Raw genomic sequence first — 249940 nt, 5'->3', positions numbered from 1 at the left:
AACCACTCTAAAAAGGTGATTATGACACTAAAACACAGAAATGCACACCCCCCAGCCCCTTCCATACACACACTTCATATATAATTACCACACTTCACTCCTGCTGCCCCTTGCTCCCGTCAGTGAGCAGAGGAAAACAGATGACAGATCTCTGTTTTCTCTGCTGATTGGTAAGGGTCCATGAAGCGGAGAGCTCAATGCGGCCTCGCTGATTACTATGGATTGGCTAACGGCCGGGGCTACCTAAGGTTGATTTGTTTCATCTTTGTGCCATTTATATCCTGCCGCTCCTCGAACAAACTATTTCTATTTCATTTCCCCCCTCTTTCTCAAACTGCAACCTCCTTTCACCACACACCTCTTTGAATTCACGGTATCACTGGTGGACCATTGCAAAACCTCTACTTGCACACATTGAGATAGTCAAGTAAAGTTTTGGACAGACAATTAAAGTTGTGTGTCATTGAGCAATGTTCAGTGTCACAGCTTTAAAGAGCTTCCTGCTCCTGGTGAGACAAGGTCCACATCAGCTGAACGAGGTGTTGAACTTCAGGTTCATTGGATGGTTGGCACATGGTTACATGGCAGGCAGTGTTCCCCATGCAGAGGACACCACTGTGTTTATGCACACACATACACTGCTCACAATCGGCCACAGAATCCATAACGCATTTGCAGCCCCGGCCAATCCGAGACCGACTCCCAGCACCTGAGGGATGGCCGGACAAGGCCGCGTCAACCATCAGTCACTCTTTGATTGGGCCGGGGGAGTGATTAATGAAGAGCCATGCAACAGCCGCAGATAAGATTAGACCTTCACAGGTGATGAAGGACGGGGCCTGTGGCTGCGCGTGGGGGGGAGGGCTGGGCGGTTCCTGGGACAAAACACTGCCTTCAGATGACTTGGCACACAGTAATTAAAGTTAATGAGAATCCTGTCACTTTCACATACACCGTGGCATTGTGATTGAACAGTGTGTCAAGGAAAACAAAAAAAAGGTAATAAGAGGCAATAATTATTCTATGATAGGTCACAGAGAAGGCGGCCATGAGGTCTTGATCAAATAAAGCTACCAAATCATTTTTAGTGTTTGCACTGGACCTTGGTTGGAGAAACCTGTATTACTGCGGTTCAGATAACAGACATACAGAAGTACACAAACTTGATGTTTAACTACTTCCCTCTGCCTGTCCAAGTTGGTGTTGCACTGACTTTAATGTGGGAAACTATATTTTTTCCATTAAAAAGGTAAGTCTATTGTAAAATCATATTTGCTATTACTAACAGACCCAAGAGCAGCAGCAGTCCTAATTATATAAGCCCAAAAGACACACTCACCATTCGAGAGCCAATGAGAAGCATAACGATATAATGTATGATGCAATCCACTTCAGAAAATAGATGATCAGCACACCCAAGCTAAGAGAGAAAGTTACAATTTTCAACACATTACTCAAGTGATAATTGGAATATCTCCCCAATGTGAACCTGAAATTGTGGCATGACCGAGCGAGCCAGAGGAGTGCGTATTCATCGACGAAGCAATTTCTGAGAGCAAGTGAAAAAGAGAGACAGAGAGAGAAATGATTGCAGCGGAAATGCTACGAGTCCTCAAATTGAACCAGCATAGAAATGTAACCTTGTTGCGTACCACATTAAATTGCACAAAAATGATGTGTGTAATGACATGCTCAGCTGAGCAAAGAATACATCAAGAGACAATTGAATCGGCCCAGAAAAATACACGCTTACACAAAACATCACTGACAGACTGCAGGAATGGGTGAGGTGCATTTCAAGGGAAAATATATATATCACTGAATTACAGGTGAATTGTGAAAGGAAGAAGTCAATTGAAGAAGAGCTGCTGTTAAATGAATTTTATTTGAGAGGTGGACTGTGGTATATAAATCCAGCAAAGTGCAACGCTTTGTGTCTGCGTCTAATACTGACAATGCATGGTGGAAGTCTAAGAAAAGCCAGCAGCAGTCTGTTTTGGGACAGCTCCGGTTTGGCTGCCTGTCAACATTTCCATGGCATTTTCCAGGTAAAGGCCAAGACGGCAGGGAATTGCTGACAGTTTAGCAAGACCCACAAATAAGAGTTAAATGATAAGACAGGTGCAATGCACAATGTGTGAGTCCCCAAGTGCCCTTTATTTCAGGGTACAAGGGACTTCCCCATTGCTCATATGTACTGCTTTCTCCATCCTACATTATTTCGCTCTCTTTCTTTGTCTCTCGCTAACATGCACACACTCGTTTATTCATTCTTACCCTACACTTTTCTCCTCTGGCCGTAATGATCTCCCCACTCTAGCCCAGAAAGGTGTGACTGAGGTCTTCATCAAGCGCACAGCAATTTGCTCGGTGCCAAGGACAGGTAAGAGTCATTCTTCTAAGGCTCCACGATGAAACAGATAGCAGGGCAATAAGTTGGAGTCGGGTTATGGCTCAGCACTGGGTGATTGATTACGCCATGGATTGGTTCCTGTCTTCAGCCATTCTAGCAAAATCAGACTCGATCCTCTGATTGCAATCACCTATTGTACTTAACTTGCCCCAAATAATAGATTTTTTTTCCCTTTAGCTTACTTTGTATTCCGACAAGTAAGTGTGTCACAACATGGATAAGAGGTGGCCAAATGTTGTGTTATGCTGCTGTGCATTTAATAAATTATATTAGCGATCATTCTCAAATGACTGCAATTAGTCAAATGTCAGGCTTGGTTTGCGCTCTCATGGTGGCTTGCTGACAATGTAGCTCAGAGGTATGTCCGAAGATTAATAGCTGTGGGATTCCGTTGAGTCAGGTACTCGAAAGAACAGGGAAGAAACAACAGAAATTAATTAAAACTTCATTGCTTTCCCTTAAGTTTAGTCCATAATTAGGTGTGAAGGCAAAAACAGATCTGTCAAAAGGCTCAGGTATTGATCTAGTCCACATTTACTTTGCGACAATTATTAGGCTTCATTATTTACAAAGATTAATGACGGAAAACAAATCATATCTGAAAAATAATATGTGTATAGCACTTGCAGCTTGAAGTTCTTAGCGAAACAGAATTAATGAGCAAGGCTAGAATTAGAAAGGAAGGGAAGAAAACAAAATGTGTTTGCTTGTCTAAATTGACAGTTACACAGGTGTCAAAATATGTATTTATTTTAATGTATTCCTTGAGCTTGAGTGCTTGAGCCTTTCTGAACGTATAATGATCTGGCTGGCATGTTGAGATTTTTGAGATTGGAGGTAAAATGTTGGACCTAAAATTGATGTTCATTAATTACATTTCAAAAATAGAGAGATCTGATGTGAAGGAGAACACCATTAACATAAACCGAATGCTCCCAAGGACCGTTAGGCCGGTCCGATTTGTTAGACCCAAAGCGACTCTAATATAGAAATATCAAATCAAAAACGAAAAGATCTCATTTAACAGCAGACACTTTGTCCAGTATAAATCCAACATGGATGGCTTTGGAAGAGCCCTAGTCTGCAGGAGTGATCTTATAGATTACGTAGGAAATATTTTGATACTTTCTGCTCAAGTATTGGACTATTATTACCCTTCTCAGATAACACACTGCATCCTTCACCAGAGGGTTTAAAGCAGCACTCAGGGTAAGATGTACTGTTTGGGTATGTATGGGTTGGTCAGAACCAAGTTACGTGACGAAAACAAAAAGCAGCTTTTCCTTTAAAATGTTTCCTAAAACAGCAAAAGGCCTATAATGTAGCTCGGATAAAAAGCAATCAGGCTGCAGTTTTAAGTTATGGCATCGCTGCCTTGTCCAAGTGGTCAATCAATGTTCTCTTTTGCTTGTGTCCTCAGTGCATCAGCATGGGCTATAAAGCCTGGAAAGCACAGTTGTTAAATGGTTGTGCGGGCCCTTTGCTAGCCTGGTGTCTGGCAATCTGGCAGGGGTTTCTGGCACCCTCGGTGTCGGACCAGGACTTTAAGAGCATGTAAAGTGTAAATCTCCCAGCTGCCAGACTGATCTCTGCTGGCTTCAGACCGGATTTACCACCATGCACAAGGCTATAAGAAGCCAGCTGTAGCAACATGCCATTACCAGGAAGAAATAAGACATTATGGGAATCTTTTCACGACAGGCACAACTCATAAACCCTGTGAAGATATCATTTTCCAGAGGAAAAACATTTCTGAAGAGAGATGTAGTCTGTATTTTTTGTGCGATTTGAAGTTGAATATTACAAGAAGCAGCAAACTCAATGAAGGGACATTTTGCTGTTGAGATCTTTATTTACCTGCACCATGAAGTTTGGTTACTTAGGATGCATCAAAAAAGCAAGATCATTTTATTCTGGAAACCTATCTTTAACAATCTCCTATAGTCCAGCAAAAAGGGAATGAATCTCAATAGAGCCTGATGTTAAATGGCAACCTTAACAGCACACAATACACATGTTTACAACCTGGTACAAATAACAGCCCATTTATCTTTCATTTGTGACATCGGTAAAGGCCAGGGAATATCTTTGTGTATAACTTATTGTTTTAAATTGTATTAAGGCTTAATGTTACTCATTATTAGGGAGTAGTCACACTGAATGACAGGTGGATGGTGCTCAAATCGCTTGATGCTAGCTCTGCTTCGTCACTAAGGCCCACTTTAACCCTGAGACAATGATCATTTATGCAATGGCCGCAGACTTTGCGCTTCACAACTTCTTTTCAGAAACCTTTGGCTGATGTCATGGATACTTGGGCGGTGGTGGCGAAGTCCATAGGGGCTTGGCCTGGGAACTGGAAGGTCACCAGTTCAAGTCCCCGAAAGACCAAGTGCCACCGTGGTGTCCCTGAGCAAGACACTGGTTACCTACACTGCTCCTCGGGCGACGTACATAATGGCAGCCCACTGCTCCTAACACTAGGATGGGTCAAATGCAGAGACCGCATTTCGTTGTCCTAGTACTTGTACTCTGTGCAATGACAATAAAGTTGAATCTTCATCTTCTTCATCTTCACTTAGTCCACATGTTATTTAATTGTCAACCCTTGCCATCCCAATGGTTCGTCATACCAAAACGAAGGGCACGCGGTTTACTGTACATTTTCTATACACTGGCTCATACATTGGTCACTTTGAATGTGTGTAGATGTTTTGGAAAACGGGGCGCTGAACATGTTATGTTATTACATGATATTAAAAATGTACCACACTCTATATTGACTGACTCAACATGCAAAGTTATAAATTGGGCTAATACTGTTGCGCCACTTCATGTTTGCCTCATTGCCAAACACCCATTTGTCTTGCAATTCAAATTACAATGCTCCAGGCACTGCGAGGAAAACTGTCAAAGAGTGAGGCCGCTTCTTAAGTTTCACTCACTTTTAATGAGGGGCCGACACATTGCTCACAGTGTGATACATGCACAACAGAATTGGTTTTGATCCTCTTTTACTTACTGACATGCCTCAGTGTTGCCATGGTTGCCTAATGCACATAAAATATCCCTTTGACAGAAATCTGTTGAAGGCGGTAGCAAATGCATCAAGAAGTTTTAATTTAGGCTACTGCGTATGTTACATTGTCAAGCATGTGATCGAGCTTCAGTGACAGCTGGCTGATGGTCATGCAGGATCAGGATATGAACCAAGGACTGGTGCGTAACAGATTGATAAAAAGCGGAGACCGAAAATTAAAATGTATCAGCCTGATGCTGGTTGCACATAATTTGAGCACATTGAATGAGTGTTTAATTGTGCAATTCCTTTAAGATATGCGCCATCCCTTTAAAATGTGCCACTGCAGATATACAGTAATCCATAAAATATTCATTATCATGCCACATTCAGTTAGCTATAATGATCCAATTAAACAAAAAAAAAGGTAATCAAACAGCCATCACACAAGGCCGCGGACAAACTACAGTAAGAAACTGAATTTTCCTCAGCAACGTCAGATATGAAATGTGCAGTAAGACCAGATATGCCCTCTCTTACTTTGGGTAATAGTCAAACACTGGCCCTGGCTTTTACAGTTACCATTTATGATCATGCTTTTTCTTCTACAACTACAAATGATGGTGCAACTAAAAGAAGCACAGGGTGTATAGTGTATGTACTGCTGGAAAGTAGGGTTCTCAAGTAGTTAGTTTAAGATGAAAAATGCACTTCTGATAAGGTTGTGCAAAGACTTTACTTTCAATGAAATGTGTTGTGCTTAAGGTCACTGTCCACTTTTTTAATATAGGCCATATTCTTTTCCTGAATCGACGGAGTGCTTTGAGGTTTGCTTCAGAAAAATAGCTAAATCATACAAAAACAAACAGTGAAAGATTCCCATACAATGTCATCAACATGTTCTCACAACATTACCTCAATATGTTGATCAAGTGACTATGTTCCGTTCAAAACCAATTTGCTGTTGCAAGGAATACTAGAACATTTGTTTTAAAGGGATGAAAAAAATGTCTAAATTGCTATCATCGATCAAGGACTACGAGTAATTCTCATTTTAATCAACACATGTACGTTTATGTATTCGAAGAAGCAGACGGAGATATGCCCTGGTGATTAAAGCTACGATCCGTAGGTATTCTACAATTCAAACTACAACAAGAATGATGGAGCATCTGGCTTTGTGTTGGAGAACTTGTTTTGCCTTTTTGCTCTGGGTCTGCAGTGTAAATGTCAGACTGATGGAAATGTTTGCTGAACTGATGAAGTTAGACAGTGTTGGTAGTCAACCAGATATGTATAACCCAACAAACAAATGAACATTTATTGGCTGCAGAATACAAAATAGACTGTCCACATCTGCGGTATATTTGGCATTTTCTGTATTTCACCACTATTTACCATACAGATGGATATTAATAATGTTATATTTAATAAAAGCCATTATAGATTTCACCTTTAAAGGTCATGCTTTTCGAAGGAACAGTTGGGCAGTAATAAATCCTTTTTTGTGGAAGCCTCCATTTCTCCCTCTGCCTTAAATTTTATAGAGGCAGCTGCTCATGTGGTTATTCATTCATTTCATCCACCCAAAAAGGGGTAGTGAGTTGAGAAAAAGGAGATCCCTTGCTCAAGCCATTACCAACTATTTCCCCGAGGTGCAAACCCCATCACAAAGTGTTTTTAAAGACTGAGGGAAAGAGACTTGGCAGAGTAGAAGAATACATTTCTGCTTAATTAATCCCATTCCTTACTTTAGGTATTAAAAGGCAATGGTCTGTTTAACAACTTTCGGCGACACTAAACGGGTAATTAGTCACAGCCTAATCATTTTTCATAAATTTTATGGGTATGTCCAGGGCGGGCTGTGCTCCCCCCGGAGGGTCGTCCCACTAGCCACCTCACTTATTCCACCCCCTTTTCACAGCTCCCTGACTCCACACAGGATTAAGCCATTTTCCTTTCTTCTCATCCAGTATGCCTTTAAATATTTGATGCTCTTTTGATCAGATGCCCAAACCTCCTTAGTCTTTACCCCCAGATTCAACCACCTGCTTCTGATAGCATTGGAGACAAACCCTCCTCAATGTGGGCAAGCTAGAGGCGGTGGGTGGTGTGATGTAGGAACCATTTTCTCCAATATGAAAAGCAGGGGGAAAAAAAGTCGAATGAGAGTGGAAGCCCAGGCACTGTCGACTGTGGCACACTGACTTGCAGCTTGTGCCAGCTGATGCAGGCAGCCAATCCTAGAGCTGAATACAGCATTTGTGACATTTATTCAAATTCTCTGGAAATTAGAATCATTTAAGTGGTGAGAGCTACCCACTGCCCAGGTGTAAATATGATTTCAATAATGCTTTCTGTTCTCCACAGCTGCTCAGACACTCAGCCAGGATTCTGAATTTTAAAAAGGACATGTCATTGTGTTTTTCTGATAGAATATAAAATAAAAAAAGGCTGAACCCACCAGTGATAGCTTTTATCTTGCCCTGGTAAAAAGCTTTAACCGCCCACAGAAGCAGAGGCTAAAGACAAAATCAATTAAACAAAAGCTCACGTCTTCACAGCCCAACTCCAACGTTGGTTTGAGAATTAAAATCAGCCAAGTACTCCATATTCATGCAAAACATCTGCTATGTGCCAAGAATGGACAAAGAGGAGATGGTGCTGGCAGGCATTTGTGGGTATTTGACCGAATAGAGGAGTGAGGTTTACCAGCAAGATGCAACCTGAACCTAAAACCCTCTATTGGACAGATATATGTAAATCGCATCTGGTTGCTAAGAGGTAAGCAAATATTGCTATTGTGTTACATTTTAAAATCAGCCTTTATTCTGTCAATAACTAAACCACTTAAGATTATTTCCAGCAGATCATTTCATTGTTGCAAAATCAATCGTAACACATCATTGAGCTTCAACCTAGAGCTTGCTCTAATAACCCGTACAATTCTGAGGTCTTGTCTGAGGTGATCATACAACATAGTGTCATGCATCACGCAGACTAATCCCCCCCCAAACTCATGTCACTGGTGTTAATGTCACATTGCTTTGTGCCATCTGGAGTGACAGCAGCAGCTACACTAATATTGTTTTCCAGCAGCTAGCATTTCATTTCAGGTGCAGCTCTCTATGACGCGAGCGATATTTGCAACCATGATCGGCAGTGTGCATTAGGAAAAGCCACAGGTGGTGTTGCTACAGAGGCATCTTTCGCTCTTCACTCATCATTAACCTTTAAACACCCAACGGACCTTTTCTCACAGCAGACATTTTGACCTGCAGGAATAGCACAGATGTAGCAAATAACATTAATGTTTACGATGATATGTGTGTGTGTGTGTGTGTGTGTGTGTGTAAGCCATGCCAGTGAGCCAGCATTCACAATACCTAGACCCTGTAGCTGACAACCCACCCTCAAAATGGCCAGCAGGGCCTTTTCTAGATCAGTTTCGATCTATTTGAGGAAAACTAATGTCACCGACGAAATGGCAAACAACAGAATTAGATTCAAAGCATGGGGACAAATAGGAGACATGTGGAAAAAACAGCCAGAGTGAAATATAAATGTTGAAAAGAAGAGCAGGTTAAGTAAGGTTAGGTATTTAAGGTAAGTATGCATGGATAATTAAATGAGCTGGGTGTGTGTAATGTAAGGTATTGATGGTAATTATGGAGAGCTTGTATGCTCGAGGGTCAAAAAGTGTTCATTTGCAAAGGGAGATATGAAGCAGAAAAGGAAACCAATAATCTTCAATAGGATGTTACACAAAGGCAAAGCTTCCTTGTATCACCTTTGTATAGACTATTTATACAGTATGATGTACATTGATCAATTGTTTAAAGAAATCAAAGAGGACTACAGTAAATCCAATTTTTCTGTGCACCTTCAGTAGAACAGTATTGCAGTATGAACCTCCAGCTCCTCTGAATTATTCTGCTTCACACAGACCACATCGAGAAGGGTGCTTTGGTTCTTCTCACCAACCAAGTTAATCCACAGGAAGTCGACCTCAAACATCATCTGATCTTCCAATCAGATCATCAGTTGATCAATCTTACCCCCTGTAGTCAACATATCGAAGATACTGTAGATTGGGCAAGAGACTTAAGCCCACATTACGGTATTGAGTAAGTAATGGAAAAAAACTTAAAAATACCAAGTTAAAGGTTTTATATATTCACTACATCTGATCAACACCTTGCCAGACTACTTACTGGAACAGAAAGTAGAGTTTATTTCTAGACAATTTTTCCTAAACTAATCACAATCAAATCAGGTGCATTCATAGGCTGTAATGATTTACTAACATGGCCAGAGTAGTTGAGTGTAAAACTGCTGCACTTTCGATCTCTGACAATAGCTCCATGTGAAGCCGACGCCACTTCACATGCTCCAGGTTACAGTTCAATGTTTATACTGCTGAGAGGGAAAAAATGCACTCTGGTTGTGTTTATTTTTTGGGCTCTGTAATTGTGCAATTCTATGGCACAGATGCATAAATTACAGCCAGTGGTTATGCTGAATACTCGTTAGCAGAATATATGTGCTGTTTGTTTTAATCTATACTTGGAAATGGAATGTGAAACCAGCATCTTCAAATATAATTACTTCATTTAGACTGAAGTCCGCTGGCAAAGACTCAAGTATTAGGAACTTTAGCTGAAAAAAAACTGACCGAGGGTAAGTTACTAGGTCTTTAAAATCCTGGAAATCAAATTCAAAGTGTCTCCCAAGTGAAGTGAGAATGTAAAGTGTTTTTTTTTTCATCCCATATGATTTGTTTGAACGCAGCAGGGACCAAATGCATCTTTTATTAATGGTTTTGGAAAAATGTCAGAGCCCCTGTCTGTTTATTGCTTTACAAGGCTCCTGTGTTGTTGTTAATCCTCTTGCCTTTAATTAACATAACAAAATTATTAATGTCTCCTTTTTATCTTCATTATCGTGTCTTAAATCCCTTTAGCCGCTGAGAAGCATGCCTAATCGCGAGGAAATGGGTTTTGATATGTGTTATTTCGGCTTGTTTTCCAACTTACAGCTGCAGTTAAATAAACCAAACTGAGGCTCGTATGCATACAGCGTCTTTGGGTAGAAATAAGTGTTAACTGCACATCTCAGCGACGCATATTTGTTATAACTTTCAGACATTGAAATTCAATTGTTTGTCAGCTTCTCTTCTAAATGACAGATCTTTAGGATTAAAGACAGCTGTAGAGATATCCTAAGTGCTCCTATCAGTTTGGAATGCGTATAACTTTCTTCTGTGTGCAAATTAAATATCATAGTTCAGATATGTTCAGTATGTAATCATAATCTTTATTAAAAATACAAACCGTCATTGACAAACGATAGATTTTGGCAGACATCATTTTTCATTCCTTTCCTATTAATATTATTTCCTTAAACAACGAATGAACTTAAGTATAACATTGTTGTTTCATCAAGTCATTCACCAGCATTAAAAAAATAGGTCTAACAAACGTAGCACAAAATCAGGCTTGTTAGTTGCCGTCTGGCCAGAAAATCTGTTGAATCAAAGAGCAAGTGAAGCCATGAACTCTTAGCTCTGATGCATAGTTTATTTATTTTAGAGCTGAAGGAGTGTGTTGCCTCTTCTCATATTTATCCTGGCAGGCTACATACTTAAATGTAATAATTACGTTCACTTATCTCTATAAACCAATTTTACTGCTCACACAAAGACTTCCAATCTGGATAAACAAAGATTTACCAAAGTGCCGGTGTCTTTGTGACGTACAATGAAACATTTAATATTTCTTTAATAACAGATACTTTTCTTTTAATTGAGCACAGATTTCATCCATACCAACAAGTTCCGACATTTCTCTTCGCTAAATAAAGTAAGCAGTCCTTTCTCTTAGCTTAGTCTCAGTTTACAAGTTAGTAAAGAATATATTCACCACCTGAACTGCTTTAACACACAATCACAGCCACTAGGATAATGATATAGCTGTTTCATATTTACACGCATCTGCTCTTAAAGTCATGACAAAGCAAAAATACAGCAGATTATTGCAGATCGTAGACTTCCAGTGGCCAAGTGGGAAACTTTTGGAGCTCTTCTAGTCTTTCTAAGTGTTATCAGACATCATTAATCAAATTCAGATAGTGAAACAAACCACTTTGCAGGAGGGCGTAACACTCAAAATAGTTCATAAACGTTTGTAAATCTGCACAGTATGCCAGATGGCCAGTACAACACTGACTCTGGAAAGAACATGTTGTTGAACGCAATTCAGAGAGTGAACAACTAAAGTCTTTAAATTGTGTTGGGGAGGAATTATGCTTAGTGGGAAATAAAACCATGATTGCAGGCCCACTCCTAATAACTGGACTTCTGACAACAGTTTAGATACTATTTTCCAACATTTATAATGAGTTCTGAAACAAATCTCAGATTTGACTTCACCCCCCTTTAACGTCACTGAGCGAACTGAAGTGAACCAGCAGAGGAGATAAATTAAGAAGGACAAGAAAGGATGTTAGAAATGGGCACAGCAAGGCTGGTGTATCCTGTGGATTTGAAGGACAAGTGTACGTGGGGAGAGGCTGATAGAAGTGTGGCTTCACCAGTTTTCAGTGTATAGATAAAGAGATGGAGGCCTGCAGGTGAGAACGGATATGTTTGCAAGACAGTGTGAAAAAATAAACAAATTGTTTGTGTGTGTGCCTGTGACAGAAGTACAGAAAGAAAGGCACAGATGAGTGTGTGTGTGTTGGAGAAAGTTAGGCGATACGTACTTCCCGCAGGAAAGATAATCTTTATAATATCCTGCAGGACGTGATGCTCTGCTATTTTCTAATCTTGTAGTTTGAGTGCGTTCACGATTCACAGGGAGATAATCAGTAAAGTTCCACTTTATGCACAGGGTGAAACCCAAAATCAGGTTGGATTTTAAAACTCCTGTAGTCTGAGCACAGCTTTCAAAGTTGTCTTTATCGTGTTTTTGAATAAATCTGGGAAAACTCAAGCTACGAACTTTTAGTGCCATTAAAAGGAAGTCATAGTGGGTGAGATGCATTTACTGTTGACCTTAGTTTGCTCATACGGCAAAGTAGTCGTGATTGTCATTATACATATACACGTCACAGTCACAGTCACAGTCACCTTTAATCACCTGGAGCTGCCAACTGTGTTAATACACAATATAAGGCTCTTGAAAAGTACAGTTTTATCAATGAATCAGAAATACTACTTTTGTGTAAGCAGTCTTAATACAGCTGTGTTACCTGCATATATCACAAGGTTACAACCTAACTGTAACTTCACACTGGGTCTATTCATCAGGTGCTCTGATGCCTAGTGTGAATCCCAGAGTCAGCGCAATGTGTACAAAGCAGTATATCACAAAGGCTTTATGTATCAGGCGTGTGTTTGTCTGAAGAGTATATCTGTACTGTGCCGACAGGAGCCACCAATGACATTGAGTTCAGAGAGAACACGATTGATTAAATGCTGCATTGTTTCTCCTTCTCTGGTGGTTGTTAATGGTATTTGGTCAGAAAGAGGATGCACTGTAGAAACATTTTCTAAGAAAACAAATAATCTGGTAAGTAACACATGAAGAAGCTGATGAAACACCATGTAATAAGTTGTATTTTTTGGAGTTTGTCTTAACGATGTGATCATTTATTTTCTTATTTTTTAATGCCAATAGCCCCTCCATCTGGAAATAGCTCTACAAAGATTCATCTAATAGCAAAAGCTTGTGATTACCTTACAAACACAATTTTAAATATCCTATAACAGAAAATAAGTCATATTCATCATCAAAGTGTACATGCTATACATTTCCAAAATCTTAACATGTGTATTGTTGATAACACACTTATTGCTGCTGTCTTTCATATCCTGTATGTTTGTTTTACGAAACATTATTATGGTCTATCAACGAGGTAACAGTTTCTGGGGATCGAGGCGGTCTTATGTTGATGGAAATGAATGATTTATTTAAATACAAGTCTCAGTTGTTCCTGAATGTCTCAAATATCAGTCCTCCGTGTTTCTGTATAACACGGCTATAATTGCATGACCTGAAGTCCCAGACATCAAATTTGTTTTTTCGACATTATGATAGATGACACCCTCCTGTAAGGTATTCTCCCACAGCACTATGTGCATAGTTACGGATATGGTATACGATAGCCGTCCTATTTTTCAGTTGAACATAAAATAAATCTGTCCTGAGACTCAGTTTAATAGTGCAGCCAATAAAGTGCATCCCAGTAGACAGCTAGTTCTGCACATGTGTGTTAACATATGGAGGCACACAGTGTGGGATACTATATTCTCATATTGCAGGGTTCAGTCGCTTCAGTTAACATTTACTCATGCACCATTGAGTAAAATTAGCCTACTTTAGGCCGCAGCAACACAGCCAATTCTCTGTGAGAGCTGCTTCCCAAGAAGTCAATAGAACGTATTGTATTACATGCTGGCAATGATGAGGGGAGACATCCAAAGGGATAATACAGACTGAAATGCTGCATACCTTAGAGGGTTGCAGTGGAATCTGCAGTATAATATGGACAAGCAGAAAAATAACAGCCCCACTCTGTGGAGTGGAACCGGAGGATTCAGAGATCAAATAGATAAGCCACTTCAGACCTTTCCATTTCAGCGCATGATAGAGCTCACATCACTAAATTCTTGCTCGGCACATCATCCCTTCCCTATTTGATCTCTGCTACTGATGCTTAGAATACAAGGCTTGACTGTGTTAGAAGATTGTGATCTAAACTGAAGCTTAATTAAAATCTTAATTATTCAATTGACCCAGCAGCTGGTGATCAGTGGAAATGAAGCATGAAGAGAGTGTTTTATTAAAGCCCGTAATGTTAAATTATATAAGCAATGTCAACTCAAATGTGCATTAGCGGGCTTCTGCATGATGCTAATTAGAACAGGATCTAAGTACACATCTTATTAAAAATCACAGTTAGTGCCGCCGTCTCTCGCTCGCAACCGTGAGTAAACTCCAGAACTGATGTCACAAAATAAATAGACAAGCTGGTAATGAAAATAAAGACAGGTCTATTTGTGGCTGGGATCCAGGATCAAATGAGAAAAAAATGTATCCATCAGCCTTTCATGGGGGCTTTTCACTCCAAACTTCACCTTTTTTGTAGAGCTTTGCTAAGAGACATGTGCTACACAACCAGTCAGACTATGGCTCGTGTGGAGGAAACAGCAGACTAGATATTTACTAAGGTCTTATAAGGTTGTGCATCATACTTCCCCACCGTGTCAGATAGTAGTGGTCCCATTTCTGTTTCTTGACCCATATTTGGCAGACCACTATGAGCTGTAGAGAAAATAAAGCTTGAATACTAAGTCTTTATTTCACAGTAATGATACCCTTTCGATTGTGCCGTTACATTTCATAGCAGAGCTAACACTCCGAATGGCATGCGAGGCCAAACGTATTCTTCTGCTGTCAAATAGAGACTTTTATCTCTTAATTCTTCCAGGACTTAAACCCTTACACTCAGTAACAGTCACCCCACACCCGGCTTAGTTTATTTTATGATTTCTTCTCAGTTGGTTGGATTTACAACACAACTCACTTTTGTACGGAGTCTTTTCAGGGCTTTTGATATTAGAGAACCATCCGCCTACTCACTTTTGTGTAAACAGTAAAAAATATTGCTCTTTCAGGTTTGTTCTCCCTGCGTGTTAACATGTGTAAAATAGTTTCCAGAGGACTTAGAATGCTGCAGTAATATCCCCCCTGCTTAGGGACATGAGGGTTTGTGAAGTGACAGTCTCACTGGGACCTAGAGCGTTGATAAAGGCCAGATGTTACCTTCCAACACACATCAGCACAGCATGGGGAGGATCCCTCTGGATTCATGCTGCTCATTATCCTGTCTGATTGGACACCACTCTGACACAGAAGCCCAATAAGTGGCACATTTTACTAGTATCATCAGCCGTAATTACCTTCCCTCCAACCTGGTGAGAAGAGATGAACAGATTGCCGGTATTGTGCTTGCACACTCCCGGTGATATTTTTACAAAGTACTATGTCCTTCCTTGGCACCCTGAAATCCAAGTAATCAAGGGATTGCTGCTTACTTTGATGTGTTCTCAGTAAAACAATTCTAATTATCTTGTTTGTGAACCATTACAGCTTTTTTTTTTATCTTGAAAGAGCTATTTGATCACCCCAAATCTTTGAAACGGTACGCCTGCATGGCAGTAGTAACACTGATGGAGAGAAGACGTTTAAAACAGCAATGGTAGCAACATATCTGGTGCAATGTCTTCAGAAACATTAATCATTTAAGTAATATCAAAACTCAAACCCTTAATGGTGCTGTGAGAATACAAATTATAATATCAAAAACACTCCGTTAGGTAACCCGCTTCCATGGTCAAAGTCCTGCATTTTAGCTTTCGATATTTGGAAGCGACACATCCAGCATTTCACAAAGGTCACCAGCCTGTGTGCATTTTCAACCTTTGGTGTCCAATATTATCTCCAGCCCCACACTGAGTGAGAACAGATGGAACCAAATCAAAACGGGGGGGGGGGGGGGGGGGGGGGGCAATGAAGGGAAAATGTTTGAGTAGTATATGGGCTGACAGGACTGGGCCTGAGCCAGACAAGCTACAATTTAGCAGCAGGCATGTTTGACATATGTGTTGCTATTTCCGTGTGTTCCAGAAGGGTGCATATGTCATGACCCACATGGCCCAATATCCCGCTAACAGACTGGGATCCAGGACAACTGGTGCCATTTGACGGGAGACCTGAGAGCGATGTTTTCTTTGCCAATTCCCTGCTTTCCTGACAAAGTAAAGCTTTAAAAATTGCATACAATCATAAACAAATGATAATACCTATCCAAGACATTTTTAAACTTTTCTCTTATTATGTTTGATTACCGCAGTACACAAATGTTAGGTGGCAAACAAAAAGGAATCTGTAATCAAACAGCGGGTGATTGTAATCAAAGAAAGCCAATAATTGGTGTTTACTGAACTGCCTCTTATTGGTGGGAAATTCGTGAAATGTCAAATGAATGCTATCTGTTATGTGTTTGTACAAGTATTGATTTATTCATGTCAAATTCACAAAGACAATAGTTAGACTTTTATAAAAAGACAGCAATGACATTTCATTTACGAAAGGCTGAATGAGTAAGCTAATAGGACTAAGACCACCTTCCAATATGAGATATGCAGCAGTTGGATTATTGATCATTTAATTAATCTTACAAAAAACAATTTGTATTTGACAATTTATGATTTACTTTCAAATGTGTTAGGATAAAGTTTCAAACATTAGTTGCTTACTTTTTATTTTAAATCGTTGTAAAACAGCTATCTTCCAGTTCACAGAAACCGTTCTAAATGAACACAATTTCATACCAGTTTTAACAGCACTACATACTGTATGTGTAAAACATGTATAAAAGCTATTTTTTGGCTCCACATTTTCCTAAATATATTTTTCTCCCAGTGAAAATAGCATAGGACTTATTTTTACCCTCTCAAAGAACCGGAATTGTTCAAATCCAAGCGATACCCAACCCTACTCCACGCTAGCGGATAATATGCCATTAAAAGCATAACACACTTAAATATGTGACCTGGTTGCTGGTGGTCAAATTGCTTTGTAGAAATGCAGGCTCTAGGAAAAGAAAAATGGGCGTCACAAAAAAAGATAATATCTCTGGTTCTGTTTGAACTGTCCGTTGTGAGATTGACAATGTTTTGGGAGTGCACTGCTGATCGGTACTCTTTTAACAAAAGGGGAATGTCATAGATGAGAATCTGAGTACATCCCTCAGCTAAGCGTTACCATTTGAGCTTGAATCTAGAGGACTCTCAATAACACAGGGCTACAGGCCTTGGCCTGACCCTTACTACTGCAGGCCCACTACTACTCCTAAAGGCTTTTAGTTTGGTTAAGTGTCCTGGGCCGTGGGGCAGATGGTTGAAGGTAAGTGGGGACAGACAGAAAAGGTGGGAATTCAGTGACCTCTCTGTCTCTCTCTGGAGCAGATGATTTGAGATTTCCCTCAGAGCCATACCTTGGCTCAGAGTGACACATTTATTGCAGCCTTCTCAGAAAAAACGCCAGGGGAGAAACGCTGGGCATTCATGCATGCACACCAATTTAGAAAGGTAACTGTTAATCATACATCATAAACACACACATTTAATGGCAAAAATACACCCCAATAACCATGATGATTTTCTTTATTGACCAGATTGTTACAGGCAAAGATGTCAGCTTCGCCACACTTCAAGTCATGCCCAAAGCGCAATGCAGCTGGAATTAAATAATAATGATTTCTCAGAGCAGGACTGGTAGTTCTGTGTCATTCGAATACAAGTTGAATCCTAGCACAGGAGAAGAATAAGACAAAGGTTCTGCTTCTCCTTACCATATGCCACTGTAACCTTATGCAGGGTTCTATTTATGTCTTCCTACAAGACTGGACACATAAATAAGTCCATTACACCTTCATCAATTATCACTGGACTCCCATAGCAAAGCCCAGGTGAGAGCATAATCCCATTAGTAAACCAAAGAGTGAATCTTATGCTTCTAAATCTCATTAAATATGATCAAATGTCCTTGGCTCTCAACACTATGCGTGCATTAAAATAATTCCCTTGTGGTAGTATATTCTAAATGTAATCGATCGTTCTCCCTGGAGGTAAAATGCATTCCTTAACAGCGGGAGTGCCTGCTTAAGTTATCAACTAACTGTATTGCTGAATAGGATAGAAGGTTTGGGGTTGTATGGGTGTGTGTGTGTATATTGCTGTGTGTGTATATTTCTTTTTGTGTGTGCGTGCGTGCGGACAGGCACATGTGCACACTTGCATTAGCTTCAGGGAGTTATGGTTCTACCCAGAAATGAGGCAGCATAATAATGGCATTCGAGTAGTATTCATCACATGAAATAAGTATTCCTCCTGACACTGGAGCAGACCGTATCCCTCCAAGCCATCTGCACAAGAGGGAGCCCCTCGCACTGGGCAGCCATAAAATCCAACGTTCATCTGAGCATGAAATATAATACCATTGTAAAGATTACTTATGTTGGCCGGCACATGCACATGCCCAGTGCACGCGCTCCTGGACATTTACCACCATTCTTTTAAGAAGGAAGCTTGGCAAATATTATATACAATTCATCAAGCCATTATCCTTGACCACACAGGAAGGTGTAGATCCATGTTTCATAATAAAGGGGAAATCAATATGTTCCCTCAAGAAGGCTCCAGGCTCTAATGGTCCACGTCAGCTATGTTATACAAGTGAACATTTAACATGATGGTACACCTAGTAAATATTTATAAAATAAACCTGGCAAGATCTGTGTTTAGAGATACATATATATAAAACCTATTTTGAATGTGATCTGCACACTTTACTCTGGAGCAAAGGGTATTGCTTTTGTTTCTCTAATGCTACACACACTGCTTTTCTTTTTTAATTGACCACAGTGAAGTTGGTTAAAAGCTAAAGCTCATTCAGAGACAGCTTAAGTGCTCGGTTCATCATTCTGGATGTTGCTGTTTTGTTTCGTTCACTCGCTGAAGGTGCTTTTACCTTAAAGGAACTCTCTTTTATGCACAACCAATGTGTGCAGGCTGCCGAGTTATCTTTCGTATTCATAGTCAGTCCCTTGGCGAACGGTTGTCATGGAAATGCTTTTCCAGACTGTGACCTGTGCCGATTAACTGTACATTGACCTTCACAATTGAAATGACAATCACATGAACCAACAACAGCCATCCCCTGTACACCCAAGTGTAGCGGTTACAGCAAAGTTCCTGGAAAACCTCTAGAAACTGATGGCTATCTGTAAAACCCTCACAAACAGGTTTGTCATTTTGAAAATGGTTTTGAAGTATGAAAGAAATAAAGCAAGATAAGCTTCACTGAGGCGTTTTCCTCACCACCATGAAGGTGCAGCACATTTTTACAGCAGATAACCATAATGTCTGGCTTTGCAAAATCATAGACAAAAGCACAAAAAATGACCCAGGGAGTTTTGTTACTAGCCCCCTTTTCATTTATTTGATACTTTACAGAGCTTTTTTTATGGCGTCCTCAAAGGTAGGAAACACGTATAAATGGCAAACTTGCTGACAGTGAAGTCAAATATATAAACGCAAAATGAATCTCAAATGTGACTCATTAAACGGCGCAGAAACTTCAGAATTTGAATTATTTCATTGACAACAAATACACACTGCAATGATACAGCACTTCCATACAAGAAAATGCTATTATCCAACTCATTGGATATATCAGTGACATTTTTTCTCTTTTACATCGAGTACGATATTCACACATCAGCTGTGGGAACTGGGGAAGTCCTTTTGTGCATAGTAACGTATGAGTTTTAAATGTTATGAATCAATTAAAGAGCTGGTTATTCAGCATAAGCAGTGGCCCTCAGAGAACCCACAGAAGGAAAAAAGAAATGCCCAAAAGTACAGGCGATTATAAGATACACAACATATTAAACTATTGAGGCAACTTGATCTTTGACAATCCATACATATAGTCACATAGTGAAATATGGCAGTAGACTAAAAACAAATGACTATATTTTACAGTGTAAGAGAAAGCCAAATTAAAAATGGAGGGTATCAAATCAAATCCCGATACCCATGGCAAAGCATTAGTAGAAACAGCGACAATAATTTAGTGTTTCCAGGGCGATTCCGTCTTTTCAATGTCTGTGCTAAAACTAGAAGCGAGGTATTAGGAGACAATTTGCATTGGGGAATGAGGAGCTATAGGGGCAGCCATCTCTGCCTGCTCTCTTAATTTGTCTCACTGTCATTCCTTCTCTCAATCACTGAGATGCCAAAGACATTACAGGGAGGCCATGGACCCTGCTGGGAGTGCAAACAGTGATGGCTATCAGTATTGACATTGGTCTAAAAGGATCAGTTAGCCTTCTCTTTACCCTGCAGGCCTCACTATTTCGTATTCATACAAAAACAGCCTGCAAATGTGCCTCTCCCCTGGTGTTCTCTCTCTCTGGTGATCTCTAAGAAAATACAAGGAGCACTACTGCCTAATGCCCCATACCATTCTGACATCACCTTTCCACAGGAGAGGAGGACACACTCGATTTGATGGGCTAATTGTGTGTGGCATAATTAATCAATGTCTCCTGAACGACAAATTCCCACATGCACACTCCCAATGTCGCGTGTATGCCAATGAAAGCACAGGGGGTAATTGAATTTACATTTATTTATTCTCCTCCATCAAGTGAATTAGTCGATACTGGCAGATATCTGTCACTGTTCCTCACGGGGAGAGGCACGCCATTACTACTGTGCAAGATGGACTGAGTTTACTTTCAGCAGGGCAGGACTCGACTGCAGAGCGTGGTGAAGGCCTTTAACGTCATTAGTCCGGTTAATTGTTAATGACAAAGACAGAGAGGCGCATCAACCCATAAAAAACTGCAAGAGTGAGGATGAAACAGTATATGCCTAGCTGTAATGAATATAATAAGGTGGTGTTTTATGTTTCAGACAGGGATTTCTTATGCTAAAATAATGGTAATACAACAGAAAAAATATATATATATTTTGTTATTAACTACTTATTCCTTGTGATAAAAAGCCAGGATTAAACACAAACAAACACGGAATTGGTTAAAACATAATAAAGTTAATAAACTCAAAATGGAGAATGTAATAAATTATATATTTTTTTTACAACAAAAACTTACCAGGTGGTAGGATGTGACATTTAATTTATGTATGAGCATTAATGGTGTATCCATGATGTGTTATATCTTGTAATTTATTGTCAATCTGTTCTATTTTCCTTCTTTTTTGACTTTTATGCACTTACTAAATGCACTAGTGTCTATTTTGGTTTGCCTTGTAACCAACCATTTCTGAAAATGCAAAGGATAATAAAAGAGATCACCAATAAAAATGATCTACATTAAAATGTTACCGTTATTATTTTGTAAATGCGGTACGTATCTAAAAAAAACTCTTAGCTTGTATTTTGCATGCACAAGTAAATCACAGTACTGCAACTGAAGGAACGCCTTAAGTTTATTTGTGGTTATTATTAGTCTATATTGAACCAAGACTATGCATACAAGAAATAAATTCATTTCAAATTGATGAAATGATTTATGCCAGATTTAGCTATAAACTACTTTCCATGAAGCAAAATGTGAGCGTCTAATAAGCATGTTTCAAAAAATGATCTTAACAACTTTATTATTAAAAATAAAATGAATACTCAAGTATACAGCTACAGCATTTCTAAAACAACACATGCTTTTTTTTGTCTTTAAACTTTACTGAACATTTAGGGTCAGCTTTCATCACATTAATGAAGTCCACCAATTGAATCCTGCACTGGATTGGATTTCCATTGCTCAGCAAACGGATCAATTTTAAACGGCTCCTCACTCGGTCGTCTCCTGCATCATGGAAAAAACAGGCAATCACCGTCTACAGTTACTACTGTGTACCATTACTAGCAGGCTATAGCCAATATGTTGAAAAAGCTTCAAAGCAACATTTGAATGAATCTAATAAACAGAAGAAGGGTCGATGGTTTTCGTGGGTGCAGTTGATAATGCTCTTCACGGTTGTAAGTGACAAATTACTGTAAACTGGTTGGGTTGATGAGTGGCCTTTTTTGTCATTAAAATTTCATTGATTGGCAGAGATGGCTGCAAGTCACCTAAATGAAGAGTGACATAAGGGATGGAATGAGGCAGAAGACGAATCATTTCACGCCGCCTCTTCAAGGTACTCACGAAAGCTCCACTTATAGAGAAAGTCACGTCAAATGAGCAGCAAAACATCGAGACAAATGAAGAACAGGACACATAAATCGAACCCAGTTTTTTTCATGAATCACTGAATCCTAGTATGGAAAATAGTCTTCATTTTTCGGATCAATCGCAGAAAAAAGGTGAATCATTTCAGAAGCAGGGAGTACAAACTGCAGATTAACAGCACACTACTCTAAATGTTGTTCTGACCTTAAAACGGTCATTTTGGGGAAAAGATTTGCTAGGATAACCACAGTGGTTTACATACTTTACCACGATTATAAAAAACAAAATACTGAGATAATAGGTGCATGGACTTTTAGGCTACAGTTCAGCAATTTAGTAATGAGGGGGGGTAAATGTGATTTAAAGGGTAGCAAACAGTATATTCAGAAAGCACACTTAATTAGCAGAGGCAGAACCATTCTACAAAGTTTGTCGTGATTGTATTTATGGTAGTAGTAATAATAAAAGCTTTATTTATATAGCACTTTTCATACAGCAGGTGCACAAATTACAAACAAACATGAATTCACTTCAGATCAGATTTTACGACCTAAATCAGTCAATATTTATCTCAAAAGAGACTAATACTGCAAGTTAATGACCTTTTGAGAATGCTATTGCTGTAACTGATGTAAGGAATATTTGAAATACTTTCATCTATCGTATTATGTGTAAAAACAAAAACTGCTAGTTTATTTTTTCAAATAGGATTAACTATTTGACTCATTCAAGTCAAGTGTATAATCTGAAAAATGCTTCCATTTCCAGTCTTCTGATATTCATACCCGGATCGCTACAGGCAGTGCTTTGCTTTTCCATTTCTTTATTGTTCTAACTATGAGCTGGTTGCCGGCACTCTCTGATCTAAGAAGCAACAATCTCACAGTATTTCTGTGTGCAGATTACTGACCAACAAAACAGAGAAGTTGAGAGATGCTTCTTGACGTCCTCTCCACTGCACCACTGTTTGTAGCTTGGTGTCTGGCTTTTGGAGGACGGATCTCTTTGATGGTTGCAAAGATCAAAAGGCAGGAGATTTGCTAGTATGCACAGTCATTTCAGACCCCCCTGCTCACACTTCATACGCACTCACCCTCACTTTATGTACTTTTCTAAAACCTAACAGATCATGTTCATAGCAGAATATCACATCTGTAAACTATTCCTTTTTCCATTGATGAAAAATACCCTACATTTTCATCATAAAACGACATAAAGATCTTCCTATTCATTCTATTCATTTTAATTCAGAGCATGTTTGCAACCACAATCATTTGACTGAAATCAAAGAGACAACAGGCTTCTTTTCAACAATGTCTGCTCCTCTAAAAGAAGTGGAAGTCGTAAAGAAACTGACCTGGACTAGCCAGATGTCATTGCACTGCTATAAAACACTTATGAGCCATTAGGATGCTGCTGCAGCTTATCAAGTCTGGGAAGCATGTGCAGTGGGGAGGGATTCACACCATGTAAATGTAGTGTCTGAATCAAACGAGCCTTTTATTTATTTATTTTAAAAGATGCCCTATTATGCACTTTGGGATTTCCTCTTCTGTAGTCTGTAATAAAGGTTTTTGTGCATGCAAATTGTCTTCAAAGGCTAAAATCCCCAAGTTTGACTCGCCTCCCCCTGCCCGAAACGCCTTTTTTTTCTTCCGTAACATAATGACATCACTATGTAGCACACACCCTTCTATTGGATAGTGCTCCAACACTTGATACGCTAAGGTGCGGGACTTTTCCAACACATCTCTGAAATGTTGAACAATCGGAACAGAGCCTGTCAGCTAATCAGTTTCAGACAGAGGGAGAAAAGAGGAGCTGCAGCATAGGCAGTATGAGGAAATGATAGTACTTTTAGAACGTTAACATGTAAACATGTCACAGTAGAAGCACAAAATACCAATAGGAATGATGAACCTGAAAATGAGCAGAATGGGTCCTCTTTGAAAAAATAATCTGGGTCAGATTATCCCTTATTGGAATATGTCAGTATCATGTAAGGGGGAAAGCAGGCCAGATTCCTTTCTTCATCCACCACCGCAGCAGGGAATGAGCCCCAGTATACCGGCCGCCAACTCTTACCACTTAGCTATACACCATAGGTATCCACTTTTAAAGAAAAGATGCTGACAATAAAAAGCAGTGTCCTAAAAAATGAAACACTTTCTCTTTGTCCTGTCATCGGAGAGTGGATATCCACAGCTCCCTCCACTGCATCTTGTCAGCTGAGAGGCCAGCGTAGATATGGAAGCAAAAGCCCTTTTTCTAAAGGATTTCTCTGTAAGAAGGTGATTTTGTTCTCTTGGTGTCCGTTATATTACTTTCAGCATTTCTGCAGCTAAGGCGAGATCTCATTTCAACATCGTGCCTGAGAGAAGAGGCTTAAGGGGGATGACAGGCCTCTGCCAGAGCCGCCGTGCCAGGAAAATTAGGGTTACACAATTACACAGTTCCACGAGCGTCACCAAAAAGCCCTCATAGTAATTGGATCCATTTTAGCGGGTTTAAAGCCCGCTTCTTTGAGATATACAGTCAGAGCATCCCTAGGAACTGAATTCCTCCTCCTCTCTAGTCTTAACCTCTTTTGCATTTAGACTGGCCCCAGGAAAACAAAACAGCATTGAAGTTAGTGCTGTCACATTCAGTTGTTCTGAGCAGATCCAACATGTCACTCTTAATCTGAATAATTATAATGGGCTTCTATTTGTATTTGTGTTTAATTTGATTTTACCAAAAACGAAAGACACATCCGTCATGAACAGACCTAGGGAGTGCTGACTGATATGACAATATAAAAGTTCTATTTCAAGAATTAATTGCTCCTCCAGAGAGGTTTTACAAGAGTGTTTTACAAAGAAAGCCTGAATACATGGAGGTTGAATCACAATGGGAAATTACACTTTCAGTCAAGCCTGATAAGTGGCATTTTGAAATCAAGCCTAATACTGTACATCAATCTTCAATAATGAGTCAAATTAAGTGCACGCAACTGCTTTTAATTCCTGAAAAGAAACGACTGTCAACGTGAGGATAATGCTTTAGATAGTGTTGTATTTGAATCCTGTGATCATCTGTCTTTAATAGATTCACATGGGAATGGGGTTTTGCTTGTTTGTAATTATATCTAGAGATAAGCATTCATGTTAGTTGATTGCTTTACTATTTTCACTTTCAGCTTCCAAGGTAAACTCCTAACGCTGCTGCTTCACATAAAAACTGTTAAAGTGGCGATTAATGCAATGACCTTTATTTTGAAACAGCCACAGGAAACAGGAAAATGCAAACAAAACATCTTCAACAACCTCAGTGCCATTATTGTTATTAGCTACACCTAGCTTCAGTTGTTGGAGGGGAAGCTAATAACATTAATCAAGGCTACATTTCTTTCAGCTTTTGCAGTGCCAATGCCCTGGTGTTTTACATAATGGCTACTTATAATCTCCTGAATAAAATACCCTAAAGTAGCTGTCAAATTTTATGCGCATCTGTAGATTTCCCGGTCGCATTATTTGCTGGGTTTGCAGTGGATACAGACAGCAGCTGAGCCTTTTGCAGATTTAAACACACAACAAAAAGTATTCTTACGAAATCCTCACACAGTCCTCACAGTGAGTTTCTTGCTGCATTCATGGAGTCATGGATTGTGGTTTGCACTATTGCAGAAGAAAAGTAGTCTTTTAAAAGATGAATAAAAACTCAGTGATTGCTAAAAGACAATTGGCTTGCCACGATTAATAAGAAAAGGTCCCTGGATCATGCAGATCGGACCAAGCTTTACTGGGCACATTACTGCCTGATGATCTCTGGACTTAAGTAGGAGTAGAAACATTTATTTTGATGAGTTAGTAGCAGGGAATGTAGAAAAGGTTGAAAGCAATGAGTGTCTGTTATGACGCATTGTACACACATCAGTGTTCAAAAGACCAAATTAGTGGTTTAAGGAGCAGAAAAGGATGTCCGTTTGAAAAATACGTTTCGATATACAGTAGACCAACCTACACACTGCAGCATACATACTAATTAGATCCTTCAGTCTTTATTGTCAACTGAAGGAAATACATTCACGACAAAGCAGGCCATTGCTTCTATCGTATCACTAAACGCCAACTGCATGTCACCTCGTGTTCCCCTGGGTGTTTATTATAGTCCCCTGAGGATCAGACTGTCTGGGGGAGACTATAAAAGGTGATTGCCGTGTTTATGAGAACTGATTTTCAATCAGGCAAACACAGTAGAGTGACTTTCCTCTTGAGCACAATTCAGCCCTCCACATGCTGAGTGATAATTGAAGCTCTTTTGAAATGGCTGTTTTCCTGCTCCCTCTCGAGGGTTACCTTCTACTATCGCCATGTTGGATCTGTGTCTGCATGACTTGAGGAAGTAGTAAAAGAGCACAATGGCATTACCCTCAGGCAAGGTTAAATTAAACTTTATCAAAGGCCCGATTGTAAACTACGGTTTTGTGCTTGACAAGGTTAAAGTATTTGTGTTTTGGAGCAGAGAAAAGATTTGGATCCTTACATGTTTTGACGATCTTGAGTTTTAGTGCGAGAAAGTGAAAGGAGGGCAGCGGGAAAAAGAGTTTGCCAACACAACTACAGAAGACCATCAGCAGAAGCAGACCTACAGTACCTCCCCGTCTTCCCTCCCCCACAGCACATACACACATGCCACCAACACTCAACCACAACCCTTCATCCTCTGTTCATTTTCATCAAAACATTGCAGATGAGGTCCTGAGCTCAATTAATCATTCTGCAGCCCTCCTGCACTGCCCCCCTATTAATCACGGAGCCCACCATACTTCAGGGCCAGACCTCAGAAACATTTCTTTCGGGGAGTGGTTGTGTTGTCACTGGATGTGTACATGCGTACGCCCAAATATACTAGCCTAAACACACATGCAATAAAGCGCATACTCACTCATCTACAACTGCCATATGTGTACCTTAAACTCTTTAGAGAAGTGGGCTTATTTAAGGGTTCTACTCCTTTATTCGCTCATAATAAATTAATAAACATTTTAGCACATAGAAATTAATATGAGTCTAATAGGAGAAATGAATAGTTATTTTCCAAAGCCAATAGGCAAATCTTAACTTTGTTTTTGTGGATTTTACAGGTCATGTAAAATAATATCAGTTTTTGTAACAAAGAGGCTAAGACTGTATATCAGTATTGAGACTATTAATGACATCCTGTAACCAGCTCTTTGTTTTGGAAAGGTTTATACTTGAGTAACTCCAGCCAAACAAATTACATAACGGCAAGTAAATCCTTCTCTCTTGTCAACGTAAAACATTCAGTTTTTTTAATGTATCATTATTTAGCGTTTCATAAACAGAATTAGCTGACATTAGGTTCAGCAAATAAAATCCACAGTTGTAAAAAAAAGTCTATGCTTGTGTAAAAAAGACATTTTGAGGGATACAACACGAACAGAAACAGCAACTATGTGGGGCAAAGCCTTGCTCTGCCAACAGAAAACAGACCCACAACAAAAAGGGTGGCCTGCATTTGAGGAACAAGTCTCTCAAACACATTGCATAACCCATGTATACTCTCCTATGTTGTTGAAAGATTATATAAGACTACCTGAACCATTTCAAACTAATGAGAAACACATTTATGTTTGAACAGGGAATTAGGCCAGAAAACAAAAAGTAGTGTGTGCATGTGCAAGACTTCTCAATCTACTTTCCTTTACCGCATGCTAATGTAGCATGCAGCTCCTTGATATTTTGAGTAATTTCTGAAGTCTTCAATGTGAAAGCCATTGTTAATATGTCACTTGATATGTTCCTAAACTCTTCCACCTTAATTTAGCTCAGAAGAATTGCCCAGTATTTATTTATTATTCCCTGCCTTCCGTTGCTCTTCTAGTCTGTTTTTATAATGGAAGTAGATAGTACAACAGCTTGAGAGGATGGGGCAGCTTGCTTAATTATAATACATTTGTGGCTGTTATCTGTCCTTAGTCAACCTTGGCAATTTTTACTGCACTCCTTTTACTGCTCGCTCCTCCAAGGCAGAGAAAACACCCATCTTTACGTCAAATATCTGCTTAAAACACAAGACAAAGCCTTATCTACAGGCAGCTGTGAGCGTGCTAAGAGAGCAAATGATTCAGTTCCTAAGTAGAGCTCAGCCTGTGATGCATTAGATTTCCCAGCATTAGGGAGTTGGTACACTTTCATTTTGAAAATGAACATCTTTTGAATAGTTTCTTGATAATGCACATAGTATCTGGACGATTAAAAGGAATGAACCACAGGGGCTGAATTCTAATAAGCCTTGTTGCGACAGATCAACTGTGTAGTTATGAGACCCCAAATCTCTGAACAATTCTGATTACCAAGAAACCGTATTGCAAAAACAGAGCTGTTGTCTTGCAAATGTCTGTTTGTGGAACCAGCAAAACAAACAACAATCTCCCTGCAGTGAGAAAGTAGGAGGCAGTGGTTGTGGAGCAACCCACTAACAGCACACTGCAAGAACACCAACTAGCCGCTGAGAATTCACAAGTTGGCTGTGTTCCTATCTGACAATCTGCTGCAGTCACTACGAAACAAACCATGGTCTTTCCAGGCATCTATATTGCACAATGAATACAATATGTATATAGAAACTGAACCGTCTGATTGGACCCTGAAATCCTACTCATGTTAGTGCTGTAAGGATCCTTTTATATATTCAAGCAACTTAAAGGGGCCCTATTCTGCTCCTTTTCAGGTTCCATGTCTCCATACTTTAATGTTCAAAAAGCTCTTTATTTTTCTCATACTGCCTGTTTTGCAGTACCTCTTTTCACCGTCCGTCTGAAACCAGAGATCAGTCTGCTCTGATTGGTTAGCTGGCCGGCTCTGTTGTGATTGGTCAAACGCTAAGAGATGTCACGCCTCTTAGCCGATCACATACAATGAGGTGGAAAGCTAGGCAATTTAAGTGCTGGCAAATGTATTATAATCTTCAGTAAGTACAATTCCCTAAGATTATTTTCATTGATTATTCATGTCTATACACTCAACTTCTGATACTTCGACATGTTGCGGTCAGAAATAAAATAAAAGTGTTACAAATGACATTTACGATAGCCCAGCTCCAGCCTGGCTGCCAGAAAGCCAGTGAGGCAGGATGCAGGTCCATAGCGCTGGGACACCTAAATGGATTGCAACCATTAATAATGTTATTAGTTACACTTGTATTAAACAAGTCAAACTGTCTGCTGAGAGAAGTCCACTGATTAGATCTTACTCAAGACACACACTGGTCAATGTTAAAGTATCAGCTCCCCATGACTGTGATGTACGACTAAAGCAAGCCTTTACATCCACAAAACTCTTGATATGCGTCTGACAAAGAACAATGGCTCAAGCTTCACTGAGCTCCAACATCAATGAACGTTTTGAGATAAAGCAAAGAACAAAACCACCTTAAAGACGTACATCTCTCACCAAATAAAGTGGTGCTCCATCACTCTCTGCTCATCCACGTCAAGTCTTAAAACGTGTTTTTGATTAGTGTGCACTGACAGTCATGCTCTCCTGTGCAGCACCAAAAAGGCTCTGAATGCTTGTTGCCTGGAAGGCTGTGGTTGGCCCACACATGGGATGTGTGGGCCTCTTTACATCCCAATGTGTCTGACTACAACTGGTAATGCATAATGCAAGGACTATAAACTATGTCATTGATTACGCACCACATAAAGTTGATCAGAGGGTCATTCATAAAGTCAAAGTGAATAGATTTGACTAACCATTTTTCTGAGTTTACCTGGGTTATTGACGTGACGCTAGGTCGTAGTTATGAAATAGTGAAGGTTGCAGAATGAAAATGTGGAGCAGCTGGTAACGCTGATATGCAGCTACTGTAAACTTTGTCAGGTATGACCTTTTCTTGGTGAAGTGTAAGGTGCTTGGCTATGGTGAGACTCGATAAGTCCATAGAGTATAATAACATCCAGTTATTACAGCTTTAGTGAGAGCACTGAGAGAATCAATAAAAGTGAGGTAGCCTGTATCTGATCCTGACGCACAGATTGGAACATTGCAATAAAGATTACTGACATGTTGAAGTTCTTTTAACCCCCTGGGTAGATTTACTATAACTGTACTTCAAACAAATATGACTTAAATATGTTTTTCTATATGTAAGCCAATCACTCAGTTCAAATCACACTGAAATCATAGCCTATGATTTTATTCAGTGTTGTGATGTTCAACACACAATGTCCTCAACCGTGAAAGCTGAAACCCATTATCTTTAGGCTCATATTCATTCTCTCTCTCTCTCTAATAAAGTTTCCTGACTCCGCGGGGAAGGCAATTAACAGAAAAGCAGTGGTGTGCACATTTGCAGTGCCCCAAAATCATCATTTGCACATCAAACAACCTCCTCCTTCATCTCTGTCAATTTGCATATAATACCACAAAGGTGCATCAATGTCAAATAGTCTTCATTCCCATGCAGCATCTATGTCTCTTTTGACGGGATGCTGAGGTAGGTGCACCTGAGATACACAAAGCTCTGAGTAAAATGAAAGGATAGGGGGTCAGGTAATGAATAAGAGACTACTACTAACACTACCCCCGCTCCTCGAATCAGAAGGGAGAGTGTGTCATACTGGGGGATGTAGTAATCATGGTGAGTTCTCAGAGAGATGAAGGCTGCTTTCACAAGTGGGTTTTTTATTTATTTTTTTTATCATCAAGATGTGTGACTGTGGCCTGGATTTCGCCTCAGAAACTGAATTCAGCATTCATACAAAATTCAGTGGAAATGAATGTCAACCAAAGTGTAAAAAAGCAGCTACAGATGGGAATGTAGGAATGTAATCAAACAACTCTCCATAGCAACACGTGGCAAGCACTGACGACATCTTAAAATGCTGATGTTTTCAGGCTGAATTCATTGTTTTTCTATGATCTTTTTTTTCTTTCTTTCTGTATCACTGTTCTCTATATGTTCAGCTTTGGTAAACATTCATCAGAAATTGTGAAAATGGAACATTTTAAATAATAAATTCATACAAATGTGTATTATTTAAATAACATAAATGAACAGAAACACACAAAACATACGTGTTAATCAGAAGTCCATAGAGCCACAATGATTCAGTGATTAATCAATGAGTCAAGCAACAGAAAAATGATAATCAAATACTTGAATAACCAATTATTTGTTAATTAGTAATTAACCTTGGAAGAATGGCAGAAACAAATATTTGTTGTCCTTCAAATTGAGAAACATCTGCTGTTTCTACGTCGCATATCATATCAAACTTAATATATTTGGATTTGGACAGAAAAACAAGACATTTAAAGAGCTCATCTAGACATTCAGTAACTTGGATTGCCATTTTTCACAGTTTTTTGACAATTAGGGGACCAAAAAAAAGAAACTATTACTTTAGAAAACAATCCTCAGATTAAACGATGATGAAAATAATATTTGTTGCAGCCTTAAATGCCTGGAGGGTAAAGGCTTCACAATGTGACCATTGACTGTAGTTATGCTTTAACACTCCAGCTAGAATAACACACACTAGTTTAGATGCATGCATTATTCATAGGCTTTCTTTCCTCAGAAGGACACATTAAATATTTGTTAACTTATAAAAGCATCATGCAACACGCCGCACCTCAGGACTATTAATTTTCCACACACGCGTCATTGTAAAGCTCCATCTGCTACACCACTGGTCCGATTAAGGAGAGGAAGGAGGGCTTGAATGTTGGAGGGGAACAGTTAAACCTCACAGACGGAGAAAAACACAAGGGACAGATTCTATATCCACAAATAGAGGAGGCAAGAAGGCAACATGCGAGTGCAGTCTTCTCAAACAACTATTGCAACATCTGAGGTCCCAGTGATGTTATATATTGGCAAGAAGAGCACAACAAAACAAGACACAATGCAAAGTGACTGCTACACTTTGAGCTGTAGGGATAGAACCAGTTAAAATGGACGAACACTGCAAATGTTTGTCGACTGTGGATGAAATGGGACACATTTATTCTGCGTTTTCCCTTTTTGTGCAATGCAGTCTTTGGGATAACTTTCAACATTCTTGACAGGCAAAGTGTGCATTGCATTTGTTGTAGTTTTAATTTGTATTCCTCAAATAGTCCCAATTAATCATCTTTAATCACCAAACACCCGATGTAAGTAGCATTCATTTCATTCTGTGCATGCAGACTAATTACAGAGCCTTATAAATAGAATTGGGTTCTTTTCTGCGGTGATTAATTAGGTTCTATGTTGCTCAATAGAAACAATATTGTATTACAGATGCAAACATGTTGGGAAACCAAACAAATGAACATGAAAGAAACCACATAAAAGATTACGGATGAATCATTATTATTTATGCCGAGCAAGGCAGAGTACATTACACAAACTATTTTCAAATGTGGAATATATAAAGTAAACTAAACTCAAGGAATCAAAATCATTTAACATTCATCCTTTTTTTTTTTTGTTCCTATGTATCCCAACATCATCAACTGCCTCCTCAACTCCAGGGATCATAGATATTTCTTCTAGGATAAAACTCAGGTATTTCTGAAGCCTCAATGGCCATGGTGTTGTCACTAACATTTTAATTGTGACACAACAGTCAACAACCCAATTGTAAAAATGATTAAAGCTATAAATGTGTATTTTTTATAATTGTATTTTTGGACTGATAGCAAACCCTTTTTGACAGATCGTTAACGATTACAAAAAAGTCAGCTTACTTCAAGTAAAACACGTTTAAGCTCTTTCTATGATAGCATTTAAATCAATGACAACCTTCATTTTGTGCGGCTGGTTTGATTTGAACGAGCCATGCTAGTTTACAAGTAGAATATGATCTATTATCATTGTATCACTTTGTGCTAAACTATCCTTGACTGTCAGTAACGATTGATACCGCTTTGAATTCCAAGACTTGAATCTGCCTTATGAGAATTTTGGAGAATTTAGAAAAAGCAACATTTTAGAAGCAACAAGACCTGCCGCAAGCAATTTCCAAGTTTGATTATATCAGCGCTGAAACCGTAAGAGGATGTCAAATTAAAATTAAATTGGGTATATAGCGGCTTTAACTGAAACAGGAACGTTTTTTTTTTTTCTCTGATCAATTTCCTAGGATCTCACAAGGAAGATTAAATTACAAACTGCAAGTATTTTTTATTTTTCAAAAACGGGGGTTGTAGTGTCATTCATTTCTTTAAAAAAAAAGTTTGGATTGCATTGCATAATCAAAAGTTTAGTTGCCTCCTGAGTACACCCAGAAAAGCTTTTATAGCCAACATTGATAAGAACCTCCCAAGAGTTTAAAATGAGTCTTCCTCTCTAAAGTTTTACCTCAGGACACAATCAAGGCCACCGTTATTTAAATCTCTTTGTACCCTTTTGATTACCTTTCATACCTTTAAAATGCCTCTTGTTTTTAGTGGATGAGCCACTGCATCGGGAAGTAATTTAACACTCCAGCTCCTTTCCTCTTGGCATAATTAACATATCCAGTGTGTCTCTAATTAAGCAATCTGGATATGCCCATTAGTACCATGTAAAAAAAGAAATGGTAAAAAACACTGTAAGAATATCATCAGCCATTTTTCTAATCACATTGATGGGGTATCAATTTCCATCTCACCGTTAATTGAAAATGTGTTTCAGGGATAAAAACAATATATTCTATGCCCCGAGGACACGATTATTCTAGTGATTGAGCAAATCAGGGATACAAATCAAGATGTGGAGGCTCACTTCGACAAAGCCCAATGTTCATCTTGCGAATTGTAAAGACAGAAATGGGGTGCGAAGGATTTCAACAAGCCATTAATGCAATGTCTGGTCCATCATCCTGCAATGAAAGTCTGCGGCAGACAAGGAATGAAAGGCCACTAAACAAACAGGCAGAGTTTAAAAGGCTGGCTGAGGCTGCCCAGAGGCTCATTAAAGCAGCCCGCTTCTCTTCTTAAAAGCAGCTCCACTGGCAGAGTCGCCCATAGAAACTCCAAACTGACAGAATATTTCATTAGGAGCCTTGAATATTTCATTTGAATACACATCTTCGAATGCATTTCCTCTTTCCTCTCATACATTAGGAATTAGGCGCTGCGACAATTAAACTCGCTCATTTGCATATGAAGAGCCGCCTGTAAATTCTGCGCGCGATGAATGCAATCGTCGCCCGCGTTTGGAACCGGCTTATAGGGATTTAAGGGACGGTGGTTTCGTAGATTCCCAGGCCCAGGGTGTAGCAGCGAGGCCCGTCAACACGCCTCACAACGCTCATTACTTCATACCCTGTCTGAAGTCCGGTGGCCCATAGAAACCAACATCCAGCACCTCCCGGGCCGCCAGCCACAGCATCGCCATGGTAACCGCTCTGCTGCTCGAAACCCCTCATATATATATTTTTCTCTCCACAGCTACATTTCCTGAAGGCTGGTTACAAGCATGACAGCTAGCCATCCAACTGCTGTTAGAGCACTTCAAGGAGAAGTTGTGGCACCGTGCCAACAACTTGATTTTATTTTTTTTCTCCCCCAAAAAAGGCAGATGAAAACTAAAAAATGACAGCTGTGTGATAATCATTTTAGATCTGCTCTCATTAGATCATTAACATAACGCAGCAAATCTTTTTTTTCTAAAATGTGGTAACTATCATTGTATCTTAGCCATTTGGTTTTCTGTAGCTGCAGTTCATTGATGATATAAGCAAACTGCTATAGAGCTCAACCTTAGCATACCGGATTATCATTACAATAGGACAAAGGCTTTGAGTGAAACTAATCAAATTATATTGTTGTTGTTATGAATCATGCATGTATTGAAGTGACGTCAATATGAAAAGGGTATTATTCCACCTTCATACCAGTGAAATTATCTTGTGCATGCAGGCACTATAAAATCATGGACAGTGACACAAGGACTACTTGTACTTTTAGATAACTTAATTTTCTCTTAACAAGGAATTATTTTCTAGTCGTTCCACTCGTGCTATTTGGCAATTAGAATCTGCATTCCTGTCAGCAACACAGAACATGTCTTATAATTAAATTGTATAAAGGGAAGATGATGTGAACAACAAATAAAAAAGGAATTGCCATAGAATAACTACAATGTAATACAAAGCAGATGGATATCACCACAGTTTAATTTAAAGCTCTTTATTAGGAACCACTTTAAAAGGCTCAAAATGCCTCAATTTAGACCCCAGCTGCAATTTTATGAAACCCTTTTGGTTTGCATTGCAATAATCCTGGCATTCCCGTTTAGTTAATAGAGATGCCCACAATCTGACGCAAGCATTACATTGGCTATTGTTCCTTTTGTTCAAGGACATGGAGACATCACTAAAGCTTCAAAGGTCAACACTCAGATACCAACATGTCTCCTACAGCCATGGTAACTAAAATAATAGTCTGCCAGATTTATGATGGCAGTAACGTGGCTCTGTATATGTATACCATCATCCTCACCCAATTAATATTACAAATAATTGCCTTCTTTTCTGATTTTCAGTGTCCACTTTCTATATCAGGAACTTGTTATTGCAAATGACAATTCAACCGACGTGACAACAACCTTTCAACTTGCAACTTACCAGCTGCCAACACCTCAGCATGCGCCACCTTTAATATTAAAATAAGCAACAGTGACAACTCTGTTAAGTTCAGCACTGCTAAATGTAATTAATTGTTTCAACAGCATTGGTCATTTATTCAGAATGCATTGTGGACATTTAACATTGGATAAGCCATAAAGCTTATCTTCTACTTATTAGGATACTATTTTCAATTAATGTTATAATATAATAATAATCAACTGACAAGATTAGCAGAGGTGATGCGGTGATTAAAGTGCCAATAAATTGCCAAGTTGAAACGATAACAGGTTTAATCTAAATTAACAGCTACATGCACAGCAGGTAATCGAGTACCCAGGTCACCAGTACAGGAGAGTTAGCTGCCACGATGTTGCCTGCATTATCGTGGACACACACAGACACTTCCCCAGTAAGTGTTCACTGCATCAATTGGTTTAGTTGGGAGGTAGTCAGCGGTGCGTCTGCCTGGCATAATGTTACTCTGTCAGTTGTTCTGCCAGCGTATTGCAAGCCTGGCGGGCAGCCATATGTCTGACAGTGAGGATGTACTTAGTAATGTTAAAGCTGTGAATGTTGCAGTGCTGTGTGTGTACAGTTTATTTGTCTGTGAATCAATGCTACATTACCTCAAGAGCCAAGCCAAGTCCTCGTATCTTGTTTGCCACACGCTGCTAGCAGGAACTTTATCTCAGTCTCACCTAAAGTGGGCTGACCTTTCTGGTGGACCAGCTGCTGCTTAGAAGTGTTGCTCAGAGGAAACTGATTATTACAATGTTTTGAAGGGCCTTAAACCAACACTGCTGGCTTGTCTTTATAATCTTTATTAATATGGGTGCCACATCATCAACATGCTTGTTCCATTCCTTGACTCTTTTTGTCTCTATACAGGGACAACAGACATTTCTAGGGCGGCCTGGCTCCCTGATCTAGTACTGTGGTCCAGCCTCAAAAAACATGTTGTTGTGAAGGCTCCCTTTCCCTGTCCTGTAGATGGGTAATATGAAGGGGACGCACATTTCCCGCTTCAAACACTACTTTCCAGCGGCTGCTTTGCAGTTGACTATCATGAGCTTGTATTTGTAATCATTTTAAAAACACACTGCTGTTCTCAGAACTTTCCATTTACAATGTGGAGCTGGCACCATCTGCTACCATTCTTACCTCAACAAAGAAAATGCTTGAATTCTCTTAAGAGGGATTCATGAAAAATGATAACCCAATCTAAATACAATAAAGCCACTTAAAATGTAATATTTTTTATTCAGTCTTTACCGATTCCTTTTTTTCCCTTTGTGTAGCCTTATACTTAACAGTGGTCATAATCACTTCCGACTGAATCATTTGTCTTGTGATGGTTTGGTTTTAAGGTTTTCTGGAACAACAAGTATACATATTAATTCAAACAAATATTCTAAATTGTTGTCGTACTGCCTCTTCATGAACCATTTACATTTGTTCTATAAAAGCAATCACGTTCAATTTATATCACAGACGTGTTGCTTTCCACGCCAGTGAATTTTCAAATGAGACTAGATTTAGTTGAGTTCGATTGGCTTCGTCGTAAGGCTGACGGTTTATTATGAAAGCGGGAAAGCATTTTCAAAAAGTTGTGTCTATGGAAGCGCCGTTGTGGGTATTGCGATAAATATTGCATGCTTCAGATGTGTTTTATTGGACTACATATGACAGCTGGCCTGGCGTGTGAAACTGCGGTACATCTCGATGATGCTTTTGGGTCAGAGACAGACCATGGCGTCTCTGAGCAAAGAGGAATCGGATATCAAAGAGCTGCCTTGGAGAGGCGACACGGAGGAAGAGGGGCTTATCATGTCGATGCTTGAAATATTTATTTGCTACAATAGACACTTACAGTTGCTGTACTTCAAGTGTGACATGATTGAAAACCACTGCAAGGCATTAATGTTTCACATGTGGTTATGGGGGAAAGATGAACCAGACCCTTTTGTTATTATCATTCTCTTATAAAGTCAACAAAACACATGGAGGTAATAAATCATTTAGCTCACTTTTCTGCCTATTTTTCTGGCTTGACAGTGTTGTTCACTGAACATATTGTTTCAAGTGAAAGCGCCGCCTAAAATGAATTCTTATTAGCCATCTAAAAATAGTCTCCTGGTTTCAGGGTCTCGGCTGCCTGTAATCTGACAAGCACAGAGGGAGCGTCATGACCAGCCAGCTGCCAAAACATCAATGAAAAACATAAGGAATATGGGCATTATCTCATGTGGAATATCAGCTCTTATGACAGAGGACTGCAGTTGTGGCATTGATTCTTGCATCCTTTTTTTAAAATCACAGTTTCATTCACATTGCTTTGCCACACAGGGAGAATTCAGTTATTGATCTACGAATGTGAGTTTTGGGATCTGAAAATGAACGGACACATTTATTGAAAGGGAGCATGGATGTTTCTATGTAATGTTCAACAGCATGGTGGGTTTTAATTCATTCATGTTCACTCTACAGCTTCCTCATTTTTCATTCTCTCTTTGTTTGTCATTGGACTGCCCATGTCATTGTCATGTCATTTGTATCTCTACATCCAACCCAGAATAATGTGCTTTATAAAGCAATCGCAACGCCTCTATCTACCGTTTATCTGCGCATTGTCTGCCTGTTTATGTGTACATGTTTATTGTTACTGATAACATCTCATTACCAAGGTGTTCTTGCTGGATGGCTTTCCACTTGTGTTAGGGTCAGCAGCATTTGTGTTATTGTCAGCATTAATATTCTGAAAACACAACTGCTGGAACAAGCCATCCATCCTGAAAAGTACACCACGCTAGTGCAGGAACAACATATGAAAAACAGACTCGTACATCATTTCCATGTCGAGTGGCCATTGAAAGTATTCAGCTCACCTATCGTGAAGGTCTTTGAAATTGCAGAAGCAAATCAAGGCATCAAAAAGAAAAACATGTGCCCCCCCGGGGGGGGGAAATAAAAGCAAATAAAATAAAAAGCAAATATGGACGGCATTTCGTCCAATTGATTATATTTGTAAAATATGCCCAGTATGATTATAAATCTGAATTCCTAAATTCGTTTTTTGGGTGACAGGTACCTCTAACCATGAGTAACCAATGAGTTAAATACTGAAATGCAAATGTTCTGTGAAAGATTGACAACTGTTGTTACTTTATTGGCAAAAAATAGCTTTTATAAGAGGACATTTCCGAGTAGTATTCCTACACACATCAATGTAAAGTGTATTAGTGCAGGTAATGTGCAAAGTAAAAAGCTTTAATGCATTCTTGCGGCGAATATTTTACAGACAGTCATTATTTAAAAGGTAAAGAGAGACTAGATGTGATGTGAATGTTTTAAAGTCGAAATCAGAGTTAGTGTGATAAATACAGAATCTGTTAAAGAAAACTGGAATGAATCTGCATTTCTATGACTTAGGTCCCCGGATCTGGAATCAAACAACAATGTGATCAACACACATTCACAGAAGAAATACATGGAGAGCTAAAAAGAGCCAACTGCTTTGACAAAATCTGCATCTTGGAGCACAATCTGTCTCCCTGTATTCCCTTGTAGTTGAATTCACTATGGGCCAGTTACTATGTCTGAAGTGCGACAACCTGGATTCCAATCCACTGGAAAGAAGCTGGGTATGCAGGATAACAAACTGCACCAGGGATCTCAGCAAGGATTGGTTTTAACACACGCACCAATTACAGTGAGCACAGCGTGCATCCTTTTCCAAACACTGCTGAGCGCGCCACACACCCCCTGAGAAAACATCTGCTTCTGTACACAGATCCCAATTTCTCTCTCTCTCACACACACACACACACACACACACACACACACACACACACACACACACACACACACACACACACACACACACACACACACACACACACACACACACACACACACACACACACACACACACACACACACACACACACACACACACACACACACACACACACACACACACACACACACACACACACACACACACACACACACACACACACACACACACACACACACACACACACACACACACACACACACACACACACACACACACACACACACACACACACACACACACACACACACACACACACACACACACACACACACACACACACACACACACACACACACACACACACACACACACACACACACACACACACACCTTTGTGTAACTGTAATTTTGTATCGTTGCTGCATAAATTCAGAAAGTAATTTGCCAATTTGACAGAGTAAAAAAACGATCACTATTCTGATTAATGTGTGCTCACAGAAATAAATCTCACCTTCCTTCAAATGCAGATCAGTTATGTGATTCTAGATATTTTTCACAGATATGGTTGCTCATTTTCTTTTACACAGAGCCTCAGGTGTCCTCTATGGGATCCTGTTAATGAGTCCTTCAAAACTTCCTGGAAGATGCATTAGGGGTCGTAACTTTCAGTTGGTTAAGGCAGCAATAATATGTGCACGTCATCTGCATTCATCTGAGAGATGTGCTGCTCGTTTCCCAATTACGACCGCATAGGAGCCGCAATTAAATCTTCCAACTCTGCAACAACTTCTGGTAGAAGTCCGTGACCTTCTGTGCCTCCTGCACATCAAACCGTTTGGCTACTCCATGTAGATTTCAAGCTTATACACTCAAATCACGCTCACTCAGATTATATAAGGACCAATGCACACTGAGCCTTCTAAAATATCTCATGGCCATTTTTTTCCTGAAGCAAAACTCCAGTCAATCAAATTATTTTTCTTTTTTTTTGTGCAAATTGGATTATTATGGAGGCCTGACCGTCATGTAATCATGTACCATAAATGTGTTGAAGAGACTGGATGTGGGATAAAACATTTCTTTGTCATTTTATTAACAACAAAGATTTGTTGGTAGATTTAGGCAGAACTCAAGGATATTATTGTATAGGGTGTATCATTACAAAAAATAAAAATTGGTAACAAGGATTTCTCATTTAAAAAGAGTTATAAATCAAACATAGAAAAGGGACAGTATCTTCCTGTGTGTCTAATTTGGGGTGCTGCTGTTTCATTGTTTGGATGCTGCATACAGTCTTTCTGCTTTTGGACTTTGTACCTCCCACACAATAACAGGAGTTTTCTCCAAGGGAAACTGGATACTGGCCATTATTGAAGCCGCAGGTCTAGTGGCAGTGGTGCAGTAGGTTTGCAAACCGTTGCTACATTCATGCAAATGTGACGGCATTCATTCAAACTTTTCTGTTGGGGAATAAAATGCTACTTGCAATGCATACAGCAATAAATGAATGGGTACTTCTTAGATGAAATCTTTGATTGTCCTCGCCCAATGCCAACTGTTTACTGACTCAGCAGAAAATGACAAGCAAAACCTGTATTGAAGATGGTTGAAAGAGTGCTGATGACATGTTGGTTGACTTTTCAGAAAAATTTAACTAGAAGAAAAAAATTGTAATCCCATTTCTGTTTGAACTGACTCATCCACTATCCAACACCAAGGAGCAAATTGATGTCCAAACAGGATGATACCATTTCTTTCCAGGCAGAAATATGTAAGGCTGTCAAACCCACTTCTGCATCCATGACTCGATAGTGACTATGTAGGTCAACACTCTCTGGCAGACTCTTTATGCTGAGGGGGGTGTAGCTGAACATTGTAGAGGAAGCTCATGCACAGAGAGACATAGACGCACACACACCCCGGAACCATTAAAGACTAAACACAGTCAGGACAGGTACTAAAGGGGAGCATCTAAAGGACTTGAAAGCAGCAGACTTTGGCTGGACGATGCAGTGACATTGACTGGACTACAGAAGGATAATGTGAGAAGCTAGCATAGGACGCTCTATAGATTCAAGCCATGCAGAAGCAGTGTAATTTTCCTCAGAGATAGGGGCATTCAACACTTAATAATGTTTTGATTGAAACTCACAACATACATAAACTTAATTTACAAGTATCAGAAGGGCCTGACAGTATAACAGACAGATTTCAGAACTCATCATAGCTCCTCAACATTGGCAGGATCCTAAATGAAAGAAGAATTATTAAGCATGAGAAAAGCCACAATGCACTGGCCATAAGGCAGGAGTCCCTAATTACCGCCTTGTGGGGCCCAGCTTATCATCAGCAGCAATTTTTGTGTGGCAAATATTCCCACAACAGCCTTTGATGTAATTACTTTCCAAACAGCTCCCCTCTAGCCAATATCCTGTTCTATATTCATGGCTTCGCTTGTTTGCAACGTCACTGGAACACACACGTTTCGCTGCACTGTGGAGAACAGAGACCCTGCAGATCCACCGACACCAAGAAGCACAACAAACTAGACTTGCTACTACGACAGAGAGAAAGCAGGTAAAGTAAAGAATACTGACATTCATAAATGAACAAAAAGGTTGCGCTAACCAATATGTTTACTTTATGAGGAAGCAATGTAAGGAAGAGCTAAGGATGTAGCTCCTCTGAGGAGTCGGAGAAAACTAACCAACCTGCAGTGAGCTTATCGGCAAAAAAACTGAGCAAACAACAACAACAACAACAAGTCACCATCAAGGGTCTTTTTTCCTCAAACCGAGAGGCAAGGTAACTCGTTATTTCTTCTGGTGTTTGGATCCCATTGTGACAATCAGTACAACCAAAATATTTTCATGATTTGTCGATTATACAAATGGCCATTTTCCTATCAAAGTGAAGCACAAATCTGCATACATTTTCTTAGAAAAACTTGAAAGTTCCAAGGCTTAACAAAACTGAAAGAGCGAAGGAGATAAAAGTAAAGCAAAGGAGAAATAGAACTTTTTGTTGCCTATCTGAGATCCAACCTCATTAATGCTAATACTCTTCTTTTTTTAGAGTCATAAAACATTCAGGTATAGTGTTTTCTTTTAAAGTGACTTCCATGATTGTGGCTTCCCATTCTTCTTTTGTCACTGATGTTTCTATAGAACAGGGTTAATGCCACACGTCTCCAGGTTACATGGATCAAAATGCTATTACATTTCAATCGGAGGTTTCAAAAACTCACAATAGCATATCCTTATTTATCAAAATTTGAAAGGCTAACATGAAAAAGGTTCTCAGTGTGTTGTTGTTCAACATACTAACATAATGCCTGACTTACAGCTGAGTGAAAAGCATTTCTGTGCCCTGCCACATTGATTGCGTTTCCAGGAATAAAGTGCCTTATTAACAGGGAAATGTGCCTTTTGAAAAGTTCCTCTATTTATGTTTTGTATATGAAGCAATAAATCAAAACTAAATAAGTCTCATTGTAATGTAGAAGCACCTCTGTTCGGGGGCTTTCATCACTTTTAATGACTCTGCAACATTATTAGTGACCACAGAATGTGTTCAGCCAGGACATTGACCTTGCCAAAAGTACACAGTCCAATTTTACTTCTAGCTTTGCAACAGCCATAATTATCGTTTTGAACCGCCCAATATTATATTGCTAATAGACTACATTAGCCCAAAAGCCTGGGTTCTTCTTGTAGAAAACTGTAATGTCCTGTGTCATAAATGAAGCTCACATACTATAAGTTTTGAAAAGACTGACCTTTAAACTCTATAATTGTCAATGCTTTCATAGATGCATCACCATTTAGATAATGACCTGATGAAATCTGCTTCAAAAAGGACCCTTACATGTTTTTGGGTGGGGTGGAAAGGGGGAATGCATTTCTGCTCACGTAACTTGACAAATTGTGCTTCAAGGTTTCTATTTATATCTTTCTCATCTCAAAGGGAGGGCAGAATCTTCCCAATTCCCTCGCCGTTTGCCAGAGGCTTAGTGTGACATATTGCTAATCTGGTTATTATGCAATTTATCAGTCGTCTCTTTTTTACAGCCGTGCATGGATATTATGCAGGTTTCTTATGAGCGTAACTGCAATAACACTGCGAGGAGCTAATGAGCAGCCGCTACTACTGTTGTAATACATCTCAAGTCACTTCAGGGTATTCTTGTTGCAACAACTTGTTAGTCTAAGTCACTCCATTAAACTAACCAAATTATTTTTTTGCTAATGATATAGAGAGCCTCTCAGGCTGGAACCAATGGATTGTGACCAAAAGAAGGAGAGAAAGAAGTCATCAGAGTCCACTGTGTGACAGCAAATACTTTAGCAAAGAGAAGAGCAGATTTTGCAGCAGCCCAAAAGTCTCACGTAACTGGTACTCTGAATTGATGCAAGGGATCTCTCAGTGAGGATTCATTATTGCCTCTGGCTTCTCTCGACATATGAGATACCGCCAGAGCCAAGAGAGGAAGCTGTTTGTGCAATGTGAGCGCAGGTAGATATGGATGACAGAGCGAGTGGCCTAAAGCAAACATCCTGCTGAACCTTAGATGGTCATCCCTTTTCAGCAGTGGCTGTGTTTTTTTGCGGCATCAGCTAATTAAGGGTGGCCCTTCATTAAAGACGCGTAAATCATACCTTAATGCGACTCGGGAGTCGTGGTTGAGACACTGGGCGGGAAGAATGTGGTCCTCTGATTTAATGGGCACGGAGCTGAAGGGGATATAAGTCTTGATAATGATGGCCAAGTACAGTGTATTGATCACCGCTCCCTCTGGTGTATATGTGGGTTAAAGCAGCCAGAAGCAAATTGAACTGGGATTTCTCAACTGTGTGTAGCTCACACAGAGGCGATGTGGTCAAAATAAGTTGAATAACGTGTCGGTATAAGACCACTAGGGTTGACTTTGTCATTTCTACCAGATGCCCACTCATTTGTCTATCTGGCCACAGCTGTAATGAAAAGTTAATTCAGTATGTCTTCCGGTGATACGTTGTTCTTGTTGGCATGAAAGTGCTTTTCTATACAGGGGAGAAAAACCTGGCTCACATTGCCAAAGATAACTGTCTGGGAAACATTAGCACACAAAGGATTGTAAGTAAGTGTATGATTAGTAACTCTTTAAATCATCAAATGGATAAACATTCACACATCAGCGGATGCCAAGTACTGAATTAATGGTAGACTCTTTTAAAAGTGCAGTCCAACTCCGCTCCACACACTATTCCCTTCCCTGTCACCACTCTTTCATGAGACTGCTAAACGCTGGCAGAAGCTGCACTGGGAAATTAGACAGTTAGAGAGACTCTAATTACAAGACAACAGCGGCAGAAAGTTTGACAGTTAGTGGTTTGGCATTTTGCATTCCCATCATTATTGTAATGAAACATTAAATATTTATCATTTACGAGTCGGGGGGAATCACTTTGCCCAGTGTCATTAAGATTTTGGTTAATTATCATGGCCCATTGGGTCCAGCACCTCCTGCAATGTGCTGCTGCCCTCCGTCCATTACCAACCGTGCAATTATCGACACACTGTCTAACCATCACAGCATTTGCTCTTGAAAACATGTTCATAATCACCCCAAGATGTTGATTTGGCAAACGCTGTTAATGGAAAGCTCCTGCTAGTTTGCTTGGTTTTGAAATCAAAAAAGGCATTTATGAAGACACATGGGAGAGCCATCAACAATTACCTGCAGCTTCCAAATCAGTGTTTCATAAACTGCCTTTCTGTTGCGTTTTCGTCACACTGTCCTTTGAGGTTAAAGGAGAATGATGATGGCCCATCAAGGTGTAATGATTGCAATCTCCTGTCGGTCATATATCTTTTACCAAAGTCTTCTTCTATCATCCCTCCTGATGTTGTATCATTCTCACATTATAAAGACATTGCTTGTACTTCCATACACAATCATTTAAGGAAATCACTCGGACACGTCCACATAAAGAGCAAATGAAAACAGTTTACCGGTCAAGACTGGAGCAAGGCCTGGGGAGGATTCACTTCAAGTGCAGTCCTTTCCTATGTACAATATCATGAGCATAGAATTATGGTAAGTCCTATAAAGAACATTGCTCTTGGATCAAATTAAAGTTGAAATTAATATAACATTGATCTAGTTTTACCACTACGGGTAATAAAATGACAAGTAGCTTATGCAGCATGTATTTGCAATGTTTGATAAATATACTGAACATTTCATTAAGCAATATTCAAATCAGTCTCTAGAAGCTGACAAATTTAACTTATGTTCCATACAGTAAATGTAACTACCATTTTACCGTCAGTGTGTTTCACTGCATTCAAACATTTTATTTAACTTGCTAAATATTTTTACGACTGATGTAAGTACATTCAGAGCAGCCCACTGAAAGTGAGTGGAAGGCCTCGTCTTAATTGATGTCAGTCAGCAGTAACACTCACCAGGGTCCAGAGCATTTTCCCGAATAAAAAGATCTTGTCCCTGTCGAGGTTCACAGCTTCAATCACTTTTCCATCAACGCCAAAGCAAACAAGAGTCGAGAATATCACCATCGGCTCACCCTTCATGAATCATCAAGGCTTATTGGCGTGATTTTACCATGACACATTTTTGCAAGCATATACGCTATGGTAGCGGCTGAGCTACTAAAGTTGTTGCTTCACCGGAAACTAATCTCAACTGCGCAAAGTAATCTCCTCTCCACGCAGCCGAAAAGTCACTTCAGGTAACAGAAGATGCGGTGTAGAAATACTTTATCCAGAAAGTTCCACACGTTGTCACCATTGTCCATACACTTGCACCTATCTAACTTGCGTCAGAAGTCAATTGACACCTCCCACTGATTGGTGACCGCAACCTCCTCCTCTGATTGGCCAGAGAAAACATCACTTTTATTCGTGGGTGAGTGGAAGTAATGTAGGCACCCTCACTCTTTAAAGGGAAATAGTGTGTTATGAGGGCAAGTGAATACAGAAGGAGACTCAAAAATGTGATTTATAATTTAAAATACAGGCCTTTTTCAGCGTTTCCATGTTGTTGGGAGGAGGGGGGGGGGATGATAAGTGTCCTTGTTTTTAAAATCGTTGTCTGCTGTGTAGGACTGTTGTTAGTGCCAAAAAGAGTTAGTTTTTCATTATCAATCAAAACAAAGGTATTTACTTCAGATATGATGATTTTGAGTGTGCATATGTTTACCTTTACTTTAAACACATTTTAACATCTCATGAAAAAACACAATTTCCATTTATTTTTAGATATATACTAGGAATTAGTAGGCCCAATGAGAAAAGCTTCATCTGGCTCCTATAAATGTATAATATCTAAGTACTTGTGCATAAATGTTAACTATATGAAGTACAAGTAAGGCATGTCAAAGGACCCTCACACAGCTCTGCACCCCAAATCAGTTTTGCAAAGCAAAGCATCTTGTGTTGTTCACCACCTCATCTATTGAAACATAACAACACGTGGCAGGTTTAGGTGAAAGATTATAAATCATCTTCACTTCACCCTGATATGAGAGGAGCTATGGGTTTTTGTATGACTTGAAACACACTCCGTTCTCAACGGTACTTACTCATGAAACTCTTTAATTCCATTGAACAAACAGCGTTCATTACAAACATATGGAACACAGGGAACATCACACACTTCAGATGTACTCGTGTAAAAGTATCCAAAGATAGAAGTTTCTTTTAATGTCAGAAGGCTCATTAAAAAAATCTTCTTGTACTTCTTCCTCACATTTGGTTGTAATTGCAACATTTCTGTGGAAGTTTAAATAAATAATCATATTATTTGGCTTGATCTGTCGATGGAAAAATTGAGATTCATGAACATATTTCTACATCACAGAGCTAGAGGCGGTCATATGGCTGCGAACCCTTTCTTTCAGGCCCCTAGTGTGACCAGTGATTACAAACAGTAGGAAGAAGGATTGAACGCAGCAGTGCTTTCCTTTGCCCCATGCCTCTACTCCTGCTGAGATGCAAATGTAACTGAGTGAGTGCTGAGTATCGCGTAACATGTTGCCTGTCTTGTGCATTTACTGCCAGGCGGTAATTACTTGTTTGTTCAAAATCTCCTGCAGAGCTTCTTGCTTTCTAGTGAGCAACTCCTTCCTCTTCTTTAAAGAATTTCCCAGTCAACTACCAAGAAGCTGCAGGTCACATGAACTGTGATCGGAAATGGCACGTTTGACAATCTGTCAGTAGTTATGCAGTAGTCAGCAAGGGGGAGTGAAAAATAAACTCTGTGGGCAATTATTGACATTTCCAGCTTTTTGGTTGTATACAACTTATGATAACCTAATGTGATTTCCTTCACTGCTGCTCTACCTTACATGCCAAATCTAATAGGAAACATGCATGTCACTTAACAGTAAATATGTTGCCTTTTATGACTGGAGGAAAAAACCACTGACTACATTACCAGAGCTCGGGTGACTGCATGATCTATTACGTCATCTTTTGGATGCCAAGAAAGGGCTTGTGGCATTAAATCCTTTAAAAAATAGGGTTTATTCAGGCTTAATGCAGGTACAATGCAATACATTTATTCTGACATGACAGCCTTTGTCATGTAGGTTTCCTCCCTTGCTATTATTTTTTGCTCAACTGTATACTGTCTGACAAAGCTGACATATTAATGTAAAATAATAATTCCACATTTTAGGAAATACGCTTATAAGCTTTATTTCTGAGAGTAGCAAGATCAATAGGACTCTTTTTGTATTGTAAATATATGGGACATCCAGCTGCTAGCTATTGTAGCTTAGCATAAAGCATGAAAACATTGTAACCAAAGAGCTAGCGTGGCTTTAATGGTAAATATGAATAGTATTTTGTGGGATTAAGTTATCTTTTCAAATAAAATGTTGGATGTTCTTGCTCTCAAGAAACCATGTGAACCCTGTCTGTGTTTGTTAACATAAGCCCTTAACATAACCTGCTGTTTGACAACTATGGGGCTCAGTAAGTGGTAAACTGTCCAACTGGGCTGAAACACTGCAGCCATTTTTTCATTGTACTCCGGCTCTAAGTAAGATCATGTTTTTATTTCAACCCCTAAGTGCTCTCCGGTAGATAGTTATGGATTTTCAGAGATCTCTGCCAGTAAGGCCAGCTGTTCTTAGCTTGCTTTCTGGAAAGCCCTCCAGAGCCCCTAATGCTCTTTTTTCATTCATTACACTCATGTAGAAACACGAGGAACATTTTGTACACCACAGTGATGTATTATGGCCTCTACATCACAATGAAAGACACAACATGTTTTGTGTTGTTTTGTCATACATGTACATGATTAAAAAAAATAAAAATAGATCTATGATCTACAGTACATTTATCCTCAGTTAATTGGATGACAAAGTGCAAGAGTAAATAGCTCCTCATGCTAAAGGGAACAAAAGCCAAGCTTCATAACTGAAAAACAATATGGTTTTTTGTTGTCCATAAAGTAGAATAGTGCGTTGATGCAGATTTCTCTTACTGCGTTGCTACAACCAGTTCATCAAATAGCAACAGTTATCTTTCATAATAAAACATCCTCTGATAAATGCAGCCATGTTGACGGATTACAAAATGAGGACAGCTTGCCTAACTTCCCTAAATCACAACACATTCAAGTCCACTCTCAGTGATGGTTCGTTTAACTGTTACTTGTTTGCTACCAATGGCCAAAAAGTGTATGATACAGAGGAACAGAAGTGCATACAGGTACTTGAATTAATAAAACAAGAACAAAACACATCATGAATCCCCACAGTTTCTTTGTTTTGTAGTGTTACTGCAGCAGGTCAGGATTTAAACAAACGTAAAAGGGGTTTTGGAGTTTCACCAGTCCCCATAGAAAAAACTGAACTAATTTCATCCCCAAACACAGCTGTCGACATCCAATAAAAACAGTAATGGAAACCCAGATATAAAAATTAAATGACTTTAGTTTTCTCCAGCTATTCATAGAGAAGGGGGTCATGGAGCTGAATGCCAATGAACAGCTGCGTTTGTTCATTAATCTTATCCAGAGTGATAATCCAAAGTTTATCTGATATGTATTTCGGAGAACAGAGACGCACCACAGGACAGCATGCATAAATTGGCAGAAAAAGCAAGTAGTCCCAACACACCCCACCCCTAAACCCCCCTTGCACAGGACCTAATCTTTTATTGAACAACCTGAACAACACAAATGAGCCCGTGCATCTTTATTTGTAACATTCAAAGGGACCAATCATTATCTTTTAATTACTAGAGCCCAGTAGTGGGGCCCATTACAGCAGAGTAATTAATCTAACTCTTTGGCAAGGGAGGGGATCTCTAGTACAAACAGCCAGTTCATTGGAACTGGTTCTGAGTTGTAATATTTTCACATGAACAGGCACTGAATTGCAAATTAATGGTGCAAGCAAGGACGAAAACAAGGCAGTACAAAGAACCTAAAGTACTCCTGACAAGTACACCACACAATAGTTTATCAGTTACTATTTATTTGATGACACACCCTTTTATTTTCAGGCTCCATTTGCTGAGAAAAGCACTGCTGGCACAATGGCTACAGATAAAAGAGCAAAAATAAATCAATAAACAAAGTGCAAATAAGTTATGATCATAAACAATGCCTTGTGTTCTACACCCCTGTTTATGTACAATATAAATGCTATTTATGTCCCTTGTTAACACATTAGTGGGTGCTTCAGCTATTTCGATGATTGATTAACATGTCAAATTAAATCATTGTCAAAGTAACATTAGCAGGGCTGATATTCCAAACAGTCCAATTACAGCCATTAATTGACTGAACCCACTCAGCTCTCAAGGACAACAGGGGAGTCTTCAGACCACAAAGATATGATTTTGCTCTCTGTAAACACCAATGGTGGTTTATAAAAATATATGTTCTTTTATTTGCATTTTTTTTGCAGAAAGGTCACCCAACTTCCGAGCTCTACAGAGTTCTTCTTGCTTTCTAGTGAGCAACTCCTTCCTCTTCTTTAAAGAATTTCCAGGTCAACTAATAAGAAGCTGCAGGTCACATGACCTGTGATTGGAAATGGCACGTTTGACAATCTGTCAGTAGTTATGCAGTAGTCAGCAAGGGGGAGTGAAAAATAAACTCTGTGGGCAATTATTGACATTTCCAGCTTTTTTGTTGTATACAACTTATGATAACCTAATGTGATTTCCTTCACTGCTGCTCTACCTTACATGCCAAATCTAATAGGAAACATGCATGTCACTTAACAGTAAATATGTTGCCTTTTATGACTGGAGGAAAAACAGGGCTCCTTTTGCAGAAAGGTCACCCAACTTCCGAGCTCTACAGAGCACCATCAAGCTTTCTTAAAGATTGTTCGACCTGCACATTTCACCCACATCAGCCCGGATCACAGCAGCAGCAGCAGCAGCAGCAGCAGCAGCAGCAGCAGCAGCAGCAGCAGCAGCAGCAGCAGCAGCAGCAGCAGCAGCATTGCTTTTAGCTTGATAATAAAACACTACTCGCTACATCCTTAGCTCAAACATAAAACAAAGGAGGGTCCAGATATGGTTCCTGTTACCGTGTGAAGATCAGTAAACTGCCAGAGATGAGTTTAAACAAGTTGTACAAACGTTTGCCACAACACAATTATACTTTGATGCATTATTTCAGACATCGCATTGTGGTTTTAGTTTGTTGGGGAGTTCTTTTGTCTAGTTGCCTAACATATCTTGCCAAGCTAGAATAACAGAGGGGATGACATCAGCACCAGGTGAGTCTGTGCCCTACCACATGACTGACAGGCGATAGGCTCAGTCTCTTTCTGTTAAATATTGAAAATGTGAGTTATGAGTTATATTATGTATAGGCCGTATAACCACCACAGCCCCTGGTAGACCCCCACACAATACAGACTGTGCATCTTGTGCAATAAAACAGCAATGTGCAATAAAGACACTTTTCTTGAAATACTGTGCAGTAAATACTTTTATGTGAAAACCAGCATGAACGTCCCAACATTTTCTATTTTTTCTCAACACCTTACATCACACATGTCTCTTTATTCTGAAGTTGCTGTTATTCTAGTATAAATAATGTTTGCTTTGCTTCTATATATTAATTTGTTAGATTATTCTGTGTTATTGCATACCTTTTTTCTACCTGCTATGCCACTTTTGCTGTAACAAATCAACATCTCCCCACTGTGGGACTGATAAAGGATTTCTGATTCATATTCTGATAGTAGAGGGATAATATCAGTCACTGTATGGAAATTAAAGTTCATCAAGTGAACTTTGCAAAATGTTAATAACCAATCCTACTAAAATACAACTACTGGGGTAATATCTGGGGCTTACTTTTTGATTATGTATTTATCTGCAGTGGTTAAAAAAAAAAATCCAATATCATACTACTTCTGCTGCAGGATCCATTTCCCATATTGGAAGTGGATATTGCAGTATCGATTTGGCATCTTGATATTGCACTTCCATTTTCTATATCAGCAACGGACATTTCAGTATTCATTTCACACAAAGATATGATTTATATGACAATCTTGTAATGGTACATCGTCATAAGGTGCATAATGTTAAATATTGAGTCATAGAACAGTGTGAGTCAATAGGGGCTCCTTCTCAGTTTGCTGATGCATTGAATTCACAACTGTTTTTATCTTCTCTATATCTCTCTCACAAAACGACACGGGTGAGGAGATTTTCCTTCAAAACAACATTAAAAAATGTATATATTCCTTCACATAATGAGATTTACTTTTACAGCAGTGCAACTAATTACAATGTTTGCAAAGTTTTTCATTTCTATTTCAGGAAACAAGAAACCATCATCACCATTGTATGAAGTCAACACTGTATGTACGGCTCAAGAGGAAACGGTTTGGATAGTTGACAGCACTGCGGTAATTTCTCCGGGTCGATCTCCATGTGCGTCTGTACATCGTCCCCACACTTCATACAGGAAATGATTCATCTGCATCCAGAAGAGAAACTGAGCGCCATTTCTAAATTACCTATGAGTTATCTCCTCAATAACTTCTAATCAGACAGCTGCCGTTTCCTCCACTGTAAACAAAAGTAATTACAGTAGATGTGATGGATGGAAAGAATAAGACAGCTTCTGCATGCTCAGGACCATTCGGAGACTCTGTAGAGCAGAACACTTTAATTAGGGACGGCCTAGCCCAGCACAACTGAATGAGTCTGACAAAGCACACATTTCTGTTGCTAAAATAAGCCTTTGCCTATGCACTGGCTTTTGTTTTCCCAAGTTTGGCCCAGTGATTTACTTCAGCGCCTCTGAGGAGGTTGTTTTGAAAAGGGAACAGAATCGAGCATGATATCACTTTATCCTGATTAAAGGTAATGAGATAGGAGAATAGAAGAATAATCAAATATGCAACTGCAGTGTCAGATATAAAGCGATGGCCAACCAGGAGCGTCATCGCTTACTTTTCTCCTGTGTGCACTTGGTGATTGATTATTGTTTATAAGATTTTTAAACTCGGAGCAAGTACAGTACAGTTGGGAGACAAACAAACAACAACGGGGTATATTCAATATGCTCTATATGAACAGGCAGGAGGGGCATGTCTGCTCCAAGTGATTTTATTATATAATATTGACTAAGTTTTGCAAAGTTCAGGTGGCTTAACAAAAACGACATGCTTCTGTGTTTTGGGCACATTACGTTAACACCTGCAATTGAGCGTAAAAAAACTATAGTGGTGGTGATTTATGGAATACATTAATTTGTGGAGCCTAGGAAGAAAAAGCCGAACACATTGTGTTTTTTTTACAGCATAATTTCACCATTTTCTTTGTGGTTTTGTTTCATTATTTCAATTTTTTTTTTTTGCTGGACAGTGAACAAGAGACATTGCAGTTAGCAGTCGCTAATCTCAGGGATGTAAAGATGCATATTAAATGTGACAGTATCCTGTAATAAAGATGCATTTCTTATCTGTTTTTGTTATTAAAAAACGTTTCTGTTATTCAAAAATGAAATAATTCTGGTTTGGTTTGGGGTGTTTAAATGGTTTGTCGTTGTGGTTAAAAGAAAACGGAATGTACTGTTAAATTAAATGAACCTCAAAGCACAGCCAAGTGATTCAATAACATGATATGACACAGACAAGCGATAATTAAACTTTAATGATTTTACAAGAAAATGCTTTTATTTCATTAGAATCCAAACATGCGGAAAAAGATAAAAGATGTAATTCAAACAGTTGAATATGTCCGAAATATAAATGAAACAGTTTTATGTGTCTTTCATTGTTAGGATTTGGTGGCAAAAGCTCTAAGACCTTTGATATGCTTTCTGGCTAAAGTTTGAGCTTGAGGTCATCACTATGCATCTGTCGGATTCATTCATGCTGTTTCCATACAACCATATACTGTTTGCCTTACAGTTAATCTGCTGTTGAATGCTGGCTTTGTTTTGTGCATTTTACATGTGATAGTATAGGCATGGATTAAATAACTTCTTTGAATTGGATCCATATGCATTGTCTTCCCACCTTCTTTTGACCTCCAACTACGATACATCATTAGGGTACCTACACATTGTTCTATAATAAACTCCAGGGGTCCACCCCTCTGTGCTCAGCTGGCACAGCTCCAGTACCTTTTGTACCCATTGCAACTATAAGTCTTTGAAGTTGATTCTCAATAATAACCCGCGACCAGCTCACCTTTTCTTCCCTTTCTCCTGGTTTCTTTAGAAGCTAACACCTATAGCGTGGCACAATTTTAACTGAGCTTTTTTTGCAGAATACTGATCAGAGAGTTGAAATCGCAGCATATTGAAGAACGACACATTCTTTTTATTCGTGGAGGGCATGGAGCTGTGGCTCGTTTGTTTGGCAAATCCTAGTATTTTCAGACGAACTGTTTGCCAAGTTCAGTTAGCAGGAGGGATTTAGATGTTTTATTTCATTTTGCAGGAGCCACAACTTGGATCGAAGCCAATTTCAGAAGCCAAGGTTTCAACCGAATAAGTACTGTACATGAAAAAAGGTCAGATGCAGTTTGCACCTGTGTAGGTACGAAATCCAAGCAGGTTTGTGAACTCATGCATTCTGATAGTAAGTACATGTGTGTTTGATTTTGAGTAGAGGAAAAGCAATTGCTGATGTTTCAAAAAATGCATCTTTCATATCCAGTTGCAGGGAATGGATATTGTGACAGTCAACCAATCACAACAGAAACAAGTTAATGAACACAACATACACAATCATCTTTGAGACCCTGCCCTATGAAAGTTATTTTACAGGTTAAGGTGCATACACAAAACATGTGTGCAATTTTACCAATTTAGAATATGAATATTTTCCCCAGAAATGTATTACAAATCCTGAATAAAATAACCTGAATTCAGTATCGCCTACCTAAAGTGAGTACAGCATTGGTACTTTGGTAAAACTTTTATAAGTAACCTTTTCTATAAAAATCGAATGAAATTCAAAACCCTTTTTAAGAGAAACTAGTGCTCGTTGAAGAACAGATGGACATATTCACCCAGCATGTAACGCCCCTTTACTCAGCAACAGGCACTACCGAACAGCCTGAGTGTTACATTCATTCATGTTTCCAATGCTTACCTGAATTTGTAAACATCTGTGGGGATCCCAAGACCTTCCCAGGCTGATGTGAATTTGATCTGCAGGGGTCTCCTCTCAGTGCCCCAAACACCTCCACAAGGAAAAATCCTGCAGTCATCCTGATCAGATGCCAATATTACTTCAACATTTGATGCAAAGTAGCAGTGCAGCAACTCTGAGCTGTTATTCAATTCTAATTTGTGTCACTACCCAGAGCTTTGGAAATCTACTTACATCTACAAACAAAGAGGTTTTCTTTCAGACTAAGCCCCCCCTTCAGCATGAGAATGAAATGTCCGCCGTATTATGACTGCCGTACAAATCCTTGCTCTTATTCTCTGTCTTGCTGCTGGAAGTATTAGTTGTCTTGACGCAGCTTTTTAACATAGAGTTATCAAAAGGACTAATGTGACATCTGAAATCTCTGTGTACATATTCACAGCTGGTGTTCTTGAATTTTTCGGATTGAGGCTTTACTTCTCAGAACCTCATTGCCTTTTTTTCTTTCATTGTAGTTTGACATGTCTGCCCTCCGACCAGAAACCTTCATTTTTGACTCTCCTAAATCCTTACATCAACATCTCATACCCAGTAAGGCTGCTTGCCATTCAGGGTTGAGGGTAAGAGTGTTAAGAATTCAGGTGCTTGCACATTTTTCTGTTTCTTCTCTCACTTTAACATTGTGATTCACACAAGGAATTTTTATCTAACCTCGAAAGCAACTTACTTTTGTCCTTGCAGATAATACAAGTAAGGACATATAGCTTTTAAAAGTACATGTGGAAAAGAAACAAAGACCTAAGGAGGTTTTCTTGAGATTTCTTCACATCTAGTCTCACACAAATACCCTTTGTCTAATAAGGAGGCGTAATTAAAGGGCAGAATTTTAGTCTCAAACGTTACACCTCACCACTGAAGTGATTAATGAAACATGGAGGTGTAATTGTCTGAATGTGTTATGTTGTTAAAACATTAACTTGCACAACCCCATAGACTATAATGAACATTATACTTGTGTTTGACCCTTTATACAAGACTGCTGTCACACATTAAGCCTCTTCACACTCAACCAGCACTACACTAGAATTCTTTACTGCATTCACTTAGAGCTTTGCACATAAAAATAATTTAGAAAAATAATAAGTGGCTTCTTCAGGGTTCAAACTTCAGGCTGTGTGGGCGAGGTGGTGTAGTTTTATCTTAAGTTTTCTCATTTGGTCACCTTTTAAGAGTTCGGGGAATTATCTGACATTTAGGGAAGTATGCATATTCGCTTTTATGCTGAAAAATTAGCTGAGAGGCTGGATACCACTCACACTTATATTTACCTGTTCAATAAAGCTACAGACAGAAGGCAGTTAGCCTAATGTAGCATAAGCGCTAGAAGCAGGCGGTTGGAAAACAACTTTTTCAGAGGTTTAAAATAAATCCTAAATGTTGTCACCTTCAAATTATTTGTGAGTTTAGGTTTTAACCATTTAACAGACCCAGGCCACTTGTTTTAATCTGCTTCCAGTCTCAATGCTAATTAAAGCTAAACTAAGCTAAGCATATCCTGGCTGTAGCTTAATTTTTATGGAAAAAAATGCAATTTTGGCAATGCAGGAAATAAACACATCTCCAAAATGAATAAATAATCTTTATATAATACTTATAATAATAATCTCAGGTTAAAAGGGTTGTAAATTGTGTTTTAGAGAGTAAGAAGGACTGCCAATAAATTCTATAATAATTCATAGGAAACCACATAATAATAATGATCCTACAAATCACTTCAACGGTTGTTTAACAATGTTTAGAAATGTAATGGAGATCTTAATAAAGTTAAATTGGAACTAATCCATGCTAATTCACGTTATATGTAACATGAATATTTTCTGAGAATTAATATTGGTCGCAGTATGCGCTTCTTAATACCCCTGAAACACTATCGCAGTTGGTTTGCCTGTTTTATGTTTCGCTCCCGCCTCTGCATACTAAATACATTATCGAACCTCCTCAGGAGAAATAAAACACAGTGTAAAATGCTGGCAGTGTTTTCTCCTGAAGCGGTGAACAAACCCAGCAGATCGTAAAAATGATGCAAGGATACTCACAGTGAGCAAAATTCCCAGTAAGTGTTTACACACTGTGCTTACATCCAGAGTTAACCGACTACTGGCCACAGCCCAAGCTATTTACATGCACCTTGATAACTTGTGATGGAGTATCCCAGGATTCCATGAATAAACCAATTACACAGTGGTCTTCAATCCTGGTGCTGGTTTTCTTTACTACCGTGTGCTTAATTGCATTCACTTGCTGTCCCCTGGTGTGAATCAGTCCCTGATTAAAATGCTGGAAAGCGACAGAGCTCTGGACTTTTGGACGGAGAGCCGTTGACCTCAGGTGTCCCGTCCCAAACCGAACATGGGCCACTAGCAGCCAGGTGCATCCTCTTTACTTCACTGAGTTTTCTTCCAATAGTAGGGACAGAAAGGATTCATGCAGTAGTAGATATTTACTAAAGAGCACACTAAGCATTTACTGTGTACTTAAATTTAAGGAGCACAGCTGGCCCTATTTCAGTCACTTCTTTACTGGGACCTCATGTTCAAATTAAGTCAAATGCAGAGTAGCAGAAGTGTGAATATAAATCTACAGCATGATTGGACCACAGTATGAGCCAGGGTGTGTGAGCTCTGCAGAGGGAGGGGACCTCGCTGGAAAATTTGAGTACTGGTGTTCTCTCTCGCTCCAAGATACTGTTTAATCCTGCCTGCATTGATTACACATTTTTGAATCAGATAATTTGAGTGGAATTGACTGCTGGAGATTGTTTGTCCAGTCTGTTTTTCAGCCATAAATAGCCATCCAATAAAGTCCAAATAACATGAGTGTGTGGCATAATAAACTGATCAAATTTACCAGAGAAATTAGTTTCCCCTCTCTGTGGGACTTTAGTGTATCTGCGCCTCCGGTGTGTCTTAGTTCTTAGTTTCATTAGGTTACCTGCCATGTTGTACACTGTGAAAATGCGCAGTGTCTTCATTATCACCAGTCTCAAAACCGCCGCAGCGCCCTTACAATAAGTGCTGATTGTATCTGTTAGCTATCTAGCTAGCTAGCAAGGTTCACATTTGCGGTAACATATCAATACAGACTTCCCAATTAACCCATTAAAATAAACAATGTCTTAATTTCAACAATGGTATAGTGGTATGTTGATTAAATAATAGTTTTATTGGGCTTTGTTCAAAAGAGCAACCACAACACATCTTAAAACTGCAAATGTAAGTAGCCTACGTTAGCACTTGAGACACAGCCCTTTCCATTGTGAGCATTGACATCTTTACCTGAATTTGCGCTGCTTCAAGTAAATCTCTGTCTGTGTTTCTATTTTGTAAGCTCTCATGCAAATTAGAAATGTTAGTAAGCCTAAACACAACAACAAGCCTTTAACTGCCTCAAATTTTAGTTTGAATTCTATAAAATGTTCTTATGTGTGTGACGTAGTTGGCAGTGGGTGCAAATCTGAACCCCGCCAAGCGTTTAATTTGGGCAGATAAATTAAAATGCAACATTAGCATCTCAAACATTTATCCTCTTATGCTCGGGTCTGTGAGAGGTGACATTAAGTGTGATCAATTACGCTTGTGAAGTAACTTGAGTAAAGAATGCGAGTTGGCAGGCTGTTTATTTGATCAAGTTTAGACTGAATTTGTAAGTACAGAGTTACTTTGCTAGACACAGTCTTCACAGTCTGCACTCACTGCCCCTTATGTTGCAACATGCTAAATAGCATTCAACTACAAAGAGCCGTAGAACGGGGGGTATTTCTGGACTAAAACAATCGAGTTCTTCTTAAAAACAATAGTCTCAAAAGATATAGGTATAATTCACTGTAATCTGTAATAAAGTGAGCCAGCCAGAGCACATGTACACAAAAAGCATGGGCGACACAAGCCCACCCAAAGTTCATATAAAGCTAATATGTAGCCTCAGTAAAAACCTTTAGCCAAATTAAGTGGGTTTCTTTCATAGGCCACCTATTTAGTGAGAAATTTGAACCGAGTTTTAAAGTTTAAAAGTATATTTATTTGTTTTAATAACATGGATGTCTCCACCTTGCCTTTTTCTACAGTAGAAGATATTCATATGTTTTTCCCTCTTGATTGCTAATAGATGGTGAATTGTATATGAATATTTTGAAGGTAAAGTCATTTGGAATAACGTTTTTTAAAGGTCTGACGAACTTCCAAATGCATGGGTGCTTGGCATTTGCATTTTTTGTCGCACCAGAATGATCACTTCAATCCTCAAGGTATACATTCAGCAATGAGCTTATATTTGATCAAATTTGGTTCCCTGTTCTGTTTTTATGATTGCTATTATTTTCTTTACTTTTTAAGAACCACTTTCTCACGTCTCCGCAATCCGAAATTTCAACCAGCCTCATGTCCCTTCTCAACTACAATGTAAGATTTAGAAGTCTTTGCCGACATTCAGTTTAAGGGGACCAATGACTCCGTTCTTCTGGCATTTTCTTCCTTAAATCCCATGACATTTTTCATCCCCCACTTCCTGAATGAGAGAAAAGGCACTTCTCAGAGGGGCTGAGCAAATAAACCCCTCTTTGGGCCCGAAGCCACTAATCTGTAATTTGATTTCAGGCGGGTGTCTGGGCCATGAGGACACACAGCAAGGTCAAGGGCTACTGTACAGAGAGATCTGCGCGTTTGGGCACAGCCTTGGGTTTGATTAACAGTCTCATCCAGCTTAGGAAGAGGACTAAGTATGTGTGTGTGCTCCTGTGCATGTGTGTGTTGGGAAAAGGTGTTCCTAATACATGTCAGACTTGATGCAAGGTAGCTATTTCGCATATGGCAGCGACAAACAATCACAGAGAAAATCCATTATTCAAAACAAGTAAAACTGTTTGGGATGACTGAGCATCTGCAAACACAGAGGGATTAGCTCTAAAATAGGACTGCGTCTAACCGGGAACAATTCAACATGTCATTGTTGATCTGCATGTAAATGAAATATTTGTATTGCTTTGACCATAATTCATGTTTTACTCATTATGTAGAATAGTCTAGTCGGCAGATAAATCAACTAATGGAAAAGTGGAAGGATGAATTCGAGCAGCATGGCTAATCCTGTGGGTGAAGAAATGTCTGTAATAAAGTCAACCTTGTTCTGCCCGAACGAGCACAAAGTGGCCGCGGGAATGGGACCAATAATTACCAATGACCAGGCAGTTTCACCATGTCTCTTTTATGTAAATAGGCACTGGGTTATCTTACACAAATGGCTTTGGCATTCATACATGAACATATGGCACATGGACATGCTCAAGTACCTTAAACAAATGGAATAAAAATACAGCTACTAGGCAGGAAAAGATTAAACATTCCACAGCAGCAGTAAAAATGTGTTCATTAAAAACAGTTTCTTACATATAAGGCTGTCAGGTCAGTGAGGAAATCAGGGTGTATCCTATGCACCATTTGCAGTTTGTTGGAGCTTAGCTGGCATTCAATTTCAATTGCCTCAAGTTACTGAATATAGGAGAGCGGCACACACTGACAGGTACAAGTTACTCCAGCGACAGACGCTAATTAGCAACTGCAGGAGTAATGGGAGAGCCAAGCTCCCTCTCTGGCAGAGAGACAGTGATGGCAACTGAGGCAGGGTCATCTCTTTAAGTGTCTCACTTCCTATTAGACAGGAGATCTCTGGCACATGCCCCATCACAACCCATACGGAGTGATGTCAGCGACGGAGAAAGGATCCTGTCACATCCTGTAGTTTTCAAACAGAGCTTCTCTCTTGCATAGTGCATAAAACGACTGCGTTTACTCACTGCCGCGGCCCTCCATTGACAGAAAAGGGGAGAGAGGGCAATAGAAAATAATGGCACATGATGTGTTTATGTGTTTTGATGGAAACTCGGGGGAAAGTCATAGAAAGAAGATGATGGACTCATCTTCTGCTCAGCGAGGCTTTGACATTCTGTAGGGGGACGCTGGAAATAGTCTCCAGGTTGATGGATAGGTGGAGTGGGATTACCCGCCAGACTCATCTCCTACCCGCCGTCTGGCCCGACTCCTGGAAAAAGACACAAAAACACAATAGGTATGATGTCAGGCTGCTCACCGTGGGAGAGGTTATTAACTTTGAAAAATAATGAAACAATGCAGGCCTGTCAGAGTAACCAACAGCTAACCCAATTACTAAAACAGAGGTAATCCCACTGGTAAACCTCGGTCTCATGTGCAGATTACAATACTTTTCCACTATTATCGTCATAAATAATTCAATAAAAGTGAAGAAAACGGCAAACAAAGCAAATTTAGCATTATTAAAAAAAACAATCACACCAAGTGGAAGCTGCTTTTCCAAGGATGCTACAACCTTCAAGTCTCTCTCCACCTACACATCCTCCTCTCTGTTTCACAAATGTCTTTCTGAACTTCTAATGCTTCTCCTCACTCGTAGCCCCTGCGGACCACCCCACCGCTGGCACTGCGAGAGAAATTGTTCTCCCTGCATCATTAAACAGTTTGAATTAACTTGGGTGGAATTTAATTATGTCACACATGAAGCTCTTCTACTTGAAGCTTTTAAAAGCAATATAGTTTGCTATATGCTTGGAGGTTTGGCTTTTAGAAACATTATTCAAGTCAGTCAGCTATATCTGCCTGCAACTGGACTTCTAAATGGAAATGGCACACTTGCCCATCACGATGGATCTTTTAATTTGTGTTTCCTGAAAAAAATGTCGTCATAAATTACCTGCTTGTGCTCTGTGTCGCATTAAGACCTCAGCTGTACTGGTCATAAATCGATTTAGATATACTGCTAACTTCAACAGCTTTGACTCTGTTCACACGCCTCCTGAGCACTTACTGTGTCTATGCTAATACGTCCTCACAGGATATACACAAATAGTTCTGTTAGTGAGCTTCTCCTACCTCCTAATTGACACTCATTATATCCCCTTTATTACATCCTAGGCTGATGCGATGTGGATATATCCTAAATGAAACCCTAAGGGCATTACTAACAGCTTCAGAATGTCAAAGCGAGAACTGAAACAGGAATAAAGTATGTCAGTCTAAATGATAGGAGTGTTTGCAAATTGCAAAACTCGCTGAATAATATCTGTTTTGCGGAGCAGCGCAGGATTTGAAAGTGGAGTCTGGCTTCCATTTGCTCCCTGTCAGAGGGTAATCCAACTTATCCATCACCCAAATGAACACAACACAATTTTCACACATGCATTTTCTCATCAGATTCAAATACCCCTACGGCCCCCGAGAGAGATCTCAGCATCTGTATTTCAAAGAGCAGCCCTGCTAGCTGTTGAGTCCGGAGGTCATAGGTGAAATGAGAGACCTTTACCGAGACACTGGATGAACATCTGCTGCAGAGTAATTTAGAATCTCACAGAACAACAGGGACAAGCAACCTGAAACGATTTCTTCTTTTTTTTTTTTTCTGGGATTGTTAACACAGGCAATCAAAAAGTGAACTCCTACTTAAGTGTTTAACAAACAGCTTCTCCCTGGCTGGGAATCCAAAGCAGCCTTGGCAGGGCAGAACCGTTGGCGCACTCCAACACCTGAGACGCAAGCTGATGGACAGATTCATTTAAAGCAGGTACACCAGATTGCACACTAATTTACTCGGGCTATAGGAGATTGTTCATATGAAAGATACAGCGGCACAGAGGATTCAATCTAATGAACCGTTGAAAATCCAAACATTTCTTTCCTCATCTACATTGAAATGTAAGTGCCATACTTCCTGCGCCCTGTCGGTTACTTTTTATATTTATATTCTTGCGGAACATCACACCTAAAAACAGCAGGCCTGCTGCTTTTAGACACCGACAGAAAAACAACAGCAATCTGAGGGACTATCAAAGACAAAATGCAGGCATGGGACTATGAAAGTAAATGTTTGGGAATAACCTTGGGAAGTATTCAGGATACTGAGGAAGCTGCTAAACTTTGGTCATTACCAGATGATCAAACACACCATGACAATTTCTCTGTATATAATGGATAATTATACCATTTCAGATTTGCTTCTATGGATGCATTTGCCTTTCAACAAAAGGCCTTTACATGCTTCAATATACAGAGAGCTAAACTGGAAATAGGATCCCGTGGGAGTGGCGGAACAAAAATGGTGGGGTGTGGGATATATCTACTGTAAATAGCGGTTAGTACCATCAGTGTGGGAAGAGATATAAGAGGCTATTATTATAAGGCTTAACGATGCATTGTACTACATGGCCTTCAAATACACTGTGTCTTCTGTCTACCTTCCCCCAGCTCTCTCTTTTATAACAAGCTGGAAAGTCTGATACAAAAAAAAACCTGTGACATTTCAACCTTAATTCAAAGCATAACTATAAATAAAAACACCATCACTGCTGCTCTAAACATCTGACATTAGGGCCATCTGATTTATATATTTTGCTATGGGAATTGTTACTCTGATAAAGCATTGGAAGGAAAAGGTATTTCAATAATACTTATTTTCAGTTTATGTTTTCTAAAATTGGATAATTAAAGGGAATTGTTTGACATTTTGGGAAATTAGTTTTCTGGCAGACTTATTCAAGAACGTCAATATCACTTTATGTATGTAGGGAAAATATGAAGCGGCCAGCAGCTGTGTAGCTTAACTTAGCACAAAGACATTCGGATATATAAGTATATTGCAATACCCAAAAGTGCATGTGTAAAAGGGCTAAGCTACAGTAGCTCTTTCCCGCTTTTTCCTTTTGTTTAAGCTAAGCTAACCTGCTGGCATTGTACAGAAGAGAGTGATATACATTTCCTCAAAAATTAGGGTAAAGAAAGTACTCTTCTAAAATGTAAGAACTGGAGTGTATTAAAGTGACACATTTCATTAGGATCGACTTAACCCTAACCTTAAACCCCTTCAAGAAAGGGCAAAGGTTCACAGGAAACAGTGTTGTGAAGAAGTATTAGCAAGAACAGACCTATACCGTCTACCGCAGTGATAATTGACAAAGGTTTCAAAAAACATCATTATGAAGGGTGCGGTTGTGCTGCAGATCTTGCTACAGGCACCTCCACCGTGTCCCAATAATAATAATAAGGCAGAGTGGGGTGTGTGTACGGGTCATTCTGTTACCACACCACTGTTATTCCAAAGCAGCTGCACCCATCACACTCCAAAAATCTCACACCTTTATCAGCGCTTTTTCTTTGGTTGAGGAACCCCAACCTCGACCTCTCTCTCGGAAAGCAGCCTGCAGCCCCCCTGCTGTTAATTATAAGACTTTTTCCCCTGGAGCCTGGGTGGGACGTGAAAGTGCATTAATCTTGATTCTCCACTTCAGTCCAAAGGATCATTTGAAGAGACTCCTGTGGTAAGCCCCAAGGCGAAGTGACTCAGTACCATGAGAAAGGTAGGAGGAGTGGAAAAACAGTCACAGTTTATTCTGTGCTCGTACTGGGATGCAGGCCAACCTCAAAAAGAAAGTCAACCATTTACCCCAAACCACAAATATTGTTAAGCGTGTTAATCTGGATGAATAGAAAGTGGGTGACATGACAGGCGCCAGTCTTCCACCGGTGTGTTGCTCGACGCAGCGTGAAGGTGACTGTCGCCCTATGAGCTGAATTGAGCAGAGCTGAAGGGCTGTGACATGTCGATGAGTTTACATTCAGCTCCATTTCATCGCACACTTGGGTAGCCAATCATAGGTATGCACAGAGGTCATTGACGCACTTTGTGGTGACCCCATAACCATGAACCATAGCAGATGCACATTTACCATTAAAGCAATGAAAACAATTAAAAAGGGTACAAACATTGGCCTTGAAAATATGTCCAACTCATATATTGAATATAATAATTAGATTGACGTCACTTATTGGCTTGTACACATTTTTTAAATCTCAGGTTTGGTGTCACCATCTTGGATTTCGTTGTCATCTCTACACTATGACCTGTCAATAACCTAAAACACACTGTAAAAGGTTAAGTTCTAAGATGAGGACACAGGCAATAATCTTGTCAGGAACATGTTTACTAAGCTAATAAATCATTGGTGAGTAAGGGTCATTTTCTCATAGACTTCTATGCAATCAGACTTTTTTTGCAAGCAGTGGAGTCTCCCTTTGCTGGCGATTAGTGACAATGATAGCTTCAGACCAATCCGCACAGGGTTAACGTCTAAGACCCAGAGGTTTATGCTTGGTTCAATCAGCAAAAACACAACTTCTGATCTTTTAGGAAAAACAAAACACCTTAAAAGCATTCTCAAGTCAGTGTCATTGGGTGCATTTCTACCAAATTATTTTGAATTAATTTGAAGAAGTTGCTCTGCATGTTTGATCACGTTCTTCCTTATATAATTAGTACATCTTCTTCTGCATTACAAAAAACCCTTAAAGCAGTTATTTGGCATGCAGAGGATGTCTTAGCTTCAACTGTATGAGCATGGCTACAGTATTACCTATGTGGAATATAAGTAATCTCTCTCTGTTTAATAAGCAGTATGTTTAGCGTCTTCCCATCACAGTAGGGGGTGGCTGGCACGTTTGGTATTTACATTTGTGCCGTATGTAAATGCCCCGAGGCTCTGAACAGATTCTCTACGATTGCCATCATTTGTAAATAATAGGCAGGGATCCATTTAAAAACGACTTATTGTGACTAGAAGCAGTTGCTTGCCATGATCTCTACCTTTTGATTGTGTAAAAATTTAGCGTATAGAGAAGAACTCTGACATGACACTGCCAAACAAGAGAGATATTAGAATTTTGACGAGGTGGGGTTACGGACAGCGAATGGGGCGAGTGAGATATGTTAAGTGAAGCTAATATGTTGTGACAAGGAGGGCCACGGCCTGGTGATCACACAAAAGTCATGTTATCACCATGGTGCTCTCCTTTGCAACAAAACTATCTGTAGCGGGGTCACAGGTGACTGGGTGTGCGTCTACACGTACGCGACATTTAACAGAATTACAGGTTATTGAGACTTTACATTCAGTGCAGCCTTTTGCTTTATATCACTCTGCATTATTCCTGTTTATGTCCATGCAGCATGGAGCATTATGAAATAGCCTCAGAGAAGAGAAGGATGAGAGTGCAGATAAAGTCTAACTTCAGTATTGTTAAATCACTTTTATTACAGTAGATACAGTTTGCTTGCTTGCTACGGCTTTTTATATGGAGCCCTTTTTATCAGCTATACATTGACGGCATATCTCAGCATCACATTTCCCAGATGTACCCATGCATACACCCTTTGTGTCACCACACCGCTGATCTTGTACACAGTCTCTCATATGCATTATGAGGAATCTATGGTAGTTAATTGAGCCCAGAGGCAGTTGGTTTCAATGCAGGCTCCTGTGCTTTTCTGGCAAAAACAGGAGAAATGGAGCTCTCTGGAGAAGGCAGCTCTCTGTCGAGAGGCAAACAGAGCAGAACTCCTGCCGTGTTCATTAGCTGTCATTGATCAGCGATTCAGTTGCTGCGCAGCCTCTACCACAGCTCACATATTACCAGTTTCATGTCCTCAGAATTAATATAAAGGTAAGAAAATGGAGCCAGCACAGCATTTTCTTCATTATAATTTATTTTCCAATGTGCTTTAATGATCTGAATGGATTTTTGCCAAGGTTTTAAATGGTATGCAGAGACTGCCACGCAGCACACTTGTCCATTCCACAGTTTTTTTATATCAATATGAGCTCCTATATTCAGTTATTGGCTTCCCTCAGAGGCCATCATCGCTGCAGCCTTTTCCATCACAGGAGATGTACTGTAGAATGATGCTGAGAGGTATAAAAATGCTGATAAATGGCTGAGACAAAAGCATAAATAATGCAGAGATCAGAGACACTCGAATAGTGAGTCAAACTCCACTTCGAGACACCTCCCTGGAGAGAGTCCAACGTGAGAGTCCTGTCTGACATCATCAGCGTCTGCAGGGCTTCACCTGCCACGTACAGCAGAGAAGAACTCCAAGAACTCCCTTCTGCCTCACCTACTACCTCGCTGTTCTCCACATCAACTAAAAAAATCGGATTTTTAGAGAGCACACCCCATTACTTATAAACCACATTTAGACTGGTTTCCTTCCTCTCTTAAATCCATTTTACCTCTTTTATCTTGTCCCCCTTCTCTGGAGAAAGAACCCCCATATGTACAATCTGTACTTACAAAACCATGACCGAGTAAACCCTGAGCTATTACTCCAAACGAATATAACAAGGAGATTTATTCTACAGAGTTTAAGTGAATGTATAGGGGTGAATTAAATCAATATTTCTCAACTCCGCTGAATGAGCCTGAGAGGGGCTATTATGTAGCACTAATTGCACCTATAGGGCCCATCTTGAAAAATGGAATCTCCCTCATTGGAATTCATTGAAAGTCGTCAGTTAGATGACCGGGATCGTCTCGCTGCTCGCTGAGTTGTTTTTTTTATTCCCTTCATGTCTGCCTTTGAATATTTATTCTCTTCTCATTTGCAGCGATCTTTGTCTAGGCCAAGGTTCTGCAAAATACAACTTTTATTGCCCCTTTCCACATCAAAAGAACAAAAAATCTCTTTCAAAAAATGATGAGGATTATAAACAAAGGTTTTAGCGGTCCACAGCAGAATGTCACAGGGGACCTTTGTAAAGTTCCCTCGACCCTTCGACCGTTAGTTGTGTGATGGTGCACATTAACTCCAGTGTCCAAAGAACAACAACGCTGATAATCAGCATTTTCTTTTTCCAAGCGATGCTGGATAAAGCAGTATCAGACCCCGTGGTTACACAACTATCCTTCACTGCAAAGAGTATATTTTGAACTAAGAATCTAACTTTGGGAAATAACCAGCTGACTCACTGTGTATTCTGAATCATCACACCCGCTTTGGCTGACAGCTGGAGTATGTATTTAGAGAACACTGTATGTGGATTTTGACCCACATTCATGACAGTGGTCTACAGTAGAGAGTTAACTTCGGTACAGTATGAAGAGGAGGAGAAATGTGTAAAACCAACCCTCTACCTACACACAAAAAGGTGTATAAAATAAAGACGTACTCATCCCTCTTTTAACGCCTGCCTACATCATTCTATTTTTACTAGAACAGGGGAAAGACAACAAGCCAATATCAAGTTTTATTTACTGAACTACTCCCATTAATGTCCAAGTTTCCAGAAGCACAGAGTTGCCATAATGATCAGTATGCAGTATTTATGGTAGCATTAATGATGGAAACTATCTACAAAATATTGAGTGTGCTGCAGCGAGCCATTTACTATGTTATCTGTGCTGGGCCACCAGTAATGAAACAATACAAGTTTGAATGGATGAACATAAGTCAGGAATGAACACATGTATCGATAAGGTAAAGGTTTATGAAAACAGAGTGCCGCCTCACACTAAAACGGCTTAATTAAATGCAGAGCCTTGCTTTATTAAATAAGATATGCTGCACTCTGCATAAATGCATTAATCGATAGCAAAACTGCCACACAAATATTAGAATAATTGATCCAGGATGATTCAGCAGCAGAAAGGTCGAGGGGCTCCAGGGTATTATCTTGCAATAACAGTCTCGGTGAAGGTCAGTGGGTACTACAGTAAAGTCCTCTCTTTGACTCCTGCTGGCCAGACTTTATTTTGGCTAGTTACAGGAAATTACTTTCTGCACCTTCCATCATCTTTTACTCACTCTGCATGCTGCGGCTTTATGGCAATGACCAGTTAGGGTATAATAAGAACAAGCTGTAACTGTCCAAGCTTGTAATAAAAGTATTCACACATCTGAATTAATGTAAGAGTTAGAGGAATGTTTGAGAAGAGATAAAGTGTACGTCCATACTGTATGCTGAGACAGTAGTGAAGTGACTCACAGAGAGTGGTGCCATTGAGCAGTTTTCTCTGTCTCCTCTGCAAAAGGTGGGCCCATGCTGTACACAAACACATTGCCAGACATCCATTTGACATAGAGAATCTGTGCTGTTTCTCAGATGCTGTTAAGTATAAGCTTGAGGGGACTTCTCGTACAGGTTTCCCTTATTAGTTTTGTGATGGAAATTCTTTTTGGAGCATGACTGGAAAACAAGGAAGCTGGAGACCGATCTGATGTCTGACAAACTAAAGGTTTATACAAAGTATTTGCCTAGAGAAATGAAAATGACAATGCAAGCGGTACACAGAGAAGTGTTCACGCTGTTTGCAAACGTCAGTTCTGCCAAACTCTCCATGGGTCTGTATTATAACACATTTTTAGGCTGGCAAAACGCATATCTGCCTGTGGTCAAAACATGTCCACACATTTAAAACAGCCGCCTGAAGATAATGCTGCTACCTGTCTAGTGTGACCGAGCGTAGACACAACCTGCTTGATTGTTTCTTAAAATGAAAAATCTTCAAAAATATGTATAAAGTACTACTTTTTGAACCATTATTCATGTTTATTTTAATAGATATGATTTAGCTGCGTTACACGTTTAATAGAGCCTACATTTTCCTGAACAGCAGGGAATCATCAGTAGCTAAACGTGTCAAATTGTGTCTCATTTTCTGATAAAAGACAAACCCTCTAGCATCAAAATGCTTTTATCATTCCAGCACGATAGTGACAAAAAACGTCAATACCTGTCAAATTGAGTGCCTTTAAAATGTGTCAAAAAACATCCAAGCATCTATTTCACAACACAAAATATCCTCTGCCCAAACTGTGCTTTGTTGGTAACAGCACTGGAGCCTTACCAAAATACCTTCAGGGTGTTGGGCTCTCCTGGCCTATAGAGGTTCACGGCCATGGCTGAGTGAGCATGGTGCCAGTGGGAGTGTCCCAATCCTCTACCCAAGGGCCACAGGGGCCAGCACCTTGGCTCCCATTACTATTAGATTGCTCGCCTGCTTACCGCTGTATTACTTCTGCTGCTCTTAGTCCAGGTCAGCCTGCAGACTCATTTAAAAATGGGGAATACAGCTATATTTCCTATAAACAACTGGCTGCCTTCCTAGCATTTAAACATGGACAAAAGCCCAGTTTCACAAGAGGAAGGGTGAAGAAATACTGAAGGAAAAATAAAACTAGAATACTGCCCTACACCAGGTAATAAAATAGTATAAAGTATAAATATCCTGACCTCCAAAGTACATCTGGAGAATTGGGGTTGAAAAGCAGCTTAAAGAGGCAGGACTGACCAGTCTGCACTAGCCAGGTGAGTCAATCCCCACTGCAGCACAATGGTCCACCTCCACCTTTTTATGCGCTCAGCAGGAGTCACGAACAGAGAGGGAGATTCATATCAGTCAGGAAGGAAAAAGCATGGAAGCATCTCTGGTCACGTACTCCAGAGTTGCCATCTGTGGTACTTGTTCTTTGAAGATATATGTAACAATGATGATCCTGCAGTCTGGTCACATCATTGCTGAAATTACATAACGTTTTTCCTTGTCTGACAGGAGTAACGCAGCTACTAATCTGTGTGTGTGTGTGTGTGTGTGTGTGTGTGTTCCCAGTTATCAACACTCCTCCTTCTGTCAAGTTGCTCATCTAGGTCATGTACTAATCCAGAACAGACCAAAGTTCAAATCAAACATGCCAGGTAAAGTCCCAATGCCCAGAGATATACACAGGCCGGGGGGCCCTCCTGTCTGCCTTTTCAATATCTATCCAATAAAGGCCCAAATTATGATGTATAAATACATTTAATCAACCAGCTTCGTCTGCTGTGCGAAAAGTGGAACTGTCCATGGTGCTGAAAGTCAGGTCACAGTACGAATAAAGCATAGACTGTATAGTCTATGGAATAAAGAGTATCATTTCCTTTTATACCATAATGTATGCCTTGTTTTACTCTTACGTGGGCCTTCTTCATACATTGCTATATGTCTATAGATGGTTGTTTGATTGGTTATAGCTATATTTAGATGGGGGTTGTTGGATTGCTGCACGTCTTCTTGTCAACATAAAAAAGTAGAACTACAATTGAGATTTATATTTTAGCAGGACATAGTAGTGATGAAGTTTGACCAATGTCAACAGGAAACAAGCAGACTTTTTTTAATGTTCCCTTTCTCATTTCTCATCTAGTACTTGCTATATTTGAACATTTACATTTATGTAATGGTAAGGGTTTGACAAACATCTTAGAAATCTGGGAAACATTGCTTGAATCCATTAAAACTGTGTTCTTAACCTTATTATGTAATGGTCAACTCCAGTCTGAAGTTGGAAGATTGAGAACGTCAGGCTGACACTGAATATGAAGTTATAGACAGCAGGAAGTAGAAACTCCCACATTAAATGTTTACCATCAATTGGAATCTTACAGCTTTCAACAGGCAAGGGAATTTATGTATGCATGCCTGATAAAATGAAATAGATTTGTCATATCAGCCAGTGACCCTGTGATTCCGGAAATCAAAATGTCAAGACTTCTAATATTCCCCGACTGTCTGCTAAATGAATGCAGCCTAGCCTCATTACAGCAGCACTTACCCATAACCTACAGAGGCACTGTGTCCTCCAGAGAATTACGGCTGAGAACACAAGGCCAATGTGATAAGAAAAAGTGTGACAACAAATAAAGCACACAGCTGTATATAACAACACATATTCACATTGCAATCACACTCACCTTTTATCTCTTGACTTTAGCTGTTGAGTAGCGTCATGGCTGAAAAAAAAGAGGATAAGATCACAATATTGAAACTTTGAGAGAAATTCAACTAAGTCATTATGCAAGCATCAACTTTGTGTATTGTCTTTTGGACCAGAGCATCATTACAGGCTTGGTAGCTGTTATTGCGTCCCCTCCTCCTTCAGCACCCCCACCTCCTCCTCTGCTCCCTCTCTGTGCACCAACCTTGCCATGGCTAACAGGAAGCAGAGGGCACAGCGCTTTATTTAATTAGTCACAGCAGCTGAGTGCTCATGTGGAACCAAACAGGGGAGGCAGATTGGGGTAGTGAGATGGATAGGCACTCTCCCACCGGGCCTTGGCTGTGCTGTCAGAGGAGCGTAGATTACATGACAGAAGGGGGGATGAGGTGGGGGTTTGGATGGCAGGAGGATGTAAATGGCGTCAGTACAGGGGGATTCATCCCAGGAAAAGGATTGCCTTCACTCCTAAAGTTCCTCTGTCCTCTCACAAAAGCTCCTTTTACACAGTTGCACACTGAGGGGGTTTGACTGCTTTTATTAATGGTGACAACACTCATTATTCCAAATGATTTAGGGGCTGTTATTCTTCCTACATTTGTTTTGACAATGATCAGGTGGCCTTTTCCTCAACGGGAACGGCAGATAACCTTCTAGAGGATGCAAAAGTAGCTCCGTGTGCTGCAAGTCTTTCAGGACTTCTTTCCTTAAACTAAACTAAAACTTCTCAGCAACTTGGACATTTTATTTTGAAATCTCACATTGAAGTTATCTATAGCAATAAGGGAGAACAGCATCTACAGGAAACACCTATTTGCACATAATTAGAGAGTTGTGGTTATGTGAAACCTATATGTATGTTTGTGATTTGTGTAATTTATAATTCCCATTGTTAACGAACAAATGTCTTGACCTTCAATACCAAAACAGCGTCTTTCGGGGTTCCCCCCTGGAGAAAACACAGTAGTAAATACAGCTAACTGTATGGTGCTCAACCAGCAGGCAACATGAGTGCAGTGCTTGAGTAACGTGTGCGCAACTACTAAGCAATGGTGTGCTGGGAGCTCTTTTAATTAGTGCTCTTGAAGTTATCCAGTGACCCACATCTAATAATGAAGGCAACATGAATGTTCTATTTACATATCTTTAGTTGGTAATGTGTGACCGTTGGGAGGGCCCAGTGGCTGAGTGTGTGTTGCCAGTGAGAAGGCAGAGCATGTCAAGCAGAGTCGCCCCGGGGCTGCTTTCCAAGGCCCTATCAATTCAAACTAGCAATGTGGAATGGTATGTTAGTGACCTGCAGGTCTGTCAAACTGGGTTATGTAAAGAACACGGTTTGCAACTTTTTAATAAGCCTTGGTTTGTTAATGCCATGTGCCCAAGAAGTTTGCCATTTATAAGTCCTGAGGTGTTTCCCTGAGGTCCAGCAAACATGTCGAGTGCATTTCTTCCACATCTGCAAAGCCAATTTAAAAAGATATCTGAAATATTTTATTGTTTACATCCTTGTTTTCTTGCAAGCATTCTTCTTCTTATTGCATTTGCTGGCACAGTGCTGAATCTGTTGATAAGCTACTGCCACCAAATGCTATTGGATTAGTTGTGAAAACCAACTCCAGGATGTGTCTGCATGTGAAAATCAAGGTCTGATTGATTGAAAAATCTTGCTCTAATTGAAGTAAATGGAATTCATCAAAAGGTTTTAACCAGATTTTAAGAAACCACATTTATTAAAAAACATTTCTTTAGTCGCTGCTGGTTGCTTGCAATTATCCAATTTCCTTTTACTGCAATTGTTATGGTAAAATGAACATAATGGAGGGTATATTGCCCAACAATAGTCAAATTAACTATGTTTAATGGACAGAACTCCATGAGACAGCCAAAGAGCCAAACAGAAATATGTAAACATCTTAATTTATGCAGTTAAGATGTTACACTCAGATTGCCATGACAGACACAGGGTGAATTTGTTCCTCACGCATTAGGCTGCTGTATTTTCATTGCGATGTGAATAACTCAATAGACAAGATAGAGGGGGGATATAATAGGCGCAGAGGTGACTTTGACTGGTATAGCTGTCCTTGTTGCTGTCTGTCTGCTCTAGAGTCACCTTTACACAGTCTTAGCTAGCTGGCTTCTTAAAATCATTTACGGTGATGAGCTACTGGGCTTGAAGCTTTAATAAGATTTCAGCAACTTTCAGTGGTGGCCTTGGCATGAAGGAACCAGAATGTGGTAAAGGGAGGGGCGTCCTTGTGCATTCAAGCTTTATAAGGCCCGCTATTCCCTAACTTCCCACCTTCACGGGACCTTGGCTCGGTTAAGAAGGGGTAAATAAAACCGTTTTTGGAATGGAGCTTCATTTTCAAAGGGCGCATCAAATTGTTCTTTCCGACAATTCTTTGTCTAAAAGAACTGGGTCACCGACTAACACTCTTCCAGGGATGGTTTCTAAGGCCTGACTCCTTGGAGTCCAGGATTTAGGGAAAGACAGGGGCAACTGCACACAAACTAAAGCCAGCTTCTGACAGGAGGAGCTGCACTTGCGTGACTGCAGCCCCCTCTAAACAGCACATCATGCTCAGATTACAGAACACATTTCATGGAGGAGGTGGGGAGGTGAGGGAAAAAACCAGCAGAACTGTACACACTGCACATCTGTGTGGATGTAGATTACTGTGTAACAGTGTTTCTCTATCAGCCAGTAGTGTGTGCATCCCTTTGCATTTGTGTGGACCTGTGAGTGTGTGTGAAGGGAATGCTCCTGGCTTTGGCACCTGCATATAAATCCAGAATGTGAGCTCCAGTGTTTGTTAAACATTATTTGCCTCCACTGTAAAGGCAACAAAGGGATCCTACCCCATTGCAACTGAATGCGCCCAGGTCCCTAGTTATCACTGGTTATTGTTAGAATCAGGCTGGCTTTGAAAGGGGAGGCGCGCTCTCCTTTGGACAGCTCATTAAGATAACACACAAACGTGGCTCCCCATCATCCTGGGTTTATTAAAGTGGGGCTCATTTCAGCTCCTTTGTCTCATGCAGGAACCTCTGCCTTTGTCAGCGCAATTGGAGCCAGATGGCAAAACAAAGCTTCCTGTCTTGAGTGCTTACATAGTGATCTCAGAAGGCACAGCCATTAGCTTGATTTCACCAGTTCACCGCCCACAACGTCCACCTGGATCAACCAGGTGCACGGGCGATGACGTGAGGCAGCAAGAGCGAGGTGCAGGGGGGGTGGGGTGCAAGTTTCTGTCTTGTCGCTGGAGTACAGGCAAGTCTCCCGGCTCAGTCCTTTGCCCTTTCCCTTTAGCTAAATCTGAACTATTTATGCCTCATTACCACTGTAGAGTTCGCCTCAAGCAGAGTTAACTCACTTAAGGTACCAGGTACTGTTCAGTTACCTCTGAAGTAAGAACCCCCTCAGTGTAGGCAGCTATCTTAGCTAACCATCATAGTGCCTAGTGACATCAAATGTAACTCAACAATTTCTGTATCCTTTCATCCGTGACAGTGAGGTCTGGACTGTACAGGATTTTGTAGGATGTCTAATTTTTTTTATAAATAGCAATAGATGTGGTTGCATTTGGCGGTAGCTTGGCTATGTAAAAATGGCTGGTTAGTGCAGTGCGTCCCATGTTTAACTACTGAACATTTACTCAGAAAGGTCAGGGTTCAGCGTTTTTTTACGTCCATGTTCTAATATGGGCTCAGCTCACTTGGATCCTCAACCGACAAAAAAGCACCTTGAACCAGGTATTATCGACACCTTTTGCTTATTGAAAACCAAAAAAAGGATAGTTCCACGTCAGTCCAGTTAAGTAGACCCATGCCTCACAATGCAGTGTAAATGCACCTTAAGTCTGTCTAGTCTGTCTAGGATGGCTGACTCCACTTCAGGCTGCACAGATCTTTCTGAAACATTCATGAGAGAGGCATTAGAGAGTGAACGTCATTGTCCCCCTTCACTCAGAGGCCCTCCTTCACCTCTCAGCTTATTAAAATCACATGGTATTAACTTTGCCGTTCACAGAAAGGCTAAATAATTCAATCAGACTAAAGAAGGAGTCAAATGAATAACTCTAATGACATTAACGCTTGAGGGAGAACTGCTCAGGACTGTGAGGGTAGTAACTGAGGCTGGGCCAGCAAAAGAAGCTTGCTCTACTTGCTAATGGGGAAATTAATTCTGGACTCATAAGGTCACAGTAAGCAAAATATCAAATTACTGTCATCACTGAAAAAACAAGCACACACAAAAGTATTTTGTCCTGCTTCGCTAGCGTTATGAAAAGCAAAATATGACTTCTGAGCAAAACCTATAACCCTTTTTAAAGCTGAAGTTAAAGCCCCTTCTTCAAATAGGTGAAATATACTGAATCGGTATAAAAGGGATAGTTTGACATTTAGGAAATATGCTCATTTGCCAGGCATTAGATGAAAAGTTTAATACCACTATTTTGCCTGTAATGTAGACATGCAGCTCTACACTCAGCAAATACAGCAAGCTAATTAGCAAATGTGTTCATGCTAACATGCTAAACTTAGATGATATCATGCTAAACATTGGCTCATTGTTGCTTGAGCTTGTCAGCATTTTTGTATTTAGCCCAAAAGCAAAGAGTAAAGCTTTGCTCTTTTCTTTAAAACCTTAAACTTGCTAAATCTCATAATATTAGCATTGTCATTGTTAGCATGTTGATATTAGCATCTAGCTGGAAGCACAACTCTACGTAATGCAGCCTAAAAGGGAAAACAGCGAGGCTGACGTCTCTTAATCTTGTTCATTTTTATTTCCTGGTTTAATGCAGGACTTTGTGGAATGGGGAAAATGTAGATATGAAATACATTTGAGTGATTCAAACTTGTTAGATTTTAAAGAAGAGTGACCTGTCAGAATCAGTGAAGCATTAAGCAGTGCGAGGGCTGTCACAGGTGATGTCTGTCCATTCTGCTGGATGATTCATCATAAAAATTCAACGTGTTCCAAGTGACAATAATATGCATAACACATTTCAGCCTGGACTGGAAGAGGGAAAATCAATTTGGCTTGGGGAAAATGATCGTTTAAGTTCAGGACACGGCAGCACTTTTGTTGGCATTTTGTGAAACTTGAAACTTGAGGAACTTGTTACCATTGAATTTATAGACAAGATAGATTTCAGTGTTATAGCTGTAGCTTTGGGGGAATGTATAATGTAAAACAGCTTGTTGGCATCACTAAATTAGTGCACCCGTCTCTCTCTCTCTGCCTCAAACACACACTCATAGCAGAAGACTTGAGCCACTGGCTGAGTGTGTTGAATGGATTTGGTGCCTGGAGCACGTCTCATTTCTCACATGCACTTATGCTTCATCAGCATTCACTCACACTTCAGTAAACAAACTTAACATTCAGTTACTTGTTCTGTTGGGCCCCTACCATCCTGCCACCTGGGCTCTTTATAAAGAAGGCTAAATTATGGGTGATTTGATATTTTTTGTAAACTCAAAGCTTATTTTGCAGAGTAAAGAATTTAACCTATGTGTTAAATTTAGATCAAGATGTCAGAGAGATTTTGCATGTGTTAAACTAATTGCCCTGTGTACAGACTCGTTCTGGTTTGCTCGCAGTGCCCACTTGATCCACCCTTCAGTGGATGAAATGCTCCATTGCCTGTTCCTGACAGTGTTTACAACCGTGCATGATTGCACCCCTTCCAAGTTGTGAATGCAAAATATTTAACACATTTCAACATCAGTTTCATCAAAGGGATTTGTAACTTTAACTTTGTACAATGCTGTAGAACCACATCAAGCCAAATCAGCAAATTATCAAAAATAGGGTAAATTCTGACCCACATCCTTATGTTAGTCTTGCAACGATATAACATTATAAAAAGAGATGTTGTATTACGTTTTTATCCACAGAACCTTCTGAAGAACCACAAATGTTATAATTTTTTAGGGATCCTTTTTTGTTATTATTATTAATTTATTTTTATTCCATTTTTTGGTTTCAAACTGAATAAAATGATAAGCTTTATTTTTATTTATTTGAATATACAGTAGTTATTTGAAAGCATTATACCAAAAAAATATATATTAATGGAATATTTTTTAATGGATCGGTCAGCCTCACTTGACAGTAGGAGGGATAATAACTGGATTTTCATCTGTTTCCTGACCAGCTTTGTCACAAGCAGTTCGAGTTGACACATAAAGCAGAACCCTGATGCATGCAGAGGCTGAGGCTTGACCAGGTGTGGATTTGCTGACCTGTCTTTGACTCCTCTTCTTCCAGTTCCTTGGCCTCTTCAGCTGTGGGGGAGACAGAGGAGCCATTATCAGAGAGAGCCACAGTACAAAGGCAGGCACGCAATGCAGTCACTTCTTTACAAGCCTATGGTGAGCTGATCCCTCACAGCTCAAAGGACAAGCTGTGGTGAGAGAGCTATATGACCACGAAGCTCCGCACAATTCCCGCCCGCTGCATCAAAACACACGCACATACTCACAGAGCCGTACCCACCCTTTAACCTCCCATCCAGCCCTTTCGCAAAGACAGTAATCACATTAGGCTTTAGCTGCTGGCTCTCCGAAAACCCACTGTCAACAGAGTTAGGGAGGCAAACCAGTGATGGCTGTCACACTTACATACACACACACAAGGCATGCATCCACACACACACACACACACACACACACACACACACACACACACACACACACACACACACACACACACACACACACACACACACACACACACACACACACACACACACACACACACACACACACACACACACACACACACACACACACACACACACACACACTAAAAATAGATCTGAAACAGAGCATCCAAGCGCCTGATATTATTTCTATGACACACATCACATCGATTGGGCTTGAAATTGCATACTTAGAGTCTGATACATGAGATTAAACCGGTGATTGAGCAAAACTAAATGTCAAGGCAATACAAGTCATTTGTTTGTATTCCTATACGTTTGCCTGATTCCCTGTCTTTTCTGGATTTAAATAACCTCACATTATTTATTCAGTTTTTCTCGTCCCTGTGTAATGTTGTATAATGAAATTAGATTTTCTTTATTAGTGCCTTAACTCAAGTCTTAGTGTTGAAAGGGGAGATGGATGGCATGACACGTGGCCAGATCCGAACCGGGGTCCTCCACATTGGGACCTAGCCCAAACACGGGCATCCAGATTTGGATAGGTACAGAAAAACTAAATGTGAACTATACCTGTGTGAGTTATCTTCTTAATAATGCACTTTGAGAGTAAAATCCAGAACATCACCTTGGAGAAAGCAACATATACCACTATTTCACATCTCCAGCACTGTGGTGCAACATTCATATACTGTAGATGTGTGAGCCTGGTAACCTTCACTGCTTCATTCAACACCTGCAAATCAACCACAAGTCCCTCCACTGTGGCGGCAGTGGAAACACCTCGGGGGATGGGGCTTTGATAGGATAGTGAGGCTCATTTAAAGGCACCTTAAAGTAAGGGTGAAGGCGAGGGCATCCACAGGCCAGGGAGTGAGAACTGCTTCCCTTGTACATTGAGAATGTTACAATTTTATGCCCCTGTTGGCTGCTTCCCAGATGTGTGGGGGTAAGGAGTAGAGCCGTTATGGCTTAAGCACAAAAGATGGACAAACCACATAAAAGATGAGAGAGTCGGGGGGAAAGAAAGCTACTCAGTGAAGCCAGAAGAGTGTTACTGTTTCTCATCATCCTCCCTTCTGCCTCTGTTTCCCCCACAGAGAAGTGGTGCAGCACTGCTGCTGCTGAATCCCTTCAAACACTGCTGTTACATCATGACTGTTACAAATGTAAGCAAAGGCAAATGTCCTCTCAGTAAACTTATAGTACTATAAATACACTGATTAGTCAGCCTAATTCATTCATTATTGCACCCAAGAAACAGCATAGCCGTATTTTCTTTAAAATCTGATGCTTAATGATGCCGGAGTTTGTGCTGATTAGGATTAAATTCATTTTCTCTCGCTTTGAATACCAACTCTTGATGACAAAAATGTGACTGTTTTGCTAATTTGATTTTTTTTACTAAAGTCAGATTTTATGAACATTTGCTAAATATATGTGCAGTGAAGGAAATCTACGTTTCCGTTGTTTCATGCGAGTCACAAGCACACAAAGGTGAATAATCAAAGGCATTTGGTCTTCGGTATAGAGGCTTCACCCCTGGGAAAAATGTGCACCACTGCGTTCAAACCCCCCCGAGGGGAAACACTGCTTCCCTCATGATTTTCATCCGTCACACAGGGGAGATCCGTCCCATGTCACCTACACATGAGCTCCGAGCGTAAGTCTGATTAAATCATATGCTTATCTAAATGTAAAATATGCTTTGGAGAAATGGAACAGCGGCACCGGATAGGTCACTGAAAGCATATATTAGATACATAACCATTATGTAAAGGAAGAGAGATCTGAACCATGCTGGTGTTCGGATACAACTCTGCCTCTGGAATTGAGCTTCCGCTCACGGCTCTGCTCTGTTACGATATTGGGTGCTCCACATACATTATGACAGGTAAGAAAAATGACTTACTCACTTCTTCACTCTTGCTGACCCTCACTACCCAGACACGGCTAAGAGAGAGTCAACTTCAATCTGAACATAGCTGGGAACGCCATTAAAAGATAAGACAACTACAATTAGGTTGCAGTTCCCCGCTTCCTTTCCTCCCCACAGCTCTGGATATGTGCTTAACAATCCTATTTTGAGCCCTGCCACATCTGTATTCATACAGTATCATTGTATCATAAGAGTCTGCATGATGTGTGAATAAGTCGACGTTCCCACTCTTTATCCGGCAGGGTACAGAATAAGACTTAACATTTCAACAAGGCGGACAGTGGTTGACCACATAATCAATCCCGCCTTCGGAGCAGGCAGGAATCGTAGCTGTAACCCCCCATCCCCACACACTGAATAAAAGGGCCCAACAACCCTAGGAGCCTATTGACCCGTGGGAGGAACTGCATTATATTTCTCTCATTCCATTTCATTTGATTTCATATGTTTCATGGAGCTATTTACTTTTTCCTCTGAGTCTGTGTCACTTCCATATTTATTTTTAAACCTCTGGGCCCTGGTGCAGAAACTGGCTGACCTTTATTTAAATGTCTCCTCCACTATGAGCGGATCTCATTACAGCAGAGCTGGTGGCTCTGCACTATCTATCTCATTTCAAAACTTTTTCTCTTTGCACTGGCGGCGATCCTCAGCCATTCTGCACGGTTAATTACTGGACTCGAGTAATGATGTCCCTTTTTGCTGAAGATATGTGTCCCATCATCCAAGATCCTGCCTCTGCACATTAAGCAGAACTCCCTCTGGATTCTCAAAGTTCCTTGAGCAGTTAACATCTCATCACTGCTTTCTGCTGCTATCTCTCTCACCGCTCTTCTTGTGCCTCCCACATCATCTAGGCAACATGTTGCAATTATGCATATCAATTACTGATCACTATGTGCTTAGGAGTCATTTTGCATTTATCAAAAGGCCCTGCGAACGGTTGAAGGGGCCAGAGAGCATGATAGGTTAGCATCCATTATTCAGCAAGCCCTTGAACTGTGTATGAATGATAACACTGTCCAAGAAAGAATCAGGAAATCTTGTTTTTTGTGCAAATAGCTGAACGTTCTGAAATTTATATTGCCATTAATGAAGGCCAAAAAACATGGTTCTATCTAATATAAAGGATTAAACATGGCTTTTCGAGTCATCACCAATGACTTGTGAGAATATCAGGCTGAAAGTGCAGAGCCACCTTTCCCCTCCCCCCTCTCTTTCTTTCTTTCCCTGTACCTTCTCTCCTGGCTTCCTCACAGCTCTCCTTGATCTTCCTGCTGCAGACAGCCGCCAGGGCGATGAGCAACACCAGCAGACACACGGCCAGGCCAACAGTTACCCACAGAGCCACCGGGGGGAACGCAATGTTCTGACCTGAAGCAAAAGGGCAGAGAGAGGGGACAGCAGAGGGACAGCCTCATTATTCACTCTTGCAGATTTAAAATAGGAGCACAACTGTCACAGATGTATCCATCACTATTATTTGACCATTTCGCTGCTTTCGGAGGCACCTGGATCCATCTTTTCTGAATATACAGTCCTCTTTATCATATGGATTGACTATGTTGTAATTGTATAACCCTTCTATTGCACTTTGGTCCGCCCTGACAGAGGGAGGCCTCCCCTGTTCCTCTCCCTGAGGTTTCTTCCATTTTTTATTTAGTAGTGGGATTTCTCTGGGAGTTTTTACTTGTACCCTTCAAGGGTGTAAGAACAGAGGGTGTAAAGCTCCCTAAGACAAATGTGTAGTTTGTGATATAAGGTTATTTAAATTCAACTTGATTATCATAAAAAACCATGACTTATCCATACTGCAGAACAGGAAGCAAAACATGGTTTCAACGTCATCATCGTAAGGCTCGTCATATTGTCTCTCTATAAGTTTTGAGTTTCAGAAATAAAGGGATATTTAGAGACATTACTGTGAACCATTGCTCAATGTGAGCAGAGTATGAGCTGCTTTACCAGTGTCCAATTAAGACACTTGACTCATTCAATTGAGTCCAGATGGCAGATAGCTATGCAGGCACATAAGACTGTGTTGTCGTTTCACTCAAACAGCATTGGCACAGCATTAAGAGGATGTTGGCGCTAACTATCCCACCCCCTTGCCTTCTGCTTCACATTGCTCAGATGTCTGATGTTGTGATGCGTTTGATTTAATATTCTATAACTTCTTAATGTCTAGGAATTCAGTTTAATTTAAATAGGGGAAAATTGAAAAACTTGCACGGCACATATTTCTCGACAACTTTTTGATGATCTTTTTTTACACTCAAATAACTTTGAAGACAATTAGACATCAAAGTGAGTTACAGTATGTCGGCAAACTGCAAATTGATGAGAAGGAATAAAAACTGGTCAGCAGGACAGAAATATCAGAGACACAGCCAAATTTCCCTGGGGATTTCAAACTGAACAGAGGGAGAAGAAAAGAAAACAGCCGAGCTGCTAAATAGCTGCGAGCCTGGCTGCGGCACAAACAGGCCTCCCTCAGAGAGTGCCCGCACTGGGCAGATAATAATAATAAAAAACACTGAAAAATGACTGCCATTCCAAAGAGGAAATGATGGAGCATCTGTAAAGACTTGGCTTCAGCTATGCAGGAAGGCTATAATGCAGCCCAGCCAGGATTGAGGGCAAATAGAGGCATGCTTTTGGAGGACATTCTCAGATTAATATCCAGTCCATCTGATGCTCAGAAGCAAATATACCTGATTCTCCTCACCGAAATATCCCAGCAAATATTGATTCATTGCCATTTAATTTTGTACAGACATAAGTGGTCACCAGATCATGACACGTAATAACTTCAATGATCCTCTGACTTTTTTCCAGCCCTAACATGAGCTGGTAACGGTAGTTTTGAGTGAAATGTCACAACAGCTATTGGATAGATTGCTAGAAATCATATGAAAACAGACATTTATTTTGCCTTTGGATACATTTTAATAACTTTAGTGATCCCTTTAACCTTTCAAAAAGCATCATCCTCATGTCAAAGTTATAATTTGACCAGTTAATTGGTTTGTCAACTACAAAACATCCCCATCAGCCGCAGCTGTACTTCATGTTTAGTGCAAATGTTCTAATGCTAGCATGCTGACACAGCTTAACTAAGACGGTAACCAAAGTAAAGATTACCCCTGCTTAACATTATCATGTTAGCTTGACACCATTAGTATTTAGCCCAAAGCACCACTTTCCTAAGTACCCCCCCACGGAGCTGTTAGCATGCATGCAGATAAGTCTTGATAAAACTACTTCTTGGTTAAATGGCAGTATCAGATAGAAAAAAGTGCCTTAAATTGAATAAAGAGGCAGTTGTCAGTGACAAATACTCATGTTTATTACATGTTATATATTTCAATTTTAAGGTCAACATAGTCCGTTGAACATATATATCTATTTCAAGAGTCCCTCAATACACAAGGCACTATAGAGACACTCTGGTACGGCTACTGTGGAGCAGAATAAACAACGAAATGTCACAGAGAAAGGATAAAATCTGGAAAGTCAATCTTGTCATTTTGATGAAGCTGCGTATGCCTCCCCAGGCTGGTCATGACTGATGATACTGTGGCTCGCTGTCCACCGAGCCCTTCACTCTGTTATATTTAAAGGATGACCATCGGAGAGCCAATTCTTACGGACAGCGGAACAACAAAACATGTATGAAAGAGGAATAATCATACACAAGCCGCTCACGTCTCAGAAGTCAAAACAGTAACAAATGTATCTAGCTCTTTGTGACGAGTGAAGAAGACGCCGTGCTCTTTGTTTCCATTGTCTTTCTCATTCTCTTTTCATTCTCACACCTTCCCACCACGCTCTCCCTCCCTCAAGGCAGGCTGATAAAGACAAATGCCATAGTCGGCTATCATTGCTACGCCGGGGCCCAGGGGGCTGCAGGATCATATTTTTCTTTTTCTCTTGTTTGATGATGTGATTTTGTTTTCTTCAGAAATAGATTTGTCTCTAATGGCTCTGTTTACCTATCCTCCCTTCCCCCCTTTCCCTATTCCCCCCTGTGCTAGGGTAAGGATGGAGTGCTTTTGGCTGCACTGTCACATTACCCAGAGTCTGCAGACTACAGAGCCGCAGCGATAGGGGAAACTTCCCTTCACACACACGTTTTCTCCATACTGTCTAATGCCTGGCACAAATTAAAATACACATCAAAACAAGTGGAAAGTGTGGCTATAACTGACCTGATAGAGAATGAAACAAGACAATTATAATTACCAATTTAAATGCCACACACTCACAGCGTTTCCTGTCTGTATTTACTTCCTTTCACTTCTGCTGATGTCAACACTCGATGCTAATTGACAAGTAAACACAGAATGCATAGGGGCTAAAGTATGTAGCCTGTGAATAAAATTACACTCTAGATTTACTGCATCTTTTCATTTATTTGTCATATAATTTACTCCCACATGAAGGCTTGAAGTCTTGATGCAATAATGGACATTTCAGCACATTTAACTTGCATGCAGCGTTTGTGAATTTTGCTTTTATTAGATTCCGTATGTTTGATGCGCGTCAGTAAAAGTGCACGTGTTAACGTCTGTATTGGTTTACTGTCTGTGCTGCCTGCAGTGGAGTAAAGTGTGTTGCCACCATTTTCCATTAATCCTAACTTATTTCCTTTATGTGACGTCACAAATCTAGGTATTATTTGGTCATATAAAATGCCCAAATAAAATACAGTATAGAGGTCATATCTGTCTCATTCCTTACTGAGAGATTTGGTAGGTGGACACAATGACAGAAACACCTGCCCAATATAACGCATATCCAATATAGTAGCCTACATAAAATGTTCAGGTTTTATTGCAACTGTGTGTGCGAGGCATGGAGTTGACACTATTACAGATTTAGAGGCTTTAAAATGTTGCTGTGGTATTATGTTCTCTTATATTTGACATATAATGTGATGTGTTATGTTGTCCATCCCTCGCAGCTCTTTGTTGTTGTTGAACTTTATCAAACTTATATTTAAAAAATGATATAGAATAAAATGGCCGTAGTGGTAGCTACAAATGCACCTTCAATTCATGTTTGCAAAATGCATTACAGGTTATATTGACCACACCTGGCGCATCCTCCACTAATAGACACTTTTTATAGGTGGTGCTTCGCCATAGGTTTTTCGTGCATCATAATGTAGGAGGCCACAGAGGACTGCTATGGTAAAAATAGATATTTAATGGGGGCAGGCAAGAGTATGATAAAACACCACCTCCATATGGAGTCTCTAACACAAGGCACATCACTGGTGAGAAATGAGGCTCCCTTATTCTCTGGAAGACACTATAGGGGACTAGCGAGGGGCCAGCTTTGGTATTGTTTGGGCTTCAGTGAATGTGAGAGCAAAGATTTGCAGGCAGTTTTACAAGCCTGAGTGTTTTCTCTCCGGCACCTTTGGTAGAATAAAGTGCTCCTAAGACTCCCTTGCCTGTCATCTTGGTTCTGCAACGTGAAGACGGAGGAGATCAAAGCTGCTTTCTCTGCAACTGTCAGCCCAGTTTTACCTGCCTAGAAGAAACCTAGCCTCTTAAGCTATGACCAAAGAAGAATAATGTCCCTTGACAGAAGGATGGCTTCAGGCTAAAAAGAGCCTCAAGGCTCATTGTAGACAAGCTGGAGGGATGAGCAGGAAGAGAGGAAGAGTCAATTAGGTTTTTCTTTCATTGTCAGGATGAACAACCTGACCTTATCCTGCTTAGTTGTAAAGATAGAGGAAGGGAGAGGGGGGACTTGTGGAGGAGCAGTGCTGATCAGAGAAGAGTGTCGTGGACTAGGGGATAGCCCAGGGGTTGATCTGTGGCATTGCCTGGTCCAGCTGGAGGGCCTTTACAACCCTGGAGACCAGAGAGGCAAAGCCAGGCCCATGACTGGAAAGACACTTATATATCTCTCTAACAATGGGTCACATGGCTGAGATGAAGACATTCATTGAGACAATACAGTAAGGCAGGGAAGAAGTGAATGAGATATAAAACTCAGTGAGACAAAACAGGAGCTCACGCTTAAATCACATTCACCCAACACTGGCGAGGTGATTGATGCATACTATCTCAGCGAGTGCAAGCAGGCTCACCGACATCGGTGATTTAAACTTCTTTATTCAGTGTCTGTGTAGCAGCGCCGATCTCGCAGGAAAGAGATTGGCAGAAACAATAACAACGGTGCTAATGGAAAGAAGATGGCCTCGGTGTCAGACAACATGGATTAGCCAGAATGAAAAACATGAGCATGAATATTAGGGTTACATTGAACAAATGACTCTAAATGTGTTGCCGCTTCAGTTTCAATTACCAGCCTTTATTATCTACCTCAGAGGTGTTCATCAAAACCTCTGAACCCTTCCCTTTCCACCCCAGCATGGAAAGATTGTGACCACACAGGCACAACAGCTGTTCATGGAGGGTTTCTAGGAAACACATCTCCTCTTGGGGAGAGGATAAGAAGCTCACTTGTAGAGGCAAAACTTGGCAAACAGAGATGGATGGCGACAGGTTTTTGTCCTGTCAGCATCTTTGCTCGGAGGCCTCTCTCCTCTTTTTGCATTTCAATAAATTGCTTTTCAGCGAGATGCTACCTCACTGTCTTATTGTCATGCAGGGAGGCGATGCGCTCGTCTCCTGGACGACCCATCTCCCATTTACTTACACAATTTGTCTGACATTATTGCCCTTCCCTTGACGCCATGGGCTTGTGGCATACACGAGTGTATGATGTGCAGACGTGCACATTAAAACAGAGTAATGGCTCTGCATTTATAGGAATAAAGTTTCCAACAGCCCTCTTTTTCTCTCAGCAGGAGAACTATAAAAGCCATCTGGTGGTGGTGAGGGAAATGGTGAAGGGTGAACAGGAGAGTACGGTGAATGAGTTAGTGAGTGAGGGAAGGTTAGAGGGAGGGGGTAAGCGGATGAGTGTCCATGCAGCCTGAGAAGGTGGAATAAAACAAGCAGGTGAATACGTTTCAGGTTGAGGGTTCAAAAGCGAGCAGACATGGAGCTGGTAACGACGTGAATGCTGGACTGAGCTGGAATCACAATGAGGGTTTGAGTTATTAGACCTCTCTCAACCTATAAACTGTCTCTCAGACATGTCAGGCTGATACTGACCTTTCTTCAGGAGAAAGTTGGCTCACAGTCCAGAGATACTATAGTGAGACGGTATGGAGTCAGAATGAGGAGTTGGTTTTGTAGGTCAGACTTTAATCTGAAGTGAATATTTGATCACCTGCGGTATAATTTAAATCTCCGAACAATGTTGTCTATTTCAGACATTATTTAGATGTACAGCCCTCAATTACATTATGTATTCTCGGCTCAATGTGTCTAGCTGTTTTTGGTTTTCATTTTAAAGGCGTATAAATACTACTGCTATGGGATTGTTGGTTGTTTTTTGAGACGTGAGTCTACACAACAGTTCAATATGTGTGTGCATTTTCCTACACATGTACATACATAATATCTAAAAGATACTTGCACATAGAAAGATAATGTGACTGACAATAATGATTCATGTTATTCATACAAACAATGTCATAGTGCCTTAAATACACCTCATTCAGGTAAACTCAATAACTGTCAGGAAGCTTTATTTACACTAAAGTATACACCGAGGGCAACATATGACAGTCACTGATTTGGAGGGGAGCACAGCGAAGTCCCAGGTATATTCAAAGGGATGATATCAAGTCTTACTCAGATATGCCCGAGGCAAGGTTAGAGAGAGCTTTCTCATCTTTACAGTCGAAGGTAATCCCATACCCAGTAGACTGGCTAATTAACTGGATATACAGCTCAGAGCCCACTGCATGGTTGTCGTGTTAGCAAGGCGGAGGCTACATTACAGGCTGAGAGGTGCAAGAATGTGTAATAGCTCTCTGCTGGAACATATATACAATGGCCTGGGGTAGAGGCTGGCAGTATAACCAGAATTAACTTCACACTGGTGGAGATACTTGCAGTGATGTGGATTTGGCTACTCTATTTGTTCTGGTACAGAATGGATTTTAAATGTCACGTTGCATTTCATCACAAGCATAGGCTTTCTGCATATTAACCAGTGAGCATATCACTTCCCTTTTACACTAAAACAAACACACATTTGCATGCTAGGAAAAGGGCGGGTGAAGACATTGAATCAGACAGCTCAGAAGAGGCAGGAGCAAGTCATAAGGAAACATGTCAGCAAGTAAGTATAAAGAAGGTTTGAAAACAGGCTCCAGCTCTGACACAAGTAGCACTGGCACTGGTTTAAATAAAAAAACAAAGCATTGTAGAGTCCCTGTCCTAATGATGAGACAAGTTTGAGGTGGTAGGACATGTCCATGGTGCATGAAATAGACACAAGCAAACTATTTCACCTAAACCTAATACTGAATTTGTACTGCAGGGGTGTAAAAAAAAGCAAACACCCACACACACACCCACCCACCCACCCACCCACCCACCCACCCACACACACACACACACACACACACACACACACACACACACACACACACACACACACACACACACACACACACACACACACACACACACACACACACACACACACACACACACACACACACACACACACACACACACACACACACACACACACACACACACACACACACACACACACACACACACACACACACACACACACACACACACACACAGCTGTGCAGTGTGATAAGCTCTTAATTTCCACCAGGTATGAAACTCCTCCACAACCGCTATAAACTATATTAATAGTTCATGATTATAACTTTAACTTCAGGTAATAAATTGTTACTATCAAGAGTCTGTCCTGAATTTGAATCTCATTCCATTGAGATCATGATAAAAGAATATATACCATCATCAATATTATTATTAATAAAAACTATACTGTGTTATAAATGCCATGTCATGCTGCCCAACCCTATTCTGGGAGAGGGATAAAAGTGGGCGACAATACTGTCTCATAACCGGTCTGCCCACCTCATCTGACACCGGCCGGGCTCACTCTCTTTCAACATCTCCCATGTCCCTCCAAGCCCCACTGAGGCCTCAATTAAAAACTCCTCTGATGTCTCGTAACTGACAGAGACTCCATCACTTCCACACATCCCCCTCCACTGAGAGTGGCATTAAGATGTTGGAGGCAGAGTGGACTATTGATTTTCTTCTCTTTTTTTTCTCCTGGTTGCTCCATTTCTTGCCTAGACCATCTTTGCAGTGCATGCAGAACTTGGGTGCAATACTCAGTTTACAACATTGTGTTGTGTCTTAATTTCTAATTAGCTTTAAAGCGAGAGCTGACGCTGAGATGCTGAGGATGTGTAGGAGAGAATCACTAGTGACAGCTATCACTACCAAAACAGACCAGTGGCTATGTTGATAATGCCAAGTAGAGGACTGAGAGCAGAGTGACAAGGACAAAAGAAGCTATGAAAGGATTAAACAGCCATTTAGATAAAAGCGTATGCATTGATCCTGCTAAACAAATCCAAACTGAATTCGTAACCTGAGCTACATCTAGTTCCTCTTAAGTCAGAGTTAATTTGGTTTGTACCCATGGGGCATTGCAATAAGCTGTACACACAACATTGGCATTTCATTGTCATACAAGCTGTAATGGCAAACATGTTGCAAATGGTTACCAATTTACACATGCAGCAGATATAGAATAAAATCAGCACAAATGTGCAGTTATGTTTATGGCCACCGAGCAGTCCAACATTCAATGTAAGAAATATATTGCTCTTCATGCTTCACTATTTACTAGCTACTCGGCTACCCTTTAACGCTGTCATTAAGTGCTAGACAAGTAGCATATGTTGTTTGTTCGTGTTTACTCAAAACAGTGCACAGATGAGAGCGGTAAGCTCAACCAAACATGACATTTTGGCTAACAAAACCAAAACAAAGAGCTAAAAGTCTCTAAAATGCTATGTAGAGCTGAGGAAAACTGCATACTGTGTACGTTAACATCACGATCGATCATTTAATCTATTGCCTGTATAACAGTACTCACTAGTGCAACTTTAAACTGTGATCCTGATCTCGCTTCGTTATTTTATCAGTGCATATTCATACGCTACTTGTGGGAAATTACCATTGGCTGTATGACTTTAAGGTGATAAAGCGCACAGATAAAAGCATTAAAAGGGTCCATTACACATAGATTGCTTCAATGACACATAAAAACAAACAGAAAATAATATTCAGACCCTACCGGAAAGCCATGCATACATGGTGGATGAGCCTCAATTCCTTTGTGCTCAATTCCAATGGCTCATCGCACCGAGGACAAACTGCAGCTAGAAACTCTTTACACTCAGTTTGTGAAGTGCACACCTATTGCTGAAACAGCTCCTGTGTTACATCAGTACGCTGCAAAGTGGGTGAGAAATATCAACCTGAGTATAAACCTTAACATGACACTTATTGAACCATCCATTTAAGGGGTTACTGACGTCAAGAAAACACCCAGTAGTTGCACAATAGCTTTGGTTGACTCTTCCCTGTATCTAGTGTGGTCTAATTATACATTTCCACACATTGTTTACAGCCATGGTTGATTATGTCTGTATCCAGGTTGTTTTATGTGGAAACGAACAATTTCTGCTTACATGATTGCACCTGAACACCACATGACAGAATGTATGATTAATATTCCTATATCACAGGGCAACAGAAGAACCATCCCAAACTTTAAAGAACTGCTTGGACCTCTTCAAAGAGCGCACACTCTTAGTATGCTTCTCCTTCTGCAGTATTAGTAGGAGAATATATAATGACAGATTTTTAAAGACATGTCTCTGTATGTCTTTGCCTAGGGCTCTCATTATAAAACAGCGTTTCTCATTTTCTTCTGCTGCAGTCTTTGGTGGGTACTAGAGAGACGTATGAATACTCTCAAAGCACTCGAGCTTTAGGCCTGGCACAGACTTAGGAGCAGGTCAGCTCATTCCTGTTAGTCACTCATCTCAAAAACAAACTTATTCATGTTATTGCAATGGACTTAACTTTCACTTAAAATGCAAATTAATAGAAATTCTCATGACCTTTATGGAGGTCAGGGGTCAGGTTTAGCTATAGAAAACATCCCAAACTGTGCTAGAAGGGATACTGGGGCTAATAGTAAAAAGAAATGTCAGGTCCTATGCCTTTTCCTGAACTATTTTCCTAAACTTCACTGAAAACCAATGGGAAGGTTGGGGTAAGTTGTTAAGGAAAAGTCATCAGGATTTAGGAAACTACAATTGCTGAGCTAAGATAATCTTGCTGCGTTCGGAGATCACCGCTTGGAAAGATATGGCCTAAATGGCAAATTCTAAATAAACACCATAGCTTACATGATACACATTTGTCATTCACGATCATGGTGCGTCACTTCAATTGTTGCGGTGGCAAGGGGATAGTGGGACGGCATTTCAACCTTTCTTTTCATAAAGGATGGTCCAGTATGCCCGAAGGAAATAACAAGGGAATCGAAGCCACTCTTACATCATCCAGAGAATTAAAACACCGCTAAACATGGCTGCCACGTTGATACTCCTGGGGAATTTCATCATGTTAGGAAACTTCTACACAAAAAAAGACTATTCGACCACAACCAGTGTCTCATTTGAAGACATTTCACAGACAGACAGTGAAGATTAGCATTTTTAAGAAAGTACTATGCATGTTGTTGGGTGGAGATATCACGTATATTTAAGTTATTACTACGGTCTAATTATACCACTATCTAAAATGTAGCTGGAAGGACATTGACATTTCCCGCATTACCCTTCATTGCAAGCTTACATAAATGACTGCTACTGGAAGAAAGTCCCGAGATCAATTGTGAAAAGATTAAAAATAGACGTTTCCTAGATACAAGGCTTTTAAAAGCTGAAACATCTTCCCAATGTCACTTACTAACTCGACTGGATCAATAGATATAATTCCACTTAAAAAATCGAGTCATTTATTGAGTTTAAATCATAAAACAGTTGCCTATCTCACTTTTGATTGATTGTGTTTGAAGTTCTTCTAAAGTACCTAGCAAACCAAAATCACCACTCACACTAGGAGAAGTATAATTATGTATTGCAGAAAGAACATTAAAATGTAACATTTATGTCACATTTGCATTCTTTTTTTTTTATTGCAGTCATTTAGCAAAGCAAAAAGCTACTTGGAGCTGTGCTTTGACAGTTTTTTTAGAGGAGTCCCGAACAATGCCTCTAAGCTGCTCCAAAATCACTGTCAAGTGCAGCTTCTCATGGCTTATTGCTTAAATATACTTTGTCTCCTTCCAGCACTTTTAAAATATGATATCTTGGACAGACTGAAAAAATGATTCTGTAAATCTCTCCCTCTGTGGAATATAGCTAATCATAGTCCCACAACTTGTGTGTAGCTAAGTCATTTAGCCTGAGAAAATGCTCAGCCGCGGGCTAAGAAAGGAGTTAGGAACAATATGTTCAAACCAATGTCCCACAAGGGTAGCAGTTTCCACGAAACTAATACATTATGACAAAAACAAGGCTAGCAAATGCACAAATAAGGACCGTTATTCTCTCATAAGACCACGCCATAAAATATCTACACTGAGGGTTTAGAGTGACGTTACTGCATTGTGAAGAAAAAGGTCAAAGCGAAGACAAAACAATAGATCAACTTTACATAGATCAACTTTTAATCATCTTAAGTTGATTAAAAAGCAAACAAATAATGAATACATTTTAAAGGCTGCTAGATAAATACCGTAAAAGGCAAAAAAGAACCAAGGAAGGATGTGAAAGAGGGTAAATAAAGATTTGTTTCTGAATGCTTCTATGTTAACAAGGCAGAAATCATTTGAAAGGCTGCAGGCTGTCGTTTAGCTGTCCTTGAGCGAGGCATTAACCCCAAAATCTCTCCTGTGGAGCTGCAGATTGACAGGCAGGACGACGAGTTTGTGTCCTTTAACTGTGTGTGTGTGCGTGCGTGCATGTGTGTGAGGTTGAGGCCACCGCTATAAACAGCATAAATGATACAAAAGCGTTTTCTTTGTAAACAAAAATGAAAATGACTCTATCCCCAGGGCCAGCACTTCAAGACTATTTTCTTCCAACAGAACTTTTGATAACCACAGTCACAAGTTTCCAAACAGGATGATCGGCAGCCGCTTTAAACTGGTCCCAGCCTTGGTAGGGGGTTTGATTATATTTATACAGGTAAACTAATATAGCTGATAAACTGGTTATAGTGACCTTTACACTTTGACTGTCCAAGCTACTTCAAAACACAGAGGCCATTAAGTAAATCACATGTGGGTGATCAGTACTTCACCCAGCAATTATTTCCTGACACTGTACATACTTTTTTTAGATACACAATAGACCTTTATAGTCCCCACTGCGCTGGAAAGATAAGCAGACCTTGAAGCTCCAGTGAAAAGGAGTTTTCCACCTTTTCTCTTTCCTTTTATCATATTTTGACACCATTATGATATACACTACTGCCATCTTTGAAGCGTTCTGCCCCTTGCTTTAAAATGCACGATAAATAACATGAACATACTGGGAGAGACATTATTTAAGACATTCTTGTATATCAATGGCAGATTTACAATGTACAGGATTACAACGTGAATCCTATTTTTCTCTGTAACCTTGACAGCTTCTTTTTCCTGCTTAAGAACTACCGGCACTAATTCTTCTTGTCTTACACAATACAAAACAGGGCGCATACACACAGTTTCATCTCTGGATGTAAGTCATCCCTCTGCTGAAGCAGCACATACTTCAAAACTATAACCAGTTACATCATGGCGCACACAAGGTCATCACTTTATGTCACGTGGCATTACGGAGATGCAGTGAAATATTGGAGTCCAAGGACATCAGTCTGTGTGTCGGCCTGCGCGTGTCATCTAGCAGGTGTACACACAACTTGCAACAACACATTTGATTTGTGGGGGGCAAAATGAGATATAGCAATGTCTGATTTATTGGATTTGTGACTTTCAAAAATGGGCATTTTTGCTTTTTTTGATTTTGAAAAATATGACTTTAAACCATAAATAAAGTTTCTGCAAACTTCTTCAATTGGTTCCATTTCTACTTCCTTTCAAACTTCAGCTTTAGCGCAGTTGAACTTAATTTCTTGGTTCCACAACACAGCCATAGTAATCTGAGAAACTCTTAGCAGTGTTACCCGGGATTGCTTAACCCCTCTAACAACCACATCAGGAAAACGACCCGACATTACAAACGGCATCACTCTTCATCTGCTCGAGTAAGTGGGTGAAAGCGTCGAGACGGATACATTATAGATATGACAGACTCTTGCGGTGTGGGTCACTGAGCTGTCTCGGCTGTTGACAGAGAGTTGCACTTACAGCGGCAACACACACTGTGAGCGCATGTGATGGAATTAAACACAGTTGACAATATTAATAAGGTAAGAGGAGCGATTTTGTTTCCTTGTGGACAGTTTGTCTGTAATGAGCTGCAAGTTGTCAGGCTCTGGGGAGACAGGCGTGGATACAGAGTCCGAGCCAGCGGGAAGATGTTAATGCAACCTGAAGGGGATGTGAGTCATATTCAACCGCTGTCCATTCGAGCTGGTATCATAAGGTGCACGGCCGCAGCATGGCTTAATCACAGTCATTACTGTGATATTTGACACTGGGGTTGAAATAAAGGGCTCTTTAATGAGAGCGTGTCTTATCACGCAGTGAGTCAGTGGGTGCTTACGTATTTCCAAGTCAAGCTGTCAGCACAGGGGGAAGGGGGGGAGTGACTTGAGCACTGCTTGAAACTCCTCTCCTCTGGGACACAGCCACACTCAGTCCGTTCTTAACTTCCATTTCACACTTGGTAATCAATTACTGGTCTCTAGAGCTATCAAAGAAAAGAGCTACCTATCCTGAGAATAAGCTAAATCTCTCAACGCCTCCTAATTGAAAACACATTATATCAGGAGACAATGCTCTTTGTGTAGCCAGACACTAATTTGGACTGTTTGCATGCACAGAACAAAGCAATTTACTGAGGTTGCAAACATCCTTTGCAGGACAATAATTCATGGTGTTATCAGGTGCAGGGTTTAAACATCAAATAAACGGGGCTGAATAACTAAATAAGCGAACTTTGAAGGTGTGCCCAGCCGTTTGTTGGTGGCTATTCTCCCAGTGACTCTGAAAAGCTGAAACTAATATGATTTCATATCGTGAAGCCAAGACTGATGCCAGACCTCCCGAAACCAATCCCTCTTACAGGATTTAGTGGGAGCTGTGTGAAATGTACACTGCCGGGCCCTACCGGTCCCAATGATAGTCCTAGCTGTGAGTCCAAATCAAAATGAACCCGATCAGTAACAAAAGAGGGCTTTTGTGCGTTTACTGCCATCATAAATACAGTGTCCTGAAAAGGAAATGGAGTGAGAACAGAGAGAAGCAGGTTTCCAGCGGGCGGGGGACGAGAATAAAGATGTCAGAGTGTTGTTATGAGCAGGGGAAGATCACACTGCCATGATCTGATGGTATTGGAGCAAAGATTGCACTTGTTTTTGATCAGAGGCACGTTGACATTGAAAGAAAGGAATGAGCACCAGGTGTATGCATGTGATAGACACACAAAATATGTCCATATATCCTCAAACATACATTCTGATGACCTTTCAGAAGCTCATCATCCAGCAAAATATACTATAGAGCTTGAGTTGTGGCAATGAGAAGCGTTTTGACAACAAAAAACCTTTAATGTTAAGAAGTCAAGATGGCAGAGAGGGGACTAGAAAGGCAGAAAGGGAAAAATAAATCCCAGCACAAAAGAGAGGATCTCATTTGATCGTTCTGATTGTACCGTTCTAAAGGAGTGGTGCACAGACCAGAAAGTGCCCACAACTCAATCCAACCCAACGATCCCTCAGAAGCGCTAACACTAAGACTGGGAGCATGACAAATAACATTGGCTGGGCTATAATACGAGGATGAAATGTCCTATACTGAAGCCCAGCAGAGAACATTCAAACGTCTAAGAGCACTGACAGCGGCAAGTGGCCCGAGTTAATATTCCTGATAGGAATTAATGTGCTTACAATGGAGCCATTGCTGCCTACCTGAATTTATTTTAGATTGCCTGCATTACTTCATCTACTTATTCAGTAGTTTTCCCTGGCTGGGCTCCTGATAAGACAGAGCATGCATTCAGCACGAGAAAGAAGGTCTGTTTGTGAACTGGACACTAATTAATACAGCGCTCTGTCGGGAAAGTTGCCTGCTTGCTGCTCCTCTGACAACAGATTCATTTATACTGCTGTTTTCTGTTCCTCCGAAAAAGCCTCTGTTAATTGCATTTAAATTAGACCTTGTTCAGTCGAGAAAAAGGAACAGCATGGGTTGTTAGAGAAGCTGGAAGCAAAAAAAAACCCCATATGGAGCAATATACTGTATAACCCAAAGTTGATTTACAGAGATTATGAAAGAAGTTCCTTCTAGAGAAAGGTGCAAACATGCTTGTACAATATTTCATGAATAATTGCAATTACTTCAATTTCACCCCAACAGTTCCTCTAATGAGAGAACATTTCAACTAGTAGATCCCTGCATCTTTCTGTTTGCCCCCTTGGCAATGCTAGCACAGCAATGCTTTTAATCCAATGTTTCAACATGCCACACGGAGAAAAATAATGAACATGACAGTATTCAGAGAAAACACCCATTGAGGGACGTCTTAGAAAACAATAGAGGAATGTGTGCTCCACGGCTGGACCAAGCGTGGCAGGTAGCCATTATATGGCAATGCGATGTCAACATGATCAAGCTAAATGTCTGAAAACATAATAACAGTCAGGAAAAAGTGGGAAAGAAAGCAAGACGGCACACAAATAATGAACTGCTAAGTGTATTGAACAGCTGAACGCTCTCACGTAACACCACCTACCATCGGTTTTAGATTCCATCTTCACAGCAGAGGTCAATGTTTATATAGCAATTAAAGATGTTTTTTAACCTTGATTTACCCAGCGAAGGTTGGTTTAGCATGCACATGCTTCCCACTCATACAGTAACAAACAGTCTCCTTGGGGAAATTCGCCCTGTACAAAATAATGCTGTAGCAGGAGTAGAATAAGTCACCTTAGAAAAAGATCTCTGGAGGAAACAGGAGCGGTCTGGGGACACGTTAGAATGTGGTCTATAAGACATGAATGGAAAAGTACAGAGAGATGCTCAGTGACCAGGTGTATCCCATATGTATTCCTGGGAACATGGAGATAGCCATTATGTCTTTTCCCTGCCACATGGCCTTTGATGAAGGTGAGAAGGGCAGCCTAGACTCAGGAGGGATTTGTATTAAGATTGCAATTTTTCAATCACAAATTGGGTATGGTGTGAAATTTCAATGCTAAACCTCCCTCCCATCTCTGCGTTTCAGTATAGTTTTTTTAATTAAAAGTGGCAGAAAAGAGTCCATGAGGGTTGGATAAAGAAAACATTTTGATTTGAAAAATGTTGATTCAGAGAAACCTGCCAATTTCATCCAGTTGTATCATAAGAAAAGGTAAGACAAACCAACAGCATTTTAGATTAGACACATACAAGTCCTATTTGACATTAGGTTTCATTCATGTATTAACACCTACTTTAAGTTAATTGACAAACTCCTGCTTACCCAAGAGTGTTTGTACCACAAAAAGAGAGGCTCTATTAGCAAGCTTTACTTTATGGGTCCACTATTAATATTTGGCAAAATCTCAAAAAGGCCAACAGTTTGCATCCAGGGTAATAACATATAAAAACATACTATAAAAGGAGTATGAAATTTGAATGTGTGAGGAAACCAAGGGATGAAAAAGGCGGCCACACTCACACAGGGGAAGCGGGCCAAAGCCACACAGGCAGGACGGGGACTGGGAAGGAAATCTGGGATCCTCTTTCTGTGAAGCAACAGTGCTAACCGCTGAGCCACTGTGTTGCCAAGAGAAAAGCCACAGAATGCCAGCTAGATAGTAAAATTCAGCAAAAAGCCTTCCACACCATGTGGGGTGATCTCCCTCCCCTTCAGCGAGTCCATCTCCCACCTGTCAGGCCGTAGTGCCACAACTCCGAGCTCAGCAAACGTTTTCGTCTCCATCTTGCTTTCTGTCATCCACTTCTCACCCCTCCTAACCCTGTCCCCCCAGCTCCCTCTCTCTATCTCCCTGCCTCATCTCTCTGTCTCCTTCCTTTCCTCGCTCTATATATCTCCATCCCGCACACTGTTCACTGTAAATGCTGTGCCAGCAGAGAGATGCCGGGGAAATGGCGCCATCCTCATTGAGAGAGCAAGCAGACGGAGTGGGGGTGGTGCTGGAGGGGGTGTTCAGTGACAGGCCCTGAAACCCGGCCATCAGACAACACACTGCAGTAATCACACAGCTCCAGTAGATGGGATACACAGCTAAAGCTCCACATTCAGAAAAGGATGAGTAAAAAAATGATTGGATATGGACTCTTGATCCCCCACAAACTCTGAGTACATTGTTCTTTTTTTGAGTAGAACAAAGTGGTCGGAATAGGCTGGAAATTGTGAAACAGTGGAAAGCATCAAGACAGGTGGAGGAGGAGGATGATGAGAGAAAGAAGGGGGGTTGGTACACAAGCATGTCAGGAAAGCAGACAGGCCACGGTTCATCTGAGGTCTGAAGCTGTTCTTTTCCATCATTCAACTGTTCATTAATACCAGCTGTTCCTTAGAGTCTCCCTGCAGCTTAGCGTTGCTGCAAAATCGATCAATATCCCGGCAAAAACACTCCCTATTCTAGACCTCTGCTTAAAAACTGACCAGCACTCCACTTAAACAAAAACAACCGTCCCTTAGATGCATGATAGGGTGCATGTTGTTGACGGTCTGCCTGGTGAGGTAGTTAAATTATCGGTGACTATAAAAGAGGTTAGAATGACATGGATGACTTCACACAGACTCTGCTGCGCTCAGTGTGAGTAAAGGGTTCATTTTCTCAAAATTAACCTTGTCAGACTCGTGTTCTGCCTGGAGGGAGAGTTGTATTACTATTGCAATTTTTCAATCACAAATTGGGGAGAGTGTGAAATTTCCACATGCTTGTTCACTCTCTACCTCCCCCCGCCCCAATCCCTGCATCTTTCTATTTTTACTTATTTCTTGCTGGGTTTTTTTCCCCCTCTCAAAGTCCATTTAGAATTTTAAGCATATTTCCCACATTCTCATAATAGGCTTCTCCACTTCGTGAGTGCAGTGTGTGATGTGCTGTGCTCGTAAGTGTATGCAGCAAGCAAGTGTGTTCTCCATATCAACTGAAGCTCGGCACAATACACACTCCGCTACTCCAGCAGAAGAGTTTTTGCTGGGTCAAAATTAATTACAGAAGCTGTTAAGCACACACCAGCTGCAGTAAACAAATGCAAATACATTTTCTCTCCAAACAAGCCTCCTTCTTTCGCAGCACACAAAATACTGTAAATCTTTTGTGTGTTTATCAGCAGCTCGGGCCATCATGAAGCTCTGCCGGTGCGCCTACAGAGAAATTGCTCCTTTTCATGTGTATACCTTATTTCTGAAAAGTGTGGTCACCAATGTTTTAATTGAGGGGTTCTCCAGTTTATTTGTGGATTTGCCATTTCTTTTGTTCCCTTTTAAATCTGTAACTCGTCACACTTCAATAGTTCCTTGCTCTTTGGCCTGAAGTCTATTTTTCAGTCTGTTTTGCTCTTGGCACTTTCTTTGATTCACACCGATTCCCGAACAGCAGGACCATGACACATATTACAGAAAATGACAATCAAAGCCTATATTAACGGCTCTAATATTCAATAAGCTCTCTTGAGTATTAGCACTGCAACTAGTTACTTTTCACTATAAATAGCCATCAAATTGAGAAAATTGTTGAATTCTCCCACTGATTAAAGTTACATCTTGAAATGTCCGTTTTTCTCTGACTAACTGTTTAAAATCCACGGATACTCAAGTTTACTCATGTGTGTGAAAGTCCTCAAACCCCTATTTTTTAAGAAGGCAGAAACAGACAATATTACCCTATTAATTAAACAATTAAATGATGATTGCAACATCTCCTTTATATACCAAATTGTGTGCAAGTGTCCCATTGGAATAATCGGGGAAGGAATTAATTCCTAACGCAAATGTCAACAACAACTCTGTATTCCTTATTTGGATCCCAATTAGCTTAAAAAAATGGATCGATTACCAAAACGTTTAAAAGCTCAACTCATCATAACTCCGTGTTGCATTACTGCACTTTACACACCATACAAGTTGAGCATGTTCATATAACAATGTTTATTAATTTGTCCATGACATGTATCAAAGAAATGTTTATATCATTTCCAAAGTCCACGACGCCGTTGGATCTAAATGGATCCGGTCTATAAAAAGCCTAAGGGAACTGCTGGTAAATACACTAACTTGTCAGCCTTAGGCAAGGGGCCATTCTGCACCACACAATCAGGGACTTGTAAAGCAATGCAAGTTTTTCCTCACTGAAATAATTTGAAAAGTTTCATACACATGGCATAAACAACGAGGAGAAGACAATACATTTTTAAAAAGGGAGAATGCTGCCAATCCATCACTCACAAAGAATTTGAACTCCTGTCTGTTCCCTAAAGTGTTATAACCACTAAAAGCAATTGTCACACTGGCTTTGAAGGGTTGCACGATAGAATGGCTGTCATCCACACGGCACAGCAGGGCGCCCATACCGTGCTGACAAGTAGTTCTAACTGTTTATTGTTACTTTTATTCCAAAGACAGATGAAGGACGTTGGACTATGATGACATTATTGTATCCCTGAAGACCAAGCATTTAGGTCTTGCACTGGGAAGCCATTCAATGGTAAGATGATTAAAATCTTGTATATAACTGAGAGTTTCTGCTACGCCAATGATGTTGAAATGTCCACCATCAGGAGTTACAATGTTGGGCTGAAAATGTATGGAAGAATATCATGCAACTCTAACGGAGACACGTGTACCGAGAACCCGAAAAACACAACAACTCAAGCATTGGCGTGCAAAACGATTATATCTTGTTCTATTTCAACTAAACCTGAAGTAGTACATCAATCAGGCAGGATCAAAGGGTAATAGCAGACCCAGACCATTTTACCAGTCACCCTAATGTCATATTTCATTCCTACCATGTGTTTAATACCTGTCCACTGCCCCAGTGGTCCCTCTGGTTAGCTTTGCTGTCTTGAAAGAGGCCGACCAAACTTTTAGAAAGGCCACCCTGCTTCAGTCGCCCAGAAAACCTGCCCTGCCAATCGGCCATCCCGTTTCCAGACAGCACAGTCATTTCCCAGCCCAGTGGAGCAGCACTCCCTGACCTCTGCCTCGACCTCCGCCTCAACAGTCCGAGCTCCAACACCAGCTCCAGCCCAGAGAGCCGGCTCAGGCTACCTCTACTTATTTATGAGCCATTTCACACAGTGCTGCTCCCATTAGAGCCCCAGCCTTGGCCCACCTTACACGGCACTCTCCTTGCACTTAACACATATAGTACACCAGCAGGGCCAGGGGGACATGGGCTGTGGGTGGAGATGGTTTGTGGGATTCAGGGGACCATTAGACCCATTACACAGGTACTGTCACACCCAGTTCAAGATCAGAAACAGAGAATTGAAAACATGAATCTACTTCCTGGTTAGCTAACACTTCCTGCAAAAAGCTACTGAAAAACCAATCCCTTCCTCTAGCACAATTCTTTTTTTACCAAAATTGCCTTTTGAAATATGTAATGAATAGCTATTTGACTGTCCCCCGGGAAATGATCACCTACTGATCTCACTTACCGATGCACGAGAACTGATGGGTTATGCTCATTGAACTATAATTGGACATTTCATTATTTCTAATTCATTTCTTTGGAGCGGAACTGTTACTGAAACAGAGAGACTGACAAAAAGTCTCTCCATAGCATAACATTTGACTGATGGATTGATTCACATAAGCATAGCAGACTATAATAAGAAACTCTGTCTGAAAACGTGATTAGTCTGAGCTGGTAACACTCAAACCCGGCAGGAAGCCAGTGAATATGAGCTTGTTTACGTTGCACCAGAATGGAGCTGACAATGTTGGCCTGGAAGTTATTTATAGAGAAAGGGAGATAATAACCCACCTGTGATTGTGACAAAGGCGTGGCCCTCCTCGCCTAGAAGTGGATTGATCAGTCGGCAGCTGTAGGTGCTATTGGGCTCCAGCACAACTGTCAGCACGCTGGTCACAGTGAACAGCCCTTCCTCATTGGCCACCAGTGAAGTGGTGATATTGTCCGTCAAGTTGCGCCCGCTCCCATCCTGCCATATCACGTCTGCTTCAGGATATCCACCATAGGCCACGCAAGTCAGGGCCAACTCATCACCTGGGCGCAGGCTGGATTCCGGCTCCAACGTCACCACAGGCTTGGAGTAAGGGGCTTAAAAAAGGCAAGAGAAAATGGAGGAAAGGGTTGGATTGGGGAGAAAAAGAGGTATGGTGGGGGCAAGGATGGTCAGGGGAAAAGGAAGAAGCAGACACATAGTGAGTTTAGTTAGAGTGAGAGTCACCCTGGGAACTGTTTGACATGATTCCCATTAAATTCTTAATTATATTTAGGGAGCTTAGCATAACACAGTGCTTAAGATCCCACAGACACAGACAGCATCTGTGGCACATCCTGATGCTGCATCCCTACACTCAACGCCGCTTTCTCAAGAGACCCAAAGCTCTGAGACACTTTCAGAAAGGGAATACGGTGCAAGCCCGGGGGGCGGAGGTGGGCAGGAGAAAAGTGGCAGGCTCAGAAATGTAAGACGATTCAGTCCTATAGCATGGAAAAGAGCGTATAGGGGTGGAGGTGAGGGGTTAGTCGTCCGCCTCAGCTGAAATCACGCTTCTCCAATCCCTTGAGCTGAAACATGAGTATAGAGGTGGCGGGGAAATAGGCTGCTGTATTCCCAGAACCAATCATTGCACGGCAAACAACGGGGTGGAGCTGAGGGCGAGATGAAATAAGTTTGCCTGAGCTGCTTTTTTGAAAAGTGGACTCTCAACACAAAGACAGATTGAGCGTGGTACACACTAACTTCCCCAGCTGTCCGTTTGACTGACAGGCAGATTTCCATCGAGGGGCTCCTTTCATTTTCTTCCAGCACAGCATCAAGGAAGTCTACAAAGATAACTGTTAATGTTGGTTAAAAATAGAACATCTATAAATCTAATGCATAAAAAAGGAACCAATTTGTCACCGTTTGAGTCATTGTTTTCCCGTTCCTCAGCCAAGATGACATTTTTTTATTCATTAACACCGCCTAATGCACATCCATCCTTGAAGCATCTCACAACAGATACATAAATGGGAAAGGGAAAGAAAGGCCCGCAGTATCATTATAAATATATAAAAGGCTCTCAGCTGTGAAGGCGGGCAATCTAGTCACACGGCAGTGAAGATGTTAGTGATAGCTGATTGACTGTAACAACAGCTAATAATCAAAGTCAGCAGATATTGACCATGACAGACCACAATCAGCACTTATTGACCAAAACCACAGCAGCCCTGAGGAAACTGTTTATGGCCTGCACATCTTGTGAGGAGAGATTATTATAAATAACCTCCTCTGTAGGTAATTGAGTAATAGATTGTATTAAGCACTGTTGGTGTTTATGTGTGTCTAAGTGATGAGGTCAAATCACTTTCAATACAATCACTTCAAAGTGAGCTACGACGCAAACGTTAGTCAGGGAAACAACATGGCAACATATGTACACATCTGTACGCATTTGTGTGTGTGTATGTGTGTGTGTCAGTGACATTGTTTTTTAAATAGTAATCCTGTAATGCAAATCCTATATTGTGAAAGACCCAATTAAAGTCTATACCTAATTTCTATAGAACCCTTTCAAAATAAAAGAGACTCGTTTGAAGAAAGTCATACATTTGATGCTTTAATACTTCATGAACAATATCATCAATAATCTTTCAATTACTTCTCTTATCTTAATTCCTCATTCTATGAAACATGTCCAACATTTTGTGGTAGAAAACTGTGAGGTTAGGGTCGCCTATTTAGGGACATTTTGGTAATACAATAGTTTCTTGAATATAAAAGAGAGGAATAATTCTAAATGTGAATTAAAGTCAATCTTATTGTTTGTTAATTGGGAAATACAGATCAAAATGATTAAAAAGAAATGCAATAGATGTAATTCTTTGTATAGGGGGTCGAGGTGAAGCTAATCTGCGGTCCTTCCCTGGAAAGGAATGTTTTATTTTTTTATTATGTGTGTCTATTTTCTACTTTCCACTGGTTCTAAATGTCAATCTGCATGTTCGTCTGTTTCCACGCGTGTCATGGAGCTTGACTCACCGGCCACCTGCAGCAGCAGAGCCGCGCTGGCGTAGTCCTGCACCCTGACGAAGCAGGTGTAGCTGCCTTCATCAGCCACCACCACGCTGCTCAGCAGGAGCGAAGCGTTGCCCAGGCCCAGCTGGGCGGGCGACAGGCTGGTACGGTTAGCGAATCTCTCGGCCTGGTCTGCCAGCTGGTCGCTCCCCCCCCAGTACCCATGCACACTGCGTTTGGTGTCTGTCAGCTGCCAGAAGACGGTCAGATCAGACAACTTAAAGGCGCTGGTGGGACTGAAGGAACAGTCGAGAACGGCATCCCTGCCGTGCAGCACGACCACTGGCTGATCCGGGACGTTCAATTCCATCACCGCTGTAAAGAGAGGAGGAGGGCATATGAGGGGTGTCAAAAAAATAAATGCTGAAATGACTGTAACAATAGTTTTACTGTATGATAGAAAATGCCAGGTGAGCTGTCACACAAAAAAATATATATAAAAATTACACTTCCAAAATCCTTCTTGCAGAGATGTTGTCTCTGCAGTCTTCACGGTGTCAATAGTAGAACTCATTCATCTTCTTGGTAGTGTAAAGGGTATCAGATACACTACTTGGCCCTGGTCTAGTATAACCACACAGTATTCCCTGAATCACAGCATTAATTCTGCATGCTGTTTTCAGATGTGACAAACCGGCACACACTCAAAATTTGAATGTCTTTGAAAAGAAAATCAATGCAGTATTTGGATATATATGCTGTGACTGCCTCAGAAGCATCCACTGTGTTTGTGCAGTGTGGAGCGGGTGAGGCAGGATGAAGGCAGGAGGGGAGAAGAGGAGGGATCTGGAGGTAAGCATTAGGACTTTGTCTGTGTTCCTATAGGCTTTGCCTCCTGGCGATGGCTCAGCGAGTGAAGCAACAACATCTGTATAGCTTTAGTGAGATCGTTAGTTAAATCTGATATAAATCTGTTTCTCGGGTGGGGGGGTGGGGTGGGGGGGGTTATAACTGCAGCAACCCTTCAGTGTGTGCTACTGCTGGAATGAAAAGTGATTCTGCTTTTAAACAAATGCCTTTAGTTAAAGATATCTGACTCAATGTGTTTCATTGGCACGTGTTGCTGCAGTGGTAAAATGGAACTAAGCACATGAACACAAGGGAACAAATGTGGTATTTCTAGTCAAACTACATTATAAGTTTATCCCACCACATTTTTAGTAATATATTATGATATATTATTATAAATTAAACTACCCATCAGTATGTGAAGTACTTCAAACGGCCCCCTTTTCCCAGCTGCAACATTAAAGATCACATTAATGCATCGCAAATTATAACAATCATTTTATATATATATATATATATATATATATATATATATATATTACTCTAATATTTGGCAATAGGTGCACTTTTACTTTCATAGTTCAAATATATTTTGAGGGTAATTATTTTTTCTTACAATCATTGAGTATGATGATGAATCCATGACTCTTGCTTGTAACAATGTGTGTGTGTGTGTGTGTGTGTGTGTGTGTGTGTGTGTGTGTGTGTGTGTGTGTGTGTGTGTGTGTGTGTGTGTGTGTGTGTGTGTGTGTGTGTTGTTTGTCTAGACTAGGGCCAAGAGCAAAGAGTACACTGCATAATCATTCTGGATTAGTAGCCATCTCAGGGAGTCCAGAGTACATCCATAGTATTCTCAGGAGTCAGCATTCTCCATTGATCCCCGTCCGCTCTTATACAACTCTGAGACACTCATCAGCATCACAGGGGAGGAAAAAGCCAAAAAGCCAGTCGGCCCCTGGAGCAATGCACTCTTCTTTATGCTCAGCCTCTCTAATTGTTATAATCACAGTGGCATTTTAGCCTCCTCGCCCCCTTTTTGAGCTGTGTCTATCACACAGCCAGCGCCAATGTTCAATCACTTAAATGAGATTTGACTGATGTGGCGGTGCAATAATTACTCTCCCCTTTTAACAACAAACAAGTCTTTCATCTGAGAGGGTTCATACAGTATATGGATGGGTGTTTGTAGGTCTAATGCAGACCTATTTCCAATCACAATCAGCCTTTCCGAGCTAGGTAGCCTCTACACATCACAGCACAAAAAAACGGCAGGTCTGTAGGAACAGTGCCACCTACTGACTACTCTCACAATTGCATCAAAGTGGGGCAAAAAAATTGCACGGATTGCTGTCCAAATAACCCATGCTCCATCGATTGGAGGCCAATTGCACATGGAAAGGTGAGAAATGATGTAAAAATATGTAATAATTGTGAAAAAGAAAAAAAAAACACTGTATATTTGTTTTGCCCCCCCCCCCCCCATTTCATGAACACATAAACCATAAAACCTCAACAATCAAACCTTATTTTGAATGAGAATGTCGTGCCACAATTTTAACCTGGAGCAATTCTGAGCCTTTATACCAAACAATTGGCAGTCACAAAACAATTCTGTGACACCCAGTGTGATGACAACAGAGCGCTTTTTCCTTTACTGTGATTACCAAAGCTCTTCTGGTGCTGTGGGGTGGTTTCTATCGTGCGTATTGTGCCCACATTCACTCAGCTGGGCTACAACCCAGGGAAACAATAAAGAAGAGTTATCGGGGCACGGCACGGCCGGAGCAGGCGGTGCCGGCATCAACAGGGCTAACCGAACAAATTTCAGGGTTGTGTATTTATGCTGTCTTTGGAGTTGGGTCAACCTTTGCGGTAATGAACAGGTCGCTGGTGTTTTTTTGTAGGAGTGGAGGGTCAGTGACAGCCCTCATTGAGAGTGCACATTTAAGGAGGAGGAGAAAGAGCAATTAAATCACTCCCCGAGCAGCCTGGGATGACTCACACTACTGAGTTCATACAGGAAGGGGGGAAGGGAGACTAAGAGGGAGAGAGGCCAAACTCACACTTAAAGATAATATCTGGATACAAGCCAAGGAAGAGACTGTGGTGGAGCCTCACACACTAATCCCTCAACACGGACTAAAGTCATGTCATGGAGGAGAGAGATAGAAACTCCCCTTTCTCATTCAGCATCTCTTCCTCCCTCGTGCTCTTTCACTCACTGCTTCTTTAACCGGTGACCTACCACTGGCTCTGAGGCCCCGGGAGGACGCAGCTCTACACAGCGACCTTGTGTCGAGACACCGACCTGTGCCTGGAAAGAAAATTCAAGGGGAGGTATTTTGCAATACACCGAGGGGAGGGAATGGGAAAGGAGAGCAGAGGAGGGCAAGCAAGGCCGGCTGACGTCATGGAAAGCGCACATCTGATGTCCTATTCGTCAGAGGTGAAATACCACGAGCCAGAGCGAATCACTGCGGTTGTTTTTGATCTGCTGCTGTTTACACCACACAACATGTTCTTCATGGCAGCCGACCGTTTGATCGCCTCTCGACATGAAAAAACATGCATTCTCTGAAGAGACAAGTGTAAGTAGCAGAGGTTAAAGATTACACACACAAGTGGTCTTTGGTGAGGGGGCCGGGCGGCGCCTTGTAGCCCTGCCTGTGGATTCTCCTCAGGGGTAAGTGGGGATCTCGCCTCTCCCTTTCTCCCTCTCGATAAAGAGATGCTCAGAAGCCATAGAGGGCAGGCTGGGAGACGTCAGGCTGTGGGGATTTACACACTGCACTTTGTGTTTATGGGCCTCAGCTCTGTTTGAGTGCCTGCGAGACAGAGACGGGCACTTTCACAGCCGACATGAAATAAACTCATTACAGCTTTCGCGAGCGCTGGCAACGGGCCCTGCTTAGCAGCGAGGCAGAGGGCCGGCTGGAAAAAGGCTGCAAGTGATCTTCACACTGCTCTCCACTCCACCTTCAAGACCACGCACCACCTTGTCGCCACCAACACCTCCTTCCATCAGCTTTCCCTTAGGTGTGGCTTCTGCCATGTTATTTGTATAGTGATGCTAGCTGGGCTCATGAGGTGAGCGTGGAGTGTGAGACGGAGACAGCGTGGGATGCGAGCAGACAGCAAATAAGAAGATCACAGCTTTTATAGGGAGGGTGCTTGCAGGGTGACGTGTGAGGCTGCTGGTAAATAAAATCCCAGTGATATCTCACATCATGATTCTGGCACATACAGTAAGGAAAGAGCACATGCACACACCCACAAAGTAAACCGTTACACAAAATCAGTTAACTGGACTCAGATTTTTACTCTTCCCTGGTTGTCATGGGCTACGTTCCCAATCAGCATAAACACTCCCAATAATCTCCAGGACGCATGTGATTGATTCCATGAAGTTTTACTGAGAATCTTGTGAAACTGAAAATACAGCTAAATATCTGCATTATTACAAACAATATAATCTGTCATCCGGCAGTAGTAAAATATAGAGCTAATTCAGTTTAGCTACACAATCAAAATGCAGTAACAGTCTTTAATGCTCACACAAACTCAGCACTGCTCGATAGGTTAGTGTAAACATATACTCACAGACGTTGCTTTAGCAAAGAGGGAGAAAGAATAGCTGTGTAACGGAAGAACTGAAGACGGCACGGCTCACACAACCGTAGCTAATCACTGCACTGAGAAACTCCTAGCATGCACTACGTCTGAGTTGCTATGGTAACCAAAGTAAACAAATTACACTGAACAGTGTTTCTAACAAAAAACGACAGGGGCATAACACTCCCCGCTTGGGGTCTTTAAAGAGCCCACATTAACGAACAGAATCAGTCTTTGGGGAAAGAAGCAGAACTACTTCTGTAATGGGGCGAAAGACGGTCTTCTTGGCTCCATCCTTGACGATTTCAGCTTCGACTTTCCGCACCAATCCATCTTCTCCTGGAAAGGTTTTCGTGATGATGCCCATAGGCCATTAATTTCTTTTGGCCTGCTTGTCTTTCAGGAGAACTATGTCTCCTTCTTGAAGGCTCGGCCGTTTTCCTTGCCACTTATGCCGAAGCTGCAATGTTTTGAGGTATTCCTGTTTCCACCTGTTCCAAAACATATCTGCCAGGCCCTGAACTTGCTTCCACTCCTCTCTGAAGAGATCCATTTCCTCAAAGCTGCCTGGTGGAGGAGGAGGCGCAGAGCCTGTCTTGAGGGTCAGAAGCATTGCTGGTGTGAGGATGAGAGGGGATTCCGGGTCCGATGACACTGGGATGAGCGGCCTGGCATTCATGATTGCAGCTACCTCGGCCATGAGTGTAGTCAGAACCTCATGTGTTAAACGAGACCTCTTCTGGTCCAGCAACATGCACTCCAAAATACGGCGGGCGATGCCAATCATACGTTCCCACGCTCCACCCATGTGAGATTCGTGGGGCGGGTTAAACACCCAGGGGCAGCTCTGTGTACTTAGGTACTTCTCCATGCTGTTGAAGCCTGGATTCGTCTTGTCCATCTCTGTAGCTATCATCTCGGTGATCTCGACAGCGAGTACAGCCACACAGAGCTCAAGTCTTGGGATAGTTAGGCCGGGCTGGGGGGCCAACTTTGCTTTCCCAAAGACGAAGCCAACCTCTGTCTCTTCCTGTTGGCTTGTCACCTTGATGTACGCTACGGCTGCGATTGCTTTAACTGATGCGTCTGCAAAGACACAGAGTTCTCTTCTTAGTGCCCCTGCAGTGGAGAAGGACGTATAAGGGCGTGGTATTTGGAGCCCCTCTAGGTCTTGGAGTGACTCTTTCCATCTGGTCCACTCAATCTCCATGTCTTTGGGTAGAGGCGAGTCCCAATCTTCTGCTTGTGTGGTGAGTTCTCTGAGTATCAGTCTTCCGTGAACCGTGATGGGTGCGAGGAACCCTAAAGGGTCATAGAGGCTATTCACTGTCGAGAGTACCCCTCTGCGGGTGAACGGCTTCTTGTCATCTTCAATCTGAAACGTGAAGGTGTCGTTGCGCATGTTCCAGAACAATCCAAGGCTACGTTGGATAGGCAAGTCATCGACGAAGAGATCTAGGCTGTTGACATCGTTGGAACGATCTTTGGATGGGAATGCTTCGATGACGGCAAGCCGATTTGACGCAATTTTGTGCAGTCTGAGGTTAGAAGCTGCAAGCATCTTCTGTGCTCGCCCAAGGACACTGATGGCTTCTTCCTCGGTGCTAAAGGACTTTAAAGCATCGTCAACATAGAACTCACGGTCGATGAATCTTTTTGCGTCGCTGCCATAGTCGGCCTCTGCTTCCTTAGCTGCCCGTTGCAAACCGTACGCGGCAACGGCAGGTGAAGGGCTGTTCCCAAATAGGTGGACTCGCATCCTGTAGTCCACAATATCAGAGTTGAGGTCGTTGTTCCTATACCACAGGAAGCGGAGAAAGTCCCTGTGCTCCTCCTGTACGACAAAGCAATGGAACATGTGCTCGATGTCAGCAGTGATCGCTACTTGTTCCTTCCTGAACCTCATGAGAATGCCTAGTAGGCTATTATTAAGGTCGGGGCCAGTGAGCAAAACATCGTTGAGCGAAACTCCTCCACACGATGCGCTGCTGTCGAAGACCACGCGGATCTTATCTGGCTTCCTGGGATGATACACGCCGAACAGGGGCAGGTACCAGCTCTCCTGTTCAGGTTTTGTTGGCGGGGCAACCTCTGCATGCGCTCTCTTAAGCATCTTCTCCATAAACTCTAGGAAGTGGGCTTTCATCTGCGGCCGTTTTTCCAGTAAGCGGTGGAGTGATACAAGACAGTCGAGAGCCTGTTTCCTGTTGTTGGGCAGCCGCTGCCTTGGCGACCGAAAAGGTAAAGGTGCAACCCAACTTTTGGAGCTGTCCTGGTGGCACTCAACGTCCATTATCTGAAGAAACTTCGAATCTTCTTACAAGAGAAATGGCTATACTTTGGAACAAGATAGAAACGTGAACATTCTGTCAGCTTCCCACCTTTCTTTGTACTGGTAGACTTCATCTACACAGAGGCAAAGGCTCGTGCAGACCCAGGCTTTAACCTCTTCATGCAAGCTCCAACAGAGAAAAAGAGCAAATGGGAGAGGCCCACAAAGACATCTGTATATGTTCATAAGACACAGGTCTCAGGAACAACCAAGTATGAGCCTAAAGGAGCTAAGGAACGAATTGACCCAAAAGAACGTTGCCCCCTACACCAAAAGCCTCACCCTCTAAGAAAATGCAGAGGCTTTCGTGAAAAGAGCATAGAGGATCGCAAGCAGCACTTGAAAGAACACTACATCTGCTTTCGCTGTTGCTCTTCGGCAGAACATCTCGCAAGGAACTGCACTGCTGAGATAAAATGTACAGAGTGTGAGAGCACTGCTCATGCGACTGCACTACACCCCAACCAACCTACCTGGAGATCTAAGTCGTTCCCTCCCACTTCAAAGGACAGCGGGGAGGAGGACAAAGCGGATGACCAGGAGGTCAAGTCAACATGCACACAAGTATGCGGAGAAGGTCTAAGCGCCAGAGCATGTACCAAGATCTGCCTTGTCAGTGGTTTTCCAAATGGATGCAGAGAGGCCTCCAAGCGGATGTATGCCATACTGGACGAACAGAGTAATCGGTCCCTCGCTCGGTCTGAGTTCTTCGATGCTCCTACTCATACACACTCAAGACTTGTGCGGGACGTACAGAGACAGCGGGGAAGAGAGCCAGTGGTTACACTATCGAGCCAGTGGACAAGCAACTGAGCATTCCTCTGCCCACACTCCTCGAGTGCAACCAAATCCCTAACGTCCGTGCTGAGATCCCTACCCCGGATGCAGCATACCACCATGCTCACCTGAAACGTATAGCTGGCAAAATATCATCTCTCGATCCAGATGCCAAGATACTCCTCCTATTGGGCAGGGACATCTTGCAGGTTCACAAGGTTCGAAAGCAGATAAGCGGCCCAGGAAATGCTCCGTTCGCTCAAAGGCTTGACCTAGGATGGGTCGTCATCGGTAACGTTTTCCTTGGAGGTGCTCACAGACCACTGGAGGCGAGAAGCTACAAAACAGCCATCTTAGAGAACGGTCGCACAAGCCATCTCCAACCATGCAACAACAAGATCACGGTCAAAGAGACGTTCAGTCAAGCACCTAAACATCTGGCATTAAACCCCACGTATGGCTCAGCGACATTCATTCGAGGCAGCCTGGGACAAACCATCTTCGCACGTACTCCTGACGACCACAGACTTGCTCCATCCATAGAAGATTCTCAGTAAAACTTCATGGAATCAATCACATGCGTCCTGGAGATTATTGGGAGTGTTTATACTGATTGGGAACGTAGCCCATGACACTGGTCAATATAGTATTGTGATGTAGAGGCATTCTGAGTTTGACTGATTAAAAGAACAGACACAGTTTAGTTTAGAATATTAGCGTTAACTGAATATTACAATTAAGACATTTAGGAGACCCTAATATGTGTCTTTAACAAGTACACCTAAATCTTGACCATGAGTCGGCCTTTTGCATTGCTGACATGTTTGGATTTCATTGCAAGTATAAATAGAGATCTACATACCCATAAAATGTGCTTATCCACAGAAATGTTTCCATATTTGAAGGTTTCCTTTTTTCTTTTAATTAGTAATAAATTCAGTTTTAAACATTATACAAAAAAGGCTAAAAAGAAAGTTGGGGTTACATCTCATGTATTCTACTGTGTCCGTACTTTCACTCAATACATACACTTTGATAGTTCCCTCAGTTAATATGTTGTGTTTATGGCTGCTTAATATTTGTAAAAATCTGACTCATTCTACTTTATATCAATGCAGGAGCAAACTTCCAGCTAAAAGTTCAAATGAAATATCAAAAAGTTACTTTAACAATGAAATAATAAAAGAACCAACAAAAGTGATGAGCTTGGTGGCATCTGATCACAGTGCATTTAGCAGGGTTTTGGCAGCAGTATAACTGAAACGTACTGAGATAACAAAAGGGGAACAGAGAAATAGATTATGCTGCAAGAGTTCTTTTGTCCTTTTTTGCTTTCCTTTTCTAGCTTTCTCAGCGAAAAACTGCTCAGTCAGGGAGGGTTTAGACAGATAACTGACATAAAATCAAACCTTCAATGGCTACTTGTGAAGCCTAAAAAATTCTAATCATACCAATTCAATCGCGAGGAGAAAAAGTCTGTCAGAGGCTGAAATCGTTATTTTTATCATCTGTAATTTATCCTAAGACATTAGCCCGACTCGAGCTACGACATGCTCCAGTGGAAGTGAGTGTGTATCAAACTGTTGATCTTTGCAAAATTCTCCCTGCTCATCCCTTCTGAGAAAAATATACTCTTGCATTTCCAAAAACTAATCATGCTCATGCCAGAAATGATCAGTTCTGTGTGAGTGCATGTCAGATTTTGAAATGATGGTTATTTCATTTCTGCTGTCGTTTATTAACGAGGGAGAAATGGTTTTGCACATTGTGTAGAAGCAGTAACAAGTGATCAGACATGTATTATCAAATCTACAACGGATAAACTCAGTCTTTGATTGCACTTTTGGAAAAGGAAACACGTAAAAGTTCTACTGAGCATTGGATTTAATCAGGAAGAAATATCAGTGGTAAAAGTATCATTAAACTCTAAATAATATCCAGTTGAGCACACACACCCTCCCAAACACAATTTCATGCAGAAACAGAGACTCACAGGCTAGAGAGCGCATTGATATTCCACACCTGTATGACTCCTGACAGCTCCACAGCAACACACTGTCTGAGGAATTGGACACAAGGTACTCTGACACTACAATGGAGACGCTGTTACAAAGCTGCTCTGGAGCAGAGAGGTTCCCATCAGCATGACCAGCAACAGCCAAATACACAAATACACACAAATGTACACAGCGCTAGCACACAGGCTGGTGCACACACAAACATCTATTTCTCTATCTATCTATCTATCTATCTATCTATCTATCTATCTATCTACCCTGTTTGAACTGCATGCTACAGCTCTATTTCAATCACCTAGCTCTCTTTTTGGTCTCCATTAGGATAAATTGTGGATAGCACCTTTTCTCAGTACCACCGCAGCTGAAGGTAGCAAAAGAGATGAGCCAATACCAAAAGGTGGAGGTTAAAACACTGCAGACCACTGATCGGTCAGAAAGAGTCTTACTTTATGGGACATCCTGCACAAAGCCATTATTTGTAATAGTAAACTCCTGTAATTTCATTATGTTCAGTCAACCCAGATTTAAAAAAATAGTGAGAGTGCTGACGTTCCTGTGTTAGGTTGCAAAATAAAATGATTTTTCGAGCCTCCTGGTCAGTTTAAATGGCAGTTGCCAGCCCAATCCGCTACAGAGAATAGCTGATCATCCTGCCTACACTGATAGGGTACGATCTGCAGTGGGGAACAGATCCTGAACAGCACCTGGGACCAAAAGTACCAAGTGGGGGGAAAATGACTTTTATTCAATCAAAACTTTTGAAAGTGATTTGTTTTTCTTTTTCATGCCGAATGACTTATCTTCTAGGAGTCTTACAAGCACATCCCTGGTTAACATAGGATTGAAAAAGTGTGTGTGTGTGGGGGGGGGGGGGACTGAGTTTAACACATCTGTCTCAACTCATTGATCTACAAAATCTACAAAAAAAATCACGTGAGTTTTAGTCAACTAAGATGCATTCAGTTACACACATACATTTTAACATGTCATTTAATATCAAATTCAGGGCAATGACTTGGTAACTCGACCCACTCCAATATCACTAAACTCCAAAAGATTGGCACCTCACAGCTTCTCCTCAAAACCAAAAATGGTGCCTGAGTGAACAGAGCTATTTACACAATCTGTGGAGTCATTTGTTAAACACACTAAGCACACATGTTCTAAAAGGTACGTCTAAAACCCTGCTGAAAAGTAATTGGGAGGAAGTATCAATAGGATTTGCACACATAAGGAAAATCTAGCAGTTAGTTATTGACACGGCAAAGTAAACATGTGCAATACTAACAGACTGCAATAGCATTAGGGTTTAGTCGTGCAAAGAGACGGGAAGGAGAAATCTGCTTTTACAACACTGCCCCCCTCTGTGGATGAACGGGATTTCTGCTCTACACATTTCCACCCTGGACATTTTGCACTACCTGAACATCAAAGGGTTTTTGCTCAAAGGATCTGTGAGCCCTTTCATACCGATTATTCTTATGATATAAGCAATCCCTGTAAAAAGTCTGAGGGGAAGCTAGCTTTTGATTTCATGCTGTCAGGAGCAGATCTAGATGTCCATAACACTCCTATCTGAAAAACAAAAATTGCATCGGGAAAACATTAATGGACCGTTTGCACATGATTTGTTTTGAAATAAGCAATTTTCAAAAACAGTCTGTGAGTTGAGCAGCGTTTCTTTTAGTATAAGGGGCACAGTATGGATGAGATTAGGTGACACTGAAAGCCTCCTGCAGTGCACAGGGGTCACTTTCAACATTAAGCTGTGCACATAATCTCTCCTTTTACCATTTCTGCTGCAGGAACTCGCCATAGAGTGTGAGTGCACTCACTCAGGGAGATACAGGCAATGGCAGATAGGGAAGACAAGGACTCTGACTTGCTTATTTTCCGCCATGTCATAAATCAAAATGGGTCTCACTATTTTCCCTTTTCTCGCTCTATTTCGCGCACCCTATCTCTGCTGCCTCTGTCTAGCTGCCTTCATAGATGTACGCCATCTCATATCCTGTCAATAAGCTGTTAATAGGCTCCGGCAGCCAGATAATAGTGCCGGCTAAAGGACAGTGGGCTGATAAGGACTAGCTTCTGGCTTACAAGCCTGAGAGACAGAGAGCCTTTGATGAGCGGGAGGCTGGTGAAGAAAAAAGGCGGGGGAGTCTTGCAAGGTAGCAGGGGGGTCATAAGGTCGGCTCTGAGTTGAGTACAGCTGATTTCTCATAATGGCCAGCTGCATCTACACTATGAATAACAATTTGACTACTTTATGTATCAAAGAGGAAATAGGATTGTGTGACAGTTGCTCCATTATTAGAATAAAATAAAATAAGAGAGAATATAAAAAAATATGTATAATATTACTATAATAAAATACTTAATTTAACACAAGAAGTTACTGTACGTGTTGAAAAATATATTAGGAACAATAAAATAACAGCCACGATTAGAGAAAAGCAAGTTTCTTTCTTCTAATTATTTAGCTCTTTCACTGGTTCATATCCTGCGTCATGGTTTCATGCACCAGATGTGACACGAGGTTAAACAGGGGTTAGTTTGTCGCCAGCTGTGCGATCTCTGGATGACAGAGCCCCCGGGCCTGACATCACAAACACCGCGTCACTGCAGCCCCACTCTGGAGGTGGGAGTCTCCCAGTGTCAGCTGCTGTGATGCTTTCTCAGCAGCTCAGTAGCTGTGATGCTTTCCAAGCACAGATCAGCATCCGTTCAACCCATTCATCACAGCCCACTAGGCACACAACAGACCCACATATGGCTCCGGGCCCCTTTTCCCCTCCAGAACTGCAATCTCGGCATATTAACCGTATCAATTTTTTAACGATTCCCACAAGGCGGCATTTTGAGGACTTGTTGAAATAATCATGAGGCGCTTGTTGGGTAATGCACTCTGTTTCAATGAGCGCACTGTGAGAAAAAGAAGAGCCGGGGAACGGTGAGACAGAGGCAAGCCACCAGAGACCGGTCATTATGTATGCATTGCGGCAAAACCAATCTTTGTTGAGCCTGTCCTCGATTGTTTTTAAAAGGATACTTCACTTGACGCAATCAAATTAGCAAGAACATCACTGATATGGGGTAATAACCCTAAATTGAATTTCAGCACAGGCTAAAGTGTCCCCTCTCTGCAGAATCAATTGCTGTGAAGAGAAAAGGAGGACAGGAAGAGGGCATTCATAGTTAGCAGACCTTTAAAAAGTACACCAGAGATGCAGGCATGAGCAGGCTATTTTCATGCTCCGCAGCCCTGCCATAATGTGTGTCTGCCGACTGCTATGCTAGATGCAATCTATCCAATTATGCAAATTAATTTGAATTACCTTACAGCTCCCATCATTGCGAGTGAAATCGGGTCAGCTTTCAATTCTTTTGCATTTGCATGAATACAATTCTCGCTCATTGTTTGGGTGCTAAGAGCTGCACACGGGGAGCTCTGGCAGCCTGGTGGCTGTGCTAACTGAACACAGAGTATGACAACAACAAGCAATTAGCTAGACAGCCTCCTGTTAGCTCTGCCACTGGCTGACACTGTGCTGGAGTGAGCCAAGGATGTTACTGTACACAGCTATGTTGTGAAGCACTCATTACTGTACATATTCATTGATGATTCATGCATTTTGCTGACATTTAATAGCACTATAGGTTATAATAAATGCGGTATAAATGCACCTAAGCATCCAGTAGTGCAGGGTCAAAGCTGCTTGGTGTATCCTATTTTTTATCACTTCCGTTTCCTTAATAGTGCATTTAAGCACAAAATCAACAACCCCTCACAGACAGGCCTCTTCACCGCTGCAGTGACACAACAGCTGTGTATGAGTAACATCAGGGAGAGGTTTCACAGAGAACGATCCATCATCTGCCTACTGAGTCAGGATACAGCTGGGAGCTACAGAGGCGATGTTACTGCGTCGGGATGACAGTGTTGTCATGCACTGTCCTTGTGCTTTTTTCTTTCACAAATACTGTTCTCACGATAGGAAGTGTGTCGGCAGAGACCACAAAGTGTAATCGTGTCTACAGATATGTGCCCTTGCAGGAGTTATCGAGCAATGACAGGGCTGAATACGAGGAAGATTACAGCCAGTAATCCCAGCGAGGGAACTGTAGACCTAGGAGACACACACACCGATACACACACAGCTGGCTCATACAATTATACAAGTCTGTAGGGTTTTTGTTTGGGGTGCTCACGGAAGCAAATAATGGTTGGTTATAAATCAAAATAAACCAAATTGACCTTTAATTAGTTACCCAGATAATTACTGTTGTCCATCCATCCATCCATCTTCTCCCGCTTTTCCGTCAGGGTCGTGGAGGTAACAGCTCCAGCAGAGAGCCCCAAACTTCTCTTTCCCTGGCCACATCAACCAGCTCTGACTGGGGGATTCAAAGGCGCTCCCAGGCCAGCGAAGAGATATAATCCCTCCAGCTGGTCCTAGGTCTACCCCTCGGGCTCTTCCCAGCTGGACGTGCCTGGAACACCTCCCTAGGGAGGCGCCCAGGTGGCATCCTCACTAGGTGCCCGAACCACCTCAACTGGCTCCTTTCAACGCGAAGGAGCAGCGGTTCTACTCCGAGTAACCTCCGGGATGGCTGAACTTCTCACCTTATCCCTAAGGGAGATGCCAGCCACCCTGCGGAGAAATCCCATTTCGGCCGCTTGTATCCGCAATCTCGTTCTTTAGGTCATGACTCATCCTTCATGACCATAGGTGAGGGTAGGAACGAAGATGGCCCGGTAGACAGAGAGCTTTGCCTTCTGGCTCAGCTCTCTTTTCGTCACAACGGTGCGGTAAAGCGACTGCAGTACCGCTCCCGCTGCTCCGATTCTCCGGCCCATCTCACGCTCCATTGTTCCCTCACTCGAGAACAGGACCCCGAGATACTTGAACTCCTTCACTTGGGGTAAGGCTTCATTCCCTACCTGGAGTGGAGTGGAGTCCTATTCTGGTCAAAACAAATAGAAAGCCACCCCAACAATATTTTTTTAAGTTTAGTCGTCTGTACTCCACATATAAATAAAACAAATTAAAAGAATCACATTGCATTTGTCTGTGCTGCTCTGAAAAGCACCTGGAACTCGTTGGAAGCTGTTTGCCCTGATAAAGTTACTAACGTTACACTAAATGAAATAAGCGTGGTGTTTTTGTATCATCATACAGTGTTACAGACTATAGAATCAAACTAGACTCCAACTAATTCACTTAGTGCTCCAGTTAGCAGAGAAACTGAATCATTGTGTGAGCAACAATAGCCCATTACCCGTGAGTTAAAGAGCTCCATCAGTCCCCGACACCTCCTCCTCTTCCCTCCCGGTGAGAGCAGTGAGTTAGGCACTGGATGCCGCACAGCCGGTAATGAGCAGGCTGCAGGCCCATTTGTGCTGGGAGAGAATAGGTCCCTAATGAACCACTGAAGACACTTAGGTCCACTGAGTCAAGATTGAAATGTGCCACTGATGGCCGATAGGAGGTTGTGTCAGCTCAACCAGAGAACAGAAGAGGCAAAAAATAGCTCTTTTTAAATGATGGCGTTTTGGATGATATAAGTTATTTGTGAACTTTGTGGGTTTGCCAAAGTAAGTTTATTTTTGGAGGAACCCTTAAAGGCTTTCTTACTTTTTCTTCTTTAGGCTATTCAATAATACAAGACATTGTCATCCACTATGAGAGTTTAATTTACAATATGTGTCAGCAACACAGCGATCGGGACACGTGTCGTGCCAAAACATGCACTGTTGATCCAACTTTTGACATGCCAAATTTCCTTTCTTTCATTCACCGTGTCTCGAGGCGCGATCAAGCCCGCAAAGGCTATTTGTCTTATTTTGATGATGACACAAGTTTTTTTTTCCAGCACCATTTTTACTGAAGTAAAACCTTTGAGTGTGTGAGTTATGAATCCTCAGTTGCAACATCAACCACAGCCCTGCTTCCCAGTGTTATAAATATAAAGGGATGAGTTCCACACACTCCCTGAGTCACAGCAGAAAAATTGCACCTCTGGCACTTTTCATCCAGGGCCTCACCCAAGCCCAAAGCTCCAATCCTCACCTGTCTGCAAAAGGTCAAAGCTATTCCGTTTTACAAGCTGAATTATTAAAAACATATAAAAACTCACAGCCATTTCAGAGGGTTGTAACACTGTATAAACTGTCTTTTTATTCCCTGAAGATCTATATAAATACGAAAATGTTTTTGTGGTAACTTTTCTAGATTGATGAGAGTTTAAACATTTATAACTTTCAAACTTTCAGCACATTATTGTTGGGAGTTGCCTCCTTTAAACTGTTGTTTTGCCCAGTGAAGCCTTTGAAGGGGGAAGAATAATACGCTCTGCAGGGCGTATTGTTGAACTGGCAGTGACATTTCCTACTGCGGTGACTCTGATCTAAGGGGGGACACCCACCCATAGTTTGGAGGGCCATCATCGCGGTCAGCAGGAGGGACAGCATGGTCATCGAGGGCGGATTCAAACTGCACATCATCTTGTTCAGACAAAGCTCTGCAAGGGGAAAAAACACAGACATCTGAGGAGGAGGAAGTGGGTGGGGTTTGAGACAATCCAACATTATGAAGTACAGGCTAATATATTAAATCTTTGTCTGAACAAGACTTTTCTCTTGCTTGCACAAGGCTCTTCTCTTTCAGAAAGCTGAGAAGACAAATAGGAACTTCCAAAATTGACAAAAACAGCCAAGTTATTCCAGAGGGAAACCCCTTCTTTAGGAGTGAGTGGATACAGACAAAACATCCCCTCCCTGTCTACTTCCATTCTAACATGCATTAGATATTCATGAGGTAATATTCTCGGAGAGTTTGGTAAAGGTCACTATTTGCATTTGTATTTGGCATTTGTCAAACACTACTTTTATTTTAGACAACACTGGAAGTATGCTTTCTTTATTTACAGGAAGTCATTGTTCTACACTCTAGTCCTCTACTATAAATAATTGTGTAAAACAAAAGCACAACAGCAAAGTTGAAAAGCAGTGTCCATGTTTTCTCACAGGGTGTTCCGGGATCAAGGCAAATGTTTGTTGGTGAATCTCGGAGCAATAATAACACTGATAAATATGTGAAAAAAGCATTGGATCACTTAGATTAAGGTGGATTTAAATCTTAATATCGCTGGAGGGTAACATGAAAACATTTGCCAATCTAAACACTAATGAATACTTTGGAAAAAACCTTTTAAAAGTGTTTACTGTGAACTATACCTATCGTTTCTGAAAAGACTTCTTGTGTAGAGAACAAGAAGAAAAAGTGGAAGACAAAAAAAGAGGAACACATAGAATGTGAAGAATTCTCATGAGAAAGTAGTCCCATCACAGCACCAAAGCAATGCACTGCTGTAAATGGGCAGCAAATGTAGTATGAGTATAATATATATATAATATATATATATAATATAAATATAAGGCCCATCTAGAACAATCTGAATAAGGCTAGGCTATATAAAGAACATTTACATCATTTAACCTTGCCAGCAGGCAGCCCTTTTTTCTCTCATCTCTGCTTTCACCTGTTCTGCTCGGTATAATTGCTGTGTTTGTCAATGGAGTCTGGTGGCACTGAGGAGAGCACCGATAGTGGCTTCAGCTTCCCGTCGGAAAGGGCGGTCTGACGGAGGAAATATTCTAAATATAGCAAACACTTAAACTGATATTGATTTTTTTTTTTTTAAGTGGACCTTTCTTTCCCATAGCTATAATGTTTTGGTGCTGCGCCCGTCCACAGCAATACACTGATGTTCTACTGTGTAGGTTATACAGTGACTATGTTTAGGTAACTGAATCCACACACTACTTCAAAACCATCCTTTTTAGCAAATGGGTTAACTTTGTTAAACCCTCAAATCAACATATTTATTTCATTGAATATGAATTCAGATTTTAAGGCCATTCAAATGATTGGATATCTTTATTGTGTTTGAATGTGCTGGACATAACCTTAAGGCGGAAAGGATATGACCAACAGTTTCCTGTGAACAGCATGATATTTCCAAGCACGACACACATGGTTCTGCTTTCTTTCTGTTTATTTCCACTCATTTCCTTTTCCTGATTTATTCATATTCTCATGCATGACTATACTTTCAATTCCTCTTTAAACACACAGGAAACGGGTGTTTGTGCCCTGAGACGTTTGAGAGTCTGGATGAGGAAGCTCCTCTGTGAATTTTGATATTTTAAGTTATTCTGATGGCAAATGTTTTTGGTTTGCAGCAAAAAATAGATATCGATAGTGATGCCGACTAAGTGTTGCCTTCAGCCCATTGTTCTCAGCATCAGTGGGTCAGATTGTGTGTGTGTCGAGAGGTACTTTCCTCTCAGTGAGGGGGTCTTTTTCAAAACTACCACTGGGTGTCACTAAATTTCAAATCATATGACAATGGGAAAAGTTAATTAAAGCTAACTGTGCAGTAGCTTATTTAGGGCTGACGTTCAAGATGAAAAGCACACATCAGAAAATGCAACTGCTTCTTATACTGCTGGTTGGTATAATCTGTCATTGAGGATGCTCAGTGTTGCACTGGAGGAGTTACATATACCCTTCTCTCTACCAGTTAGTGATGTGGATGGTAACAAACAAGACCAAAGGGTTGGACCAACTTTTGTTTGGCAGCATAACTTTCCATATTCATCCTGTGATCATACATTAAACAAATTCACACTTAATTTTGGACACATTTAAAGTCCTTTAGATTGGAGAAGGTAGCTAACAGATGAGTCGGGGGGGTTTTGGTGCTATAAATGATTGGAAATTGCTTTCAGCTGTGGCTCCACCTCATGGCTGAACCAAAACATTTTCCATGAGGTTCCATTTATGTCTTTAACAGAGAGGATGTGGGCAGAAGTGCAGATTCATCAGTAACTTTCAAACAACACACACTCACCATTTGCCCTGGACTTTGCAGACAGCCTGCCACAGACAGATTCAAAAGAGATCCCCGTAAAACCATCAGCATTTCCCAAGATATTTACCCTCAAAAGGCAGAGAATGTGGCCTATACTGCACAGCCATTTAAAAATGGGGATGAATATCAAATGAGGAAAAGACCAGGCAAATACCGAAGCCAGCCTCTCCAAAAGGGAAGATTTCTGTAATATGTCAACAAGTTCTAAGGACATAATGAACGACAAAATGCCAACACACCAAACCACAGTCTGACTCTGCCTGTGTTGTCCAGACACCAGGAAGCCATCACAGGTATTTTTTTTACTGAATGACTCCATGCCAGCATGTTAATGCCTTTTTCTTCCTGTCATTTTACGATTCAACTTTAACGATTCCATGTCAGAAATCAAAACAAGCTGACCATGCTTGCAAGTCACAACCCAAACAAAATAATGATACAATAAACTTTAACTGCAAAAGGTTGTATTTTTTTAAATCTATGTTATCCATCACTATATCAACCCACTTAATAAAACGTATTGATGGCTCTTTGTTGAATGATGGTGCTCTCTAAATTGAAGATCATTAATATGTAAAAGAGTCGGTCACTGAATGAAAGTTTGACAGTATCTTGAGTTTCTTTTAGTGATTGGTCGGCAGCTTTTGAGCCATAATCACCGGTGTATTTCATTTTGACACCGCGCTAAGGATTATTAAGCTTCTTACTGAGGTCAAAAGAGAGAGAAATTATTCCTTAAGTATCACAGAACATTAAGATTTACGGTTTCACCATGGTCATTGTACCAACTCAGTATTCTTTGGAAAAATCTGTGACAGTGGTTCTCTAACAGTTTGTCTTTTTACTGACACTACTGTTCTTGTCCTGACAAGACCATTTTTAAAAACTATTAATATAATGGATCTAACTGACCTTCTGGGCCCAAATGTCTCATTGGCATATGGCTGGCACCATTGCCAAGCTTCTCAAACCATTGGGAAGCATTCAACCCTTGACAATAGGAACATTTCCCACCTGGAAAACACCCATCCCTTGGAGGGCATCATGGGATGAAAATGAGCTTTTCAAATCCATATGGCAGCAGTGGTGAGCATTAAGCAAGCCCTCTTAATGGATGACTGGATTCACTTCAAGCAAGTAAATGTTCCCCAAAGTAGTCAAGTCTTTGGTAAATTATACATTAGCTCGTCAATCTGAAAAGAGAAGAGCTCCATAAACTTAAAGAAAGCTTTTTGGCTCAGGGTATGAAAGTGACTTGCCAACTTTCTTTTTAACTACTGAAACTCACACTAGGCAATGCATCAGTGCCCTTCAGCTACAATATCATTTTTCTAGATAATTTATAACTAGACTAGGGCTGGGAAACATGAGGAAATATATCAAATATATATAAATGTCTCTATTGTACATATTTATGCATATGTTTTTATCATGATAGAGGCTAGGGTTATACCATTTTTATTTCAAGTTTTGCAAAAAACTGTCTATTTTTTTAAGAAGTCGTCTAAAAATGACAGTCCTTTTCATTTGTCATGCATTTAATTCACACATGAATGTACAAAGATGGCCTTTACCATGTTTTACTTTCATACAGACTATGTATTTATTCAAGTACCAGGATGCTACTGTGTATTGTGATATATCGAGATGTGAAATTACCTCTATTGTGAGAGAAGGTGTTGGCCTTATTGCACTAGCTATTTTTATCTCAACGATAATTAGCAACTGTGGCAGTGAGAACTGTTGGTACGTGTCTTCTCAAGACTAGAAAAGTGCTTGCAATGTAATGGATACTCCAACATCCTGCTTTTGTATAGCTGCAGGAGCCAATTTAGCATAACCTTTATCATATGGCAGCTTGACATATATGTGCAATAACATGGAGATGAAAAAGAACCATGAACTGCTAAACTGCAATCACATCCCGGGAAATAAATGTGTTAGAAAATCTCGAGCAGTGTCAAATAACATATTAATCTTTCCACTTTTATCATATCTCATTTCCGACTCAAGTCAGAGCAGTAAAAGCTACATCCTCCCACATTACAGGAAGCTGTACCTGCCAGCAGAGCACAGCTGCATTATCATGTGATAAGGGCAGCATGAGGCCAGGCAACATCCCCAGAGTACAGCATCTCCTCTCCTACTGGTTCCCAACTTTTTCTGAATAAAAGCATAGTTCAGTGTAGCAAAACATATATATTTTTTACTTTTCTATCCTGCTAATTATTTACAGAGCCTTCAGTTTTGTTTTGATCCTTTATTTGGTTTCAAATCTCAGGGTGGGTACCACAGTGACTTAGCCTCCCTTGAAAGAATGAGGAAAGCATACTTTTAGATGTAGTTTTTCCTTATTATAAAGGTCCATACATTGGAGACTTTAAACTGCATATCGAAGCGGGGCTTATTTAAAATGTATTACTGTTTATAAAAAATACAAACGCTGACTGTTCTTTTTATGTCCCCATTTTGAGTTATGGAAGTTACAAAGATGAAATGCGTTGCTGCAGTATTGACTTTTTGTCCAATGGGGGCGCAGTCTATTTCATTCATAGATGTTATAAGCTCCATTTGTGAAACAGTATACTGTATAGCTTAGCGGGCCTCTGTCTTGCTTTTTAAAACTATAACAAATAGCAGACATGACACAGAGCCAGAGAATAAAGCCAACTCTGTTAACGACTCCCCTAACCCGAGTTCATGAGGTTCCCCGACAGCTGTTGCGCGTGTTGGGAAATAAGTTATTGTTCATATCGTTTCTGTTAGCTTATGCTCTCATATCCAACTTCATTTCTTACCATGTTAGGAGGGCGAAACTTGGAAAGCACCAACCATCCAGCGGCAGGCAATCCTCTTTTCTCTGACAAGCAGAGCCGATGCGTTTTTCCCCAGTAGTTCCTTACTCGGACAACAAAAAAGCACTTTTAAAACTGTTGCCGACCCGATAACAGTTTATCCCGACGATGGAAACAGCTGTAAGATGTATGTTCAGAGTGTGTGAGTGTCTTCCATTGACTTGGTACGCGTCTCTTCACAGTAACCACTCCTTGCTGCTTTGTCCAGCAGTGATGTCATACCGAGGGGAGAATTTAGTCTGGAGAGTCCGGACCCCCAGGTTAACCATTTGTGAACACACGTGCCTATTTTTTTATACATACAATAGACCTACTATCTTATGAATGCAAGTTTGCATATGCTACTGCTTTCATTCGCTTGGTACAAGAAATTACTTTTTATATGTATACAGTATCGAATAATAACCGCATTGACTCATCACATGGTCCTTGAACGCATCACTGCTGCCAGCCATGCAGTTTATGAAACCATAGGAATGAAACACTCATAGTTAACTGTGCATGGACATTTATATGGCCTCATAATGTTTGTATGGATTAATACATCTATTTGGCTGTATTAGACACTTTATTGAATATGATTAATACATTATATTGTCAATTTTTGTGGTAGGCTTTTGTTAGTGAGCAGAAATGTGGCTGCAATAATAATAATACTTGACCTAAATTGCCCTCAAATGAGACATGCAGACCGTAACACTACTGTCTGGAAACATGTTTGTCCAAGACATGACACAGCTTTAGAAAATGTTATACGTAGCTGTGTAGCAGCAGGAAAATCAATTGGGAACCTTGGTTCTGCAGCACAGGGAAAAACAAGTTTATTTTTAACAAACTATGTAACCTTTATGGGGATTGTGTATATAATGTCATGTAGATTAGGCATTGATTTAAATTGGCTAGAAATGATGTCTGTATGTGTGAGAGCAAAAGCTGAAAAGGGGAGATTTTATGATTGCCAGTGGTTAAAAATACAGGGGAGGACACAGAAGTGAAAGATCCTTTGTTTGGACGGTGGAAGTAAACGTAGCGTAGACCACGTGACTAAATCCAGGAAGTGAATCGAGTGTCAACAATAAAACGGTGAGTTAGCGGTTATTTAACAACGGCTACAGTCGTCATGGCATTAATATTTTACATGTATTTGACATTTTCGAGGGACTTTTTAAAACTAGGAATACTATTCGAATAGACGTTTAAGTATCGTGATTTTCGTCTTCTTAGATCGCAAATGCTAAGCAGCTAACGGGTTTAGCAGTTTTGCTAACGTACTTTATGATGTCAAACCCCCCCAAACAGATTAAGCTGGAGGTGATAATGCGTGTTTTCTGATGATTATTGTCTATAGTATGTGTTACCGAACAAATAGAGGGGTGACATTATTTATCTCCAAATAAAAAATCAGAGTGGAAATTATAATAGCTAACGTCAATAACAGCTGGCTTACATTAACAACCACTCGTCAGTTATGGAGTAAATATGTAGTTGATGTCAAACATGTTTGTTTTCTATTTGTGTACTAGGTAGCGATGGCTTCTTTAGACTGGCACCTGTCCCTGAAGATGCTGGATCAGCCCAAATCCACCTTCCACTTCCCAGACATGATGCCTGGGGATGTTCCTCCTGGAGGATACAGAATCGCAACTGTAAAACAGCTTGTTGCAGCACAGATCCCAGACTCCTTCCCAGATCCTGAACTAATAGGTGTGTAACATGTGTTGTTTAAACACAAAACATCAACTTTAAATTAAATGCATCTCTGTGAGTGGTGTCAATGTATGTCTTAACGTTATTTGTCCTTTAAAATGTATGATAATGTCTCGTATCAGAGTTTGTCCACTGTGGGCGGAAGCTGAAGGACGACCTTACTCTGGATGCCTGCGGGATTCAACCGGGATCCACCTTACACCTCCTTAAAAAGACCTGGCCAGAGTCAGAGAGCCGTTCAGGTCTGTCTGCTAGTCATTTAAGTGTTGAAATAAATGTTGTTAAAGCTGTACTGTAAGTGAAACTGAAAGTCAATCTGAACACAATTGGTTTTTCTTTTCTTTTCTAGAGCCTGTGAACAGAGCAACAGCAGCCAGGGAGTTTAGGGTGTTTCACGCTGCCCTACACTCTCTAAACTCTGCCTACAGAGACTCAGTGAGTGGGAAACACACAGCATAGCACAACCCTCGATGATCCAAAGAGTTTCAATTATGTTCCATTCAATATACATAGATTTAGAATTTTGCTTTTTCAAAATGGATCAAATGTGTTTTAATTTCCATGTTTTGTTTGCCTTTGCTAAAATATCGCTGCCTTGTTTTACAACAGGTTTAGGCCTTTTTCTGACATCACTGTATCCGTTGGAGTTAAATGGCTCTATCATGCCTTACACTCAAAGTTTAAATAGGTTGTCCTTCACTGCCGAATAAAGGACTGCATTGGGTTGTTGGCACTATACACATTTTTGGACACACTCATCCTTTTAACTATTTAGCTGGGGTGTTTTTCCCTCGGGTGCAGTCACACCTGTGTTGACAGCTGTTTACCTCTGATTGGATGCATTTCAGTTCCCGTGTGATCCAGACCCTTGGCAGCTACGAGCTGGTCAAAGATTACCCTCAACAGGAAGAGGTTTAGCTATTATAGCCTGGCATCTTTCCATGGTGTAAACCTACTCTGCACAATTTTGGAATACCAGCATGTTGGTTTAGTGATAGTCCAGATAGGAAAGGGCGTATTTTTGATCCACCGATAATCGCACAGATGTGGAAAGGGATGTGTCAGCACCAGATCAGGTCAACTTTACAATCACTACATATCACTCAAATCTACAACAGATCTAAATGTCCATCAACAATCAATATACACACTGTGGTTGGCTGAAATCATTTTTTTTGGCCAAGGCTGGTATATCTCTATTTAAAAGTCTATCTCCTATCCCGTTTATTTCATGTTGATATTTCACTATTCGTGGGTAACTCATACAACCTGGTTAAATAACTATTTATTACGTTTAACAACGTAAATAGTATCGGAATGTTTTAGATCTATATTTACTAATGAAACTCACTGTATTGTTTCCTCACATAGGTTTATAAAATGCTGACGAATAAAGAGTCTCTGGATCAGATCATCGTGGCTACACCAGGGCTCAGGTCAGACCCAGTTGCCCTAGGTAAGACATGTTGAGTTTTATTAAAACTATCCTCCTTTTTAGTGCAAATATGCAAATGGTTACATTTCCCAATACAACCTTTTATGTGTCCAGGGGTTCTTCAAGACAAAGATCTCTTCGTGCAGTTCACAGACCCCAGCATGCTAGATGTGTAAGTTTTTCTTTGTGATTACTCTAGTGTAACACATAATAAGTGAGTTCAGCATGTACACACACGAGCACACACACACACACACACACACACACACACACACACACACACACACACACACACACACACACACACACACACACGGGAAAGTAATTTAAATGTCCGTCTATACTTCTCTGTCTGTTTCATAGATTGATGTCTTCACATCCGGCCCTCGTCAATGCCATCATCCTGGTGCTGCACTCTGTGGCCGGCAGCATGCCCGCTCAGTCCAGCTCTAGCTCCTCTCGCAATGTCTCAGCCAGCTCCTACAGTGATATGCCAGGTGAGAAAGGGCAAGGTGCATTTAAAACCAGGCAGAACCTACGGCAAGAAAGAGGAGGCCGCTAATGGTCATAAAGAGTTGTAGTTGGCATGCTCCAAAAATGCAAACAACAGATTTAAGAGAGACAATAGGTCCTACAGCAGTGCCTTTTTAAAATACACATTTTAAACCTCCTTATTATCTGGCAGGGGGCTTCATGTTTGAGGGCATGTCTGACGATGAGGACGACTTCCAGTCTGTGAGTTTCTCAGCTTTATTCTGAACATCATGTGTCATGTACAGGATAGCTGGTGATGCTGAAGGCTGTTTGTGTGTGTGTGTGTGTGTGTGTGTGTGTGTGTGTGTGTGTGTGTGTGTGTGTGTGTGTGTGTGTGTGTGTGTGTGTGTGTGTGTGTGTGTGTGTGTGTGTGTGTGTGTGTGTGTGTGACAGGGGGGCTCGGCAGGTCCCTCACACAGAGCAGGAGGCTCGGTGGGAATACGGCCAGTGTCTCTGAGTCACAGCGGAGCGACGGGCCCTCGACCAATCACGCAGAGCGAGCTGGCCACAGCGTTGGCCCTCGCCAGCACTCCGGACAGCAGTGCGGTCACGCCAACAACTTCTAGCCAGGTAACATAACAAGGAGAAAAACATTACACACACACACACACACACGGTTTACTACTGAACCGATATTTAATCGAGCTTAAAATATGGCACTTTGAAGACATTAATATGTATTAAAAACGTTCAAAATCAGTTTTTTTTATTTTGCTGTAGTCGGACCCCTCGAGTGGCGTAGCCCCCATGCCAGCAGGGACCCCAGTGAGTAACGATCTCTTCAGCCAGGCACTACAGCAAGCTCTGCAAGCCTCCAACATGTCTGCTCTACAGGTGAGGCTCAATCCCACATATCCAATTAATGTAATTCAAATTCAAATGTTAACCGGCCGGTGTGTTCTTTTACAGGTCAGATATTTGTATATTTTGAAGCGAAGCGGCAGGAGAGGAAATTATTTTTGTATACCCCTTTTTACTCCCCCTTTTTTTTTCTAGGCTCTTATCTTTTTATGTTATATGTTCTTGTTTATATTTGCACTGTGGGACTGAAACAGTATTTCAATGTGGACATTTTGACAATAAAGTGGACTTTGACTTTTGACTTGACTGATTGCTGCTATAAATTCAGTTCGGGATTTTGGATGAAATACTTATTCAGTGAATGTGTTTTTGTTTTGCTAGGGCCGCTGGCAGTCCCAGATGCAGCAGCTCAGGGACATGGGGATCCAGGATGAGGATCTGATGCTGAGGGTGCTGCAGGCCACAGATGGTGACATCCAAGCTGCCCTGGAGCTCATATTTGCTGGAGGCCCCGGACTCTGAGCCATCACCCCACAGACAGAGGCTTTTATAGAGCAGATAGAGAGCGGGAAAAGGATCTACAGTATTCAGATGTATTATTATTACCCTGTTTATCACATTTACAGCATCAGGTTCTCTCTAAGGTCATGATAGCTTTTTGTTATTAATGTGATTTGTTGTAATAAATGTGATCATGCTTACCTCATCCAATTCTGAGCCTGGCGTCCTGTTACTAAAAAGATGACATTGACTGTAGCTGTATCGCATTTCTCAGTCTGTATTATTCTCTGTTCCAAGGGAGTTTTCACCTTGAGACCCAAAAGGGAAATTGGGTGTCTCGCCGTGACCTACATTTTAAAAGACTGACAAAGAACACAAAATATAATTGAATTTAAAATGTATATGAATTTGTTTTGTCATTATAAAAGTTACATTATTTGTGTGTAATGTTAAGTTACTCACCTCATAGCAAACATTACATAGCATTTAGCTGATGCTTTTATCTGCAGCGACTTAGAATAAGTGCAGTAAACCATAAAGATTCAAACTAAGGACAACAAGAACTGTGCTGACATTTACTCCAAACAAGCAATATCATTGTCAGTGCTGGTGCATACTTTTTATTTTGTATTCTTTGCCAAGATATAAGTGAAACAGGTGGGTCTTCAGTTTGTGATGGAAGATAATATACTCACTGCTGTCCTGATATCAGTGGGAAACTCGTTCCACCATTTGGGAGCCAGGATAACAGTCACTGTACACTTGGACTGAAATATAAGGCCATATGGAGAAAGGCAAGACACTGGGATGTTGAGTACAGTCAAAATAAATTGTCACACAGTTTTGGAATAGAACATATAATACTCTCCATTTAAAAACCTATCCCTCCAACATTTAGCAACACTTCACAAATTGTTTTTGTTACTGACTCAAATGACACTGCCCAGACATGCAGGGATCATAAAAATGATCACTTCCACTTGTCACTACATAAGATGCACATTCATTTCTGACATACTGTATGTCTTGCGAAGATTCAATTCTCTTACACTCCTGAAATGCTGGTGTGTGATTTTAAAGTCATTATAAACATTGCCTGGATTGTCTGTTTCTTAATCTTACAAACATTTATAATCCTAATCCCATTGGGTTGTCATTTTAATGTGTGTACCTCTTGTAATGCTCCAAAACTCATCCTGCTATACACACATATGTACACTAGATGGCGCTGCAGTTGCATCGTATTTCCTAACAGACACACTGATTATTCATTTGATATTTCTTACTTTCCCAAATTTAAAGTCATGCTCTTTAATCTACCCTCTTGGTTTATTTTGAGTTGAAGGCACTGATTACTAAAGAAGGCCATATGATTGGACAGCCAGTAACATAAAAAGGAAGTTGCAGAGATAAGCTTTATTAACCTCCACTGATATGTTGCTTGTCAGGGTATTGTTTCCATTAGCTAAGCGCCCCCCCACCCCCACCCCCCCACCCCACACACACACACACACACACACACACAGCCTTATTACAGAAGGCTACATTTGCTTTGTCTGCTTGTCTCCCATCAGGGTATTTTAGGGGAGGACATACTGCGGGGCCCCCTCCACTACCTAGCGTTCTCCATTTACAGTAATTGCCCTGCTTAGTTTTATTGCTGCATCTGTGAATGTGACAGCTCAATCAGTGGATTGCCCTTTCATGAGCACAGCACCCAAACAGCCCTTTGTGTCCGTCTGTCCCCATTACTGTTTTATATGCATGCACACCTGCGGGCAATTTCCACCTCAAACTGCCTCCAAGGATATTTTAAAATCACAGCACTCCCACTGTGCTGAAGGACTCAGTGTCATAGTCTCAGCAAAACAATAGTGAATAAAAGTGCCATTGCCTTTCTAGTAAATTAAAAAGGAGACTGCTTGCCAAGATGAAATGGTGTTTCAAACCGAGCAGGAGTTTTGCATTTCCATTTAGACTGTGAACTCAGGTGCGGTCTGTGTTGCAGCACACAGAGATGTTTGTGTATTGTTTCTGGCTACTGTTTTTTATGCATAGACTGCCATCATAAGCCTCCTAACTGCAGCTTTCAGGAAGATTTGCCCTTGGAAAATCATAGGAAGTTGTCATGGAGACACTACGATATGCTGTCACACATATGGTATAGGAAAGCTGTTATTGCAAACCACATGTGGGTCCCTTTTGTTGTCAACTTGAGGGTATTGGATATATATAATCTATTGCTTGAGATGAAATCTTCTACTGAAAATCCATCCTCACGTCAACATAGAACTGAAATTGCTATACTCTACATGAACTGTTTAGTAATGTCTGCAACAGTCTTTCAAAAGCTGTTGAGCAATACCTGGGTCTATTTACCTTTTCTATAATTATTTAGAAGTTTTTATGTCTTTTTTACATGGTGCTTTGGTAACCTCAGAGGGAGTGGGAATAATATAAAAACATGTTATTTCTCTTTCTCTGCACCTACCACTTTATTTTTTTATTAGATAAATATAGTCCCTCTTTATTGGGCTTTGTCACAGAGAATTTGAAAAGCTGTAAATACCGACATTATTCTCCAATTGTATGAGACTTTCTCTTTGTGTTCTTTCCATTTACAATTGTTATTATAATGGTACAGTGCTAGATGCATATGTGAGGAAAAAGCACTTCAGAGCAGGAACAGGAAATGGCTTAAACAATTGGAAATATGCCTTTATAATGAATTAAGCCTGGGGCTTTGAAGCTGGCACCAATCTGCCCAATTACTCCCACAATGACCTGGGATTCAGGTAATGAGCAAGGTGCTGCACCAGCTCATTAAGGGCAATATGCTAAGCCAATAGAAACCATCAATGCCAGGCATTCAGAAATGGCGTAAAGCTCCTCTAATCAAGCCTTCACAGACAAGCAGAACAATGACAACACTATTCACTCCAGATGAAATCCTTCCGTGTGCCAGGGGAGCAGGAAAGGAGCAAGCTGGTATAATGCCCTCAGTATGCTTTTGTCTTTCTGAAAGGAGGCAACTCATGTGGTATTAACATAAGGTCTGTTACCTGAGATTGCTTTCTGACTGGTGTGACTGAGCGGAATATGAAATAAGGCTCAGATGGACATGAGGCCTTTCTATCCCCGTGTGGGCCATTCATTGCTTTCAAGCCTTGCTTTTATTCTTCCCTTTTTTCAGCAGTCTTTTGCTCCATAAAAGGGGCTTTGATGCATTTTATCCCAGGTGCGTTAACCCTTGAAGGAGCTTCTCTGGAGGAGAATAGAGCTGCAGCAGAGGAAGAGGCAAACATCATGAACAAACCGCTGCGAGAAACTTAAAATAGCAACTTCACTTCGTCCGAAGACGTGGACTGGACTGACTTAGATGAAAAGAAGAAACTATTGAATCTGGAAAGACAATACATTATGTGCATTAGCATGTGTGTGGAATCATTTCTTAAAAAATTTATACTGCCATTTCAAGAGAAAAGTAGCCAAAAAACACAAGAAATGGAGCATTGGTATTTTTTTACTCACCTTTACATCATGAAAAGTGTACTTCTGCACACAAATGTAGCAGCAGACTGTTTTATTATACACAAAGTTCTCCCTGGCCATTAAACTACTTGAGAGGCAGTGGATGGTCAATGTTTCCAAACATCAACCCCCTGTGCACTTCCTGAAAGACTGCCAGATGTTTTATGACCAAAGAAATGCTGTCACAGTGCAACAGTTCTAAGATTAGGCAACGATTAAGGATTTTAATGTTAAAATTGCCTTCAAAAGACCTGAATGAAGGCAGTTTCATTAACATTTAGCAGTAACACCCTCTGTGTGTGGTCGCTTGTTCGTTGTAAAGATGTGTCTTACTGAAAAATATGTCACAGTAACAGAAATGTTGTAGTTGCAAAGCATCCATCATCATATTTTGCGGATATTTCAAGACATGGAACTTTACAATGTGTTCAATTTACTTGCATTAGATAATGATTGATAACATTGATGGCCAAAAGGTGTTTGCAGAAAAGCATATAATAAAAAAAAGGAAAAAAAACAAACAGTTTTTACAATTCATTCTTTGAAAATGATTTGGTTTAATCGGATATTTAAGGAATTGACAATTTCTCCTATATCAATACCTAAGCCCAGGGTTAATCCAGTGAATTTCTTTTTCACAAACCTATAAAACAAAGTGTTACCATTAAAAATCCACAGTATTTTTTCTGTATGCAGCAGGGAGCCTACTTGTGCTGCAGGAAATATGAACCTCTGTAGCGTTCTTCAGACGGATACTTCTGGGATGAACAACAGAGTGAGGAAAAAAATGTGCAGGACTGTGCTATAAAGTGGATCAATAAAGGACAACAAGTGCTGGAGTACTGGCTAGATAATAGCTCTAGCTTTCTGTCCTTGGTGCAAACAATGGTCTCGCTTCATTATGAGTCAAAGGGCTTCACCATGGTTACTGGTGATGGTGAGGATATAGCTTAATAGCTTTTTCTCTTAAAGCTTTAGGTCCCCTATAATGCAAAATGCACTTCTGTAAGGAGACGCACAAAGTGTCAGAAAATACAACCTTCTATCTTTTCCTCCTTACCCACATCTCTAAAAACGGGAGTACAAACGAGCTGATCCAGATTTGCTTTGGTTATGACGTAATGACCGAAATGTGGGCTGGCTTTACGTTGAACTCCTGGCAACGTCCCGCCCACGTGACACGTCCCAACCTATCGTCCGCAATATACAGTGGGGCAAAAAAGTATTTAGTCAGCCACCAATTGTGCAAGTTCTCCAATTTAAAAAGATGAGAGAGGCCTGTAATTTTTATCATAGGTATACCTAAACTATGAGAGACAGAATGAGAAAAGAAAATCCAGAAAATCACATTGTAGGATTTTTAAAGAATTTATTTCAAATGATTGTGGAAAATAAGTATTTGGTCAATAACAAAAGTTCATCTCAATACTTTGTTATATACCCTTTGTTGGCAATGACAGAGGTCAAACGTTTTCTGTAAGTCTTCACAAGGTTTTCACACACTGTTGCTGGTATTTTGGCCCATTCCTCCATGCAGATCTCCTCTAAAGCAGTGATGTTTTGGGGCTGTCGCTGGGCAACACGGACTTTCAACTCCCTCCAATGATTTTCTATGGGGTTGAGATCTGGAGACTGGCTAGGCCACTCCAGGACCTTGAAATGCTTCTTACGAAGCCACTCCTTCGTTGCCCTGGCGGTGTGTTTGGGATCATTGTCATGCTGAAAGACCCAGCCACGCTTCATCTTCAGTGCCCTTGCTGATGGAAGGAGGTTTTCACTCAAAATCTCACGATACATGGCCCCATTCCTTCTTGCCTTTACACGGATCAGTCGCCCTGGTCCCTTTGCAGAAAAACAGCCCCAAAGCATGATGTTTCCAGCCCCATGCTTCACAGTAGGTATGGTGTTCTTTGGATGCAACTCTGCATTCTTTCTCCTCCAAACACGACGAGTTGAGTTTTGACCAAAAAGTTCTATTTTGGTTTCATCTGACCATATGACATTCTCCCAATCCTCTTCTGGATCATCCAAATGCCCTCTAGCAAACTTCAGACGGGCCTGGACATGTACTGGCTTAAGCAGGGGGACACGTCTGGAACTGCAGGATTTAAGTACCTGGCGGCATAGTGTGTTACTGATGGTAGCCTCTGTTACTTTGGTCCCAGCTCTCTGCAGGTCATTCACTAGGTCCCCCCGTGTGGTTCTGGGATTTTTGCTCACCGTTCTTTTGATCATTTTGACCCCACGGGGTGAGATCTTGCGTGGAGCCCCAGATCGAGGGAGATTAGCAGTGGTCTTGTATGTCTTCCATTTTCTAATAATTGCTCCCACAGTTGATTTCTTCACACCAAGCTGCTTACCTATTGCAGATTCAGTTTTCCCAGCCTGGTGCAGTTCTACAATTTTGTCTCTGGTCTCCTTTGACAGCTCTTTGGTCTTGGCCATAGTGGAGTTTGGAGTATGACTGTTTGAGGTTGTGGACAGGTGTCTTTTATACTGATAACGAGTTCAAAAAGGTGCCATTAATACAGGTAAAGACTGGAGGACAGAGGAGCCTCTTAAAGAAGAAGTTACAGGTCTGTGAGAGCCAGAAATCTTGCTTGTTTGTAGGTGACCAAATACTTATTTTACCGAGGAATTTACCAATTAACTCATTAAAAATCCTACAATGTGATTTCCTGGATTTTTTTTTCTCATTCTGTCTCTCATAGTTGAAGTGTACCTATGATAAAAATTACAGGCCTCTCTCATCTTTTTAAATGGGAGAACTTGCACAATTGGTGGCTGACTAAATACTTTTTTGCCCCACTGTAGTAAAGTCCCGAGGCTGAATCCCCTCGAGCTGCTCTGTGTGTCTGTGCATTCAGGAGGATGTCTGCAGGAGGGACTTAGAGTTGTTGTTTATATAATACATATAATGTCAGTGCTCTAGTGGTAAACACTGAGAAGTGTTTCAGAAATAATGCTTGATGTGGTTTGGAACATAATATGGGGTTTAATCACGGCAGCGTTTAGCCGAGTTTCTCCGTTATAAACGTCTCTCTTCAGACAGAGAGCTGCATGATGCTCCAAATGGGCGTGGCCATCTTCGGCTCAGCTCAAATTTAAAGCGACAGTCACAGGATCTGCACTTCAGGAACAGGGCTGAAATAGAGGGGGATGAGGCGATCTGTTTGGTGTTTTGAGCAAAACACTTCAGAGACATGTTTTGTATAGATATTGCCCTACACATTTTTTTCAAATATAGCATAATAGGAGACCTTTAAGTGTTTGAAAATAATAGAGCTGAGACATTATATCACACATTAACTCATAAACCCAATTTTTATTTATTTTGAACCTTGATGCCTCTTGTCCCCATACATTACATTCAGTATATACATTTGGCCATGAGGGACTGTACAGATATGTTATAGTAGTGCATACATACATGGCAGGGAAATGTACACAAAGGAAACTCATACATGCCACTTTAGCACAGTAAAGTGAAACACAAGATACACACGGGGCAAGTCAATGGCTGATGGTTGCTCACACACACACTCACACTTTTGTTATGGGTGCTGTGCACACAAGCACACTTTAAGACACTTCTGAGGGAGGAGAAGTGCTCTTTCAGGATGTAATGATAGAAATATGTGAAGAGTGTCTGCTGATTGCAGCATATCCCCCCCCCCTGTCTCCCCCCCCTTACATCCATTTCCCTTTCTCCTTATAGCTAAGGCCTCTCTCTAGGCAGTGCGGCCGCCACACACAGGCTCTTTCCTTTTAGTAGAGTAGTTTTCATCAGCAGCAGTAACTAAATAAAGAGCCTCTACTGTCAACTTTTGTTATCTTACACAGGGAACATAGAGGATACATCACACATATAGTTTATTTAATTTCTTCTTAGGATATCTTCTCTCAAGAAAATACATAGGTCCACTTCGACAACATACCGTTCCTTAATAAAGCTGCAGAGGTTACATACTTATCTGATGATAGCAACATCTGTCTGCTCACTTACTGCACCAACAAAATAAACCTCTCTCTTCTTACTCTTCTCTTTAACATTTCAAACATTCTGCTGATTATATCTCTTCTCGTGGAAATCTTGTACCATCACATTTGTCATAAACATTTGGTGGAGGCACACACTCCAATACATTTCCCTTCAATGACAGCAGTTCATAGTTGCATAGCACACAGCAGGGTCCATATGTTTTGACTTTCTATTTACAGTGGTCATGCTCGCATAAGTCTGTTTCTAATTCCTAGTGTCTTCACCTTGGACCAAAGCCCCCTATAATTTCCATTTTTACTGGGATTTGCTCTTCAACCACAGAAATTTGCAACTCATAAGACTGACAAATGTTTGCTGTTTAGTGCTACCAACATTAGGCCCTCTGATTAGACTGAGCCTATTCGTTGTTATTAGTCAGAAGTAGTATTTACTGTAGGCTGAAGTATTATTGGACACATAAGAGTCCTATGAGTTGCTTGAATAAAATGTGGTTGTTCAAAAAAAACAAGAGGCCATTTAAATAAAAAAGTCATTGGGCTGTCTTCTAGTTTCTTGGTTTCAAAGAGGAACAAATAAGGTTCTGACAGCCAAAGAGTTCAAGAAAAGGGCTGTTCCCTGTTTGTACCAGCAAGGCTAAATCACTGGAACTCACAATGTCTGAGCACACATTCTCATATGCATACATATCACTTTTCCTTTCATGTTGGACGCGTTTGACACATGCATACTCATCACATTCACAAATGTATGCACATCTGGTGGTAAAGGGTAGATGATTCAGACATTTCAATACAAAGAGGAAGCATGAAAGGTTGAAGGTAGGCATTTTTTTTTTCTGGTTCTAACAGGCTGCGCTGTGATTGGTCCGGAGGAGAATATGCAATCGTCTCTCATGTGAGGTTTGACAATCCCCTTGGTCAGGAGACGCCGTGACTGGTTTCCCAAAGTCAGGCCACTGAGGCAAACGTGCATTGAGCAGAACTAGGAACAACAAAAATGCAAAGCACCACAGGTAAAGAGGCTGGAGTAGTCCCAAACAACACGATCACATCGGCACGGAACAATGAGGGCCAGGGGGCCATCACAAAAGAGTAACACATCAGTAATGATTACCCCAGAATAAATTACAGTCACAGAACAATCGTTAAAAGCAGAACTGGAAATCAGCTGATCTAGCGGACTGATTCGACCCATGCATTATAAGGCATTAACCAAACATCTGTTACTGACATCACACAGTTTCATATTAGTGACTATACATACAAATGCTGATCTGAAAATCTACTTTTGTTTTCATTAAAAAAAAATCTTGTAATTAAAAAACATATCCATAAACTGATGATGTCATTTTAAGGGAATTGGGAATGTCATAGGGAGAGCCGATCGATGTCTGCAATCCCATTGTACCTATTGATCTGCAGATGGGCGAATGAAATTGATTTTCTGAGGTAGACAATGCAGGCATATTTCATTCTCCCGATGCAAAGCCATTCTAAGGAGGGGTCGCCGGGCTAATTTGGTCCATTTGGACAGGCTCTGGTCTCCAGCCTCGGCCAATTGTACTGTGTCAGATGAGTTGACCCATCCATCATGATCTCCTGCCTGTCCCGCCACCATGGTACTTACACCGTCATTGGTGTGATACACCCCCCCTGTGATGGATAGCAGACAGCATGTACTATGACAAGATCGAGAGATCAGTGTGCACTGCTTACAGGCCTGTTATTTCCACACAGCTGGGGACTCACCGTTCATACAAGGCCAGTTTATTAAATATCCAGACCACTGTACGAGGCCCATGTGCACAATATCCCTCAACAGGCCTCATAAATGTCGCTTCCCTTACACGGCTCTTACAATCTTCAAGTCCTCTTACAAACAATTACAGAATCAACAGAGCCTAACCAAATGAGCGTACACAGTTTTATGATGTGCACTCCTAGGACAAAATATTTTCTGGGAAAAGGTAGACCCCAGTGACACGTTACAATGTTGTACCTCTCTATTTCTTTGAGTGTTAAGTGCTTAGGGATATCAGCTGAAGAATCAGTGAAATGATGTTCATCAGTTGGTCAGTCTGTGATGTAATGAAGTGGGTGTCTGTCATAAATAAAATAAAATAAAATAATAAAGCCTTCTGCCTCATTGAGTCTGTACAGTATGTGTCAGATAGTGTGCAGTCGGCCTCCAAAACAGGTCTGGAATCCGTTGGCTAGTGAGGTGAGTAAGGATCAGCAGTTTCGGGATGCCACTGTTCAAATTCCCATGAGCCTTCTGGGCACTGTCCAGAGGGACAGGAAGCGTGGAGCCACAGGGTTGCCCGGTGGGTACGGCAGGGGCCTGCCGGTGACCCGGAGCACTATAGTGTCCTGATGGCTACGGGGTACAGCAGGGACATGTGTTCGGCACCCTTGATGGGCAGCTTGCGGCTGGAGTAGAAATAGATGATCTCAGGCACGCTGTCAAACGGGCAGCTGTTCTGGCCCAGGATGTACTTGCTCTCCTTCGTCCGTGACAGCTTCATGTGCATGAAGCCCTGGCTGCTCCTGGGGACAGAAGAAAAAGGGAGGCACAGAAAATATGTATTTATTATTTCAAAACAAGAGGAAGAGACTGCTTTATGTATTATATGTCCTAAAGTTACAGATTCCACCTTCAATCCTGCATGAAAATCAATTATTTGTGCAAACCGAGGAGGAACCAGACAGCTCTGAGACAGTTCAGGGATAAATGCTAATATAAGGGTCTTGTTTACATAAAAAAAGCTAGAACTGCAATTTAAAAATACCCTGCGTTACAAAAAAATCACTTTCCCCATAAACCAATCAGAATGCAACGTCTGCAAACCTTTTGACAGGACACGTTCTAGTTATTTGTTTTACCTAAAGCTTTCTCAGAGCCTGAAAAAGCTATTTTCATGTGCATGTGTTGTCATTTTAATGTGCACGGCAGGACCACACAGGGGGGCACAATCAATTATGCAATGGGCCACACAACATGGAACATGTGGTAGTTAGCCCAAAACACAAAGTAGAGCTAAAGCTAATGGGAACGCCATCATTTTCAATGTTTTAATAAACACACAAGTCCTAAATCTTTATTGAGGGTGGTGCAGAAAGAAAAGAAAAGCATTTTTTACTCCAACCCATCATGTAGATATTTGGATAGAACTTTGATGAGCTACATGGGACTTGAGGGGATTACAGAAGTCATTAGGATACATCCTCTAGGAAACATGTGCAAAAGTATGCAATCCATTTGATAGTTGATGAGATATTTCAGTCATGACCAGAGTAGTGTCCCACCCGACCATCACTACTGCGCCTGGAGACATGTAGCATGGCTAAAAACCAATTTAGGGAGAGAAGTATGGCAGGAGCCTGAATATATGGGGGACTCAGCAGATCGCCCCTCCTTGACAGCTCCTTCCTCATTTGCTCCCAGAGTAGTCGCTCCCTACAGTACGTGACAATGTTCTGAAAGCTGGATTACCTCTGATAACTTTGGAACTGTCATGGGGGAAGACTAAAAGCCAGGTTGCTTAAGGTGCTGGGTTTCACATGCAGAGCATAAAGAGAAAGCTAATGAACCCCCAGGATAAATCACTTAAGCTACAGCAATAAATGCACAGCAAATTAAAAGCTCCTTGTGGATTTCTTGGTGCCTGGGATCAATACATTTTACAGCTTGCCGGTAATCTCCTACTTAAAATAGAAAATGACTTTTGTTGGAGTTAAGTGATGCAACAGCGAGCTTTAGCAAGGATGGAATTGTCCCTGTATCCTGCTGTAAACATATTATTCTGATGATCTGTCTTTACAAAAACACAGTAGCATACTAGCTTTTTCAACCAGCAGCTAATGCTTCTAGCAAGTTCTGATTGCTGCAGGCTCAAACACTGTGGACTCACTTGCTGTGATTTGGCATTACAGCCAACAAAGTTTTTTCCACACCACTAAACAACATATTCTACTTCATATGTGTGACTCCTTAATCTGAAATAACACCCCTGTTGCTGGAGAAAATGCAGAGAAGGAAGATAATTACACTATAAGAAATAGAGGAGAATGAAGCCCCTAGGATTAGTTTCCTCTAAATCTTGCTGTGACTTGCAGCCAAGAAAATCAGGTAGGCATGAGAGCTGCATTGACTCATGGGACCGTTTAGTGTTATCTGCGCGACACATTCTCTATGTGTCAATGACAGTGTGGGACAGGACTCTCGTGAGGAATGTGCATTTGCAAGATAAGTGCATACAAGGTGGTAACTGGAAGAGATATTATACATTCTATCAACAAAACGAGGATGTGGGAATATCGTTCTGATGGACAGAATATGTGTGTATCTCTGTTTGGATAAGATAAACACGGTGGTCAAGGTGAGGTTCATCACATGCCATGCTCCTCCATGTGTTTCTGTTCCTAATCATGGGTTCATAAACAGTGAGTCCAATAAACAATGAAACAAATAATAAAAAGGATATTTATGAGGAAGTGTATTATGAGGAAGTGTAAGCAAACACATGTATTTGTGGATGTGTCCATTATCAGGCATGAGCCGCAGCAGGGCTTTAGGCGCCTTAAACGTAAAGAAGGTCCATTCTTTGCTTATCTCATAGTGACATGTGTAAAGTCTGCAGATGTGTTCTCTCCCTGATGTGCAGAGAAACACCGGCACAGAGATAACACTGAAGTGGAAAACAGCGCAGGGTTCAATGCAGGGACATCCATCAGGAATATGAATTCATGCAAAGCAATAAATATTAATTATGTCATCAGAGGAGACCAATCCCTTTCTCTTATATTACAATTACAGAAAGCCAGATAAAGCTATGATCTATCTATCTGGATTTTGAATTGTAGGGACAGTTGATAGCAGATGAAGGAGATTTCATTTGAAATGCTAACATTATTTTTTATCTGCGAGCTGGAGAGGATAGCTGCAGGCTCGCTGTGCTATAAAACAGAAGTAAACACAACCATCAGACTACTCCATTACCTTCATTGCTTTTGGCCTCCATATTTATTTGTATCATTAACAATTTAATTATGATTTGAGAAGAAGAGGACACATTTTCCCTGCATCCTTCTAGTGGTGCCAGGAGGGATCATTTCAAAAAAAAAAAAAATCCTAAATGGAAAGTGCATTTGATGAGTCTTCACTGCTGGAGCGCTGGGACTCCACACTTAAAAAGGCAAACATATCAATAGCATCGCTTTTAGATTCCCAACTGATTTCCAGTCGGTGCTCATGGCCGCTTATCACGTCCCAGTCCTGCAGAGACAGACAGCGGGACAACCGACTGCAGGGCTGATGATAACAGGACTATTTTTGAGGAAACATGCCTTTGTGGTGTTATCATATCCCTGTTTGTTTGTTGATTATCCTCACTTGGGAGCTCTGCTGTACTTGTTTATAGACGTTTATGACTTTGACTTGACCCTGTAGAGCAGGAACAGCCTGGCAGCACTCAGAGCTTATCTCCACCTTCAACATATTGGATTGCTGTATGAATGATGCTCTCAGTGTTATGAATCTGTGGATCCAGAAAGTGGAAAGCCATCCGCCAAAAGATAATGATCCTTGGCAGAAAGGATGACCTTTTTAGACATTATTGGGCATCCTGTTCGTCCATTATTTCATATGAGCACTAACTGAATCAGTCTGCCTGGGAGAAGCCAGATAATTCTGTAAAATATAAATGATGTAAAAAGGATTTATTTATTGGTGTAAAGCAGACTGAGAAGTGGAAGTAGCACAATCTGACATCATCCAATCTGGTAAAAGGAACATAGCACAATGAAAACATGGCTTTGATCCGCTAAATATGCATAAAAACACACAACCTTAACGGTTATAGGCAGTTATTTGTCTCATCTGCTCCACATGAAGGAAATCTCTGGCACCATAAAGGCATGACACATCTTGGGAAGAGGAGTTAAATTGAAGATGCAAATACGTTCTGGTTGTTCTTTCCAACGGGTATTTAGTGTCCGCTTGTCTGTGTTGTGGCATCAAACAGATTCTGAAGCATAGATTTGATTCTTTCACTAACTATTTCTCCTCCAGTGGAAGCATGCTGTGCAGAGCCCTCTCGCGAGCAAAGGAACAGGATGACACTTGGCTTTGACAGAGTTGTAAAGAGTTTAATATGCTGCAAATACCTAAAAGGGTTTCTCTCAGCGGAGACAAAAGAAAAGGAGTTAAAAGGAGTGGAGGGGCAGAGGGAGAGAAGCAGAATAAAGGGTTTAGAAGGGCAAAACAGACAGAATGCTTTCCTTCAGGACAGAGGACTCCGGGGGCTGCAGTTCTCTGCGACGGCTGTCTTTATCAATAATGCAATACACATACGTGCCACCTCATGGCCTTGTACATTTTTCAGCAACCTCAGACATGGAGGATCCTCACCTTGGGTTTCTACTCATTTGCAGTGGCAACCTGGGATACGGGCTTGTGTGAGAAAGCTGAACTCAGAGTAGCCTTTGCCTGCAGTACGGTGGCACCTGTCATTCCCACAAATTGGCCCGCTGTTATCCAGGCCCGATCTGATTGATGCCAAAGGCACAAAGATGTGACGTTCTGTGACAGCCGGGAGCTGACTTACACGAATATACACAGGAGTTTCTACACACAGAAGCACAAAGCTTCTAGAAACATTCTATATTAAGGGTTACGCTTACGTCCTTCTGCAGGTGCTTTTCCAGCCAGCTATTCGGATGGGGAAGCAGTCAAATGTGAACAATTTTCTTTGGGAGTACACTATACCAATACCAAGACAAAACTAAGGAAAACACCCTAAACCTTTTGTTGCAGCGCTAAAAACGTTTTCTTAAGGAATACAGTATCAGTTTTAAAGACTTGTGTGACATGTGACCCAAAATGCAATCTCCTGGGTGAAGGTCCCATGTTTGCTTTTTCCTGTCTTGATTAGAAACATATATGTGATACGCCAAAACCAAATGTAATCCTTAAGAAATTATGTTTCCCTTGAAAGGTACCTGCCAATTCAGTTCATTTCCCTGGGTAAATGTTTTTTACCAGGCTGTTTTGGCTTCTTTCTTTGCCACTACCACGCTTCAAATACTATCCACCTAATGCAAGTGTTTGTCGGCAGACCACAGCTGAATACCATTGTGGCCCCAAAAGGCTGTGGAGAGGAGTTTGTTTGCTAATGCGGGCCACACCACAGCAGAAATATCAACACAAGCTCTTCTTCATTGTTTCTCTTCGTCTACTGCTCAGTGTGACCAAAACCAAGGGTGTCAAGTAGGTGTCATCCAACGTCTTGCTCTTGGTTTTTGAAAACAGCAGACTTTAGATCAGAGAAGCAGGAAATTGCCAAGTACATGTCATGACGAATACGGCTTCCTTCTGCATTAGTACCTGAATAGTCTATTAGTTAAAGGTGTGCAACTATGGGATGTGAATTAGTGTGGCTACATGAATGTTAGTGAGGCCATTACTAAAGCAGAAGGTTAAAACATTACCATACCTTGCTCTTATTACTTTCTGTGCCTTCTGGACTTTCTCCCCCAAAAACTGTTTCAATCAATGAATCTAGCAATCAGCAATTCATTTGGAGATGTAAAGCCCCCAGCGCTGGGTAATTTAATTCCTCGCATAATGGAGGGATGGGGGGGATCATTTCTCTCTAACTTTACAAAAGGAATGTCTTCATAAGACAAAAATTTAACAGTGGCTTATTGGAGGTTCGCTTATCAAATTCTTTTCCTGTATCATCACTCACTTCACCAGCATAGGAATAGCTAAAAATGCTAACTTCATTGGAAATACTGTACAAGTCTAGTCCACTAAGATCTTATACATCTGTTTTATCATTTAACTACTAATTTACTACTAACTAAATTTAACCCTGAACAATATTGGTGTTAACTCAGTTTTAACTATTTCTGTATGTGGTATAAAACTATTGCTTTTGGTCTTGGGTTGCATTTCTTGATCATGTATCCTTTCTTATATAGCGTGGTAGTTTGTAATATATCTATTCCTACAGTACTTAGAGTGATGTGATTAGACTTATATCCCATTTTGCCAAAGGAAATCTCTCACAGCAGCTTCTTGTTACAGATGATTTACAGATAGTGTGTTAGGATACTTTAAATACTGCTCAAATAAACAGATTGTTCAGGACTGCAGTACAGTCAGACAGGCCTTGAGTGTGAGGTTCGTCGTCAGTCAGGATGTCAGTGTGAGAGCACAAAGCGGGAAAACAAGCACACAAGCACAAGAAAATCATCCGTCACTGAGACAGTCAGACAGTCAGCTACAGTAGCAAGAAAAGAACTTGAGCTCCGGCAAGACAAGCTCTGGCGTAATAATGAAGGCTAATCAACGTCTCTTCGCATATTATACTTTCATCTCATCAGACGGCTGCCGTGGAGCTGTGGAGACTTTTCTAAATGTCATATGGATGAGCCTGGAAATGTAAAATGGACAGTACATAAAGGAAATGGGGAATTTTAGGAAAGTTATAAGGATCTCAAAACTAATGGCTCAAGCAAATTAACCAAAATTAATCTTAGCTGGGCTTTTATGATTTTCTGCAAGTCTAGGTGGCAAAAAGAAAAGCTCCAAAGGCACACATACCCGTCAAAACAATCAGAAGTGACATCACTGCGGGGCCCTTCAAGCTAACGTAACCTCTACCTAATGTCAGACTGGACTAAACCAATCAGAGGGGCTCCTCTGGACCCTCTGCCAGATGCGGCAGCGATCGGGGGGGGTCGCTGATGGAGGGCAACATTAACTGTGTTGTGGGCACATCAGCAAATCAAGTAGCGCACGGTGTCAAAGGGGTGACCGAGGCGGAGGAACAGGACAAGGGACGGGCAGGATGTAGCTGGGAGATAGAGGTCTGAAAGGTGAAAATGATTACCATACTGAAAAGGTCGAGTCAGCAGAATATTGGGGCACAGGTATACAAGGACCTTTGAGAACAAGGTGTTAGATGTGCACTCCTAGTAAGCATGTGAAGCTGCTAAAATTCACTACACAGAGACAGCCTGTTGCAAATAATTCTTGACACTTAACACACAAAAACAGGTGTACAGTTAATGGTCTTATCTGCAGGACACTTTAGCAGGTGAAATCGCATTTTCAATGACTTCTTAACCCATCTGTCATGTCCTCATGTGCTTTAGTTAACGTTTTTGTGGCTTGTTTTTTTAGGAAACGAAACGCTGTCCTTACTTTAGTGAGAGGGAGTAGTCGTTCTTGCTGGTTTCGCTGTTCCTCACCAGGTAGCTGGCCTCCTTACACAGCCTGAGCAGAGACTCTGCGTCTGTCCGGCTGATCGCTCCATGGTACCAGCTGCAGTGAACAGTAGGAAATAGGGAAGAGAAAGAAGAGGAACAAAAGAACGGTAAGAAGTGCTGAAGAGTCATCATTATCACATGTTCCTACCCTCCAACTCCCTGGGTCTGAGACGGAGCTACTGAGTTGTGCTGGGTGTTTTAAAGCAGTCAAGTGCAGGTGTGTTGATGACGTGAGATACCATATGTATCTTATTCATGAAAATGCCAGTGTTTATTTTCAGTGATCCACCAGGATATGGTGACTGTGTTGTGTTTGGTTACCATAAGAGCTGGCCATAAAAGGGAAGGTTATGTAAGATGTAGGGTAACTGATTTGCTTCGACAGTTGGCCGGTCCTTGGGGGGGCTCACCACTGCCAGGGTTAGTGTAAGGGAGGTTGCTACTATAAACGTGATGTAATTACTATCTTTCGGTTCTGTGGACATTTTTACTCTGTATACATAGATTATCTGCTGGTGAAAATCAAGCCATCTTGTTATTTTGTCTTAGGTTTGACTGTTTTTGTTACAGAGCAGAAGATAGAACAAATAAACAAAATAACAAGGGTCAATTCAAGTTGTTTTAAAAAATGACATCTGACTCACAACTGGCTTTCCAGGGGCATGGCGGGGTCAATGCGCTCCCCCAGAGAGGAGCTGCAGTGGTCCAGTGAAGACATTTTTGTGTTGACCAGACAGCTACTGGAGTGTCGCTGCAGCGGGCGAGTTTTCCCATCCTTGGTAGGCGACATTCGAGACTTGTCCACACCATCAAACTGGACTGTAATAAAAAGAAAATGCAACAGCTGTAATATTTGATTCTGGCAGAATAAAATGGGACTCTTCACAGCTCTGGTAAAATTACAAACACTTCTGTACTTCAGCTAGATTTGATGTTAAGGTCACTTGAAAAGTTTATAAATTAAAAAGTGATGTTGGTAACTGCTGTTAAATGTATCTGCTAAACTAAAACGGAGCAATGAGGTGTGGGTGTGGGACCAGAAACTCCAGGTTGTGCTTCTACACACAAAGTTGCTCTGTGTAACTCATCGAACTGAAGGACATGTACACACAGTGGATAAGGCATAAATCAATCCTTTCACACTGTGCACACATCCCAGAGAGACAAAATACACACAAACGCAAACTTCCTCCATACCAGTCAAATAACCACAGGCATCCGTAAACACACTACAGTATGTGTCTGCAATTTACACTTTTTAACTGCACACAAACATTTGTGCAGTTATGCAAATAAGCCCACTTGGAAAGTCAAATGCACAAATACACACACACTCACAAATCCCGCACAGGTACTGCTGGTTAAACATTAAACCTGCTTTCCAAAACTCTCACGGTCAACTGTGGACATGATAAGCTGTCTTGGCAGCTTCACAGGGAAGTGTTTGACGCTGAGCGGGGGCCGGGGGTGACCTGTGCTCAGGACATGACTGCTGGAGGTCACTGGGCAGCTTCACAGCCAATCAGGACACGGGAAAAACATTTACGGTAGTTTACAAAAGCTAACACGAGAAGAGGAGAGGGGATAATGTCCGCAAGGCCGAATGAAAGTGAATTCTCTCTTCAGTAAGAGGGTCATGGAGGCCAAAAGAATGAAACGTACTGTGGGATGGAGTCCCAGAGGGGTCATCTGTGTGTGTGTGTGTGTGTGTGTGTGTGCACGTGTGTGTTTGAGCCATTTCCCTCCACCATCCGTCACTATAATTGATGTCATAGCACTCTTGTCTTCGGGAAAGGCCCATTACAGCCACTGTCAGCTTCTCAACAGCCACACTTATAACACAAGATATAGCAGGAGATCGTTGGCTACTTAAAGGTTTTAGATCCGAGGCTTTGATGAAGGGAGTTAATGTTTTATGAAGGTCACAGGCAATTTACACTTTTGCAGCTCTCGGTAATGGCTGCTCTCGCGTCTTGTGCTTAATTACCTGGGCTGAACATGGCAGGTACTGTACTGACAGACGTGAACTGTGATCTTCACAACATGTCGATAAAGATGGGTTCGTCTAGACTTAGTATTCCAGTCAGCGCATTACATTACACTTTACAGTTTGTGAGCTCGCCAAGCGTTACTGTATCAGACCGAGAGAAAAAGGCTGACAGCATCGATCAATCAATTTCGGCTGGACGAGACAACAGCGTGTCGACAGATTTCATTGAGACTGTGGAAACCCTTAAGTGGGCCCTAACAGGAAAACAAAGGCCCTTTGGTAGATACTGTAAATTGTTAAACAGTAACTCTCTAGTGCCAAAAACCATTGATAGAGATAATAGAATTAAAAGCAAGTTACATGATGATGAATCATTTCACTAACTCCTACCGAGAAAGTAACCCTGTATTAGAACTGCATCTACATTTTAAGTACTCTTAGTAGAGGAATACATTTTTCCCTCAAAATGTTTGAATGTTTAGCCAATATTTCCAAAAGAAAAGTCCAAAACATAAATACAATTCAAATATAGCGTGACCCTTTGGAAGAGGTGTCAGCCCTAAACTAATCATAATTGAATTCACCCCAGAATCAGTTCATAGTTCGCTTAAACTATAGCCCCACTGAAAAACAATAAACTACTATAAATCATAAAAAAATGTAAACAATAGTATATAAGCCACAGAGACCATTTTAAATATGATTTATTTTGACACTAGTAAGTAAATCTTGCTGATAATACTGTACTTTTACTTATATTTACCTTAATGCAAAGGGAGATGGAGTACGTTTGAATTGTGTTATCAAGTTAAGGATCGTGGTTGCACTCAACTCTCCAAGGCTAGTTTATTCCTGTTTTGAGATGTTTGTATATATATATATTTTTTATTTCTACTCTTTTAATTTCTACTTATGTGCAATGCTTTGCTTTATGCTGCTGCAACGCGAACATTTAACAGTTTGGGATTAATAAAGTACCTCTTATCTTATCTTTAAGGTATGCACATTGTCACATCGCTGCTGTTTCGACTCTGACCACCAGGGGTTCCCCTTCATCTCCTCTCAACTCCACGCTGAACTCGCTGGCCTCGAGCTCACTGATGCATTTCCCTAAACATTATCTCATGGAATTATTCCAAATGACACCGCCTACCGTTGTTGTCTTGGCTTCTGCCCTTTTTGTCCGTAATAGATCTATGGTCTAACAATGACAGCCAAATTGTACTGTTGCATGACGGCTGGGCAAATTGTGTCTCTAACCTCAGACCTGGGGAAGATTATGATCTGTGTCTGCACTTCCTCTGGGTCTGATGCTTGGACTGTGGGGGGTGCAATTCTGTTCCTGTGTCGCAAATAAGTCAACATGAAAGAAATCCTTACTTCTCTACTTTCTCATAAAGTCCATCTGAACTACATGCTGGCTGCTGGGAATCCAGTGCCAGTAGGATGCACATACAGTACATGTGTAAGAGTAAAAAATAGCGTTTCCATGGAAACTGACCAAGGGGACAAGGGAGATGCATGTTTGCTCTGCTCATCCCTGTCAACGCTGACAGATCACAACATGAAGACGCAGCCAATTGCTCTCTTTCCCTTCTTCGCTTTCAATTCCTCTCTTCCTGTTCCTGCACGTGTCCGGCCTTTACTCCTTTTTCCTCTCCTCACCATTTCCTTTGATCTTTCCATTTCACTGACTCCGGTCCTGTCCATCTTTCTGTGTTTTTCTACGTGTTTTTGTTTATCAAGAACAGAAACAGATAGTGGGAAATAGACTGTGGACGAATGTCTGGCCGTCTGATAGAGAAAAAGGAGACAGAGCAGTAACAGCTTTGATCTGTTATCTCTACTGTTCCTGATGGACCTAATGCAGGGCTATCAGTCACTGTCTGATCCTGAGACAAAAATGTCAAACTTTTCATATGTAAATTAAAGGTCCACATACAAATTGGTTAAAATATCCACTTTGAACATGATTTATTCTTATGTTCAACACTGACATTAACAAATGCTGCAAAAACGTATCTGCTAGTGTGGCATGAGGATGGATGCTGTTATCTTGGTTTTCCCACACAGTCCATCTCTCAGTGTATCTGTAGCCCACTCAGCCATCCGCCTGACCTCAGCTATTCACATTCTCCCAGCGCCCCCACTAATTCCTATCCTTCCCGATTCATCACAATCAGTGCTTTATTTGACCTTGATTAAACTCTTTTTTTCCCTCCACCTGCTAGAAAGGGTTTAGTGGCTTTTATCAGAGGAGTTCACCTTACCTGTCAGAGCGGAGTATTCTCCACAGACAGAGTGCATCGTTCTACAAAAAAAGTATTAACCTGAAGGGAGGGAAAGCCTCCAAACTAAAGAATAGCTATCGTTATATTTGCTCAACAGTGAATTAACCAGTGTCTTCTTTGATTGTCAGCCACCAACACTATAGCTTTAAATAGTTGTAGAACTATTTTCAAAGGCTGAATATCAATGGCAGTGAGCCAAACTCACTGACTCATTCTCTGGAGCACACAGTCGGACACATGGCGGACAGCAGATTGACGAGAGAATTGGCCCTGAGGAGAACAAAACCCCTGAGAGGCAGCTTAAGAGAGACGAGACACACACACACACCCACACACCCACACACACACACACACACACACACACACACACACACACCCACACACACACACACACACACACACGTAAATGTGCAGGGGCATCTTTGTGTGTTATCAGTATTGTTGCTTGTAAAGCCCAGCAAATGGAATCTGCGTATCAGATTGAAGTGTCAGTCAGATGGTGACGGATGGCTCGAAGACCTGCCCCCTTTAAACACAAAGCTTCCTTTAGAAAGATCCATAAAACACAGCGGAGGTTTAGGAGGAAGAGTGTTCGTGTGTGTGTGTGTGAGGGAGCTGATTGGCGGGGACACAGATAAACACAGAGGTCAAAATGACATTTCCATGATTACACTGCAACCAATCCACAACATGAAGGCCTGAAATGTTATTCAGCATAGCACAAGACGCAATAATGTCAAAGCAATATGGACAGAGAGATTGATAGAGGCCATAAAAACACCATAAAAAAAGCATCTTAAATAAGGAACGACAATGAATGTAATGGTAGTTTGTTCATGTGTGTCAAGGCCACAATTTAAAAGTAGGAGAAATGGCTAAAATGAAGTTACAATAAAGTACATGAGGCTACAGAACAGCCTGACTAAAACCTCTTCCTCATCCTCACTCATCCCTGAGCAAATTTCTCTAATTAAGCTGGCTAATTAATTCTCATTTACTAATGGTACTCCTATCAAAAGGATGACTAGTCTGAGGGGTGAAGTGTGCCACCGACCGCCGCATCGTGAGGTGAAAATGACGTTTTACAGCGAGGACGTGTGAGATGATTAACAGGTCTGCTTCTCATTAGGATGCACTACTCAGCGTGGTACGATAGCAGCTTTCAAAAATCACTCACTTTTATGTTGATATTAATTATATGCATCAGGAACTCAAATAATGATTTGTTGAAATTGATTTTAATAATATATTTTTAAAGTCTCTTTGCAGCTGCTACATCCTGTACAGCTCTGATGATTGTGCCATCCAGGAATAGGCTTTGTTCTTTTACACAAATCCCCCAAAATTCACCACTGATAAGTTTTAGAAGAAAAAAAAGTAATGACCCTTTAAAGTGGCAGTGAATTTAAAATGATATCTGGATAACTTTTAATTACTTTGTCTCAGATTAGAGGAAGGAGAAGGTAGGAGGAATGCTTCCAAAGCATGGGATAATTCATTCATGTCAAAAAACAAAAGCTTGTCATTATACTCAGAGAAAAGAGCCCTCCATTTATATGTACAGTGGGGCAAAAAAGTATTTAGTCAGCCACCAATTGTGCAAGTTCTCCCATTTAAAAAGATGAGAGAGGCCTGTAATTTTTATCATAGGTATACCTCAACTATGAGAGACAGAATGAGAAAAAAAATCCAGGAAATCACATTGTCTTATTTTTAAAGAATTTATTTTCTAATTATTGTGGAAAATAAGTATTTGGTCAATAACAAAAGTTCATCTCAATACTTTGTTATATACCCTTTGTTGGCAATGACAGAGGTCAAACGTTTTCTGTAAGTCTTCACAAGGTTTCCACACACTGTTGCTGGTATTTTGGCCCATTCCTCCATGCAGATCTCCTCTAAAGCAGTGATGTTATGGGGCTGTCGCTGGGCAACACGGACTTTCAACTCCCTCCAAAGATTTTCTATGGGGTTGAGATCTGGAGACTGGCTAGGCCACTCCAGGACCTTGAAATGCTTCTTACGAAGCCACTCCTTCGTTGCCCTGGCGGTGTGTTTGGGATCATGGTCATGCTGAAAGACCCAGCCACGCTTCATCTTCAGTGCCCTTGCTGATGGAAGGAGGTTTTCACTCAAAATCTCACGATACATGGCCCCATTCATTCTTTCCTTTACACGGATCAGTCGTCCTGGTCCCTTTGCAGAAAAACAGCCCCAAAGCATGATGTTTCCACCCCCATGCTTCACAGTAGGTATGGTGTTCTTTGGATGCAACTCTGCATTCTTTCTCCTCCAAACACGACGAGTTGAGTTTTTACCAAAAAGTTCTATTTTGGTTTCATCTGACCATATGACATTCTCCCAATCCTCTTCTGGATCATCCAAATGCCCTCTAGCAAACTTCAGACGGGCCTGGACATGTACTGGCTTAAGCAGGGGGACACGTCTGGAACTGCAGGATTTAAGTCCCTGGCGGCGTAGTGTGTTACTGATGGTAGCCTCTGTTACTTTGGTCCCAGCTCTCTGCAGGTCATTCACTAGGTCCCCCCGTGTGGTTCTGGGATTTTTGCTCACCGTTCTTGTGATCATTTTGACCCCACGGGGTGAGATCTTGCGTGGAGCCCCAGATTGAGGGAGATTAGCAGTGGTCTTGTATGTCTTCCATTTTCTAATAATTGCTCCCACAGTTGATTTCTTCACACCAAGCTGCTTACCTATTGCAGATTCAGTTTTCCCAGCCTGGTGCAGGTCTACAATTTAGTCTCTGGTCTCCTTTGACAGCTCTTTGGTCTTGGCCATAGTGGAGTTTGGAGTATGACTGTTTGAGGTTGTGGACAGGTGTCTTTTATACTGATAACGAGTTCAAAAAGGTGCCATTAATACAGGTAACGAGTGGAGGACAGAGGAGCCTCTTAAAGAAGAAGTTACAGGTCTGTGAGAGCCAGAAATCTTGCTTGTTTGTAGGTGACCAAATACTTATTTTACAGAGGAATTTACCAATTAATTCATTAAAAATCCTACAATGTGATTTCCTGGATTTTTTTTTCTCATCCTGTCTCTCATAGTTGAAGTGTACCTATGATAAAAATGACAGGCCTCTCTCATCTTTTTAAATGGGAGAACTTGCACAATTGGTGGCTGACTAAATACTTTTTTGCCCCACTGTAGATGTAACCTGCCCTGTCAAGATGCATTTACATTTTGATAATGAGGTCGGACGGCTCAGCCAGATTTCCCTGAACTTTAATGGATATTGTTTTCTCCTGCTCTCTATTGGAGCACACCTCAAACACATACACACACACACATACATAACCTTAGCTATTTAACATGCCGAGCCAATCAGGAGAATGTTAGCATCCGGATGACTAATGTCTTAGCGTGTGACTGAGGGTCTGCCTGTAGGTCAAGAGAATGCATTGTAACTGTATTCACCGGGGTCAAGGAGGCCATTCCCCCCTCTGTCTGCCACACTGGCCTTTGACCCCCTAGATGTAGAGTGGGCCCATACTGGCTCAGACAGAGAGAGGATCACTTTACAGCTGGACGCCAATCTTAAATCCGCTGACATCACACAGGGAACCAGAACCTTTCCCATGGATTTATGGATATAAATCAACTTCTTGCCCTGTCCTCGCCTTCAGCACACAGCGGTGTCCTCTTACATGGTCTCACTGCAAGTCTTCCCGCTCTTCCAGGGGGAAATCCCATTCCTGGCATTCGTTCTGCTACACATCCAGGGTAATTACAGCAGTCAAAAGCATGCTTTCAGAACTGATGGCTCAATCGGTGTTGAGAAAAAACAGGATTACTTGAATTTTGTTTGTTAAGATGGTAACTCACGGTAAAACCTGAGGTAAAGAGACTCAAGTCAAGAAGTGTTATGGGGTTTCATTTTTCAAATCATGTAAAACTGTGGAGAACAGTGAACCAGGGGGACATCTGGGACAGTTATGAGTATGTTGACAAGAGGAAATGGGGGTCACAGCGAATGGCAATTACGCGTGCAGAAGGCAGTTTAGTACAATTAAAACTAATGAGCCTTCAGCCCTAAAAACCTGCACGAGAATCACTGATTTTCTGCCACATGTAATCCAGATGGAAGAGTGCAGTCATTACTGAGCTGCTACCTCAAGTCACATTGCGCCGTTCTTTAAGAAGACTCTGTCAGTGAGTAAGCACTGACTTTAGTGTCAGCCGGCATATTTTACGTGAAAGAATTATCCTAAGAACTTTTGATTCCCATCCATATCACCATTTCATGCAAAAAGATTATGAAATTCTTTCAAGCTAATTATGATGTCCTGTTATTTCATCATACTCACCCTCACTAATAGAAACAAGCAAGCATAAAGCCAACATGCATTCTTAAAAAGTAGGCCTTCCGACTCCCCCAGCCCACAAAGAGCATTGACCGTAACACACAGCCTCTGCCTAGAGTCTAAGGGATGGCATGGGTCTAGGGCTTAGAACCATACCTCAAACTCCACCCCTCTGGCCGCTTGTACACACTACAAGGATTCTGCAATAAAACTCGCTTTGGGATAAGATTTGTACACACAGTCACACACGTGTGTCATGTTGTTGTGATGTTTTTGTTTGTTTTATACACATGTATCTGCCTGTTACATGTTTTGAGAGTGTTCAGACTGTCAAGAAAACACTCTCTATGGAGGATGATAAAGAAAGGCAGAAAGAAGAATGCTTGTTTTTACAGATATAAAACAGAAGAGACTGATTTATCGTACACATGCACACTCTTCACCTGTCAAACTGTTCCTCAGATTTACAGATCGATATATTATGACATCAAAGGGATTGGTAGGATGGATGATGGATAAATGGATTGGCGGATGGAAAGGGGAGGGGGGGTGGGGTCGATGATGGGAAAGACGCTGGACAATGAACACCAACACCCACCATGGTGGTGCTGGTCACAGCTCGTCTGTCCAGGCGAGGGCTGAGCTGTCTGCGAGGGAGACTCCAGCTCCTCCACCAGGGGAGGGCTGGTGTTGAGCTGGCCGACAGGGGGGGGCCACGGTAGGTCCTTGATCACTTTAATCTCTACTGCAAGTGTCGCCCCAAGTCACCATACAGAGAGATGGAGGGAAGGAGAGGACAGCAACAAGAGGCATAAATGGACAACCACAAAGGAAGGGAGGAAAGGTTATGGCAGGAAACGAGCAGGAAAAAGAGAAAAGGAGGAGGGGCAAGTGAAGAATAGATAGAGCATTGTGAGAGCTGGAGTATACTGTAATCCAAGAACAGCAGAAGCTGTGGACTACAAAAGGAGAGGAACAAGACAGGACTGGAAAAAGATTAAAGTTAGTGTAGGAGTAAGTAGGGTTGGGTTTTGATAGCAGGTGCTATTATGGATTTCATTTTAGGTCGGTTTCTAAAGCTCTATCGTCTAATTGTTAACAGGTATTTACAAAGCTTAACTTCAAAAAGGAATTTGGAAGGACTCAATAACCGAACTACAGAGCAGATTTTGAGTTTATAAAGTGCTAATAAACCCAACCCTACCTAAAGAGTTGGGCACTCTGGCCTTTTTTCCCATCTCCACTGGCTTCCCCTAGACAATCATCACAATCCAGACTGAGGATCCTAAATCTCACCAGAGATACAGTAGAAACATGGCAATGCACAGTTCTCAATTGCCTCTCTTATATGTAGTGATGCATGATGTGCAGTATGACAGATTTACACAAGAAGCAGCCCTCCAGAATACAATGCTGTACTTCAAAGTGCAGACTATGATGTTTAAGACTGTCTTGAGCTCAGCTACAGATGGTCACTGAAACAGCTCTGCATACACTCTGCTCTTACTCCTTGGAAAGAAAAAAGACTGTAGGCTTCTATATTAAGAAAAACAACAATGTAGATAATATCCTTCACTGGATTTTACCTCGTGACCATCCATCCTGGCAGTCGACACTCCCCGGCTTTGCTCTTTAAATAATGTATGCCTTATGTCCAACCGGGGGATTACCAGGGTAAATCGAGCGCCCTAAAGCAAAAGCATATCTGTCACTGAACAAGCCACTTCATAGCTTAGCTTAGCATTCTTAATAAATGGGATGGAGAGGGGAAGTGGCCTGTTTAATTATATCACTGTTTTTTCCATGAACACTGCTCTTCCACTGATAAAAGTCACGGTAATGTCACTGTCCATGGTGCTGGAGATGTTACCACAGTAGATCAAAGTAAATAGAAGGAGCTAGAATGAGTGCAATTTCATTAAACCAGTTTCCACTTATGTTAGTCAATGCCCTTACACACTGGTAAGTGTTTGAAGCTTCAAAAACACCAACCAAGTTTCAGAAAAAATAACAAAACAACTATAGAAACTAAACGACATTCAAAGAGAAGAAGAGAAAAGCTCATAATGTTATACAACGGAAAGCAGCCAGAAGTGTTTCAACCCAGTGTAACTTTCCAACAAGTCAAAATGAAACGAATAACTATGGGATGACTCTTGCACAAAAGCCTTCAGTTGTAGTCTACCATTGTATCTGAAGTATCTGACAGCTATATTGCACATCATCAGTCACATCACTCATGTTAGGGCGATGGCAGCCTTGTTTGACACGGTTCAATAGATGGAGAGTAGCAACAGATTAATTACAGGAGTACATTGGGACACGTCAATACGTTCTGGAAATGTTTTTCCCCCTCCAACTGGGGTATCATTTTTGTCGGTTTGTTCAGCATTGAATTGGTTGGAGAAACATAAATGTACAATTATTACCCATTATAAAAAATGTGAAAAGGCACAAAATTGCTAATAAGTCAGTATTTTCCACTGAGTATTACCTAAATGACAGCAATTACTTTGTCAGTGCTACTTCAGTTAACAGGAACATAATGCACCTGTATTCAAAATAACCATTAGTGTGTCTGTGTGTTGTTTTGTTTGGTATATAGGCTAGTTTCCAGAGCATAATGTTCTAGACGTGTCTGTCTTCCACTCTACAGGGGATTGCAGCTACAGTACAGTGCTACGGGACATGCTAATGAGAAGCAATATCAGCGGAATGGATGAAGGGGAAACTGGAGAATATTCAATCCGACAAGCAATTAAATAGCTAGGCCCACGGTGTCAGGAGGATAATCTGGAGAAAGGTGTCTGGAAGGAGGAGCTGCTTGCTGTCTGAACTGATGGCAGAGATGGGAGCTGGTGTGGCTGGAGGGTGGGAAACGGAGACAGAAGGTCAGAAACTCTAGCAGGTAATATAACTTCCACGACTTTGGGGTTGAAGTAGGGGACTCTCTTTCCATGAGATTAAAAACCTAATACTCATTTCACATTGCAGATTAGCATGTAATTGTTTGGGGAGCAGAAGGGTGCCTCCACTCTGCAGAGTCACTGTGAGACGGTGTGGGCAAGTGTGGCTCGGATTCGCTCGGTTGCACAGCTGAATAATAGTATTTTAAAATGTGAAAATTAAGGGCAGGCTGATTCAAGATTCTGTTTTTGTTTTTGCAAAACTCTGGGTGACTGCATTCTCCCTCACCATTTAAAAATGCTGCCATCCCCTAAGGTCTGGAATAATCGTTGACTTTAGATGCCAAGGTGCCACATGGATGAGTGCGTCTGTACACCTTGTGGCGTTCTTCATCGACAATTCAAATTCAGACTGAGGTTGCAGCAGCAGCACAGTAAAGCTGATTCCCACATCAATTCGAAGGCTATCAGTAAACGGTTTACAGCTGTTTGATCAGCTCCATGTATCAAAACTGAATTTGGTTTAATGTCAAGTAGGTTTTCACAGGGAAGCTTTGGTGTATAATGGTGCATTATAATGAATCTTGTGACCTTTTCTCTTTTAATTGGTTAAATAAGTTGGTAATTTTTTAATTGTAAGGACTTCAAGTCCAACCTTTGTAGCACAATAGCTGTCCAAATATATGAATATTATATACAATTTAACCCGGATTATTTGAATTATTGGCAGCAGTGATTGCACTTCCTTTTAATGAGTGAAAAGACACAGACATAAGGTAATGAGGACTATGTCTATATGTTAATAGAATACTACAACCCTGTCATGTCATCTGACTGCAATCGGATCAATATGCCATCTCTGATCTGCATAATCCTCGATCTATATAAGTACAGATCGCCTGCTGTTGACATAGGGAAATAGGCTATTAACGATTCTCCAATTGGAGCATAGTGTGATGCTTTGGAAACGTGTGATGTTAGCTGGATGTCACGGGGACTGGACACAAGTTGATCAGCAGCCTGATGGGAAGGGGGGGGGGGGCTTCAGTCAGATATAAACACACTGCAGCTGATTCATTATTTGTTTCACAGCATGTGTGTTGACTACAGTTAATCAAAAGAGCCAGAGAATACTTGAACAATGGACAAGGGTCGCTGTTTATGTGTTTACTTTCCCTTTGTTCTTCCAGGAGCAGATCTATTTTAAGGCCAGGTATTTGTTTACCCAGGCTTTTCATTAGCCGGTGGCACTTCATCACTGTAAACAGTGCGGCACCATAAATCACCAGCTATGCTTGTTTCCAGCAACGCCATTTAATTTAGTTTTGCTAAATTTGGTTGGCTAATTGCATGCATATTCAGAACAAGCTGGACGATTGTGATGTTTATGCTTCACATTATGAGCAGAAGAGCTTGGAAAACAAAAAAACAGCCTCTTCTGAAGACGTGTTTGTTCCACCGGCACCCAAATCATCACAGATAACAACTGTGTAATGCTCCGGGGGAACTGAAATGCCACCTCATAATTCTCTGCATGCTGTATCCGTCACATTATACGGTCCTGCTGTCTTTCAAAGCACAGATCAGTTTTTGAAAGACTGTGTGTTTGCATTAAAATGAAAAGTGGCCTTTTCCTTCCTTTCTATCAGAAGATTGACAGAGGAGATGCGTTAGTGACGGCCGGCCAGCAGGAGCTTCCGTAGAGGAGCATCCATACTTTGTGAGGGAGGTTCACAGTGTGGTTGTGTGGCCAATGTGTGTGAGTGAAGATAAGACAGGTGGCAGCGCCAGGTGAAAAGAAGGCAGGACACGTTTGAGGCTCATGAAAGAGGTCTGCCAGGAAGGTTATCAGCAGGGTGTTGCTGTAGAGGCCAGGAGGACGAGACAGTGTGGGGAAGCAGAGAGAAACAGAGCCATGGCACCTACAACACAGCTGGCTTTAACCCAGGTGCAAAGCCAGCGCAGGACTGTAACTGAATCAATTATTTATTTTAGGACATTAGACTTAAGCCTCAGGTTTCTGGGTCGTTAAGCCCATGAAGATTCATTAAAAAACTATAAAGCTCCCCAAGACCTGAGGGAGCAGGCTAGAGCGCTTTCTCTTATCTCCAGTGTTAGATGCATGGTACCCCGCTGGCCAGGAGCCAAGTGAAATGAGTTAGTAGCAGGTAACAGAGGGCAAGGAGATTAAGTGACAATGGCTCTCGATCCCACTCCTGCTGAGAAGAGGCTCAGATTTCCGATGGCGGCCTGGCCATGTCTGGGTGTGTGAGTGAGCGTGCCATATGCAAAAGGCAAAGCACACAGGGTCCCACTGACGGACATGCAAGCCCACATGCAGGCTTCGTCATGTGGTCAAATTCTAATGTGTCTTCCTCACTCCTCACCTCAAGGCTCATCCATCACCCACTCAGCAGCCACGAGGGAGGAGGAGAGAGGCTGTGGCGAGTGCGGGTTCAGTCTAGAGAGCGTGTGTCGGGTTGGGGGGACAGCAGGGATGAGTGATTAACTAAACCACAAGTACACAACCCCCCAACACCCTAACAAGGCAGGGAATTTACATTCCATTGCATACCTGTCAGTAGATAGCCCAGCAGTGAATAATAACGGCAGACAAAGTGTTGTGAGGAGGCGAGTGAGGCAGCGATACAGACGACATTAGTCTGCTCTCCTTCCTCCATCATTAATGAAGACAAATAGTCTTTTATGCAGATGGTATTAGACTGTGGTGGGAGGGCGTAGGCAGCACTTATTTCCCCCCACCCCCCTCATTCTTCTTTTTGAACCCGCTAAATGGCTCGGTAAGGTCGTGCATCTTTTTTTATTATCAGCTAATGCTTTGTTTGCAGACACTTTTATTTCCCACATAATTGTTGGAATATAAACTGTGAAAGTTTTTGATGAGAGCAGAAAAGTGCCCCTGAAAACCAAACGGTGAGCGGCATCATCAGTCATTGATATTAAAGAGTCATAAAGCGACTACACACACAACTGTGGGGAAATTGCTCTCTAGAAACAGCACAGGGAGCTTTAGTTTAAGTTTAGTGACTTTAAAACAGCCTGTCTGCCCACAGAAATGCTTGAATCAGGCCTGAAATAGTTGCCTGAAATCATTTTTATATACTAACTTAATTGCTGACGACATCTGGGGACAAAATCACCACACTGGAGCTCAGAGGGAAAACTATATGAGCAGTCAGATAATCACCCATTGCCAAAGAATCTCAATGAAATGAAATAAAGAGCATACAAAGGTTATCATTTATGTAGACTTTACAGCATACTGTAAATAGGTGGTTTATGTTACATGTTTACATCTGTTTTAATCTTCTGGTGTTTATCCTCCAAACTAAACTCACAAATTGGGGACTTCTTTTCCTAAAACGGCCTTCAACTCCTGAAACAAATTCAGGAAATGCACCCCTGAAAGAGCTGAACCACCAAACTCACTGGGCCTTCATTTGAAAGACCAAATCTAACTATCTAGCTACAGATTTGTCAACAGAAAGCAACTCTATCAACCATAATCCAATCCCAACTTGGATTCCACAACTTCTTGGGTAAACATGTCCAGGCGCATCAAGCTGGAACTAAAAGTGAAAACCATGACTTCATGACTGCAGTCTAACATTTCATAAACCCCAGATAACCCTGCTTTGAGTACGAATGCAGGACAATTATATACTACCCCTTTGAGAAATGTGATACCAAAGACTTTCAAGTTTTTATGACATCAACTTCTAAATCAGTGTTGAGAGACAGCTGTTCAGCCAGGTTGTTCCTAATGGTTTAAAGATGTTAAGTATAGGGATGGGTGTCAAAATTGCTAAAGAACTGGCTCACAAGTGGACTTAAATACTGAAGCAGTGTATCATTTCTTGACATTTGAAGGTAAGCTGGTTGCAAAGATCAGAGGCTCGGGTGCAGGCTCATATGCTCGAGCCTTGAAAGGTGGGAAACTTTCTCTAAGCCTCTTGATGTCAGGATCCAAGGCCAGTCTACACTGACACCTGCACTAGAAACAAGCTCATGTTGACAAAGGCTTGTCCCAAAGACGCCTTTCCCATCATTCATCCTTTTTCTGTCTTCCAAATAGAGGGTAATTATATCTTACAGAATGAAGACATGCAATAAATCAACAAAAAAAAGGACTCATTGCACTGCAGCTCTTTTCTTTGAAAGACAACTCAAAGACTTATCGTCCCAATTCCCAGCCAACACTTTGACATCGAATGGAAATTAAATTAATCATCATCACAAGAGGGATGCTATCTGTAAAAGAGGGAGTTGAAAGAGGGATGTGTTAGTAAACAGCGCCCTACACAGACTCTTCTGAGGGCTGCTTGGCAGAAAAATAATGAGGGAGAGGAAGAAAGTGATTAAGAATGCAGCATCACTTATTTAGCTAATCATTGGCGGAGGCAGAACAGAGTGACTCATATAAAGACTTCAATGCCAAAATAAACACAGGAAACAGAAACAAGGTGAGACATTAGGAAAACAATGAACAATGGTATAGAATATTCAGAAGTATGAGTGTTTAAGCTGCTCTGTTTGTAAGAAGTGTTTCCATCCGAACCTGTCATTTATCATACTACTGAATCTCCAAAATGGGGAAAAACAGGTCATATAATCTTGTTTGATTTAAGAAGTGCTACCATCTTTACGTTAGAAGGTACAGTAGATTGGTACAGATTGGTACGCTCAACAATATGCACTAAATACTCCCTCAAGCCTCTTATTTTGTCTTCGAGAAATGAGATTGATGCGCTTGCTACCATGTAATGCCACATAAGAGACTTTACACACAATTAAACATATTACATCTTACAATAAAGACCGCTTTAGCCCCATATCTGCGTATTTATACCGCTGCCGTCGCTTTAGTTCGCACTAGCAGCTAGCAACAAGTAATAAAAAATAGAAAAATGTACATAGAAAATCATAAACCAGCTCAAAATCACTCAACATCTATCAACATTTCAGTGATGCTATCAGAGGAGCCAGACATTGAAAAGATCTAATAATAAATGTTTGGATTTAAATAAAAAATGAATCTAAAAGTTGAAAAAAAGACTCCTTTTCAAGACATTCACAGTGGGAGCTGTTTTAGTGTCACTGAGTTTGTTTTAATATTTAGAGAGTTGAGGATTTTGAACATTTTGTACAATATAATATAAATAATATACAGATATTACCCAACAATTCGACACAGAGCCGTTTCAGAAAGCATTCACATGTTCGAGCTGCCTTGACCTATACTTTATGTGAATTGTGTGTAAGACTGTACTTCTCTACCAGGATAAATCCGACTACATCTATAATTAACAATCAACAGCACAACACCTTAGGGGTTTAATCTCGCTCTCAGCCTCTCTATAATATGTTGCTTTATAATAGAATGCAGTGTCCACAGAAAACAGAAATTAAAAGAGACATACAATAGACAAAAACATGGAAATAACAACAAAAATGTAAAAAATAATAGAATGTCATCTAAACATAATGAAGAAAATACCAATGTGTCCCCCTTTGTGTCCTGCTCTGTGAGATTACATTTACACCTCGGAGAAGCTCTATTGCTCTTCCAATGTGTAAAGAAAAAAGTAATCACAAACTTGGCAATTTATTTCCCCAAATGTTTTCCATGATGAGCCACACATGCATTTTAAACAACCTCTTATTTTCAGCTGAAACTAAAAAGAAAGAGTTCAATGATTGATGATTGTTGAGTCAGGTTTGAGTGCAGAACAGACCCATAAAAGTAAACCGTTTCAGTGTTTCTTTAACTTTAGTCTTAATGTGTTCTGTCCACAATAGACCTAAAGTTAGTGGGGTCAAAAGTGCACCATACGCACCAATAAGTGTTACTACACTTTAGGAATCTTAAAGCACTAGGCAATCCCAGCGGTAGCATCCTGATAATGTCATTTTAATCAAGAACATTTTCAAAGCAAGACGATTTGCATTTGAAGTGGTTGACCTTTCATCAACAAACTGTGCTGGAAGGTGAATTTAAGAATGTAATCATTGTTTAAGTGTTTCTCAAACAGACTCTGAAGGACTTCTTTAACCTGAGTGCTGAGGATTTACGTTAAAAATAAAACCATAAAAAGTCAGATTCATCACAACCCATAAAAAAGGTGCAGACATCAATGTCTAAGATGAGTAAACAGACAGACAAGAGACACTCCCCAGCCCCGTCTCCAATGGTACCTGTGAGGGATTTAGAGGTGCAGTCCTTTCCTCCGTGGGGACCTGATCCAGTGCCACTTACAGAACCCTCGTAGCTAATGCAGTCATAACAAAGCAGAGCTGTTCGAGGATAAAAAGAAAAATATAAGAGAGAAGGGGCGATGAATAATCGAGTCATGGGTTGCTGATGTTCTTTTGTTATATCAGTTAAAAGGCTTTGCTTTGACCTTTTTTTCAGAATTTGGGGTGCAACTATTTATATTCCAAAGCCGTATTCTTTCCAGGAACAGCCCTGTTTGATGTTATGGCTGTGTTAGCCATGCTGAAGCTCTCAAACCACAGCGACTACCTGCACCTACATGCACCTGCACCATGCCCCCCCCCACCCCCGAGCAGTATAATCTTAGCTTAAACAGACAGCCATTGGATCAAAAACAGCAAACAGAAGACTGGACACCTGCAAGAGGACTTAGCTGGTGCTTTGACAGAGGCAGAGAAAAGGAAGCGTTAACAGGGGAGTGTAAAGCAGCAGCAGAGCCCTCACAACCTGACAGAAGCCAAAATTCAATTTGTTAGAGCAGGGAAAGCAGACACCTGGGTTAGTAAAGCAGAAAGTAAACCGTGTTAAAAGCTTGAAATTGGAAAAAGGCAACCAAAATGCAGTCATCGCTAACAGGAATCAGTTTACACGGTCATTTTCACTGTCTGAGCTTTTGACAACAGTACTAATTGTATGTAACAGGAAAAGCTGAAGGGGTTTGCAACCTTTTATACTATGTATGTGTTTTAATTGGGATTTAAAAAGCTTGTTATCTCTATGTTTCAAGAACAAATTGCTCCTGTTATGATTATGTGTTACAGCATGACGGTTGTGTGTTTTTCTATCAAGTCATTTTGATTAACCCTGTAAGGCCCCCAGTTGTACATTTATCCCTTTAAGTTATCTTTAAAAAAGTCAGTAAATGTTTGTTTTTTAAAGACTACATTTACATAGTCAAAAGGTCCTTTTGTTCAGCTTCACAATGCTATTTGGTAGTAAATGTGTTTATAGGCCCCGCCGTCTGGCCATAAAGTCGCACAACTTCCAAATCTCAAAACCGAGCAACATCTCTTTGTTTTATTGGATTCTTTGTTGCCTCAAATATTTGTTTTTATGATATTACAATGTTTAGAACATGTACATATTTAGTTATTCTGGAATACACATCAAATTTTATTTTTACTTATTTTATTTTTCATTGCAATATTACAACACTTCCCTAAAAACTCACAGAAAAGTGAAAACTCTTTCACTTCTGCACCAGAGGCTTCCTACAACAACATCTGAAAGGTCATTGCTTATATTTTTCTATATTTGGGCTCTACAGGGTTAACATAATTCTCCTTAAACCCAATTTCCCGCTGTATAAATAAAGTAATTTGATGATTCTGTTTCTTGTCTCATATATTACGTTAGTGGTTGTTTTCATACCTGCAAAAGCTTTGGAAATCCTCTCCTTCTTCCACTCCCACGGCTGGTCATACTCCTCGGGGGGTCGCTCGTCATCCTGGGGCAGCCGGCTCTCTCTGGGGCAGCATAAGTCTGGGTCAGAGTCCCCCCCGTTCTCCGCCGGCTCATACGGCGTGTCGTACAGGGGCAGCTGCCGCCCCGATCCTTCCTTAGGCCCTCGCCCCCCAGATCGTATTTCTACAAACAAAGGAGAAAGACCGGTCGTCAATGCTGGGTTTCTGTCATAAAACTTTATAGATGAAATGAATCCAAGGGGCAGAACACCGTCAGCATGTGAGAAATGAGGATTTATGACTCTAGATGCACTTACAGAACACTAAAGCAACACATTTTGCAAAGTCTGACTTGCACATTTCGTGTAGGCTGTAGCAGAAGATGAATGTTTGGTGATATTTGAACTGATGCGACGGGGAGACAAAGGAGCCCTAATGCCCAGAGATCCAGCTACTCGCACGCTTGCTGTTCGGTAACTAAATTCACAGCCAGTGACAGTTCGCAGGCTTAAGTGCACTAACAGCATTGTGCATCAGGCTAAAGAGTGTATTTACTTAGCTATATCTTTAAATGAGAAAGCAGCTGTACGCCAAACAAACATGTCCCTTGTTATGGCTGGAAATGAATAATTCCTGGGCATTGCGCAACAAACTGCAGAAGGTCAAAATGAGACACACGGTTTATTAACTATTAAATTGCTATTTTTTGTCAGTCATTTCTCCTGATGAGGAAATGAAGTGTCCACAAAAGTTGTAAAAAAAGTGCTGAACTTCATGAGTAAACAGACAGTAAACCCCAAGATGATTTATTTTAAGGTTACTGGATGCATCACAATCAAACTATAGCTGGAATAAATAAGTAGCAAAGTGACATAGGATGGCTATAGTACGGTCCAAAGGCCTCTCAGTAATATAAATGCATGTTGGGCATCTCTCATCCTCATCTTATTTCTCAAATCCCCAACCAGCAACGGCAAGATATATCTATTCTACGTGTCGGTGGGATGTTGGAGTGGTAAAAAAGGGGCCTCTTACATGAAGTGAATGATGGTGACAGTTAGCTGCTGCTGAACTGATGACAGAATCGAAAGGCAGAAGTGAGTGTTGAAATAAAGGGGGGAAGAGAGGGGGGCCTGCGGGGCTGAGCACCTGCAAAAGCACATAATGTAACCCCCCCCCCCCAAGTACAGTAAAAACAGTTTTGTACAGCCTGGCCCCGGGCAGCACATGCCTTCTGTGTCAGAACAGAGATAAAGAGACAGCCCAAACAAAACTGGTGCTTTTTGTTAACCATAAATGATCTTCAAAAAGTATGAACATCGTCTTAAACATTGACTGTCTGTAACTGCTGAATATTAATTCTCTAACTAACTTTTTTGTGATAACGTCACATCGTGTCCCAAATCCCAGAGTTCCTCTTAATAATCTAGCTTGGGAAGTACGATACATTATGAAAGTGAAAACTGAGTACCATTATTCTTGCTGTATCAACAATCTGCTGAAATAAAATACTTATAAATATTAATCTAGTAGGCAGAAGGCATATAAATACTGAATGAGTATATATTTTGCGGTTTGAACATAGGCATACAAGGCCTTCAAGATGGACAATTTTCCTCAAACCTTGACAAACCAAAGATGGAGGTTAGAGATTTCCAGTACAGTGTAAATATATCACTCAACAGCCTGTCTGAAGCAGATACTCAGCAGCATGTGCCACTCAAACTAAGATGCACTGCAGGAGAGGACTCACAGTGCCGAAAAAAAGCTACTTGTATCTCAATGCGATGAGGACTTTGTCAACCATAGTCTATTAGACAAAAGGAAATGAGGGTACAAGTTAACTCAATTTCACCCTGAGTAATCCTCACAAAGAGCTGAAAGGCTCCTCAGCACATGCACTTGTAAAAACTTCCTGGAACATTTCCACATTTCTAGTTTGTGGACTTAATTAAAAACCCTTTTGTAAACCCTTTACAAAGATAGTCTTATTGTAAAGTGGTACCCATTTTGTTCAGAATCATGGACTCACTGATTTGTAATATGAGAATATATTGATGATTTGTATTCGTGTTCACCTGAGCTATAGGATGCTTGCTAACCTCGTTATTCTCAAACAAAGAACTACAAATAAACCTCCCTGATAAAGCTCTGTGCCCTTGAAAACTCTCCTCTTCCTCCTCCTCCCCTCTCCACCCTCCCCTTACTCATACAAAGTTGTTAGCAGTTTGCACCCATCCTCCTGGGCCACATGAAGCTGTTAGTGGCCAGCACCTCCACAGAGTAATGCAATGTGAAGCGAGTGAAATATTATGCCATAGTACTGCATAATTGCCTCTTAGCCCGAGGGAGCTCTTGCGGAAAAATGAGCAATGCGTTGAGCCTAATGGAGCTACCCGCTGGTGGTGGAGCAAGTGGAGAGAGGGGTGGAGAGGGGTTGCCAGGTCCCGTATCTCGGCGTAATCCCGCATTAGGCAAACTCAAGCTCTTTGATCTAGCAGTTAAAAGACTTGGTATTACGAGATTCTGGCATGATTAGGTCCTACCTCCCCCGCAGAAGAACAAATAACTCTGGAAGAGGCTGAATGAAGCGAAGGAATGCTGCCAGAAGATGTGAAATGAGAGTGGGATGGGAGGAGGGCGATACTGGTGGAGATGGTTGAGTAAACCTTTCGGGAAGATCCCTTTAATTGGAGGCACGTTGCCTTCGATATACTGCTGTGGTGGGTTGAGACTCCATGCTAGCTCCTAGGGACGAGGCATGCGTGTGCAGATAGGAGCCTTGTTGACCCCCTTTGCACTGTCTTTTTACATTTCTTTCATCCTCCCTTCCTTCCTTGTTTCCTTCCTCCTGTTCCTTCTCTCTGTCAGCTCCTGTTAAGGCATGCTTGGTACGCTGGGCGGGGATACATCTGTCTAGGTGAATTACAGTGATTGGCATGGCAGTGAGGTTGCATGTTGCAACACAGCTGCAGCCTATCTTCTGTTTTTGACCTCTAGCCTCTGCTCAGGGTCAGAGGGCAGACACCACACCCTGCCTTGATGAACCTCGTCCCTTCCCCCTCCCTGGATGTCAGAGTTCCTGTCCAGATGCTGCACTTCCTCTTCATTCATACCCCAAAAAGCTGGAAGTATTTAATTGAATTTTATAAGGTGAAGAAAAGGAGATATTTCAAGACCATTTATGCAGCCAGAAAGCTGTTGCTGTTCCAAAGTCTATTTCAAGAAACAATTAAGCATCCAGAAAGTGTGCCACACTCCACCGGGCTTAGACAGACATGTTGCAGCAGCAGCACTGACCACAACCATCTGTTTAGGGCCACTAAAAAAGACGTGTTTGTGGGGGGATAGCAGAGCATAGTGCTGTAAAAGCAAACATCTGCAGTTATAAACCGTTTCTCTCTAATGAGAAAAGATACTCATAAAAACTCTACTGTAAAGCAGCAGAGGGTTGAATATCATTTCCCACTCATCAGAAGCAGTGAGGGGTAGCTGGGAAAGTGACAGTTCCAGTCTTTGTTATCATCTTCCTTTCTGGTTCATGAACTACAGAGATGAATCCTATAGAGTGGTGCAGGGAATGAACCTGTTTGATAGATGCACGTTTTGTTAATCGGATAATCTCCACACGTCTACCCTACTTTTATCATTTTCAAATCATAAATCTAATCGCCAGAAGCAAAATGCTAACATGATGCTATAAACGAACTACAGCCGAGTCCAGCAGGGGCGCACAACTTCAACGTCACGTCAACTTCAACTGACTTTCGCGCGCTTGCATATTTTAACAAAGCTTTTCCTTTTAGCCACACTGAACTTAACTAGAAGTCACGGCTGTTTCAATTACCAGTCTGATATGGTTTCACAAAGATGAGCTAACAAACTTAGTGGGAGTGTTTAAGTGTTCGGCGTAATGACGAACGACGTCCTCGACAACTTCTGTAGTCCTATTCAGCCGCTTGTTAACAACTATCGTTTTTCAGACACGTAAACTGTTCAAAAATCACCAGTGGGGTCACTATTTAATGACGTAGAACAAAACATGACCCGTGTCTTAAATTTGTGTCAAGACCTTATTTCGAGCTATTTTCCAAAATCCTACGGTGAAATCCCACTGACTGGTTTTAGGACTCGCTCCGCACCACTCTATAGGAGGGAAAACAACATGTTCCATGCATTGAATCCAGTCGGGTTCCTGCTCCACTTACTACAATAGGAGCCTTCTGGGCATATTATCATGGCAGAGCTTGGGTAGAAAGAAAGCTGTGGATTAAATCACAAACATTAACAGCAACCAACAAGGCAGCCGCATCCTACTGCACATAAAGGAATGACCCGGCCTTTTGCCCTCATGGTCCAGACCACTCGTATTCAAGTGATTGCATTTGAAAGTAAGTAGCAAACAACTGCATCAGTGTGCTTTTATTGCCGGGATCAAAATATGTAAAAGGGAAAACACATTTATCTGCCTCTGTGGTTGAATGCCACCCACTCCTCCTGAGCCAGAGAGAATTTTGCAGCTGCAAGCGCTTGCAGAGACACAGGGAATATCTGGATGTGATTGAGGGGATCTTTTGTGCACTACTGAAGGATTAAATGCGATTGACTTTACACCCCGGGAAAACAATAACCAGAAAATACACAGGCTTCCAAGGATTTGCTCTGCCTGTTCCTCCTCCGAGCTCAGTCAGTGTTGAATAAAATCTAAACCAGTGTAGCTATTGTCACCTCAGAGAGCTCGGCTTTCAACACGTTGGATCTCCATCTGAAGATAAGAAAAAAAGAGTATGATAAAGTGCAGCTATATACTAATCAATGTCAATATAAACTAAAGACTGAAGATAAATGACTTTTTTCTGAATTGCAGGCTCATATGTGCGAGAGACTTTTTTCTAGCTTTGATTCCTCCTGTGTGATTGCCCAGGTCTGTGAACAGTGAACAGGGTCAAACTCAGTCAGTGATTTGAGCTGTATTGGAGGTGGGGGGGGGGGCACCCACAGGTATAGTGTGTCAGTCTGAGAGCCGGTTGACAAGTGAAGGTGTTTGCTCCTTGACCCGTGGTGGCCTGCCGTTGAGTGGCTTTCTGCTTAGTGGCTGGAGCTGAGAGGAGGCTTTCTCCGCACACTATCCCCCGAATACTGCCGGGAGAATAGTAACAATAAGCAAAGACAAAACAAGCCTGTCAGCTTTGAGCACAAATCTCGCCCCAATTTTTCACTTTCATGTCTCATGTGTTTTGAAGGAACAAAAGCAGCAAAGACAAAAGGAATAAATTAGCATGTGTGTGTTTGACATACGCCTGCATAACTTACAAAATCCTTATTTGATATTTAGAGACAATTTGTAAGGAGTCTGACATCAATGATTTTTACAGACATGCTTTCTGAATCGTGAATCTGTGACAGGTTTGTCCATCTGCAAGCAGTGTGTGTGTGTGTGTGTGTGTGTGTGTGTGTGGTGCTGCTTCTCCATCAGCCTCCTACAGACAGAACAAAAGCAGTCACATTGTTTGTTCTCTCCGTCTCCCTCTTCCTCCTGGCTCACACTGTGCCAAGCCTTCGCCGGGTACCGGGTACAGTCCGAGGCCTCTGCCTGTCTGTCACATGTATACGAATACTTTCGGGAAGCCTGGAAACCAAAGCTCAGATTGTCCATTCATGCTCGGCCAGAGAGGAGAATATTTTGGTCTTGGGGAACTATTGTTGGTTTGTGCTTTCTAATCAAATGCTTTTCTGATTCAGCTGGAAGCCTTAGTTTTTGACAGACACATGACAGATAGTGAAAGGCGCTTTTAGGCATAGCTGGGTCTAAATTTCAAACAAAAACGTAACCATTTGCTAATACACAGGACATAGAAACTAACATTAAAGAGAATTAAAAGCCAGTAAAATCTAAGGAAATGCATGGTTTTGTGCACTCGTGTTAGAGTAAATCTGCTATTCCTACAGATGTCCTGAGGGAATAGAAGCTGAAGGGTGTCTTGCTCGATATGCTGACATGTATATGGATTCATTCTCTTACTGGAGCAGGAGTAACGCAAATACAAAGAAGGAGGCGGGATATGACGGAAGTAAGCCAGAGAAAGTAGCAGAGACACAGAGAGAGAGGAAGAGAATGGAGTGTCGGAGGGAGACTGCAGGGAGACAAAGAGCGAGAGCGAGCGAATGGAAAAAGGGAGGGGAAAGATGGAAAATTACAGACAGGCAGGTGATGCAAGTTTGTCACAGAGGGAGAAATAAACAAAGAGACTGTGACAGGAAGTGGAGGGGAGTGAAGGGAAGAGAAAGTGGGAGAAACAGACACACAAGGAGAGTGGCAAGAATAATACATATGCACAGCGGTGAAGGGCTCTCCGTATCCAGCAGATAATGAACACACATCAGGCGAAACTCACTTCTGATGAAGATAACTGTTACTTACGAGGTGTCGTACTAGCAGTCCACTGCTTCCATCCGTAGTAAACTTTATTATATTACAGGGATGCTTTCACAAGCTTTTCAATGTTGCAACACCCCGATGCAGCTTTATTGTTTCTTGGTGTAATAACTGTGCCTCTTTCCTTTAGTAGAGTAAAGCCAAGCTACACTTAAGTTCACATCAACCCCCCTTAAGACTTTAAGATTTTTTTAAATTTAATTTTGTTTATTGAACATTTACAAAGGTACAACAATAAATGATAACGTTGTTCTCCTTCAGTTCTGAAGATGCAAGATGAAGCATAAACACTTTTCTAGGATGTGTTCTTTGGGGATGAATGCTTTGATTAAAATGATAACATGTTTGCTATCGTAGTTGAGCATGTTAGCCATCTTACATTAACTAAATAGCAAATGAGAAGAGCCACTAGCTGTGCAGGTAATTGTGGATAGACCTAAGCATGTGATCATGGCACAAAGTTGAAAGGTCAGGAGAAAAATGTTTTTACAATTCGCACTCTGGGGAGCATGAAAGTCTCCTAAATGTCCAGAAAATAGATTAAACATAAACAAGCATTGAGATGTTTCACAGGATAAGAGAACGATTTGACCTGCTGTCAGGGGATCACAAAGATCCTTTCCATTAATTCTCAGGGGAACTTGGATATCCTGTACCAAATTTCAGGGCAATCCATCACATAGATGTAGCCGTATTTGACTGATGTCGACCAGGGGACCACCCTTCCCTAGAGCAAGAAGCTGGGATATAATTAAATTTCCTGTTATCATTGAAAGGATTGCTCATTAACAAAGTCAGACATCCCGTAATGAGTGATCAACTGGATTTGCCGTTTAACGTTGGATGAAGTGACGCCCTTGCGAGGCCCCCTGTGATGTGATGCTGCCTGGCTGTGTAACACTGGCAATGCTTCACCTATGCTAATGGCTGTCCACTGCTGCGCCACTGCATGGACGGTGGCATCGATCCTATGCCGGGCACAATCGCAATCACAGCTCGTTAGGATTGAGGTGAAAGCTCATTAATAGGAGATGAATGAGGACAGCTGCTTGGAAAGGTGCCCGTCTACCTACATGAATCACCAAATAAAAAGTCCTGCCTCGCAGCTAACTTGTGCAACTCTGCCGAGAACAACAAAGACACGAGCAGTACATCAACATGATGACAAGGCGACATAAGTACAGATGCGATTAGTCATTCACCGCTGCCGTCAATTGCACTGCAGGAATAGAAACGCAATTTGGACGACAGTCAAACACACAGAAGCTGGAATCTTTTCTCGACACGCCGCATCGAAGACTTAATGTGAAGCAGTGACAGGCTGCTCGGCTGACGCTGGTCCCAGTGCCTTGTGGGAGAGGAGCTGTTTTTCTGCAGGCTGTGGTTCTGAGCTGCGGCTATTGTTCCTGTGCTGAGATAAGAATGGTGGTGGATTAGAGGAGAGTGCAACCAGAGTTCAGGCTATGAATGGTTGCTGGAAGTGGAACACAGCATGGGAATGGGATTGGTTCTGGGAAGGGAACTGGGAAGAGGAGAGGTGATAAACAGCGGCGAGGAGAAAGGAAAGAAGTCGTGCCAGTGAGTGCCTCTTGTCCTGATGCCTAATCTGCCTGTGTGGTCGCAGAGGAGGGCGTTCTGATGACACGTGGATGTTGCTATGAGGAATAGTCACTTTATGCCCCCACCCCATAGAGGGAAATAGCCCATTAATGGTGATAGGCCTTCGGCAAAGAACCACTTGTACCCCCACCACTTCGCGGCTTCAACCTTCGACTGACTCACTCTCCCTCAGGGGAAGTAGAGACTGCAGTTCTCTGCGGGACGGAGGGATTGAGAAAGATATGACATCGCGCCAATTTGTAGCACAAGGGGAGCGCTGTAGCGAGGGTATCATACAGACATCGGTCAGACGGAGGTCATGTATGTATGAAGTCACAGTAACTATACCTATTTGTATGTTTTACATGTTAGCTTTTGATCTGCAGTATCTTGGTTCATTTGTTAAAGTGGCCCATAAAATTTTTTGGGGGGGGTTATACCTTACTGTAGTGTGTTTTATAGATTGTTGTGCATGTCAATGGTCTGCAAATACTAAAATTCAAAAGTTTACACCAGAGGTTCTCTCCCACAACTCCCCCCCCCGCCCCCTGCCAGAAATGCATTGATTGGACTCCTTTGATTTCTTCTGTAACATAATGACATCACTACATAACACTGTTATGCTTATATTGGCTATCACTCCAACACATTGTATATGATAGGCTAAGGAGCGGGACATCTCCAAGTGGTTGACCAAGCACAACAGCGCCAGACAACTAACCAATCAGAGCAGACTGGGCTCTGGTTTCAGACAGAGGTTGAAAAGAGGTGCAGCACAGGCAGTATGAGAAAAATAAAGAGCTTTTTGAACATTAAAGCATGTAAGAATGTACAATAATACAGATATGAACCCAAAATCGGCCTAATAGGGCCCCTTTAAATTTGAAAACCAGTCAGTAGCTCCTGGAGAGAGAGCACAACATCATCCTGGTGCTGGATCTCTAACAATTTTACTCAACAGCCTTCTGCAAAGCTAAGACTCAAACAAAGCCAGCATACAGCTGTACACTCTAATAGGTGCCGTGCTGAGTGGGGAAGCGGCTGATACTTTTAAGTCTATCCATCTTTTAAGTTGTATTTTTTTTCCCTTATTGTGAGATAATCTGATAATCTCTCCCTGCAGCACAACAATGCGCACAGAAGCCGCATTCGAGAAATCTGCAGGAAAATTAAGTTCCATCACCTCCACGCTGAGCAGAGCTGACAGTCGCTCTGCTCTCCTTGGGCTGCCTCTCATTAGCGGGGATGGATGCGTGTTCAAACGCTGACACATTTTACTCCCAAACTGGGTTAAAACTGAGGACAGCAGCAAATCCTTTTCTTGTGGCAACATTACACAACCTGAACTGAGTATGACCTCAGTTTCACTATTTCTTAAACGCCAGCATGTCTAATCTCTTGAGACTCTTAGAAATATACCCTAAGAGCACTTAAAAAAAAATAAAGCATGATGCCACTCATACTATTCCTGAACTTCAAAGCCACGGCTCATTATAAAGCATGGAATGAAGGGTGAAACTACAGCAAATTAGAAGAAAAATGGTGTAACTAGTTCAACAGCGTAGCACAAATATTAATTACGTCCAAAAAAAAGGAAACAGTTGCATCTTAGGGCTAAAAGGGAACAGATAGGGAGGCGCTGGGACGCTTGATATTGATTTGTTCCCTTTATCCGAGAAGGCTACTTATGCTGGAGCAGCACTGTGACCTGTTTACCAATCTTCCCAGGACGTGCATGTCCTCTGGGAAACGTGCATTATAGGGCTCTAGCAATGCTAATAGTTACATAGCAGTGACCTCGCTCTCTGTTTGACCTTCAGATTAGAGCAGTTTTTTGGTAGGCGGTCCCCAGATGACTGTACGGGCGGTAGGTAAATACAGTAAGGGTGGATTACCACTGTAAGCTGCTAACATTGTTTACACGACTGTGTGTGACCTGATCCCTGTTGGAGTCTGAACGAGCAAAACCCAACATGACCGCAAACAGATTAAACAATAGGAACCTGACAGCCACTCGTGCCACAGGAGAGATCGAGCCTCAACTGGATGTTTTTCAAAGGTGTTGTTGGGCCAGTGAACAACAGAGGTGTTTCCAAAAGTAGCATCGTTTGTCTACAGTCTACATTTGCAAAATATGGCATTCAAATTTTTAAAATGGGTTCCTATTCGTGTCCTTAAATATATTTATTTTTAATACACTGGACATTTTTTATTGAGTAGAATGACATTATGAATAGAGGTAAGGCTGGGCAATTTACATTATATAAAATGTAACCATATTTTTGACCAATACCGTGATATTGATATTGCAACGTTAGGGTTGGGGTTCAGTAATGGTGCATATAAAACATACTTACACATTGGCAATTCATATATTATCATCAGTAATGTGAATATATAATGACTGTAAAGCAGCTTTAATCATGATATGATACAGACATAATATCAATGTATGGACCAGCCCTAAAGGAAGGTGTCCGTGTCCTACCTCTTCAGCCACGTACCCTTATAGAATCCCCCCCACTCCCCACTCACACTTTTCAGCAGGCACTTCTTTGCCATATATCCTCCATAGAAAAGGCCGGATGGTATTTTTGGCTGACCCCATGTGACTGTTGAAAGGTCACGCCCACACAGGAGACCAAGTTTATATTGACACAATATATACCTCAATGCAGAAATTCTGTATTCATAAAAAGTGTATTCTACTTCAGAATATGAAGCTAGACAAGACTCCAACTCCACATTGTGAGACTGGATAAAGTTCATTTGTTTTGCATGTACTACATTGCTCCATGTCTGCAATTGGCCACAGTCTAATTAAATCCTACTGAGCAAGTGTCTGGATCCGACTAAACCGGCTGTTTAGTTGTTTACACCAGCTCATCTCCATGTGTACGAAATGCTGACTATGCATACTGATAAATATGATACACTTCACCTTCTTCTGCTCTGTCCAAACAATGTTTGCCCACTATGGTCGCTGTTTTTTACCAGGTGACCAGAAGTCAGAAGTACTGGTGGGGGTGTGTGTGTGTGTGTGTGTGTGTGTGTGTGTGTGTGTGTGTGTGTGTGTGTGTGTGTGTTTTCCTGCAGTCTGTCCTCTTCAGCCTCCATTACATCAGACACTCGACAGCCCGGAGAGAAGCTTCTTGAGTCCAGTCAGACCTCTCAGCTCTGTCCGAGCTGATTCAATCTGACAGCGCATGCAGAGCGGTGCAGGGGAGGAACATGAAATATGACCTAACCGCAACTTTACAGATAAAGCTAAACAAAGCAGACACAACAGGAAAGCTACAGCATACTCAGATAAGGGATGTAAACATATATGCATCAGCTTTCGTCTGTGCAACCAAAACATCAGGACATTAGACAGAGATGTTACTTTAATGTAAAAAATAAAGTCATTATATGTCCTCCACTGATGTGTCTAACCCACATGCTAACCAGTTGGCAGAAATATGCTAACCAAGCTCCATGCAGGTGCAGTTGAGTGCGAACCTGTACAGAGACAGACGGGAGGAACGAACGCAGAGTAGCAGATGGCCATTTGCATTATTTTCTGCACCAATGTGTCTCAGAGGACATGGAAGGTATGCAGGGTATCGAGTTCAAGCTCAACTTTACCAACTTTTAAGATGCATCCACGCTGAAGGAAAAAGAACATGCTGACAGAGTTGGTCTCACCATAAAACTTAAAATGCTACAGGCACCATAAGTGAGAAAAACCAGCATGCTGTGAAAGAAAATCAACATTAAAAAAACAATTGTTGGCATTCTTTGAAATAACTAACTAACCTATGCTGAACGTTATCTCCCATTTGTTCTGTGGCTATAAACCTGTCATACGGCATGAACTGAATTTAGTTTTTATTAAACCCTTCATTTTGTCATTCAATTCATAATGTTTTATTACATTTTCCTACCCCTGACATTTCATTGCTCTAGTAAGCTATTTGATTGATTCGTCATACAGAATCAGAATCTAGATCCCTTGTTGGCATTTAAGTCAATATTTGACAACACGGCATGAGACGATGCATCATTTTTTCAAGCGCTGCAATTCTGAAATTTCATCAGTATTTCACATGGCTTTGTGTTAATCAAAGCTCTTTAAAATTCATGGGGAGGGCTTACATATCAATACTGCTGAGCACCTTTCCCTGAGGAGTAAACAAGACACAACACTCGCAGAAAGAAAGGATGTCGCTTCGATTGTCAGGAATACGTTGTGGATTCATGTTGTTTGGCCGACTGAGGCTGATATACGAGTAAACTACTTAACATTGACGTGTGCTCACGGTGACACATAAAACAAAAGAGAACAGAACACAAATCCCTGCGCTTCATAACAGCATGTAACAAACATCAGTTTAGTTTCCCTGCACATGAACTTTCTAATTTAAATATTTTTCAAATTTGCTTTGTGCACACCCTACAAAGAGCTGTCCAATAAAGGCAAACTCATTTTCCTTAATGAATCAACCACACAGCAAAAACCTCCAAAAGACTGCACAATGAATGCAAATGGTCCCCAAGGGGGCCCTGTAGAAAATGAGCTCTTGTAAACAAAACTGATTACCCAGGAAAAAACAAGCTGCAATGTAAACCTTGACTAAGCTAGTTCTATTGCTGCCTAATGAGCAGATCCTTTCACACCTCCCGCTGCACCGCCATCCTTACACGGTATTTACACGCAGCGGCTGATACACTGCGGGAGCGGGACTGGTTTAGAGGCTGCTGACGGAGGGTTCGTGGAATTAGAGTTAAAGATTTTTGGCTTATTCCACAGTGACCCCGGGTTAAAGGACTGATTTGCCAATATTAGCTCGTAATAGAAAAGCCATTGGAATTAGCATATTTAATTTTGAATGCCGGATCTCTGTGATTGCTTCTGGAAATATGATATATATGCAGCAAAATTCTGATTACTGTCTTCTCTTTCCTTTAACAGTGCTTATTTACACCATCGCTCCTTTTGGATAATATTATATAGAAATGCAGCGGCGGAGGAGACCACTTCAGCATTATCATTTTCTCTATTTAATTTAATAATAATTTCATATTTAATAATCTCTGTTTAATTATTTAAAGACATGTCTTTGAGTTAAATTATTTTTTCTTTTTTTATTGTATTCTATGAACTACTGACAATTGTTCTCTGTTTTGAAATTCAACAGAAACTGGAATGGCTGCCGTACATGTAGAGATAAAGATTTAAGACAAAACAGTCTCTTATTTTTTTCTGGAGCTGTAGGTTATAACTTGTTATGTACCATACATCTCTTTACACTCGTTTTCGTCACTTATGTGGAAAATGTTATCACTTTCACTACGAATTCATGTCGTAAAAAAGCAACCTTATATGTATAGGATTATGTTGAGCAAATCAATCTTTATATGTTGAGGTCCTTTAACTAATAGGGATTACACAATCCCAGAAATTAAGCAGTCTCTACTAATACCAGTGACATAGAAAAAAAACATCCAATTCATTTAAACTTAAATTCATCTACAGTCCAACCATTTCAATGCTGCCTGTTTTTTTTAAAGACCTTTATTTCCTGTCTAATATCTTTTTTAAATTGCTGTTAAAACATCACACTCAAACAACTGGCTTTGCAGTTTCTAGAACCACATTATGATAACTTTTTCTTCTTTTTTAGTAGAGCTTTAACACACTGTAATCCCAATATGAACCTCTGCTCACTGGCTGCTACGAGCTAACAGCTAATATTACCTAGCTTTCCACCTGCTGTATTCAGTTTTGTTGTTCAAAATGTAAGAGTAAAATATTAATGCACACACTAAATAAAGACACGATGCCTGATTAGTCTCATAGCTGAACAATGATTACACCACAATATTACTATGTCAGTGTCTGTTGGGCAAGGCCACATACCTGAGTTTTATGACGCCTCTATGTTGGCCGGGCCCCAGACATGTGCAATCAGCGCGCCACGTGGGCTTCTCCACCAACAGCAGCAGCACTAGTCGCTAGGGAAACCTCTGCCAAACATCCGTCAGCATACCACTGCCTTTTATAGCCCAAGCCCCAAAAAAATTAAACACTCCAAAAGAAACTACAACTTTGAGGGAGAGATCTCTGCCAGCACAGAGTTCTAGGAAAGGCAGTGTCACTGTTGCAGGAGAGTCATAAACATCTGCCTGGAATCGTGTTGGGGAGTTGCACGGCAATGTCCCAGAGAGTATATTTGTACCAAGCATTTAAAAAGTCAATTGCAATCCCGTAAAAACACTCATGCCAATAAAAATGTATGATGCTGAGTGAGTAATCTTTGCCTCATCCCCTTCCCGGATCCAATAACGTGCTTCTGTCATTGTGGGTAGACAAACTGCAGTACAAGAATGATAAGAGATCCAAGCTATGGGTCACCCCTCTGAGGTAGCAGAAAGAGTTGAAGGGCTAGTTTAAAGAGATCAGCTTGCTTAGGAGTCATTAACTCATGACCATGCAGTTTAAAAATGAAGATTATCTATGTAGGAGATTTATTCTTTGATGATTTCAAAGACAAATCAAGTAAGAAAAGATAAGAAATATGACTAATAGGTAGGTAATTAATGGTCGAAAGTAGGTGAACATGCAGCAGTGATGTGCCCAACGAGGCTTCCATCTCTCCCTGCATCCGCTGCTTCCCTCAGGAGTGTAATCATCCTCCATGTGGTCTGGCTGCATCCTTCAACCCCAGCAGGAATGCCTTCCTCAACGCCAAAACCTCTCTCATAAAATGTGGATGCAAGCAAATCCCAAAGAGCCTGACCATCGAGCGGGATAAAGCTCACTCTGTCACCGGGGCCGGGAGCGTGTTATCACAGGGTTGTGAGCAGCTGCCGAGCGTGTTTCGTAAAGGAATGCCAGTGTTGATTCAAGCCATCTCTCTCTACACGTCATGCTATACGAAAAAGGAGAACCACACCGCCCATTTTCTACCATAATTATTCACATACACACAAAGAGACATACTAAAAAAACTCCACCTTGTAGAGTAAAACCATCCATTACTGAGGTCTAAAATACCACGCAGGGCCTCACAAGGATACATATCTGCTGCTGGCCTGGTATTCAGCTGGTGAGAGAAGCAGCAAATGGGAGGTTTCTGGATTCCTCCCCCAGCTGTGTGGGCGACTCCACTCAAACAAATCTCTGTTAGCGAAAGGTCAGCCGGCTCACACACTAATATCAGGCCTGTAGTAACGTGTGCATATTTGAGGGGCACACATGACTGGCATAAATGTCCGTACAATACACAAGGGATGGACAACAGTTCACACACCCATGGAGTCACGTCACGCTGTCACTGCCCCCCCACCCCCCACGTCCTTACAGTGTGCAAAGGGTGGGCTGACAAGACCCATCCCGCTCAGAGCTGCTAACACATTCTTGCACCTGCTGCCTCCCTCATGACGGCTGCTTATCCGCTCTCTTCGGGGAGCACACACACACTGGATTCCACACTGGTGAGGCGGATGAATGTGGAACAGTCATAATCTCTCAGCTACGCGCAGTTGTGCCGTTAACCTCTGACAAGTGTAATTCTAACTCCAGCTCTCAGTTTTCTCAGGTGAATAAAACATAGTTTGAGAAGCAGGCTCTAAGGATCTGACAGGAAATGTAGGTAGATGATGAAATGTTAGTGTGTGTGTGTATGTGTGTGTGTGTGTGTGTCTCTGAATGTTAGAAACTTTTGATTTATGCTGAGTGGGAGTTTGGAGTGTATACCGTGTGACTGTAATACTACGTGTGTTTGTACAGGCAGACTAACAAATGAAGGCAGAATATTGCAGCAGTGTGTGGAGCAGCCAGCTAAACACATGGAGACAGAGCCTCAGTCCTGTGGGCGTGGAGATGAAAGCCTAAGAAGTCTGACTTCTTGCACTTCCTGCTGAGACACAGGAAGCTTCCAGAATCCTGTCAGGAACAGGAGGGGCCGTTTTAATTTCTGGCTCAGAGTCTCCAGAACTTGTTCCTTCACACGCTAGAGCCAAAGGAAAAACTGAGAGCGTACACAGTCATGACGGAAACAGCATCATCGCTAATTCCTCTAAATCACTGAATAATGTCGGAAGCATCTTATCACTGTGCTCTCTGTGTACTGACATTTGCTGCTGCTGTTGTGTAAATTCTTGAGGACACACTGCGGAAGATGTGGCACCGGCAAACTCCATTCTCCACCGGCTCAATGATGTCTGACCTTTCTGCTGGCAGTCTGCGAAACAGGGAGCTCAGCTCAGCAGCGAGTCCTGTCAGAGTGGAGTGGCAGGAGCGGCTGAGGAATATTGACGACTCGGTGAACTCATGAATAAACACGTGGATGGATGAAGCAGTTGTTGCGAATGAGGGGGGGGGAACGCTTTTTGTTCCCTTGAAACGGTCGCATTTGAATGGCTGTCTGCTTGCATTAGCAGGCTTCATTTATAACATTCATTAGCCATTCATGGTCTTTTTGAACTGGATCTGCAGCCTCCCCATGGCTCCTGATACACTTACATAGGCCATGTAATGCCTGCAGGACAATTCAATTAGAAGAGGGGCATTTGATCACTATTAAGCCTCAAGACTCACGTACTAAAAGCATCATTTATCCCCATCGAGGTCTATTGTATGACCATAGAAGATTAAGCGTTCTGAACATTTTCTGGAATGCGACACATGGCTTACCAGAACTGTTAGTGCTAAACCAGATTATCCTTGTATGTGGCTGTCCTAAAAATGGAGCCCAGCAGAATTAATGGCAGCTTGTTTTTATTGTTTCTCCTACAATAGATTCTGGTTGAACACGGGCCATTTGTTGGCCCTCTCATCATGATCGCACAGCTTCCTTGAGGGAGCAACAGAGGGAGATGAAATCAATCAAAATAAGCCCATCTGCAGACTTCACTTTAGATCATCATCAAAACAAGTCCTTGAAAACCCTCCACCTAGACAAAAAAAGGGGAATTGTGCTATAAAAAACTCTTCCAAAACCTGTTTATGCTGACTTTGCCAAGTGGGAGAGGAATGAGTAAGAGTCGGCAATGAAAATAAGGGGAATGGATGGATGAAGATGCCAGGAAGTGAGAAAGGGCCGTGTGTGAGCGGCTCCCGGTGCCAGCTGACCCACTGTTGGCAGGTCTGCTGCTCTCAACAGTGTCCCGGCACAGAGGGGGATCCTCGGTAATTTGTCCGCTTGTTTGGATAATCCACCATCTGCCTCCCTGCGAAAGCCCTCAGGCCCGTCCAGAAGCATTCATATTGGACCCTGAATGCTAAACATATGGGGTCAAGCAAAAAGAATCCCAAGATTCTCTGAGGGTGTAACAATTAAAAAACAAGACTCAATCAGGAGGACATGGTTAGAGAGAACATGGGTCTACAAACGTCTTAAATGTATGAACACAGAAAGCCTTGTTTGCATGCTTTATAGGAACCGCCTTGTTATGCCTATAAAAGATGTTTATTGGAAGCCAAGCCCTCATTTTGATTCACTATATTTTTTAAGACGTCTCCATCGGCATCAAACACACAGTAAAGGTGTTATAGGTAAACTGCACTGGTGGAAGACAGACGTGGAAAAAAATATCAATAGTGTGCATCCTAAGAAACTTGTTAGAGCACATCCTCTACATGATTTACCGTTTATCCGTCAGTGGACAAGCGGACCGACTGGCTTTTCACAGCCTCGGATCAAAGTCTATCTGGATCCTCTGATGTTCGAAAACAGTCCTGTGCTTTGCTGTCGTTGATGAGAAATATAGAGCGCTCTCCAGAATGAATGAATCCTTTTCAAATACAGATTGTAAAACAAGTCTGCTCCACCACACAAGCCCAGCAGAAATTATATTTGCCAAAGTGAAGGAAGCAGAAGGATGGTGTACTCAAATGTCATGGAAAATCCATCTCAGACAGGTTTGCCATTCTGTCAAGAAATATTACTTTCAATTTCCTGGTTGTTTATGGGCACGGGGAATGGAGACAGATGTGAAGCTTTTATCTGGCTGGATTCTCAAATGACCTTTAAGAAATAGGAAAATTACTTTCCAGATCCTTTCAGGGTGAGAGCAGGATCAGGGCGAATACTGCATGAGTGATACGGTGATATTCAAAGCAATTGTCAGATGCTAGAAATGGCAAGAAATAAATAACCTGGTTTAAAAAAAGAAAATACAGTGTGTCCCCAATCTCCCCATGAGTCTACTGTATGTACGTTATGTAGAATCTCACTATGAAGAAGGAAGGAAACCAAACATGACCTATTGACATTATGAATCTCATTCCTTACCCACCTTCTTCCTCATACAGATTAGGTATTGTACTTCTAACAGCAGCAACATATGAATTGGTTAAATGTTAGTAGAGCAATGGAGCAACCAGCCAGACTTGGCAGAGATGCATTTTGAGAATGACTCACTTTGTCGTACGCGTACGATTGCCTTTCAGACTTTTCTCCTATTGTATTCCCTTTCTGACAACAGCGTATCGTGGAACCGGCACGCATTGCTTTGAGGTGCCATGAAATGACAAACACAAAGCTTTAATAAGAGGATGTATTGAATCGCCAGGGGGTGTGACCGGGCCTGGAGAGGATCAGTGAGGTTGAAACAGGTTGTTCTTCTTAGTCTTTAGCCTGGCAGTATGGCTGAGTGCCTCAAAGGTGTGTTAATCTCACAAACTGAAATTTATGGTGACTTAAAAACAAATGACTATCACGGTAATAAAAGATGGGCCACCCACACCTGCTGGTCCTACACTAACATTATTCCCTGGAGGACACATCACTGTGGATCTGCTTAATCATTGGGTAATTTACGATGGCTCTGAAGACGATGAAATAAATCCTGAACAGGGCGCTCAGGAAATGGCCATCAGGTCTTTTTTAAGAGGACCAACAGAGGTGTTTTGGGTAGTTTGCTGATTTTTGTGCCATAACTACTAGCTACTTTACATGGGATATAAACAACAAGTACAGAGAATATTCAAACAGAGAAAGACCTTTCTGAGGCTTAATGTCCTTGCTTGATTCTTACCATTGTTGGTGTTGTACCCAAAGAGTTGACTGATTAATAGTAATAGATAGTAATAGGTAATAGAGTTTTACATTTCTTGAAAATTCTAAGACAAGTTTAGTTATACAACCCTTTATTCATGATTGGGACACATTCATGTTGGAACAAAAACACAACACAATTCCCTGTAAAATATTAACTTACCATTCAGTATACCGTGTACTTAATTTTTGGCCAAATTGTTGGTTTTGCCGGGTTGTACTTATTGGGCAAGCCAACACTTTTTAATGATTTATTCCTGCCACTACTACAATATTTGTTTTGGCTCTTGCAAATTCCACCTTTGCTGTATTGACACCTTCTTTTTCAGGGGTAAATCTCACAATCACAATAAGCACAATCTTAGTGAATCCAAAACATAATGATCCTTTATTTATCATTCAATCATTTGCATTAAAAGACACTTACTAGAACTGGCCCATAATATTTGTAATGTAAGGCATGGGACAGGACTGAGACCAAACTTGCAGAAAACAGTCCAACTTTTGAGGAGATGAAGAACAATGACCTGTCAGACTGCAGTAATAAGGGACAGGGTCAGGGAAATGTGACACACAGCTTGTTAAACCAGCGGCTTTTTGCAAATTACCCCTTCGGTGGCACAGCTAGAACTTTTTAAGTGTTTTGTTTCAGTGTTTTAGTCAGCTGGGACATAATCAACCGGAACAACACATGCATATATCTGGATATGTGTCAGAGAGGCCTTAATAATTAATTTGACAAACACATTATGGAAAATTTTCAGTGTCATGCGACGGGCTGTCGTTTCTTGAGGAGCAGGACTACTTCATTGTCTAAACGCTTACCGGTGCAACTTCACATCTGCTCACTCCTCCAGAATGCTGAATGAGTGCAAATTGCTATAATGAAGCTATTTCATTATGGGGATGAGCAGTGCTGAATAAACAGGAACAACAAGGCAGAGTGCTTCATTGAGCCATCTGTGGAAGTGCTTTGGCAAGGAGTGCTGTGTTTACAACACTGAAGGCTGGCAGGAGGACATAGATGACTTCTAGCTAAGTGGAACAACACCGTCTCCAACTTCTAGTGATCTATAAACAAAACTAATGAACAGCTCGGGAGTTGGATGGAAGCACGCTCCAAACTATAGGTCATTAATATTCAAGTGAGGTTGGTGTCATTTTGGAAAGCGTCAGCATCAATGTTTTCTTACTCTTATTTAATAACACCAGGAAGTCAAAGCTTATGCAAAAACTGTCCATAGATACTGAAATTATGGAATTATGGTTTATTATCAACAGAGGGAGGAACTATATCGTTTTAATACGGCAGACAGAGCACAGAAGAAGAAACTACTTTGGGCTGATGTTGAGAAGATAAAAGCTGAAGAACACAGTGATAAAAAAAACACTCTACTGACTTCAGGGAATAGACAGCAAGCGGATAAAATAGGCCAGGGGCAAATTCAACATATTTCACAAACAGCAAGGAGGGAAGGAGAGGTAAGGTAAAGTATTATTATTAACAGTACAACACCATGGGTTGGGAAGGTATTGATGCTCACACTGATTTTAAAGTGTGTATTTCAGGGCCTTTGTATAAAAAATGTGAAGACAATTATTTGAATTCAAAAGATTTTCTTTGACACAAATATTGTCGGGTTATTTTGTTCGGATTGATTTTTTGACTGAAAAAGAGTCCAAGGCAACAACAGAGTCACACAAAAGGCATGCCTAATGAGTGCAAGTTGTTCCCTGCTTTTGAAAGACTTCAGAATTGAAATTCAGGGTATGTATGAGGGTGGAAAAGTGGATAAGAAAAAACTACTTATTTGTGAAATAGACAAAAAAATCCAAAAGCAGAATAGATTTTGTTTTCTGGAATAACTGTGCAGAATACAAATCATACTGAGCATGCTACATATGGTCAATTAAATGCTCTTATGTGATCATATAACACATCATCCATGTATATAAAAACATGTATGCATTTCTACTCAAGCACCTGTGACGTTCTGCTTATGTGGTGACCTCTTTAAGTGCCCCCCCTCCTCTCCTGTAATAAAGACCGTATAAATCAGCTAATGTACATTCACAAGTCACGCTCCAGAGACGGGTACATGCTAAAGACGGACACATCCCCATCCCATAAATCTCTATTCTCACCAACGCATCAGTCTGGATCGGCTCATTTCCATGCCCGAGTCACATTCTCCAGACATGTCATAATTACTCGTCTCCTGACGTTCATTAAGCAACATGCTGATTTCCCTCCTCCCTTCAATTGGGATTAATTTACCACTTTTAAAAGCCGAGCCAGTTCTTCCATTAGAATGAAGGCCAGATAGAGAGATGTGTCGGAAAGCTAGTGTGTGTACAGTGTGTGTGTGAGCACTGTTGATTGCTGTGATGGGCCGGGGCAGCTGCTCTCCCTGTCATCTCTGTCACAGTGATGGGGTTGATATTCAGCCACACAGCATGCGTGTTGCTCGCCGCTCAGGCCTGCGTCTCATCCTCCTGTTTCACTGCTAATACACATCACCACTTAATGAGCTACACATCATGGGGGGGGGGGGGGGTGGCCGATAATTATTCAACAGCAGTAAGTTAGATTGATATCTTTAAAACCTGCTCACTGCAGCAGTTAATATGTGAATGACTTCATGACGTAAACGGAGTAGCCTCCTTAGCATTTCAGATTTTTCATAATGAGTACAGAATAGATAATGGTTACAAATGGCTTAGGGGGGAAAAGGAAAGCATAACACCTGCATGGTACGCTATCTCTACAGTAGTTATTCTAATCTACAGCATGCCCCCAGGAAGTGCTCAGGACTTTGAGAAAATATTCGCAGCGTTCAAACGGCGGTACTACAACTTCTGTATCAGTCCGTGACGTCACCCGGCCCAGAAAGACTTTTCCCATTGACTTACATTGGGAAAGAGACGTCTGTAAATCGGTGGTTAATTTTGTTTAACTAAATAAACGACCCAGTATGAACCTAATTATATCCCCTATTGAAAACATTTGGTCCTTAAAGTTGTAAAATGCCCTAAAGCAGGGCTGGACTGGCATCTGAAAAGGGCCCGGGCACTTTTGATCACCCAAGGGCCAAGCGCCATTTTTTTATATATATATATATAAATCTTCCACTCCCATTTCAACGTTCTGATTTGGCTTTAAACACAACAATATAAGTTGGAAACCAAATCTAGTCAGAGCAATATTTGACACCAAAGCTAAGGCACCACACACACACACACACACACACTACTGTATGTTTTAAGTCTTACTGAATAAAATTAAACCTGTAGTAATAATTTCCTTGGTTAAATGTTTTTATACTTTCAGCTTAAAATTGCTCCAATCCACATACTGTTAGTGAGCTTACTGAATGGAATGTTAACACACACACACCCCCACACAAAATTTGAGGTGATGACTTGGGTCAAGTGAGGGCCTCTAGGGAGGGGCGGGCCTTCGAGAACCAAGGAATTTCATTGGACTAGCCAAATGTGCCTCAAGAGAAGCATCCAATGGGCCACGATGTGTCATGTTTTTACCGTAGCAATCAATAAAAAATATAATATATATAATGTATGTTTTGTTTCCGGCCCTGGGAAGGCCCAAAACGTTGGAAGGCCTGGCGGGATTTGCCCGGTACGCCAGATAGCCAGTCCAGCCATGCCCTAAAGGCTGAATCCATATTTATTTTCTCTCTCCATTCATTCTAGTGAGCCGAGACCGGGAGATCGGGGGCGGGGCTTAAGGGACACCTCAACTGCGCATGCTCTATGGTCTCGACAGCCAGGCATGATGGGTCATTTGTGACGTTTTGCTATCGAGAATCTCAGGCCATTTCGTCTTCATGCGCCAATGAGCAGCTCTCATAGGAATGAACGAGGTCCCGCCTCCGACGCTGTACCCAGTTCTTATTATACGTCCCTGTTCTACAGGCATATTTCGAATGCCAATCAGACGCAAAATAAAATAAACATTAAATGTTCCTCTTGGTTCCGTTTCAAAAGAGTGAACAGATGGGCTTATTCCACTCTCTTCCATTTAAGGTCTGAAGGGTTATCAGAGTAACACAATCAGCAGTTAGGCAGCTTGCCCAATCTCTCATTTCCCCGCCATTTTAACACAGTATTACAGTCAGATTGGTGAGCCATGTCTCAATAACACCTGATCTCACGCAGACGATGATGCTCATTGCATTCTTCATAATGCCATTAGATGTCACGGCCAATCATCAGATCACATATGAATTTAGGTTAATGAAAGCCGGAGAATCCCATTGCAGCTTCTACCTTCAGCATTAAAATAGCTTTGCACAGTAAAAAATTAGGACATTTAAATGATATGTGTCATGAACGATTAGAGTTCTGCTGTTAGAAATTAGAAGTGCTGAGGGTCTGTCAGCTGGCTTAACTGCAGTAGGCTATAACTGTACCTGGCACGAAAATAATCACGTCATTGGTTAACATTATGAATGCATGATAGTGCATTTTTACCAATATCTTCCAAAACTTTCTAGCTGATTGCTAAAACAGATATATGCATATTTGATTCTACCTAATTGAGGAGAACATCAAGAACCACCTAGAGTGGAATTTAGAGATTAGTGATGTTTACTGCTTGAGAGAAACCACCTTTCCCAGATATGAGCTAATGACTTAAGAGTAAAATTAGCATTACATCATTAACATTAGAAATACATTCGACCAACTATTCACCAATAACGATCTCTACTGATTTACATTAGTCAACTCTGTATGTTTTATCATGTTTATTTAGGGTAAGGAGGTCAAAAAGTCAGTAAGTCATCACGCTCACTTGACTTCAGGACTGTTTCCATATTGTAGAACCCAGTCAGGCAGAACCGATATTGTCCTGGAGTTTATCTTGCTGATTTTAACAGCACTTGAGAAACACAGCACTGGTATAGACAAACTTTGCAAGACAGGGAGGCACTGCTCCTGTTTGCACAGATTAAATTCCATGTTAGGAAGAAGACCTTTTTGGTCCAGCATTTCCAAAGAAGTCTGATGAAGGTTTCTCATGAAGTGTCAGGGTGTATTCAGACCAAGCCCATAGCACTTTCACTTTGCTTCTAACAGTGAGGTCTGATGTATAGGATAAAAAGGTCTTTTATTTTACTCGGGAAATTAAAGGTCTCACTTTATCATTCATTCTATTAAAGCCAAATAGAAAGACTGTAACCCTAACATGAAAGATCACAGTTTTAGAGATTACAACTGATGCGTTTCCACTAAAAGTCTTGTCCGTGTCCTTCAGCAAACACTGAATTGAAGTGAGAGCTGTAAATGCATTATCAACCTTCGCTTTCTGGGATTGTTGCATTAGAGCTCTACACTGGCTTCCTATATTCCAAATAATCATGTTTAATTGACTACTGTTGGCTTGTAAACAGTGATGTCGGTAACTTAGTAACGCGTTACTCTAATCTGCCCACTTTTTTCATTAACGAGTAATCTAACGCATTACTATTTCCAAACCAGTAATCAGATTAAAGTTACTTATCCAGGTCACTGTGCGTTACTATTTTTGTCATTTTCCTTAGTAAAAAGATATATTTTTACTTTCTTCTTGCGTCTCGGGGAGTGACGTCTACGCGACAATTAAGTCATGTTTTCAGCATGAGGACAACTCACGTGTAACACCACGCAGTGACACAAACGTAAACAACAATGGAGGGAGGAGAGATATGCGCGTTTTCTAGCTGAAAATACAGTCACTATTCTGAGCTTTTTGAGTCAGCTAAAGATGACAGTATTAAGGTTCGTTGAACACTCTGTGCTGGCGACAAAGTGCTATGTAGATTCAAAAACATTACGTCAAATTTTAAGAAACATTTGGAGTGGGGGGGGGGGGGGCAGCTGCTGAAAGTAACTAATAAAGTAACTTGTAATCTAACGTAGTAGCTGTGGCAACACTGCTTGTAAAGCACTGAAAAGTCTATGGCCCAAATAAATGACTGATCTTCTGTTAAATTATGACATTCAAGAACGAGTCTGCTTTCTGTCCCAGAGTCAAAACTCATAAACAAGGGTTCAGTGCATGCGCCATATACCTGCAACTCAGCTAAACCCTTTAATGCTGCCTTTTTTAAATTCAGAAATAGTTAATTTCATTAAAATGTTTTACCTGGTTTTCTAATCTGTTGTTTCTTTAATGAGTGTTTTGTACTCAAATGTCCTTTTGTTGTTGCCCCTCTTTTGTATCGATGCTTTAAAGGTTTTCTTTGTTGGTTGTTTTCAGAAAAGCTTTTTGAATTGCCTTGTTATTAAAATGTGCTGTATATAGATACAGTTGCCTTGACTTACATTGTTATAATGAGCAAGAGAGTTACATACTGACCAGTTTACTTTCCGATGAGGTTAGGCTCGTTGTTTACTGGCTGCTGTGTTTCTGTGAAATGATTTCACTTGAGTAATAGGAATAAATTAGTTCTGTCATTGTTAAGCTTCAAATAAGGAGTTATGGGAATAATTAGCATGATAAACACCGCGCTGCTTTATTTAGAACATCTGCAGTGCTTATTCTTTATTAATATGATCGCTACGTTGATGTCCATGTGGGAGGACGAGCGTTTATCAAGCAGAGAGATCAGCGGGCGGCTTCCCTACAACAGGGACGCAGCCGATGTCTCAAACAAGAAAATGTGAGGTCAGGTCAGTGCTATGCAGGACGAACCATGAATATAAATCAGCTACAGTATGAAGGAGGGCTGCCAATATAGAAACCAACTTGGCTGTTACACACCAAGCCAGATGGGAGAGAAATACATAGACTTGATGTGTCAGAAACGTCTAATAAAAGCATAGAAACGTTGCTGACCTCTGTTTTAGGGACAGAAATTAACACAAAACGACCTTCCCCTTTTTGTGAAGAAGATATGGCCACGTTTCACTAGAATTTAACCTATCTATGTGCGGCTGATTTGCCTATCTTTTACCTGTTGTTGACAATATTTCTCATTAAAGAGTAAAATGTAGCATGTTGGCCCACAAGAGCAAAACACAAGGGTGGCATTCATATTTCTAGTGATGCATGGTAATAAATTACAGGAATAATGCCAACTGCGAGCGATTGTTGTGGCTCTCTGCATAGAAAAACACACTCACTTGTCTGTAATGTTTGCCATGACTCGACACAAACATACTTATTGTGCTTCAAGAGTACACCAAGTCATCACTCATAAAAAGTGATAAAAGTTACAGCAGCATTATGAAATATTAACACATGCAAATTCAACGCAACATAATTGTTTTCATGTATCCTTTTCTTTTTGGTTCATCATCAGAATACAGTCTTAATCTGGGAATTCAAAGGGAAAGACCAATGTTTGCTAAACGGCTCTCAGGGTGATTGACGTCATGCTATATCACACCCGTTTGAGTTTTGCCTAATTAAAAAAGGGATTGATTGACAAGCTAATGACAGGCATGCTGCTGGAACAACACAACAGTTGCGGTCTGTAGATGAACAAACATCAAATTGTTGACTATTTACCATATTATAATATAGGCTGTTTACCTGCAGCAAATATAGGCTTTATTTAGAAAGCATCAAACAGTTTTCTGTCTTATGTCAGGTTTTATAGATAAACAGTTTTTAATTGCCATTCAGCTAGAGTCACAGTTAACAACTCTGGCAGTAGACATACAATCTGAGCAAGGACAATAGCTTTACTAGCTAGAGAGCTGCTTCATCAAGATTTAACATGTTTTTTTTTTTATATATACTGTATATGAAAACCACTGACAGGTAATTTTCAGCCATCCGTCATCGGTGTATGTAAATGTGTACAATGTTGACTAAGGCGCAGCTGAACACACTCACATTAACAAGCTTCTGCAAAGCAACAATCAACACTTATATGATGTTTCTACAGCATAAATTCCATGCAAGTAAAGCATGTCATAACAAATTGTCCTTTATACAAGAATGTCTTTTCATAGAGGATTTTGCACACTAGTTGAAAACCCATTCATATGAAATCAAGTATCACAATCCTGGGCTTATTTCCAAAAAAGAAAAGTCAATGGAACATTTCAACGGCTCAATTCTCAATCCTATATGAACACATCTCATCTGGCCTATTGAAGCAGAGTTTGGAGGTTTCTTTGCACAGTTGTTCTACGAGTGACTTTGCCAAACAGGCTCTCTGCCCCATATCCAGAGGGCCAGTCTGAACTTCAGGAAAAGTCGTGCCTGAAGCGTGTTGTGAAGCGAGAGTGAATCAATCTGAAGGCCCATATAGACATGGTAGCGCCAACAGCACTATAGTCTGACTTGTCTTAAAGTGTTTTGTGAAGCAGAACATCTTGTGTCTTTCAAACAGGGAGAGCTATTCTTAAACGCATGGATTATTTTAAAAATAAGGATTAAAAGCCTCCAGATACCTGCCTGTTTTCACATCACGCTAAGTGCCCTGACAGCATTTCAGCAAGGCAAGCATTCAGCAATCACCCCATCACTCTGATTCAACACTTTCCAGGGCCCGCCTTTGCTCGCTTAGGCTATTTCAATTATGCATCAACCACTGATCAAAGGCAATTAATAGGCAAAGAAGCCTTTTGACTCCGTGGCTCTTGACCTTGTAAGGCCTTCAGTTCTGTTGAATAAATGATCAGCCAGAGGGATCTTGTGTGTGCATAGTGCCGTTTGTAGATTGAAAGGTCTGCTGTGTTGAGAGCAGCACACACTTATTGTTTTAGACTTAGTCAGGTCTCTGGGGTTCTTCTGAAAGATTTACCTGCAGCCTTTGCAATGCCTGACTTTGTAGAAAGTGCAGATAACCATCAGCTGATCCATTCCCACACCTTCCATCAGTGGACAAGCGATCCCATTAGCAAACATCATCAGTATGCTGACAAAGGTATAAGGATCAGGGCATTGGGGCTCGACAACAGGCCGTTTTTTAAGCACGAGAAACCCGGACAAACAGGTTAGTATTCTCAAAGGAAAGACAGCTGGAGAAACAGATGCTTTATATCTTTGTGCAAGACAGCAGATATGCCCTTTGTCAGTGTGACCTTATTTCACAGTCACACATTATGACAAGCCCAAAACAGCAAGAATATAACTGCTGGGGAAAGAGCAGCTCCACTGAGGCAAGTGAAAGCTCGACCGTGTGCCAGTCACAATCCTGCTCAGGGATGAAAATCAACTGAAACTATTGAAATGGGACTTCCTCTATAACTAGTAAACTGTAGGAGAAAGCTTTAGTGAAGTACAAAGTGTTATACAACATACATCTGTCATCACCAATTCCACTTTGTGCAAAAACAGAGAAATATATAAAGCAGTATACCCATCTCTTTGCTGAAAGTGTACATGAACTCAATATAAAAGCCCATAATTCACAGCCTACATCCCATAGGGGTTTCTGCAATATTGTTTATTACAATGGTTCAGTTCCTTTTATATTATTCTGTACACAAGAGACCAACTCTTTTGTTGCACTTTATTGCAGAAAGCTCCTTCCTTTTCTCTGGACAGAAGAGTATGCGGCACGTAACGACTTTGTTAGAATCAACTAGGAGGGGGGGGCAAAGACATCCAGGATCATTATAGGTAGTGCGGAGATAGGCGGGATGTCAGACTTCCTCTCTTTCATTTTGTTTTAAGAACATGACCTATTTCTTTCACTGACTCCCCCTGTACATTTCGTCTTCTTTCCCCTGGTACATTTCCGTGCTTTTACAGAAGAGAGGCCTGAAAAGGAATGGGAGTTTTCATTCCGGATCTCCTTTTCAATTAAAATGCCTCGCCTGCCAGGAGGAGAAGCCGTCCAGCGCTTATGCAATCCTCTTCCAAAACACTAAGGCTAAGTGGCATTGGGAAGAGAAAGAACCAGAGTGAAAAGACGAAAGAGAGACGGGGAGGAATGAAAGGAGTGCAGGAGGGGCGATCCTCACAAGTGTCTGGCACTGTCTGACCCACTGAGTGGCTTTCCTTTGTCAGGATGTGGAGAGTGTGGGTGGGAGGGAAGCTTCCGTCTCCATTTACACGCTTACTTCACAGACAGGGTCACTCTGACGCCACACGCCTCCACAAAGCTCTCGTAATTGTGCCAGGCGGCAGGTAAACACAAAGCCAGTCCACCTGACGTCACGGGCCCATGCCTCTCATGAAAGTCTCCAACTGATCAAGAAGTTTTCATCAAGGGGGCTGCGGAGCTGGAACTGCAGAGAAACTTTGATAAATATAGGGGGTGATAACCAAACTCCCCAAGGAGCGAGGCTAGAATGAGAAATGGGGAACAAAAGGCAAGCACCAAGGTTTTGCAAAGTGAAACTGCTGTGGTGGCTTTGCGTGAACCCCCTCCTCTTCTCCCAAACCCCTCAGCAGCCCCTGTCTGCAACCTCAGAGGTGCACAGCAGCTTCTGGAAATACTAGGTCAGACGAATCGGCGAGAGGCTGCTGACTAATAATGCAGAGATTTTTTGCGTAGCACTTCATGGCTCCAAGAAAGCCCAAAGAGTGCAATTACTCACGAGGAAACTGCTGCGGTATGCAGATCAGAGTTATAGGGAAGATGTCTACGCCAATGTGACACCACAGATTAGATTTATGCGTAAAAAGTTCAAGCACTCCTGTGATGGTTTCAAACAATCACAGAACTTCTGTCGAATGTAAGGAAACATGACAAGACTTTTCTGAATCTTTTCCAGATGTAAACATGGCAATTTCCAAAGGCACTCTGGCAGTCTGCTCCCTACATAAGTGCATACACAGATTTCCCTACTGTTTGCCTGCATAATCACTACCTGCATATATAAATGTAATATCCACAGCAAACAACCCCCATAGACTTCCAGTTAGGAAGAGGATAAGCTACGCAGAGGAGAGGCCTCTTAAAATGCGATGCATCTTTTAGGTAATGAGGGAAAAGGCTGCTATATTTTGCCCGGGGATGTATACGAATGGGGCTGAGCTGCTGTGCTGCAAGGCAATGAAGTACCATATGCATAACATATGCCTTCTACTTTCTAGCATACACATTTGTCAAATGCTGAACTAGGTTCACTTGATTGCATGCATTGAAAACGTTTCGTTTATATCCATCTATCCATAACGACTTCCTCCAGCTCCTCCATGGGAATCCTAAACTTAATGGCGATGGTATTGTAAGCCTGCCTTGAGGTTTCCTCTCAGTTGCAGGTTCCTGGAGTATTGTAAAAGAGAGGCATCCTTCCTAATCAGATGGCCGAACTACCTCTACTTGCTCCTTTGGGTGGCCCTTACCCTTTCTGTTTTCTTTAAGAGTGGCGTGCATCTGCTCCTTAATTGTTTGGATCGCTACACAAAGATAAAGTAAAGGATTGGATTACTGGTAAATCTTCTTCACGACAAATATTTACCACCAGTGTAACTACTTGATCGATTTGCTTGTCAATCTCAAGGTACACGACCCTCTCACCTTTGAACAAGATCCAGAGGAGGCATCTGCAAATGTTTAACACCAAGCCCTTGAAAAACCTAGAAAGCAGTGATGTCATTTGAGTTTTAGGCTACTACCAACCATGTTCAAATTAAAAACCTCTTCACCTAGCCTCCACAAGCTTTTCTCAAGAGTGTTCAGAGTGTCTGGAATCAAGTCTCTCTTGGTGTTTACTTCCCTCAAAGCTGCTGACCACGTTTATTTGATGCCCTTCAAGATGGCTTTTGTATTGTAATCTTTGTATTGTAATCTTTGGGCTTTGGGTGAAAGACTCATACAGGATGGAAGAAGCCCATTGTTATTCTGATGCTCCTAACTCCTTCCTCTGGTCAGGAAATGACCCACCTGGTGCAATCCAAGTACAGCGGCTTTACAGCTCAAATGTATTGTTGTGCTGAATACTGCCTCTTAACACAGAGGGAGCATTGGCTACTAAGCAGAGGCAGACGAAGGTAAGGGTCTCTTCAGATAACCCCTGAGGAGTTTTAGTAAGTTTCCTTAGCACCATGCATTAATGTTCCAGCAGTGGAGCAGCTGTGGGAGCATATGAGGGTATTCCAGTGTGATGAAAACCCATCGGAGGGTGAAAAGGGAAAGAAAATGAAAGTGGCAAATAGTAGTACGTAAACTAAATGCATGCCTATAGTGTGCACCATCATCCTGAGGGAAAGCAGTATTGGCTAGAAATCAGACTGCCTTTGCTAACCGCTATAATTGTGTTTCCAAGAACCACATGAGAAGGAGTTTGCTGTCAGTCTCTCTTCTCGTTTGATCAGTGTAATCACATTAGCCTGCTGTATTTCTTCACACTTTGAGAAGAGAATGTGAGCTAACACACTGCCTGACTCATTAACAACAACACATACAAGAAGCATTGTCCACAACTTGGGCCTCTCAATCAGTCATGTTCAGAAGCTCTATGACCAGTGGTGAGACCAAGCCCAAAGGCTAGAGTCACATGTTAATTGTTAGATGGTACTTGAATGAACATTACTATACATCACGTAGTTTCTGGTGTTGATAACTGCGGAGAATTGTTTTGACTGAAGTTATCCTGCTTAATCCGTCCCATTTATTCAGCTACAAAATCTTAACAGAGAAGGCAGCCACGGGACACAACGGCAGCAAAATAGAGGAAGAAGGGGAAGACACCGGGCCAAGTCTCCTCCATGTGTTTGTGGGTGCTGATGAACTAGGCTGAGATGATATGGTGAGGGTTTCCTGCGGGGCAGCAGTCTGCTCTGAATGAGCCAGCTGTTCTCTGCTAATTCTGGTGTCCCAGGGCCCGCCGAGCAGCCAGGCTCTGCCAAACAGGACAGACAGAGCCTCGCTACATCGCACACAGTGACAATGCCTGTTCTTGTGAGGGGTTCCATTCAGAGGTGACCAACAGGCTCCAGGATAACTGCGCAGAGCATATGTTCCAATCTGCGCTTCTGTTCCTTCCACAGGGATATAATCCACCTACATTCGCCCCTACGACTGGCCCGGCCTGACCTGGCACGGCTACCCTGCGGGTGACCTCAGGGTCCCCAGGGAGGTGTTGATGGGCTTGGTGTCCCAGCCTGGATGCCCTGCAAGAAGCCAGCTGACAGTGACATGTGGGCCTGCTGACGGAGCAGTGAGGGGGAGCTGAGAGGAGCATGGTGGAGCAATGTAGCTCGACATCTGTGGACTTGTGAGGAGGGGGGGCAGAGGGTCAACACCAAGCCACAGAGGTGGAGAGTAATGGATGCTTCTACTTTGTTTGTCAGCGAGTGCAACGAGTGTAATGGAGTAATGAGTGCAGTAGGTTCATCATTCACTTCTGAAACCCAGAGTGGAATAGCTGAAATGTTTTCACTGTGCGGGGATGTATCCATCCTGGCAGAATACAAAAAGTCTGGAGGTTCAAATTGAAGCGTTACCTTTAGAGTCTCTGAAGAAAAGCTTAACGGTATTCAAATTAACCTTGGTTTCTTATCTCTCTGAAATGATGAGTGTGATAAAAAGCATATGCTCTGATCGCTGAGATGCTCTGGTATCAACATGAATAATAACACGGTTCCAATCCCCTCACATAATCAGCGCAAGGAGAAAAACAGGAATTGTCCTGAGTAAACAACTTGATTGATTATATTCACAAGGCACTAATCATTAGATGCCACAATGTAATTACTATTTAATCTAACTTCCAAAGAATAGCATCGCTGAATCCATTTCTCATCAGCTAGAAATTACACCGATAAGATATACTTGAGCGGCTAAACAAAACCTTATTAAATGCATTGAAAATATTCAAACACTGTCCAGATTACATATGTATTCATGACCCTAACCCTAAAGAGTCGACTGCAATGCTGGCAAACAGTCCAGACAACACTGCCCGCTACTCCGGTTGAACGTACTGGCTTGAAACTCTATGCCAGTTTTTGTTTCATGCAAATTGACCCAGTAAAAACGTAGATATGATGATTTTACGATTACGATGATGCTAAAAACTATGAAAAATGGAAGCGCAGAATTTAAGATCTTCACCATATTTTATAATTTACGGAGCGGAAAATGATGCTGGAAACTTTAGACCCTGCTCAACAGGATGCATTTACCAAGGACGGGGAGGGGTAATTAGGTAAGCGGAGTTATACGAAGCGAGACCAAGAGAGACCAAGGGACACGGCGGGAGATCGAGAGGAACCAAGATAGACGGACTTTTACATTATCATAGTGAGATCCCCTGTATATATTTCCAGCTTTGAAAATGTTTAGTTGTGCATGTTTGTGTACGAAATCCGTTTTTACATATTTTGTGTGATTTTGGGTCCAAAAGTTCATATTGTATGACAAAATGAAAAAAATAGCTATCAGGTTATATAAGTGAGGTTGTCCTAAAAAAACATTGACATGCTAAATATTTCTTAATGGGGTTTCATAGACATAAAAAAAAAATGTTAAATAAATGTCATCGATCGTCAGCACAATACTGAGTATTTTTTCACAGCTCAATATCTGCAACAGGTGAATTTGCTCAATTTCCATGAGCTGTGGTAAGAATGAAACATGTTAAAAACTGTTCAAATGGATGCAAACCTTATCATTCAAACCTTTGTTTCACTAGTTATCTCTTTGGGTGCAAATCAATACTAGCTGCCTCACCAACAGTCATACGAAGCAGCACTATCATCCCCACCGCTCGCCTCTGTAATCCACCTGCTGCTTGTGTAAGCGACACGTCTCTTTGTCTGCCACATCTGCTCGGGCATAATGAGCTCTGAGGCCTGATAATGATATTACTGCCTGCAGAGAACCGCACAGAGCAGAGCTTTCCTTCCTCTCTGCATAAGGGGCAAACCCAAAACAGACGGTCATATGCTGTCAGTAGTCATTACCGAGACCACAGCGCTGATGTGCCTGCATATGTGGAAAAAAAGACGACATGTATATGCCCATGTAGACATGTTGTCAGCCATCTTGTCTGCAGTCATTATCCAAAATACCTTGACGTGTGTAGAATGCAAAATGATGCTTATTATGCACTGGATGTGAGTTTTTAGAAACATGCTGCGTCTCTTTGGTTGGAGCTGACCACTGGCCTACCTTAAAGCCAGTCTTAACAGGATGGGACATTTCCTGTGGCTCTCAGCGAGGCCTGAAAAGCGGACATGTCACCAGTTGAGATTTTAAGATACGTATTGCCAATCTCCCCACTTGTACTCCTCCAGCCCCAAAGCTTAAGATGCTTGTCGGGGACCACTATGAGTCACGCACAAGTCCAAATTTAATTCAGGCTGACAGTGCTTAATACAAATATCCTCTGACGTTAATGTAGGACAGGATGTTGCCTTCCATGTCTGATGTTTTGTGTCTCTGGTTGGTGTTGGCCCAACATGTCCCTATCAAAAGGTTCATTCATATCAAACAGTTTTTATTTATAATGGCAAAATATTCTTCTTTATTTGGAGTGTTAAATAGTTTACACATATGGTATTGAGTGGTGTATAACATCTACATCAGCATGGGTGTCTGTATTCTTTGACACATCTAATATTGGATTTGTCCTACAGTAGTTGTAATCCCATTTATGGTAGCGGCAGATTGGACGGTATTCAGATGCTAAATTTAGTTTAGAAACTCCCCAGCTATTGTCTGGGCTTTCTAGTGTTAGGCTCTGATTACAAAACAGGAAGCCAACAATAACAACTAAATAGGTGACAGATTGATTTACATGACACATCTTCTAGCGGTGGTCCAGTGCAACAGACGAGGGAAGGTATTAGCGTTTCAGAGAACATAAGCAAATGGAATTATTTGTGACTCAGGTCTTCTGTGCTTGTGTTGATCTGATTAACCAGCAGCGAGTGTCAGTGACGCACAGCAAGAGACGGCAAGAAGGTTAAAAGAAATGTTGGGAATTATTGCATGCCACCGTGTGTGTGTGTGTGTGTGTGTGTGTGTGTGTGTGTGTGTGTGTGTGTGTGTGTGTGTGTGTGTGTGTGTGTGTGTGTGTGTTCAGCCTTGCTTGCTAAGCGGCTAGCCTATATAAAGTGATAGGGTGCCATGTTTCTTCAGAGGATGACTCAGAGCACAGATGACATGTCTGGCTTGTTAAACAAGGACACATACTTGTCCAATGTCAAACTGATGTCATCTACATCAAAACAGCAAATTACATGGACTTACAGAGGAAGGCAGTTATTTGGCATAACCTTTGAATGTCTATTTAAGAGATATTAATAATATGGGTGTAAAATAAATGTGCAATGCCCTCTTTAAAAGGCTCAAGTACCCATGGTTTCTTACTCTGAACTGCCCAGTGGTGCATTCCCAAAGCTGTGTAATGTGGACTGAAGTAGCTGTATGATTTGTGTGGTGTCGCCTCATTTCTTGTTCTTAATCTCATTTTTCTTTGGGAATATTTATCATTTTCCTGCAGTGGCATTTTCATAAAAGCAATCAAATAACTAAGAGGTCAACTACTCAAGGTCCACCTATTAAAATGAAATATGAAAGCTTTCACATTCAGCTAGAGTTGAAAATGTTGAGTACATTTTTTTCTTTTGAGTTTTATTTCCAAGGCCAAAAATAAGCAGGATGATTCAGTTTCAAGCCAACACTGGTGAGAGGTCTAAACAGTGCTACAGTACAAATAATAACAGGTACTGATCTCCCAGGTAAACACATTCATGTGTGGTAAAAAGAACAGTGTGTTATAAGTAAAAACTCTGGAAAACGAATGAGTAATTTCACTAGGACATGAAAGTTTCCAAGTACAATTTCTTTCAGTCAAAAATGAATTATGATTGAAACCATGTTTTAATCAGTGGTACAATAAAACAGTTTGCAATTTTAGAGCTTTGAAATAACAAATAGTGTTATTTTGAAAGTATGTGATTCACACACACTCACAACATTACTTAACACTTAAAATTGGGGCTGAAAAACCACTGTCTTTGCTTGTTTCTCACAAAATGTTCAAGGTGAAAAAACAGCTCCTATATATGACAAACCAGGCTTCTCAAAAACAAATCCTGGTGGACACACACACACACGTATACACCGACAAAAAAAAAAGCCCACTGTCCATCTTGGTTGTCCATCCCTTTAAAAATCAATACTGCTGCAATCAAAAAGTCAAACTGTTCTCCACAGACACAGGTCAGGCTGCCTGTGCTTTATCCTCTGAAGTCCCACATGAACAGAGGTCACCTTCCAGCTGGATGTCTCTCAGGTGCTTTCACACTCCACTGAAAATCACACATTTCACTGATTTTTCCCCGTCTCTCACCTTCTCCCTCTCGGCTAAAACTTTAGCTCATCCACCAGTCATGACTCATTCTTGATAGAGAAGTTTTCCAACAACAGATATGCACAGACTGTGATACAAAAATAGGGTATGAATCCATGTGATATATGAGTTACTCAAATATGATAGACCAAGGCATTTTATTGCTCTTTCACACCTTAGCTGGTTTGTATGTTCCCGCAACATCATTGCTCGATAAAGAAAATCTGCCATCAACACCAATACTTACTGATGCCAAGAGCGTGCAACTTACAAATATAAACTGTGCAATTAACGTGGAGACAGAACATGTACCAGACGGATTCATTGGGAAACAAGTGTCTTAAGCAAAAATCATCCCTTCACGGTTGAATAAATACACAGAGGAAATGGGGATAAAGAGGGGGACTTACGAGTTACCAGAAAGAAACACATCAAGCGGCAGAAAAGTTTGTGTGCAGGAATATATCAAACTAGGACTCAAGACAATTTTCCAAATTATTTTTGAAGCCTGGATTCCCTGTGAAAGCTGCATACAGACAGAACGTGTGAGAGGCAGAAGAAGCCAGAAAAAGAGGCAACAGGACGCCAACCAGTCAGCCCTTTAGTGGCTCTCAGCATCCACGGTTCCACATCAATACAGCGACCAGTGTTTCCAGATCAACGAGCCGGAGGTTAACCACCAGCCTGAGCTCTGGACAAAGGTCAACCAGGATAGACAGTGAGGTCCTGTGACCCACCCCTGAGGAGTCAGACTCTGGGCTCCAGTCTGGCTCTGGGGCTCTCTTAATCACCATCACCAGAAAGTCAATACTGCGCACAAGTCAATTACCCAGGGGAGGAGAACTCATGGCGCCACGTGATCCGGGAGTTCCCCGTGTCCAGGCCACCAATCTTTCTGACAGCCAAATCATAAGCCACTTATTGGATTCAGAGGAGAAGGAGATCTGTACATTAATAATTCACTCCGGCCCAACGCTGCGTCTAATCCCCCTCAGAGCTGGAGCGGGACCACACCGAAGCACACAGCGGGCGAGAGAATGCAAAGCACAAATGTAAATGAACCTCTCTGGCTCTGGATCTCATTCTCTGCTTCTTTGCTCCCTCTGTCCTATTATTATTATCATTATTTTTTTTGTTCTTCTTCCACCTCTGCAATCTTTCTGGTCGGGTGATTCCTCTGCTTTTTGTTGCGCTGTCACACAATCTCAATGTTCAACACTTCTTCTCTGTACCGCAGTCCAGAATAAAAATAAATGGATAAATGACGGCGATGACTATAGTTTGTGACTTTCATATCAAAGGATTCATGCCAATGTAAAGAGGTAGGATAACCAAACCATGACAAAAGTTTGTATGCCTATTGCTGGTCTACTTTTTACAGTTTCCTGATATTCCTCTCCATCCTCATTCCCCTCTCCACTGACCCATGCTGCTCTGCTGCCGACAGATCTATATTCTTTTTTACTTCATTTTCATCCTCCTCTCCAAATGACCTGTGTTTCTCTTCCATCCCCCTTGCCTCAATCCCATTTTGCTCTTGCCAGTGGTATCCTGGTGGTGATGGAGAGCCTAATATCCCTCTGTGATCTGCCGTCCCTAATGAGGCTCCTCAGACCACACAGTGTATCAAATTAACAGGCTGCACCAACCCATTATAACCCAAGCCCAGCAGCCGGGCCCCCGGGCAGGCCCAGCGCCTCACCTCATCGCACTGGCGCTCACACTTTGTGATTGATAAGATGTGGTGCAAACAAAGGCAAAAGGGCTGGACAGAGCGGGATAGAGGGAAAGAGACAGAGGAAGTCAAATGTAAAGTAGACACATCTGTATTTTGTCTGCGAGGAAAAGTATCAGCCTTTCCAATGAGAAATCATCCTCCTGATGGAATAAGTAATGAGGAGGAAAGGTCACTGATTGCTTGAGTAAAAAATAGATGTTTTTATTCCTAGAAACAACATTGATTATTGAAAAGACTCTCAAGGCTTCTCTTAAGTGCTAATAAAACACACAGGTCATTTGTCAAACGATTGTACCTACTTTGGCAGTGAAAACATCCAAAAATGCAGTTTGATTGGCTCACGACCAGGCTTGAAATGCACCACTTGGAAGGGAGAGTGTGTGATGCTCGAACCATCCATCTGGCTAATTGGATCTTGAGTCTTGGAACAAACACTTGACATGCTCTGATAAGGTTATAATCTCCCCTGTGCCTTTATGGTGCAAGTTTACTATTTCAATTCATTAGTCGACTCAAGTTTGAGCATGACATTCCTTTATAGCCGTGAAGAGGGAGGGAAGTGTGCCCTCGTGAACAAGCAGAAGCCCCAGAGGAAATTACTTTGGGTGATACAGCATTAAGCACACTGAGATGTATATAGACTCGCAAAGAAATGTTTAAATCCAGCTCCAATAACGGTTGGATTACCCTGCGAGGAAAGAGAGCGCTCAGTGTTTCTGGAAGACAAACCCAGAGAAGGTCACTCCTGAATAAATGTCACAAATAAATTGGCTCCCAGAGAGAAAGAAAGACCCCAGGGTTGTTTTTACAAGACAACAAGGCTCTTATAAAAGAGCTTAGTCCATAGTCTATCAAAGAGAAAACAGGAATGTCCCAGACAATTGCCTCCTGGCGAGACTGATAGAGAGGACCAGAAAGACAGCGGGGAGAATGATGCAGGCAGAGGGGGAGGAGAGAATTCAATGTATATAAAATAGATGGGGACAAGAAGAAGAGAGCAGATAAAAAGGAAACAAAAATAGGCCATGAAGATATTGGAAAGACAAAGAGTAGGAATGGGGGGAAAGAGAACAAAACACAATGTGACAGACGAGAGAAAAAGAAAGAAAACACAGAGAAACTTAAGCTGTTGGCTTCATCTCTGGGCTGAGTTGGATCTCAAACCCTCCTCAACAAACCTTGGTGTCAACCGGCTCCCCCACCTTCATTATTCTCACTGCAACAGTAGGTACAGGCTGCTCCACGGACCAGCTGAGGTTTCAGCAACATATCCATCGTGAATCATGCATTGACATTATAGTTATATATTTGCCTGCAAATCTCTGACATTTTCAATCTGTTAATTAACAACGTTAACAAAACATATAATATTGAGGATTGTTTATCACATTTTCTGTGTCACTTCACAATTTCTAATTTTGGGTACCATAACTAAGCCACAATAGTGTGTTTGTAAGGTCTTACAAACCTTACAAACACACACCCCAACAGGTGCCCAAACAAAATAGAAAGTCAGTGGGGTATTAACATGTGTGTGCTCATAAATCTTGAGTTGCCTTGAACTTTTTTTCAGCCCTCTGTTCGTCCCTCTTTCTGTTTCATAGTTGGCGTGTTGACATACAATAATTGGGTTTTCAATTGGCTCACCCCTTTATTCTCGGTCATGTAAAACCAGGTTGGCCAATAGCTTTTTCAGATATAATAACGGCAAAGGAAAAGTCCTACTGAAAGTAACTAGACGTTAAAGTAAGATGGTTTGAACCAATGAAAGACAGGAAGCATATAACTTAGAGCATATGGGGGAAATCTGACCTCCAGGTATCCACAGACTGACAGTAACTGGTATATTAAGTGCAATGTAAGCACACTCTCTGTCTACCTTTGCTGGTTTCTTGTACGTACCAAAGCCCTGATTCAGAAAAGTTGGCTTTAGCGACCCTCTAAACACACACACATAGTTTTTCCTTGCTCCTGCTTTGTTCTTAAATGAGGTAATATGCATACAGTATGTTTGGCACATCATATGCCACTTTCTATGCAAATGAGCCTCATAGCAAAACCCAATCCAAAAACAGACCGATTCACAAGGATCTGCCTTCACAGCCTCACGCAGGAAAATCATTTCTTGCTTGTCTTCAGAGAATTGGTGGGGACTGAAAAACTGACATGCCAAAAGCGTTTTTCTCTCCGTCACATTTAAATTCCTTGCCTGAAGTTTTGATGAAAGCCTCTTTACCTAATCAATCAGGACCGGCAGCTTAAAAAAACATTTCAGTTTTCTCTCTGCATCAGTACTTTTTCACATGGATAACTGCAATCAGACAAAATAAAAAGTCACATTTTAATCAGCTGCAAAACTTTATGCGCATGTTTGTGCTGTGAAATAGAAGTGCCATGTCTTTCCTAAATCAGATCCTGAGAGCGGCGGGGTAGACAGAAAGGGATGTGCAGCTCATGGTTTTATCAGCAGCCACAATTCATTCTTTGAGAATTTGCCCTTGAGTTTCTTTCTCTCCTCTAGTTCTTTTATTTAATCTCTCTCTCACAAGCGCACACACACACACACAAAGAGTCCAGGACAGCCTCTTGTGAGAGTAAGGGATGAGTCGTGGGTTATGATTGAAAAGCGTCATCAAACAACACAAGGACAAGGTGAATGGAGAGGTATTGATCCTGATGCACTCAGACTGCAGAGGAACGTGTCCAAAACAGAGACGTTAACCAAGGAGGTCGACTCCCACACACACTGGCTCTGAACCTGGACTACATCCCTGTCACAGTTTGTACAGCAGTCCCTCAGGACGACACAATAGACGCAATGTTTCCCCTGCTTCTATTTTATTGAGTTTTTAATTCAATAACATACAGTTTTGTGATGAACAGCCTGTGCGTCCAATGTTGCTTAGACTTGCTAAACTTATTTCCTGTAGCATGTTTGTGACTTCTCCTCCCACACAGCCCAGCTCACTGTGATATGCGTTGTACTGGTTTCAGTGGACTGTGCATGTGTGTCCCCGTGAGTGTTTATCTGTCTCTGTTTTTATGTGTGTGCCCATCTGTTCCCGTCGTGTCCTTCAACAGCTGCAGAGTGGTAGCCGCCCACTAGCATACACTCACACCTAGAAGCTCTCTCTGACGAGAGTGTCAACAGGCCAGATTCCCACTCCAGCCAGACTGTAACCACCGTTAAAAAAAATCTGCAATCAGATCACCAGCCACGTCCCCGTCTATATTCACCAAGTCTGTCATCCTATCTCTGTCTATTACCTCTGTCAAGTTACTGCCTGAACAAAGACCCAAGCTGCAGCCTTTCGTTCCACTACAACTTCAGATCAGATGGATACTCGACATATGAAATGACACAAGTGTGTGTATAACAGCTGTGTATGCATTTATCTGTATCAGTGTGTGTGCATACAGACCTTGTGTGTGTGTGTGTGTGTGTGTGTGTGTGTGTGTGTGTGTGTGTGTGTGTGTGTGTGTGTGTGTGTGTGTGTGTGTGTGTGTGTGTGTGTGTGTGTGTGTGTGTGTGTGTGCGCGCTGCAGGCGTTCAGTTAGACAGCAGCCGGTATGAATTCTGTCCTCCTCTGCAGTGGCCCAGACATGGATTAATGGTGTCGTTAATCTTACCTTTAAAATGAATGACTTCAGGACCTCCAACCTGCACCAGAGGGGCTGCCAACTCCCTAACCTGCATTGCCCCGCCTCCCCCGGCCCATTCAGCTGTAACGGATGGATAGTCGGTCTGCCATCCTATCCATCCTTGGCTTGGCACAGTCTGGCACAGCAGGATATCGGGGGCCAGCAGAATGTGCTTGCCAGTAGACAGCAACTCCTCCGCCAGCCTTGTCTTATTGTTCTGTGCGTGTGTGAGTGTGTGTGTGTTGGCTTGAGTGTGTGTCTACGCGCGCAGCTAGTTTGTTGTGGAAATGCATACCCATTCAAAGAGTTTGTTGTAAAGGTTGCCTAACTGCAGTCAAATGAGCAGATGCAATCATGACAACTGCTGCTCCTGAGGTCTGTGTAGTGATGGAACAAACTGAGCGATAGGACAGCGTTCTAAATGTAAAAGCAAATGCAATGCTCTCTTTTCCATTCTGCCAGTTTAAGCACCAAATGAAAGTTCAGTGTCAGCCTTAGAGAAATCATGTAGTTGTTGTAATTGGATGGTCTGAATCAGAAATGCAATGTGGACATCACCAACTTGCTTACACTAAAACCAGCTGCTCTAAACCTTGTGCTCATGCTGTGTTGGGGGAATATGAAAGTGATCATGTTTTGATCAAAAGTGATACAACCAAAATAAATCTGAGTACAATTCAGGCTGCATGTGCCCTCTGCAGTGAAGGAAGTCATTTCAACAAATCACAATACATATAGTGAGCATAACTGTGTACCTTCAACATTTATTTAAGACACCAGTTAGAACCTAAACAGCAAAAGTAGTGCTGTGCTCCGACCAGATTGAATGTGTCAAATGTGGAAATGTCAGCCGTATTAACAGCTGTCCAGCAATAAATCCATGCACAAAGCTGTGTGTGACAAGTCTGAGCTACTGTGCAGGGCAGCGTTCATCACTAAGTGAGGGGGAGGGAGGTTATCAGGCTGGGGCTGGAGATTTCTCATTTCATCAATAAGTCGTCAATCTTCCTGCTCTTCCCCTCTCCTCCCACGTCCTCTACTTTACGTGCTCTTCAGGTTCAGCAGATGACCCTACACGCCACATTAAACAACCAAAAACTATTTAGAAACCATCAGTTTAGCCAGGATGTTTTCCCCCAACTGACCACAGTTACACATCTCAGTGAGTGCCACTCAGCATCACATAGAAACCCCTCTCTTCTTTGGAGTGGATATTGGCGCTACAAAGCAACGCAAATACACAAAGTCCCGACATGGTTCTAAGAAATGTCATGACTGGTTTTCAGTTCCTCCCACTCTCAACAGTTAATGAGGTGAGATGTGCTGCTGAGTCACTGGTTTAAACCGAGGAAAACAGGAAAACTGCTCATTTACAGAGTGTGTGTTATTTTAAAGATATGTAGCGAAAAGCTTAGTTAATATTTGTCTAGAACAGATTCTATCAGGCTTAACCAGTCTGCCACCATGAACAGAGTATAGTGACACAATATCACATCTTTAACTTGATTTTAATAATATTTTTAGAGACATTTCTGACTTTTCCAGCTAAATTAAACTACAGTTTTAAGTTGTGTTTCACTCCACAAGGATCTCATTAGCTGTTCTTCCTCCGGCTCTGTTTTCATTACACTTTTGTTGACAAAACCATTTTTTAAAACATAAAAAAAGAAAATTCAACAAAAGCCCAAAAATAAAAACACCTGACACCAGCTCTGGCACTGCGGAGCGCCGGTGTTGCATCACTCAGTACCGTGCCCTGTCAGATCACAGCGTAATAACTGTCACTCATCTCTCGTGGGATCATGTAGATGTGACAAGTGGGTAGCTCGCTTCTGACAAATTTGGCAAAGACGTAGCGAATAGGGAGTGAGGTGGAACTGTGTACTGTTTTCTGTTAAATAATTGAACAGCCAGTAGAGAATAGAACATCTTGAGAAAATACGATTATTGCAGACGCGTTGTGAACGTGGAGCCATGTTGTCAACTACGAGGAGACATATCAAATACGACGATTTTAAAATGTGTTATAAGGTGTCTTCATTAAACACATATATGCTGCACCTTTGAGGCCTGAACTTAGCTAGTGCTGCAGCAGAGCCACAATGTATTTACACTTTTTATTTTGGGGACCTTTCCTGGCCGCTTAGTAACCAAAAGTCATTTGCAAATCTTGAATACAGCCCAAAACATAAATAAATATTGCATTTTTAGGCTACTACATGCATGCTGGCTTGGTAATTAAGTAGCAGTTCTTTTTAAGATGTGATTTCAAGTTTTTTTTATGTGAAGTTATGTTATTTTGGAGGATGCAGTAAATTTCGATTCAGATGCTTTATGTGTCACTGCCCTCATGGCTCTTTAAACAGACTTCCTGCTAAACAAAGTGTCTCCTATGGAGACTTCCCACACATGTTGTGCAACAGCATAATAAACACTTTATGTGCTCTATTGTTTCATTGAATTGTATTGATATTGTTTGTTGATGTTCCTCATTATTCTGTGATATAAAAAGGGAGATATTACGGACATATTTTAACCACAACATACTTTTTTTTAATGTATTTTTCTGAATTATTGTCATTTTAAGTGCCCCCCCAAGTCTATAATTTACATAATAAAAGAAACCACATAAAACTATTGAAGTCCCTTAACTTGTCTGTGCAAATTGTATGAAAATAAATAATAGCTGGTGTTAAAAATTACAGTTTTAATTAATTTAAGCTGGTAAAAAGAGCAGTGGCGAGTTTGCATGGCCCTATTACACATCACAATATTTGTGAGCCATGAGATAAAAGAGCAGGGTGTTAATTATTCACCTCCCTGTCCAGTTTTCAGCTACTGGCCTTACAGTCCATGCTTATTTATAGCTGTCCATAATCAGCTGGGGTAATGCATGAGTGTGTTGCTGAGATAATTCTGAAACAATCCCCATGTTAGACGTGAAATAAACCTTAGATGATCGGATAGCTGCAGCATTATGTCATACTTACGACACTGTAAACCAAAATCCCTACACTAACAGCACTGACTTCCAGAACAGCTTTATAAAAAAAACACCTTTGAGAAGTGCCATTGTCGGTGCATGCTCCGGATATGCCTCCAGTCACAGCTCTGGGCAATAAAAGCAGGGTTACAGGCCAAGAAATGTGCCGCCACATGTACCTGCTGTCGCCTGGGGTGAGTTCTCACTCCTGTGAGTGAGTGAGTGAGGAGGAGATGGAAACCATTCAGCACACCATGCCTCCATTCTTTTCTCTTAAAATGTCCCCATAAACTCACATACGGGTGCTGAAACATGAATTTGTTCCCACTCGCTCTGCCTTTAGGTTGCTCTCTATACTTTTCTCTTCTCGACTTGGCAGCGTGGTTCTTTTTTCCACTCTCTTTCTGTCTTGATACTACTTTTCCTTTCCCTTCGTCATCCCTCTTTCAGCAAACGTCTCTGAACTTGTCCTCTCACCCACTCAGGACTTAGCCAAACTAGTAAAATTCCTGGCATTTATACTTTGGATCCAACACGGGGCTTAGTACCACGCTATCATGAGTAATTGAAATAATCAACTCCATGGCTAATGACTCATCTCCTTGGCACTGGATGCTACGCTACATATCACTGGGAGAGCAACACGTGGTGCCAGTGCCCGGAGACATTTCCCAGCACATCTCTCAGAAAGAGGGAGAGAAATGGTAAATTCCCATCTACCATGAGTCAACCATTATGGAAAACATCGAGGACACTTCCTTGCACAACTTTCCTGACGCTAAATGAAGGAGCATGACCTGAAAGATGGGATAAGGACAAATTGATGTTACAAGTTTGACACTGTTTGTAATAAATTCACCAGTGGCGTAAAGTTTTTCACACCAAAGGTTTTTTTTTTGTCTAATACCCCCACGCACATTCACACAAATCACACACTTTGAATGCAGCGTCATGGCTTGAAGACTTGGCGGGAGCGTGTCTCTTCTTTAGGGCTCAATCATACAAGATGTTTGCTCAGCAGGCCTCCTCTGCACTGTGGGAAATCTCTCACATGGTCGTCTGGGAGTATGACGATGGCGAGAGTGTGTTCATTGAGAGTGCAGTACTAGCCAAACCCCTTCTTGCACATGTCAGTCTAACAAGTCTCAACAGATCCAACAATGTATGAGCGCAGAGAGGAGCAAAGCGGAGGAGAATGAGTCACATTCAGAGTCCATTTGAGCTTTTTCTTCCGAGAGCTCTTCTTGTGACTTGGTTTCGCTGCTTGTGTTGAGGTATGCAGGGAATGGCCATGCTGACAGCTGAAGAGGTGTGTGTGTGTGTGTGTGTGTGTGTGTGTGTGTGTGTGTGTGTGTGTGTGTGTGTGTGTGTGTGTGTGTGTGTGTGTGTGTGTGTGTGTGTGTGTGTGGAGGTCATGATTGTATCTGCGTGTATTTATTTGTGGGAAAGATACAAAAAGACGACTGAATGCTGAGACTTTCACTTTTGATGCATTTAATATTGATTTAATATATAATGTTGCTCGCATGTTTTTATTTCTTGTTATATTGTTGTTTTATTATCTGTGTGAACTCTTTCCTGCTACAATCTCTCCTGCTGTTGCACTATGACCATACATTTGTGGGATCAATTAAAGTATATCTAATATTTCTTTATCCTATTTCAATTTTTATTTGTTATTTTATACACAGTAGTGGCGGGGTTAGGCATCATGAATATCCCGAGATAGTTTATCTATTTAAATGTTAGTTTAGTAATTGGTATGCTCCCCGCCAAGACAATCTTACAAAAATGTAAGAAATGTATAATTTGATATATAGCCTCTCTTTGTTAACTGGAACACAACATTCTCACTTGACACGTTACATTGTACATTTATATTTTATTTAATATTCCATTCACTGCACTACTATGAACTGAAAATTAGACGGAACTACACTTAAATTATTGCACTACAAAATTCCAATATGATTTATTCAAAGGCCATATCGCCCGACATACATGCAACATTTACTTCTTCAGCACAATAGCTCAACATGCCAGAAGACCATCTGACAATGAGGGGAGGTCCTCTCTCAGGATCTCACACACACGTTCGACACACTAACACGGATACAAAGCCAGCACATGCAGTAGCTGACGCGTGTAGACATGACAAACATTCGAGGCACTTAGGAAACACACACGCAGGAAACCAAGACAGAGTGGCCCCGCACACGTCTTCACACAACTGCAGGTGCAGCCGGGGCCAGAGCGGAGCAGCTTAGCGGGGGTGGGGCCTGCTTTTCAGGTTAAGGAAGTCGTGACATGCCCCTCCGGCAGGCCCATAAATCAGTCGGCTCAACCTCACTAAGGATGGCTCTTGGGAGCGGGAGACATGTAGTTCTCACACCCACACACACACACACACACACACACACACACACACACACACACACACACACACACACACACACACACACACACACACACACACACACACACACACACACAGACACACACAGACACACACACACACACACACACACACACAGAGCAGGACTGCACTCTGTTATGTAAACGGCTGTGGCACGTCTCGCCCTCAGGCCTTACATGCCACACCTCCCACTGTGTGGTCTATTTGTGTGTTTGTGTGTCAAAGGTGTGAATATTGTGTAATCAAGGAACTATAATTGTATTTGTAAATCAACACATCCGGTTCAAACTGAATTTTACTTTCCACTATAGTAACACATGTTTAAAAATAAATGCATGCGGTTAATTGTTCATTTTGTTTTAATCCACTGTGGGCGGGGTCTCAGTGCTTTGTGCATTTATGCAGCGATCACCATTATGGTCTAAAGGGTTGCAATTACCAATTACTTTTGAAAACTAAATTATCTGCTCAATTCATCACTCAGTGTTCAGTCTACGAAACATCAATAAATGGTCCCACACCTTGACAGTGCCAAACATGACGCCTTAAAAATGTCTTATTTGGTTAAAACATTTATTTTGAAATAGGGCTGGGTATCGGTTCTTGATACCTCTTAGGTTCTGAGCATAATAACCCTGTGGTAAATAGTATAGACATATTGTTGTTTTTTTTACCTCAATCCAGAAAACAATCAGTATTTCGATATTTTTTTGTATCCAATACGTCAAAATTCCTGCCATTTTATGGCACTCCATCAACTCATTGATTAAAAAGCTAATTGATTGTGATGATAAGTGATTATTTCAGCTCTAATCTGTATGCTTTCAAATTCCTGTTCCAGAAAAAAGGATTTCAAGGTTTCAAGGTTTTATTTGTCATATGCACAGCTTATACAACGTATATGTTGGCAATGAAAATCTTATATCCCATGCTCCTCCAACAACTCAACATACATGGTTACATGGATGGAGGAAGAGCTACAAGGAACAAACGCAGACAACGGTGTGCCGTGAAATAACCTGGACAGTAAAGTTATAGAGGATAGCTTTTGAAAGACTGGAAGGATGTCCTTACATAATTCATTCTGCAGTAAATGGAATTAAATCAGCAGGAAAAGATAGGATACGCAGACATCTGATTGGACGTTTATGGTCGGTGGAGATTATTGTGCTACAAGCGTTTTGTCCTCCATAGAGAGCTAATGGCCTTCCTGTAGCTTGTATTTCATATTGCTTGTAGATGATACATTGTAAAGCATGATAATCAATCAAGTTAACTCAGGAGGCTGGAATGGCTCATAAAAAAAAGCTGTTAAAACAAAAGCCTTTTGTTAAATTGGCATACGAGTTAAAGCTGACTTCATACTTGCTAATCACAGACTTGTACAGAAAGCGCCTGCGCAGACGGCTGCATCGGGTACCAATTGAGCTCATTAACCTTAACGTTTGGAAGAAAAAGTCTCTGCATTCAAAAGATTTATGGTAACCAGTAAAACCATGTACATATGGAGGCTCTAATCCATATTCACTGCAACTTTCTAAATAAAAATGTATGTTTTCACAAGCAAGATTCCCACTTGTTCCCACTGAATTATTGCTGAACAAACCTCCTATAAATGAGATGGTTATGAAGACTATTTTTTTAAGCATTCATGGAACAGCTTAGTCACAGTGTGTCTCTGCAGAGTACCTGCTGACATCCCCTGATCTCTGGTAAGTGCAGGGCAAAAACCACAAGTGATTACTCAACACTAAAGATGCTAATCTGAGGCGTCCACTTCCAAGAGGTTAAGCCCTGCGAAGGCTTCTGCTTGAGTCAGAAATACTTCCCTCGTAAATATGCAAGATTTACAAGGATATAACTGATATGAAGGCCTCTTACAGTATGTAGGAAATTAAAAATATCTGCAGGAGTATCAAATGTCTGAGATTGATCTGAGTGACTGTGATTAAGTTTGTCTGAGGGAGATCCAGGCCGACAGCAGCTCAGAGTAAATCTTGTGTTGAAACTTGAAACGTAAAGGTCGTCTGTGAAGACCAAGTAAAAACGTCAGGCAGTCTGATTTATTCTCAGGCTACTTGTTAGAATTAATTTATAACACTTTTTTACGAGAAAGAATTGGTTACACACCTTTGAATTTTACAAGTTCAGACAGCTGAAGCCCTCTTTATGAAGAGGTAGACTTAGACATGTTATAGGTGATGTGAAATTGGCTGGTGGTAAATTAAAAACTTGCTCCGACAGCCATAAATAGAAATGTTTCTCTTGTGTTGGCATGTTGGGGGCTTTTGTGTCCATCTACACCCATTTGTGAGAGTAAATTGTGAGGAGAGAAGAAGGCTGGAAGAGCTAAGGTTATCTGCAGCCCAGAGTCTGAGAGCCGAAAGAACACACAGGTAGTGCCGACATTGCAGGTTGTCATTGAGAACAAAAGTGCCTGGGGAGGGAAGGAAATGAGAGAGAGCAACAGTGACAGAATGAGAAAGAGAGAGACATGAACGCCTCTCGCTTCACATGAGCAATTTGGTCATTTATTTACTTCAGTGCAGCAGCCCAAGGATTCTTTCCTACCCTTTTTCACCTACTAAGGTCTGAGAGTGCCGTCAGGAAGGGTAGATGCAGCATTAACTCTTTTTCTACGGTCGGTATACTGAAATATATGCATACTGCATGCATACAGTAGGGAGATTGGAGGTACGCGATATGGAGAAAAACATAGAATCACAATCATGTTGACTAAATACCTTGAAATCAATATTGTAAAGATACTCTAGACTACAGATGTGGATATCATGACTAGGAGGGAAAATATAGGACAGTCTGGGCACCCTGCATATCCCGTAAAAGGTGTGATGAAAAGATATTGAATAAACCAAAGATGAGATCTAGTCTCATATCCTGGTACGGATATAACATTGATATATTGACTGAGCGTTTATTTGAGGGCGGCAGGAGCTCAGTCTTTAGGGATTTGGTTTGGGAACTGAAGGGTAGCCTGTTTAATTCCCGATTTGTGGAATAGTGCCAGTTTGCCTAATGGGAACTGACAAGAGAACCCCAAACTGCTTTCTAGAGCCAAACAACCAAGCAGCCTCTCTGCTCTTGCCCCCTAAAAGTGCATGTATTTGTACATATCTGTATTCAGACTTAATCCATAAAGGTCCTATGCATGTGTGTATTTGTATGGAGTAATCACTTTCCCATTGGGGATTAAATAAGGTTCATCCTTAACCTTTCAATGGACTTGAATTGCTTTGTGTAACTCTGGGAAACTTTGAGAATTTGGAGCAAGGTGTTGCTGAAAAACAGCAGTGCTACTGGCCTGGATATAGAAAACGTTGAATGAAACTCAGCAACACTTCATATGCTACCAGAAGCCAGTGAAACATAACATTTTGGTTGTTGGCGCAGTTAGCCATATACTTTTAAATGTTCAACTACCATTATTATGTTCATACGGTTATATGCATGATTCATATTACAGTATATTCTAACCCACAGTCATCAATATGGCCTGTCTGACGTTCATTCAGAGATCTGATTGATTTATTACGTGGACACTTCACATAATTGCCCTGTTTGCAGGTGAACATATCAAACATTGTGAAATTATACCCTCTTCAAGTAATAGCATTGCTACCTTTGTGCCAGCATGTTGGAATTTAATGTATTATTTAGTGCTTGTGAAATCGCTCCTCTAAGGAATAAATCCATGGATCATTATGAATATTAAAAGCATGACAGTACAAAGCCAAAGAAATCCAACAGCTTTATTTAAAACAACGCCCTGCAAGCTCAGTCCAAACAGCAGACACAAAACAAAAAGTGGCAATCAATAGATATGATAGATAAAAGCATCCAGGCTGAAAACAAACCCGCTTCAGGTGTTAAAGACAGGGAGCAACAAACTGAAGACTTCATCCGATCAAACAGCTGCCAGCATAGTTTAGTTTACCATGTGGAAAACTATGTCAAGTTCAACTTCACAAAAAAAACTGGAATCAGTTCAAGATTCAAGCGATACAACAAAAGCCTTGTTCAGAGCGTGCTGTTCTCTACAGCTTCCTCTGCCTCGGAGAGAAGCGATAAATCTTGAGGTTTTTTTTTTAACTCAGCTGAGGCAACGACTGGGCCAGAGGTCAAACCAGTAAGACAGATGAAAACAAGAGATTGTCTGGAGGCCCATTAAACGAAAATTGCTGAGGAGGGACAGAGACATTCATGTCCTGGCCTTTATGGGAGTGTGTGTTAAGTGTACAGTTTGTGTAGGAGGAAAAGAGGCATGGCTGTATCGGTATATCAAGGTACAAATGCTGATATCTCTGTGTCAATCAGAAACATCCACTTGAGGTTTGACAGCCATACAAACATTCCTTTCCTGGGTACGAAGGAGAGGAAAACAGCCGCCAGATGGTCTCTTCTCTTTGTATTTTTCATCATTTCTCCTCTTTCCTGTGTCATCGCTGTGCCACAGAGTGAGTGAGCGCTGTGACAAAGCCGTGTGGAGAATGTGGTTCAGCAGAATTCTTCTGTTAGCACACAGCTATTGTTGTGCCTTCCTGGAAATCAAAGCATGTCGCTATCTCAACATGCAAACAGATCAGCGGGGGGAAAAGCACATTTCCTCTTCATTTGACCTCTGAAGTTTTTAAATGACTTTGTATGGTTTGCAAGGGCCAAAGTCACTGCTTCTGGAAATGTTTTGACAACTTTCACCACAGGCGGGTCATTTATGCTCTGCTGCACCTGTCATGTAATCCCGCATTAGGCCATCTGAGCCTCTATTTCAATGCCCAGCTTGGGGACATACGGTCAAATCACACTGCATACTAATTTAAGCTCCACTGTGATTTACAGGATGAAAGCATCAAAGATGGACAGAAGTAGCTGAAGAGATAAGAAAAGTGGAAACCGATCTACCTGCCATCATCTTCTGGGCCTCGTATGGCTCCATGTAGCCATCATTCTCTGTCGTCGTCACTTTTTCCGTGGTGGTCTGAGTGCCACCGGCCTGCTCGGCATCGAAAGGGTCCGCGTAGTCTTCAAGGATAATGAGCTGCAGAAGAAAAGGAGAAAAAAATAAGGAAAGGTGAAATGGAGGGAGAAGGGAGAAGTGAAACAGCAGGAGGGGAGTATGTGCTCTGTTGAACAGTACATAGGTGTCAGAAGAGCTGCCTGACAGATAATGCTGCCGACCAAGTGATGTCCATGCTGGGGAGATAAAGGAGGATACACATACATAAATTATATCCCACGTCTGTGTAGCTCAGCACACCACCACAATGCCTCGGCTTTTAGCCTTCCAGCACGCTCTCTGCTACTGCTGGTCGGCCTAATTATATGATAGTGACAGGCCTACATTTCAAAAGTAGAGGAAAAGAAAGACCACAACTGCTCAACTTTCTTAAGAGAAACAATTTGGCAGATTTTTCACTGAGCTGGCGGCGAGCCATTGCTAATTGCAGTCTTGCTCTTTTGCTGAGCAGTTTGTGCAGAAGATGGCAATTAGGTGGACGTCCCGGGACCCAGAAATACAGCCGGAGCCTTGAGGGAGCAGTCCGCAGATATAGTGCCTTGGGGGGGATATTTGTTTCCCTGAAATGTTTGCTCCATCTACCAGGACACCGCTTCAAAAGTCAAGATCTTCTATTTGAAGGGAAACAGGCTCCCATCTGAGACATCCGTCCATCTAATGAGGGGGAGTGCCTGTAGGGGTTTGGGCCTGCTGATAGAAAATGAACTCTGTTGAGGCTCCTGAGAGTCTATTCCTGCTAGGCAGTGGGAAGACGTGAAGGGCACCGCATGTTCTGTAACTTGGAAACGTTTCTGTCTAGGGATTTAAAAAAAAAAGAAGCAAATTCTTATGCACACACCTAAGAGAGCATGTGGGCTGAATGCCTGGATTACACCCTATGAGTCATGTGTGAGGGGAAGGGATTTGTTCTCATTATAAATAAGCTCGTCTCCCAAACGGTGGACAGGGGCCGGGCGGGGTAAACTGGACCAAACCTCGTGCCCGCCGTGTTCCTCCAAACCGAGCGAGCTTTCCTGAGACCAACCACGGTCCATCTCTGCCACATTTCCCAGAAGTTACCCCGTATGCCCACCCGTGAGAGTGCACACACACACACCTGTCAAGCCTTCAGGAAGCAAGTCAAATGTACAGATACACCACTACCAGCTCTGGTATTTTACTTCACTTGGGAAAGCACCAACATTTTTGCAGTACTGATCGAGGTCAAGTGTCAAAAGATGCTAAAAGGTTCCCTAGCTATCATGTGTAAGCCGCTTAGTGACGGAGGAATGCTGGCAGGTATATTCCTGCACAGATCATCTCCACTATACATGGATTAGGCAATAATAGCATGGGAGGTGAGCAGCGCGGATGTGTTTCATAGCTGCTACTGTGTGTTAAATCCACCTTCCTCAATGCTCCCTCTCCATCTGTTTTGGGGAAAATAACTAGGACTTGTTTCTGCCACAGCATAATTATGGGTTCCTCAAATGTTTTGCTTCTGTGAGAAACATCCAATACAAACATTGTCCTAGTTTGTTTTTGTGCCACAGCAGTATACATAATTCACTCCAAAATGTAATTACAATTCAGATAAGCAACATGTGTGCAGCCCCAGAGACCCCAAAAGTCTGCACATGTTATGCATGGAAGCCACAGAGTCGCACCTTGTTGGATAGTAACTCAGTCATCTTGGCATGATGCTATGATACAGTCACTGCAAACACAGCCCGAACCTAAGAATAAGTCACCCTCACTGAAAAAACATATGAATCACCTAAATGGGAGGGATGAGGGCCAGTGGCCATTTGACTGCGGTCCACATACTGTAGCAGAGTGGCTCGAGGTTTGAGACCGTAGCCCGCAAATGTGATAAAACACTCCAAACGCTTCATCGCACATTCTCTCCAGAAGCATCAGATGAAAAAGGATGGTTTACATATTTGCGGTTTCAGCAGAGATTACACCTTCAACCTAGACCGCCTTACCCGTGTTATGCACATTAATGAGTAGTAAGTAAGTTTGGGCATGTTTCAGGAAATCATTGCAATCAAGTATTGAGTTACGTGCGGAGAGCCACTCCAAACACATGACATCATCCTTTGCCTTTCCTGTTGACATAATGTTGGACAATAAAAAGGGTGGGGTGTGTCATAAAAATAAAACAAAACTTCTGATTGCATCAGACACAGTTGTGTGTTGGGATTAAAATCCATCATTCATAAAAAACAAACCAAGCAAAGCTTTTATTTACCAATCAAATAGCAATCACTTTGCTTTTAGCTTCAGGCCTGCTGTCCAGAAGTGGTGAATATTTGTGGCTTGGAAATGTTGGTTTGGTCATATGTAAAGTAGCATGGTAATAGATGGCAAATAATCACTTCAATTAAAGTCAAAGTATTTGTTCTTTAGCCACCCTCAAACAATCATAATCAGGATAAATCAGTAAGTACAAAAGGTCTGATATTTCTCATCAGGAAAAGTAGGAATCCCAATCAGTCGATCGGCTCTTTTTAAATTACCTTTTCAGAGGCTAAGCCAGTATTTGGAATAAGCCTTTCATCTCTTTCACTTAAAATATTCAGTTTTGAACCATGAAAAGACAATATGCAATAGGAAAACCAAAGAAAATATCTGCACTCTGCTCTCAAAACACCTGCTAACAATGTCTTAATGATGTCCCTGTATACTTAAATATGGCAGTGAAGGCTCGCCATGAAACAGCTAGCACTACAAAAACAGCATTTACATTTTACAGGCATGTGTATAATTAGCTCAGAGCAGGGCCGCAAAAGCTCATTTCAGCACCTGGCTCGTGTAGGCACGGCCTGTCAACTTTTCTTTTCCCATAAAAAGCCAGTTTAAGCTGATGACAAACCAGTCACCAGTTTGACTGCCCTCGGATAAAATCGAAATAGAAAGAAAGTAGTCACCTGGCCTCTTTCCAGTTTTACTTTCATTTTGAAATATTGGGAAACTGTTAAAACATCAAGGAAGTTCAGGAATCTTTTATGAATGGGGACTTTCTCAACTGCTTCAGCATCCCCCTCTTTATTTTATTTCCCATGCATACCTTTACACACCAGTAATGTGAACTTAGACCTGCACAATCAATGGAAATGTATCAAAATGACAATATGGACTGATTTATTAATGGTAAAATATGTGAAAATACCTGAATGAAGTATTGTGACACTGCAGAGAAGTCCTGGCCTCGAAACAGTATGCTAGAGACTTCAAAAAATCCTAGTTTGGTACAAATCATCTTAAATAAACATCCCACCATGATCATTTTAATATATTTCTCATTGCTGCTGTGAAAAAATGCTTCAAAAACGATCGTCCAATATCCAATCGCAATTAGTTATTCTTTCCAAATTGTGCAGCTTCGTTGTGAACAGATGATTTTATTGTCAACCATTAGCAAGAAGCATTGTCATTAACTTCAGCCCACACAGATCCCTTCTTGGCATTTTGGGATTTGAACCATCAACAAAATAATCGAGGGTGTCGTCGCGCGGCCCCTGCAGCGCAGTTCATGTTTGGCTGGAGGAGGTGGTTAATATTTCCAAATCTTCTCAATGTGTCCTTCCTGTCCCACTGCACTAATGACTGCTCGACAGCAGGAGGAGCATAGGGAAGTGAGGAGAGGGGTGCTAGAGAGCGGCAGTGTCGCCTGGGGAAACACCATCTGCCTTGTGGAATGCCAGGTTGTGTCAGGACTGCAGCCAAGCCACACTTGTCATGAAAGCAAAAATTTCCCCTCAGCACCAGACTGCATTGCTTCAATCCATCGGGTCCCTGCTAAGCCACGGTGTAAGCCCATATGAATCTCACAAAGCCACCTCGCAGGCTTAGGCCGAGTCCCGGATGGTAGCGGGGTCTTTTACTGGTCTGCACCACAGCGAGAGAATTCACTCAATTACTTTCATTCCACAGCTCAGATCCCAGGTTGGCCATGTCTTACACCTGCCAGCGCTCTGGCAGCTCGCAAAGGAGAGAGACTTTTTGAAATGCACTGCAGCTCTCCGGCGATGAAGCTGACTTCAAATCAGTGGGAATAGAGGGGGAACATTAGCAGAGGAGGGAGGCTATAACAGGCACCTGCCACTTTGGCTCAATACTAGATCTTGACGGAGCCGGCGTTTGCAGGATTACGATTCAATTGGCTTTCAGTTTTCCATTAGAAGTAAGAACATATACAACAATTCTCCTCCTGAAATTCTAATGGAGAGTTTGGGCTGACACAACGGCTGACCAGAAGAAATCTGAATTTGATTAGTTGAAATTTGAGCATGGATGGAAATTGGTAATATTGGACATATTAATGGAAACGGCCTGCTTCATTGCTGTGTGCATTTTGAGCAGACTACACATCCAGTGTTCGCACTTTAGAACCAGAATCAAAAGCAATATAACAGCAGATTGATGATTTTGCCAGGCGATAACCAGATAAACACCTTTAGACATTTACATGACGAATGTAAACACCAATCTCACTCTGGCTGAATGAGTGCAGACAGCAATATGATATTAATGTCATGGCTGGTCCAGGAAGGATTTTATGCGTCACGAGCTAGCCAAGGTTGAAGCCCCCTTGAGACTGCCAGAAAAGTCAGCAGGCTGCAGAATGAAGGAGGAGAAAAGAAAGAAAGAGAGAGAGAGGACTGACGTGTGTGATTTATGTCTCACGCCACAAGGGATTTCAGCTACTGATAACCTAATACAACCCACAGCTTAGCAGCTCTTAGGTTTTCAAAAGGCTTTTTATTTTTGCAGCTATTGCTCTTTTGTTCTTTGTTGTATTAAAAAAGAAAGAATGCCACTATTGTAAAGACAGAAAGCCAGTACAAAGAAGCAGGGCGAGGGGAGACAAACGATGACGGGACACTATTTGTTGTTATCTTTCTTCAGGCATACGTTTGCAGTATGTTCACTCACCGTTGGATGGAAAAGTGTTCATGTAAAACCCAAACTCTGCACGCTGAGCCTCATTGCCTCTGCTGATATCTCCTCCACCTTATCTCTGTCTGTAATGCTGTCGTTCTACAAAAACTTGGCCCTCATTTCGAGCATACAAGAAACACTCCCTGAAGGCAGTGTATTTAAACAAGCGTGATCACTACTCCTATGTTGACAAAATGTAGTTCCTATCAATGCGATCCTTTCTTGTTTCTTAGAAGCAAGCGCAAATCTGGTTACAATTCATTCTAGGCCTCATGTGAAGACCGACTGCTGGGTTCTGTATCTACCAAGCAGATTAGGCAGACGGAAAATTGGCTTTGCGTCGAAAGGAGAGACAGTGCAGGAGTGCTTTTCCCACCATACAGGCCTGACATTAATGAAACTTTATTGAAATGTTTCCAAAGAGGCACGGTTGCTGCTTGGGGTCCCGCCTCTGGGAGCTTGGAAGAGTAATGTGCTTCCTCTAAAGGCCTACTTAGGAGTCTGCAGAGGCAGCTAATCAAATTACTATATTTGCTATAAAGACGCTTTTTCACAATCAGTCACAAGCCGCTGCAGTCCACACACCGCTGAAGAGCACTTCACTCGAGATGATCAGACATTCTGTTTATTTCCAGGTATATTCATTAGCTTTGCTTTTAATCTAATTTGAGAATCAATCACGAGTAGCAGCTCAGCGTTAGAAAGCATGCTCTCTTGTGCGTATCAGCACCAAAAAATACCCAGTTTTCACACAGACAACGAGACAAAAGCATTCCAACCCGATAATTAGGTGAAAGCAAACAAATAAATACATCCCTCCTATATATTTATTTTCTACCACTAAGCCTCAAGCAGCTAAGCGATTTTCCTGACCATAACAGCTACCTTAGCAAGCTCAGGGGTTACAGTCTATGTTTCTGCTACATATACTTTAAAGGTCTCCTATTATGCTATATTTGAACAATTTATTGTAGGGCAAACATGTCTCTGAAGTGTTTTGCTCAAAATACCAAACAGATCACCCATTGTAGCATGACTCATCCCCCTCTATTTCAGCCCTGTTTCTGAAGTGCTGATTATGTGACTGTCGCTTTAAATTTGAGTCGCTTTGGAGCATCATGCAGCTCTCTGTCTGAAGAGAGAAGCCTCTAACGGAGATACTCGGCCAAACGCTGCCGTGATTAAACCCCATATTATGTTCAAAACCACATCAAGCATTATTTCTGTATATTGCTGACGATAGGTTGGGACGTGTCACGTGGGCGGGACGTTGCCAGGAGTTCAACGAAAAGCCGGCCCACATTTCCGATATGACATCATAACCGAAGCAAATCTGGATCAGCCCGTTTGTACCCCCGTTTTTAGAGATGTGGGTAAGGAGGAAAAGAGAGACTGTTGTATTTTCTGACACTTTGTGAGTCTTTTCTTACACACCGGGGACACATATTTATGTATAAAAGACAGCAAAAAGTGCATTTTGCATTATAGGGGACCTTTAATGGTGGATTAGATTTACATTTCCCCTTGCACATCAATGTACTCAAACATCAGTTCCACATGTGTCTCTCTCCCTTTGCGACATCTGCTCCGTTCAAAGAGCGACTCATTCCTCTCTGCCGACTTATGTATTACACACCCTCCCCTTTACGATTCAGACCACATTAAGTGTTGGTTCTTCAGATCTCTGCACTCTTACCCGCTTGGGGTGGCTTTCGCACGGCAGTCGGGATGAAGCCGTTTCTTTAGGCCTGTTGTTGATCATGGTTTGCTTGGGAATGCTTCCAGATGCAGCAACAGCGACACTGATAGCATACACCACACTTGTGGGAAAAAGATCAGAACAGCGTTGAATGGAAAGGGATGTAAGACATATAATGTACACCTGGAGAGAACCCACATCAACACTGTAAGTATGGGTTTTGGTGCATTATGGGGCTTTTAAAGCACCTTAAAAGCTGCGCATGTGAACTCTCAAATCAGGTATGTAGGAGTTGCTCAAATACACACACACACACACACACACACACACACACACACACACACACACACACACACACACACACACACACACACACACACACACACACACACACACACACACACACACACACACACACACACACACACACACACACACACACACACACACACACACACACACACACACACACACACACACACACACACACACACACACACACACACACACACACACACACAAAAGGGAGTGGACTAGTTCTCAATCAAGGCTTAAGTAGCATAGGATGTCTAGTTCTCATTATCAGTGCTCTTTATAATCAGACCTACTAAAGAAATTAAGTCCGTACAAATTAATACTCAAGAGGTCCCACGCAATCACAATGAAATTTTACTTAAAGGTGAAAAGAAATCATTAAATCTTTCAGAAATTACAAATACATTAATGAAGATGTTATTTTCTGCCCCAAAATATATTTCAAAACCTTTAGGAATACATTGTTGCATCCCAGATGGCGTTATGTGAATGTGTTCTTCTGTAGGTGTCCACAAAATAAACTTGTTGCATGTTGAAGTTTTTGTATAAAAGCTCGTCCCCAATTAAAAACAATGAAATGTGGCTACTGCAACAAATATTTGCACACAGCACTTTTCTTTCTTGAGGATTTCCTGTGCCAAACGTTGACCTGAAAGACAACTGCTGTGTGTATTTTAAAGGGTAAAAAGGTCACAACTATAGTTGTGAATTAAATAACTAATGTTTCTACATCCACATGAGCTGCAGAAAGATCTACATGCCCCCTCTGTACCATCGATATGCATTCAGGCTATAAAGGAAGTAGCTGTGATCCCCCAAACAAACTAGACTAAACTACACTTGGAGAGAACAGTCTTTGCCCTGCATGCATCCCCCATCCATTCCTTTATTTACCAGAACAAATTGCATAGCAGCTTTCAGAGTTTTAAGTAGCTGAATAACTCTACTTTTCAATAAAATCCTCAATAGCTGCCCTCCTCTCCAAATGAATGATGTTTCTAACGTTAGCACCCGGGGCAGTGAAGCACAAAAAGCAGCCCAACTTGTCCCCAAGGTCCTCTTTCATTGGAAACTACTCCATACTGCCACTTAAGACCTCCAGAGGAGAAAGGGGAGGAGGCCGTGGGTTGCACCCTATGAAGGTGCTCTTAATATGCTACAGATATTCAAGATTAAGTACTTGACGACACGCTTCACAAAATCCAATTTCTTTCCTCTGCTCCCATCCCTCTGTGATAGATGTATTGGCAGTGTTTCTGCTCTGTACGGTTCGAGTCTATAATAACTCAAGTGCTACAAAGGAATGTTTGTGTTTTATAAAATATGATAATCCCGTTGCCCTGTGAACGAGCAATTTGTCCTCAACATGGGCTACACAAATTCCCTCATCAGTGCAGTTACAATTATTATGCATTTCCTTTTTAATGTCTGGATGAAGTAGCAGGCTTAAAGAATAATAGTAAAGTTGTTTTAACCACAAAAGTATGCTGACAAGAACTGTGGACATGCAGTTAATGCCCACGAGATGCTGTAACCACAACGCTCACAGAAACACTTTTGTTTATCGCGGCTCCTGTAAGATCCGAACTGACACAATTAGGAAAGTAGGGCTTCATGAAACAACATGGGGAGATCCACTGGGGACGGAAGCTTTGATTTTTAGGAGAGAGATTTATGGAGCAGGGAGAAAAACCAGCCGCAGTCAGGCCGTAAACAAAGCGACAGATTGTGATTTGAGGACGTTGTGATCTCTGTGGCCTCAGATAGCCTCAGTGTGGTGAGGATGCACTGATGGCCCTGCACGTCGCCTCCACTGACAATAGAGCGAACGCACAGGGTGGAGTACTATACAGCTGCCATTGCGACGTGGCTTCCCACCTCTCAGAGCTGGAGCAAAGGGCTAAAGAAGCTACATTAGGAGGGGTGAGGGACAATCACCAGCATGTTTCCAGTAAGAGCCTTCAGTGGGACATAGCAGCAGCTATGTGTCGTCACCTTTTCCGACATCCAGATAGCTCATGTCGCAACAGCCGATAACGTAAACCCTGGTTATGTTTTAGCAAGCAAGCAGCAGCCAGAACAGCCAGCCTACACACAGGGGCGAGCACAGACTTGTCAAGTTAAAAAGGGAATGTCACCAAGTTGTAAACACTTCCTGACAGGAAGGGAGCACTTCCTTAATCCTGGAGCAACCAAGCAGCCATTCCTTGTTTTCCAGCAAACAAACTGCAGACAGTGGTTTTCATTCTCTCCATGTGTTCATATCACAACAACATATTTAAACCGTGACAAATACAAACATGGAAATGAGACCTCTTGTGAGTAAATCAAAGAAATGAGCAGCGGGATAATTAGAATTGTTTGGTAGATTTGTTTCTCATTCACAGAATAAAACAAAAGCCTGGAATCCCACTAAGAAAAAAATGGAAGTGTTGAGCTTCCTGGTGGGCCGCCGGATCACAGGGCAGCTCTGTTTGCAAGACGGAAGTCTGGCTGCGTCCTGCAGTGTGACACAAAAACAATAGCATGCACTCACATGCACGGGATAAGAGGCAAATCTCCATGACTTCTCCAGTATGCCGTATCTTGATGCAAAATAACTATTTAGTTACAGCTGCAATTTGCAAAGGTTGTAGGGCAGAGCAACTGATTTTGGAAAAAAAAGTCTTCATGTTGATTCTCCCTCTGAGCCTCAGATGGCCATGCAAGATTCGTTTTTTAGATTGGTGTATGAAGATCAGCCCACTAGACTCAGCTACCCATGTGTACACACACACTGTCATTAAACAAAACAGAGCCATGTGTCTGTAACTCCAGGGCGGCAAGAGCGGCAGCTAATTGTGACCTGGTGGAATCATGTGACTGATGTTCCGGTGCAAAGCTAGAAAAAGTCAATCGAGCAGCAAACACAAGAGACTCTATCGGGACTCTTTAAATCCGCGATGAAGACTCCCAGATGGAGGGAAAGAAAAAAAAATAAGCAAACAATTGCTAAAGGGCATCATTTCCAAGACCAATAACTTTCAAGCACATGTGGCGGGATGGCTGTATATAAAACCTAACCATGGCTAGTTATTACACTCAGCGAGGCCGGCTCACAGCGCCATCATGTAAATGTAATAGGATTTGTGGATTCACCAAAATGACATATCGATGAAAAGCCAAACCTTTTGGTGCTCAATTGAATAACCATTACATTAAGGCTTCCTGCGTATGCTCCGCTACAGGATGACTTTATCCTGCCCCAAATGCTGTTGGGCTCTGTGTTGCTTCCTTCCAGGATTCTTGTTCATGTCCCAGGAATTCATTGTAAAGTAAAAAGAAAAAAACGTAAGCTTAAAATATGTCTGGCATGAAAGGAAAATGTGTTTTATTCTGAGCTGTGGGTAATTAGAGCTGAATCTCTTGTAATCCCGAACTAGTGGATGTGACTTTGAGAAAAGATGCTTAATATAGTTCAGGAAATGCATGGCATTCTTCACACCTCAGTGAACAGAAGGTCAAACGGAAACCTCACAATCCTACCTGCCACTTCATGTCAACCATATCACAGTTTAGACTTTAGTCAGCTATCATATTTTCTTAGGTATTTATTTACACAATTGTTCATTATGAAAATAATGATCTATCTGCCCACTACTGACCGGAACTTTTTTTATTAAGAAACAACAGCTGCAAAATCCAAGACATTTTTGGCTTTAACACCAATTAGCTGATGTTTTGTATTTGGGTATCACATTTAACAGCAGTAGAAAATCACACACAATTCTTATTGTTGGGCTATTATTATTTACATTATGTATTCATAGAACTTGGAGGTCCGGAGGTATCAAATACTCTTTATTCTATATAATCCGAGTAAGGAAATATCCCATTGTCCAACACAAATACTTTTACCAATGAGCACGAAAACAGGTTTGTGTAATTGTAGAGCAACAAGGGCACATCCTGTTTCACTCCTCCATCCAGCTAGGCCTGCTATCAACCCATCCAGCCTCTGTCCGATACAGAAAGGTGGAGAGCCTCACTTAAAAGGTGTGCTGTAACAAAACATGATGGGCTCTGATGTTTTCATCCATTTTCTAGCTCCCTGAAGAAAACCACTCTCGCAGACCCAGGTGATATTGACGTTTGCGCTCAACATTTCTCCTATCACTGGCAGAGATGAAGGCGTAAAAGGCCGCTTGGATGCATTTATAAAACCCCACAGATGTTTGGAGTGTTAGGGTGAAAGGCCAGGGGAAGATATTCAGGTTTTGGGGAAATTAAACTGTGCTCTACAGGCGCTGTAATCTGCAGGCCGATCCAACGCGTCCGATCTACCCACGCCAGAAGATAGAAGCTTGGAAGGTGTCAGGTGAGGACGTTATTCAGCTTTTTCAAATGCTGCAGTGCATCCTGTGAAATAAAGTGTGATCATTACACATCCCAATGGAATTAAACATATGCAAAAGATTAATAGAAATAAACTGACCCCGTTTCCTGTTTCCACAAACACATAAAGCCACTCAGCCCGTATGAGGAGGATATTGTTTACTATGAAATACAACATCTGATCTTAATCCCAAACCTGGCAACTACATAAGACTTCTTCTGGGTTTTATTTTGAGGAAATCATGCATGTTTTTGATAATAAATAATTGATGATAAAAGATAAACACATAAACCCTTCTAATGTAATTTTTACACTTTGGTTTTTGTACGGATTAAACAAACAAGATATGGTGTGTTAATTTGTGACCAACAGATATGAGAGTGGTATAAATCAATCAATCACAACAACTAACTCTTTTTTTCGAACTCTCAAACTATTACTTCAGATCCCAAAGGTTCAAGCAGCTGATGTCTACCAGAAGGAGAACATTTAACCTACTATAAAGGCCTCCCTTTCCACTGAAATCTTGGAGGTGATACCAGTGGTTTTTAACCTCCAGCCTACTCTGTTGTAAAGCTGAGCCAGGTCTTGTAGTAAGGTGTGTAGAAAGGATTTAGCAGCATAAGCACAGAGGAAATCTGTCGATCCAGATGCCCCTGTTGGCTCACAACAACTGTCTTGGCATCTAATCCGATTTGGTATAGATAGATATGCATGCTGGATCCCAGCATTGAAAAGACCCCGAGCCATAAAGGGAGCCAAACTCAGACTGGAACAGCGTGTTTCCCAGGTGCAAATACAGGTACTGATGCTGGCGGGCTGCACTTCATAACGATGCCGCAGCCTGTCAGCTCCGCACTACTGCTTTTGTTTACACATTTCCGAGTGGAGACCATTACCACTTTAGCGTGTCCTTGAGAGAAGTTCGGTTAGTGCTGAGCAGAGCGATGAGCTGGGAGATGAGGCCTTTAATTAGCTCCAAGGCGGGATGATAATTGATCATCTCCTTCAACTTCCCTTCACTTCTACTGTGAAGGGCTTGCCACCATTAAAAACAAAAACACCTTGAAAACTCAACACAATCAAGATACAGCTGTGCATATAGAGTTGCAACTTCAAACCAACATCCACTGAATAAATTGACACTTTTTAGATAATGATTTGCACTAAAACCAACACAGAATATGAAAACTGTGCGATGAAGCATATACAGCTCCGAACCACTGCAGCGTCATCAGTTTCTCTGGTTTATTGTGTATAGGTATGTCTTTGAGTTCAATTTTTTACATGTTTTTATTGTATTTTATAAACTACTGCCATACATGTAGACATAAAGATCTAAGAAACATTTGGAGTGGTCTCTTAATTATTTCCAGAGCTGTATAATATACACTTTGCAGTATATCGTTGCGTGTTTCTCAGCTTGCTTTTTTCCCTACATGGAAGCCTGGTTAATAGAAATTGACTGTGGGAAATTCACTTGATGCCACTATTGGCATTTCAGGCATTAGGTAAGCAGTGATATAATTAGCATTCATGAGTCAACTAATTAAAACATCAATGTAACCAAGCAGTGCTGTTAAGACACTTATTTGCTCAGCCTCCAACAGTCAGTGTTTAGTCTGTGCAGTTAAAAGGACAGTTTCTCTGAAGCAGCGGACTCCATTCCCTATCCACTGATGTGAGGGTGTGTCGATGTGTGAGTCAGTAATCCACGCTTTCTTTTGTTTTTAATCATTGTCCAGACGTCAGAACACATTGTCAGTTCAATACTCTTTCAGATATAGCCTGAAGGGAGAGTGTGTGAAAACCAACTGCTAACAGTGCTTCCTCCCATTGAAACAATTGTCTTTATAATAGGACTTTGTCACCTGGAGAGGAGAGTCTCTCTAAAAAAGGACTTACAAACAATTAGCATAGCTTCTGGACAAATTGTAATCCTCACAAAAGCTGAAACACAAAGCCTTGCAACACACATTCTTTCACAAAATGATATTCATGGTAGGAAGTACATACCTAACATTGAAATAAATGTAACACAGACTGCAACAGCACAATATTCTGGAAGGTATTTTTGCCCAAAACATCCCTTCCCTCCTGATCATTTCAGCTGACTGTCAGTGAGCAGTGAAATAACTCCACAGTGTTGAAAACCTAGTCAAAAATGAAATGAAGGCTTACTTATTCTGATAGATTACGCAGTACAGTTTTTAAGTCAGCGGAAGCTTTTTTTATCCCTCAGATACAGATGTAAACCCAATCTAAGGTGGTTTATACGCCTGAATTTCTGCATGGATAAATAAAGTTCTTATCTTATCTTATCTTAAAACACTTCCAGATGTGCCCAGTTTTCTTTTGTCTACTGCTGTGGAAGAGGAGGTACATCATGGACTACAGATGCAAAAAAGAAAACCTGCCAATATTTAATTTTTTCTATCACAATTGCAACTCTACATTAATTTAACCCTTCAGCATCTTGGCAAGAAACCCTTAGCCCCCTCTCTCAACATATTGCTTAAGCCCAGCAGCTGTCAGTACTGATTGAGATGGTCCATAACATCATTTATACTGGTAGGTGTGAGGTATTTAAACCATACTGAACAATCAACAGCCTGTCTGTTAAAGCCATATGTGCACACAGAGAGGAAAATAAGATGGGCAGAGGCAACTGTATTCATGACTGGGGAAAAGCAAATACGCTTCAATTAACATGAGACAACTATAATCTGTTTAATCAGCTTGAACAGCTGCAGTGGCTGGGTGAAAATTGTAAATTCTGGTTGTTTTACTTATAACACATCGCTGTATGAGTATTAAACATGCATACTAAGTGGATGACGGCTGCTGAAAACATGGTTTTGCAAAATAAACATTGGAATAGAAGATTTCTGAGCTTCTATGTCTCCAGGGTCGACGGCGTGTGGGAAATATTGCTTTCGGTAAGAGTTGTGTTTTGTGTGATCAAAGCTGGGGTGAGAAAAAAGCGCAGTCTTCCTATACACAACACTCTTGTGACAGGTTGAAGACACTGTGGAATATAAATAAAACTGCAAAACCAAAACCAACTGTGAACTCGCCACACGTCCCAAGACAAGTGCGAAAACAAACACAAGAGTAGGAGGAAGTAACGTGAAGGTGCAATCAAGATGACCACAAAAATGTCAGGTATTGAGATGTGATCCTGAAGAGGAAACAGTGGTGCAGTGTGTATTTTCACAGGGCCATGCTTCCTTCTCTGTACATGAACTATGCAGACACTGAAACATTCTTCAGTGGGATCACACTCATCGTAAGGTATGTCCTTACCGACACTGAAAATCTCAGGTTTCTCCAAATGAACCCAGTGTGTGTGAATTCCCGCGGCCTTACATGACAGTGTTCTCCGAGGTAATGTCTGCATGCCTTTCACATGTCTCCACATTCATGTTGTGCTGACGAGTGTGCGACCAGCTCCTTGCATCAGCCACAACCGCATTGGTAAAAAGAAAAGTGTAAGGCCTTTGCTGTAAATTCAGTTTACTGTGTGTAGAGAGGCTCAAATTAGAGCCATCTATCTATAAACCCATCACTAGTAATTTCCCTGCATGACAATAGCATCACTGCTAAAAGAACATTAACACAATTGATCTCTGTAGTTCAATAACATATTCAAGTTGAATAACATTACATTGTAGTATGGGAATAAGCTTCTCACCCAGCAGAGCAGAGTTTGCCTGCACTTTATAGCAAGATAACTTTCACAAAGTAACAAAAGATCCTTATTTTCAGTGTTAAGTCAAGCCTGCTCTGATACATTGAGCTGTATGTCAACACAGGACATAGACTGCTCCCTCCACAGCACTCCCTGTAGTGCAGGTTATTTATTAGAGAAGAGGTGGATGTCGCAACTCGTGTGGACAGCCGTTGTGATAACAAGTTATGCCAGTTGTAACGATTCATTCCTTTCAGGAGCAGGTCAACTTCTTCATAACAGGACATGTTTCAAACATAGGTATGGGGAACAACTGTAATTCTGTAATTCCAGAGAGAAAACGACACCAAAATATTTAAGTTTAGTAAGGAGTGTTTCTTTATGGTTGCAACTGAAATGTTAAGAAAGATTTAGAAGTTTAGCTGTTGTTGCAAACTTGTCCACATAATAATGTTTGGACTTATTTCACCCACCTTCTCCTTGTTGTCGTGGTCCGAGGGAGGTGAAGTGGGAGATTTAACACTCCCCACAGCAACAGCCTGGGTGACTGTGACACCTCCGCCTGGAGCTGGGCTGGGCTTTTCGATAGTTTCCACCTTGATAAGTCGGTGTTTCGGTGACACATACTTGATATCCGACGACCCCACACTGTTCATGCTCGAGCCGAATGAAATATTTCCACCTGGAGTGTACGGGTCCTCGAAGTCCAGCTCCTTTTGTAGTTTGTACGCAGCGAGGATGTCCGGTTGCGCTGGGCTCGGGAAGGTGGCCCCAGAGCTTGTTTGTTGGTAGCCAGGCGCACCGGGCACACCGGTGTGACAGTGTCTGTAGTCCGGCTTCGGAGGCGCCGGAGGGGGTGCTTTGGTAGTTTTGAATCCTAGGTGCTCCTTGAACCACTTGGCCATGCTGCCAGTGCATCGCTCTCAAGTCAATGAATGTAGTTTAGTTCCAGCTTTCCTGCCAGCGGAGCCCGAGTGTGTTCGTCAAAAGTGGGCTCCTCGGGTCACGCGCGGCCAGCACACCGGTGTCTGAGCGTGTCGCCAGTCTCGTGCGACTCTGTCGGTCCGGAGAGGAGCGCGCAAGGAAGTGTGAGCGCTGCCACAGGCACTTTCTGATCTGCCCTGCTGCAACTCAGTCACTGTACGCTCCGCTCGGCTGCTCTCCACGTCAGGTTTCCAGAATACGCAACATGGGAACGCTTGTGCAAGAGGAACACACGCCCCCCCACAACCTGCCCTCCTCCCTACCTGAGAACATTCACTGCCACCTACCGGACTTGTTAAGCCCCGCTGACTGTTGACTACTGAGATTACCAGTTAAGGGTTGCATGGACGTGTGAATAGTTTTTTTAAAAACCCACAGCTCCAAGCACCCTCTGAGGAGAGTTTTCAGGAATCCCCGGATGTGGACTTGATTAAGTATATCTGGGCTGATAGAATAACAAAAATTAGCCTACATGTTTTGCCTGAACACCATGTTATTGTCCAAGTTTCTTAGAACCATGTTGGCCCCTAACTCCACTTTGGTGGAGTAATTTCAGGATGGATCACATTAGGATTTCATAGAGGTTATAAAAGGAGAAAGTGTTTAAAATATATTCTCAATTTCTCTCCAGAATTAACTCTACAATATTTGTTTTAGACAATTACCTCCTAAAAGTAATACAACCGTTTACCTAAAAGACTGCAGGTCCACATTTTCTTTTCACCCATAGGACTGAAGGGTAAAGCGTCCTATCATTATCAGTGTTCTCATGTCCAGATGGCCACTGCAGACTGTTTTAATTGCAAATTGCATTGCAAATGACCAGTAGAGAGGCATGCTGGAGCCTATATTAACTCCGGGTCCTGTTCTTGCTAAATTCATTACACCATCCACGAGTAGCTGAGGTGAATTGTTCAAAGCAACAATACAAGTGAACAGTTCTCTGCAAGGTGTCTTTCAATCTTTTTGACGCAGAGCATCATAGGTCCACCTGCTAACCACTAATTGCCTTTGCAATCAAAGGACAGATGAAAAAAAAATCCCATTTCCCCTCCCAGAGACATACTCCAGCAACAGTGTGCATTAACACAAGTCATGGCTGCAGTGCGGACGGTTTTTATGAAGCAATATTTCTTTTTAATAACACCAAACACACACTCAGCCTTGAGCTAGTCACAGTGTACAGATCACAGTTTAACCCTGGAAGGCTCCTGGGAGACACAACTCCATGCTCCAGAGATCAAAACAAAATCTATTATTTCTGCCCTGAAATCCTGCCATCGCTGCACTTTGGGAACACAGAGAGAAATTTGACCAGTGCAATTTCCCTGCACTTTATAGGAATCATTTTACCCAAAAGTCAGCAGGGACATTAATCTGTTTAACAAATGCATTATACATAAAAGCTTTGGAAGAAAAGAAAAGCTAAATGGGTTCAGAGGATCCTTTGTTTACGGCAACACTTTGCTTTTGTGGCCAGTTCCTGAAACAACTGTTTAATATAAGAGAAAAGACAAAGGCTTGTTTCAGCTCACATATTACATGGTATATTTTAGGGCTGTTATCTTTACATACCTTAACATCAGTGCTGCATGTACCCAGTATGTGATATAAATATTGCAGGTGCATAGGATTTATAGCCTGACTCATGCTATGGGTATTAGAGGATCTGGTGGGCAGGAGCAGGTGTGTCATTTAGGTTGCCTCACATCACAGATCCTTTATTGCATAGCTTCAATTGCATTCACCCATTTCCTCAAGCTGCCATCGCTGACACCCTTTAAAATGCAAATACTGTAATCCAGCACCTCAAAGGATACAAATAGTCTCCTAAGTAGCCCACGCAGGCAGAAGGCTTGCCGTGATGAATGTAAATATTGTGTAGGATTTTGCTCCGGACACTGGCATGAAAGGTGCAACAGATTGTCAATACCTCTTACAAGATAAAAGACACTGAAAATAAATCTGCGATAAATTCATGCTTGATACAGGATTGCCAGGTACATCTGCAGTGTTTCATACAAACACACATTTATAGATGTCTGTTTTTCCATATTACAGAAAACTAAAATATAGAAAGGACATCAGTATTTGCTAAATGTATCTGACATTATAATCTCAACTGTCACATGCCACCTGTTACCTGCTCATGCTTCATGGCTTAATAAAATCTAAACAACTTCTCAGATTCTAGATACACCTTATTTTCACATGTTTGTCAGTGATAGAGATGTTTGCATTTCATTTGCATGACATTTTCAAAGAAGATGATAAGCTTGGGTTTGCTCTGGGTGCACTTTAATATCTTCAACAGTTGCTGCACACCTCCAACATTTGACATGGTGTGCAATACGTGGAACTTTATCTCCTGTTTTAAGTGTGTTGGCTCCGGGGTTTCTCAGTCGCTGCAGGAGATGATTCCACAGCAGAGCCAGGTAGTGCCGTAAGGGCTAAGACATCAGAGAAACAATTTATAAGAACTTGTCAAGACTATATTTTAGTTCATCTTTTTCGTGATATGAATGTCACCTAACCAGAATATGACCCTCATTTTTTTTTCAGTTCTCCTCTGAAGTTGTATTTTTTCTTGTGCTTCATGTTATATCACTACATCACTGTACTGGTCAGCTTTGATAGACCACAGTGTGAGCAGTTATTGCATGCTCTGCGCTCACACAGTTTTCTTTATGTAATGCCTTGTTCACAGCAGTTTTGCCAAAAGTGCACCCACTCTGTGCAGAATGCTTCTGAATGGCAAAGTGCTTCAGCAAAAGTATTCATGTACTGTATTGTTGTATCATGACATGTGCAGGCTGCTGTGGAAGTGCCAACTGGTAACTAAACAGCTTTTTTAAAACATTAAAGTGTTTCTTTTTGTGATTTAAAAACTGACTTTATGGCATGTGAAATGTTTATTATAAAGAAAGAAATCTCTGTACATATTCTGAAGCTTATGTGCATTTCCTATGTGTACACAAAGCCCTGGTTCATTACAACATCATTTACTTTAAAATGGTTTGAAATGGGACTTAGAAACACGTTTGGTTGCAAAGTGTCTCAAATGACACCTTTTTCATGTAACCACCGAATCCAGAGCATCATTTTTAAATGAATCTCCCAAACTATGTGGCATTTTTGTTATGCTATATTTCCCTCAAGCATGAGAGGCTGACATAGCCCTTACCTAAAATAAATTGAGAAAAATAATGCAGAGCAAGAAAGATAAAAGGATTAAATGTGTGGTGGCAGCAAGTAATCTTATTTTTCCACATTTCTTTATCGGCACTGCTCTCCCTCACTCTTTGCTTTCCCTCATGCGCCTCAACACTCCTATATCCTCACCGCCATGGGATGTTTAAAGCATCATATTTTAAGATTCAAGTCTTGCAAGTCATCCAAATGTGTTTTCCTAGGGTGCTTTTTTCTTACATATACATTATTTATCCAGACATTGCCTGGTAAACATACAGTTTATCACACTCCAGTGGTCTTGCTGAAACATACTAAAGTGATTTAAGTAGCTGCTGAACCTGTGTAGTCCAGGCTATGAAAGATGAGTGCTTTGCATCAGATGCCACTGTCATTCAAGCAGTGTTTTTTTAATTTCATTCTCCTGACCGAAGCATCTGTGAAGGTGTAACTGCTTCCTTTCTGTCAACAACTGCTTCACCAAGGTCCTTAAGCAAGGAAATCAATATCTAATTGCTCAAGTAGACATAAGGAGACGCTGGTTGCTCTGTGAGTCTTTCACTGTGAATGTGTTGTGGGCTAAAACAAAGACGCAGTGCTGACAAAAAGGGAGCAAACTAAACAAAACTTCCTGAATGAGTCAAGTCTGAATAAAGAATAGTTTGCCATCCCTTTGTCTCATGGAGTTTAATCTGTTATGGCTTGAATTGAACATCACAAAGAATGTGTTTCCAAGTTAATTAGACTCCAGGTAGAATAAACATCAAGGACTCTAACATCGTGTTAGCTTTATCCGCCTACACCTGTCCAGTCTGCTGACTTAAAAAACACAATGAACCTGTCTATTATGTTGCTTCCACCTTGTTTGGCAGAATGGATTTCTTAGCAATTACTTTGAAAAGCGATACACACCTTTTTGTTTGCACAGGTTTGTGCATTTCAAATAAGACACAAAGTCAAGCAAACAGAGGAAGTTGATATAACTAATATGCTTGATAACAACACAACACATTCACATTACAGGTTTAAGCACTGTAATATTTCACCTCCATAACGAAATCATTTTACCCTGTGGGGCTCCATCCATTGTTTTTCAGACTGCTGGTGTCAATCCTCCACATTTCATAAGTCTGACTGTGCAGCTTTGTTTGCTTCACCATGCCTGTCAATCAAAATGCCTGCTGGTATCTTAATAGGAGAGTTCATTTTTAGTCTTACCTGTAGCGCTATCTATTTATGAAGATTGTGACGGTATGAGTCACAGGGTGCTGAAGATATAGGTCATGGAGATGTGATAAATGGAACCAGGTCCCACTGGGATTGATGCCCTTTCCCGATATCAACTTTTTGGGGCACTATTTAATATATTTTTCAATATGGTTTGATCTGTCCCTTTAAGAGCTAACTCGTCAAGCTTCCTATCCAGCAACTGTATGGCTGTCACCTTTGGTTCTTCCAGAAAGCCTCCTCACTTCAGAGATGAAATGAAGTATTAATGTGCGCCTCTGCTGTGAAGGAGGACAAGGACAGATTACTAATCTGATTTATGTGTGTGGTCTCCCCATTTGCCCGGCTGCAGGTGTGCATAGATATGAGCTAAACGTAGTTTGGCTGTTTTATCACAGACTTTGATGGCGACAGTGGTTACAGGTGCAGTATATTGCAGTGTAGTGAAGCTTGCCCTCTGTCTAGAGGAGCCCTGTACGTGTCTTCTCACAGAAGTGGTTGTCCTGTTCGGCCAAGGAATTCATTAAAACAGCAATACTTTTATCTTGCTGACAGTCAGTGGTGGAAGTGTGAAAGCTATATAAAAGCAATAGCAAGTATACGGCAATAGTATTAGGTGTAACATGTACTTAAATCCACTTTTGTTCTTACTTTCGTTATTGGAAGAAGAATGTTTATGTGACCAGAATGTGATCAAATATGAGAGGGATCATATTAATATTCAACAAGTCTTTGGATTAATAGTAGTGACACTATAGGCATTAATTCATCTGCCCTTTAACAGAGTTACTATCCATGGAAGACCAAAGCACAGGTGGAAAAAGTATGCACTTTCGTACTATTTGTGAGCGAAAAGAGTAATTTCAGTACTTCTAGGACCAGATCCTTCCTGTTTACATTGCCCAGACACTTGTTCAATCAATCTCCCTGTAAGCAGCTCAGTGGGAAAAGCTTATATTAAAACTCAGCAGAGGTTGTTGTGATTAATAATATCCCAGTGCTGACTGGAGTGCCTGCCACCTGGAATAATTTGGGATAGTTACTTTTTGACTCATTTATCAGACTTATTCCATACATCCAGGCTGAGATTCTACTTTTTCATAGACTTATTCCAGACATTTCTCTGGAACTCCTAAAAGATCATTCCTCACGCTCTCGCACAAATAATGAAAGGCTGTTATTGCAACGTAAACAGAGTATGCAGATTGGCTCGGTGAGGGGAATAGATTTTATTTCAGGTGTTTGATGTTGGCCGAGAGTGACCCTTCGTCAGTGGCAGCCTCTTTCTCTTCTAGTAGTCCTAGCTGCAGGCGGCCCTCTGATCCAATCATGTCTCATCGGACTCTATTTGCTTTTTGCAGATCTAAGAGCATGTAACAGTGAAACCTGCAGCCTTGTCAACTATTGAGGGCATGCATACTGTATTTGAAACCATATTTTCTGCTAGTCTTAATTTTATGATACCTCGGTCACTCTCTAGTGGAAGACTAATATGTGCTGGCAAGAGAAGCACTCCAGTCGACATGTTACCTTTTGAACCCAACTAAGTATGTCAACCAGTTTGATAAAATCCACACTGTCAACCCGTGCAAAATAAGGATTTACTGCCTATTAACTGGGATCCGAGTGTGGAATGCTTAAGATGCTGCCAAGCCCTTGCTGAAGTTGCATTGAAGTGAAATATATGGCATATATCTGGAGTGAAGTATGGCCTTGGTGGAGAACATGAAAGGATGAAAGCACATTGGAATTGCTGATGTGCATTTTCTGACCAACATAAATCCAGTGGTGGAAAGTAAATACAATACTTCTACTCCACTAGGATTTGAACTGAAATATTTTACTTTGAATACCATTGCTTTTATTTTATAACATTAGCTATCGTTAGTTTGCAGGTTTATATTAATAATACAAAAATAAATCAACAAATAAATAATGAATGCACTATTATAGATTAAGATACCTTGTTGTATAAAACCTCATTAAAGTTAGGTCCACCTTTACCAGCTGCATAATTAAAGTTCTCATTAATGGATCAATAATTACAATCCTATGATATTATATGTTATTTAGAGAAAAGGCATTTTAGGTATATTTCAATGCTAATTTTGTGCCTTTACTGTAATGCACTTGAACGCAGGACTTTGACTTGTAACAGTATTTCTACGCTGTGCTATCTTGAGTGAAAGATCTGGGTTTTTCTTCCAAACATGCAAAAATTCTTAACGAATTTCACACAATAAATGTGCTTAATATCAGAAACAATAAGGCAGATGTACTGTTGCTTTCTGTGCTTTCTAAGATGTACTCCTGAAGATGACTCTTTGTGGGGTTTCAAGAGCGGCATTTGTTAAGTACCATAGTTATGGATGTGAGTGTGTTCAGTGTGACTGTGATGGTTCAGGGCAGCACGGTTCACAAGCCTGCATCTTCTCTCAGTCAATGGCCTCTGACGAGTGAACATTTACTCATAGCGCTCATCTCTCCTCACTGTCTTTTTTATAATGCACTGCTGGTATTCAAGCCCATACTTAGGCACCATAGGGGGCTCTGATAAAATCCTAAGAAGTCTGCTAATCGAGTGGTCTCAATGGATTTGGATAATGCTATTGTATAGAGAAAACAATTTCAAGAAAAATGTTCGGACTTCTAAAAACCTATGCTTAAAACAAAGGTTGTTTTTTTTTGTTCAGCCAGTAGTGATACTCTTCTACTTGTCTTGTTTTTTCCCCCTCACTCTCCCTCCGGTCTTCACATCAACAAAACTATTATTATGTTGGTCATGCTTCACCTTGAATATGATTTCATTACTCCAAAACACAATCACCAAGGTGAGAATTGCCAACAGTTAAACTCATATCGATTGCCTTGCTGGAGGCTACAGTAATTGGATACCCCCTCATTGCACCCACTCTCATATTCTTTTTCATTTTCATTTTCATTTAGTAATGTATTTGTTAGATGAGCAAAGTCTCCAACTGTGAGGGTAAACTGTGTCTGGTGTGCGATAAGGTGAGTTTGCAATCTTAAAAGTGGGTCTCATTGCAACCAGTCTTATGGCTGATGCTGAAGTCTTTGGGCATATACTGTAGGAGGGGGGGATATTAGCTTAATGGTGGAGCTGCAGAGAACTATAAAGAACCATAGAGAGTCTCTGGGGTGTTTCAGGCTGAAATACTCTGTGCTGCATTTTTGGGGGGGCTGTAAAGTATGAGAAATGTCTCCCGGCGGCTTCTCTCATTACTGCTATTATCATGCTAATGCCTCAGCAATGCTAGCAGGGAATGTGGCATAACACGCTGATTGGGGTTTCATGCCATGTCAGAGGCAAAATGGATGAAGTGTGGCCTCAATTCTGTTTTGACTGACATATTTTCACCCTAATGGTTGCTTATTCCATTTTTCTTCCTGTGTGGTGAGTGCACAGCTCTAAACAGGGTATTAAAAGGGAAGGCAATATGTACCCATCCACTGCTTTCCAAAAAATGGATGTAGGCAGCCAGGAAGCAACTGAACATCGATAGGCCTCTTTGTTAATGAATTGTCAAACTGATGCTGCTGTGTTTAAGGTGTGTGTTGCTGAATTGCTTCTCCAATAGGATATTGTGTTATAATATACATCTTCCATGTTTCCAAATATTTCTCCCAATTATATAATGCTATTTTTCTAAACCGTGTGCAAAAGAAAACCCTTGACAAACCTCCTAAAAAGTACATTTGTGAACAGGTTCATGGTATAATAATGATACGTAGTCTTTGATGTGATTGTCTGAGATGTAAAAACTGTGTTTGTGTGATTGTATAAATTATAAATCGACCTGTGGTTTAATGTGCGCTTGGCTTCTCCCCTGAATCTTTAGTATATCAATAACTTGTTTGTCTTCTAATTGCGTATTGATTGGGTGAATTCAATATGGCTGTTGGAGTAACTTTTTTTGGGCTGAACTCCCTTTAAGAAACTACAAATCCCCGAGCGTGATACCGTCTCATTTTCTCTTTAGAGTTGTACGAAAACATTATTGTTCTTCCAGGTGCATAATTACTATCTTAAGCATATTGTGGAGCACTGGGAGACACGGACAGTTTACCGTTTACACGCGAAAAACAATGCCTGGGTTGTGGGAAAATCTGCTGTGAGATTCTAATGCCACTAAACATGAACATCCAGCATTTTTGAGTACCTCTCTAACACCTTCCCAGACAAATTAGACACAGCTCAGTTCCACTCAATGGGCTTTACCCCTGGGAAATTATCACAAAACAATGGGCTTATCATCTTCGTTTATGTTCTGAGGTGGAAAATGGATTGAGTTGGAAAAAGAGTTCTGAGACTTTCCTTTTAAAAAACAGGAGAGACTGGCAGTACTTGACAATCACAGAGCTGTGAATGAAAAGTAATCTCCTTGTGGATTTGTCAATGCACAGGAGTGGATCCCCCACACTCCATATAAGTGGGTTTTTCAGAGGGATGATTACATCCTGAAGATGATGGATGTGTCCTGGGTAATGTTGGAGACAGGAGGATGTCCAGGCTGCTCAATGGTTGATGGCTTGCCACTGGCAGCTATAACCACAGCCTCATTACCCACATAGCACGAGCTAAACTCTTTATCCTGTGGCGGGAACAGTAGACAGGTGATCTCAAAAGTCTTGCTCAATTAAGCTGCAGGATTCACACCCCTGTCCTTTGGGGCGGCAGTCTGTTAAAGACTTCCAAACTATAAATGAGCATATCATAAAAAGAAGTGAATCTATTGAGGTGCACAGGCAAAGGAAGATGAATTGATGTCAAAATGGTGAAATTATATTCAACACATCCGAAAGTGGGTCTCATCTTACTTTGCGGGATATTTTCCTGCAGCTCCTCCTTGGTGTGAGCTTACAAAGGTCTTATTTGCATATGATTTTGGAACGGAGAAGGCATGCAGCGACGGCCCTGTTATTCAGACGCACTGACCTGCCTCAAGCTGTTGACCCAAACAATCCAGAGCACATCGCCTCAGTTACTACGGTTCAGTGAGAGGACGAAGAGACAGTCTGAGGACTGAGTCTGAGAATGTCTGTAAAAACAGAAATGTAACTGTTGAGCAGGGAAGAAAATAACACCTCTGTATAATTAGATATATATTGGTTTAAATGATTTGGAGGTACTCATTGGTGTTAAAAAATGTACGTTTTCCTGCTACCACAGCGATGGATTTACAGCTTTCCCATGTTTTCTACAAGAGACATTTATCTGTACAGGTTTTGATAGAGGAAGCAATTTAGGGAAATAACTGTGATGGGTATTACTAAGTATATTCTGACATTCAAGACAAGAGTCTACAGCTACGCTAGGGGCTCAGTGAGGCTGTACAGCAGTGATTTCAGCTTAATGCTAACATAAGCTGCCAACATGCTCACAGTGACACTGTTAACTTGTGTTTAGCTGATACGCTGTTCTCCATGTTCCCTGTCTAAGTAAAATGAGCTCATCAACACAGACTGCAGCTGAGACTTCATCCATTTGCTCATAAACCAAAATAATTGACACCAGATCAAATTAGGGCATAATTAAACTTACAATGCTGTACACATTTCCATGGCAATCCATCCTTGCCGATATTTAAGCCTGCAATGTTGTTTAGATTGAACAACAGTGTCACCCATGTTGAAAATTGAGTTGATGTCATCCTTTGGGTTTTATTTCCCCCTTGAGGATCTTATTCAAAAATGTACTCTCTGAGATTGTTATCTGTTTGGTAAAACGTGTTTGTGTTGTATCCACTATGCACACGCACTTCCCCAGTGCCCACCTCTCCACTGATTAAATCAGTTAGTCTGTTAACCTGATGGCAAAGCACACACCAGACAAACATATATTTCCCACTGAAAAACCCAGAAGTGTTTTCTCTGGGAAACAGCCACCTTGACAATAACCAGCATTATTTTATTAGATGTATCTTTATGGTCTGTGAAAGCTGGGTGAGCTCCAGGTAGTTGTCTTTCTCTTCCTTTCCTCTGCGACTATTTTTCAGAGCAGCTGTAATTCTAGGCCTGTTTGGCTGATAGCAGCCGTCTGAAAGCCTCACATTTAGCACAAAACTCTGAGCAACGTGGAGGAAGGAACAATTTCACCCATTTATTTCTGACAGGTGGCGTGATTACGAGCCGTGATTATGCTGTTCTACATCCTTGCAGTGAAATGTTATATCTTTTTTAACCCTTTGACCTCGGATGTTCGCCCATAAACTCCACGCCTTGTTTGTTTTTTCAACATCTATGTTTTATGGCTTCTTTGAAGATCCAGTGCATCTTGTGGTAACCTTTATAACCCAAAATGCCATTTTTATGTCCATAGCAAGGACACATTTCTGTTGAATTCACCATGACCATGAGATTTGTGCTGTACTTGACTAGAATTTGAATTGGGTTTCCGCTTATGCATAGTTGAACCAAGCTTGGTCATGCAACATGCGTCTGAGTGATGGACTGGAAAAGGAAAAGCAAAACTGTTGCAACAACCATCTGCACTCTTGCTAGAGTATAGCAACCTCGCCACATTTTATAGTCAAACAAAATCCCATTTTGATTATCTGGAGGACAGAAAATGACTCCAAATGAGTTCATGATTCGCACCATTTCTCCACTGTACAGTCTCCAGTGTCCTGATAATGGTATTTGAAAATGTTTGTGTAGGAAAACCAACGATTCCTGTTGCCCAACTGGGCCGAAATATTCACATCCTGCATGTCTACATGGTTACTCACTTTTCCTATGAGGGCTTTAATCAGATTCAGTTTGGCAGTAATGGTGATACAATTGAGTTTGTTACCAGAAGTTCACGAAACAAAAAACTGGTAATATGAATGAGTAATGCTTACTGTAAAAAACAAGATGTCAATGTCAAAAAGACAGGCACTCAGTTGCTTGAATTGTGATCATTCCTGATGAAACCTACCTTGAATATATCAAGGTTTTTTGGGGAAAAAATGACATCCCAGATATTTATAAACTTTGTCAGTTGCTTTAACTTACTAAGAGAGAAATTACCGCAACACTGAAGAACCCTCTAGGACGAAAATAGGAAATCATTAAACCCAGCAGTGCTTAGTGTGCAAAAAATAACTGTTCTTATTTCTTATGTGTGGGGACTGGCTTTAACATGACAGATATGGAGTTATAAATGGAGCGCTGAACACTTCTTCTGGCTCCCTCAGGGTGCAATCCCTGTGACAGCTCCTCCCCTGAGAGAACAGTCCGTGTGTTCGCTGTGAGAAAGTTCTGGGAACAAAAAAAGACAGAAAACTAGGTGTTCTGTACTAAAAATATAAAAATGATATACACCAAGATAGTCTACTTTGCTCTGAGGTCATGACCTTGACATTTTATTCATGTTTTGAATTAAAACTGGCCGAAATTTCCATTTAAGCCTTCCATAGCCTTTCAAGATGAAGATTTTACCGTTTGTATTGCATGGATGGTGATTCATTGCCATCTTTTCGTCTTCTTTTATAGATAAGTTTAGATCAATGACACTTCATTCACAAAATACATGTAGTTTACTGCTATTAGAAGACTACAAGGAGAATTGTGACGAGACAACTTGCTATAGCACACGACTGGAGCATATCCAACGACCAATGCATACATGAAACAGCCTCTTCCTCCCTTTGCAGAGCTCCATTTTTATCATTCCCTTGAATGGATGCAAGCCATGTCCCATCTGAGTGAGCATAATTAACACCCGGTGATAAACACGGAGCCCCGGGGGAGTCGTCCACTCACAATATATTTAATTGAAGTAAATGATATAAAAGGATAAATTGTGATATTGAGCTGCCTTGACCAAAGGGTTCAGCTGTAAAGTGTTTTAGAAGGCACAGTGATTTTCTTTAGAGCATTTATTAAATAAAATGGTTCCAGTGGTGCTCAGTCATCCCATCCTACTCTGGCTTCTTTCCTAACAATACTGGTTGCAGAAAAGTGTGTGGATGTAGAGTGTGTATGTGTTGTGTCTGTGTGCAGGATTTCTTTATGCTAATAAGCCATGCTTTTTAGTCACCTTTTTGCCCTGGTCTGTTTAGCCCTCTGACAAAGAATCAGAGGTCAGGTCTTCTCCAGACAGGCTGCTGGGTGTCTGATTCACTGACTTCATCAGCATGCACACAGTACGCACACAAATGCACGCAAATTCAAGAGAAACATTTCCATAAAAAAGCAAAAAACTGAAGTTGATTGACGTACAAACCCACAATCACTAATCAATTATTTGCACCATGTATGTGGAGTTGTTGGAGGAGCACGCGACATAAGATTTTCATTGCCAATATATACGCTGTATCTGCTGTGCATATGACAAATAAAACCTTGAAACCTTGAAACCTCAATGCAATGCATGCAAACCCCCACACACTTACTCCATTCGTGTTGACAGCCTGCTCAACACTTTGTATTTAAACAGAAAAATATTTCACAGATCACATTTACATCTTTCTTTCCAGACAAACATTTTTGTTTCCAGGTAATTCAGACAGAGAATACAATTCTGTACCAGGTAAATCAGTTTTTTTCAGTAATCACAGCTACAAAACAAGGTGCTATAAAGCAGTAATTGCCCTCCCTGTCTTCGGATCGCTGTGCCCTTTTTACATCCTCAACACAAGCTGTTTAACATCAGTGAAATTAACAGAAATAAAATAAAATGACTGCGTTTAATATGAATAGAAATGTGAAAAATGTGGGCAGTCGACCTTTATTGCAATTAATGTTTTCCTCTTCATAGCATGCGGGGCCCTGTAAAGAGATAGTCACGGACAGGCTTCTCATTAAAGTTTAGAGAACACTTTCACAGGAGATCACAATTAAGACAGGGAGCGGCACTTTACTCACTCTGAATGAGAATACAATACTTGGGCTCATTCATAGAACATAATGTAGAGATAAAATGTATTATACAAATGGAATCTATGAATGAGAGGAGCCCAGTGTGCAGGTTCAGAACATTTATTAATGAAGACTGACAGCAGGTTGAGATTCGGTAGTGAAAGAGCAAAAGGACATGATAGAAAAAAATATTCACAAAAGCTTTATTAAAAGAATATTATCTGGCTCATTTAAATTCCCAGTGGGATTTTATTATATTGTGGAATTCAGCTTGTGCAGTTATCAGGAATGACTTACAAAGAGGGAGCAGGTAAAGGGCCAATGGCGTGTTAAAGGCCACCTTGACACGTGACTCAAATATTTCACCGGTGACCTTTGGATGACAGTAAATCCCATCTAAGTGTGGAGCTTCCAGGAAAAGAGCTAGAGCATCTGTGCTGCTTGTCTTCAGCAGTACCAGCTTTCCAATGAAATTCCCACTGTGGGGCATCATAGCAGGTTTATTTAAATGTAACCATGGTGTCTACAACCTATTATCATTTCCATTAGTAACTAATCCAAACAGTGTATTAGCATTCCAGTAGCCTACCTGAAGAACCAATGGCATTTCTATAAACCCCAGTTGTACTTTATGTTAATTATGCTAACAAGCTCAGCCTTGTACCTGCTTAACTAAACATGCTAAAATTAGCAACAGCATTGAAATTAGCATGAGCCAAAAGCCAAGTAGGCTACAGCTTTGCACAGCCATGCTATGTTGTTTTACATTTACTCATTAGTGTTCAAAAAAGGAAGGAGGAAATGTGACCGGCAAATGATAAGACTTCTGACAAATGAAATGAATCAAACAAAAAATCAACAAATTGACAGTAGGTTTTCTGTTGATTGACTAATTAGCTAATGTCAATACATCCAACAACCTTATAGAGATACCTTATCATCGGTTATTTTGTTACCAGTTGCTTTTCTAATAACGTCTACAGTGTATCAACAGCAGGAGTTTTGCTATGCCTATACATCCTTGTGTGTACATTTACTTTAGTATGCATGCATGACATCATAATATGTGTGATGAAAAGCGCACACTCAGGAAAAGCCATTATGTTTACTAATGGTTAAAATGATGTCAGAGAGGCTTTTTGAACCTCTTAGCTCTGCAAACCAGATCAATAGTGTAGCTTTGGGATTATTTACACCGTCCTCGTCTCAATTTAGGTATTACGTTCTATTCATCGCTCACAGTTAACGGTATGTTTTAGAAGCAGGCAGCTGAAAAGAGTAGTTGT

General features: G+C 41.4%; 3 protein-coding genes and 1 long non-coding RNA gene across 9 annotated transcripts; 1 reads left to right on the top strand and 3 right to left on the bottom strand.

The window, feature by feature from the left end:
- Positions 1–21673: 21673 nt before the first annotated feature.
- Positions 21674–46531, bottom strand: LOC134863557 (uncharacterized). Its single transcript, XR_010165676.1, has 3 exons — positions 46121–46531; positions 45665–45718; positions 21674–21896 (listed from the first exon to the last, which is right to left on the bottom strand). It is a non-coding gene; the product is annotated as an uncharacterized LOC134863557 (long non-coding RNA).
- A 13984-nt stretch (positions 46532–60515) lies between these two features.
- Positions 60516–126732, bottom strand: cd276 (CD276 molecule). 3 transcript variants are annotated; one of them, XM_063882102.1, is made up of 8 exons: positions 126222–126651; positions 120913–121008; positions 104920–105270; positions 102693–102989; positions 81790–81927; positions 78196–78237; positions 71915–71953; positions 60516–61365 (listed from the first exon to the last, which is right to left on the bottom strand). In XM_063882102.1, exons 2-7 carry the CDS (start codon positions 120989–120991, stop codon positions 71931–71933), a joined length of 930 nt encoding a protein of 309 aa, XP_063738172.1. In that variant the 5' UTR covers positions 120992–121008; positions 126222–126651; the 3' UTR covers positions 60516–61365; positions 71915–71930. The 3 variants fall into 3 exon arrangements, with proteins under 3 accessions (XP_063738172.1, XP_063738174.1, XP_063738173.1); XM_063882104.1 differs by lacking the exon at positions 81790–81927 and having other exon boundaries at positions 126222–126732; XM_063882103.1 differs by lacking the exons at positions 120913–121008; positions 126222–126651 and adding an exon at positions 109345–109397.
- A 510-nt stretch (positions 126733–127242) lies between these two features.
- Positions 127243–131466, top strand: LOC134863539 (ubiquitin-like protein 7). 2 transcript variants are annotated; one of them, XM_063882101.1, is made up of 11 exons: positions 127243–127361; positions 127802–127982; positions 128108–128227; positions 128335–128420; positions 129357–129441; positions 129535–129592; positions 129784–129917; positions 130106–130155; positions 130348–130524; positions 130675–130788; positions 131137–131466. In XM_063882101.1, exons 2-11 carry the CDS (start codon positions 127808–127810, stop codon positions 131275–131277), a joined length of 1140 nt encoding a protein of 379 aa, XP_063738171.1. In that variant the 5' UTR covers positions 127243–127361; positions 127802–127807; the 3' UTR covers positions 131278–131466. The 2 variants fall into 2 exon arrangements, with proteins under 2 accessions (XP_063738171.1, XP_063738170.1); XM_063882100.1 differs by lacking the exon at positions 127243–127361 and adding an exon at positions 127372–127589.
- A 6626-nt stretch (positions 131467–138092) lies between these two features.
- Positions 138093–235548, bottom strand: LOC134863174 (SH2 domain-containing adapter protein F-like). 3 transcript variants are annotated; one of them, XM_063881506.1, is made up of 7 exons: positions 234863–235548; positions 219269–219404; positions 167241–167456; positions 165791–165889; positions 148710–148884; positions 148001–148120; positions 138093–141336 (listed from the first exon to the last, which is right to left on the bottom strand). In XM_063881506.1, the coding sequence occupies exons 1-7, from the start codon at positions 235292–235294 to the stop codon at positions 141150–141152; spliced, it is 1365 nt and encodes a 454-aa protein (XP_063737576.1). In that variant the 5' UTR covers positions 235295–235548; the 3' UTR covers positions 138093–141149. The 3 variants fall into 3 exon arrangements, with proteins under 3 accessions (XP_063737576.1, XP_063737575.1, XP_063737577.1); XM_063881505.1 differs by lacking the exon at positions 165791–165889 and adding an exon at positions 157267–157413; XM_063881507.1 differs by lacking the exon at positions 165791–165889.
- Positions 235549–249940: the final 14392 nt, after the last annotated feature.

The sequence above is a fragment of the Eleginops maclovinus genome, chromosome 4, assembly GCF_036324505.1.
Source record: "Eleginops maclovinus isolate JMC-PN-2008 ecotype Puerto Natales chromosome 4, JC_Emac_rtc_rv5, whole genome shotgun sequence".
Lineage (NCBI taxonomy): Eukaryota > Metazoa > Chordata > Actinopteri > Perciformes > Eleginopidae > Eleginops > Eleginops maclovinus.
This window is presented reverse-complemented; position numbering and strand designations above follow the sequence as displayed.

Coding starts and splice junctions, on each gene's coding strand:
- cd276 (XM_063882102.1), bottom strand. CDS start 120,991: ATGATGTGCAGTTTGAATCCGCCCTCGATGACCATGCTGTCCCTCCTG. Junction 105,271..120,912: donor GATGGCCCTCCAAACTATGG/GTGGGTGTCCCC, acceptor CTCTCTTTACAG/CGGTGATGGAATTGAACGTC. Junction 71,954..78,195: donor AGAAGAGGAGTCAAAGACAG/GTCAGCAAATCC, acceptor CTTTTTTTTCAG/CCATGACGCTACTCAACAGC.
- LOC134863539 (XM_063882100.1), top strand. CDS start 127,554: ATGATGTCAAACCCCCCCAAACAGATTAAGCTGGAG. Junction 128,421..129,356: donor ACTCTGCCTACAGAGACTCA/GTGAGTGGGAAA, acceptor TTCCTCACATAG/GTTTATAAAATGCTGACGAA. Junction 130,525..130,674: donor CGCCAACAACTTCTAGCCAG/GTAACATAACAA, acceptor ATTTTGCTGTAG/TCGGACCCCTCGAGTGGCGT.
- LOC134863174 (XM_063881505.1), bottom strand. CDS start 235,294: ATGGCCAAGTGGTTCAAGGAGCACCTAGGATTCAAAACTACCAAAGCA. Junction 219,405..234,862: donor ACCACGACAACAAGGAGAAG/GTGGGTGAAATA, acceptor TTTCTTCTGCAG/CTCATTATCCTTGAAGACTA. Junction 148,885..157,266: donor CTGTGACCAGCACCACCATG/GTGGGTGTTGGT, acceptor TTTTTATTACAG/TCCAGTTTGATGGTGTGGAC.